Below are 288,358 nucleotides of genomic sequence, written 5' to 3'. Positions count from 1 at the left end.
GTGTCGGTCGAAACTTAAAAGCCCGGTTAAGAAAAAAGCAGAGAACATATTTGGTTCGTGCAATAAACGAACAAACGTTGGAAAACTTCCATTGTCTCCTAGGGCAAGCAAACTGGGATCCCATACTCAAAGATACCGACCCCAAAACAGCATACCAGAAGTTTCTTCACCAGTTTCTTTTCTGCTATAATGCAGCCTTTCCTCTACGTGAGCTTAGAGCAAAAACGAAAAATAGAAACATAACAAAAACCTGTGCAATGCAGGATTTATGCAGAGGCATTAAGAAAAGGGATAAACACACTTTCATGCAGAATCGTCATCCCGCTTTTCTTGTGGAGTACAAAGAAGCCCGGAATAGACTGCGCTTGGTCTTGAAAAAAAAGCAAAAATTATTTTTGTCAGCATAGGTTTGTTCAGATTACCGAAGGCCAGATAAAAATGTGTGATGTGATAAACGATCTGCTGAGCAGAACATCAACTATCGATGTTGTGAAAGGAATGCTGAAGGACAGCGATGGGCAAAAACTGGCAGCAGAAATGCATCGTCAATTTATCACCATCGGTCAGCATCCTGGGCCATGAATGTGCACAAACAAGTGTCCGCAAGTTAGTAGCCGGCCGGACTCTGTTGTTGTCCATCTACTCCTGCTGAAATTGAAACAATTATTCCGCAACTAAAAATGATGCTGCAGGCGATAACATACACGTCCTTCCACTGAAATACGCCGCAAGCATTATAAACCCAGTACTGCTGACACATATTAATGCTATGCAACTATTTGGAGAATTTACTGAGGAACTAAAAATTGCTAGTGAAACCTGTGTATAAAGGCGGGGTTGTGTTCGACATTAATAACCACCACCCGATTTTTATCCTCCCGATGTTTTCAAAGATATTTGAAAGATTTATTAAGGACCGACTTATTTCCTCTTTGCGAAGCACAGATTATAAACCCTTCCCAATATGGGTTCCAAAAGAATAAATCGACAGAAATGGCCCTGATTCATATAAAAGAAAAGATGGTGGGAAAATATCGAGAAAAAAACTTTTGATGCTTGGTTTATATTTAGATCTAAGAAAAGCTTTCGACACTGTGCAGTACAATATTCTGATAAAGAAGCTTGATATGCACTGCATACGAGGAATCGCATTTCGTCTAATTTAAATGTATTTGTCTGACCGCTACCAGTATGTTTACATTAATAACCTATCGTCCAGTCTCAGAGATCCATCCTATTGCCGTTTCTTTCCTTGTGCATATAAATGATATTTCAATAGCTGGTCCTAATGACATAGGTTTATATACTGATGATATAAATGGTTTCTTCACTGTACCAAACAAAGCAAGCTTGGAAAGAGCTGCGAATAAATATCTACTTAAATTAGCACAGTGGCTTATAGAAAATTTAAATACAAATAATTAACAGTGCATAATTTTCAAGCCCATTATAGACAATATAATACAGCCATAAATATCACCTACATTGGCACTTTCACTGAACAGATAAAATAAATAAAATTATTTGGCGTGTGGTTCAGCGTAGGGTTTCCTTGTAAAACGCATGTGAACAAACTGAAAGCTCAGTTCAGTTCAGTTCTGTTCAGTCGTTCAGTCGTGTCCGACTCTTCGTGACCCTATGGATCATGTCACGCCACGCTTTCCGGTAAGTTACGTTAGCACAAATAACTCGGAGTATCTATAAAATCTGAAACCTCATACATACCTTCATAAAACAGGCAATGTATTATTCTCTTTTTTGCTCTGAATTAATCTACAAAATATTAGTTTGGGGAACCACGACAGCCTATAATTATAACAGATTAATAATTGCACATAGGAACAGTGCTGCGCTTGTGCGAGAATTACAGAGGCGACCAGCGCATCTTACGAACCGGGCCACTTTATATCAAATACAATATTTTAAAAGCAAGGAGGTTGGATTTATAGGAGTAAGCAGCATGCCCCTCAGATATAATATAGCACATACCAGAGCCGCAATCCTAAGAAGAGAGTACATGCCATACGAACGAATTGTGGTCGACAAACGCTAACATTTCAGTACAGTAACCTATTTAATCAATATGAAATGGTCACTGATCTCAACAAATACTTCATTGCCTTTAAAAGCGAATGTACCATTTCCTGGTTAATTCAACTGTTTCGTTCATGACTAAATAACGTGTAGAATCCTATAAGCACATCTGCTGCTTCAGCGGTTGCACAAGTGAAGTGTATTTAATGCTTACCAACAGATATTATTTTTTTTTTAGTTTTATGATAGGACACCTAATGTGTTACTTTTGGTTTTGATGTATGTAGAGCTGGTTTAGCGTCTGTTGAATATTGTTGCATTCACGCTTTGTGCACTCAAATTTGCTGAAAGTCTTGTTTTTTTTTCTTTTACTATCTTGGATCATTTTATCTAATGTAAATAAGTACCCAACTTTCTACTCTGTGTTTGCACAGTTCTTTTCTATGCCTGTACTGCTGACCGAACGATATGTTTTGGACCTTCCTGTAAAACTTGCACGAGTGGCCAATGCCTTGTCAGACTTTTAGCCCTTAGCCTTAGCCTCCTCATAGACACAGTCTAAGGAGCAAATAAAGAAAAAGTATGTTATCACTGCTATCAGTCTAAGTAACAATAAAGCAAAAATAAGTTATCCCTACTATCAGCCTTACATTATCAGAGATGCGATATCAGCTACAGTAATTTATTTTGTCTTCTTCGTTGTCGAATGAAATTTTCAGGAAATATTCATCGGCAGCATAGATGAATATCTGCACGTCCATAAAGCTATGGTAGCCTTGAGCAATTGTCGTGGTTACACGTATTAAACTAATAGTCACAATCCACAAGTAGTTCCAACACTTTTCTTGAAAGTCTCACACAGCTGCATCCGGTGGATTCAGCCAGCATCAGGCTTAGAGAACGATTCAGTTGGCGAATGCGCGCATAAATTTTCAACTCCCTTAATTTCTACCCTGTTGAGCAACAAAGAAGTAGTTATACTCCTCCTCCACATAGAGAACAGAAGCTCGCTATAGGCCCCTTCCTAAAATGACTGTAGATATATTGCAAATATTCTACGATTTCTGCCTTCCATCCATGTTAGGAATGTCCAGGAGTAGGAAATGCTTCTTCAAAAGTTCCGTGTTCGATGTGATCAGGGAAGTGATCATTGTTAAAGTAGCAGCGGGACATCTAAAGGGATGGTAAGATTGGTAATCAACTTTGCTTAACAGCAGATCGGGCAGATGGCATATCTTAAACAATGATCATGTGCTGGAAGTAAGGAGGGTGAGAATACCTCTCCTCTTATTCACAGCTCCGTCTCATGGGCGGTGTGATGCTCTCGCTGCCTACGGGGGACCTTGTCTTGTGTCCAAATGTTTAGTTATGCCTTCACTTGACCGTAATGTAAGAGCAGGTAAGGATGAAAAAGTCAAATAAATGGCGACGCATGCTTCGCCCATTCGTCACACAGAAACTGCACAGATATTTTTCGGACGGGAACAGTGTCGAACAAACTTGCCTATAGTGAACGAAGAGCTTGTTCAGGCGAGAGGCAAGCCCGACTAGATGTCATACATACGTTGAGATATTAGTAAAATGATTCCCTGCTTTTTTTTTTTCCTCTGTGCAGCAAGTTCAGCCGCACACGTACCACCGAGTTTCGCAATAAGGTGCAAGAAATCGGGACATTTATTCATGAATACCTCAAAACATTTTTCACTTCAACAGGTCGACTAAATTATGTTAGTTCCGAAACAGCAGTTTACCCAAGCAACTGAATATTTTTAATTATTCCCTTCAAAATATAATCCTGCTATGCCTAGATTACTTACTACAGGAATGCACATATGTTGGTAAATTATTTGCTGTCACACACGAGAGACCGCGCGAGGAAGGTTGTCGCAAAAGAACTCTCAGTGGTTAGGTCTCGACTGCTCTCGACTGCAGGTCTCGACTGCTGCACCCAAGGATGCGGGATCGAATCCCAGCCACGGCAGCCGCTTTTCGATGCAGGCAAAAAGTATGTCGCCCGTGCGATATCTGTGCACATTAAGGAACCCCAGGTGATCAAAATTTCCGAAAACCTCCACTGCGGCGCCTCTCATAGCCTGAGTCGCTTTTGGACATTAAATTCTATACAACAAACAGAATTCTTTGTGCTCTCTTTATTCTTTGTGTGTTTTGTAAAGATCCACTTGGCAGCACCGATGATGTAGCATGTGTGCATTCATGCCTGCTTAAACTCGATACTCGCCTGCTGTCGGTGTGCCGGCGCAAACCGGCTCGACAAAACAATGAAAGAGGGCGCTAGCTGTGGTATAGCCGCTAACACGTGCAGAATGAAAGACCTTGAAAGAAAAAATGCAGAACAAAAGATTAGATAAAACCTTGCGAGACGCTCAAACTTTGCTTTTAAGAGTAGCACTGGAGTAGCACTGGAACATTAAGTAGCTCTTAATCAGCTTGATCCAACGGACACTCGTGGCTTAACGACAGCGCGCCCGTCTCGCAGCCTGAAAGTTTGCTATAATACCTACTCGTCCCAAATTAACCCAATTACCTTCTGAGCTCAATCACTGTCTTTAAGTTACTGAAGCCTCCCTGAGATATTTGGCCGTGGTTTGAACATTTTAGGCCGCGTCCTGAATTCTTTACGCCAATTCAGAGAGTGATTTTCTCTGTGTGTGTACGGACAAAAGAAAGTAAAATGCAGCCGTTAAATGAAGTCATTCTCTTCATGTGTCCACTGTCATATATTTATATGCATTATATGCATTTTGTAATATTAAATTATTACCCAGAATATTCCATTAATTTTACCAGCGAATTTGTCGTGAGTAAAATGTAACTACTGCAGTCTTGCATAAATAGGTTCACTTCGAGACTGTATACTCTGTCTATTTTACCACGCCCAAATTTAAGCTCTTTATTTAAACGACTTTTGTATTGTTATATTTTCAGTTAAAATATGACAAACCAAAAGTCGTAAGGATAACTGCGCATGCGCGATGTATAGCGCTAAAGTAATCCGCCGAGCACATGTAACATATCTGTGCCTCAGCCTCCCAATGTAATTTGTCTTAGAATCTACTTGCCATAAATCGAAAATAAGTGTGAAGGAGGCAATTTGTGTTTGACGAGCGAGCCCAATTTTGTCCCAAAGAAAAATTCCGTTCATTAAAACATGTTACTCGTCCCAAGATTAATGTCTTGTCACTTCAAGACCTTATTAACCTCGAGACTCATGAAATCACTTTTTGATAGGCCCGCCATGGTGGTGCAGTGGTTAAGGCGCTCGCCTACTGTGCCCAAGGATGCGGAATCGAAGGCGAAAAGCAAGGCGCCCATGTGCTGTGCGATGTCAGTGCACGCTAAGAACTCCAAGTGGTCGAAATTTCTGGAGCCCTCCACTACGGCGTTTCTCATAGCCTAAGTCGATTTGGGACGTTAAATCGCATAAACCAAACCAAGCCATTTTTTGACCACATTGCTGTTGACGCCCCGAACCACACAATGTCTTGTGCATCATCCTGAACACCTCGCAGGGAAGTGTATCGGTGCTTGTCGTTTATCTGCGCCTATGCAAAATGATGTTCTGCCACTAAAGGCTCGATTCGTCATCATATTCATCACTTCGCGTCATCAAGTTGCATTGCTGCGGAGATGTTCCGCATGTCAATAATTGGTGAAAGGGAATTATACGCCCAAAGGAGCGAAAATTAAACAAACTTTCCTCAATAGGAACTAATAACCTAAGGTCTTACCTTGATGAGTTATAAAAAATGTTCCAATATAAAAATGTAACGAGAAAACAAATTAAATTAAAAGTAAAAGCAAACATTCATAAATAGATGAGTCTTGCAACCATGTGGGCAATCGTAAATACGCGTACTGCCCTTAGAAACGTAAAACTTTAACACACGAGGACCATCGTATACCACCTGTATAGGCTGCGATTTCTGGTAGTCATTGGGAGTAACAGCAACACACTGTTTAATTAGCAGAGTGTTTTGTCATTTTTAGTGGGAATTCGGGTTCAGATAAATTAGGGACGTTAAAATCTCACAGCATGGTCCCATCAAATGTCAGGCGCATGTGTGAGAGCTTTCCACTGCGGCACACTGAGAGGGCAAAGATTCAGGTCATGCACTTTTGTTATTGAAACTGACAGTGCGCGAGCTGTATTAGCCCTTTCAGGGGACAATCGTTAGTTCTAAACAAAGATAGATATTCGTGGGCATAAATACCATATCCAAGTCTAATGAACGCCAGTTCCATTGTTTTTCAAGGTAAAGAACAAATGCTTGTTTGGATGCGAGGAATTCGTAATAAATATCACAGCGATGGGAAATTGGAAAAGCCCGGAGATGCACATCTATTGGATCGCAGAATCACTTTCTGTTAAATTCGCCATAAATGGAAGAATCACTGCTACAATGCCTCGTCTCGAGAAGTTGTGTACATCAAGGCTCGAAGGGTCAACCAGAATAATAATAAATAATAAATAATTATTTTTCGTCGCAGTGTTAACGTTGGACCTATTCTCGCATGCACGTTTGCTTTCAAATACAGTTCATTTCTCTATACTTTGAAGTGTCCACAATCGCTACATATCAACTCTCGCTCATGATTATTTCGAAATGCTGAAACATGCTGCGGTTTCTCATGTGTTCATATTTTCTGGTTGCTTATGTACTCCTGGCGTGTAAAATTTTCTATTGTATTATATCTTCATTTACCCACGTTTGCTATAGGTACTGATTGGGGATACAGAGTTTGCAGACAAATAAATCAATTTCGTTTTCACAATCCTTCATCCGACCTTAGTTTTGATTTGGACATAATTTTTTTTTCATACGTCGGGAGAACGATTTTTGATAAGCTAGCCTGCATGCTGCGCTTTTAATTTCCCCTTCACAACTGAATTCACAAGGGGTCCAATTGAAGTGTTTTGTACCTACTTTCCGCGGCGCAATCGCAGGACTGAACGATTAGAAATAAGTGATTGCCTCAAATGCACAACTTCAACTTTCACAATGCGCTGTGTACTCGTTATTTTCGCTTTCAGGTTACGTTGCGTGCGCACTGTTTTCAAGCGCACGTCTTGCGACAAGATGGTTTTTGTTGTAAAGGCCGAACGAGGGTCGACGCGCGCAGTTGGAGAGGAACACACGGCGAGGAAGGACGGCGCGTGCACAGCGCTCCTCCGACCAGACAAGGGGGCATCTGGCCGCGGCTTTAAAAAGAAACCGCGTCCGAGAAGCGCTGTTTGTTGACGCTGTAGGCGCGGACACGCTCTTTGCTCTCGGCGCTGCAGGTTGAGTCGATTGGCGATGAATGGTCCATCCGAACACATGAAAATAACGAAATGTGTAGATCTATCTTGTTCTGTGCTCGTACGAGCGCACTCGCCATATTTTACGCAGCACGGCCGACGCAAATAAAAATGTTGCCAACACATGTACAGTCGCGGACAGAATTGGACCGCGCTTCCGCATTCAAACGCTTCTGTTTTGTTGTGTGATAGAAATAGGTATGCTTGCTGCATTTACGTGCAAAGAAAAGAGTAATTATTAGAAGCGTATGCAACAAAAATACAATATTTTTAGCTAATTAACACGCCAGGAGACTCTGACTACCGAAGCGTGATCCATATTCTTCTGTCCGCGACTGTAGGTTCGCTTCTCGTCCAAAACCCGCAGCGCCAACACGTGTCTTAGTGACTAACCATCCTCAAGCAAACCAACTTACTGCATTACTACGCAACAAATTCATCTGACCCCTTTCCGTTGTGAAGACAATAGCATATTCGGGAGGACGTTTTTGCGATGCCTGAACACTGTGGAAATAGTTTGATGCGACAAAAGATGAGTGGCAACATTTAGATTCCTTGATCCAAGGTGCTCTTCTTGTCAAACAAAACTCAGTCTAAGTAATGAGGCGACCGCTGAAGTTGCAGCTGAGGCCGACAGCCCGACAATGATAACATTCTTCGCTCTGAGCGTGCCCAGCCTTGGTAATGTTCGCACTGAAAGAAAAACAGCCCGCACAGCCGGAACGGAAGAAAAGAGACAGGAACGCAGTGCTGTGTTCGTGTTTGGCTTCTTCCATCAAGTTTCGGCGAGCTGTTTTTGTTTTCAAAATGAAGCAGTGCCAACTCGCCCATCCGGCCGTTCTTGCACACAGTGCAACTCCCAGGTGGCTCTCATTTCGAAGACAATGCCGGGTGCATGCGTCGTGCACATGCTCTTCATTTGCTCTCACCTCTCGTATTGTATTGTCCCCTTGTAAATGTAAGTAAACTCACCCTGTGTAAAATAGAGATCGCAAAGTGTTGATTTGTCCACAGCGATTAGGCATAACCTCTGTTGCTGCAATGCATCGCCATTTAACTAAAGCAGCTGAATAAAACGTGAATTTCACTGCGGAGCGGCAAAAGCTACCGCACAATAAACTGTAGTCTTCAAACCAGTCGCATACTTTATTTATTTATTTATTTATTTATTTATTTATTTATTTATTTATTTATTTATTTATTTATTTATTTATTTATTTATTTATTTATTTATTTATTTATTTATTTATTTATTTATTTATTTATTTATTTATTTATTTATTATTCCTCAAAGGTCCACGTCGGACATTACATGAGGGTTGGGCCAACAAAACAATATTAATGCAGGTACACATGATCTTCGATGGCAGATTTAAAGTGAAGTGTATTGATGATGGTTGCCACTTCGGATGAAAGGTCATTCCAGTCGTTGGCTGTTCTAGTGAAAAAAGACGGCAAAGGCTTTCTTTTTGTTATTTTATAATGTCTCGACAGAAAGCATGTTGAAATGTTACAGTGCGAGATTTCTCAGGATAGGCTGCATTAAGGTAGGAATTGCGGGATATTTTATTAGCACGTGTAATCGGGATTACATCGTGGTTGAAGCTATGATAAAATCTGCGATACTTTCAAAGCGTCCGCCTAAAGTGGCTGGACAGTCTCGCACACGCTGTTACTCTTTCCCCACCAGGACCCGTATTCCAAGTTCGCACTGCTTTTAGAAGTGTTGTTTTCACCCTCAGTTCTAGCCATGCTATTGGTGGAAAGTTAGGAAGCGGATTGCCATTGCGACCGGTGACAGGAAGCGAATGCGTAGCGCCACTTCCGGTTCCCACGTTTCCACAAATCAGATGAGGGTCGAAACGGCGAGAACAACATTTCTGAAAACAAAAAAGGAAACGCGAACTCGGAATACGGGTCCAAATCGCTTTTCGCTGAAATGCCACTAGCGCCATTCGGTGTTGATGGCCTTGGGATTCTACGTGCTTCCTTGTGGCATACTATTTATGGGAAAATGGCTCCCTTTTAGGCTCCCTTTGGGAAATACTACCCGCATTCTTGGGCTTCGCCAAGGTGGCTGTGAATAAACCTCCTTCGAGCAACCGCTCAAAGAAAAAACTTGCCGCCAATGGGTTTCGAACCAAGGCTGAGGTAAACAGCTCAGCTTCGATGGCCACAGGTTTGACAACTGCGCCATCTCGGCTCCTTTCACATCAAAAAGGGTTTAAAATTGGGCTTTGAACATATGTTTTCACATGGTATTTAAGACAGTGAAACAATGTTATATGTGCATGGACAGAGTACTTTTGGGGGGTTTCATGACCACGAAGCTGTGAGAGAATTGAAAAAAACCTTAGGTGAACGAAGCAAGACAAAGCTGAACTAGTGGTAAATATTTTCTTTGCATTCAGTGTCGCTTAATTTTTTTTTAGCTGACTTCTAATGTTCGGTCCACTCTAAAAGGTATACGGCTTTATAACCTGTTTTAGACCGATAGCTGCTAAACACTCAATCCTGGACTTTGTGTCCATGTGGTAGTAATAGCTGTCGGCGTATGATGGGTGCGTTGTCATGACAGCCCCCCTCCCCCCCCCCCCCCCCCCTTGCTTACCAGAGAAAGAGGAGGGCATGGCAAGTGATGAGGGAGCATTTGCTTTTCTATAAAGGTACTGTGCCACAGTAACTCAGACTATTATGGACGCCATAGTGAAGGATCGCCCACTGGACGAGTGCCTTGCTTTTCGCCTCCATCGAAAAGCAGCGCTGTGACCCCGATCACTCCCGCGACCTGGAATTGGCAGTAGAGCGTTCTAACAACGGAGCCACCACGGCGGGGCAGCTGTGCAGGACTGGTTCGCCGGATGGTTCTTAGTGAAATCATCCAGAGGATGTAAGCCCCCTCCGTGTGGTTCCATTCTTGTATCTCTATGGCAGAAGACAGAGGATTAGTCATGACGTCACAGAATTGCGTGGTGGCAGCGCATCACGCTCAGTAGTTGAAAGCTGGTGACGTAAGCAACGACAGTATGTAGGCCGCACTCGCATTCTGACACAAAATAAGCAAGATAAGGGATTAAAAACGATGTGTAGCCATTGCTTTGTTTAAACTTCTTCCTCGGTGTCGACGTATGTCTTCGGCGTATCTGAAAGAACCATTGAGGATGACAAAGCAGGCTATCTCCTCTCGAAAAAGTTCCGAGAGTACTGTAGAATCTACACTGCAGAAATGCGCAAGCCTCAGCGTCGCTGCTGCACACGGTGCATCACGTTTCTATTATTATCATTGCTAGCTAAATGCAACCTCATTAAGATCGCTACAGTCATCATTGTCCTTTATCACTAACTGCAGCGTCATTGTCATCGATACTATTATCCTCACGGTAGACAAGGAGAATTTTGATGTGTGTTTCAAGATCCCGGGCGTGGCGCAGTTGGTTATAGCACTCGGCTGGGTATCCGAGAGATAGGGGTTTGATTCCCGGTGGAGACAGGGTTTTACTTTTCTAGTTGACAGGTGCCGCGGACATTCACTGTCGACGCACGCACAAATGGACGCACTGAGTCATGATCCATTAAAGGCTAACGCCTTAATATTATTACGAAGACGACGAAGCGGGCAGAGACGCGGGGCGGAGCGCTCGCGCTAGGCCCGCTGGCCAATAAAGCATATTTCATCATCATGTCCTCACGTCGCGCTATTTCTGTTGCGTCGCCGTGTTCTATCACTTGCCATATGCCACCACGCAACAATGCTAACTGTCAACGCTCTTATTTGGGCCAGTTAGTGGGATCTAGATTTGGACATGGTGGTTAGCGCGCAGGAAGAGGCAAGCAGAGTGTGCGTCTTCCGTGCGCAGACTAGCGTGTGTCATCCCCTCCCTTCTCCCCTTCCCTCCCCCATCCACCTTCTGTGCGCATCTTCTTTGTGCACTAACCACTATATCCAAAATGTCACTGATTGTATCGGTAGTGTGCAAGAAGGTTATCTGCTGCCGATGCTGACGCGCCGCTCGGTGGCCACGGCGCCCAACACACTCAAGGCCTGCTTCCATAAAGTTATAAGCTCTTCGTTCTTTAAAACAATTTTTCTCTGGGTCTCCCAACAACTCCGACTTTAATTCCCAAACTCGTGACGGTAAGTGAAATTTCTTGAACGAAGTCTTTTGGCACATATAAAAAGACCACGCAGCTAATTTCCACGATGCAGAAAACTGACAGGGACGACGATTTACTGCTTGAAGCCCCAACAGAAAGCAGTCAATGTTGCCAACAACAAGATTAGAAGCGAGAACTTTATGACTAATCCAGCAGATAGTCCCAATTTTTTTTTTTTTTTTTGCAAAGTCAGATATCAGCAGCTCGTCTATAGAACGAGCTATATTTCTACGTGTACTGTGCCTGATAATTGCGTGATCAGTTGTCAAGACTATTCATGTAGGTGGTGGCCAGTTTGAAGCTGCCTTGCTAAGCGTCGTGTGTCCTGTTCCGTTACACTGCCAGCAGTGACCGCCCACATTTATTCACTCCGGGTACAGCCTAAGTTGCTGCTATGCTATGCAATACAATGTAGGATGCTCATCCGAGTTAGACTCCAAACTGTTTTCATTTTATGTACCTGTCGCGCATGTGTCTTTATTCACGAGCAGTTAGCTGTAGTGCCTCCAACACCCGTCATACGATACGCTAGAACATCAGTGGCGCCAGAAAGCATCCCACACCCCTGCTGAAAATTTCAGCTCCCTGCCGCATAGATCACGATGCCGCTGAGTCATACCATTGCTGCCATCAGCGGCCATGAATTGATAACTGAGGAACGCCTAGCAGGCGTCGTCTTGTAGTTTTTTGGAACAACGCTCTGGATAGGAGTCTATGCAGGCGGTAAAGCGCGATAAGCTTGTCAGTAAACCTTGAAAAAAGTGCAACAAGTTTTGCCGCACTCGGGTAAGCATGATCTCTGCGAAACCGGAGCACATGTTGGAGGGCATCAGGAGTTTGTCTATTAGCTAATACGTAATGCGGTCTGCCAACATTACTCTGCGGTCTGCCAACATTACTCAGAACGAAGTCGCTCTATAGAGATCTCAGCTGAGATGACACGCACCCTTCATTAAGCCCGGATTCGCTCAGCGAAGAAGCTTAAAGCTGCTGGCAGCGGACTGAGAAGCGACGTGCGAAAACTGCAGTCACGCCAAGGGCGGATGCTCTCTGAATTAGGTTCCAGGACAGTGACGTGTCAATAACGGTTGAGCTGTACCGCTAAGCATATCAGAAAAGCGAAGCCTTTCACGGTAATTGCCTTTCAACCAATCTTGAAGGCTACGAATCATTCAGTGGTAGGCGGTGCGGGTGGGCTTACGCTGGCACTAAGCGGCTTTTGGCGTGCCCGCTGTTTTGAGCTTGCTGGTCACATGTTTGGACATATTTGACTTTAATATGTATGGTTCCAGCTATTATAAGCGGCTGACTTGCGCAACGTCGTTTTTCCTTTCGTAGAGACAAACTTCAATACTGAACCTAAATGACACCAAGTCATATACTGGCAGCTAGGAGACATGCGAGACGAGACGCGATGCTTTTGCGCTCGCCTTTTTAATGTATGCGTATGTTATTCTAGGCGGTTGCTTTTCTGATGAGCTATACCCATAAACCGAAACAAAGGCGAATTATGCTGTAAAGCAAGCAAATCTATATAAATTCTCTTTGGGAAAGCCACTCCAATGAAAAAGGTGCCCATAACGCCTAGATAACCAACGCATAAACCATATTTCAAATAAAACATGAGCCAGATAGTCATAGAAGGATGAAAATAAGCCGACCTGACTCTTCAGAGACTTGCTTGTTGGCTTCAGCATCAGCTTTGACTGCTTCGACCGTGATTTCTTTCACTCCTTGCTCGGCGCTGATTTATAATAGACGGCACAAAGTACGCAGTGATAAATTTCACATAATGTGGTTGCTTATAAATACATGTCACTGAGTACACTTTTCATAACGAATATAAAAATTTTGGGACCAAAGAATAAACTTGTAGCAAATTACATGTGCGTAAACGAGGATTCACGCGGTTTGGAGACTGCAACCGGCTATGTCATGCCCTAAACGCGAAGATTGGTTGTACCTCAAAATTTTAGCGTTCAAGCGTTCAAACATTTCAAAGGTGGGCCAAGGAAGGACGGCTAAGGTTATTTTGCCTCCTTTTCGCTCGAAGATTTGCTGCATGCTTTTTTTTTTCTCAAAATAAATGCCTGATGCGTTAGTGGAAGATATTTACAGTAGTTTTGGTAATAAGTCATTTGTACACACCGGAATAGCTTTTCGCTGCCTACATATTTGCAATCAAAAAGATACGGAATCACCTGCGTGCATACAAATTTCACGAAGCGATCCAGGTTGGCAATGCCATTTATGAACATATATATAAAGGAGCAAATGCTTAAAGTGATTTTTCGGGTATTCCTAAATAATCAGATACTCTAAAGGAATCAGTAAGTGTTTGGCTTCATATTGATTTCGACGACTGAAATATGATTAAATAACATCATAAAAAATGTCATGTACGTATGCCATCAAAGCCATACTATAAGTCAAATGTTTTTGCTGAAGTCAACGGAAGTTCTTACCGGTTTGTGTTCAGTTTGTGTTGTGTTTCTGTTGTTCCTCGCAACAGTTTTACGTGATAGTGTCCTGAAAAGCTCACTTGGCAGCCTCCATGGCCCCAAACACGAAGGAACCTTCCAATAACTTGTCACTCGTGGCGGTTAGGCCATAATCGCGTGTTTCCGTATTTGTTGACATAAATTAGTGCTACTAATTGGGGATCCAGGGTAAAATGAAAGGAAGAAGATGGCTACACGGTATGAAAGAGGTATTAAGAGGAATTTAACAAGATGGAGGAAAGGGGGGGGAGCCTCTATTGGCTCTATTGAAGGCCTCTGTTTACCTTCACTGAACGAAATTTCTAGGTGTGTGCTACCTTCCCTTGGGGCTGCGAGTGATGAAAGCAAAAGGCAGACTGCTGCCGCAGCGAAATATTAGAAATTAAAATGGAGTTCTCACGCACAATAATGATCTTGACATTTTTATACTTCTTTGTGACTATCATTGGAAGCTCTCTGAGGGTCATGGCGTACAAAACGGGGATCACATTTCAGTCCCCAACCCCGGTGTTTTCCTCGACTAGACGATGAGCAGCGTGCTCTAATGGATGGGCCTGACATTGAATGAAATTATATCTGCCATTAATGAACTGCAGGGCTGAAAATGTCCCAGCTCTGACGTTAAAACTAGCATTTACGATTTAAAAAAAAAACATTCTCTTGCACTTTCGCTTGTTTCCATGGAACTTTGCCAAGCACTTCCTGATGTCTGGATTTCGCCTCCTAGTTTCCGCTACCGGCATACCCTATTAGTTCCAAAAAGCACAGACTAACCGGCGGAAATCTACAGCGGGATGTTGTTCAACGTCTGGCTGTAAACTAGAGTACTACAAACTTTGCTTCAGTATTTTTTCCGTCTGCAGCATTGCTATCATGAGTCTAATAATCTTGCATCACGTCTGTGCTGCAGGCGCCGTAGTATCCAAACACACATCTGCACTGCATGTTCTGCATTATATATAGTCCGAACTCAGATTAGGCAACTAGCTCTTATATAGAATGGTTTTCCAATGGCATTTACAGAAGTCAGTCGCATTTTTTTTTTTTTTTTTGCTGTCTTAGAGCATAGAAATATTACTGTTATTTTGTTGATAAAAATAATGGGGGGGGGGGGGGGGTCTGCAATGCCATAACGCCTATACAAGGCTAATTGTTCACTAAAAGATAGTGAAACCTATACCACTGAAATTATCTGCTCGCCAAGGTTGTCCATTGTCGCCACCGTTGATTGTCCTATACCTTAAATACTTCGCCTCTGTATTAAATGCAGTTCTCCATGATTTTATGCTGTCGCGATATGAAATTATAATTTTAGCGCGCACTGGTGGCCTCACTCGCTTTTCTTCTAACGAAAAGAGTGTGCTTAAGGATTTACAGTAATTTAGAACAATCCAAAAGATGTTGGTCGGACCATTGCGGAACATGGCCAACAAACTTTGATGAAAAATGCTGGAAGTGCGAAGACCTTCACGACTACACATTCCTCTGCGTCAGGTTCAAAACACTAGAGCGAATTAAGCTCATTTTAGACTGCCCCATATACTTATTAGTCGCAACGCTCGCTTATATATTCTTTCTTCTACTATGCGATAAAGAAGATGCAGGAAAATGCGCTATCTGTTCAAGTATCGTTTCACGTTGAGATATCCGTGATAATTTTCACATTTTCCTGCATCTTCTTTCTCGCATAGTAGAAGAAAGAATATATAAGCGAGCGTTGCGACTAATAAGTAAATGGGGCAGTCTCCAATGAGCGTAATTGGCTCTAGTGTTTTGAACCTGACGCAGAAAAATGTGTAGTCCTGAAGGTCTTCGCACTTCCAGCATTTCCATGCGCAATGTAAAAAAGAATGTTTTCGCAATAGATTAATTAACAAACTGCTGATAAGGTTCCAGATACAAAGGTGCAGATATAAAAGTCTACTAAGCTAAATAATCTGCTTTCTGGACAAGCTGTAAGGTAATATAGAGTGAAACTCACTGTAAAGAAACTGAAAGCATCAGCAATTTCCTGAAACCAACACTGAACGACTTTTCACAACAATCGGTCCTTCAGCGGGGTCCCACAGTTTGTCATGCGCAAACCCGGATATAGAACTGAAGTCCCTAAGAAACGAGCACCAATTGCCGTTTTCGGGAGCCTAATTCTGCCGGTGCCTCGGCGCATATCGCAGGTTGCGCTCGTAAATGACGCATTATCTTCGTTGCGGAGAGCCAATAGCAGCTGTCAACGTTTACCGGCATTGTATAGTTGCTCTGGTACGTAATACGGCATTTTTCAAAGCAGTTTATGGTTATCAATAGAAATGTGACGAGTCTCTGCAAAACATTAGCGCGTGTCATTGGAAACGAAGGGGTGTGAGCAATATCAAGCTTATTTCTATCTTCGGGCACCTCCTGCCTCGCTTAAAGACAGTCGTTCTAAAGAAACAACGTATTAGACATGGTGTACGAAATTCTATTTTGAGTGCCAGGGTAACAAACAACTTCATAAAGTGGGTGAAGAAGTGCCAAGTTTTTCACAGACAAATTAACAGTGAGTAAAGCGAGGTGGCCAAAAACTGCGAGACATATGATGACGGAACTGGTTTTGGTGACACTGTTTCGTAGGATACCGACCCACACCCGTGCAGAATTCAACTACTTCATTCACGGTACATTGAGCAGATGCGGTGTAATTTTATTTCCTCTCTCATAACCTTCGTTTATGCGCCAATGGTGTAAGCTCAGTTGAAAGCCAAGCTGTAACTCACTCGCAGCCACATATTGATGAAGATATGGTTTTCACTTCCCATTTAACTTGCATCCCCAAATACACAGGCTGGCGTTGAATCTTTGTGTTCATTGGGACCGCGTAACTATGTTTCGTGACGAATCAGCGTCACTGGAAAATCGCAATGCCGTGTATGAACATTACCGGTGCTTGATTCCTCGCTTAGACGCGCCTAACCAAACCTCGTTCAGGGCGCTCCGGGGCAGCTGGCCACGCCTGCACTGAATTTAGCATGGACTCCATGGAATTTAACGACACACGCCTGAACCTCTAATAAAGCTCGCGCACGTGAGCTCCGCGAGCATGTCAGGCAAGTGGCGTGCGAGAAAGTAGCTCGCAAAGCATGACCTTCGAAACACCACTGTGTGCCCTTCCCAATCGTCAGTCTGGTCGCGAAGCGTTTTAAGCGTGCGCTGCTAATGAGTTACGTGATGCTCAATACAGAAGACAGCAGCGTGTACCATAACTCGAAAAAATGAAACATGCTTGTACAGCGACGCGGCGACGTTCTCCGTCGATCCCATTGCGGTGTCGCACTTCGCAACTGATCACGGTAGAAATTTCGCGGTGATTCTAGTAAACATGAAACCTGAATTAACACAGAGTTAAAAGTAGAGATATTTACCTTATGTTCCTTTCTTTCAGCAAACGCTGTTGTCGCGAATGGTGACATGCTTTTTTTTTTTTTTGCACGAGAAAATCAAGAAACCGCATGAGGGTTCAGCCATTACTTTTTGATATAAAGCCCTTGATGGCAGCATGAAAGAGCTCTGCACATATAGACACTCTCACGATACTACTGCGAGTGAATATATTTGCTTTGGTAGGCTTGAACTCGCCTCTTCACAGCAGCATTCATTGCACTGTGGGCCTTTGTTCATGCGGGAGACGATCAAAAGCGGCATCGCATCGCCTAGGTGGTTGCGAACCCTAACGTAGAGCACTTGGTTGGCGTGCTCAATACTTAATTAAAAACTTCGATATCACTGCGGTAACCAGCATTAGGGAAATGCAAAAGCATTGTGCTGTGTTGGGTTTTTGGCGCGTAAGCAACTAGAAAAAAAATGCGAAATCATTTTTATTACTAATTTATCTCTGCTTTCTTATCACTAGTTTCCTTATCATTAATTCCCTTACCTCTCATTTCCTTATCACCAATTCCCTTACCACCTATTTCCTTTTCACTAATTTTCTTATCGTTGATTCGTTTTACCAACTCAGTATCACTAATCATGCTATCACTACTTGTGTTTCCATTTTCAATTATTACGTTAATACAACCACTCAGAGAAACACATTTTGAATTCAGCTTTTACTGACACAATTTCGCTGCAGTTAATTTTGCGTACGTCCACAACATGCGCAAAACGAGGAACAAGGCACGCGATAGCTCGCTCTGGTGGATCGGAATCTCTCCGGCATATGGGCGAGGTTTCGCACTTTGCTCTTCCCCTCTCTTGCGCTCGGGCGAGAATCGAGATTTGAACAGCGCGCTTTCAGTCGAAGACTGCATCGGAGTATTAAGCGCAGTTGTAAAAAAACTTCGTAGATGTGGTCAACAATGAGCCTTCTTCAGAACCCTATTAAAGGATAGCAGATTTGACAACAGCCTCGGTGCTCTTTTAGTAACCGCCTGAATGCTGGCATATACGTGTGCAACAAGACGGTAATTGTATACCACACGCTATCTTTTTGCTGCGTCGCTTTCCTACATGCTCTTTCCGCAGGAATGAACTTCACGCATTTTGCAAGTCACGTAGGAGTCAAAATAAATACGGCTTCGGCATGAATTAGGTACACATTTGTTTACACCCAACTTTAAAGATATAATCGTATTGGTAACGAATCTGTTTTCATTTTAATATGTGCAGGACGTAGCCGCGCTACAGCACTCACAGTGAAGCCACAGGATCCGGTGGCTCTCGGTGAACTGGGGATTTTACCCTCAACGTGCTCTTTTGTGCATATCTAACCTCGCCCATGATGACAGTCACGTCACGGCTTTGCCTCCTGGAGAACGCAGAGACGTAGTATGTACATGCTATGCTATGCAGTTGCATTTCGCCACATGGCTTCGCGGTTTCAGAAGTTGCAGCTCATAGCCGTCGTTTCTCACATTTCTCTCAAGTGACATCGACCAGCACGTAGTTGCGCGAGCGACATAAAAGTTAGTGTAGAGCGCTTGTGTTGGGGCAGCATTTATTCATTTACCGCCACATACAACTGCGAGCTAAAAGAAAACAACGCAGGCTCGTCGGTCAGCCAGCCTTACATCGCTGGTAGAAAACGCAGTTAAGGGCGCAGGCAGGCGGTTTAGGAAGAGTGTTGGTGAAAGCCTAACCCACATACCGGTGGGCTTGCGTTCTGCACTGTCAGATACGGTCCCGCTACCGCCACACCAGCTGGTGACGCAACTCAGCGGGAAAATGATGGACAGCTGCAAAAGACGTGTGGATCAGGTGTTCTTCGAGTACGTGGCAGTGGCATGCCGCCTTGTCGCGGTGCGAGAGAAAGACGATGCAGATGCGGAGAACGCGACGACTGCCAGCGGGAAACGCGACGCCGCACTTCCTGCCGGCCTAGTCCCAGCGGGAAAAGCGACGCCGCACTTCCTGCCGGCCTAGTCCCAGCGGGAAAAGCGACGCCGCACATCCTGCCGGCCTAGTCATGGGTCAGGCGACGAGCTTCTCCCCTGATGGGGCTGGTACAGGTGGGTCACCGTCGCTTGCGGCGGGGGCTAGCCTGGCACCGAGTTTTTATCTGTTGTAGGCCGTCATTGCACCCGCCACCGCTGGTGGTGGACGACGGCTGTTGTGGCGGCGCGCGTCTTTCTTTCTGTATCTTCCCTCTTCCTTTTCCTTTTTCTCTATTTTCTATTCTATCTGCACGAGGCAACGGAATTGACTCAGCTACAGAGCCAATAGCAGGCCCGTGCATTTTCTTTTCCTTCTTCCTACCACAACAGCAACGGCCTAGTCATTCTCGTCTGCGAACAGGCAACGCCGCCTGCAGACGATCTGCATGCCGCATGCAAAGCGTTGGCAATCTGTTAGCCCTTCTTTCTCGTTCACACGTCTACTTCTTGTTGCACGTGCCGACTTTATCCCATAAAAAAAGAACAATCCCTTCTGAAGGATGTTCAAGAAGCAGCAATGTGGCGACGAAGCAATAAACGAGTGCGCCCAAGCATCGGCAGGCACTATTACTGTTGCACAACGAATATTGCAACTCAAACGTTTTTACCCAAATCGCTTATGGGAGCATTGCAGACACCTGGCCGTAGTAATTTGCGATCTAATGTCTTGCAAAATCAGTGAAGATCTCCGAAAAGTGCATTGTCTGCACTTTTTGGGATGAAAAAAGAAAAGCATGCGATTTCACTTCTCTCCACTTCCAGGAGATGCATTCCGCAGCAGTGGGCACTTTCTGTATTTTTTTAATAAATCCCAAGCTACATTATTTTATTCAAAACCAAGCGCAGGTTTCAACACCATTGGCATATCTTAGCCGAGCAGAAATACACTCACAGACAATTTCGAGGATTCTGAGAAAAACCTAGGCATCTACCTTTCTTAGCTGTGCGTTTATTTGGTTTCGTTTTTTTTTTTCATAGCGAGGATTCTAATTCCATATGAGTATTTTTTTGTGTATACCTTACTATTTGCTTGTTTGTTTTTCGTCGCTTCTAGCACGCAGTTGCTCAACCGCCGTAATGTGTTCTCTCTTGAGCATTCCGAGCCCTCTGGGGAAGCACAAAGCATGGGTCCAATATTGGTATGTATTGATCATCTCCGGCCCTACATAGGGTCGGACATTGCTAACACAGTAGCAATATTCAGGCAACAATTTGTGCTGCCTCGGATATATCGTATTTCAAAGCAGCTGAGCTCCCATTCATACCGTGTGTTAGCTCTTCTCGCCATTTCTCTCCCTAATTGTAATCAGCAAATGATAACCCTAGGAGCGTATGGGCACAAATACTTAACTTACAATATACTCTGCACCAACGTCGCTTGCTAAAGAGGTAAAATTTCGCGCCTGGCGGACTACTTATGAAAGCGGCACCTCTCTCTCTCTCTCTCTCTCTCTCTCTATATATATATATATATATATATATATATATATATATAATCTCACCCATCAAATCACTAAATTCCTAACGACAATCAATCACGACGTTGGTGATCCATGCATGGTGCCTCTGTTTCCCAGCGTTATTGAAAGACTGCACGCGCTCTTATTGGAACTAGTGCCGGCCTCAGTTTCAAATAATCGCAAACAGTTTGCGTAATCATGCAAACGTGCGTTTAAAACGTGGAAAGCAATCTCTTTCAAAATTGATCTCAAAATCTTCATTTCAGTTGGCTGTAACCTATTGCGCGTCTTCGCCCCTGTGGAGTGGAAGCCAGCTGGCCATGGATCCTCGGCAAAAAAAAAGAAGAAAACAAATCGGCTACAGCTAAGGTTCGCAACTGTACTGCGAGTGTGGATTGTGCACCGGAAATTGTGATAACTATTTCAGAGAGCAATGCCACCTGTGTGCACCGGATGAATCTGGGAGGCGAATCACTGCCGAAGTAGCTACCCGAGCAGGGTCTTGCCGAGAGAAATTCGTGCCCGTGAAACAAAACAAAGTAAATATATAAGATGCTGAAGAAGATCGCACCATTCACTGGCGACATTGTTGCCGTACGCCCTAGTCGGCTCGGCTGTTTACCGACGAGCCAAGTCACGCAACGATAAATCCTCGCTTCTCTGCTCTCCCTGAAAACGCTGTGTTCGTAAATGAACGGCCGATACCTGATAACAAAGGGCTGCTGTAGCGGTGTCGAAATAAAAGAAATAAAATCAATACCTTTTCATATGTATACCATTAACAAGTCACTTTCCACTTATTTGTTTTTAAGAAACTTGGCTTTGCCCAACAGGAATAAAAGCTGTTTTTCTTCCATGATTGCAACGCTGAATTTTTCTGTCACAATAGCGGCCCGAATGTTAGCCTAGCCATGTTCGTTTTATCCTCCTTCTTATACAAGGAGGATAATTTAAACATCAACGTCAGCAAGTGCGAGTTTTATGGCTAGTAAATCATAATTTCTTGCCTCAGTAAACAGAGAAAACATGGTGGGCACTGTTTACCAGTTTTCATCATCAGTGGCTGACGTCTGCAACAACTCTTTGCCTGAGATGCCTTGAAAAGGTCTGCCGAAACAAGAAATGCGCTAAACTAAGCGCATTCAGTGTCAGTTTACTTGATATGTTCAGGCAATTACAACAGCTGACTAATTACTTTAATGGCTCCGGTAATGAGCCCTTTTATATTTTCGCAGGACAAACTTTGTCTGCTCTAAATGTTTACCAAATGTTGTACTTGCAGAGGCGAACATCACTGACCGCTATACTAATGTTTGTTATTTTGACTTGCATCATAAAACAAAAGCAAGCATGTTGAACCGAAACTTGATATGCAGGCTTCGCGCGTTGCTACTGTACGGCTAAATATATTGGCTATCTATTCAAGCTGAGACGCTCAACTCTCATTCGGAAATTTCCGCTACAATATCGGAACTGCTGTTAAGACGTGTACGAAAGCAAATTATTACGGGCCGCGCGCTGTCTCCCTGCTGTTCTGTGACTTTTGGGATAAATGAGAAAAAAGGGATGTGCAAAAAGAAAACAAACACCATCTATTCCTCGCCCAAAGCAGTTTTTCAACACGAAACTGAGTCAGTGATCCGACAACACTAATATGAAAGACAGATTAAACGCTTCAAATCCCGCTGCCGATATCCCATTCGATTTGTGTTGTTTTTTTTCTGCTCTGAAACCCTCAAGACTGTTCAAGCTCCTGTTCGACACCGTAAACTACAATCATTTATCTGAAGAACATGCATGCAAAGCCTTACATACAATAAGCAGTGAAGTTATTTTTAGTTGTCTATCTTGCACACCTGCTCATATGCTTATTTTTGGTTCTATTTCTGCAATTACTCCTGTCATTTTATGCAGCAGGGTCTGAGTTGTCATCCCCCTTTCAGACACCGTTCTGAGCTTGAAACAATTACAAACTGTATACCGGGTGTTTTCAGGAATATTTTCAAAAATTACTAGAAGTACCTTACAGAAAATCAAAAATAATTTCCGGAACAACCTCTCTGCAGCTGTGGACACAAGATATACTGAAAAAAACATCTCATCACGCAGCTAATAAACTAAAACTCACAAATCAACTTTTGAATTTCATAGTTGGGTGGGTAGTGCCATTGGGGAGTTGGAAGCCCAGGGCAAGGCGACTCCTTATCGGTCTTTGAAAGGGACAAAAAAAAAAGTATTATTTTCTATGAGCCGAAGAAAAATGCGGCGTATGTTTCTGCCCAAAAGCGAAACTAAGCGAAGTTAGACGTGCGCGAAGCATGCCAGAAACGAGACAACCGCTCATGATGTGTGGCAGTAAGGATGACACACAATTGGAACACCGTGTACTGCTGTGATACATACGTCATGCAAATTCTTTGGCTTCACCACTAGAGTGAAGGATAAGAGCAGTCGTTGCTAACTAAGTAATCATTATTTTTGAAAGCGATAGCGGAAGAGGAAGTGTATGACACAGCAGGGTCGGACAAGCAGCTCGAATTGGCCATTGCTGTCGTTGCAGCACGTCACAAGCGGAAGTGATCGTTCCAGACAGCTTCCTGTATTCCGAATGCGCTTGGTTTCACTCATACGCGAAAAAAAAATGTGGCGGAATTTCTCGCCTTGCAGGAGTTGCGAAAATTAATTTTCCTTCGTTCCCGAAACTAATGTGCATTGTCTTATCTCCAGATGTGCATTGTCTTATCTCCAAAATCTCCAGATTTTATACAGAATTACACTGTATAAAATACTTTCCGCCTCCATATTACTAAAAGAAATATTGGCTTCTAGTATATTTAATATATGACTAGCAGCTTAGCGGTATCGCTAAAGAGGAAAGTATATAACAGTTGCATCTTACCTGTACTCACCTATGGGGCTGAAACATGGAGGCTAACCAAGAGGGTGTACTTAAGTTCAGGACAGCGCAGAGGGCTATGGAACGAAAAATGGTAGGGGTAACATTAAGAGATAGGAAGCGTGCAGAGGGAATCAGAGATATAACTCGAGTTATTGATATTCTAGTGGCAATAAAGAAGACAAAGGGGCATGGGCAGGCCAGGTAGGGCGAAGAGAAGATAACCGATGGTCGCTATGGGAAAGAAATTGGGTTCCAAGCTAAGGGAAGCCAATAGCAGGGGGCGGCAGAAAATTAGGTAGGTGGAGGGGTCAAGTGGATGCAGCTAGCACAACACCTGGTTAATTCGAGGAATACCGGGGGAGGCCTTTGCCCTGCAGTGGGTATTGTCCGGGTGATGATGATGATGGTGGTGGTATGATGATGATGATGATGATATTTACTATTACTTAAAATGTTTTTGCAGTAAACTACGCCCGCCGCAGGCAGACAACATGTGGTTGAAATTATTTTTCTTATATTTCAAACTTTCTACTTATAAGGCAATTTGCTAAGTGTTTGCTCTTCCTGAATTAGATGTGCCATATACCTAAACTTACTACTTCGCATTTCTGCCTTTCGATTATTATCTTTTTATTTTACACTTCATTTTTGCGTTCCATCTGGAATTCTTTCCATGCGGTGGTTCATTTTCTCTCTTTAGGTAGCTATAGGAGGCTCTGCATGCATCTCCAATTTTTTTGACCTCCTGCAGAAAACATACGCCTTACCGTGTAATTTACTGCACATACGAAGTAAAATTATTAGGTCATTCTGAAAAAAAAAATATAAAGCTGCTCAGTGCCCGCACTCGCAAAACGCTTTAATTCAAAAGGTCTGCCTGATGTCCTTGTTTATAACGCAATCTCTATAGAAGTCGAAATCACTCACGTCTTTTGTTCCGACGTCCCAAAAAGAAAACCCACGAGTTGCATAGTTCTCTTTAAAAGCTGCAAGGTCTATAGCGGCAGATATCGTATTTACGTCTCCGCCTTTTAAAGCGGCGAAAATTCCGTGTGTTTCCTCTTTCCGTGTTTTGTCGACTTAGAGCGACCTTTGGTTATTCTTCACGTACGCGAGGTATGCGGTGGCACAGGATACCCTTGCTGTGTTTATGTGAAGCTGTTTCCACGCCGTCTTCTCCCCGTCGTTTCTCCGGGTTCCCTGTGCCGTTGCCGGCAGTGGTGAGGCCGCATAATGTGGAAACGTGTGACACGCGACCCTCTGACCAGAAATGCAAATACCGCCTGCCTCTCCGCTGTCGGTTCTGCTGCACGACACGAGCCACGCGTACATTCAGCACGCACTGATGCATGTGTTGTTTTTAGAAGAGCGCATGCTCATAAGCATATTTTGTCTTTCTGTTTCTCAGAATAAAAGTGGAACTATACCCAACTTACAGAGGTGGGGTCGTCGTGTTGCGTCTGTCAAGTAAACGAGTCGCACAAATGTCGTGGTCTACCGTGCCCATAAGACCTGAAACACTCAGAGATAGCCTGCGCTTTCTGTCAGCGTGCCGCAATAGGTAAAAAAAAAACACAAGAATTGAGCCTTCAAACCTCGCTTCGCGTACCTTCGCATATGTATTGAATAGAGGCGATACACTTTCTCATATATCTTGGTGTAGTCGTTCCAGTCATGGATACAGACAACTCCACTAACTCCACCATGTTTGTGCAAGAACGAAATCTGCGGAAAACATGCACCACAATGGGTACTCCCAAACCTATTATCAAGTTCCGTTCATTACTTAGCCATTGAAAGCACCCGCATGCTCGACAACCTGCGAAAGCGACTTATCCATCTCACTCGGCCTTTCGTAACCTATAAAAAAGGAACGCTGGGATCTCATTGGTCTGTGTTGACTGACTACTACGCTACAACCATGTCACCTGTCATTTAACTCCTGCCAGGGGATTCTTCTTGATTTTTCGCTAACAGGGACAAAGTTGACGCCCGATTTTTATGCAGGAATGAGCCCTTCACGATATCGCGTTAAATCATAGCGTCATCTTAAGGATTAAGCAGGAAACAAGCACTAATCATGGTAATAGAAAATGGCGCAGAAGACAGCACCAGGAAGTAGATACAGCATGAGCGCCAGACTAATAACTGAACGTGTTCAAAGCGAGCGTATGAATACACTGAGCGACAGATGCGCGGGAATGAAAACAAAAAAAAAAGAGAGAAGAAGAAGCGCCACAACGCCAACACAAAAAAATGCCATGCTAATCATTACGAGTTAAGATAGCCAAGCTCATGGCGCGATAATGAAACAGAAGGTATGCTTGCGCATGAAGCCCCTTTCCGGTCAATGATAAGAGCTTCAAAGATTTCCCTGGTATGTTTTTCGCGGGTTTTATGCGCAAGCATACCTTCTGTTTCATTATCGCGCCAGGGCTCCGAATGAAATTAGCGGGGCGGATGGCATTAGGCAATTTGCATGGATCAAATAGATGCAGCTGACACGTACAGCACTGGTTTATTGGAAAATGGATGGATATGGGAGAAGCATTGACCCTGCAATTGTTATAGTAAGATTTACGATGATGACCATTATGATGACGACGGTACCTCATGGTATCCTGGGCACGCACATGGCATCGACAATGATGTCGCATTTGAGCATGGTTAAGCCCTCCTCTATCGAGCGCCAGGGCAATGGAATCACACGCGCAAAGCTATTCGGATCAACTGCTCTGCAATACTCGAATACTAGAGAGCCGTAACAAAAAAAAAAAAAAATCCGCACCCGCCTAAATTATTCTCTAGCTCGAGAGTGCTGGTTAGTGCCTGCTTGATCAACTCACCGCATGCAATAAATATCGTAACTATGCTTGTGCAGAATTACTTTCCCGACTGCTTTCAAGCTCACCTGGAACTCGCGACACAGGCATTAAATTAAATTAAAAACGAATTTTATTCCAACACAATGAAAACGGGAGTTTATCTGAGTCAGACACGTCATAGATACACTGTCATCCCCGGATTATTTATGCGTCGTATCGAAATAAGTGCATTAAGCCTTCTTTCGTGACAACTTATATTGCGTCGTCCCTTGTGCACGCATAAGACCAAAAACTCTGAACAGCATATCTGCCTTCCGGCGGTGGTGCACTCAGCACGGATCAGACCGTCAAGTTATTTACAACGCCTTATCTGCAATAATACCTTCGTTTTGCTTCGGGTACTTGTAAAAATTAAAAGAAAATTCAGCCGAACGGCGGCATGCTTTATTCCTGTGCGTACAATCGAATCACTTGTCATTGCTTTTTGTCCTCCTTAAAGTCAGCGCCCCTGCATTTCGTGAAAATAGCAACTTTGAACTCACATTTTTGCAGAGCACGCTTTCAGCAAGTATCGCTCGCACAATGAGCGCGCCCCCTCCATAAACCTGGTGCTGCGCCTAATGCGCGTGTCGGTGGCTAGAATCTAGCAGACAAATCTTGATTAGTTCGCAAAACAAGAGACCAGGAAGAAATAATGTAAATCCATTACTTAAAAAAACGCTACCGCGCAATATGCATTTCGGGAACCTCAAACAGTATAAACAAGCTGTGTCTGAACGGGTACTCTGGAACTACCGATTCGTGGAGTGCGTCCATAATGAGATTTACCTCATCCCGCTGCCCTGTGGTGAGCACTAAATATTGTCCTTATCTGCAACATGGACTTGCACTAGAGGATAAAAAAGTACGCTGCTGTAAATTTCGGCGTAGCATTGGATTTATTTTCTCTTTTTTTTTTTCAGAACAGCAAACAGTTTTCGGCGGCGTATACACAAAGAGCAGCAGAATGAAACACGTTCTCAGCTGCGAAGCAAGATATCCTGCACTGCATGTGTTAAACTAACTTCGATTAGAACATGTTGACTACCTTGATCTGGCTGCCCCAATAGCGACAAACGTGACTGTGAGCAAGAAGTGAATAAAAAAATACAAGGGCGCAGTAAATATGATATGAAATTTATTGCGCTTCGGTATTTGTGCTCCTAATTGTATAGTGAAGGGCAGTATGGCCTCCAATTATATCGTGATTCGTTAACCAGCGCTATGTACCTTCGCACTTTTTTCTTTCTTTCCCGATCATTTCTGTCGGTTGCCACTGAACTGGATCTTGCACACTGACAAGATGACACTGTAAGTACAAAGGTGTTGAACTGAAAATTCTGCACATAATATGAAAAGTCAAAAATTCAAGAATCTACATTTGCTCTCTGGGCTACAATGCCTCTACCAGCCCGTGGCAGCTGTATGCTGGAGCGCTGCTCACGACTACATAGCAGCAGTGAAAAGATGGCCGGAGTGTTGATCGAACATGCAGCGAATACAAGTAGAGGAAGGCGACACCGTTTTCGCGCGTTTTCGCCTGTCATTGAAGCGCACTGGAATTGCACTGCTATTGGAGATGCATATGACAAAATGACGACGGAGTATTGGTACATCTGCATCTCAGTATTTCGTGTAAAGAAGGGGCGCGAGAAGGCAGACATCGACATCAGTTCTGCAGCCGACACTTGATGGCTGTCAGGGACATCAAATAGTGACGCTAGAGAAAAGTGCAGCAGCGGCATTAATATAGACCTGCATCACATTACGGTGTTAAAAGAGAAGATAGCAGCAGACTGGATCACAAGAACAAACGCGATTTAATGACACCTTAGTCGCAACAAGAAAATAAAAAAAGAAAATGGCATGGTCAGGATACGCAATTCGAAGACAAGACCACCGATTGTCGTCAAGGGCAATGAAATGGACACGGACAGAAAGCAATCGTAGCACGTAGCAATCGTAGCATTAAAATGTCAGGCAGGTCGATGAGATGGAGGTCGCAAGACATCAGTCGGCCAAGGCATCTGCCACAGCACATTGTTGTTGTTGATTTGCGAGAAATACGGGAGAGGTTTTTCTCCTCTAGAGAATGCAGCTATGGCTGTGATGAACAAAGAACGCAAGCGCCTGTAATTCCAGCAGAGCAGAGCACTCTGGGGCTGTCAGCAACCCGTCTAAACTGTGAACATTGCGTTTGATATCATCACGTGGGTTTTGGCTGAATGTATACCAATGTGCAGGGGAGAAGGAACGTCGCTTTTCTTTGTGGCTTCTTCCAATGCCGAGATCGATGCCAGGCAGCAGCATGTCTAAGCAACGAATTCTACAGTTGCAGGTTCGTTGCTGTACTTAAGCCCGATCATTTTATAGTGCAGAAGCTGATATGTGCCTGCACTTGGGTTCAACAGCGTTGGCCTCGGCGGCGCGAGCGGTAGATGAAAGGAGGAGGACAGTGGACGAAGAAAGTATTGTCGCAGCAAAGAGAACGAGTTGAGGAAGAAACCAAGGAGGAGAAGTGTACAGCGGAAGTGTGAGAAGGAATGAGTGAGAAGAAAAATGAAAAAGTGCTAGGAGCGAAGTGAAGCGAGAGTTAGTGGCATAATCTATCACGCTCCCTCTGCGACGGCGTCTGCTGTGAAACCCTCTGCTCCAGCGGGAGCGCGATACTGGCGTCAATGCTATTTTTCGCCACATACCGAGTGTTCTGTGTGCGATCGCCTAGCATCGAATACCTCCATAGCTGCCCTAAATGTCGCATCACCAACTATGGTGATAGTCAATCTTCTCTGTAGATTTCTACTTACTATGCATATTTCTATTAGTTTTGCCGAGCTCAGGATACACATTTTTGTTTTTGTTTATCCTTGTTCAAACGTCTTCTGCCCTTGAAAAGATCCCTAGGTTAAGGCTGTTGACACGCTGCAGTGGAATTAATTACTCGGATGGCTGGAGGTTCGTCTGAGTGTCTCAACACACGAAATGTCCTAAATAACAGTAAAGTGTGCAAATATGATCAGCTTTTTCGGGGATAGGTAAAATTAACTATTTAGCACAGACCAATAAAATCTCCCCTTATATCAGGTGGTATATGATGACTTAGTATGACATAAACAGCCGAGTAATAGTATTTTGATTTCTGGCATAGCTGTTTCGAAACACCGCATTCCGCCATCTCCACACACAAAAAAAAAAAAAAAAAAAAAAACACCGTTGCGAACGACTAGCAGGAAACATTCTATGACTAAATATAGTCAGCCTAGGCGAAACAACGATAGAAATTAGAAACTATAGCAAGACAGTGCTAGAAACAGCGCAAACGTCGCGAGCTCAAAATAACAAGTTCTCACGGTTAATAGTCACGAGTGCGTGTGAGACCGCTAACGATGTGTTTGCTAGCTGTATCAACTCTGCAGTGCACGCAATATTGCGCGATAGATCGAACAAAAGAATATCCTTGGTAGAAATCGCTGGCATGGGGGTTTCAAGTAGACCTGTGATGTGCAAAGCGAATAGTCGGAATCACAGCAAAACTTTCTTCCGTGGAATGCCTGCGTTATAGCAAATCAAATGACCGATTTTGTGCAAGATTTTTTTTCGATAAAAGCTTCGCGTATTGCTCAAAATGTAGTCAAAAGCGGATTTGGCGAAACTCCCGATTTAAAAAGACACCTCGATCCCCCTCAGGCACCCATGAGGTCCAATACTTTGAGTAACATGCAATAGCAAAACCAATTTCGCGATTTCATTCTATTTAACTCATTTTTGTTCGAAAAATTGCTTTGAAAGAGCGTTAACGTTTTGCCTGTTTTGTAGATAACGCCCAAAATTTGATTGCAAGCCAACGGTAATATCGCAGGGCGCCTTCTACCGCTTTTACCAAACAACACTGATAAAAGGAAAATTCATAATTGTGAACCGAATTGACCAAATGGAGGGTTAAGTGGTTGACGCCTTTAATCTGCTGTGGCAGTTTGACGGAACACTCGATGGGACAAAATACGTACTGGACGCACTTCAAGCTTAAGAGGAATCCGCGCGGTCACTGACAGAGCGCGCGCAAGTAAAGATCACCGGCTTATTTTCTGGGAGATAAATGTGTAGTCTCATGGGACTCTTTTATTGAGGTAACAATTTTCCTGGTTTCTTTTCATACGCGCTAATGGTGTCGTTTGTCTCCGCAGGCCGTAATTTCATTTTCTACCCAATTACGCTCGCCGATGTGATGCTGAGAGACTATATAATCGAAAGTATCGAATTAACTATGCGAAAAAGGCCTCGCTGAATTTAACAAAGTTTCCGATTTAACGAAATGATTAGTGGCTTCCCTCAGCTTCGTTATATCAAGTTTTAACAGCAGAGACTTAATTTTGGGGCGGTAGCAGTGAAGGCCCTTAATTCTGTTTGGCTTGAAAAGTAGGAAAAGCTTTCCATACGTGGAAGCGTAGACAATTCCCTTAAATGTGATCTATCAGCAGTATCAGCAGTCCCAACTGACTGCAGTGCTCGGGAAACCCTTTGATGCAAGATTCTTAGATAGTGAAACTTTTGACGCCTAATCAGCGTTTCTTATAAACCACCTGTCATTGTAACAAAATTTTAATGTGTTTATTACGTTATTTTTATTGTGTTGCATTGAGAATTTATTTTTTTCTTAGTGGCCATGTCACTGAAACCATTGCACGAGCAATGGCTGCTGACGTTAATTTCATATGCAGTAAATCAGAAATTACAAAATGGGAATAATGAACCCTTCTGAGATGAAATACTGCCTTTACCCAGGCTCACAGAGACAGTTTACAACTTCATAAGAGTTACTCCTAAGTATAGCGGCCAAAACCGGCCTCAGTTTTCATATCTGTCATATGAAGGCTCACTGTATAAATCGGAAACAGCACATCTCTCCATAACATGGCTTAACAACCCCAAAGTCGACGAAAAACGCACGATTTGTACTCGTTAAAAGTTTAAGCTATACAGGTGAGCCTTTGTTCAAAAGACGTTAGAAAAAAAAATCAGTGGTTTTGAGGCAACATGGGACTATATGGGACTATGGAAACTGTGATGGAGCTCTTGTATCATAACAATTGCGAAGGCGTGCTAGAGAAATTATTTTGCCCCAATTCACTAAAAGAAGCAAGTAAGCGTAGTCATTACATAAAGTGCAGTAAAAACACGCAACGCTAAAACGAAAGTTAGAGCAAGCTTTAACCCTCTTATAAGGCTTAAAACTGGTTTCTGTAATAAAAAAAGAAACTTGTATCAACAAAAACTTTCCAGCATATGCGTGAAACCCACATATGATTCAATGACTCAAACATAAAGAATTATAAAAATTATGCAATTGTAAAAAAGAAAGAATGCCAGAGATATCAGCACGCATTGTGTCTTCTAAATATAACTGCACTGACAGACCCAGAAATTCCCAAACAATGTGAATGATAACTGCTGCAGAAAGGAAAACAAAAGCCGAAACACACAAGCTACACCTTGAAACCTTGCAAGGGTTATTCAAGATCACCGACGAGCATGCTTATACGCACTGTTTAAGCACGCTACGACTGTCTTTGTAGGGTAATAAAATGTCTTCTTCGATTACAATAATTAGCCTGAATTTACATATTTGATGAATAAACTCGTTGAATGATTCGATGAAAAAACGTTTTAACATACAATAAGCGAACACTGCATATTCATTTGTGACAGCAACGTATTTCCTACTCCCTATCTAGATTTGATGGAATATGGAATGGAATGGGAGTAATTTTCGACTTCAGGGGAGCAATAACAAATTAATGCGACTTTTTGTGCAAAACTGATTGTTGCCTTTCATACTGAGTAATTGAGTAACATGAGCATATATTTCTATTAGAAGTGCAGATGTCCATCTTTTTTTTAGTGTATATATATATATATATATATATATATATATATATATATATATATATATATATATATTCATTCATGTTTTGCTTTCTCGGTGCTATCGCTTTTTTATCATGATTCCTGAATAAGTGGACCAAAAAGCCTCCATTACAAGGTCATGAAGAGAAGCATCGGCGGCTACAGGGAGAGCAAACACTTTTTGTAGGCATTCACTTACTTCCAAAGCCCATTAGGCAATTTAACTGCCCATTAACGGAACTTGGTCGGAAAATGAGGCCATAAAAGCATTACATTTGTGCTGAGCGATATGTTAAGAACCAACTATAAACACAAAACACAAATAGAGAGATAAAATCTCAGAAACTCATGGACACAATTGTCCCTATCAATAAAAAACTACCCATAAAAAGCAGTAGAAATGTTTATGACTCAGTAGCTTAAATAGACAAAATGTCCTTGAAATGTGCATCGGAATAGAAGTGTAGAGGTGAACCACAGACACTCCTCATCGGGTCTATACAAATATATTATGGCAGGACCCGCTGTGACAGGCGGCAACGGGAGAGCGAACCGCCGGCATTTTGTCCTGTAGCCACGTAGAACAAACTGCGCGTTCTTAGCAGGCGTGCTGAGGCTATCGTCTTCTTCGACAAGACGACGATGGCATGTCACAAGGGCGTGTGCGTGCACAGCTGGCAATCAGTCCAATTAATACAGTGGAGGCGGTACCAACAGAAAAGGCACTCAGGTTTCTCTCTCTGTGTGTGTGTGTGTGTGTGTGTGTGTGTGTGTGTGTGTGTGTGTGTGTGTGTGTGTGTGTGTGTGTGTGTGTGTGTGTGTGTGTGTGTGTGTGTGTGTGTGTGTGTGTGTGTGTGTGTGTGTGTGTGTGTGTGTGTGTGTGTGTGTGTGTGTGTGTGTGTGTGTGTGTGTGTGTGTGTGTGTGTGTGTGTGTGTGTGTGTGTGTGTGTGTGTGTGTGTGTGTGTGTGTGTGTGTGTGTGTGTGTGTGTGTGTGTGTGTGTGTGTGTGTGTGTGTGTGTGTGTGTGTGTGTGTGTGTGAGAGAGAGAGAGAGAGAGAGAGAATGGGAGTGTCGATAGCCGGATGGGGGTAATAAAAGCCAAGAAATTCGGTAGAACAACGCGCTCTGCTGCTGGCAAAAGAAATACGAGATCATTGGATAGTGTCGATGTCGTGTCGTGCCCTCTGGTTGTGCTTGACGGATATTAAGCTTCCGGCTGACTCCTCGCAGCTGCCAGCGAGAAAGCACAATATCACCCTGCAAAGCGCGAAAGCAGTCGAACAAGTGCAGACAGGCCCAGCAACATCAAACAAGAAAAACAATCAGCGTAACAGATGAGACGTGCACAACTCTGAAAACAATGCCCACATTCGTGAACATCTGGAAAGTTAACCAGTAGACGAATTTCGTAGTACCGACGACGTACCCGTAAAGCGTCATACCGACTAAGCCATTTGTTCAGCCGCATTACCATCGTCGCATGTTCTAGCTTTTTTCATCCAGGAATTAAGTCCACTGTTCACTGCCTAGCAAGACCATCAGTGAAACATCTACCTGCCTGACCTACGTTTTGCTTCACCGGTGCAGGCAAATTGAAGGCGGGTCAACTAAACCACGCTAACCCAAGATGCATGAATTAAAAACGTTAACGTTGCACACTGGCCGAAAGTGTAGTTGTACAGTATACGAATACTGGTGAGATGTTGCGATAGAACTGGTCTTCGAGCTAGAGAAAAGAAAGACGGAGAGATCCCCAGCCCGTTTACCTCACTTATTCATGACCCGTCCAGGTGCGCAGATCACAGGCTACACAGAAAGCGAGCGGTAGGATGTAAAATCCATCTGTTTCGCTTTATTTTATGCTTATGTCTCCCTTCCTGCTGCGTGTTCCACGAGCCGTCACTCTAAGTCGCCGCTTGGGAGCGGTCGCGGCGAAGCTTGGGGATACCACCAACCCGGAGAATTACTTCAAGGAAATAATGGACAGAGAGGAAGGTCGGTATCCGCCATACGGAGGATTCCAGCGACAGCAGGAATAAGGTGAAGGTTTTTCTTACGATACTTGCTTTTCTTATGGTGTAATATGGACGAACTACTTGGTCACTAATCCGGTCAATTATTTCACTTCTTGAAGTTACACACGCACGCAGAACGAATATACTGATTCATATTTTTTGCAGATACCGTTGCTCTAAGAACAACTCTCGATGAAGTACGTTTCGCATGGTTAATAAAGAAATCCTTTCTTCACTGATAGCCCCAGTTCGCAGTCCCCATGGAGGTCGCGTACTCGGCCTCTCAGTATGGTGCGCCTGAACTTACCGGAGCGAGTAAAATGTTAAGGTGGAAAATCGTTGTCCACGAGCGAGTTAATAAACGAGATAGCGACCGGTAGCAATGTAACAGCACAAAAATCTTTTCATGCTATCTTAATTAATAAGTGTGGGTGAACGCATGGTGTGCTCGTATGTGATGACACTTGGGGCCTTCTTTCCTTTTTTTTTTTCGCTGGCTTAAGCAGCAAACAAGTTAGTATTATTAAGCTACGCGACCGCAATGCTAGCTGCTTACCCCAGAATACTATTGTGTGCGTCATTCACGATGGTTTGCAGTGAACTACAGAATCCACAAGAAGTGACAGCCATAATTGAATGGTTAACATAGTTATTATTGTCGCGGAATTCCCTTTATGCAACGTGTTGTACAGTGGAAAAGAAGCACCATATTAAGTACTCGGTATTATTGTAGGATGAATCAATAGATAAGAAATATAGTTACAGGAAACATTTTCTCTCGCGAAGTTGGGCAAACATAGAGTGAGCTTACCGGGCTTTACGAATTCTTGATAGTAAGCTATATTTGCGCACCGAAGAACATAATTGTTTCAGACCTACTTATAAACTTATAAGGTCTGCACACTTGTACACTAGCGCAAAGAAAACACAATTTTATTATAACAACAGATTTATGTTATTCATACTACAGTGCGGAGCGAGTGCAGCTGCTGCTCTTGTGGTTTTGTCATCCATCGTTCCTTATAGCGTCTGCACATCTGAAAGAGTCCGTAGTGCTACCTTTTTCCATATTACTCTTCATCGACCTTACACTTGATATGCCTACATTAACAAGTGGAACTAAGTACATGCATGTTCTTCATTACAATAAAGCCGGATCAGAAAACATATACAGTTAAGAAGCCATTTACTGTGTGATGTGACGCGATTAAACGTACTGTAAACTTCTTCGCGCATGAACTTTTCAAGCAAAACACTACGGAGAAAGGAACAAGTACATAGGGCGGTCCATTTCCCTTGCCAACTTAGTGTTCAAAGAAAATATAGTTATGGTAGAACACGGGCGCTCATGTGTCACAGTCAGGTGTTTTAAATGATGTCATTTTACCTAGTTTCTTTTTACCGCTATCCTGAGTTCAAACAACGCGACTGCAGTTGAAATTCTTGTTCCTGTCTTCAACACGGTCATCTTTGCTCCGAGTGCCTCAAGTCGAAAGAGCATTGCAAAGAGCAATATTCCAGTAGGAAACTCCAGTCGGACGATCAGGATTCGGACCTTCCTTGAAGTACGAGGAGTACGGAAATGACCGATCTCTCACAGTGTGTTTCATCGCTCTGCATGCGGCTAGTATGCCGACGGCCATCTGGAAGCCGAGATCCGTGATTCGCGCTACGTGTACTCGTGACAGCAAAGTACATCGAAAGCTCAGCTTTCGTGCAAAAGGCGCCGCATTTTTTTCAGCACCAAACGACGGCCGGTGTTGGTCGTCGAGCGTACGTTAAAGGTGACGGGTTGGCAGTCGGTTTGCCGACCACGACGAAAGCGGTAGAGTTGTGCCGCTGACTAGCGCAAAAGCGCTGATAGCCTGCGGCTTTTCACAATCAACCGCTTGCGAGATCAAAGTTTGAAGTGCGTTTACTGAAGGCGTGCCGCTAGGAATGTTGTGTCATTCATACGTGGTCCAGCGGCAGCGCACGCGTAGCAACCATGAGTCGATCGGCGGTGCTGAGCGCCACAAGTGAAGCGAGTTCGTCGCGCGTGCCATAGAGTGAGGGAGTAGGCCAGTACTCACAGGAAGATGTGGTACGCAGCTGCCCTGTATCCGCGTGGCCGCTCAAGGAAATTGTACATGAAGGTCTGCTTCTTGCGGTACTTCGCGTCCCTGGGGTGGGTGCCCACCTTCAGGGGCTTGCCCAGCAGCGACGTCCTCGACGGCAGGCTGGTGTGCAGCGACAGCAGGCTGCCGCCGTGCCGTGGCCCGCCTTGCTCGAGCCGGGCCAGCTCCATGTCCGTGAGCGCCTGCATGGCGCGGCCGGCATTCCGCCCCCCGCTCCGCCGGCGCCCAGAGGAGGAGGACGACCGACCAGGCCGACCGCGGGCCGACGCGACGTCTTCGAAGCGACCGCCCGAAGCGCAACACCTTCCCGCGCCGCCACCAGGGGGCTCGCGCAGGACGATTGCGGCACCGCGGCGCGGATCTCGCCGGCACCACGCGCCGCTGGAGGGGCACCACTCGCTCGGCTCGAAGCCGCGATCCAGAGCGCTGTTTACAGGCCTTCAACCGCCGGCTGGCTGCCGTACCGTTGTCGATCCGGCCTGAGGGGCCTGAAAGCGCCTACATACTGAGCCGCTGTTTCGAGCGCATTAAACAGGCCCACAGTTTCCTGCAGCCAGGACTGCAATAGTGATTATTACAATTGCAAATTTTTAATCCGAAATCCTCACTACTCTATGTTGTGTCCGCAAAATGTGCCCGCAAAACGCGTCTCCTCGAAGTGACGCTTAAGAAAAATGTCATGTCGCCTCCAGGAGTCGATCCACCATCCCTCCGATTCCATGCCGAGTGAGCCAAGGGCTCGTGAGAACGGTTTAGTATTTCTCCTCGTCCAGTGTAAGGATGCCGTAGGGCGCTTAAGGAAACAACCGAGACAGTAAATAAGGAGAAAAAAAAACAATATGGAACTGAAATTTCAAAAAGTCGCTCCCGAGTATAAGTTGACATCAGTGGTTTGATGACCTCCATGAGACACTGTCGTAAGTCATGTGAAGTCATGGGTCATGTGAAGCCATAAGTTGATGACATCATTAGGTATGTGACATCATGAGTATATTATGTTACAACCAGCAACGTCAGTGTTTTGATGGCGTCAGAGAGCCAGGCAATTAGAAGGCTGCGTCAAACAGTACCCTGAACGCATCGAGACACCGATTTCTCACTCCAAAATATTGCACATTGTCGAGTGGCAGCATCGTAAGTGGAAGATTGGCGGTCAGATCTTAATGCAGTAGGTAGATGCATGGGTCTCAGCGTCACGACCGCAGCGCTATGATTTCACAATATCTCAATGCAGTTTCTGCAGTGACCTCAATTTCTTCATTTCTCTTCAAACCGCAGGAGGGAGGGAGACCGAGCTGCTGAATATTTCGACAAGTTCACCACCTGCCACCAATATTGCGCAAGTGCAGAGAAAGACTTGTACACGTGTGTCAACACATGCACGGAAAGAATTCGGTGATTAGTTTGTTCAGCACAATTTAAATAATGAAACTTAAACATAACATTTATCAAAAGTACAAAATATACAATATAATATTGTCACGAAGACAGGGATTTATGGGTATCGGCAACAGGGGCAGATACACACAGTCAAGACAGAGGTTCCCGGGAAATGGTAACACGAAGACACAAGCTCAAGAGTCCACAGTCTTAGCTAGCCGAAGCGCGCGAGAGTCTCTAAGATCTTCGTCGTTCAAGCGCTACCTCGAACCGTCAGGTGGCATTATTCCCCCCCACCCCCTCGAAAAAAAAACCGCAAGCTCACAGAAAAAAAAAAAAACTGCTCCGGATGGCAATTACGACTTTCAGCGGGTAAAATACGGCTTCATGCGAAGCACATGCACCAGGTCAGACGAGCACTGACGACTAGAACTCGGAACAGTTCCGTCTGGAATAACCTCGTACGTAACTTCTGAGAGGCAACGCAACACTCTGTAGGGTCCGAAGTAACGATTGAGAAGTTTTTCTGACAGGCCTGGGCGCCGGACAGGTGTCCACACCCAGACTTTGTCACCAGGCTGGAACACGACATAGCGATGGCGGTCGTTATATCGGCGTGCATCTGTTGCTTGCTGCTTTGTAATGTGATTACGGGCGAGTTGACGAGCTTCCTCAGCGTAGTTGGTGAATTCTTCTGCGTCAGCGGTAAGCAGCTGGTCGTCAGCCGCACATGGCAGCATAGCGTCGAGCATGGTCTGTACATCGCGTCCGTATACTAGGCGAAACGGAGTGAATCGATTTGTTTCTTGGACGGCCGTGTTATATGCAAATGTGACATAAGGCAATATCTCGTCCCATGTTTTATGCCGGACATCGACATACATGGCGAGCATGTCCGCTATTGTTTTGTTTAGTCGCTCAGTAAGGCCATTAGACTGAGAATGGTAAGCAGTAGTCTTTCGGTGATGTGTCTGGCTTAGTTGGAAAACTTCTTCAAGAATACGCGCTGTAAATGCCTTGCCACGATCAGTGATGACGTATGAAGGGGCGCCATGGCGGAGGACAATCTGCGTCATGAAAAATTGTGCCACTTCGGAGGATGTTGCACGTGGCACCGCCATAGTTTCCGCGTAACGTGTCAGATAATCTGTAGTCACAATAATCCACTTATTGCCAGCTGACGATAGAGGAAAAGGGCCAAGAAAGTCCATACCAATTTGGTCGAATGGTACCAGCAGTGGGGGAATAGGCTGCAGGAAACCCGCTGGCTTCAATGGCGGTGTCTTGCGTCGCTGGCACTCGCGGCAGCCTCTAACATATCGATGAACGGTGGCGGTAAGTTTGGGCCAGTAGTAGGTCTGGCGCCCTCTGGTAAGAGTGCGTGCAAAGCCTAAGTGTCCAGCGGTGGGTTCATCATGGCAAGCATGAAGGATTTCATCGCGGAGATCTGCAGGGATGACTAGAAGATAGGCTCGGTCACTGTTGCCGGCGCTTTTCTTGTAGAGGATTCCGTCGCGCGTACAGAAGGATGACAAGTTCTTAGCAAACAGTCGAGATACTGTAGAATCGAAACCCTCCAGATGATCGATCACAGTTTTGAGGTCTGGATCAGCCCGTTGCCGGGCCTTTAAATCAGAGGAACTGATAATGCCAAGAAAATGGGCGTCTTCATCCGTACTGTCATGGGCCAACTCCACGGGTGATCGAGACAGTGTGTCAGCATCTTCATGTTTACGTCCGGATTTGTAAACGATAGAGTAATCAAACTCCTGCATACGAAGGCTCCACCGTGAAAGACGTCCTGATGGATCTCGAAGACTAGCTAGCCAACACAAAGCATGATGGTCTGTCACAACTTTAAATTTACGGCCGTAGAGGTAAGGTCGGAATTTCATTGTGGCCCAAACGATGGCGAGACACTCCTTTTCAGAAGTTGAATAGTTTGATTCTGCCGAGAAAGGGTGCGGCGGGCATAAGCGATCACTTTTTCCTCGCCTTGCTGGTGCTGGACCAGAACAGCACCCAGACCGACATTGCTGGCGTCGGTGTGAATTTCGGTCGCAGCGTCCTCATCGAAGTGTGCAAGAACGGGAGGGTTGTGCAGCCGTTGGCGCAGCTCGGTGAATGCCTCCTGCTTCTCGGAAGACCAGATATACGGGACGTCATCACGTGTCAGGCGCGTCAGAGGTTCTGCAATCTTGGCAAAATCGGCAATGAAACGGCGATAGTACGCGCACAGGCCCAAGAAACGTCGGACTGCTTTCTTCGTGGTAGGGATGGGAAAATTGGCTACAGCGGCTGTTTTATCAGGATCAGGCCGGACACCGTCAGCGCTAACCACATGACCGAGAAATTTTAGCTGCTGATATCCAAAGTGACATTTTTCCGGTTTGAGTGTCAAATCGGCCGAGCGAAGAGCGTCCAATACCGTTCGCAGCCGCTTAAGATGTTGGTCAAACGTTTCTGAAAACACGATGACGTCGTCCAAATAAACCAAACAGGTTTACCATTTAAGACCAGCAAGTACGGTGTCCATCATTCTCTGGAACGTCGCTGGCGCTGAACACAGACCGAAAGGCAATACTTTAAATTCATATAAGCCATCGGGTGTCACAAAGGCAGTCTTTTCCCGATCGCGCTCATCCACTTCTATCTGCCAATAACCACTTTTTAAATCAATGGAGGAAAAGAACTTGGCATTGCGAAGTCGATCGAGTGAATCGTCGATACGGGGCAACGGATATACACCTTTTTTTTGTGATGTCATTCAGTTTCCTGTAATCAAAGCAAAAACGCAGCATGCCATCCTTTTTCTTAACCAACACGACTGGCGACGACCACGGACTTTTAGACGGCTGAATAACATCATCATTAAGCATTTCCTGGACTTGTGTCCGAATTGCCAACGTTCTTTGGCCGAAATACGGTACGGCTGCTGTCTAATAGGTCGGGCATCGTCAGACGTTAAGATGCGATGCTTGGTGATAGAAGTTTGCCGGACTTTCGATGATGAGGCAAAGCACGGGGCGTACTCCAGCAGTAAGGCACGCAGGGAGCGTTGTTGACAGAAAGAAAGGTCACTGCTAACATCGATGTGGTCTAGAACACTGGAAGTATCAATAATGTCAGACGCAAAACACTCAGAAACTTCCTTTAACAGTTCGCCGAAAGCGATGGCAGTAGGGCGATAGAGGTGGCGAGATTCATTCGTGAAGTTCGTGACGAGAAGCTCAGGATGACCATTGCTGAGAATAATTAAGCTTCGAGCTGCACAGATGCCATGAGAAAATAAAAGCGAACGGTTGCTTTCAGCTATTATCGGCCCGTCACGAAGCCCGTCGCACACAACACTCACAAACACGCTGGAGCGGGGAGGCACTGAAACACACTCGGCTGAAACCCGTAGGGCGCACGTAAGTTGGCCATCGGTGGGGCTGGCAGCCGCTTTCTCCGTTGAGAACGAGACCGTTCGCTGTCGGAGATCGATGATGGCGCCATATTCCCGCAGGAAATCCACACCGAGAATCAAATCACGAGAACATTCCCGGAGAACGACGCAGCTGACAACGAACGTTGACGTACGAATCTGGATTCTAGCCGTGCACTGTCCAATAGGAGTAATTACATGCCCCCCAGCCGTGCGTATTTGCGTGCTACACCATGGTGTCATAACCTTCCTAAGGTTCGCTGCCAGTTTCCCACTCAAAATCGAAAAGTCTGTTCCGGTATCCACTAAAGCGCTGACATTATGACCATCGATGCACACAGGGATGTCCAGCGATAGCCGGTCTCGTGAACCAAATGCTGTCGTTTCTGCTCCAAAATCCTTATCTGTTCTCATTGGGGGGACTTCTTTGGGCTGACATTTAGCGGCCCCGCCCCCGGAGGTCGCTCTACTCAGTTTTCCCGGTGGGGGCTTGGCGAGCGACCAGGCGGTGCTCGCGGGAAGTCACCAGTTGTTGAAGGGTTTTGCCGATGTGGGGATGGAGACCTGGATTGTCGGCGCGCCATCCGGAGGCTCTCTTGTGCGAGGTTGTCTCCAATGTCACGAGGTAGTTGCCCGAACGTGCGTCTAGGTGCGTTGGTGTAAGAACCCTCCGGTCCGAGTTCCCGATAAGGGCACCAACGGAAAATGTGACCAGGTTCCCCACAGTGGTAGCAAAGGCGGCGGCTCCGTGGGGCCTGCCAGACGTCCGTTCGTCGAATGTTTGATCGCGGTGGCCGCACGTACCGCGTTGGCTGTTGTACAGTAATGTATTGCGTTGGCTGCTGGACGGGCATGCACTGGGTTGGTGGTAACGTAGACAACGGAGCTTGGACGGGAACTGGGCGTCGGAGAATGTCAGCGTAAGTCGGACGATAATAATCAGAAACAGGGGTACTTTGAGCTTCAGCAACATGCAGAGATGGCTGCGTGACTTGCTGAATCTCTTCGCGGATCATATGTGCGAGAGAATCACCCCTGGGTTGGAACGTGTCACAAACCTTCTGCAGTTCCTCGCGTACAATTGCACGAATAAGATCTCGGAGCTGTTCAGTATTGCCTACAGCAGCTGTAAGAGGCTCGGCAGCAGTCGTAGCGAGGATTCGGCTGTTGTAGACCGCCGAGCGGCGCTGGTGTAGGATCTTTTTCATGGTGACCGCCTCTGTTAAAAATGGGTAACTGTAGTTGGTGGGCTACATACAAGTCCAGCAAAAAGCTGTTCTTTAACCCCATGCATCAGGTGGCGCAGCTTTCTCTCTTCAGACATGTTGGGATCCGCACGTCGAAATAGTTTCGTCATTTCCTCAGCATACATCATGACGGACTTGTTTGGCATCTGTTTCCGAGATTGTAGAGCACGTTCTGCTCGTTCACGCCTATTCAGGCTGGCATACGCCTCTACGATAAGACGGCGGAACTGAGGCCATGATGTTATTGTGCCTTCTCGGTTCTCATACCATGTCAAAGCATGGTCTTCCAGGCAGAAAATGGCGTTCCGTAGCTTTAAGTTGTCGTCCCACTGATTAAAGGATGCGACTCGTTCGAACTGAGTTAGCCAATCCTCAACGTCTTCATGCGCAGTGCCATAGAACGATTTCGGCACTCGGGGGTTTTGAAAGTAAACAGGAGTACCTTGCATGACCGACGTAGTGCTTTGCGTGGCTGGCCGGAGGCTCGTTGTTGAAGTGGACTCCAAGGGCCCATGTTCGGGAGGAAGGCCCAGGTTCCTCCGGCTGACGCGATGAACTGGTGTGTCCACAGGCAAAAGCTCGGTGTCGTTGGTTCGCGGAGGGGTGTGCGACATTGAAAGGATAATTACCCAGCGGCTCCACCAAAACTGTCACGAAGACAGGGATTTATGGGTATCGGCAACAGGGGCAGATACACACAGTCAAGACAGAGGTTCCCGGGAAATGGTAACACGAAGACACAAGCTCAAGAGTCCACAGTCTTAGCTAGCCGAAGCGCGCGAGAGTCTCTAACTTCGTCGTTCAAGCGCTACCTCGAACCGTCAGGTGGCAATATAAACAGTCATGTTCAAGATCACTTCCGAAATTCGAACGGTGAGTGGCCGTCATAAAAACACAGTGTATGATTGACGAGCGCTATAAATGTTCAAACCATATTGGAAAAACACCATTCCTGAACGATACTGCATATACATTCTATCTTAATATTTACAAAATGAGTAACTATTCTGAACCCTTTGAACCCTTCCTCTGAACAGCATAAGTCTACTAACAAATAAAACAGAAGCTTTAGCGAGTACTAAAAAAATACACATCAGGAAAAATACTTTTCGACAAAAGTAATTTAATATGCTTGCTACAATTTGTCGTAATATTTCATCGTCACATTTTTTTTTCGCCGGGACTAAAGGTGTCCAGTTGTACAGTAACAGGTAACCTCATGCAAGCGCTTGGGAGATTGATTTACTTTTTCTGTCATTTCTTAACTCTTACAAACATGATAGTTATATAAAAGTTCTTCATACTAATTTGCTGCCAGCACCTGAGTCGGATGTCTACTAAGCAGTGTGATCTAAAAGAGTTCATCGGTCGGCTAACTGGTAGCTGGACATTACGTTCATCATGCTTAATGCGAAGTACAGGTCCTGATACTCACGCTAAATGAGATGTCATGTCTGTTCCACTTGGGCGGCCGAACTTACACATTAGAGCAAGGATGAAGCGAGCCGAATTGGACAATCGCGGCTTCAAATTGAGCTAAACTAGGAAAAATATATACACAGCGGGGAGTGGTGATGGGATGCTGTGCGCCTGAAAAAAAAATAAAGAACAGACAAATTATAATAGGAATGTGTGAATAGAACAGAATACGATAGGCGTGACATCTGATAAGAAACGAGAGAATAGCCAGAAACAAGAAGATCCAGTAAAAAAAAGAAAGAACCTCAAATGTCTGATTCAGGGGCGTCGTGAACGCAGGACGGCAGGAAACACGACGGATTAAGAAACAGCGAAGTTTAGCGAAGATCTGTTTTTCGCCCGAAATAGCTCGGAAGCGACACTGAAATTAATCCGATTGCGCATTTGTATTAATCCCCAATTATTTTTGTACAGCAATAAACTCCTTACTTCCGCATGACTACTCCTCGAAAAATATGGACCGAGATTCAACTCATCTGAATCTGGTTATACAGAGCAATAGCTCGGTTAATCATGGCTAGATTTAACTTTGGTTCATGTGTTATTGTTGAAACCTTGGTCAATCTTTATTGTTCAACACTGGCTAAGTCTTTTCTGCGGTCTAATGCAAAGACTCTCCTATGATCGGTGAAGTAGTTGGTGACAATTTGAATGTCCCAATCTTCCAGGTCACACCCAAGCTAGAACTTGCGGAGCACAAGGTCCAAAGCGGACATCTGCAGGGTGCTCATATTCGGCCTTACATCTTCGATTGACAGCCCAATGACTGGCACCTGCAACTGATTCTTTTATCTGGGCGAAGCCCCTAACAGCGCCTGCACTTATAGCAGGAGAATGGCCTGTCATGTGGTTAGGCGCGCTGTCCAGCGAGCGAGTGCCGGAGGGCCGCTGTCTTCCCACGTACCAGCCACGGTCTATGTACAACCAGCCGCGGAGCGAAGCCCGGTGAGTGACGTGGTAAGATGCATGGCTACCAGCTGCGCTCCTTTCAAGGTCATTTTCTCAACTTTACATAACCTCCAGCTTTGTATGCAAAAAGTGGAGCTTCGCTCCAAAATAGAATTGGCTATATAGCTTCCGGAGTCGCCGGGTGCCTGCGAATGACCTTCAGTAAAACGGCAAATTGAGCGAGTTGGTACATAATTAAGCAAAAAAACAGCGCAACAACGGAGACAAGAGAGTAGAAAGATGACGAGACCAGCGCTGACTAGCAAATGACAATTTTATTGAAAAGAACACACATATTTACTCCATTCCCAACCAAGAGCATGCATGGGCAGACCTAACAGCACTGAGAAAAGATAACGTGAAACTTAACAATCCAGATACCGCAGTTCACAGTCATGAATGAGAACAGATGGGGTGCTAACGCATGTGTCGTGGTTTTTGTGAATGCAAAATGCCTCGCTGATTTCCCTGATTAATTTATCGCGGGGAATCCTGGTATCATTAAAGAGTGGACTACGTGGATCTGCATTAGAATTAGGAGGGTTACGGCGGTATTCCCTATAGTGCAAGGCCAAGCAGATCCATCTAGTCCGCTCTTTTTCCTTTATCCTTTTTACAAAGCCCTGCTTGAGTCTTGGGGCCGCCGTCGTCGGGTGCACAGCGAATCCGGACGAGGTGGCCGAGAGAGAGAGTCATTCCACTCGGCCACCGAGCGTGACGGACGTGTTATGACGAGCGCCGTTGGAGCGGCTACAGCGGCCATGTCAAGCCGCGGTGACAGGATTTTTGCATCGGGTGAAGAATACCAGGTCGTATTGTCTAGTTTGCCTACAGGAAGATTCGTTCTAAACACTGTATTCTTGCACGGAGACATCAGGGTCCGCCCATACCGGGTGGAAAATTTCCGGGATACGCTCGCTCCCCTATCGCTCCTGGCGGAAGTTATCGCCCTCGGGGCGTACCGCATGAGCCACGTTTGGGCCGTAACCTTTAAGGACGACGTGGGCGTAAAGAAGATTGTGCAAATGGGTGAGCTGAAAGTGAAATCTGCTCGATGCCTCGGGATTGACCCGGCGAACCGAGACATCCGAATGAAGCTACACTGGCTGCTGCCCAGCGTACCTGACGAGGACGTGCGGCTCGCTTTCGCGCCGTTTGGCAAAGTGACCGACATATCTAAGGAGCGGTGGCACGCACAGGGTGTGGCCGATAAGGGTTCGACCACGAGGCTGGTGATGTTGAAGTTGAATGCCGGCGTGAAGCTGGACGACCTGCCCCACCAGGTGAACGTCGCTGGAGAGCTAGCGGGCACGGCTCCCATCTGCGGTGTCGAGGCACGGACCACATTCGGCGCGACTGCCGCATTCCACGGTGCGGTTCCTGCCGTCGCTTCGGACATGACGAGACCCAGTGTTCTCGGACGTACGCCAGCGTCACCGGGCCCGTGAGCAGCGTAGACGCTGCCGAACTGCTCATGGATGAAGCTGACGCGGAGGAGGCATCGAGGGCGGCTAATGTATCGTCGCTGCAAGAGACCACGATGGGTGTCCCACAGACGGATGAACTGGAGTGTCAACCTGTCGCTGGCGCAACGCCCGAGAAGTCTTCCCCAGAGTCTGCATCGGCCGTCGCCGTCGTGCCGAATGGTGCGGCTGTGACATTATTTGACTCTGTGGTTAGCGACACCCAGCCCATGGACGTTCTCGGTACAGCGGTCAGCCAAACGGTCGGAAAACGGCCGCACGAGCAACTCGCTCCGAATGTGCCCCAACTTGGTGCCAGTGGCGGAGACGAACCGCCGACTAAAACATCAGGTATGAGGCGTTCGACCTTGAAGCCGCGTCCGAACATTCCTGTAGAATCACGGCAGGCGGGTAAACCGCCTCCGTAGTTTTGTGTAGTTCATGCCATACAGAGGTGGCATGGGGTCCCGGGGTTTGTCGTTTAGGCAGACACCATGAGATAGGGTCCTTTCCTTTCTTGGACATGGCAATCAACATCCCTGAAGCGCTACGTGTAGCTACAATAAACGTACGGGGCCTCGGAGCAAGAAGGCGGCAGTGCCAGCTTAACCGCCTTTTCATGGAGAACGATCTGCACGTAGTAGCTGTTCAAGAAACCAAAATTGATAGCCAAGAAGCGACAGATCGAATGGTGTCCGCTTTCCGACTGCATTTCGACGTTTGTGTGTGTTATTCAGTTAGTTCCTCTGGCGGCTGTGCCCTTTTCATACGTAACAATGTTGGTATAAATGTGCAGTCGCTGTTTTCTTGTCAAAGTGGCCGGCTCCTGATTGTTGATTTTTCACTTTACGATGTAAACTTCAGAGTTATGTGTGTGTATGCACCTAATATAGCTTCCGAGAGAATAATGTTTTTTGAACGTTTCCAGACGTACCTAGATTGTGAAAAGGTCATAGTTTTGTTGGGGGATTTCAACTGTGTTTGTCGCGCTGAAGACCGTGTAAAATGCTTGACAGTGAAGGATAAGAGTGCGGAGATCCTGAATTCAGTTATTCACGGTCACAACTTGGAAGATGTTGGAAGTGTGTTTGCAAATGCTACTCAACTGCAATTCACTCATTTTCAAGTCAGTAGCCACGCACGACTTGATCGGTTGTATGCATCGCTTGAATTAGTGCCGCTGTGTACATCGTATGAGGTTAGACCAGTGTGCTTTAGTGATCACTGTCTAGTGATTGCAAACTTCGGCAGAAATCAAAGCAAAAACAGCTTTAATTGGGACCTATGGAAACTCAACACGAAATTGTTGGAGGACGAGGGTTATGTTAAGGACGTTGAGGAGGAGCTAAAGAAGTTGCTCGCAGAGCAGCCGATAAGTGTTGCCGTGGGCTGGGAAGAATTTAAACAGGCAGCTAAACTGAAGGCAATTGAAAAAAGTAGTAAACTGCGATTTGAACAGAAACAAAACGAAAAACACCTGTGTGAGCAACTAGAATTCCTTACTGGTATAGAATGCGCTCAACCAGGTACATTTTCCAAAGAACTAAGGAGCATCAAGATACAGTTGGAAAGATTAGATACGGATAAGTACAGAGCGGCGGTTATTCGCGCACGGTCTGAGAAGCTGTGGGCCGCTGAAGCACCTACAAAGCGTGCTTTATCGGACGAAAAGCGATACGCGAGCTGTAAGGAAATACGAAAAATACGAAGTGGGAATGATGTATCGTCGGACAGCAGTGTTATCAAACATGTAATTGCCGGTCATTTGAAGGACCTACTTGGTCAACCGCGAAAAATGGTAGGGGATTTTGAAGCAGAATTTTTGCCTCTAATGCCTAAGCTTGATGTGAAGAAAAGGAGCGACTAGAAATGCCAATTTGCGTCGAAGAAATAGAGGACGCACTAGACGCTCTGCCAGCTGGTAAAGCACCGGGCCCTGACGGATTAGGGGCGTCCTTTTATAAAATGTTTAAGCCAATGATAGCTAACCTCCTCCTGAAGGTTATCAATGAAGCTTATGAGCAAAACCGTGTTCCACTGTCCTTCAGAACTTCATACCACACTGATTCCGAAAACTGAGGAGCCGGAAAAGCGTTTGTTGGTGGGGTCTTATCGCCCGATAAGCCTCACCAACGTTGATTATAAAATATATATGAAAGTGTTGGCAAGACGACTGCAATGTGTGATAACAAAGCAGGTTGGCACGCATCAGACTTGTGGCATAAAGGGACGGAGCATCGCCACGAACATTCACGTAGCGCGAAGCGTACTAGAATGTTGTGACGCACTTGGTGACCGTGTTGAAATGATCCAACTGGATCTCGCAAAAGCATTTGACCGGGTGTCGCATAATGTGCTGTTTGCAATATTGGATCACTCCAATGTTGGTGATTTAATAACAGACGGCGTCAGAATGGCGTATGCCAACTGCACAACGCGAATTATAGTGAACGGAGAACTGACCGAAAGCCTGCAAGTTCGGTCGTCAGTTAGGCAGGGCTGTCCCATGTCGCCCCTGTTGTTTGCACTCTACCTTGAGCCTCTTTGCTTGGCTATCCGAAATAATGAGAGCGTAACGGGCTTCAGGCTACAGTCAGCGCATGTTAAAATATTGGCCTATGCCGATGATATTGCGGTTTTCTGTTCAGATAAAGATAGCATCTGTGAAGCCACAAATGTAGTCCACAAATATTGTCAGTCTACGGGGGCGTTAATAAACTGGGAAAAGAGCTATGGCTTCTGGCACGGCAGTTGGGAAGACACGCCAGAGTACTACTCCTGACTGCAGTGGTCAACGATTCCTACAATGTATCTAGGTGTACCTCTGCAAGCATACCGAGACCCTGATTCGTATTGGAAAGATGAAACTTTAAATGCAAAAGAAAAGGCTGATGCGTGGCAAGGAAGGCAATTATCTGTATTTTCGCGGGCTACCGTGTGCAATTTATCTCTCACTGCAAAAATATGGTATGTCATGAATGTGCTCAGTGCCTCTCGGATCAGCGTTCAAAAATTGCACCGTGTTTTCGCCGTTTTTGTTTGGGCATCGACGTGGGAAAGAACCAGTCGGACAAACTTGTTCCTGTCTGCAAAAAAAGGTGGGCTAGGCCTTGCACATTTGTTTTTGAGGCAAGTCGTCTCACGATTTATGTTTCTGCGAAATCAAAATGACATGTTCCTGCGCACAGTTGTGCAACTCCGACTGTGCAGACTTCTTCCAGCATATGTGGTATGCTCTTGTCATGCTATGGGTGGGGCTGTGAGAGGGTACCTACGCGAAGTGATACTTGCATACGGGATGCTGCATGCGCGATTTTCGATGCAATACTTGAGTGATGTCACGCGGAAAAAATTGTACTCAGATTTATTGGATGCAATGATTCCGGTTCCACTTTACCGTTTGCCATTATGTGGAGGCCCAGGAGGAGATGTTTTGCACAGAGTGAAGAGAATGCCGGTGTTACCCTCGGTCAAATCCTTTTTCTTTAAACTTCATACTAACACGTTATCAGTAAAAACATGGCTTCAGGAAAAAGGTCTTTTTGTACCCTGGACAACTAACTGTTACCTATGTAAGAAAGCTGAAACCATAGAACACTTATTCCTAGATTGTTGGGATCCCATCTTTTTCTGGGATATGCTTCAAAGGACTTTGAAAAAAGAATTACCCCTAGATATGTACGGCATAAGATTCCTTCCGGTTTTACATGCTGACAATAGTCCACTGGATACGATTATACTCCTCGGCCTCCACAGCTTGTGGAAAACGCGAATGCAGTCCAACAATGCAGATGTTGATGTGCGTCCTGTGCGGGAACATTTTATAGAAAGTGTTGTACGTTTGAGGGAAGTGTATCGAACACTCCCCGAACCACCAGAATGGATATACCAGCTTAACAGCTTGGTAGAGATGAATAAATTTTAACGCGTCGTGTCCGCTAAAGGTTTGCTGACACGTTTTATCACTTTTGTATGTTGTGTATTGTGTGTCGAAGCCGGCAATAAAGAAAAAAAAAGACGAGGTGGCGAGAGGTTAAGGCGATAGACTGCTAATCCATTGGGCTCTGCCCGCGTTGGTTCGAATCCCATTCTCGTCGGAGGTTGTTTTATCTTTTTTGCAAAGCCCTTGTAGAAGTCTTGGGGCCGCCGTCGTCGGGTGCATCTAGTATCCGGACGAAGGGGCCGGATACACAGTGCACCCGGCTTCGCTAGCGAACGGACGTGTGCATCATGGGCTCCGTAGGAGCTGTTACAGCGACCCAAATGGGCCGCTGAAACAGGTTTTCTTGCTCAGGTGACCAAGCTTACGAAGTTATTTTGCTCCGGCTTCCAACAGGTCGTATTGTTTTTAACACTCTTTTTGCACGCCGATGTGAGAGCGAGACCATACAAGGTCTGGGATTTTCGCGACGCGCTGGCTCAGTTGGGACTGCTCCCCGAGGTTATCGCCTTGGGGGCGTACCAAATGAATCACGTTTGGGCCATCACGTTCAAGAGTGACGATGGAATGAAGCAGTTGTGGTCTTGCCGTGAACTAGCCGTGAAAGACCGTCGGTGCATTGTTGTCGATCCTAATGACCAGGTTGTTAGGATGAAAATTCACTGGATTTTGTACAACGTTCCCGATGAAGATGTGCGGACCGCCCTGGCTCCGTACGGCACTGTCACAGTAATTGCCAAGGAACGCTGGCGCGCACAAGGCGTACTGGACAAAGGCTCTTCAACACGGTCAGTGTCCTTGAAGTTGAAGCCTGGTGTGACAATTGATGATTTGCCGCACCAGCTGCGCATTTGTGGAGAACAGGCTCTCATAGTTATTTCCGGCAGAGCTCCACTTTGCCTGAGGTGCCATACCACAGGACATGTCCGACGTGAGTGCAAAGTTCCTCGTTGTACTCTATGCCGCCGCTTCAGCCATCATGAAACTGAATGTGTCAAAACGTATGCAAATGTCACAGGGTTTATGAAAAGGCAAGACACCTCGGAGCTCGTCATGGACGAGGTTGAAGACGAGGAAGCTGCGAGTACCGAATCGAGCACACCGCAGTCAAATGCCAAGGATACGGATGACACTGGGGGCGGGGCAGTGAAGTGAAGAGCGCGCCTCTGTGCCTGCTCAGGTATGTGTAGCCGAGACTGTGGGGGCATCAGATTGAGAAGGCAGCCAAGGCACTATAAGCATGAGAGAAAATGCCGCAGTTATCGAAGGAGGTATGGACTACGACCAATCATCCACGAACGTGGCACCAACAAAGAGGACCGATGACAAGGCCTGTGTTGAAGATTCGTGTCTTTCTACCCCCAGCGCCGACGAACCACCTCCCAAAACGCCAGGACAGCGTCGGGTGACGCTTCGCCCGAAGCCCAACATCCCGCCGGACAGAAAGCCGGCGACGACTACACCGACGTAGAAAAAATGGCTCGCCCCTGATTGACTCAAGGACGAGGGGCGACTCACGACGGGTCTGCCAGCGAGGACGCCGGACGGCCCGAACAACTTTTGAGTGTACTCGAAATTTCGTAAACGAGAACGTTTCCTGTATTCTTCATCTGGGTATAATACGGTAGAAGGTGAGCACCGAGCGGTTCGGGTATCTTGTGTTCCTCAACGAAATGGCAGCTCAACCTGAAGCAACACTTCGATTTGCCACGCTTAATGTAAGAGGCCTTGCAGCGAGGCGACGTCAGTATCAACTGAGTCGCCTCATGCTGGACAACGATTTGGACGGGATAGCAGTGCAAGAGACTAAGGTCGACAGTGAAGCTCAGACAAACCGCATGGTCGAACCGTTTAGAAATCGGTACAGTGTATGTGTATGCCATTCTGTTGGTACATCGGGAGGGTGTGCTATCTCCATCCGCAATTCTTTAGGTATTGTTGAAGAATCTGTTGTAGTGTGTAATACTGGACGTTTTGTTATGTGTGATTTTTCATATCTTGATTTACAGTGGCGCGTACTGTGTGTGTACGCGGCAAATAAGGAAAATGAGCGCAAAGCATTCTTCAAAAATATTGAACCTTATTTGAATTCTACCAGATATACGATCCTTCTTGGATTTCAATTGCGTGTGTATGCCCGAGGACAGAGCTACTAACGCGATCATTCAGGATCAAAGTTCGTTGCTTTTGAGTTCAATCGTCCAAGAGCACAATCTCGAAGACGTTGGGAGTGCTCTGTCAGGAGGAATCCGTCCTCAGTTCACGCACTTCCAACAAGTCAGCCACGCACGACTCGACAGAGCTTATGTGTCTGCTATCTTTGTGCCAATGATTAGTGAATACATGGTTAAAAGCATCGCATTCAGCGATCATTGCATGGTGATGTTTACAGTAGGAACTAAGCCCAAGAGATCTAATTTCAACTAGAACCTTTGGAAACTAAATGTAAAGCTGCTTAGTGATGAAAGTTTCGCTCGTACAGTACAAGAAAATCTTGATAGGTTGTTTATGGGCGACACTAGGGACGTTATAAAGAAATGGGAGCGTTTCAAAGAAGAAATAAAAATGAGCGCAATCGAAAGAGCGTGTGCACTACGACATAATGAGAAAACGGAGGAAAAAGAGCTTCAAAGCCGATTAAATTCATTTCTGCGGCTAGAAAACGCACAGCCAGGCCAGTTTGCAACAGAGATAAAAGAAACAAAAATAGACTAGAACTGATAGACAAGAAAAAATACAAAGGTGCTATCATACGCGCACGCGCAGAGCGGTTGTGGCTAGGTGAGTCGCCAACAAAGCGGTCCCTTTGCGAAAAACGATATGCCGCCGAGAATGAGATTAAAGAAATAGACTACAAGGGAGAAATAACTCGTGATTTCAAGACTATTCAGCGTGCGTTTGTTGATTATTATGAAGAACTGCTGGGTCACGAGGCAAACTTGCAAGAAGGCTTTGAGTCAGATTTTTTGTCGCTGTTGCCTATACTAGGTGATTAAGTTAAGCTTAACCTAGAGGCACCTATTAGCATTATTGAAATCGAGCGTGCTATTGACGAGTTGAGCTCTGGAAAGGCACCGGGACCAGGCGGGCTTGGCGCAGCTTTCTACAAAGCCTTCAAGAGTGATATGGCGTATATTTTGCACCGAATAATTCAAGAAATGTATGAAACCCACATGATGCCTCAGTCTTTCCGAAAAACCGACATTGTTCTCATACCGAAGAGTGACGATCCCACTAGGCGACTATCAGTAAATGCTTATAAGCCCATAAGTCTCACAATGTAGGCTATAAGGTTTTCATGAAGGTTTTAGGAAGATTGCAGAATGTAATAAAGTCTATTGTTGGCCCGCACCAAACGTGCGGAATGAAATGTCGAACGATACATACAAACATTCATGTAGAAGGTAGTATTCTAGAATGCTGTGATTCATTTGACAAACCTGTAGCCATGTTGCAATCAGACATGGAAAAAGCCTTTGACCGCGTTAGTCACCATATCTTGTTTTCTATCCTTGAACATGTGAATGTTAGCCGCGTTCTTGTTGAAGGCGTTAAAATGGCATATGCTGGTTGTACGGCAAACATCATTATTTATAAGCAACTGAGTGAAAGCATTACTGTTCGTTCTTCAGTTAGACAAGGATGCCCTTTGTCGCCGTTGTTGTTTGCCCTGTATCTCGAACCATTCTGTCTAAAAATTATGTCAAATGAGAATGTGCATGGCTTTGCGATATTGTCCACTGAAGTTAAAATCCTTTCTTACGCGGATGACATTGCAATCTTCTGCGCAGATAAAGATAGCGTAACAGAAGCAGTGAAAGAGGCGACTAGGTTTTGCAAAGTCTCAGGAAGCGTGATAAACTGGGAAAAGTGCTTCGGCTTTTGGCATGGTAACTGGGATTCTGCACCTATCATGCACGAAGGCTTTCAGTGGGTAATGTCACCTGTTAAATATTTGGGAGTTCCGCTAAACGATTATAAAGAACCAGCAAAGTACTGCGAAGCAGAAACTGAACGTGCGCGTGAAAATACGCCAAATGGGGCGGCCGAGATTTTTCTATTCTTACTAGAGCCACAGTATGCAACCTGTTTCTAGTGGCCAAAGTTTGGTATGTGCTTCAGGCATTGTGCATGTCATGAACCAGTGTCCAACGATTGCACTGAGTGTTTTCAGTGTTTATTTGGGGGTTGAGTTGGGAGAGGACAAGCCGCACAAATCTTTTTCGATCTGCGAAAAGCGGCGGACTGGGTTTGACTCATTTGTTCGTTAGGCAACTTGTGTAGAGATTTATGTTCCTTCGGGACCAAAGAGACGTTTTCTTGCTGACAGTAATGCAACTGTGGCTGGGTGAGGCACTGCCAGACTTCGTTGTATCAACCAGCCCTGTTAGACACACGAGGGTCAGAGGTTTTCTCTGGGAGGTTATTCGAGCTTTTAAGTTTTTGAAAGTTCGCTTTTCAGTGCAGTACCTTACTGAGGTATCGAGAAAAGAACTTTACGAAGCACTCATTGATACTATGTTACCTGTTCCTGTCTACCGGGCCATGTACAGTGTAGGTCGAGGTAAAAATGTGCTGAAAAGAGTAAAGAGGATGCCTGTGCTGGCTTCGGTTAAAACATTCTTTTTTCAGTTGCACAGCGGCACTCTACCAGTGAAGCCCTGGCTTCAAGAGAAGGGTATTTTTGTCCCATGGTCCGTAAATTGCCTAATATGTAGAACACCGGAGACGATATATCACATGTTCCTTCACTGTACAAACTCGGTATTTCATTGGGACATCTTACAACGAACGGTTAAAAAGTTGCTCCTGATATCGCCATACGGAATACGATTTCTACCTATAGAGAGTGGGGACGACATGCCATATGACATGTTAATGCTTCTTAGCCTACACAGTATTTGGAGAAATCTAATGGCATTCAGGCATGCAGACGAGACTTTACTTCCCGTCAGGGAGTACTTTATCGAAAGCATGTCTTATATAAGACATGTGCTTACGGCCCAAAGTGAGCCCCCCGAGTGGTTGTCAGTAATGGATGACCTTGTACAGCTTAAACGCTTTTAATCCTGTTGCGTGAGCGAGGCAGATTTCCGCTCGCGCCTTTTACTTGTCAAGTGATGTAGAAGCTGTACAGATGTGCTTTGTGTGTGTGTGTGTGTGTGTGTGTGTGTGTGTGTGTGTGTGTGTGTGTGTGTGTGTGTGTGTGTGTGTGTGTGTGTGTGTGTGTGTGTGTGTGTGTGTGTGTGTGTGTGTGTGTGTGTGTGTGTGTGTGTGTGTGTGTGTGTGTGTGTGTGTGTGTGTGTGTGTGTGTGTGTGTGTGTGTGTGTGTGTGTGTGTGTGTGTGTGTGTGTGTGTGTGTGTGTGTGTGTGTGTGTGTGTGTGTGTGTGTGTGTGTGTGTGTGTGTGTGTGTGTGTGTGTGTGTGTGTGTGTGTGTGTGTGTGTGTGTGTGTGTGTGTGTGTGTGTGTGTGTGTGTGTGTGTGTGTGTGTGTGTGTGTGTGTGTGTGTGTGTGTGTGTGTGTGTGTGTGTGTGTGTGTGTGTGTGTGTGTGTGTGTGTGTGTGTGTGTGTGTGTGTGTGTGTGTGTGTGTGTGTGTGTGTGTGTGTGTGTGTGTGTGTGTGTGTGTGTGTGTGTGTGTGTGTGTGTGTGTGTGTGTGTGTGTGTGTGTGTGTGTGTGTGTGTGTGTGTGTGTGTGTGTGTGTGTGTGTGTGTGTGTGTGTGTGTGTGTGTGTGTGTGTGTGTGTGTGTGTGTGTGTGTGTGTGTGTGTGTGTGTGTGTGTGTGTGTGTGTGTGTGTGTGTGTGTGCGCGCGTGCGCGCGTGCGCGCGTGCGCGTGCGCGTGCGCGCGTGCGCGTGCGCGCGTGCGCGTGCGCGCGTGCGCGTGCGCGTGTGTGCGTGCGCGTGTGTGCGTGCGCGTGTGTGCGTGCGCGTGTGTGTGTGTGCGCGTGTGTGTGTGTGCGCGTGTGTGTGTGTGCGCGTGTGTGTGTGTGCGCGTGTGTGTGTGTGCGCGCGTGTGTGTGTGCGCGCGTGCGCGCGCGCGCGTGTGCGCGCGTGCGCGTGTGCGCGTGCGCGCGTGCGCGTGCGCGCGTGCGCGTGCGCGCGTGCGCGTGCGCGCGTGTGCGTGCGCGCGTGTGCGTGCGCGCGTGCGCGCGCGCGTGTGTGTGCGCGCGTGTGTGTGTGTGTGTGTGTGTGTGTGTGTGTGTGTGTGTGTGTGTGTGTGTGTGTGTGTGTGTGTGTGTGTGTGTGTGTGTGTGTGTGTGTGTGTGTGTGTGTGTGTGTGTGTGTGTGTGTGTGTGTGTGTGTGTGTGTGTGTGTGTGTGTGTGTGTGTGTGTGTGTGTGTGTGTGTGTGTGTGTGTGTGTGTGTGTGTGTGTGTGTGTGTGTGTGTGTGTGTGTGTGTGTGTGTGTGTGTGTGTGTGTGTGTGTGTGTGTGTGTGTGTGCGTGCGTGCGCGCGTGCGGGTGTGCGTGTGGGTGGGTGGGTGTGGGTGGGGTTATATTCCAATGTGGTAATAAAGAAGAAAAAAAAAAGTTGAGAGGTTAAGGCGATGGACTGCTAATCAATTGGGCTAATCCCATCCTCGTCGGAGATTGTTTCATCCTTTTAACAAAGCCCTTGTAGAAGTCTTGGGGCCGCCTTCGTCGGGTGCAATGTGTATCCGGACGAGGTGGCCGAGAGGTTAAGGCGATGGACTGCTAATCCATTGGGCTCTGCCCGCGTGGGTTCGAATCCCATCCTCGTCGGAGGTTGTTTTATCCTTTTTTACGAAGCCCTTGTAGAAGTCTTGGGGTCGCCGTCGTCGGGTGCACTGTGTATCCGGACGAGGCGGCCGAGAGGTTAAGGCGATGTACTGCTAATCCATTGGACTCTGCCCGCGTGGGTTCGAATCCCATCCTCGTCGGAGGTTGTTTTATCCTTTTTTACGAAGCCCTTGTAGAAGTCATGGGGCCGCCGTCGTCGGGTGCACTGTGTATCCGGACGAGGCGGCCGAGAGGTTAAGGCGATGGACTGCTAATCCATTGGGCTCTGCCCGCGTGGGTTCGAATCCCATCCTCGTCGGAGGTTGTTTTATCCTTTTTACAAAGCCCTTGTAGAAGTCTTGGGGCCGCCTTCGTCGGGTGCAATGTGTATCCGGACGAGGTGGCCGAGAAGTTAAGGCGATGGACTGCTAATCCATTGGGCTCTGCCCGCGTGGGTTCGAATCCCATCCTCGTCGGAGGTTGTTTTATCCTTTTTTACGAAGCCCTTGTAGAAGTCTTGGGGTCGCCGTCGTCGGGTGCACTGTGTATCCGGACGAGGCGGCCGAGAGGTTAAGGCGATGGACTGCTAATCCATTGGGCTCTGCCCGCGTGGGTTCGAATCCCATCCTCGTTGGAGGTTGTTTTATCATTTTTTACAAAGCCCTTGTAGAAGTCTTGGGGCCGCCTTCGTCGGGTGCAATGTGTATCCGGACGAGGTGGCCGAGAGGTTAAGGCGATGGACTGCTAATCCATTGGGCTCTGCCCGCATGGGTTCGAATCCCATCCTCGTCGGAGGTTGTTTTATCCTTTTTGCAAAGCCCTTGTAGAAGTCTTGGGGCCGCCTTCGTCGGGTGCAATGTGTATCCGGACGAGGTGGCCTAGAGCATTCTACTTCCGGCCACCGTAGTGAACGGTCGCAGAATCATGTGCTCCAGCGGAGCGGCGATAGCGGCCCTTTCCAGCCGCGGAAACAGGCTCGACGACATGGACGATAGCGAGTGTCAGATTATTCTGCCAACTTTGCCCACCGGACGCGTTGTTTTTAACACGCTTTTTTTCCACGGCGATGTGCGAGTCATGCCATACAGGGTCGAGGATTTCCGCGATGCCCAGGTCAAGGCTGGTGCGCTCCCCGACGTTGTGGCGTTGGGGGCGTATCAGATCAGCCATGTTTGGGCGGTCACGTTAAGCAGCACAGAAGCAACGAAGAAATTGGCGGCTTTCAAGGAACTCGAAGTTAAGGGACGCCGTTGCCTCATTATCAATCCCGAAGACCAACAGGTGAAGCTGCGACTTCACTAGATGTTGCACGGTGTGGCAGACGACGACATCCGGACGGCTTTTGCTGCTTTTGGGAAGGGGACCGAGGTGACCCGGGAAAGGTGGAGAGTTCAAGGCGTCAAGAAGAAGGGGTCCACCACGAGGACTGTGCTCCCGAAATTGAAACCCGGCATTAAGGTGGACGACTTACCTCACCAGCTGCGAGTTGCCGGAGAGCTAGCCCTTGTCGTGGTGCCTGGGCGAGCGATGCAGTGCCTGCGCTGCCGCGGTACCGGTCACGTTCGACGTGAATGTAAGGTACCGCGTTGTCCAAAGTGTAGACGCTACGGACATGACGAGGCTGCCTGTGTGCTTTCGTACGCTTCGGCCGCGGGACATGGAAATGCGGAACGGTCGGCGGAGCTCACCATGGACGTGGTCGAGGCGGAGGAGGCGACGAAGGGTGCCGGAGAGGTGCGAACGCAGACATGGGAGACGGATTCATCGGTGGACTCGGCAGAAAGCGGCAATGCTGCGAGGGATGTGGGGAGAGCGGACTCTGCACCTGAGCTCCCTAGCAATGAGGAAGGCACGTCACTTGAGCCGGCAAACGGTATGGAACAGGATAATGGGGAGGAGCACTCGGACACCAGCGGTGTTCGTAAGCCAGGCGTCCCAGCCCCCAGCGTCGACGAGCCACCAGCAAAAACGGGGCAATGCCGGCGGTCCACGCTACGTCCGCGGCCAAACATATCATCAGAGAGACGGGCAGCGGATAAAGTGCCCCCGCTGCCGGGTCAGCCGCTCGCACCGGACGGGGATGGATCCAACGACGGCGTCTAGCAACGCGCTAGACGGGAAAGGTAAGCACCATGCTTTCGGTCTCTTCACCCTTGATGAAAATGGCGCCTGAAACCACCTTAAGAGTAGCCACGTTAAATGTCAGGGGATTGGCAGGCAGAAAGAAGCAGAGCCAGGTGCACCGGCTCTTAATTGACCACGATATTGACGTGCTTGCCGTGCAAGAAACTAAGGTTGATGGGGAGGAAGAGACCGGGAGCATGGTGCGACGTTTCACGGCTAGATTTTACGCCATTGTTAGCCACGCAGTTGGGACATCGGCCGGGTGTGTATTGTTCGTCAAAAAGCTGCCTGGTCTGGTTGTAAAGGGCTACTCCTCATGCTCTTCTGGACGGTGTGTAGTGGCTGATTGTGTATACAGCGGTGTTGAGTGGCGTATTATTTGTGTGTGCGCTCCTAACTGTGTGGAGGAAAGAACAGTGTTTTTCGAGAATGTTATGCAGCAGTTAAGTACGGAAAGTCAGGTAGTATTGCTGGGCGATTTTAACTGTGTACTGAATGCTCGAGACAAAACCAGCACACGCGGATTCAGGGACAAGAGCACTGAAATGTTATGCCAGTTAACAAGCGAATGGAACATGGAGGATGTGGCTGATTGCTTGGAAGGACCGCGTGCCGTTCAGTACACGCACTTCCAAGGTTCTAGCCACGCGCGTCTGGACAGAATTTACGCGTCGCTGGATTTGATTCATTCATGCAATGAATACCGAGTGGTGCCTATGACATTCACGGATCACTGTTTGGTGCAATGCTTATTCGGCACCAAAAAACGAAGCAATGCATTTAGCTGGGAGTTATGGAAATTGAACAATAAATTGCTTAAGGATGATGCCTTTAGACGCGTGGTATTGAATGAATTGATTAAAGTGAGGCCAGGGACTTTGCTCGAAATCTGGAAACAGTGGGAATTCTGCAAGGAACAGATTAAAATCAAAGCCATTGACAGATCCAGTTGCCTGGTGTACAAGAAAATTACAGAAACCCAGCTTAAGGCTTTGCTCGCAAGACTACACGAACAGGAATGTAAGGCACTCGGCAGATGGGTAGAGGATATTCGAAAAATAAAAGAACAGATTAACTTGATAGAAGAAGACACATACCGATGAGCGTTAGTGCGTGCAAGAGCGGAAAATTGGGCCATGGGCGAGACGCCATCGAAAAGGGCACTGGGAATTGAAAAGGCTCATGCCGAGAAAAACCGCGTTGATAAGATCGAATGGGGCGGCGTGCTACCGTCGGAAGATGAACATATCAGGTATGGCTTCTTCCAATAGTATCAGGAACTGTTCAGCAAAAAAGTGGTCGACATGAAAGCTTTCAAACAAAAGTTTCTCGCAGCTATGCCGCGACTAGACGAGGATAAGAAGGAAAGATTGGAGATGCCAATCACAGAAATCGAGGTAGAAAAAGCGATCGATGGTTTAAATATGGGAAAGTCGCCTGGGCCAGACGGCGTAAGTGCGGCTTTTTATAAAGAATTTAAGAACTAAGTAGTTCCAATATTGACAGCGCTCTTCCATGAAGCCTATGCAGTGAATAGATTGCCGCAATCTTTCGGACTATCTCATACAATTATTATTCCCAAGACAAATGACGAGGAAAAGCTGAAGCAAGTCACAGCATATAGGCCAATTGCTTTGACAAACGTAGATTACAAAATATTGATGAAAGTGTTAGCTAGAAGATTGCAGTCAGTTATTACAAATATTGTTGGTCCTCACCAAACGTGTGGTATAAAGGGGAGGTCAATTATGACAAATATACACACGGCAAGATCGGTGCTCGAGTGTAGTGAACTAATGGATAAATGTGTAGCCATCCTTCAATTGGACCTCGAAAAGGCTTTCGACTGTGTGGCCCACGAAATATTGCTGTGTATTCTGGATCACGCGAACCTAGGTTCAGTAATCAGAGAGGGCGTAGCCATGGCGTACCGTGGACGCACTACTAGATTAATCATTAACAAGAGTCTGGGGGCCCCCATTCAGGTGCAACGCTCGGTACGCCAGAGCTGCCCCCTCAGCCCACTTTTGTTTGCTATCTACATAGAGACACTATGTGTGAACATTATCCAAAACGAGGCAGTTAAAGGTTTTAAGTTGCAGGCAGCTGAAGTCAAGTTGCTCGCATACGCGGATGACCTAGCGGTCTGTGCTGTGGATCAGCATAGTATAAGCGAGGCAGTGCTGTGTGTCGACAGTTTCAGGAAGGCAACCGGAAGCAAAGTGAACTGGTCAAAGTGTCAGAGATTTTGGCATGGCAATTGGCCATCAACCCCAGAGCTTTTTGCAAATGTGCCCTGGGTAACAACCCCCACAAAATACTTAGAAGTTCCATTAAACAGCTACAGGGACAGCGATGCATACTGGAAAGGACAACTGAACGAAATACAGGAAAAAGCAGATAGATGGAAGGGGGCATATTTATCAATTTTTGCAAGAGCGATGGTGTGCAATGTGTTCTTTTTAAGCAAACTCTGGTATGTCATGCAAGTGTTGCACTGTTCCCGGGTAAATGTACAAGAAGATACATCGTATTCTAGCTGTGTTTGTTTGGTCATCGAGCTGGGAACGGTGCAAGCGGACGAACTTGTTTCGAAGTGTGAAAGACGGTGGTCTCGGGCTGGGACATCTATTTCTCCGCCAGCTTGTCAACAGGTTTTTCTTCTTCCGAGATGTTAGTGACCCTTTCTTAAGAACTGTGTGCCAACTAAGATTGAACCGTGCTTTGCCTGATTTTGTTGTGGGTACCAAGAGTTTACCAGGGAGAATCTTCGGTTATTTTAGAGAAGTGGCTGACAGCGTGAAATTTCTTACAGCGCGTTTTTCGACAGAATTCTTAAGTGAAGTGAAGCGAAAAAAGCTATACGGTGATCTGTGTGATGTTGTTTTTCCAGTGCCAGTGTACAGAGCCATGTACAATGGAGGCAACGGTGGGGACGTTTTGAAAAGAGTTAAAAGAATGCAAGTGCAGTCAGGAATAAAAACTTTCTTCTTCAAATTACATACAGAAACACTACCAGTTAAAAAGTTCTTAGAGGGGGAAAGGTTTATTTTTACCATGGGGTACGCATTGCCTAATATGCAAAGTGCCCGAAACAATTGATCATATATTTCTTCACTGTTGGGAGGGGGTGTATCTTTGGGATGTTTTACAAAGAACCATTAAAAAAGAGTTTCCGCTTCATCCGTACGGCATCAGATTTTTGGCCATTCAAAATGAGGATGGTTTCCCGTTGGATCAAGTAATGCTCTGGGGCCTCCATAGTATATGGCGCTCCAGGATGGCGGGTTATTACTGCGACCCAGACGCGCGACCGGCCCGCATGTACTTTAAGGAAAATGTGCACAGATTCGTGCAAGTGGTGAAATCACAATCATGTAACCCCGATTGGCTACCCAGGATGGAAAATTTGAGCCTGCTCAAAGAATTTTAAGCAAGACAAGGCCTGTCGAGCAGCTCTGGCAGGTTGCTGGGGTCAAGATTGAATGAAGTTTTTTTTTTTGCGTGTGTGTGCAGTGTTTGTCAAAATATGGCAATAAAGAAAAAAAAAGAGACAAGGAGGCCGAGAGGTTAAGGCGATGGACTGCTAATCCATTGGGCTCTGCCCGCGTTGGTTCGAATCCCGCCCTCGTCGGAGGTTGTTTTATCCTTTTTTGCAAAGCCCTTGTAAAAGTCTTGGGGCCGCCTTCGTCGGGTGCAATGTGTATCCGGACGAGGTGGCCGAGAGGTTAGGGCGATGGACTGCTAATCCATTGGGCTCTGCCCGCGTGGGTTCGAATCCCATCCTCGTCGGAGGTTGTTTTATCCTTTTTGCAAAGCCCTTGTAGAAGTCTTGGGGCCGCCGTCGTCGGATGCACTGTGTATCCGGACGAGGTGGCCGAGCGGGGAGTGCACTTCCGGCTTCGCTAGAGAGTGGACGTGTGAAATGGGCTCCGTCGGAGCGGCTTCAGCGGCCCAGCAGGGCCGCGGAAACAGGCTTTTTGCCGCTGTTTCTTCAGCAGGATGTGACTATCAGGTAGTTTTACCGAGTTTGCCTACAGGGCGTTTTGTTGTGAACACAGTTTTTCTGCACTGTGATATCAGGGCCCGCCCTTACCGGGTGGAAGATTTCCGCGATGCGCTCGCGGAATTATCGCTCCTACCGGAAGTCATCGCCATCGGAGCCTACAAGATGAGCCATGTGTGGGCGGTTACCTTCAAGGATGAAGACGCCGTGAAGAAAATTGTCAGTTCTTGTGAGCTGGTCGTGAAAAAGTGTCGGTGTCTTGTTATTGACCCAGCTAACCAGGATGTACGCGTGAAAGTGCACTGGCTTTTACACAGTGTACCGAACGAAGACGTGAAGCTCGAATTTGCAGCTTATGGCAAGGTCACCGACGTCGCATGTGACCCTGAATCTGAAGCCGGATGTAAAGCTCGAAGACATCCCCCACCAGGTGAGCGTCGCCGGTGATCTGGCCCTTGTGGTCGTGCCAGGGAGAGCTCCGCTCTGCCTACGCTGCCGCAGCACCGGCCACATTCGCCGGGAGTGCCGTATACCAAGGTGTGGTGCCTGTCGACGGTTCGGTAACGAGGGCCAGTGCGAGCGGACCTATGCAAAAGTGACAGGGCCCGTGAACGCTCAGGACGCATCCGCCTTGTTCATGGACGAGGCGGATATGGAAGAGACATCTTCCGCTACGACTGAGAACGCTGCGGGTGAGAGGGAGACTGCCCTGGGGGTGCCGCAGCAGGAGAAATCCGTGGTTGAGGCGGATGTCACCACGCGTGAACCAGCGCCTCACCAGGACGTCGGGCCCAAGTCGGAGGGTGAGGCGAAATCTTCAGTCGACACTGAGGCTCCTTGCATTCCTCCAGATTCTGAGGGCATGGACATTCTTCCCGGTGCGGCTACCTTGGTGGCCGGAAAACGCCCCCACGACGATGTTGACAGCGGGACGCTTCAACAGGGACCACAACGGGGGAGACGGACCGCCGCCCAAAACTCCAGGTTAGAGGCGGTCTACCCTGAAGCCGCGGCCGAACATTTCGGTTGATACAAGGCAGGCGGGGAAACCGCCTCCATAGTTTATTGTGCAAAGTGTCATTTTGGGCTAAGGGTACTGGGGTGTGGTGCGAGGGCAGACACCATTTTATAAGGCGCTTTTTTTTGCTTTTCGATATGGCGATCACAATAAGTGAAGCACTGCGCGTAGCATCTATTAACGTGAGAGGCCTTGGAGGAAGAAGACGACAGTGTCAACTTAGTCCCCTTCTTCTAGATAACGATCTGCATGTAGTCGCCGTGCAAGAATCGAAAATTGAGTCAAGTTGCTATAGACCGAATGGTGTCCGCTTTCCGTACGCATTTTGATGCATGTGTCTGCTATTCGGTAGGTGCCTCTGGTAGTTGTGTACTTCTTCGCAATAATCTTGGTATTATGGTACAGTCGATTTTCTCGTGTCAAAGCGGCCATCTCCTTGTCGTTGATTTTTTGCACTGCGGCCTTGAATTCCGAGTTATTTGTGTGTATGCACCAAACGCAGACTGAGCGAAAATTATTTTTTGAAGAAGTGGAGTCATATTTAAACAGTGACAGTGATGATCCCATTGGGCGATTTCAATTGCGTTTGCCAAGCTTCAGATCGCGCCAAAACGTCAATTGTACGTGATAAAAGTGCTGATGTTTTGAATGAAATCGTCCATGGCCATGATTTAGAGGATATTGGAAGTATATTTACTAATGGCACCTATACGCAGTATACCCATTTTCAGGGCAACAGCCATGCTCGATTAGACAGTGTATGTCGCAGCTGAACTTGTACCACTTTGCACCTTGTAAGAAGTTAGACCTGTGGCTTTCAGTGATCATGCCTTAGTGATTGCAACCTTTGGAAGAAAACAGAGCAAAAATCGGTTTAATTGGCATTTATGGAAACTTAATAAGTTGTTGGAGGACGAGAGCTCTTTTAACGAAACAGATGACGAATTAAATATATTACAGCGAAACCGTTGAGCTTTGCTGCAAAATGGGAGGATTTTAAGCAGGGGGTTAAAATGAGAGCGATTGAAAAAATCACGAAATTAAGATACGCAGAGAAGCAAAAAGAAGCAGAGCTTCGTAAACAGCTCGAATTTCTGACGTGTATAGAAAACGCCCAACCAGGCGCATGCTTTCGTGAGATCAGGGGTGTCAAAGCCCAGCTTGAAAAAATGGACACAGATAAGTATAGTGCGGCAGTTATTCGGGCGCGGACAGAACAGCTGTGGGCGGGGGAAACGCCAACAAAGCGTGCGTTATCAGACGAAAAACGATACGCGTGCCGAAAGGAAATACGAGAAATAAGAACTAGCACAGGTATTTCGGCGGACAGTAGTGTAATCAAGAACGCAATCTGTGATCATTTCGCAGATATGCTTTGTCAGTCGCGAAAAACTGAACGGGGCTTCTATAGTGAATTCCTTCCACTTATGCCGAAACTTGATGAAAAAGTTAAAACACGGCTTGAGCAGCCGATTTCTGTGAAAGAAATTGAGGATGCAATAGATGCCCTGCCAGCAGGTAAAGCCCCTGGCCCTGACGGGCTGGGTGCAGCTATCTACAAAGTGTTCAAACCTGCAATAGCCCAGGGTCTGCTGAAGGTTGTTGACGAAAGCTATGAGAAAAAACGTGTTCCGCTGTCTTTCACAACATCCCACATAGTGCTTATTCCTAAAACCGACGGCCCTGATAAGCGCCTGTTGGTGGGGTCTCATCGCCCGATAAGCCTCACCAACGTGGACTACAAAATTTTCATGAAGGGGCTAGCGAAAAGATTGCAGGGTGTTATAACAACGCTCGTAGGCATGCACCAAACATGCGGCATAAAAGGGAGACGTATCGCCACTAACATACACGTGGCACGATCCATACTAGAATGCTGTGACTCATTTGATGACCGAGTGGCGATAATACAACTAGACCTGGCAAAAGCCTTTGACCGCGTTTCTCACGATGTTTTGTTTGCCGTATTAGATCATGCAAACGTCGGCCGAATGATAATAGAGGGCGTTAGAATGGCATATGAAAACTGTACCACGCGGATTGTTGTGAATGAAGAACTCACTGAAAGCCTCCAAGTGCGATCTTCAGTGAGGCAGGGTTGTCCACTGTCGCCATTGTTATTCGCGGCCTACCTTGGAACCGCTTTGCTTGGCCATCCGGAATAATGAATGCATAACGGGCTTCACGCTACAATCAGTGCAGGTGAAAATCCTGGCTTATGCCGACGACATCGCAGTCTTTTGTGCGAATAGAGAAAGTATTTGTGAGGTGACGAATGTAGTACAGAAATTTTGCAGCAGCACAGGCGCCCAGATAAACTGGGAAAAAAGCTGCGGTTTCTGGCATGGTGGCTGGGAGGTCACACCCGAACACTATTCTCGGATGCGCTGGTCAACCACTCCGGCATTGTATCTAGGAGTGCCCCTTGATTCTTACCGGGACCCAGATCCGTACTGGCATGACCAAGCATCGAGGGCCAAGGAAAAAAGTGATGCGTGGAAAGGAAGGCAGTTACCCATGTTCTCGCGTGCCACTATATGTAATCTGTTCCTTACTGCTAAGTGTGGTACGTGATGAATGTGCTGAGTGCTCCGAGGACATACAAAAACATCAAAGTGTTTTTGCCGTTTTCATTTGGGCGTCGACCTGGGAAAGGACGAGACGAACAAATTTTTCTCCGTACAAAAACTGAAAAAGTTTTAACCCGCCGTGTCACGCGAAAGTGTGCTGGCATGTTTTATTGTTAATCGTCTTGTTTTGAATGTCCAAGTCGGCAATAAAGAAAAAAAAAGGACGAGGTGGCAGAGAGGTTAAGGCGATGGACTGCTAATCCATGGGGCTCTGCCCGCGTGGGTTCGAATCCCATCCTCGTCGGAGGAAGTTTTCTATTTTATTCACTGCCCTTGTGGAAATGTAGGGGCTGCCATCAGCTGCTGCACTGCTTATCCGGACGAGGTGCCCGAGAGGTTAAGGTGATGGACTGCTAATCCATTGGGCTCTGTCCGCGTGGGTTCGAATCCCATCCTCGTCGGAGGAAGTTTTCTAGTTTATTCAATGCCCTTGTGAAAATGTAGGGGCTGCCATAGGCTGCTGCACTGCTTATCCGGACGAGGTGGCCGAATAAGCAGTGCAGCAGCCTATGGCAGCCCCTACATTTTCACAAGGGCATTGAATAAACTAGAAAACTTATCCGGACGAGGTGGCCGAGAGAACAGGCAATAAAGAAAAAAAAAAAAAAAGACGAGGTGGCCGAGAGGTTAAGGCGATGGACTGCTAATCTATTGGGCTCTGCCCGCGTGGGTTCGAATTCCATCCTCGTCGGAGGAAGTTTTCTATTTTATTCAATGCCCTTGTGGAAATGTAGGGGCTGCCATCGGCTGCTGCACTGCTTATCCGGACGAGGTGGCCGAGAGGTTAAGGCGATGGACTGCTAATCCATTGGGCTCTGCCCGCGTGGGTTCGAATCCCATCCTCGTCGGAGGAAGTTTTCTATTTTATTCAATGCCCTTGTGGAAATGTAGGGGCTTCCATCGGCTGCTTCACTGCTTATCCGGACGAGGTGGCCGAGAGGTGATTCTGCTTCCGACCACGCCAGTGAACGGATGCAGGATGCAGGGCTCCTCAGGAGCGGCTTCAGCGGCCATGTCAGGCCGCGGTAACAGGACTACTGAACAGGAAACTACTTACCAGGTTGTTTTGCCTGCACTGCCAACAGGTTGGTTTGTTTCGAATACCGTTTTTTTGCACGCTGATATCAGGGCCCGCCCGTACCGGGTGGAAGATTTCCGGGATGCGTTAGCACAGCACTCGCTAATACCCGATGTTATCGCTATGGGGGCGTATAGGATCAGCCACGTATGGGCCGTCACTCTCAAGGATAGTGAAGCGGTGACTATGATTGTTAGTGTAGGTGAGCTTACTGTGAAGAACGGCCGCTGCTTGGTGATTGATCCGACGAACCAGGACGTGCGACTCAAACTTCACTGGCTGCTGCACAACGTGCCGGACGAAGATGTTCGTGCTGCCTTTGCGCCGTACGGAAAGGTGTCGGAAGTTACCCGGGAGCGCTGGCGTGTTAAAGGTATGTTTGAAAAGGGCTCTACTACTACGCTCGTCACGCTGAAGCTAAAAGCTGGCATGAAGCTGGATGACCTGCCGCATCAGTTGAATGTTAGCGGTGAGCTGGCGCTCGTCATTGTGCCAGGCAGACCCCCGTTGTGCCTACGCTGCCGGAGTACAGGCCACATCCGCAAAGAGTACCGGGTTCCTCGCTGCGGAACCTGTCGACAGTTCGGGCATGAAGACAGCCAGTGTGCTCGTACCTACGCTAGCATTGCCGGACCTGGGACCAGCGAAGACTCTTCCGAGTTAATTATGGACGAGGCGGATGCAGAGGAGGCGGCTGACATTAGAGGTCAGCCAACAAAACAGGACGCGCCTTCCATGACGGTTTTAACAAAGAATAAGGTGACGGTCTCAAGAGAAAATAATGAAACTCGGCATGTCTTGAACGTTCCATCCCAGGACCATGAAAACGCGTCAAAGGAAGCGTCTGAAGACCTAATGAAGTTTTCTGACGCTGAGGAGGATCTCAGGGCTGAGCCTCCCTGTACTGACGCCATGGAAGTTGGGCCGGAGACAGCAGCCCTAATTGCCGCAAAACGTCCGCACGAGGAAAGCGTCGAGAAGAATCAGCTGCCAGGCGGTGTTTGTGGTGAGCCGCCGCCGAAAACTGCGGGCATTCGAAGAGCAACTTTGAGACCGAAGCCGAACTTCTCGGCTGACACGCGGCAGGCGGGGAAACCGCCTCCGTAGTTCTGTGGTGTCCTGAACTTTTTGTGGGTCGGCTGCCTACCGACCAGCGTCAGGAACCTTCTGCAACCAAGTGGTGCGTGTGTTAGCAAAAATGAAACAATGGGCTTGGACTTCGTTTGAATGCATCCCGACGTTCTGCTGGGAGGACATTACATGCATGCACACGCCGCTGTTCGTCAGAAGCGGAGGCCACGCAACCATGAAGGTAGGCACCATGCGGGTACGGGCGTCCCTTTCTAACACATGACTCTCAAGCTTAATTCGCCGTTACACGTAGCTACTTTGAATGTCAGAGGGCTGGGAGCAAGAAGGCGACAATGCCAGCTCAGTCGCCTCCTTGTGGATAATGATATAGATATAGCAGCTGTGCAAGAGTCAAAGATTGAGAGCCAAGAAAGCACTGACCTTATGGTGGCTTCTTTTCAAGCAAACTTTTATGTGTGTGTATGCCATTCTGTTGGTGTATCGGGTGGAAGCCTTTTATTTATACGTAACACGCTGGGAGTAAGTGTAGAGTTCGTTTTTGCCTGTCCAAGTGGTCGGCTTTTGGTTACTGATTTTACCTACTGTAATTTATGCTGGCGTGTTGTGTGTGTGTATGCTCCCAATTCAGAATGCGAACGTGAATTGTTTTTTGAGTCTATTGAATTGTGGTTGAAGGTCGACAAAATCTTGCTTGTACTTGGCGACTACAACTGTGAGTGCGCAGCTGTGGACCGAGCGGCGAAGTGTAAACCTCGAAGAGACAGAAGCTCCGAGCTGTTGAATGCACTTGTGCATGAGTATGGCCTTGAGGATGTTGATAGTGTGTGCTCCACTGGAAACCAGCCAGAGTTCACGCACTTTCAGCGAGATAGCCATGCTAGATTGGACAGGGTGTATGCCTCGGTTGATCTCGTTTCCCTATGTACTGCATATGAGGTCAAACCTGTGTCTTTCAGTGACCATTGTCTCGTGAGTGCAGTGTTTGGTAGGAAAGGAAAGAAGTCGCGCTTTAACTGGCACCTATGGAAACTGAATGCCAAACTTCTCGCCGATGAAGAGTTCCTTACGGAAGTTAAGACAGAGTTTGAAAATCGTCTAGCTGTGCGACCAGTAAGTTTTGCAGCGGAATGGGACAACTTCAAAGAGTGGGTCCAATTGAAATCCATAGAAAAGAGCAGTAAGGTGCGGCATAAAGAGAAAGAAAAAGAAAACGAACTGAATGAACAACTCCAGTTTCTTTTGAGCATGGAAAGTTCTGTGCCAGGGCATTTCGCCAGTAAAATACGAGAGATAAAAAGTGAGTTGGAAACAATCGACAGCGAAAGATACACAGCGGCTGTTATGCGTGCAAGGGCTGAAAAACTTTGGGCAGGAGAAGTGCCGACAAAACGAGCACTAGCAGACGAGAAAAGATACGCCTGCCAGAAAGAAATTAGGAGTATAAGGTATGCCGGCCATATCACTGAAGATGCTAAAGATATTCAGCGTGCGGTAGCAGAGCACTTCGAAGAACTGCTTAGCGATAAGCATCAGACTGTAGGCGGCTTTCAAACAGATTTTCTAAGACTGATGCCTGCACTGGATGACGAAAGTAAAGCGCGCCTAGAAACACCGATAACGTTGCAGGAGATAGTATCTGCAATAGATGACCTGACACCTGGGAAGGCCCCTGGGCCGGATGGTCTAAGCGCTGTCTTCTTTAAAACTTTTCAGCAGTATGCGGCTCAGTTTATGCTCTGTGTAATCACTGAAGCTTATGAACGTAATAGTGTTCCATTGTCTTCCTCTACATCGCACATTGTTCTAATACCCAAGACAGATGATCCGGAGAAGCGACTGTTGGTGGGGTCATATCGACCGATTAGCCTCACCAATGTTGACTACAAGGTGTACATGAAGGTTTTAGCAAAACGACTGCAAAGCATGATAAAGAAATTGGTTGGGTCTCATCAAACGTGCGGCATCAAGGGTCGATCCATTGCCACGAATATACATGTTGCAAGAACCGTACTAGAATGTGTCGACGCACTCGGTGGTCAGATAGCCATGATGCAGTTAGATTTGGCGAAAGCCTTTGACCGTGTTTCTCACGAAATCCTTTTTTCCATCTTGGAGCATTCTAACCTTGGTGAAGTCATAGTGAAGGGTGTTAAAATGGCGTATGCGAACTGCACGACCCTTATTATAGTGAATGGGGAACTGACTGACAGCATCGCAGTACGTTCATCGGTAAGGCAGGGCTGCCCGTTCTCACCCCTGCTTTTTGCACTGTATTTAGAGCCACTTTGCTTGGCTATCATTGATAGCGATCGCATTTTAGGTTTCAAGCTGCAATCAGCACACGTGAAAATGCTAGCATATGCTGATGACATAGCAGTGTTTTGTGCAACCAGAAAGAGCATCTGTGAAGTCACGGGTGTCGTCCAAACATTTTGTGATCAAACCGGATGTAAGATCAATTGGGAGAAAAGCTCTGGGTTTTGGCACGGTGATTGGGACGTGACACCTGATTTCTTCTGTAAGCTGCGATGGTCTGCTCTCCCGACGCGATATCTAGGCGTGCCTTTAGAATCTTAGCAAGATCCCAACGTGTACTGGATGGAAGAAATATCCAGAGCGAAAGAAAAAGCGGATGCGTGGCAAGGAAGGCAACTGTCAATGTTTTCGCGCGCTTCTATTTGCAATGTTTTTCTTATTTCGAGGCTGTGGTACCTCATAAATGTGTTGTGTGCCTCACGAACCTCAATTCAGAAAATGCACCGCGTTTTTGCTGTTTTTATTTGGGCATCCACATGGGAAAAATCCGCCCGGACGGGTTTGTTTATTTCTGTTAAAAGGGGCGGGCTTGGCCTTGCACATCTGTTCTTGCGTCAGGTGGTTTCGCGATTTATATTCCTCCGTGATCAGAAAGATACCTTTCTAAGAACTGTGATGCAAGTGCGATTGCAGAGGCTGCTCCCTGAATGGATTGTGTCATGTGAAAACATGCCTGGTACTGTGACTGGCTACCTGCGCGAGGTTGTTTTTTCGTGCAAGTTGCTGGAAGTGCGGTTTTCTTTTGATTACCTTTACAATGTCCCCCCCAAAAAACTGTATAAGATCTCATTGACGTGATGCTGCCGGTGCCTTTTTACCGGGCATTACACTACGGAGGCCCAGGGCAGGACGTTTTGAAAAGAGTTAAGAAGATGCCCGTGAGGCCATCTGCTAAAACGTTCCTTTTCAAACTTCACTCTAATACGCTCCCTGTTAAAACCTGGCTGAATGATAAAGGTATCTTCGTCCCTTGGACAACAAATTGCCTGTTGTGCAAAAAACCGGAAACAATTGAACACGTTTTCTTACAGTGCTGGGATGCTGTCTTTCTGTGGGACGTCCTCCAGAGGACAATTAAAAAGGAACTTCCATTAACTCCTTACGGTATAAGATTCCTACCAGTGCAGAACGATGATGCACCTTATGATTTAATTATGCTTCTTGACCTCCATAGTTTGTGGAAAACACGAATGCAGGTGCGTCATGCAGATACAAATACACGATCTGCGCGTGAAAACTTTATTGAAAGTGTTGTGTATATACGCGAAACTTTCATGAGGCAGCAGGATCCGCCCCAATGGCATTGTCTCTTTGATGAGTTAGTGCACTTGAAAAGATTTTAGCCATGTACGCGTTATCTCAAGTGTAGTTGACGTTTTTTATCATGTGTATTTTTGTTTTGTGTTTCACGGCAATAAAGAAAAAAAAAAGACGAGGTGGTCGAGAGGTTAAGGCGATGGACTGCTAATCCATTGGGCTCTGCCCGCGTGGGTTCGAATTCCATCCTCGTCGGAGAAGTTTTCTATTTTATTCAATGCCCTTGTGGAAATGTAGGGCTGCCATCAGCTGCTGCACTGCTTATCCGGACGAGGTGGCCGAGAGGTTAAGGCGATGGACTGCTAATCCATTGGGCTGTGCCCGCGTGGGTTCGAATCCCATCCTCGTCGGAGAAGTTTTCTATTTTATTCAATGCCCTTGTGGAAATGTAGGGGCTGCCATCAGCTGCTGCACTGCTTATCCGGACGAGGTGGCCGAGAGGTTAAGGCGATGGACTGCTAATCCATTGGGCTCTGCCCGCGTGGGTTCGAAAAAAAAAAACCACCTCGCCATCGAAGCGAGTTATTCCGCTCGTTGTGTGAAAGAGCACTAACAACGCTTGAGGGGGAGCATCGGTCCGTAAGCCGAGCCAACGTTTCGACAAGTGGTCATGTATTGGTCTGGGAATACAAAAATTGGTATTTGCCCTTGCTCCTTAGGGAAACGAACCAAATTATACCATACTGCATCCGACGAAGGATAACAGTTCTACAGTTGCTTCACTCCTTGATTTACGGGAAGCTCGCTATCTAGAGAACGTTTAATGTCACACCATAAAAGAAGGCACAATTAAGCACGCCAAAAGCTCAACACTGCCCATTTTGCAAATACCAATGTGCGCATTTTTTTAAGCGCTATCAGTGACTGAAACCCCAACGTATGAAAGGTATTAACGTGTAGAAATTTCGAAAGTGCGCAATAATATTGTAAGCCACAGAAATAAAGTTCGCGAACTTTTCATTTTCCAACTTTTTAAGGCGACAAAATTCAAATGGTTCATCTGCTATTCCTCCTTGAAAACACAGGAGTGGAGCAAGCGGGCTCTAACAGAAAATAAAACAGGGGATTTTCGTTGTTGACCAAATTCAAATAACAATGTAGACGTGAAAATATTTTATTTATTTATTTACCCACAGCAATACACGTGATTTTACAGTGAGAAGGACCGCTCATACAAACATAACAATATAGGCACAAAAATAAATCACAACGACAGTGGAAACTAATTGTAAGTAAAATTAACGATAGATAAAGATAAGGCATTTCATGCATCAATAGTATAACAACAAAAAACGATGATATGAACAGATTAGTTCGAGCCTTGAATTCACGCACTTTGTGATTGTGATCAACCCGTTCAGATGTGTAGTGTGGATGAAAAATATATTTTTTCTTTGAATGGTACTTTTGCTGTAATAGATATTATGGAATAGTTTCAGCCTTAATTATCTCCTTCCAACTTCGAAAGGTTTCCAATTTCTGTTTTAAATTTGTCATACTGGCGTGTCTGCCGTAATTTCCGGCCCCATAACAGACCGTCATGTTCTGGACCCTTTCTAGTCTGCATATATCAACATTTGTAGGAGGATCCCATAAAGTACCTGCATATTCGAGCACAGACCTTAGGTAGGCTTGTATAATAAATCTCTCAATTCGAGAAAACATCCTTGTGTCACTCCACACACACACACACACACACACACACACACACGCGCGCACACGCACACGCACACGCACACGCACACGCACGCACACGCACGCACACGCACGCACACGCACACACGCACACACGCACACACACACACCTTATCAAAAGCCTTCTTAAATTTATAAACACGCAGTCAACAACTCTACCACGATTCAAAAATTGCAAACCTCGTGAACAAATTGAGTTAGCTGCATCATTCAGAATGCACCTTGCCGGGAGCCATGCTGGTTTGAGTTTAGTACGGAAGTAACATTAGAATAGCTCGTAATGTCTGTGTACATATCCTCCAGAATTTTATAAGCACTTCTCATTAAAGAAATGGGACAGTAATTTGATAGCAGCTATAAAGGCCTAGTCTTATGAATCAGAACCTCGCAGGCAACCTTCCATTCTTTGTGAAGAAGCGTGGTAAGGAGAGACTTCCTAAATAAAATAGCTAAAAATAGCGATGCGGATAGTACGCATAACTTTAAACGCCCGTTGGCCAAGCCATCAGGCCACCGGCTTTAAACAGATCTAAGCGCTGAAGAAGTGCGGTAATTCCCCTTTCATCCACTACGATGCCCGGCATTGGATTACACTGGGCTGGATGATAAGGAGCTTCGGGCGCTCGGGGTAGAAATACTGAACTGAAAAAAAAAATCGTCCTAACTTGTTGCCTTTTCGAGACTTCCATCAATGATCTCAACATCCCACATGAGCGAAGGAATGCCTACATTTTCTTTGCCGCTTCGCCAAAATTCTTTTCGCGTTCTTTTTAAGCCTTGACGAGAAGAAGCCAAGAAAAATCTTTTTAGATAGAGCATGGCCTTCTGTAGGTTCATGTTAGCAGTCGCCAGCTTGCCTTTGCCAAGAAAGTGATTTATTTTATAATTTTTATTGCGATAGCAATACTGCGCCAAGTTCCCGCCCGTCGCGTCATCCCGGAAAGGGCCGCGTTCGACCTTAAACAGCCGCGAAGAAGAAGAAGAAGACGACGAAGAGGACAAAGACGACGAAGAAGAAGACGACGACGACTCGGTCACCGGTAGCTAAGGCTTTCGCTCCACATTCGGTTCAGCAGCATTGAACCCTTCTCATTTATATGTGGGCTGGTAGCTTTTGCTCTCGCGTCATACCCTTAAAGTATGAGCGTAAGTGTCCCCAGTAATGTAGCACCTTACACTGATAGGGCGTGATAGGAGAACAATGTAGCAGGCAAAAGAAGCTTCAGCCGTTGCTATCGACATTCAACTAAGGTTAACCACAGTTAAACCACAACCATTTTTTTTATGTAATATTTGTCCTTTGTTGTGAAAGCGCCGTAAAATAGCATTATATTGACTATATTATGGCTATGACAATATTATGGCTTATTTGTGCAGTGGCTGGGCGACTGCACCCATGAAGGAAAAAAGGTTTTCCTGTAACTTATAGCATTTTGTTTTCGAAAGAAAAAAGCCATAGCTCATTACCAATGCCATATCTGGCAGCGCCTCAAAAATCGGAAGGTTTCTAAGAATATTCCTACAGTATTAGCTCTCTGGTAGTCAGATTGTCCTTGGTGAATTTTATTTCACTGTTTTGTAGCATACCTGCATATGGCACAGGACTGTTTCGTGAACGCCGATTTCTGTCGATAAAAAGGTCCACGCAACCCGACCTGATTGGTTGGCCATTACTAAATCAAATATATTAGCCTAGATGCGTGTGTCACCATTTGGGTCAATGCGAAGCCGCGCAGGATGTTTTGGAAATTCTTTTAACGCACCAGAGTTGGTGCCGCACATGCTTTATGCTGTGATGAAACGCAGTTCTCGCATGTTAAAATGTCTAAACAAGGCATTCTTGTTAGATGGTTTCCTTTGTTTTATATAATTGTGTCATTACATCAACTAAAGTTCCACGTGACCTGCAGAAGGAAAAAAAAAAATTGACAGACCATTTCCATTTGGCAATCTAATTTTGCACCACACAGCTTGGCATTGACCAACTGGAATTTCAAGACGAGAACATGGTACGATATGACAAAAAAAAAAGATGTATAAAAACGTACCCTACGTTTCAATTCCTATATGTTCTGTAGCACGTGTCGTCTGCTAGAAAAACTTCGATGTCGCCGATATCAGGATCAATAGCCACGATTTCGTACCAACAGCCGTGCAGTGTTCTGTCATGCGCAGTAAATTTTCGAGTTATTAGAGAGATTTAGCACACCGTGATCCGCGATCCGCTACCGTGGGCCGCCACCGCGCGTTCCATTGCGCATGCCCAGATCACTTTGATGCGATAGATGGCGCCACATACTTGATGTCGGCACATTGACCCGGCGCATCGGAACCAATCAGCTTGAACGCCCCGCCCACGAGCGGTAGAGTGTCACGGTGGCGGATCGCGGATCACGGTATGCTAAATCTCTCTATTATACCCACGGCCGCTCAATGGAGGCGCGCCTCCATTGAGCGGCCGTGTTATACCTAACCACTAATACTCCTACAATTCAGAACCGAAAACGGTATTCTAGATACTGATACCGGCTTGTATCAAGCCATTTTTTCCAACTTGGCTTAGACCGTCATCGTACACAAATTTAATAATGCTCGGGTAAGCTTATTGTGTTTTAGGTTTACATAGCTGCCTCCGCTCTTATGCAGTTTGGAAAATTCCCACAGACACTTCGTTTTTGCTCCGACTGTAACAGAGAAGCCTTCTAATATACTGACGGTTTTCTCTTTCAGCTTCTTCGCATTTGCTATGACATTTTCGCTTTGAATAGAGCAATTTTATTAATGACAGGTAGTTGTTTCCCTTGCTAGTTTCTTTTCCCTGTCTGTATTCTTATGATTTGCATGCAACCACAAACTAGGTCAAGAAACAAACACATGCCGTGGGTGGGATACGAACCCAGGACCTCCGCATTTTGTGTCAGAGCACGAGACGGAATATTCGGAGATCCTGAACTCAGATCCCAGCGCTGGCATTTGGTTGTTTGAAGCGATAGTTGATACAACTCCGGCTGAAACAGAATCGGCGTCGTAGTAGTAGTTTTATGAGCTGTCCGCACCGCGTGTCGGAAATTATTGGCGGTTGCGTAGAAAGCTTTTATCATGGGAATTGTGATTCTAGTGATTGATGATTGATTGGTGTGAGATAGGCGATAGTGGGGGAATGGAATCATTCTAATTGGTTGATTAATTAATTATAATCGATAAAATGAAAAGGATTATGAAAAAGGGGCTTCAAAGGCGTCAAAATGCTCGTAACGAAAAGCAAACGTTTAATGATGCCAGTAAAAAATGTATAGTGTATAACTGAAAGTCTAATGACTGAAATAACCAAAAAGTGGAAATTTTAAATTTGCCGAATTGCTCAGAATGAAAAATGAACGCTGTCTCATGCTACTTAAACAATGCAGTGCGTGTAATTGAGCAATTGTTGAAATGGAAATAAATTAAAATGAAAAACTAGAGAAAGGGGATTCAAAGGTGTTAGAGAGTGTTCATAGTGAAAATCAGTGCTTGCGATAAATTTAAAAATTGGACAGTTAATGGATCAATAAATTGAAATAAATGAAAAATTGTAAAGAGGGGTTCAAAGGTGTCAAATGTTCATAATTAAAAGCCAATGCTTGATGATGCTGTAGAAAAGTTTAGGGCGTAACTAATCAATTAATTGGAATTAATAAAAATGAAAAAGTGTAAAATGAGGGTACAAAGATATCAATTTCTGAGAATGAAAAGCCAATGCCATGCTCATTAAGAATATTTAAAGCTCGTAATTGACATTTAATTCAAAATTTAAACAGTTAAAAGAGGTATTCAAAGGTCAATGCCTGATAATGCTGATTTAAAAATTTTAAAATATGTGATTGATAAATTAACTTAAATAACGGGAAAACGAAAGTTTGGAAAAAGAACACAATAGTGTGAAAACGCTCATAATGGAAAGCCAAGCTTTCCACATGCTAAGTATCGGTGTATCAAAAAAAAAATGTAAACACAAAAAGCGCGATAACGTTCTCCCTGTGTATGAAGCACCAACGGAGGATTACCCCCGGCATTGGATCGAACGCAAACAGTGCGTTCTGCCGAACGCGCACTGCGAGCATTTATAAAGGCAATGAAACACCCAGTACGTAACATTTTTCTTCAAATTTCGGTAGAATACTTTTTGACCATGCAGGGCACGAACAGTGTGTCCTAAATACGCCCAAAGGTTTAGTTATGCTGTTGGGTTGATCTGTGAATTAACGCGTTTGAATAAACCGCGTTTTCTAGAATTTCGAAAAAAAATTAAATATCAATTGTCTGTAACTCGCGAAGCATTTTCGTCACATTTTTCGGGACAACAAAAAACCTGGTGCATTGAGGATTTCCTCGAAGTATTTCATTTACTAGATAAGCATTGAAAGTACGCACAAGAAGGACGGCAATTGTGCCCGCCATTAATTTGATCGAGTGGACTTGAACATCTAAGATCTAGTCAGAAGACGAGTTCCATAATTGGATTCGTAACGAAAAACATAAAATTCTGTTTCCGAAATTCGGTTTATACAACCTGTCACAGGAAAATAGGGAATAATGTTTTTTTTTAATTCAGTCCCTTAATACTTCAGAATACCCAGCAATAGCAGTCACTCGCACAGTCAGTTGTATAATGTATACTTTCTTATACAGTAGCTAGATCGACGCCAGAAATTGTTTTTTACACGCCTAATCTTTGAATATTATGCACATGTTGTCTATCATAAAACTGCACTTTAAAATCATCCTAGAAAAGGTTCTTTTTGGCACACTTAGTCGCTTATTTAATTTAATAATGCGTGAGCATTAAGTGGGTGTATTATCAAGGTGGTATCACCAGATGTTTGTCGGCAGGGTTACATTCGCAGGGTTACATAAGAAAACGAATGGCTGCGCTAGATAGAAAATGAAAAATCTCGCTAGAGAAGAAATTGGCGCATGCAGAATTAGTTAATTAGAGCCTATTATGTCAATCAGACGTCGGGTATGTTGTGTTACCAGAAGTTTGCCGGCACAATTACATTTGAACAAAACGAGCGATAAGAAAACGAATGGTTGCACTAGATAGAGGATGAAAACATCGCGCTGGGAAAAAAAATCCGTGCGTGCGGAGTAATTAATTCATTAGAGCTAATTAAATCAATCAGACGTCAAGTATGTCGTGTCACCAGCGGCAGGATTACGTTCGAACGAAACGAGTGGTAAGAAAACGAAAGGTTGCACTAGATATATGAAAAAATCCCACTGGTGAAAAATTTGGCACAATATAGTAATTAGTTAATTAGAGCAAGTTATGTCAATCAGACGTTGGGTATGTTGTGTCACCAGAGGTTTGTCGGCACGATTACTTTTGAACGAAACGCGTGATAAGAAAACGAATAGTTGCGCTAGATAGAGGATGAAGAACTCTCGCCGGAGAAAAAAAGGTCAGTTCATGGGGAGTAATTAATTAATTCGAGCCAATTAAGCCAATCAGACGTCAGGTGTGCTTTCAAGGTCGTGTCAACAGAAGTTTTTCGGCAGGATTACGTTCGAACAAAACGAGGGAGAAGAAAAGGTATGTTGCGTTAAATACAGGATGAAAAAATATCGCAGAGGAAAAAATGTGGTGCATGCAGAGTACTTAATTAGAGCCAATTAATTCAATCAGACGTCGAAATAGAAAAGGGGTAATGTCGACGTGCAAGGGGAGTCACGTGGTACCAACTTCCATGGGATGTTATGTCATAGTGTGACGGCACAAACCTGAAGCCTCTTCTTCCGTGTCTCTTCTTTCTTCCACAAAGAATGCTTACGCATTCCCTCAGTGCAGTTGCCGCAGTGATCTTAAACGTTTTTATGGTACATGGTAATTATGGTACATGGTAGTATGGCAATTCACTATGGTATGGTGAAGCAGTTAGAGATCACGTTGCTTAAAAAGATGTCTTCGCATACTTGGTTTTTATTTTAAGAATTAAAATTCAGAAGATGTAGCGCGTTTCGATTATCGTGGTTTGCGAAAACTACTAAAATGCAAATGTATTCATTAATAATATTTTTCGCGCATGCATGCAGCAGACATTTTGCCAGGTGTCGTGCGGCCTAAATGCGAAAAGTTTATTTTTCCATATCGGCTGGGATGGGTGAATTACTGCGGCCCTCGGCCGGTCATACGAAGTCGCAGGATCGATCCCCTGCCGTAGCGGCCGCATTTTGATACAGGCCAAATTCTCCCCCCTCCCCCCCCCCCCCCCCAAAAAAAAAAAAAGCACACTCAGTGTGGGATGTTTGCGCATGATGAAGAACCGCGTGAGGCCCATACTTATGTGCAGTGTCTCTTATGACCGCTGTGCAATGTGAAAACCGTTTAGCGCACGCCAGATTCACCAGTAATATCATCTAATGACACAGTCATGCTCACCAAGGACAAAAGCCTGCAGGTAACTCTACGTGTTCAACGTCTCCAGGCAAAAGATCACTGCCTGAATGGAATATACAATAAACTGTCGACAATTTGTCCTCGGTTATTTATAGCACACTGAAACTGTTACGAGCGTTTATTAATTAGAAATCAGCAGAAGATGTGAAAAGGCGGAATACTCACCGCGTGATATATTCTGTTGCTAGAATGAAATATCTACCACCACTCTTCTGCCAAATGCAGTCCATTACTAAAGTGTTCTCAGTTTTCTAACTTAATTTCTAGTGCATCATGGTAGTTGACTCTTCTTCAGCAAACAATACGCTGCAGTCTTAAAAACAGGATAAGAAAAGGAGGACGAATATGTTTCATTAGCAGCATGACGCATTTCTTCAGCGTCAAAGGGTGGCCTGAAATGCGACTGTGCTTGAGTCCGCGTCGGAGCCGCGCAGCACGTGCAGCCACGGCAACGCTCAAACTCCAAGACACATCACACCTGAGAGCTATGCTGCGCACGAAGCCACCAGTTCAATTTCCGGCCGCAACGGGCCCGATTCGATCAGGGCGAGATGTAAAAATGCTTGCAAAAGCCATCGCCCTACCCCAATTTCGCCTCCGGTGTCGTCGGCAATTGTCGGAAGTGTTCGGAACGCAGCAGGAAAAACGTAGGGGCGTAGGTTAAGTGGTAGGTAATGGATAGGAAGGGTAATGGGTGATTGGTTGTTAATACGGAGGACTTAATCAATTAATTATTTATTGATAATCAAAAACATCATTAGAATTATATTGCAAAAAATAAAAAATTAGAAATAAAACAAAAAATATGGTGTGAAAAAGTAAAAATATAAGACTGAAAAAAAAGGTAAAATATCAAATGAATATATATAAAATTCTGAGCCAATACTTCGTTGCCTGTCGCAGCTAAAATTTGAAATCGGTGTGTCGTCATGCTGTATAATCTCTCATAACCACGGGGCTCATAACTAGCGTGGTAGAAAGCATGCTTGCGCTTTACGCAGAAAGTGTAAATCGGAACGAGGAGTTTCGTTTGTGTAGGCGTGCTGGAAGGCAGAAAAAGCAAAATATCGGCTTATAAAATAAAATAAAAGACTTATAAAATATATTACTACTATTCGGATATTCCCACCGGGATGCGATACACAGGATTTCCAGATACGTCCCTGTCATTATTCCAAAATAGTCTGAAACCTTCTAGAGAGAGCTCCTGTCGCTATCTCATCTCAAAACAGCTCTCTTACCTACTGACCACTTTCCTTACACTACAAAAAGACGTTCACGTTAAGTCCCATATAATCGAAACTTCGACCATCACAGGTGAGAAAACTGCGACGAGGTATATATGCTACGCATATCAGAATGCAAAGACTGTCCTCAAGGCAAAGAGCTTCTGGGCAGATGGCCAACAAAATATGACAGAATTTAACGCAACTAACTTCATTTCTCAGCTACAACACTCTCTGAGGCCATCCTGCCTTGGTAGGACAGCAAGTTTTCGGAAATTTGCACTATAGCGGCAGTTTTTTCATCAAAACCGACCGCCACCCAATTGCGCTTAATGCTTCCGAATGGCCGAATGGGACCTAACATGCCGCCGGAGAGAGTAGTGTCTCCACCCTGAAAGCGGACGCGAAAGGCATCGAGGAACCCTACATTGGGCTAAAGCCCCTTGACAGTGTATCAAGGGGCTTTACATTGGGCAGGTTCGTATCGCCCTCACACGACGAGTGGTGGCGCGAGGCGCTCAGAATAATTTCCCTTGCTCGCAGGGCGTATGCGCAAGCCGTAACAAAGCGCGCGAGCTTGCCTTGAGACGGGCTGTGGTCGTGCAAGCCATCGAAGAATCATTTCTTGGTCAACTACCAGCTCACAATGAAAACACCATATTTTCTGCGTCACGGAACTTTTAACGCTCTCTCGTTAAATGATGAAGTGGACCCAGCAGCGCGCGTGACTTGTCCGGTCTAAGGTGGGTCGACGCGGCGCTAGATGATCGTCCTACCGCTGTCCTGAAAACGCATTGTGGCTATCCTCTACACGTCCGTAAAATGGCCGTCATGTTCTTGTCATTACAGACATCCCGAGCGTAGCATTAATATTCACCATTCGTTGGTTGGTTGGTTGGTTCATGGGAAGGGAAAGGCGCAGTATCTGTCACACTTGCTCTGTGGACACCTGAACCGCGCCGTAAGGGAAGGGATAAAGGTGGGAGTGAAAGTGGATAGAGAGAAAGGGGGGCCGTAGTGGAGGGCTACGGAGTAATTTCGACCACCTGGGGATCTTTAACGTGCGCTGACATCGCACAGCACACGGACGCCACTTCGTTTCGCCTCGAAGTGGCGTCCGTGTGCTGTGCGATGTAAGATGACTTATTTAGCAGCAGTAGTAATAATAGGACTTTATTCATACACAGCGCATAGGCCACCATAAGACTGCTCTCAGTCTGCCTTAACTTTGTCCTTAACATTCTAGGACTAAGTAGACGACACATCCAATGAAAGACGACAGCAAACCTGGCGCAAAGCAAAAAGTATAATCTGCGTTCATCCCAAACATGTTGACTGGAAATATCATAGTATGAAATCTGGTGCCAGCCCCAGAGCCTTAAAATGCGGACGTCGTGTTTGTTGCTCTGAATTGCAATGAGGCTTTCAGAGAGTAAGACCTAGTTGGGAGCTTGTTGATCCCCGTTATATCTAGTTTTCACTCTCTGAATGTAAACAATTTATCATTAAAGTCTGCAAGTTTCATTTGCCTCTGAGAAGCCTTCCGCTCGTCCGGTTAAAACAAAGGCCTCTGATGCCAGCCAGCAGCCGTTTGCCCAAACGGAAGTGGACGCTGAAAATGCCTCCTTTTCGACATAGTATGCCTCTGAAAGAGCAGCTGATGCCCAACTCACACGATGTACAATTGTGAAGCATTGCTTGAAAACTTTACTTTGCTAAGATGTGCAGAAAGCACGTTCGCCCTATTCTCTCGGGCGAAATCACGTCAAAATTAATGGCAAGCACAGAATAGGAACGCGTTTAATCGGCAGGAGCGTACACAGTGAAAAAGGGAGCAAAACAAAGCGCCTACTAAGAGTTCCGAGCGCTAAAAGGGCGGCGTGCCAGAAGCGAGTTCTTGCCCCTTCAACGGTTCCCCTAAATTCTCCCGTTCCCTTATCCCCAGCCCATTTGAGAAAGGTAACGCAAGCTCTGCTGAGAGAATTTCAATTTGGCGTTGTTGTTCGCTTTCTCTGATACAGATGTTTCGTTGACATGAGAAAGCGACGGGCAAGCCTTAGCGGCATATTTTATAGATGCGAGCTCTCTCGGTGCTAGCGTGCAAGCTTCCAAAATGGAACTGCGACGAATCTCTCTGTCACGCAACGCCAGCTGCGCGAGGTGCGCGTAACTAAGCACGCATACGCCGCAAAGGGGAGGTACGTCTTTGAAAATGGTCTCTACCACGTATAGGCACAGTAATAGAATGCGTTTTGGGGGAACGGGTGGTGTAAGTATTTTCACTGCCCGATGGTGCAGAAATGCACGTCGGATCAATTCGGGGACAGGGTGCGTATACCACTTTGGGAGATCTGTGCTGCGCCACCAATAGAAACAAAATTGCAGGGTCTCCTAGGAGTAGTAGCTAATCAATCGTAGTCGTTACAAGCTGTCGTTAGACATATTGGTCATTAATAGTCATGTAGTCATTACTGTTCATTAATAAGTATATTTAGCAATTTCTAATCAATTGGCGTTACAAGTTGTCTTAGACATATTGGTAATTACAAGTCATTAGTAGTCATTGCAAGCCAGCAGTAGGTAATTTTAGTCATTACTACTATTAGTAAGCATTTTAGTCATTTGCAATCAATTGTAGGCATTAAAAGTCATTATAAAGAGTTGGAATGGTCTTCCCGAACGCATCGCTAACATATCTGACCCACTAAAATTCAAAAACGAATTGAGTACCTTTTTGCAGTCAGAATAACTTTTTTATATTGCGTTCACTGTGTGCAGGTTGATTTCGTCCAATGCCGCTAACTATTGTATAATATCATAATCCTCGGTTTATTACTTCCCATGCATGCTCTGATACTTATTTGCAGTCCCAGTCCTGTATTACTGTTAACTTTTGTATTTTAAACTATGTACCATTGTTTCTTTTGATACACTGTAACCCCTCCCCCTCACACAATGTTCCATGTTTGAAACCTGTGAGGTATTTGTATAAATAAATTAGACATACGGGTCATTAGTACTCATTTTTAGTCATTATGACCTAATTATTTTAGGCGGCGAAATGGTAGGACACCGCTCGGGACACCGTGCGAGGAACGGCTGTCACAATTTTGACAAGGAAGAGGAAACGTGTGGCGCCACTGGAGGTCCATTAGAGGTGAATTACGTGAAAATGGCGCAGCCGAAATGACAAGGGGTGAGGGATTGGAAATGCCCTCCCACAAGCGTATGTGTTGTTCATGATGTCATCCCACTCGCCGCTTCAGTGGTTAGACCACAGCAGGCGTAGCAACTGTAATTCGAACGAGCTTACTCCACGCCACCCATGAGCAAAGTAAGGCTTCCGTGTTAATATGCTCTTTGAAGTATCGAGATACGGCTTCTGTGGAGGTGGCGGATATCCGAAAACAGGTGAATAACTTTCACTAGAAGATGGTTAACTAAATCCTAATGATTAGTTTTCTAACAATTAGGATTAGGGGCCTGAATGGAATTACAAATTAGTTGTCGGTCGTTACTGATAATAGACAAATCACTAACTAGAATGTCAAACCGCTGACTCATTAGACTACAACGTTACACTACCCAACTGATATCCTCTCCTTGGCGGCGATCACCGCTGCGCAGAGAAGACCACGGGACACGTGCTATGGAATGATGGGCGCGCTTTTCGAAAAAGGCGCGCGGCGCCGAAATTTGTCCAGCCTCAGCGCGGAGTAAAGCCGCGGGTTCGAAAATCTAACTTAACAGCCGTCTCACAAATCTCCATTTGCAACGAAGAACTATAATATTAATAGTCGAATAAAAATTATTCAATATAATTAGTTCACCAGCTGAACAGGTTTCATATTGTTACGAAGCAGCAAGCCGATGAAGACAGGAGACAGAACATGGCCGATGACGATGGTAGATGACGTTTAATGAATGTTCGCGGGCCTAGCGCGAGCGCTCCTGCCCGCGCCACTGCCCGCTTCTTCTTCCTTGTCGTCCGTAACATGTTACGAAGCGGCAAGCCGATGAAGACATGAGACAGAACATGACCGATGACGATGGTAGATGACGTTTAATGAATGTTCGCGGGCCTAGCACGAGCGCTCCTGCCCGCGCCACTGCCCGCTTCTTCTTCCTTGTCGTCCGTAACATGACCCGGGGCCACCGAGCGATCGTCCCGATCGTGGACGAGAAAGTTTAGCGATGTTAATGATTTTATGGCATGATGATGGGCGTGTCTGGATGCTTGAAGAAGAAGAGGAAGAAGGAAGAATAGAATGGCTTGCCGGTACGATGTCTGATGCGTGGGTGATCCGCCTCCCTTGGAGCTGTCAACCACCCGTCACCAGAGTCCATGGCACCGATGGCTCGACGTCACGTCGGGCAGCTTGGGCGGGGGTTGCGTGTTCGTGTCCATCGGTTCCTTCGGGTCTTTCGGGTCCTTCATCTCGGTTCTGATCGGTATGTCTGTTCTCCTTGTCTTCAGGTCCGGGCTGGGGGCTAGGCGGTGGTAGTTGTTCAGGTCTGGGCTTGAAGGGCTGGGGCGAAGCTGCTCGGCGATGTCCCTGGGCCCTCGGTGATGGTCCCGGCTTGAAGATGGCGTCGATGCTCCAAGGCGAGGATGGGGATGCCGTACGCCGCACCTCCAACCAAATGTTACGAAGCGGCAAGCCGATGAAGACAGGAGACAGAACATGACCGATGACGATGGTAGATGACGTTTAATCAATGTTCGCGGGCCTAGCACGAGCGCTCCTGGCCGCGCCACTGCCCGCTTCTTCCTTGTCGTCCGTAACAATATGATTGACTTGCTTTCTGACGTCCGCCAGCATTGGCATTAATTTAAGACGTCGAAGAAACCATCTCGGTATAAAAAAAAACTGGTTTTTAAAATTACTGGTTCACCGTCAATAAAACGACAGGGAAACAGCTAACAGCTATCTGCATCTTGCCGGCATTCACCAATGGGGAAGAAGCGTGGAGGCTAAAGAAAAGCGTTCAGCTTAAAACGCAAGGCAGCGAGCTATGAAAGGAAATTGATAGTTGTAACAATAGTAGGCAGGAAGAGAGCAGAGTAGGCCTGAACATGTATAATCAAGTATGATGGACATCTACAATGGGAATCTAAGGGCATGTATGACAGGATGTCGTCATCATCAATGGGCTATACCCACTGCAGGGCGAAGGCCTCTCCCATTTTCCTCCAATTAACCCAATCGTATGAAAGCTGCATCCACTTGACCCCTGCGAACTTTTTAACCTCATCCACCCACCTAATTTTCTGCCGCCCCTGCTACGCTTTCCTTTCCTTGCATTCAATTGGTTACTCTTAGAGAGCATATATAGGTTATCCTCTCTTCGCACCATGTCATGCCCATTTCTTCTCTTAATTTCTACTAGAATGTCAGTAACTTGAGTTACTGCTCAGACCCACTCTGCAAGATTCCTATCTCTTAACGTTACAACTTCCATTTTCCGTTCCATAGCCCTCTGCATTGTCCTCAACTTAAAAGGAGTATAGGCACCAAATTATGGTGCCATTTTTGTTATTGTTAATGATGCGTAAGACATTCGCGTATGTCAATCCGCACGCAGTTTTTGCCTACGACCGCTAAATAATTTATAATTGAATTTTCTTTTGTCACCAATTTTTGTTTCGACAGCCGAGATATGGCTGTGTCGTCACAGTTCAGTTCAGGCGTTCAGTCGTGTCCGACTCTTCGTGACCCTATGGACCACGTCACGCCACGCTTTCCGGTCTCTCACTATCTTCTTAACATCACATAGCTTCATCTGCAATGCCTCGAGAATGCCATCTAACCATCGCGTTCGCTGCCTACCCCTTCTCCGGCGACCCTCAACCTTTCCCAACATCAAATCTTTCTCCAGCGACTCCTCTCTTCTCATCAGATGACCAAAGTAGCTGAGCTTTAACTTTAGAATTTGACCCTCCAATGAGCAGTCAGGGTTTATGGTCGACAATATCGACTGATTTGATTTTCTGGCAGTCCAAGGAACTCTTAAGAGTCTTCGCCAGCACCACAATTCAAACGCGTCAATTCTTCGGCGGTCAGCCTTTTTCACAGTCCAACTCTCGCATCCGTACATCACAACTGGAAAGACCATAGCACGGGTTATACGAATCTTGGTTGGCAGACTAATGTCTCTGCTCTTTACTAGGCGGTCAAGGCTAACCATTGCTCTCTTTCCCAGAAGCAGGCGTCTCCTAATTTCATGGCTGCAGTCTCCTTCAGAGGTAATCTTGGCGCCCAAGAACAGAAAATCTGTCACAGCTTCCACTTCTTGTCCATTGATGCTCCAGGACTTGATAGGGCAAGACGCCATGATCTTCGTCTTTTTAATGTTCAGTTTAAGCCCAAACTTCTCACTCTCTTCTTGTACGCGCATCAGAAGTCTCTTGAGTTCCACTTCACTTTCTGCTATTAACGTGGTATCATCCGCATATCTAAGGTTGTCGATACGTTTTCCAGCAATCTTCACTCCAGCTGAAGACTCGTCCAGACCGGCCTTCCTCATGATGCACTCTGCATATAGGTTAAATAGGCAGGGCGACAGTATGCAGCCTTGCCTCACCCCTTTCTCAATCGGAAACCAATCAGTAAGACCATGCCCAGTTCTGACTGTGGCCTCTTGCCCTTCATAAAGGTTCCTGAGGAGACAGATGAGGTGAATTGGAACTCCCATCTCTTGGAGAGCTTGCCACAATCTGCTGTGATCTACGCAGTCAAACGCTTTCGCATAATCAATAAAGCAGAAGTAAATGGGTTTCTGGAACTCTCTTGCTTTTTCCATGATCCAGCGAAGGTTGGCAATTTGGTCTCTAGTTCATCTGCCCTTGCGAAACCCAGCTTGCACGTCCGGAAGCTCCCGATCCACATACTGCTGCAGCCTACCTTGCAGGATTTTTAACATCACCTTGCTAGCATGCGAAATAAGCGCGATCGTGCGGTAGTTGGAACAATCTTTGGCACTGCCTTTCTTTGGAATGGGGATGTAAACCGACCTCCTCCAATCCTGTGGCCACTGCAGGGTTGTCCAAATCTTCTGACATAATGTATGCAGAATGTTAACAGCGTCATGGTTGAGGTTTTGAAGCAACTCAGCTGGAATGCCATCAATTCCGCTGTGTCGTCACAATCATGTATTAATGCGAGGCATGAAAAAACAGCGATATAATCGCTCATTGTTCACTTGTGATTCCTGTTCTTGAGGCAGCCTGGCTTTATCATTGTAGTGAATTCAAATGACACAGCAATGATTATATCGCTGTATTTTCATCCTTCGCGTGACCTAGACTTGACTGTGACGTCACAGCTATCGCTCGGCTGTTGAAACGGAAACCGAAACAAGTGAGAAAAGAAATTCGATTATGAATTATTCAGCAGTCGTAGGCTAATGTGGCCTGGTGATCCGTGTACAGTAATTGCCTAGGCATCATTAAAAATGATAAAACACGAACTCAAAAATTAGCTGTCTACAGTCTTTTAAGCGCTTTAAGTATAACCCTTTTCGTTAACCTCCATGTTTAAACCTTAAGGTGAGCACCGTTAGGAAGCAAATGTATACACTCCCCTCATGAGCGATATCGGTAAGCCGTTAGTAATAATGTGCGAGTACCTTCCAAATGCGCTTCGTACCAATGATGAGATGTACGTAGGGGCATGTACAACACAATGACATATTAATAGACATGTAAGGTCACAGATAACCAATAGTACTTTGGAAAACGAAGTGGATTCAAGAAAAGAGTCAGGTGGGTCAACAAAAGTGCGAAGTTTGTGAAGATATAGTTAGTCTGAACTCTCACACGAAGACAGGGTTAACTGAATTACATGAGCGAGGCCTTTGTACTGCCGTGTAGACGGGTATAGTTGCGCACGATGGCGACTGATGTTTTACCTCTTTACGTCATCAATTTCTAGTTACGACATACACCACTTGCAAGTCATACTTTATGACTTATTGACATCATAATTTCTAGTTGACATACTAAACCACTTGCAAATCATACTTAGTCATACGACTTAGTGACATAGGTTTATAGATGCAACATACACCCCTTCAGTAAGTCATACTATATATTCTAGCCACTGTAGTCATAGTTATGGCGTAACCCCAGTAAAAAAAAAAACATTAGAACCAACTGCAATTTCAAGCGGTACCAATTGGACTCAGTGGGTTCCAGCCGGAATTTTCTTTTCAAATGGGCAGTCCAATTGGAGTTTTCAAAAGGTTCCAGATGGAATTCACATTCCACCTGGAACCCATTGAAAAGTCCATTTGGAAGTCACATTCCAATTGGGTAGTCCAGTAGGTTTCATTTGGAATTCTTATTCCAATTGGTTGCAATTGAATAGACCCATTGGATATAGCAGCTACTTGTGCAAAGTCTATAGAGTGCCATCTGTACATAACGATAGTATTAATAAGTTCATGTTCCAAATGAATACTCAGTTGGACGAATGTTTGCGTATGAGTTAGCCCAATTGGTCAAACCCATTGCATCAAATGGGTCTTACCAACTGAGTCCAACTGGCCTGTCCAACTGCACTGAGTGTATCCATGAAAACATTCGCATATTTTACAAAGAAAATAAACACAATATTCTATTCATAATAACATCAGCATCTTAACCTGTTGAAACAAACTCATCATCTGCACTTTCATTGCAAACAAAATTAAATGCAATAACTTAATTCGAATGGCAATAGTCACTAGCCTCAGTGAGGGTAGGATCAGTTTGTATATTGGCAGAAGCAGAAGTGTGTTTACTGGGTATATGTAATGATCTCATATTATATGTTACTGTGCAACTGTACATTGTGTTTCTTGTGTAAGATGTATGCTTGCCTGTACTTGATTTCCATCAAGCATGTAATTAGTAGTTTCCACATTCCTAGTAAACATGCAAATTGTCAGTCTTCCTTTTGTCCCAATTGGTATCTCCCATTGTACCCATTGTATGCAATGGTTCCAATGGGAGTATGGGGCAATATTGCAGCATTAGAGGCACAGCTTAGCCTTACCCCCCTGTCATCTCGTCGTAAAACTGCCCGTCTCATTCTTTTGATAGATTTTATCACTCATTGCCTCCTGTCAACGATATATCAGACCACTCTACCGCTTTTCCCGCAATACCCATCCCAACGTTGCATACCTCTCGCGAACGCGCAGTCACATACCAAAACTCATTTTTCGTTCGCCATGCCAATGATTGGAATCACCTGCTTGACCATATTGCCACCATAAGCGACCTGCCATACATAATCTTCTTAGGTACAGGACGTCTTCTATCCGGATAAACGGAAAACAAATTGCCAATTACACCTCGAACAGAGGCGTGCCACAAAGGTCAGTGTTAGCACCTTTGCTATTTAATATCGCACTGATACCATTGGCGTGGAAATTAGCTAAAATACGAGAAGTGCGGTTCATGATATACGCAAATGATGTCGCAATTTGGTCTGTTCATAGACAACTTGAGAGACAGAATCGGTATCTGCAAGAGGCTTTAAATACCATAGCTGAGTACGTCCAATATGCAGGTCTGGAGTTGTCACCTAGTTACATTCATGTTGCAAACAAGAATGGAAGAAAACAATTGGCAACGCAAAGAGTCACCCTAAAGACTGGAAATCAGGCATTGGAAGAGGTGGACGAGTTCAGAGTTCTTGGCCTAGAAATTCACAAATCCGGCAAAGGAACACAATGGCTTCATAAGGTGAAAAAAAAGTAGCTGCGACTTCCTTAAACTTGATAAAACGCATTTCGTCTAGGGGACGAGGAGCTCGAGCGGACATGGCAAGACGTCTTGTACAATCGGTGTGTCAGCCAAGGATACTATACCAGGCCCAATTGCAAAGACTCAGGAGGCGGCAGTGGGCGATATTGTGAACAATAAATAGAAACGCAATGCGCACTATCACGGCCTTACCAAAACTTACCCCTATCCCTATTCTCCAAGCGTTTGCACAGATAAATACATTGACAGAATTAATTGAACAACGAGAGGCAACAAGGGATATGAAGCGAAAGTACGTTATGCCCATAGCATCCTTGTACCACGAAGTGGCAATTCAAACACCACCAATGGCTGACCCCCCTCTGTGGGAATTCACGAATATTACGACAAACAAGACCACTCGGCTTCGTCGCAAAGAAAAGCTGGCATCTCGACGTCTGGTTGATGCACTTCCAGGTACCTGCATTGCATATACGGACGTATCAATTATAGAAAATGGCGGTAGAACAGCAGCTACTAGTTCAATACACAGTAAACTAAAGGTGCATAAAGAATATGTTTCAGAATACCCGGACCCCCTTGTAATAGATCTCTATGCAATCCGCGATGCTATGAAGGCCATAAATAAAATAGATTCCATAACAGAAGCCCACATCTATACAGACTCCTTAGCCGCCATAAAACAACTGAAGAAAGTAACAAAGACGCTATGTGTAGCCCATGAAATCCACCCACTCAATGAAAAAAAAAAAGATATATACGCATCCAGATACATTGGACACAAGACGATGCTGAGAACGCTGAGCAGAGAAAAGTTGACCACCTCACACACGAAGTTCCAAACACTAATGCGCCCCCCCCCCCCCGGCTCCCTTTTGATGCCCGCTCCGCTGTTCCCATCTTAGCATCATCTTTAAGGAAAAGTACACGTGCCCTCATTCCCCCGTGTTCATTCTCACTCCCTCGTAACTTAACGAGATTGGAGGAGGTTTCCCTTAGATGGATAAGAGCTGGGGCGGCCCTTACCTCGTCGGTAACATGCCGATGGGAATCTCAAGCCGACATCGGACCAACCACATCCCCGAAGTGTTCCACACCAGCTGCAGAAGTGGATGTTCGCCACCTGCTGTGGACTTGTGCAGGGACAAGGGCACCAAGGACACACATTCTGCGCGAAGTGGGACTAACCACAACAAGGGAAGAGGACTTCTCTAAATGGCACACCGACAACGACAACAGTGGCAGCGTGCTCCGGTTCCTTACCGAAAATAATTTACACTAGTTTCTATAATATGCTTTATGGCAAGCTTGCGTAAAAAAGTGACCTGCCACGCTTCAAGTCTTCAATCGAAGCCCGCTTTTCGATGGAGACGAAAAGCAAGACGTCCGTGTGCTGTGCGATGTCAGTGCACGTTAAAGAACCCCAGGTGGTCGAAATATCCGAAGTCCTCCACTACGGCGTCTCGATAGCCTGAGTCGCTTTGGGACGTTAAACCCCACAAACCAAACCAAACTAAACCATCTTTCAAGCCTTGCCTCATAAATCACTTTTGCCACATTTGCCCACCTCTCATGTAATATCCCGGCTAGGGACCTTTGAGGTATAATAAATAAATAAATGGGTGTGACCCATTGAATACCCTTGGTGCATCCCATTGGACCCATTGCACATATATGGTGTGACCCATTGGATCCTAATGTGTGCAATTGGTCTCGCCCATTGGCTGTAATTGGTTAAGTGTCCGAAAACACCATTGGTTCCAATTGGAAAATCAAATGGTTCCATTTGGAAATTTCCAATTGGCTCCAATGGTCTTTTCTGACCGGGATGGCATCAGTTATACGAAGTATACTGTACAACTTTTTAAGTGATACTTGGTCAGTGACACTCGTAGTCTTGATGTCATCACTTTTATCCTTTTATTGTTTCGTCACTTTTGTTTCTTTGTTTTATATTTCTAGCGCTCTACTTTCCGAACCATTCAGCCACCCACAGCGGTGGCTCAGTGGGTAGGACTCTTGATTACTGAGCCTGAAGACGTACGTAGGTGCGACCAAGGCAGTGTCCGCCGCGCTTCGATGAAGGTGAAACAGAAGGCGCCCGTGTAGGTATAATGTCAGCGCGCGTTAAAGAGTCCCAGCTGGTCGAAATTTCCGGTGCACTCTCCTACGGCGGGCATCATAGCCGATCTCATTTTGGGATTCTCAACTTCATATACCCTATGCAAACTGTGTTATGCTTCAGCTAGCATTCCTTTGCTCCTTCTTTGGCATGTATGACTATGTACGTGCAGGATTTAAAAAAGGCGTATCATACGTGACATGCAGGTGCTGCAGTTTAATAGGCATACAGATATTCCAGGCATAAAAAGCTATCCTAATGCGGCGATGTTTATAAATAATGTGCAGCAAAACTTGCCTGCTGTTAGCTTGGCACCACAGATGATCACAAAGCGATAATTTTTATGTGACTGGCTCACCACCCGCAGGCGGTGCATCACAACAATTGGTGAGGTTCGCTATGACTGGCAGGAAGCATGAAGAGCGCTTTGGAACTAGCCAAAATTACGTATGAGCCGGGCACACATGAGTAATGCTTGCAATGTTTAAAAACATTTTTTTTTTTGGGGGGGGAGGGGGGGTAGGTACCGAAACAGCAGCATTAGCGTGGCTGCGTACTAGTACCAACACATTCAATGTGAATGGAAAACAATATCTCAGGAATAAAGCGCCGATTTTAACTCTGCGATAACGCAACTAAGTTCGCTCCTACATACCGGGCAATGAAAATATCTTTGACAATATTTTCTAGAGCCCGAAGGTGAACTAATCGTGGTTACCATGCAGGCGCGGCCATGACGATCCCCAGCCCCGCAGCGCCAGTAGAGTCCCTGCTAGTCTGCCGTCCGAGCGGGGTTCCATGGAACCGGTTGGCCGCTTCTCGGATGAAAGCGCAGGGGGCGCTGCTCACCTTCGAAGCGTTATCGGAGCGTGGTGTAGGTTGTGCCGCACTGCGCGTCTGCGCTCTGCTGAACCGCTAGTGTCGTGGCAACGCTTGGGCACCACGTGTACTTCTTTGCGCTCGCGAGCCGGGATCCGCGGAAGTCAGCAAGCATGTCTGTTGGTGCTCCTTTTTTATGGATGTGCGATCGCGTTATGTCCACACAACGGGACAAGCGTGACAGCACGTGTTTCGAACCCTACCGCCTTCTAGGAACTGGCGCTAGCACACAAATAATATTTGCCAAGTATGGCTCCCTTAGTGTCCTGATCAGAGCAATTTGATTTGAGTGATGATCTGTGGAAACACTAAAGATTCTGTCTAGTCCACGTTACCTCCATCTATGGCCATAAGCCGTCCTATTCTATAAAGGACTTGTACCTCAACTCGTGCTCGTGGGTGCAAGAGCTGGTAGCGCTCGTTCAAGGTGAAATGTTCTGTTTTAGGACACCGAAAGACGCAGAGAAGAGGCAAGAGTGGGAGCGCACCATCAAGCGCGGCGACAGAGTACGTGCTCGACGAAGGTAGTGTCGTTTGTGAGCGACACTTCGAACCCTAGCTGTTTTATTGAGAAGACTGTGATTCAGGCAAAGGTTAATTGAGGTTCCCCGGGATGTTACCTCACGAAGGATGCCGTCCAGACAATGCTTCCTGACGTTCCAAAACACTCGCCGAAACCCTTGCCTCAAAAGAGAAATGAGCGCAACTTATTGTGTGAGCAAAAACAGTCCGCAGGAAGACCTGCAGAGAAAAAGAAGCGCATTGATCCAAAAGCACCAGTGTGCCTATTGAAGAATACAATGACGGTGGATTGCACGTGTGACGCGAGTCTGCTCCAGGAATGTAGAAAGCTGCTGTCACCACCACCACGCGGACAAATGTCGATCTTCCTGATGATGAACAAGTAGCATTCGCACATGAGGACGGATCTCCGGAAGCAATCTACGTAAGCCGGCGAGTTCTGTACACATGAAGCTGCCATGAATGCTGCAGTGTACATCGAGCGAAGAAAGTGAAGGAGATAGCAGCTATCAAGTAAACAGAAGAGATAATTAATCTTCTTCAGGACATTGCGAAACTCAGTTTGTGTCCTGGCTGCGGATTGAAACCCATGCATGACAAAGACCCTTCCCTCCTCCAATGGGCGTTACTTTGCGACGAACTGTACCATTCTTTCTGATGCAGCACACATGCATAGCCTGCAAATACTTGCGAAAGTTAACTCAGAACACCCTGTTAAGCAGAAAACGGTCAAGTCTGGCGGGTGTAAAGAATAAAAAAACTTCCAAGTCTCGACCAGGTTGTCGTATGAAAGACGTACAATTGGTCACAAAGTTGGTAAAAGGTCTATGAAAAGAAAAATGAAAATGAACACCTTTCAAGGACAGAGTTTGAAAGAAGGGTTAGTGGCCTTCCTCTCAAGCAGCAGCTGGCTGTTAAAACATGTTTTGAGGCTGTAAAACGCAATTCAAGAAAAGGGCCGGGGTGGCATATTCGAGTGGTACTCTGCTCCCTAATTGCCACGAAATGAAAGGAATTATTTCGGGCTGGGGCGAGTCTAGGGTGGCCCCCAGTCGGGAGAGACGTCTTGAGCTCGCGTGACGAGGGCCAGTTGCGTAGTTTTTCTCGGGCTGGCCAACAGCTTGTCCCATTCCTCCGCTGAGGGAGCTGGTAAGAGTGTCTTTGGAGGGGGATTGCTGGCGCATTCCCACAGTATATGGTATGGCCTGCGTCCCGTCACCACAGTGCCGGCATGCAGGGTTCAATTCTCCGTTTGTAATTAACGATAGTCGGTAGGGGCTAAGAATGGCCTTTGTTTGTAGGCGTCTGAGTGTCGTGGCTTGCGCCCGGTCGAGGTCGGGGTGAGGGGCGGGGTACGTGCATCTTAGCTCGCGATAAAAGTTTGTAACCTCCGCGTATGTGCGCGGTGCCTCGACAGGCGCGTCCGTTCCCGATAGATCTCCCGTCTCCCGGTTGGTTAAGCCTCGGGCTAGACGGTCGACCCCTTCGTTTCCGGAGTTACCCGCATGAGCCGGTACCCATACGAGATTGATGTTGTGATTGAGAGATCGGTTGCGCAGAATTCGCGCCGCGAGTGCGCTTACAGAATTTTTGGCGAAATTTTTAACGGCGCTTTTTGAGTCGCTTAGAATAGTTTTGGTGCGGGGATCCGCGATGGCCAGTGCGATAGCTACTTCCTCTGCCTCGCATATGGAGCTAGCATGAAATGTTATGGCGTTAATGAAGGTTGACTTTGGAGTGGCCATACATGCCACGTATGCTCCGTTTTTGATGTGTTGAGCTGCATCCACGTACACTGCTTGTAGATCGTCCTCGTACTGTTTCTCAAGGGTCTGTGCCCTTGTCTTCCTGCGGGCATCGTCTACCTGGTAGCATGTTTTTGGCTATTGGTTTAACAACCAGTCTACTAGTTATGTCAGCCGATAAATAGGATGTTGCGCACACCTCCTCAGTGGGGTGTATATGGAGCTTGTCGAGAATTACGCGTCCCGCAAGGCTGCGTGACAAGCGGGTCACTTGTGCTGTCTTATGGGCTTCAATTAGTTCAGATAGTGTGTTAAAAATTCCTAACTGCAGTAGTCTATCTGAGTTAGCGTATACTGGTAAGCTAAGGGCCGCTTTGTATGCTGTTCTAATTACGCTATTTAGTGCATGTTCGTCCCTACGACGCAGATGATAGTACGGGCAAGCGTACATGATTCTGCTTATCATAAAGGCTTGAATGATACTACACAGGTCGGCTTCTCTCATACCCCTGCGACGTGTGGCAATGCGTCTCACCAGCCCACCTATCTGGTGCGCCGTGACGCGTAGCCGGCGTATAGCTTCTGTGTTCTGCGTATTATCCTGAATCAACATTCCGAGAACTCTGATTGTGGCTACTGGGGGTATCGTATGGTTGTCAATGTGTAACTGGATAGGTTCTCGAGAATCTGGTTTTACCTGTGAAGCTTGTTTGTTCCTTATAACTAATAGTTCTGATTTAGCCGGTGAACAGGTAAGGCCGTTTTCCTGCACATAAGACTGTACCGTGTCGATAGCTCGTTGTAATGAATCTGTAATATCTCCATCGGAGCCAGAATTGGTCCATATGGTGATGTCGTCGGCGTATATGGAATGATGTATTTGTGGGATATCATCTAACAGACGCGGGAGGCAGCTCATAACGATGTTGAAGAGAAAAGGTGAAAGTACGGCGCCTTGCGGTGTTCCTCTCGTCCCTAGTGTAATTTTGTCGCTAACTTTGTCAACGAAATGGAGCGTAGCCGTACGCGCATTCAGAAAGGCAACGATGTAGTCGTATGTCAGTTTGCCTACGTGTAACTGTGAGAGGTGATTGAGGATGGAAGCGTGTGACACATTGCCGAAGGCCTTACTCACATCGAGTCCCAGGATGGTTCGCGTGGCTCTTATGCGATTTGTATCTAGAATGTCTTGTTGAATTTGCCACATAATGTCCCGAGTCGAAAGACGTGCTCGAAACCCAATCATGGACGGGGGAAACGTGCCTTCCGCATCGGTGTGCATAAGGAGCCTGTTTAAGACAACGTGTTCCATTACCTTTCCGAGACATGACGTTAGCGAGATTGGGCGGAGGTTCCCCATCTCGAGTCTTTTGCCCGGTTTAGGTATGAAAATAATTTTAGCGTGCTTTCATTCCTCAGGGACGCTGCCCTCTGTCCAGTACCTGTTGAAGAGGTCCGTAAGAGCCTCTACTGACTGGTCTTCTAAATTGCGCAACATCTTATTGGTGATGCAATATTCCCCCGGTGCCGAGGTGGTGTTAATTTGGTTAAGAGCAGCCCTAATCTCTGCTACGGTAAAGACGCTATCCATGCGAGGATTATCCAATCCTGAGTACCCATCTGGCGTGGGTATATCCTGGGAGGTGTTAATGTATTTATCTTTTAAAGTGGTCATGAGCTCTTCGTCGGTGCCTTGGAAAGATTGCGAGATCCTATGTAGGTTCTTGTGGGAATCTGCCTTAGTTCTCGTAGGATCCAGTAAATGTCTAAGTAAAAACCACGTGTTCTTGTTGCCCAGTTGCCCATTAAGGCGGTCGCAAGTCTGATGCCACTGTTCTCGGCTAAGTTCCCACGAGTAAGTCTCGATTTCCTTTTCAAGCCGGGTTAGCCGAATTTTTAAACCTCGGTTGTGCTTATTTTTACGCCATCGAGCATGGATACTTCCTTGTGCTTCAATCATGTGCACTAGCTTAGCGTCCGGGCTGGGACTGCTGTCCTCCAGGGTAACAGTTTTTGAAGTGTTTGCGGCGTCTTGCAACAGACGCTCCGTCCATTGTCTTAAATCTACTATACTTTCCGCTGGCCTTTGCGAGCGGACATATCTAAAGGCGTCACAGTTCGTGTGCTTCACTTCCTGGCGACGCATTTTGCAATGCGTGGTTCGGAAAGTGGTACATAGTACATAGTGGTCGCTTCCTATGTTTGTATTTAGGTTTTCCCATCTCGCATCGGGGATATTTCTGGCAAAGGTAAGGTCAGGGCACGTATCCCTGGTTACACTGTTACCAATGCGCGTAGGTTTATCAGGGTCGACGAGTAAGGTATGCCCTAGCGCCTGGGCTGTCTCCCATAATTTAGTTCCCTTTCTACTGTTAACTGAGTAGCCCCATTCTGCATGGGGTGCGTTAAAGTCTCCAACAGTCAGCAACATTCCATTATGAGCGGCTACATGCGCCTTACGGAAGAGTGTGGCTATTTTCATGCTGTTGTCTTTAGGTGGACTATATACGTTTAGAAAGTAAAGGGGAGATTGTGTTCGTTTGTTCGGCAGGATTTGTATAAATGTATGAGAGACCTCCGGTGTTTCCAAATCTAGTTGGTTTGCAGTTAGATTACGGTGTACAAGTGTAGCTGTGATCGGCCGGCACTCAGCCGACACTTTCTCATTGTATGTTGTATACCCTGCAAACTTTACTTCTGTATTCGTCTCTTGAAGTGCTATGACTACCGGCCTGTTTGTTTGGGCCAAAACTGCATATTCCAGAGCCTTGCGCTTGGCTCGGAATCCCCTGCAGTTCCATTGCCACACTATAACAGGTGTACTAGCCATCGCGTATCGGGTAAGGTTCCGCTCGCGCGGGTTGCAATACGGGGGACGGACGCGCCGAAACACCGTCAGCTGGGCGTGAGAATGCTGTGTGGGCGGGAGACAAAGAGCCTGCATTTGGCGTTGGAGATATCAGATTGCTAGGGGATGCTAGTGCGTTAACCCTGGTTGTAAGCGTGTCGAGTTTAGCTAGGACAGTTTCGAAAGTAGTCGGAAACGTTTCCATTGTGTCAGTTACTTTGTTAAGCTGTGGTATTAATTTCTGGATAGTTTCCTCCACCTTGGCTAGTCTTTGGTCTATTTTTGCAAATCTCTCTTCATAAATACTCTCTAAGTCATCTGTATCTGGCCGAGGTACCAAAGGTGCCTTTCGTTTGTTACGGCGGTTTTGATCTACTTCCATGTCCTCATTGCGGCTGACTTCAACGCGAGCGCAAGCCACAGACGACTGTTCATTTTTTGATTGCGCATTTGCAGTTTCTAGCTGTTTGATTTTTGCGTTAGACTGAGCTAACTGTTGCTGCAGTTGTCGGACTAACTCTGCCAGCTCCCTTACCTGTGGGTCGGGTGCTCGGCGTTGCTTGTCGTCTGTAAGTGGCGTCTTCCATGCCAAATGTTTGGCAGGTCTTCGTTCTTCTCCGGAGTTGGAGTTGATCCGCGAGCTGCGTCTCTGGAACGATGACCTGCTCCTATCTCTGCTCCCACTGCGTCCACGTAGAGGGGGGAAAGAGTCATCTCTTGGTTCCTGCAGCTGAAGTGGTTGACTTGTGGCGAGGTCAGTTGGTTGACTGCTGCTTTGCAGTGGCGGGAAGGATTCATCCCTTGGAGGTGGTTGTTTGTGGCCGCCTTCTCGAGGACGGGACTGGCGGCCGCTTGGCGAACTGTCTGGGTCAGTGGCAGTGTCCGTGGGGGATTGTGAAGATTTGCGCCTGTGGCTAGACACGAAGCGGTATTTGCAGCTTCTGCTGCCTGTTGGATGTGAGCCTTTGCATACGATGCACATGGCTTGACAGGTAGGTGGTTGGCCGGCTGGTGGGGAGTCGTGAGCGACGCCGCAGCGGCGGCAAGTAGGTATTCGTGGTTGGGGGCACACGTCCGCTCGGTGACCCGGCTTGCGACAGTTCAAGCACGCCTCCGGGCGAGGCTTCAAAGGGAAGACTTCGAAAGTAAACCCCAAGTACCGCACTTATCGGGGCAGCTCGGTGTTGGCGAACGTAATGACGAAGTGCTGCGTCTTGCCCATACGACGCGCAGCAACGATGGGGAGATCGAGATTACGAGCGCGGAGCTCAGCCAGGATCTCGGCATCGTTTTCGTAACTGTAGGCTCGGTACAAAATCCCCCGTACGGAATTGTCCGGGGCTGGGGCGTAGGTGGCAACCGGGACTACTGTCTTGTCGATGGTGATGGTGCCGATCTTGGCGTAAGACACTGCACGGGCATTGTCAGGCGTGCTCACTGTGATGGTGTTGTTAGCGGGGTTTATGCGGACTTGATCGGCAGTAACCGCTAGGCGGTGGTAGACGTTGGCGGCTGCGTAGATAGCAAGTGCAAGTCGTGCGGGGCCTACGGTATGAAGGTTCAGCGTGCCCTGTGGACGGAGGACGATCTTGAGGTGTTCCGAGGGCAGGCGGGGCAGAGGACGCTTTTTGGTCAAAGGTGGAGGGCGTCCGCGTGGCCGCGGATTCGGTAGAGTCGATGTCGTGGCTAGCGTCTGGGCCTCGGCAGGTTGTTTCTTGGGCGGAGATGGTCTTCGGTACCGGCGTTGCATCTCGAACGCCGTCCATGAGCCATCGGATAACTCCGCGGCGGTAATGTCGGTGCCTTCCACAGTGTAAGGCATAGTCAAGGCGGTGTTGGGCTTGGCGGGACGCGACGTCGCCACCGCCGCTGCGCGCGAACGCGCCGATGTCGTGAGGCAGCTGATAGGCTTAGCTGTCGCAGCTGTTGCGGCCAAAAAAATTTGGTCGAAAAAGCATCAAACTGCTTGCCTTGGTCTGGAAATCACCACACCGGGTCCGGAGCGATAGACGAACGTCCAGGGCAAAGTTGGTGAACGCAAGTGGCAAGAAATACGAAATTTTGCTGTGAAATCACGGAGCTCATGTGAGATGCGTCCGCTCGCTCCACGATCAAGAGAGAGTCCCTCGGCTCCCTAAGCACCAAAGAATGCATATCAGCAGTTTGCCTGAAGCGCGATGCGATTTGCAGGGCTCGGGTGTCCATCTTGCGTGCTTTAATTCTGCCTGCGTCCGAAAGGTTCCAGTTCTACTTACGTGTTATAACTTAACAAGAAGTTAAGATGAAATTATAGCGTGAACGAAAACGCCAACGACAGCGCTCTGTTTCTCGCACATATAAGGTCCTCTGAGCCTAGAATGTGCGTCTAATATAGCCCTTCATGCAAGCGCAATTGTTTATAGAAACCCTTCAGAAGACGTTATTACAACACGACACCGCGGTAGTATTCAGTGAGGCGGCTTCGTTTCTCCATCGGCTCCGGGGCATGCGCGCAAAACAGCGGTCACAACAACAACAAAAAAAATCGTTTCCGTGGTTATGCAAATAACTGGGGCGCGAATCCAATACTACGGCTAAACTGAAATAAAAATCTAAAGAGCGGCATCACACGTACAAGGCACCAGGCAGTGCGCAGCGAATGCATTTCGAAGCGCGCGGGTGCGCGCGTCGTCTGCTCCGTCAGCAGTGGCGCACTCCGGTTCACCGCAGCGCCACCGCGGCAATCATTCAGCGGCAGCCCCCGCCGCGGCCGGCGGACGAGAGACTATAATAATAATAATAATAATAATTGGTTCACAGGAAGGGAAAGACGCAGTATCTGTCACACTTGTGTCTGTGGACACTTGAACCGCACTGTAAGGGAAGGGAGGAAGGTGGGAGTTAAAGTGGAAAGAGAGAAAGAGGAGCCGTATCCCAGTAAACACCAACCCATCTATGAGACGGCTATAAACTGTCTTGCCAAGACAACCAAGATGCCCGATAGATGTCTCAGTAGACCTCTGAGATGGCTACTAAACGTATATAATATGTCTCGACAAGATATGCAAGACATTGCCAGATGTCTTGATATTTCTTGTAGTGATCTTGTAGCTCAGCTAATGCACCCACTTTTTTAGGCTACAAGACGTCTTGCAAGATATCTCCTAGAAATCTGGAAGACAAATAACTTACTAAACGTAAGTCAGTCTAGCAGATAGCTATAAGGCATCTTGCCCAAGATAAACAAGTCACCTTATAGACATCTGAAGTGGCACCCAAGACAGCTGATAGACATTTAAAAGATGCTTTGACAAGATATGAAAGATGTTTTTATATGTCTTGGTACTCCTTGTAGCTGCTTTCTAGCTCAGCTAATGCACCCACTTTTTTAAGCTGCAAGACGTCTTGCAAGTCATCATCTGGAGATCATTAAAATAGATTCTGAATGTCTAAAATGAGCTCTAGAATCTCCTACAATGCTCTAAATTATTTATTCCCTGCTATTTCTCACAAAACTGTCTGAAATGCTTATGTATTTGCAGAGGTTTTCAACACCACTGCCAGACAAAAAATATAGTCTCATCAGATGCTACAACTAAAGCTGCATTGCCGTCACACACCCACAGTGCTCTTTCACACATTCAGTTATGATGCAAGCTAAACTGATGTACAATTGTAAATCATTAATTCTCACGCACTACAACTGTTGTCTATTAATGAGAACTGTATGTTTTTATTACAAAGCGTGCCACATTTCACTGTTAATAGCCATCAGGTGCTCTTTAGAAAGTTTGGTAGTAACTGCACCCAATGCTAGAAAATGAGATGAGTAAACTACAGAACTCTTTAATTTCCTCAACATTATACATTGCAAATAGGCAACTTAAACAATCTCATGCATGTTAAAAGCAAGGAAAGCCACAAGCAACAGTATGCAAATGAAAAAAATGTGGTTCTCTGAAGCCTAATATTGTACCAAGGAAGAAAACACCAGAAAGAGCCAACTCATGAACACATGACATGTAAAGAATGATGCATTGTCATTCATTCTCACAGACATTAAAACTGCAAACAGTAAGTGAGAACTGTACACATTCTTTGTTACAAAACATGCCACACTGTACAGTGGACAGCCATGGTTGGGTGCTCTTTGGGAGATTCGGCAATAACTACAAAAGGTGCTAGGAAACAAAATGCGTAAATTATATATTTGATTTTTTTTCAACAATGCACTACAAAGTTACAAGCACAGAAACTAGTCACTACAAGTGGTATGAAAATGACAAAATAATAATGCAGTTCTCTCCAAGCTTAAAATGATCTGTTTACAAAAGAATGACAAATCCATACTCCAAACAAGAACAGGAAATGACTAGAAATAAACAAGGATAGGTATGCAAAAGTGTACAAAACTGGTTGAGTGGTTGAACGAACTATCTGCATAATGTTTGTACAAAATAAAACAAAGCAACAAATTCGAATGAAAAAGCTTCAGTATACAGAAAAAGGCGCTTTCACAAAGGACCATCATCACGTGTTGCATTTCATACTATATGTGCATGCATGTCACCAACTGAATGCTGGTCATACATACATCTTGGAGAAACTGCACAAACACTTGAGCAATAGGCACGACATCAAATCCATTAAAAAATCTACACTGCAAAAAAAGAAGCCAAGACTGCTTCACTGCTGCTGTTCCTGTTAGCATGACTAGAATGCACTGAAAAAAAATGCAATGGCTGCATGCCTGTCATAGTTACATTCTACTATCATAACTAAAAAGTACTAAGGAAAAGGTAGCAGGTAAGGGTCATACATCACTCTACAAGAAACACTAGAAGGCACCATAAGGAAAAAAAAAGGAAGGAGCAAAAGGTTTGCATCCCTGTCATTGTACATACCAACCACTATATTCCATATCAAAAGCTGTTGCAGCACTACAAAAGATAAGGGCAGCATGAACCAGCCCTGATGGCACCAACTGCCCTTACCTTTTGTAGTGCAGCAAACAGCTTGCGAGGAGTACAGAAGGCACAGCAAAAAAAAAAAAAAAGAGAGAATAAAATTCAGTGTTGCACACGGTGCTGCTCTTCACATTCTGCTGGTATAAAAAGAAGGAAGTTAACTGCTGAGATAGTTGGTTTTCAGAAATAAAAAAGGTATTTAGCATAACACAGACACACACAAGAAAGAAGACACCATGTGTACTTACTACAACTGTTTATTTAGGGGAAAGCAGTCGATGCATAGCTTTCACTGCTGATGTGCACATGTACAAGGCAACAGGAAAACAGCACCAATCTTATCAAAGCAGGTATGAGAAATATCTGTTCAGCCTCAAAGAAAAGCTGGAGTGTCACTGACACAGCTCAAACCTGTTTAATGTATAGATGGTATCCTCTGCTCCCTGAAAGCTTGCTCAGCTAAGCCATCACATAAGCTACGAAAGCAAACAGGTCGGCTGTCAGAAGAGACATGGCCAGCATTTCGTAAAGTGCACCACCGTCTATAAAATTCTACTGTCATGTAGAAAAATCTTATTTTGCACAAGCAGGATTCTGCGTCAATGGCCAACTTAGGGAACATGCAAAACACATTAACAATGAAGGTGAGCGACTTCTCTTGCACCGTAGGGTTTGCACCAATTGTGAAAACTGTGGGTAACGGCTCATGAAACACTAGAAGCCCTTCATATAAAAAAGCAGGTTACAGCTGTGTCAGCAGCAAATTGGTTTTTGTTATGAGACTGAAGAAAAATTTCTCACGCATAGTTTGACAAAATGGTGCTGTTTCCATGTTGCCTTGTACCCGTGCGCATCACCTGAGTAGGCTATGTATATCGGCTGCTTTCCGCTGAACAGTTGTAAGTGGTGATGGTGTCCTCTGTCTTGTGTGCGACTGTGTTACGCTAAATAGCCTGTTATTATGCATGGAGAAAAGGCATTGAAAAAAAAAACAAGGTCTGAATACCACTGCCAACATTCTGGCATGAAAGCATCGTAAAATGAGGGAGCTGGCATGGGTTGTGCATCTGTTATTCTGTACAACCCTAGAGGGCAGAGAAAATTGAAAAAAAAAAAAAAAAAGAAAACTTCCGGGGCTATCAGATCCACTGCAGTCAGTTACAAATTAAGAATGAAGGGGCAAATATCCCCCAAAGGAGGCTTTTCTGCCAATCAGATCGTTCTTAACACTGGTACCACTCCAGCTCTTGTCCACAGCTAACTAGGCTGGGCAGCTTTTTCTTTATCGGTACTGAACACCAGCTGCACTGCCTCTTTTTGTCACCTACTGCTATGAAAGGGGGAATTCCTTTGTGGCTCAATTGATTGGGAGGCTCCTCTCTGTCAATTGTTGGAGGCCTACCTTTGCAAAATTACAAAGCTTCAAACTTGAGTTGTAAATGAGCACAGAAGGTGCCTTGATCCCAGCTGCTTGCTATTGTGGCACTGTTCATGGTGGCTGTGCAGCGCCTTTAGATGTGGACTTGGTCTTTGTCACAAGGCAAACACCAACCACTCTTTTGTGACGTCGGCAAAACTAAGTTTCATTGGTGTTGAAGGCTTTCCATGTCACACCTGCCAGGATTAAAATCAAAAGCACGATTTAGATATATGAGCGCCCAAACAGAAGGAAAAAGTCCCACTGTTGGCAACTCTAAGTTTTTGGCACAGTCAAACCATACCTGTGTATTCAGTCAGTAGCCCGCGACTGCCCAGTGAGATGTCAGTCCTGTGGCCCTCATTGCTAAGTTGTGTTTGCAGCACAGACAGGAAAAGGATAGTTGCTAGGCAGCCGTGGAGGTGGTGGCAACCTGCACGGTGTTCCAATGCTTTAAAGATTTCTTGTGAAGTTTATTAAAGCAAATCACTGACTACAAAACATAGGATAAGAATTTAACCTCAAAATATGTCACATAAGGTTGAGAGTACTGAGTACACAATAGAAATATGTTTAACCAAGACACGCACTAGCAGCACAAAATAGTGCTGAGTATAATATATGCATATTAATAACTCCTTGATGACCTCGAAGGCTAAAACATTTTCTTGTCTTCACCAACAGACACACTTGAAGAGAACCACCATTTTCCTGATTTATACATTTCTTTTTTTTTATTGAGAGTCACTTTCTATGCTGGGTAAGGTTCCTGCCTCTGAGTTTGCTAAGTGTTTCATTCGACATATGTAGAGAAGAAATAAATCTATGTATCATGTATCTATGTATGGATGCATTACCTATGTATGTATCTATGCATGTATATATGTAGGTACCTATGTATGTATGCATCACCAGTTTTTCCTAGAACAAATGAAAGCAATATTTTAAACAGTGAGCATGCACCCAGAGCAAAAAAAAAAAAAAAAAAAAGAATGCATAGCTCACTTGCTTGAGCTGTTGGGTAAGTGTTTTGTTTACATGAAAATTCGCGCAGACACAAAAAAAACAAGAGCACCAAACACAGACACAACAGCACAATGTGAAAAAGAGCATTAAATTCTAAATTCTAAAGTTAAAGTTAATTAATTCTAAAGTTAAAGCTCGGCTACTTTGGTCATCTGATGAGAAGAGAGGAGTCGCTGGAGAAAGATTTGCTGTTGGGAAAGGTTGAGGGTCGCCGGAGAAGGGGTAGGCAGCGAACGCGATGGTTAGATGGCATCCTCGAGGCACTGCAGAGGAAGTTATGTGATGTTAGGAAGATAGAGACCGGAAAGCGTGGCCTGACATGGTCCATAGGGTCACGAAGAGTCGGACACGACTGAACGACTGAACTGAACTGAACTGAAATTAAATGAAGGTATTTCACCTTTGATGCCAAACACCTTCACTTCGGGAGGAGTCCATATGCTATCAAAAGGTTTGCGTGGAGTCACAGCTTTGTTGTTGAGGACAGCCAGAAGGCATACACTGAACCCATTTATAACATGGCTACATTCTATACGCCTTAAAAGTAAGTTAAGATTCAGTACTCTCTTCTCTTTTCCCAGTTCTGGATAGGAAGAGTCTATTGGCCCTGAAGCAAGAAAACAAATGAAATTGATATGTTTTTGTGTATTCTAATAGGCTTTTCGTTATATGAGGTCCGTCCGAAAGATTTGCTTTCGATTTCTTTCTGTACCAATTCAACTGAAGCTTAATTTCTTGAAACATTTCCGCCAATAAAAAAAAAAAAAAAAAAAAAAAAAAACCTGAGGACCAAAGCAAATAGAGCACCAGCACATCACACAGCATGCAGTTCAGGAACTTAAAAAGAACTAAATTGTGCTTTCTGACTATATGAAAATGTAAAATCACTGTAAACATTTTATGAACTATTAAAATTAAATCACTGCAGAATGTTTGTACGCCGTTCCTATCTCGCTATGTGTTTCAACTTGTGCCTGTGAACAGGCCGAGAGTATTTTGCTAGCAGTTGGGAGAGTCGCTGTGGCCAGAATGCACCTTACCCTCCCCTCTAAGGCGGCTTATTGAGATCGTTCTCTTTCTTTTTCGCAACCGCGGCATAACTTAGCGCGTATAGAGCTCTGCAGGCTGACAAACAATGCACGGCTTCCACTCGACGGTGCGTATTTTCTGTATCTTGCTGCAGAGTGAAGGCCACACTAAGCATGCAGACTTTCGTGCTCAGTTGTGTTTCCTGGGAAAGTGTTAGAACCAGCGGCAATCAACGAAAGACGTCGGATCGCCAAGCTCATTTTGAAGAATTACATCGCGAGGTTCCGCCGCCAATGGCAGTTCACGAAACGCGGCGAGTGGAATTACAAGCGAAAAGCCTTCCTGCATGCACAAAACTGTAGATGCGCCATAAAACACCGCCTTTCGTACTGACTAAACGGTCCGCGCGCGCTATCTTGCTCGCCCATACAGCCTGCGCCGGCGGATGCAAACAACGGTCCTTGCAGCATTTTTATCGGAAAAAGAAAGCACTCAGTCACTTTACTGCTCCATTAAGTGACTCATTAAGAAGAAACAATTTCTTACTCACCCAGCGAAGCTTGCCTTGCAGCCAGAAGTAGCAGCCGCTGTACGGGATACATTTTCAATGCAGTCACACACCAACGGCCTAACGAACGTGCAGACACGACTAGACACGACGAAAATTTGAAATGGCCAGCCGCCGAGCAGCGCATTGATACAATAACTTTAAAAACAATAGAAATCTGAAATATATTTCATAAAACAAGATATACAAGTAAAATGTAACTGTTGCTTATGACGTATTTGTTTCAAAACGGTAAATACAACCTGCGCCTTGCGTAATTATTTTGGCGCACTATTTTCTATCTCGCTGTAAAGAGGAGGGGTGCGAAAAGGCCACGGCGCGCGAAGTTTGGGAATGGCGGATCGTGCATAGCTGGCGTTCCGTATTAACATCGGCGCAGCAAATCTTTCCTCTGTGCGAACTACTGGCTTTTATCACACACGGATACATCGCTAGCTTACTTTGTCGTTGTGAACACTCGGAGTTTGGAGTCTTCCGGCGGACTGGACGGCGTCCAGCGAGGTCGAACACAGTACGCGTGTGGCTATCGGCTGCAGAAATGAAGGTGTCAGCGGCTTTTGTAGTACATTATGTTCAGATACCCATCGCCTAAACAGCATTTCTTGGTGCCATATTGGTCCTGCATGCTGGAAACAGCCCAAATTGCATGCTTAATTCAAAAGCGCAGGCACTTTGGATGCAGTATTTTGCAAGCTGAAAAATTGCTAGAACAAACCTTCGACAATTTATACTTAGAGCATGCAGAACAGTGTCGTCCAGTTAAATTGTGTACATATTGCACTATAGGCGCATATGTGACCCTGAAACGTCTTGTTAGGAAGTATGGTAGACTTCTGAAGCAGAACTCTAGAAGACATCTGGCGTAAGCCGGCTAATAACTGTCTTGCGTAGCTGAAGACATAAAAATTCTTCACTAGACAGATTCCAGACATCTTGCCGATGATGTCTTCTAGACTAGCACCAAGCGACGTCTTGTAGATGTCTTTGATAGCTCAAGATATATGTGACCAATATAGACATATCAAGACAGCTACAAGATATTCTGTGCTCAGTGGGCGTAGTGGAGGGCTACGGAGTAATTTCGACCACCTGGGGATCTTTAACGTGCGCTGACATCGCACAGCACACGGATGCCTCCTCGTTTCGCCTCCATCGAAACGCAGCCGCCGAGGTCGGGTTCGAACCCGGGTATTCCGGACAGTAGTCGGCCGTCTCACCACTGTACCACCCCGGCGGGGCCGAGAGACTATACCAATATTTCTTTTCTAGGGACCCTAGCGCCAGCAGTCCCCAAGGAAATTTAACGTCCGCGCGGCGGCACGCCGATCAGCAGAAAATGGCCACGCCCGAGAACGGCTAAAAAATGTGGTCTATACAGCCTACATGCATCTTTCGCACGTAAGCTAGCGCACAGAGACCAACGGAAACAGCACAGCTGGTGTTTAGTGTTCCACTTACAGGTGTTGCAGAATCTGCCTACAAGCGAAGCAATAGACGTTGTCCAATCTGAACCAGCCGCTAATTACGCTGGGTAATTCCGACTTGCGGGTCTTTCTGCGATGCGCGCATATGCTGCGCTGCGCTTGAAACTCGATATCGACAAGCTTAAATTCGACTCTTCACGTGCTTTGTAAGCACGAATGAAGTCGTAGAAAAGGTCATAATGATCTGCACATATATTATGACCCTATTTAATGTTTCGTATTTGAAGAAAACGGGTGAAAAATGTCGTTGCTAGTGCAACCATTACAACGTACAGCCTTTGTTAAAAGTTTAGAGCCCAGAGGGTTTGCTCTGAAGCCGTATATTATGACTTTTTTTAACAATAGTGGAAGTCCTAGCCATTGGCGAGGGTAGGACGAAATATCTTCTTGCCTTCAGCAAGTTTAGAAACCTGGGAATGCATTACGAACCACATAGTATGGCTCAGAAGAGGACCCCATTTGCTCTAAACCTTTGACAAAGGGTGTACATGTGTCGTCTGTTCGCGCTGAAGTTTAGCATGCATCATTCATTCGGCGAAAGTTCGTTTTCCGCTAGTGTTATGATGCAGTCGCTACATATAACTCTAAAATATACTCGGGTAAGAATTTTTTCGAGGTATTTCGCTGGCAGAAGCCAGATAATTAGACTGCCGGTAGCCACAGTTTAGCGATACGTAGGAGCGGACTGTCGCGCAAGTTGTAGCTGCGACGGCAAAGTGCTGAAAGCATGCAAATACCAGGAGGACATTGTGCACTTTTTTTTTTTTTTTTTGCAGCCTTTAAAAAGCTTTATCGACTTATGCTGCACTGCCCAAGAGGGTCAGAGCAGCTAGGGTTTCTCGTCTTGTGGTCTACTGCAGCTACCTGCAAGCACGGCCAGTACACCGCGTTTTGGTTGGTCAGCTAATATTGTGACATGCGATTCTATGAGTATGTTGTGCTATTTCTCCTAGATCTTAAATTTACTTACCAGTGCTTCGAAACCTTAGAAGTGTGCTCAATCTTCGCTATTTTAAGCTACATGCTCTTGACAACTCAACTGATTTTGTTTACATATGTGCGTTTTTTTTGTTTTTTTTGAAAACTGTAATAGGTAGAATGCCAAAGTACTGTATCATGGTTAGCATTATACTGTCAATCAATAAAAGCATTAGGAGAATCACGAAATGAATAAAAATCTCTCTCAAGCATTTGGTTTTTACTGGAGTTATGAAAATACAACTGCATGATGTATGAGTTGCATTTTTAGCACTGCTGTGTTCGCTCTGCACGCATCATAAACCAACATGTACGTAAGACTATACGACCAAAAACCTCAACTAATGCTTGTTGAGGGCTTGGGTCGGCTAGTAGCATATCTATTCCGACAGTCAGAGAGACATATCTACTTGCCGAGGCTGCAGTGCATGCGAGAAAACCCCGCTCATAAACAAAATTAACAAGCATAGTGTATATGGGACATTTTACGCCGTTCTCATAAACTGTGGAAGCTCCATGATTGAAATTCCCATGCTCGATTCCCAATACTGATTGCTGCATTATGTCGGTCAAAAAAGAATGGCATCTCTTGAAACCTCTTCAGGATGCAAAACTATTATTTCTTACAATAAAACCTGGGAAGAGTCTGTAACTACTTTGCTGTAGTGTACATTGTGCTAGGGGCCTTATTGTAGAGAAAAACTAGATTGTGTACATTCAGATGTTTCCAGTAGGTATACATAGGCTGCTAATGCATACATACTGAAATGTTGGAATGACAACTTCTGCGCTATATGCACTTTGTTCAAGGTAAAGGATTCAAGTACGAAAAGCCATGCATAAAGTCAACTTGTATTGTGGTTCTTCGTAATGAAAACATCAATTGAAAGCAAGGTGTCAACACTTAGCACAGCTTTGCTGCGGGAACCAAGAGAAAAAGTCAAGCACAAGAAAATAGCCAAAGGTAAAAGTGACTAGTCTTTATTATACAGCCATGAAAAAGCGAAGATTCTTGAAAATGGGAAACCATTCTCGTACTATAATTAAACCTCATATCGTCACGAATTCTTTCGGCTTCCAGGACGGCAGTCCAAAAGGGCAGGGTTAAAGGACGGGGTCGGGGCGCCGAGGTGCAGGAGCCAGAGAACAGGAGCTTGACCAGGCAAAGCAGCAGCGGCCCAGAACCACACGCACTCCGCGCGATCTTCCTCTTCCCCTTCGCAATTGACACGGTTAGCAAGGGTGACACTACCCCCCCCCCCCCCCCCCCCCCCCCAGCATAACTGAAACGTTAAAGCGAGCAAAGCGCAGAGTCAGAATAAGGGGGCCTAGCGTTCACAGTAAGGTATGAGGCGAACCACATGCACCACTTCAGAATGAGGGGGCCGACGAGATGTGCTTGGTACAATTGGGAGCACCTCGTAATTCACGTCACCTATACGGCGAACGACCTCGTAAGATCCAAAGTAACGTACGTTTTAGGAGCTTCTCGCTGAGACCGCGACGGCGAACGGGAGTCCACACCCACACTTTACCACCAGGTTCGAAATTAACCTCACGGTGCCGGAGGTATACCTGCGTGCATCGACGCGCTGGCGGTCTTGGATGCGTAGTCGTGCCAACTGTCGGGCTTCTTCCGCGTGCTGTATTACCAGTTGGACATCGTCGTAAGAATACGCCTCCGGTTCATGGGGAAGCATGGCATCAAGCATGGTAATACCTCTCGGCCATGCACCAAAATCCGCTTGTTTCCTGAGTTGCGGTGTTATAAGCGAAAGTTACGTAGGGAAGAATGTCGTCCCATCTACGGTGCTCGACATGCACATACATAGATATCATGTCGGACATAGTCTTATTAAGGCGCTCAGTGAGTCATCATTTGGGGGTGGTATGCTGTAGTTCTGCGGTGGTGCGTGTTGCTTAAGCGCAAAAAATTTCTGTCATTAGCTGGGACACGAACGCGGCACCGCGATCAGTGATCAAGACTTCGGGAGCACCGTGACGGAGGACGATGGACTCGATGAAAAACTTCGCTACATCAGCCGCTGTCGCAGAAGGCAAAGTTCGCTATTCGGCATACCGCGTGAGGTGATCCGTGGCAACAGCAATCCAGCGGTGTCCCGAGTTGGACGTAGGAAAAGGTCCGAGCAGGCCTGGTCCATGCCTACCTGCTGGAACGCAGTCATAGGCGGCGGGATGGGATGATGTCCTGCGGGTTGCGCGAGTGGAGTCTTACGTCTTTGACATTCACGGCAGGTCTTGGTTATAGTGACGAACACTTTTAGCGAGTCGAGGCCAGTAATACTTAGAACACATTCGTGCGAGTGTTCGGCTGTATCTCAAATATCCGGATATTGGGTCGTCATGACAGGCCTCCAAAATTTCATTACATAGGTCAGCCGGAACAAACAGTAGCCATGACCTCGCACTCGCTGCGAAGTTCTTTTTGTATAACACATTGTTGCGAAGGCGATTAGCGGGTAGAACGCGCAAGAAGACGCGTGGAATGGTGCCTTCTTGACCTTCCAGATGTGCGATTACTTCACAGAGTTCAGTGTCGTGTCGCTGCCGCGCTGCCATTAAGACCGTGCTTATGGCTCCTAAAAAGGCGTCTTCATACTCGTCGTCTTGACCGTCAGATGATGATTCCATAGGGGCTCTCGAGAGGCTGTCGGCATTTGTGTGCCTGCGACCGGAATTATTAACTATTGTAGCATCAAATTCTTGCAATCGAAGAGCCCCCCGTGCAAGTCGCCCTAAAGGGTCTCTCAGAGTGCTGAGCCAACATAGAGAGTGATTGTGAATAACCATCTGAAATGGCCGTCCGTACAAGTAAGTTCTGAACTTAGTAGTCGGCCAAACAACTGCGAGGCATTCTTTTTCAGTGGTCGAGTATAATATCTGCCTTCGATAATGTCCGACCTGCGTAAGCGATTACATGCTCGGTGCCATTCTGTTTTTAAATGAGCACGGCTCCGAGGCTCTTGTTGCTAACGTCTGTATGAACTTCAGTCTCGGCGTCCTGGTCAAAGTACCCGAGTACAGGGGAGGTCTGTAAGCTCCGTTTAAGGTGGTCGAATGCACGCTGCTGTTCATATATCCGACCACTGGAAGGCAATGTTCTCCTTCGTGAGATGAGTAAGTGGTGCAGCGACATGAGAAAAATTGGAAACAAAGCGACTCTAGTAAGTGCAAAGGCCCAGAAACTTCCGCACGGCTTTCTTGTCCGATGGTGGGGAAGGAAGTGACGGTGGCTGTTTTATAGGGATATGGACGGACACCTGCGCTAATGACGACGTGGCCTAGAATGTTTAGTTCATCGTAAGCAAACTGGCACTTTGTTGGCTTCAGAGTTAGGCCTGCGCTTCTTATAGCTTGTATTGCTGCTTCCAGGCGGAGATCATGATTGGAGAATGTGCTTGAGAAGATTACAACATTGCATGTTTGCACTTGAGTCCGGCCAAGACAGTCTCCATAACGCGCTGAAAGATTGCTGGGGCGGTACAGAGGCCGAATGGCATCACTTTAAACTCACACAGGCCATCCGGGGTGATAAAAGCAGTCTTCTCTCGGTCGCGTTCATCAACTTCGATTTGCCAGTAACCACTTTTCAGATCGATGGATGAAAAGTAACGGACATGTAGATGATCAAGTGCGTCATCAATGCGAGGAGGGGATAAGAATCCTTCTTGGTGACGTTGTTGAGGCGGCAATAGTCAACCCAGAATCGAAGAGTGCCATCCTTTTTTCTTGACCAGTATCACTGGAGCTACCCATGGGCTGTGCGAGGGTTTGGTTATATCGTCGGCCAGCATTTCGAGCACTTGATTCTGAATAACTTCGTATTCTTTGAAAGAAACGCGGTAATGCGACTGACGAACAGCGTTAGCAGTGTCATCGGTAATTATTGTTTGGCAATGGTCATCTGGCGAACTCCGGATGACGTGGAGAAAGTCTTGGAATTCCGCAAGCAACGCCATCAGCTTAGCTTTCTCCCTCACAGAGATTGGGCGCAATGCTTACACCCAAAGGTGCATCGTTCTGCTGCGAAGAGAAGGGAAAGAAAGCACCTTCGGACAGGGCTACAACTTGAATAGGGGCGGTAATGCTCTCGGTGATACCAAGAGCCGTGCCTTTCGTAAGGTACTGTGGAGTGCCGCGAAAGTTGGTGACAAGGACTTGTGCGCCACCAGTTTCCAGCTGCGCGAGACCTCGAGCAAGGCCAAGGCCTCGTTCAAGAAGCAACTGAGCACTTCCTTCCAGTAGAACTTCGCCAGAAGCAACATGGTCGGACGTGACAGGAAGAAACATGCTAGACTGAGGCGGTAAAGTTACGTGCTCCGCCAAGATGCATGCCGTGCAAACTTGGAGCTTTGTTTGCGCCGAGGTATATCGAGGTCGACGAAGCGTGAAGCGGCGGTCGGTAAAGTCGGTTACAGCACTACCATCACTAAAAAAATCCATGCAGAGAATAATGTCTCTGGAGCAATTCGATAGCACAGCGAAGGTGAGCAGGCACGTGAGGCCGTTAATCTCAATACGAGCAGTGCGTCTGCAGATTGGTCTCACGAGGTGGCCTCCAGCGGTTCTAATATCGGTGCCATCCCACTGCGTCGTTACCTTCCGAAGTCGGTGTGCCATCCCATCGTATCCATCGATAAGCTCGTCCGGAAGTTCGGCGCGAAGTTCGTCGGGATGGTCATCGGGAAAGTCAGGTCGTCGGGTCAATCGTCGGTTCGCGTGGGGGAACTGGAGAGGCACGTGGAGGCTCTTTAACAGGAACGGGTTCGGCAACGTCACCTCCAGACGTCGCCGGGCTTAGTTTTTCCGACGAGGGGAGAGGCTTTCCCACCGATTGCTGTGAAGGGGAGAATCGTACCAGCGGGGCGGTGGCGAGGGAAGGCCACGATGTGAATACCGGTCGGATGGTGGTGAACAGTGCAGATATTCCGCGATGTCATGGGGCTGCTCGCCGAACTCTGGGCGGGGAGCATTCCGCTGGAAGCCGCGAAGACCGAACTCGCGGTAAGGACAGCGACGGTATGACGTGCCCTGCTTCTCTGCAGTGGAAGCATAGCGGTCGTTGGTCGGTTGTCGTCCTCATGTCGGCCTCGCTCATCATATGCTGCTGCGGACGAAGGTCGTACGCAGGGATATGGGATTGTGTAGGCAGGTACTGAAGGCGAACCGGCGGTGGTGGTGGCTGCTGAGGCGGCGAGCGACTAGCGACGGACACGTATGTCTCGACAGGCTGAGTAGGTGAAGACGCAAAGAAGCACTGTGGGTAAAGGGCACGTTGTACTTCTTCGCGAACAGCGTCCGTGAGGGTGCAGGATGCTGTACCATCAGCTGGCGGAAGCAGCTGCCGTATCTCATCTCGTAAAAATTTGTGCATGATTTCGCGCAGGTTCGCGGTGTCGAGGGAATCGACCAGAAAGCGAGCAGCTAAATGGTTCGAAACGCTGGGACATCCAGCAAGGCCGGTGTCTCCAGCAAGGCGACGATAATGGTCCACTCGCGTAACCAAGGCTCGCTCGATGTTCGTCGTCTCTGTTACAAATTGTGCCACTTCAGTCGGTGGATCAATAAGCCCGCTGAAAATGTCACTCTTGACACCGCGCATGAGTGCGCGCCCCTTTTTTTCCTCGGTGGCATGGGGGTTGGCCCCGGCGCTAGTCTTCAAAGAAACTTGTCACTGTTTCATCAGGTCATTGTACTCTTGTTTGCAGAATGTCTTCTACTAGCTGTCGCCGATATTGATTGGCGAACGTCTTTCGCAGCTCTTCCTTACAGACGTCCCAGGATGCAAGGGAGGTCTCGTGGTTTTAAAATTTATGCCGAGCAGTACTGTTCAGGGAAACATACTAATTCTGTAATGTTCGCCAGTCCAGCCATTGTGGTGGGCCACACGTTCATACTTTTCCAGCCAGTCCTCTACATCTTCGGAGGCATCGCCATTATTAGGTTTGGGCTTGCGCCTGGGTATCGCACCGCTGCCACCAGTTATTACATGCGGCTCGCGGCCCCTCGGTAGCATTGGCCTGGCGGCTCCGTGGCTCGGCGGACGACATCAACGGTCCCAGCAAAGACGAGACGTCTTCTAACAGAACAAACTTTACATCATGAAGGAACGGGCAGAGAAGCAGACCCGGAGAGAATACAGACACTCTCACACAGCTGGTGTCTAGTGTCGTCTATACGGCGCGTCAAAGTAATCTCTGTCGCAGCGGAGTCTGCCGCTGCTTTTTATAGGCTTGCCAGTTCACAGGGAAAGAGAGAGAGCCCTGCATGTTCAGACAAGGCGAGATGACTCAATCGCAGGTGGCGCGACCGCATATCCTCCACCTCCTGCAGACAGGCGAGGGCGATGCACTTTCCCTCGAGCGCCGGGCTTGGTCAACGTTTCACATACACGCACGCACACACACGCAAGAACACGCCGAAACTTGCCCGCGGGAGGAAGCGTTGGGCGGCCGACTGGACGGCGCCGAAATGGCCGAACCGCTCGCTGTTCTGCCTGTTGCTATGTGGTGGCCGCGTCAGCTGCCACACTTGTAGGTGGCGAAACGTAACACCATGGAATGTGGCAGCCGTACGAGGAATCGTCGGTAGATATACCACGGACGGTGCGGGAAACGGGTCCGTCTGCTGACATTGGGTCATGGTACTCCGGGCCATTGTAAGTCGTGTAGAACCGGAGTTGGGCAACAGACCAAATTTGGGAGCGAGCCCTTGAAGTCACCGGCTGGCACGTATCTCAGCCTTCTCGTCTAACGAGCGGCGGCTGAGACTTGGGAGCGGACTCAGAGTAGCGGGCGTTGAGGGGCTGTGCTGCATTAGCCCGCACCTTTTCACCAGTAGAACTTTTGCGGCACATTTTTTTTACAGCATGTGATTAATGACCTCCAAGCAAAACTGGGAGTGAGGAATAATAAATCGAGGCAAAATGCCTAGTACAGGCAGTAGAAATTAGCTTCAATAGACCTGTGGGCGAGTAATAGCAAGCTGTAAGAGAATGCATAGTACAGAGCATAGAAATCTTGCCTCGGCAAGATTCATACTTTTTACCCCAACAGACACGAGAGCTGCTAGCTAGGCCAGCCTCTGCCTACCTTGCAAAATTTTGCACCTTTTGAGAATAGCCAACGGCCACTAGCGCCTTGTTTTCCATCTGAAGGCCACGCAGCAAATGAAAATAACACATAAACTTTGTGAATGCAGCACCTTGCATTCCATCATAGCTTAGACATTCATTTAATTTTCGCATGCACGTTTAGCAGCACCTAGGCCATTATAAAACTGCTTTGCTGAACAATAAATTTGGTTTTATACCATGTATCTCAGCTGTCAGCATTTCTACGTGTCATACAATGAAAGATGAAAAATAGCAGGGCAATGTTAGTGCTGTCCTGAAGTGAAGGTTTTCATTACTCTGACCCAGAGCATAGACAAATGCTGTTAATTTTTATCCCTGCCTCTCTTTCTACACAGGACAAGAATAAACACCACAGCACTATGTAGTAGGTCTGCACAAGCACGAAACTTTATCAATCTTGCTTGTATTTCTCTGCCAGTTTCTGCGTGCTCACAGATTGCTTGGCTGGTGAAAGCATGTTCCGTTATCTGGAGTTAAATCAGCAAATAATTGCTTACACAACAATGCATAAACCTTACAACTGCTAACGGTGACACGCTGGCCTAGTTAGGCAACGAATTGGTAAGTACTGGCCGTGGTTCTAGAAACTTGCATTTAGCAGAAATGGCCAGGGAAAAAATTGTTCAGTACTTATAATATCATATCATGCTGTGCTGACGGAGGCCAAACAACACAATTCTCGAACCTTTTTGAAGACGTGCAACGACCGATCTGTACGTCATCATAGAAAACAGCTGTAGCGTATAGCCAAAGTCGCCCGAGCAAGAACTTGGTTCTCTTGAACGAGAGCTAACCTACTTGACAAAATTTCCTAGCTTTAATCCAAAAGCTATCCAACACTTGTCATTGAAAAAAATACTTGAGATAAAGCATCGTGTTCCACGTGCAGTTCGCCGTTGACGGTCAGCCAGCGGATTGCAACGACCAACTGTTTTCGCCGGTCACAACTCAACATCTTGTATCGCATTCTAGTTGAGTTGCCGTAGTTGGAAGCCGAGCACAACACCACATTCCCAACAAATTGAGCAAAAATATTAGAGAATAAAGGTCGAAACCACACGCCTCCAAGCAATGCCAGCAGAAACCAAAACACAAAAACGACCTGGAAGTCAAAATTCACGTGACAAAGCCTCGCTGTGACGCTATGTCTGCCAAAACTAGGACACCACCTACTTTTTTTTTTTTGTTCACAGGAAGGGAAAGGCGCAGTATCTGTCACACTTGCTTTGTGGACACCTGAACCGCGCCATAAGGGAAGTGATGAAGGTGGGAGTGAAAGTGGAAAGAGAGAAAGGGGAGCCATAGTGGAGGGCCGCGGAGTAATTTCGAGCACCTGGGGATCTTTAACGTGCGCTGGCATCGCACAGCACACGGACGCCACTTCGTTTCGCCTCCATCGAAACGTAGCCGCCGTGGTCGGGTTCGAACCCGGGAACTCCGGCACAGTAGTCGGGCGTCTTACTACTGTGCCACCCCGGCGGGGCACACCATTATTAATATAGAGCTCCATGCCGCCAAATAACGACACACCAACTTAGACGCGTCACCAACAAAACAGGTAACCAGGACGGCCTTGTGGTTAAGCCGAGAAGCATAACTGGCAGAGCCATGACAGAAATTATTCAAGAGCGCCTAGCAGTGAATGCAAAGCTGGACGTCCGGCGAACTCCCCTCTGCCCCCACCCAGCTCCTCAGCTTTGAAGCAGAAACCCTCTCGCTTTGCTTCCGAACAGGTCTCGCACATGTGGAGTAATCTCATCGCAGCCTTTCCTCTCCTCTCTCTCACCAGACCGCAAACACATGCAGGTTCTGCGTGATGGAGCTGTGTTCCTCTTCCTCCTCCTCCTCCTGTCACCCATCCCTCGGAAAGGTAAAATGTCAAATCGACCTTAGACATCGGGTTTTTGTGAGAATTCGGGTAGAATAGTGCTGCTGTCTAAAAAGTCCCGAGAGGAGACATGCAAAAACCGAGCGTTGCTGCTGCACGCGCGCCCCTTATCGAACACAATCAGCATTCCGTGAAGCTAGTTCACCGGCATTCTGTAATTGCTTAACAGGAACCTAAAGATCGATTCTCGGAATGAAAGGTCAAATTGGCTTCAGACGTCGGGTTTTTGCGAGAATGCGGGTAGTAGCGCACTAAAGACCAGCGAGAATTAGACGCGTTTGCAAAAATTACAGCATAGCGCTGGTGGAGGGTGGTTGCTTCTGGCCCTACGGGTGCTACGGGGCTGGGAATGGTAAGTCACTGCCGCTTGCGGCAGGGGTTAGCCTGCCACCATATTTTTATCTGCTGTAGGCCGTCATTGTACCCGCTACCGTTTCGGTGGTGGACAACGGCTGTTGCGACGCGCATCTTTCTCTCCCTATTCCTTTTCTTCCTGTCTTCGACACTCTTTTTATGCATTGAATATACAGCTTGTTCAGTCGAAAAGGTGTTGCCATAACCCAAAATTGAGAAAAATGGTGTCAAAGAAAATATGCAAGTTTTCACAACAAAACTGTGATACAGCCATTCTCTATGAAGCGTTCAGGGTGATGTCATAAAACTTCGCTTCCCATTCAACCTCAATCTGCTAGTCAAGCTGAAGGTTAGTTTGCGACAGGTATTTGGAACGACTTATGCACTATCCCACACAGTACGACTTGCAACCCCTCTCAGCGCGGCCGGAGTGCTTCCAGGAAGCATGGCGGTGCTGACAAGCGACGTACTTGAAAATGAAAGGGAAAAGATTTGCTGTTCCAACACTCAGCCTTCTTCCCTGTGCCATCTGGTCTTGGCAGTGACACAATAGGGCCATTTGTTTAACCTAGACCAGCTACATCAGTGTAGAAAATCTCCTATACCTACAATGGATTTTTGCTGCATTGGTGTAGCTGGTCTAGGTTAAGCACATGGCCCAGTGTTATCGTGGGTATTACCGGCACTTGCGTGTAGGGTGCTATGCGTATATATTGCACTTTATTTTTCTTCACTCATTTTGATCACAGCATCCTGTTTCCCTGATAAAATCGTCGGCCCCAGCATGAAACTCCACCTGTGCCAAGCTACACGTGCCAGCCCCTATGACATGTAATGAGCTCAGATTTCATTGCGCAGACAACGCTAGGGATGCACCTGGCTGCTGGAACAGCAGAGTCCTTTCCACTTAGTTTTCAAGCGTGCTGCTGTTCGCCTTACCTTGCTTCTGGAAAACGGTGTGGCCACACGCTCGCTGGTTGCAAGTCATATTGAGCGCGATAGTACCTCAAGTAGTATGCCATTCAATGTAAAGTGTAGGTGCCCCCTGAGAAGCGAGACAGATACTGTACATGCCCCCCCCCCCCAAAAAAAAAAAGTCTAAAGACATTTAACACTTTGCCAAACTCTGTGTCAGCCTCCTATGCTAAAAAAATTTTCGAATAAAAAGGTGGTGTTTAAAAGGTGCTCTCGCAGCTACCCTTAAAGTGAAGCTGAATCGCCCTCCGCATTTTTTTTTTCGCGGTTTGGCATTTAGACTGACACAGGGTTTGGCAAAGTTGGTTTGGCTTGGTTTAAGGGGTTTAATGTTACAAAGCGACTCGGGCTATAAGAGACGCTGTAGTGGTGTTCTTTAACGTCCACTGATATCACACAGTACAAGAGCACCTTGCTTTTCGCCTCCATCGAAGAATGGCCGCTGCAGCCAGGATTTGATCCTGTACACTTGGGCACAGCAGTCAAGCATGCTAACCATTGCACCACCACGGTAGAGCAGAATTTGGCAAAGTGTTAACTCCTTTAGTTGGGTTGTTTTTGGCACCTTTATTCTCTTTTCGAAAAATAATCCAAGGCCATGTGCTTTGCAAATGACGCCCGTAACTCGTCCCACAGATCCAGGGTTCACGTCTAGAAACCGGTGTGTTGACGCCAAGAGGAGTGCTTCTTATGGGTACCCCATGCACTGTGGCATACACACAAGAAGTTATAAAGAGTTACAGCCCTCTGGCTGGCGACATGACCACCAGTTAGAGTACTGAACCCCTAAAATGCATGTCGGCAATGGGGACGCAACACGGCTACCGTTGAAGTCAGTCTACCGAAGAGATATGGGGAGGCCTGAATCCTGCAGTGGCTTCAGTATGGCTGGCAATGATGATGAATCTCTCACCTGGACAAAAAACGACAGCAGCAAGACAATTAGTGTCCCAAATGAGGAGGTCCTGTAGAAAGCGGTCCAGTCGATTGGCATTTTCCAAATGCATGCAGTATTGCCACACGTGAAAGTGAAACAGGTGAGTGAAATAGGGCTTTCCATTTAATTCAAGACAATGGGGGCTCAACTCAGCCAAATAATGTACATAAATGCAGCATACGCAAAAGCTACCACCTGGGCGAAACTCAACTGCTTTTTAAAGTGCGCACCCAGCACCACTCACCAACACGCACACACACATACACACGTAGGAAGCACAAATGATGAGAAAATAAACTATCTGCATGGCTGCCTTGCACACAGATGTAAGCTGGGCCTCCAGAAACGCCACTAACATCACCTTTCTCTAATGGAACACAAAAATCATGAGTGAGCACTGGAAGAATACTGAAAATTGGCCTGCTGAGCAGGGCAGTAAGCCCGTCCTCTCAAGGAGTTGACCGGAAAAAGTCCTTGAGATTGTAAAGAACAGGCAAGCTGAGACTCAGTTTCTTATTGAGTCCTAGCTTCCTGTTACTGCCCCGGTAGATTTATGGGAGCTCCAGATTTGTGTACGCCACCAAGCCCACTCCTAGTCCACACCACTGCAGTCCCGTGATAGAAAGATGAGCTCTAAAGTGGTGAGCCCTCGTGCCGACTTGGTGCCGTGACACTGGCAGGAGCTCAGCAAGGGACTAGGAAGACGATGAAGAAGCACTGCGGGCACTGTTCCAGACCAGGGCTTGCTGGGCCTCTGCTGTGACCCGTGCTGTCTTGTACAGGACGGGGCAGTCGGTCGACACACAGGCCCCGCTGGCCTGGAAGCCCATGCAGCTGTGGCACACGGTCTGCAGCTCAAGCAAGGACTTCTGGACGCGCTGCACTTTGCCTCCAAGGACCAGCGCCGTGTAGGCGGGGTCCGCCTCACATGAAGTGCACAGCTGCCGCGACTCAGACTGGCCGCCACAGGCGAGGCACAGCTGGCCCACAACCAGGTAGGCGGCCACCGTGCCTGGGCGGGGGTTCACGAAGCGTGGCCTGGGAAGTTCCTCGTACCTGCACCCAGGGGCAACTTTGCATACACATGCCAACATGAAAGCTACAAACTAGGTCCAATGAAAACTTTTTGATTCCCCAATAAAAGAAGGTATGTAAGTGCATTTTTCTTATTCAAATAAAACAAAAATAGATATTTGCCAGACCTGGTATTTGCTATCAATCATCAGAAGGACCTGAACTGGTGCAGTGGAAGTAAAAGGGATTGTAAGGAAGAGGGAGAGGAAATCAAAGCGGTGAGCGACAGGAAGAAAGGAGAGGGGAGCAGGTATTATTGCAAAACATACATTACCTACTCATGCACCCCAAAACAAGAGAAAGTCACTATAACCAAGAATATTGCTTCATCCCATCAAATGTGCAGTGGGTCCTCCCCTTCCCATTACATGAAAAAAGGAAATAATGAAATGGCCTCACACTTATAATACAGTGAAATCTCGTTACTACGAACACCACATTAACGAACTTTTCAAATTAACGAATTTTTTAAGAATCCCCGGCAGATTTGCCATGTTTTCAATGTAAAACTATTTCAGAATTACGAATTTCAAAATAGCGTATATTTCAGAATAACGAACGTATTTTATTTCTCGTTGTATAATTTTGGAACATCAGTATTACGAATTTGGCTAAAATTAACAGCACCGCAGATTGCAACTCTCGCGTGAAACGAAACAGAAACCGCCGTTTCTGCGTGCATGGTCCGTGGGTTGTAGCTATCATCATCAGGACATCTTGGACCAGCTCCTAGCGCCATCATGAAGCTATGGTTTATTACGCAGTAGCCGGCAGGCCTAGCTGCCTGCGTTTTTTTTCTTCCTGTGTTGTGTGCCGTACGCGACTCAGTCGTTCGTGCGTTTGCGCGTGCGGGACGGTATTTTTTTTATTTTTTTTTTGCCGCTGATTATCTTATTGCAAAGTTTGTGCGAGATTGACGATGATATTAGCCAGCGAAGTGCCAAGAAGATATGAACGCAGCTGCTTTCACTGCAAGAAATTGACGCAAGGGAAAAAGCGATTCGGCCTCTACAGACAGCTAGCATTGTCCCATCGACTGCCGCGATCATTATGAAAGACCGAGACAAGATTTTCAAAGCTCAGGAAGCATTGAAGATGGGGTCATAATGAACTCCGATGTGTTTTTTTTTTTTTTTTTTCACATGGACAAAGTTCGTACTTTCATCGCTCGGTGCAATCATGTACGCAATGAGGTGTTCCGGAAAGCTGAAGGTGTATGTGCTGTAGTGGTGTAATGTAGTGCGCGGTCGTGTTTGCTGCACGCGGCAGAAGAAAATAATGGATTTCTTCAAATAAATCAGCTTTGGAGTTAGTGCAACCTTTTCACTTGAGGTTTTGCTTGTCTACACACGTGCCTACTGCCAAGGTACGTCATTTTCATACCTAGGTTTGACCACTGGCCTATAATCGCAGATTTTTCATTACAACGATATTTCAAAATAACGAATGATTTTTCGCGGTCCCGCGGGATTCGTTATATCGAGATTTGACTGTACAATTTCAAAGAGACCGTCTATTACACTGCCAGCAATGTCACCTGAACAGTAAGGCCCAAAGCAAGTTCACTTTTGCCTGCTTTGAAGCAGCATTAGCCAGATTTCTTTCCTTCTTCGAACTGCCTTTTATCAGCATAAATATTCCTCACAGCCACACTTCACAAAAACTTGTGTGTAACACATGGACAAAAATAAAATTAGCTGTGGTTTAGCTTGTGGTTAAACCTGGAGTTACACGAGAGTTATCTGCATGGCTACGCTTAGGTTCGGCTTGAAAGTAAAGACATGGCTTTTGCACATAGTAGTTTACTCTACGGTTTCACCTTTATTTATGCCATAGGGGGCATTTTTGACATTAAAGTGCGATGAGGCAAAGGCCTCTATTGCGCAGTGGTCCAAAGACCTCTACTATGGAACCTCTTTCTCTCTGTTTTCACTCCCACTTTCGCGATGAAGCAGTGTAAGCTACCAGGTGACATATAAAGCCCGACTTTAGCCGAGCCGTATGAATGTGCCTGCATGGCCTAGGGATAACGTGAATGCAAGAGTTTTGGCAGGTTGATTCTGATATCATCCTCCCATATGAAAGGAGAGCCCCGAGTTGGCAGCTCATGCCAAACGTAATGTCAGGAAGCCCTACGTCCAGTTAAGACTCAGCCATGTCAGCTGCCAGCTACCGCCTCCCACGACTACTACTACTACTACTACTTCTCAACGGCTCAAGGTCAGTGCAAACACGGCCAAAGTGCAACCACAACGAAGAGGCGAAGTGTCTACCGTAGTGGTAGCTCTCGCTACAAAAAAAAAAAAAAAAGATCCCTACAACACTATATATATAGGACCTCTGGTGGTAGTGGTCAGGGACAAACAGCCACTCAACAGCAAATGGTCATTCCGACACAAAAGCACTCTTGCGCCGCATTCAAACTCCATCGCCAACACTTACCACTGGAGGCAGTTGGCTCCAAGCAGCCGCAGCACGCGGTTGAGGGCGGGGCCAATGGCCCGTGCCACATAGTAGTGGGCATTGAGGCGTAGCTGAGAGTGGCTCCCCAGAAGCTCATGAGGCTGCCGCACCAGTTCAATGAGTCGTTGGCCTGGGTGTCCATAGACCACCACGTACGGCACCCGCTCGCCCACCAGTGGCTCTGCCCGGGGATCGCGCCGCACCAGCCGCCTGCACCACCACACATGACAAGTCATTTTGAAACCCCGGTCATGGCTAGTTCGTACAATGAGAAACTCAGCAAAAGAAAAAGAAACCGCACAGTTTAATGAGCCTGAGCAATTCATGCACTATGGTGTGCACTGACAAGGCATTAAACTAGAGCAGTTGGCGCAGAATTCAGCATACAGCACAGCGTTTACGAATTCTAGAGGACCTTTTGTGTGTCAGATACAGTATGACAGGAAGGCAGAAAGGGTGGCCGGTAGCTGCCTTTCGAAAATAAAACCCCACATGGCCGTTCACACCACAGCAAGGAGAAAAAGGTGAGGGGAGACACTTAGGAGTCAGCTTTAAGGATATGGTGCGACAGTGTTAGTGGCTCCTGTCTGCGGCTCCCCTTGCAAACTAAGGGTCGCATGAGTGCACTTCGGTGCTCCTAATCATTAACCTTTAACTTGTGCCTCTGTTATCTCACATATACTCATTAACATACCATCACCAACTACCACATTATGTGAAAGACTAAGCAACACAGATATGCAACCCCGCTTTAACCAGGCTGTACAAACATGCCTCTGTGGCTTAGGAGTAACATGTCTGATTCACAATCCAAGGGTCCTAGAAGGCCTGATTCAAATCTCACCATTCCATGCTTCAAGGACCACAGTAAGATCTTGTTTGGCCTTCAAGTGACCAGGCAAAATGTTTGAATTATCCCAACGTTCTGAATATTAAATGGCTCTAAAAAACTGCCAAAGACCCTTTGTGCCACAGTTATTTTATGAAATAAACACCTGTAATATGTGGTTGTCCATATATCTGAGACTCAGCAATAACGATTTCTGTGGTTTCGTCATGTGCTTTGTTTCGTACGCAATCTCGGGAGTGACGAAGAATGGCTTCAAAATTGAAAGCACCCCTGGTGAAAATCGTAACTGGTCTTACTGGTTTATGGAACAATTCCCAATTAGTTCCATTGAGTTCCTGAGTTCCCATTGGAACCTATGGGAACTCAATGGGAACCAACTGGTACCAGCTGGGAAGTGTTCCTTAAATCAGTAAAACCAGTTACGATCACCAGCACTTTTCCTAGAGCGACATAGTAGCTTACCAACGCCACCTCTCTCGACCGAACGGTTAATCTAACGTGGATCCCAGGGCATGCCTCGATCCCCGGTAATGAGCGCGTTCATGCGCTGGCTCGAGAACTCTCTACCCCCCTGGTGAAAATCGTAACTGGTCTTACTGGTTTATGGAACAATTCCCAATTAGTTCCATTGAGTTCCTGAGTTCCCATTGGAACCTATGGGAACTCAATGGGAACCAACTGGTACCAGCTGGGAAGTGTTCCTTAAATCAGTAAAACCAGTTACGATCACCAGCACTTTTCCTAGAGCGACATAGTAGCTTACTAACGCCACCTCTCTCGACCGAACGGTTAATCTAACGTGGATCCCAGGGCATGCCTCGATCCCCGGTAATGAGCGCGTTCATGCGCTGGCTCGAGAACTCTCTACCCGAGCCCCGGATGATCAGGCACCCAACTCCGCGCAGGAGGCCGCATCGGTCCTTTCTACATACCACCAAATCACCACATTCTACAAACACAAGCGCGTGACACTGCCACCACCCCACAGCACCTTGTCACCCTTATCCAGTGCTACATGGCGACAATTGCAGACGGATTGTTTCATTTCCCCCTACCGTCTCTCATGCCTTCACCCTGGCTTGCCCCCTCACTGCGACACCTGTGGCGAGCCAAAATCCTCACTTTTCCACTACCTGTGAGAATGTCCTTCCCCCCAGGCAGTGCCCCCCATCCCCCATCCCACCTTTTCTTCCTGGGAGGCTGCTTTGCGGACAGCTCAACCCGCCGGTCAGAAATGGCTGGTCGATCGGGCTCTATGTGAAGCAAAAGCCCGTGGACTCCTGGACTAGTAGGGGACCACCCTGGAAGAATTTTTTTTTGGTTTTGTTTTTATTAAATAAAGTTGTTTCCATCCATCCAGTGATGCCTCTTTGCAAATGGCCCCATTGCGTTTTGAGAATGCTTTGCCATACCAATATGCGATGGTTCAGCGCACTTGAGGAGTGGAGGAAACGCTTGAATGCAAGGGAGAAAAATATAAGTAGGCACTTGAATCACGTGATGCCAACCCGAAATGTGGTTCAGACTAAATAGCAAATGTCATTCGCAGATTATTCAAATTTTGGATGTACACAGACTTCCAGTGCTGTGCTACTTTGTGCTATGGCCTGCAAAGTCAGCTGGCTCTTTTCCTCGATAATCCCGTATTTCCCGTTTGACCAGCTTCTGCTGATTAAATGGGAATTAACTGGAAGAGGTACACTCCTTCCAATACTCTCTCTGCTCTGCATGGTCAATGCACCAAGATGGACGTGAGGCAGCTCTCCTCACCTGGCGATCTCGAGGGCAGGCACGCACGCACTGGGCTGGTAGCCATGCAGGCCACGGAACTCTCGGGCAAAGATGAAGTCCTGGGGGCTGACCCGCTCGGACAGAATCTTGGAGAACTGCAGCTTGACAAATCGCTTGACTGCGTTCACGTCCTGTGTCGTGAACAACACCCGTAGCATCTTCTCCAGCAGCTGCACACAGAGTAGCAAAACCTAATTAGGGCACATTCCTCCAAGTGATAAATCCACTTGAAATGTAGTCACATAAAATTTCCACTTCCATTAAACCTCATGCATTTGGTGCCTATTAACCTCTCGGTTAGCATGTGCATACCAATGAGGCCAGTCTTCTAACTTGCACGATCACTAAAACTTGTCAAGCTGCCATAACATTGTTCCATGCATCGCACTGCGCTCACTACGATCCATGATGCATGCAGCAATGCTAGTTTATGCTGCCAGTTTGTTGCACTATAACTAGCCCTAAACGCATGAAAAATGCCAGCTACCATACAAGAAGTATCCTCATGGCTGTGCCTGCAATTAGCAAAGGAATGAAGAGGGTTTAAATGGGAAACAGCAGCCGCTTTTGCTCTATAGTCTTGGTTACATTAACGCTATGGACAGCACCACACTGATTGCAAATGGCTCTTGCGATACAAAAGGGAACATGCTACAGTAGAACCCCACTATAGTAAACTGTGATATAGTAAAGTGGAACTGAAGTCCCGGTTCATCTTCCATAGACAACTGTGCATTTCCCCCCCTTTATAGTAAAGATATTTTTGGTAAAAATCGGTTATAATAAAGTGCGCCTGACCGCGGCGACGACTCCCACGATATGGCCATCGCCACAGGCGCACTACCTAAAATCGTGAGGAAAAGAATTATCTGTATTTCAAAACAAAAATAACACCAAGTGTTCTTTTAAATGGCTCTACCACCAGGCTTAGCAGCATTCAGGAGAAGCCTACTTTACGGAAGCCTTGAAGCCGTGAGGGAAAGCACGCAGCGCGTAGGAAAAAAAAAGTACAAATATGGAAAGGAGGCGGCGCGGTCCGTTCAGAAAGTAAGGAAGAGTGAAATTGCACCAAGAAATATGGAAGGGGAAGAAACGGACGAACATTCCCGGCACTGTGCAGCACAAAGCATAAGGCAGCAGAGGTAAGTGGAGGTGCAGCATGTGCAGTCTTACAACACTTGACTGCTACGCACATTTGTCATTGCCTTTTAAAAGACAGAAACAGCAAAAAGTGACACCATGTTCATGCAAGGCTTTGATTTTCACATCAAATCAAACATGGTTGTATTCGTAGCCACGTCCTCATGCTAAATAGGTAATTCCACTAGATGTAAAAAATTTTTGCAACTGAAAAAAATTGCGTGAAGAGATGATAAGAGAGAGATGGAAGCTATTTCTGAGTATTTTTTTCATTAGGCAACAATACGTATTCAGTAAGAGGCCATTTAACTACCAGACAGCATCTTCAGGACCATTTCATCACCAACAACTGATATAGTAAAGATTTTTGCTGGTCCCAGTGACTTTACTATAAAAGGGTTCTGCTGTAGCATGGTTGCAAGGAGCAAGTGAGCTGCACCACATAATGATGACGATAGCAGCCATGGGGCAGTTAGTTCGTGCCCGACTCTGATTGTCCCCGAAAAATGAAGCGTGTTAGAAATGGGTAATTACAGTACATTCCAGTTTTATATATGTGCACATAGCTCATCTGCTACACTCTGTAATGATCTATTCTGAAGGCATCAACAAATAAATAAATAGATAAATAACTGATCAGTGGAGAAGAGCCATGCATGCAAGGTGTCTTGCTGAACGTTGCATTCGTAGCACTGCTCATGCCACAACAGCCCACTGATCCTGTCTCTCCAGGACCCCCATTTCCATGGCCAGAGTAAAGCCAGACACAACCAGTCAGTTTTGCCGCACATCTCCGCCACCCTGAATCTTCCATCAACTCCCTTGCCATCAGTACCGTGAGAGGACCGTGTGGAGCAGCTCCAGGTGCTGTGGCATATGCATGTAGATCCACTTGGCTCACCTTGGCAACAGCTGGGCAGGTGTCTCGACGGACAGTCTCGATGCCCTTGGCATCGTACTTGGGCTCCTGCTGGTCCGGGTGCTCATAGGCAAAGCCCACATAGCGCTTCTTGGTCTGCAGCACGCAAGGCTGGTACACCTGCAATGTGTGCACTTTTGAAGCTTGTCTTACAACACGCTCTTGGGTACCAAGCATTACACACTGGTTGCCACACAAATGAGGTGGAGGGATGGAGGTTATCCCATTAGCGGACAGCAGTCTTTACCCCTTGCCATCAACTAACTAGAACCACCGATTAAGCACCAAATGACACCTGTTCTCACTAGGACACTCTTCCCAGCAACAAGTTAGGAAGGCTTCAATTATGCAGAAGTTAATTGTGCTCCCTACATGAGCACACCACAAACACTATGTGCTTGAATATCTGTAAGAAATACAAAAGAACCAACAAAAGATGAAAAGAAACCCACCTTGCATTAGAGTTATAGCATTATAAGGATACAAATAAGAATATAAGGATACCAGTTGGGAAACTCCGCTGTCTGCAGGAAATGTTCACACGAACTGAGAGTTAAGAAAAAAAGTCTGTCTCCCCCATGAATCAAACCACTATCCCTTCGATCCCCAGCCGAGCGCGCAAACCGGTAGGCGATGCCGTGCTCATGAGAAACCGATCGTAACACTCCTTGTCTAGCATGATGATAATGATGAAAATGGTGATACAGTCAGTGATAACGATAATACAGTTAAACCTCTATGTAATGAATTCCTCTATATTACGAAGTTTTTCAATTCCCCAACGCCACCCCCATTGAAGTGCGTCTATTTAAAAACTCCATGTAATGAACATGTCACGGTGGATGACCTTGATATAACGCACTCGTGGCACTGACTATCTCTTAGCTGGTGCTGAATTACTGGAAATTTGACAGAACCCTGCAAGTTTCAGGACGATAAAAATGAACTGAAGTGAGAGGAACATCTACTACAGCAACAAGCGACCGCAGTTGATACAGCGCGCCGTGTTTCAGCGCCGACACTGCATCTACGCGGACGACGCAGCAGTCTTCACTGCTTTCGCTTTCGGAATGTGGAATACTTAAAAGTGTCAAAAATTAACAGAACAAACACAAGGGGCGAGCAGTGTGCGTCCATCGCTGCAGCGTGGTTCCTCGCGGGTCACCGCGCGTTGGCACCGGGAAAAGCGGAGCACACCGGCGACGCGAGGCAGAGTCAGTTCCTTTGGCCAACGGTGGTGGTCGAGCGGAGAATGCGTGAAGACGAGATGCAGGCCGGAGGCCCCCTACCCTTTTTCCTCCTCCACCTCCTTCATCCTCCTTTCCCCACTCCCTCGTAAACACACCGAGCGAGCCGTGGTGGAGGCTGTCGTCGCAGTCACGCTGCGCTATCAGCGCTATCGCGAAACATTTTACCACTTCTGTAACTGAGTAATTCTGATTGACTGTAAGCACTTTCAGGTGGCTTTCCTGACATTCAACTCTTAATTTGGTTTTCATTATGCATACTTTTTGGGGGGGTGTTCATGCGAAAATGCATGTAACAAAAACCTGGATGTAACGAAAAATCACAGCCATTTTACAATTTCATTATAACAAGGTTTAACTGTAGTAGCAATACTAAGACAGTGCATTTAGCAAATAATGATTACAGTAGCGATAGTGATGATGATGATAGTTGGAATGATGATGCAGTTAGTGAAAACAGTCCTGTAAAGTGGCTTTTGCCATTTCCACTTTTAAAGACCGGTAATTTTTTTTAAACGTGGGTCCTATGGGAAGGCTTGCAACTGGCAATATTAAAGAGCTCAGGCTAAAAGCACCAATGGTAAACCCCTATCCAGAGTAACTAAAAAAATATCTTGAATTAGCACTTACTTCTGACTTCAGCTGAAGTTCTTGCGTGGATAACAAAAGCATCAAGGCCTCTAAAGAATTGTGCAGCCTCAGACACAATATGTACGCAGCTACTCCTAAATGATCATGTTGGTTTATGAAAGCCTAGTAAGACCAACCTTCGAACATGTAGGAATTGTCTGGGACTAACCTACTGCTTGCAAATTTTCTAAGCTAGAGCTAATTCAGCACCTAGGAGCAAGGTTTATAGGGTACTGGCATTCTAGTTCTGCAACTCCCTTGTGTAACTGTACAGATTTGCAAATGTCTGATTTCCAGGAATGCAACCGCCAAAGCAGGCCTTGGAGCAGAGATATTGTAGCAGAAAAATATGCATTCTGGAGCAGGTACAAAGCAGGAAATGTAGGTTCAGGAACAGCTGTTAAAGCAGAAATATAATCATTTTGGAGCAGTAAAATGCAAACACATACCCAGAAATTCTGGACAAGAGCCTTTTTCAACCAAAAGTTAATTATGAGTGGGTTTTTTTTTTCTGTCTTAATATCCCAGCATAACAATAAATATATCCTCAGATCACCCACTGGGAAGCTGCAGTTTCCTGCTTTCAGGAAAAAAGTTCCAGTTGGTTTTCCACGGCCAACTACTCGAAGTGAGTACGCAACAAACTTCAAAAGAAATATTTTGTCATGTATTGAAAGAGCTGACAATTAATTTCCTTCAAGGTTTCCATAGCAGTGTCTTACTATATTCCACAGTTAATTGGCAAATGCTATACCTGTCAAAGAAAGCTGCGCTTGCACATTTCTACATCTTGAAATTTTATTTAGGTCGAGATTGGCACCTCCCACAATTTCAATACTAGATGGCATGTAAGCCACCGTTTATTCCAAATGATTTTCATTGCAAAGTTTGGAAACAAGAAAATTTGAACGGTGGACATTAAAAAAAAAATATGCAATTAGCCAGAGGTGCAATTATGGGTCTCTTCTGGATGGGCCATTGGATGGGCGGTCCCATTTGAACTATCCATCCAACTCCAACCAGCATGAGTTTTTTGTGCCTAAAAGTAACGTGAGCTTGTTTTTGTTTTTATGCACAATGTTCTCATAGGAGGCTGTGAAGGGAAGCGTCAGCAAGTCAGTGGTGGCAAGCAGCCACGCTGTGTTTAAATGTGACCCTGAAATTTCGACACACCTAATACCGTCGGTCCAAGACTGCCGAGGATAATGCTGCATATGCAAAAACTGTCAAAACGCTTTCAGGAGCCATGTACAAATACGGCATTGCCAATATCCACAGCCCTTGCCTAGCAAGAAGAAAAGAGCAAGCAGGAGGAAGTAGAGCACTCACCTTCTCCATGCGGAGACACATGGGTCGGGGGTTCTGCGCCGTCACACGGTCCGCTATCTCCTGGCCCAGCTGGAAGGCTTCCCGCCTCGATCGACCCTCCAGAAGCACAAACAGGCTGCACACATACCGGGCCAAAACATCATACTTTGTTGCCACTCCATCGGAAAGCTAGGCACCAGATAAGCCAGTGTCAGCAGCCCAGCATCATGCGCAAGACGCACACACTGCTCTCTAGTGCAGGAACTGGAAACATTGAATGACGTTGGAAAAGAGACCGTAATTTGGCAAAAGAGACAAGCCAGTGGGTAAGTTTCCACATTTGCATGCCAGGTGTGTTAGCCCCTAGTACAGTCAAATCTCGTTACTACGAACACCACATTAATGAATTTTTCAAGTTAACGAACTTTTTGAGAATTCTCAACTGATTTCCTGTTTTCAATGTAAAAATATTTCAGAACTACAAATTTCAAAATAGCACATATTTCAGAATAACATACAATATGTACTTTTTTTTATAATCAAGAAACATCAGTATTACTATACAGTCGCCGACCGTTTTTTCGGACTTGAAGGGACCCGAAAAATGGTCCGAATAATCGAACAGTCCGAAAAATCCGTGAAGCATAAAAAATCACTTTATTCAGAGGAAATCGGCTTAAAAAAGTCGCCGATTTTACCTTGCGGCAAATTTCTTTTGCTGGCGACGATTTGCGCTTGTATTTGCGCCAAAGTTGTCGTTTCGCTGTACACGCTAGACAGCAAGTTCACAGCGTTCGTAATTTGTGCAAGCGATGGCTGTGGTAGGCCGCCCGAGTCGTCGTCGGAGTCCGACTCGTCTTCAGGTTGAAGAACCTGGCGTACAAGTTCGTCGTCCGTGAGGTCCGCACACATATCGAGGCCATCGTCCACTTCAACAAACTCGCGGAACTCTCGACTTTTCCTTCAACGTGTCGCCCGACACTGGAAGGTTTTTCGCTAAAGCAGCTTTAAGCCAGAGTAGCAAGGCCTTCTCCAATTCGGGGTGGTCGCCTTTCCTGTCGTTCTTCTGGCTGCTGCTGTGGGACGCCTCAAAGGCGGAAAAAATCTTCTCCTTATTTTTCACGTAATCCGAAATAGTTTGCTTCGACAGTGCGAACTCCTTGGCCACGTCAGCTTGCGATCGCCCACTCAGCACTAGCTTTATGATCGCTGCCTTTTTCTCAAGGGTCATGGTAGAATAGCTCCCACGCTTCTTTGACGGACCCGGCAGCACCGGCGGGGCAATGTCCACAGCCCGAGTGCGCACCACACCGCTCGTCAAACACGCAAAAATGAGGCACTTTTCGTTCAGAGCGGTGGAACCGCCGGACGCAATCACAAAACGGCCAAAGGATTGACGGTGCGCCACTCGGTTGACGCGGTCGGAGAAACTCGTGTGACAACACGGCGGACGTATGAGACAAAGCACAAAGAGATAGCTGCCCGCGTCAGCGTTGGCGACAAAAGCAGGTTGACGGCGATGACAATCCGACTGCCACCTCGAAGTGGTAGAGATTGCAGGGGCCTCTCCTGGCAAAAATGGGGCACCGAAACCATGTCAAGCCAATCCAACTGCAGAGCCAATCCACCTCAATCCAAGATGGCGCTTGTTGCGCCGGCGAAAAGCCGATAAGATGGCAGATTTTGGCCTGCAGGGGACTGAAATTAGTCCGAAAAATCGAACTTTCGGACTTTTAAAGTCCGAAATATCCGTCGCGAATATGTATGCGCTTCTATGGGGTGACTGACGGTGCCTCACTGAAGTCCGAAATATCCTACAAGTCCGAATTATTGGAGTCCGAATTACCCATCGGCTACTGTATAGCCTAAAATTAACAGCGCCACAACTCTCGCATAAAACGGAAACTGCTATTTCTGTGTATGCTGTGGGCTATAGCTATCATCATTACCATATCTTGTGCCAACACCTAGTGCCATCACAAAGCTATAGTTTTATGTGCGGTAGCCAACAAGCCTAGCTACATTCATTTTCTCTCTCTGTGTTGTGTGTCGTTCGCTGGTCGGTCATTCGTGCACGACCCAACTATGAATGCAGCCAGTGAAGGTGCCAAGAAGAAGCTAAAGCAGTTTTTGCTGTACGAAAGAGTAGCCATTTTGCAACAAATCGATGCAGGAAAAAAGCAAACTAGCCTCTGCAGAGAGCTTGGCATTACCCCATCGACCACCGCAATCATTTTGAAAGACTGCGACAAGATTGGCAAACTTCATTGAACACTGAAGATGACGGCGTATCGAACTCTGTGTTTTATAGCGCATGAGCAAGGTCCGCACTTTCATCGCTCAGTGCAATGACGTACACGATGCGGTGTTGAGCAAAGTGGAAGGTGTGGCGAGTTCTTGATCAGTGGTGTGTGCTGCAAGCGCCAGAAGGAAATGATTTCTTCAAATAAAGCAGATTTGAAATTAGTGCAACATTTTTTGAGTTGAGCTTTTGCTTACCTGCATACGTGTCTACTGTCAAGGTGCATCAATTTCGTACCTAAGTTTGACCACTGGCTTATTGTAACTGCAAGTTTTTCATTACAACGACATTCCAAATAACAAACGATTTTAAGCAGTCCCCTGCGATTCGTTACATTGAGATTTGACTGTACTTTTGTACTTAGGCGCACATGTTGAAGCACTAAGTGAGGAAAATAAAGCAGTGCCATCCGTGGATAACAGAAGCTGCTGACAACGGACAAACGCAACACTTCTTGCTAGTTTGCCGAAAAAGCCAAGCATGTGGTGCTCTTTTTCAGCAGTCACCAGATAGCAGCGAGGCTGCCCACATGTAGTACAAGGTCCACATGCACAAATTCAAGTCAAATTTGTTCCAGGGCATGTTTTGCACAACAGTTGTTGGACATCTGTAAGTGCATGCTGGCAAAGCAAAGGAGTGGGAGCAATGAGGCACTTCCTCGGGCACAACACTAAAGTGAATGTGCACTCGACTACAGCAGTGGATTACAATGGAAAAGCTAGCAGCTGCACCAGCTAATCAAACAAGTAATCCCACTCAATTGCAACACAACCGCACACTGATACATTTGCCATTATATTCATCTCACTTAACGCAGAACTCACATAAGACGATAGAAAGGCACACACAATATGAAACGTGGACGAAATGAGATGCGAGACAAGTGTCCTCGTGTCATTCTGTGAGGTCCTTTCTTTGTGTTTTGCTTTCTGCCCCAAATGAGATGAATACAATGGCTTAAAAAGTTAAACTTAACCGGCCCATCAGCCAATCCTTTTGACACATTCGCCACCCCTACCAGGAATCACTGTCAATGACCGGAGTGGGAGTTGGCAAATGACCGCGATTCCACTGGAGTACCTCATTATTTAAAAAGCCACCATCAGTGCAGTTTGCTTTCAACACTCCAGCTGCCTGCCCAAAAGAGAGGGTAGAAGCAGACCTGTCGGTGTCCCCGTAGATGACTCTTGCCCCCGGGACGGTAGCCTCGGCCGTGCGAATGGCTCGCTCCAGGGCCTCCCGACCCTTGCTCACCACACTGTCTGCAACCTGCATCAGGGTTTCGAAGAATCCCGGCTGCAGTCACACCACAGTTTGGTCCTCTACGTTCTATAAAGTGAACTTTCCCTTCAAGAGAGATAACTTGGTACGTTGCAGCAATGAGCCTGGTTCCGAAGTGCCCACCGTGACTCTCTAAACGGCAGTCATGTTATTGCAATCAACAAGCGGAAAGCAGTGAAGGCTGTTGCGACATCCATAAAAAACTGCAGCAATAAAAAAGAAAATAATAGTTGCATACCACCTCTTAACGGGACAGTCACATTGCAGGAAGACATGCTCGTTCGCTCTGCTGAGCTGAAAACAACAGTGAGACTGATCTCTGTGCAGAGACAAAATGATTCACTGCTCATTCCTTTCCTGCCTAAGGCAGTCATGATGAAATTAAACAAAGAAAAATAAGTACAAAGGGACAATTATCATGGACAGAGACGACGTGAACAAGCACTAGAACCTATCTATTTTTGTTGTTTCCTCGCGCTTTTTTAATAGCAGGAACGCGAGTAAACTCTCTTAACTATCAGTGTTACTTAACTAAGACAGTCTGTTTATGACATCCATTATACCACCTAGTACTGCTTGCTTTGTGGTGCAAAGGCAACTTCGTAAAAGAGTGCCAAGGCAAGCCAAGCTCACTTTGTCCTTAACCCTTTTTATTTCAATTGAATAAAAAAGTTCCCCTACATAAATAACTTGTTCAGGCCTCAAGAAAGAAAACCTTCTAGTACTAGTTTTGCAGCATAAAACACTGACAGGTAATTTGTTTGCAGCAATCCAGAAAATATTTTACAAAGTGCCTTAACTGACAATAAATGCAATATCAAAATGCTGCAACTTAGGTAAACACCCGATTCTATTTTGAAAGTGCACATTATGCTTGAAATTGCAAAAAAAATTAAAGAATAAGAAATTAATGTTACTACCGGTGGCAAAATATATTTGTGTTGGAAACGGCAGACAGTGCGAAAATGTTGCTTTTGAGCAGAAAAGAAAATCCTCCTGGTGGCCTAAGAATTAACTCGGAATCACACCTTTACAAGCTTGTGCCCAGCCAAAAACCAAGGAAATTTTTTTTTAATTTGCAAGCGTGCCATAAGTAGACAGTGCTACCAAAAACCAGAGCTCTTTAAAATTACCAGTTGAAAAACTTCCCATGGGCCCCACGCATAAAAAACGGCGGTTCTCACTGATCTAACTCTGGTCAAACTTTGGTCATCTCGTTTTTGCGGTGACCTTTCTTGCCTGGGTCCAATTTTTTTGTTTTCCCACATTTGGCTCATTGGAAGACGATGACTGATTTAACAAGGTTTTAGTCTAGTGTCCTCAATGAGTGAAGTTTCAAACTCTCCTTAGGACCCAAACACCCCATGAATAATTGAAAATGCAACTATGACAGCCAATCTGTTCCTTAACCAACAAATTCCACCATTCACAACAGGTTGCAGTAGAACTCCAAAACCTGATAAGTTCAGATTTTTCTCTAGCAATCCTCTAGAACTTTAGATACAGAACACATCCTATGCATGCATCACATGCCTCCCATTACGCATGCCCGTTTCCTTACCCACTACTAACACATTCATTCATTCGGACCTGGCAGACCACCAAAACCTGGGGGAGAAAGCACTTTCTGCCAAGCACTGGTACTGGCACAAAATAACATCGCTTTTGTAGAGAAAGCTACACTAGGCTAGCATTAGCGAGTTTCGCATGCCAGTCATAAGCCACAGCTACGCGTGCGCCATAACCACGACAACCAGCTGTGCTGCTCGGCCGGTGTTCCGCCGCTGTGCCAACTCGTGATGTCAAGCACCTCGTTAAGCAGCCTCACTGCGCATGCGCAAACCGTTCGCTAGCCCCTCCGTTACGCCGAGTCTCCGTCATCGCGTCTGACTTCGTATCATCATGTGACTAACTGTGCAGCTGAACATTTAAGCCTGAAAGTGCGTACTTGCTGGTCAGAGTGCTATGGATGAAGAAGCGAATGGTGAGTGCGCGTACAGTGTGCAGCATCTTCGGAGACAGCAGAAGCTGCGTCGGATGACTCAAAAATTATTGCTTTGGCGCGTCCGACAGCACATAAATTAAACACGAAAGGTTAAACATGCATCCAAGACGCCGGAAGAGAGGGAAGAATGTCTCGCCAAGCGGCAGTGTCAAGACGTAGACCGACAAAGATGAAAAGCCAAACTTCACTATGCATATCCTAGCCTAGCTGAGCTAAGCCACCGCTGAATTTTTCCCTCCCTGCATGCCGAGCGTGCAACAAGTGGCTAAGAAGTGTGCCAAGCATGCAAGCAGAGCTGTTACCTCGACACATGGCATGCGTCCAGAGAAGCTGGCAGCCGTGTAGCCGTACGTCACGTTGGCAATCAGCTTGAGGCTGAGCTGCTGTGCGTCCAGAACTCGCCGCAAAGCCTGCGCAAAAAAACAGGTGCCACAGCTGTTGTGCTATATCGGGTGGGTAAAGTCACGTCCTACAAAAACACACAACTCTTCATCATGAGGGGCCACCTCTGTGGTGTGGCAGTAACTGTGGCTCCTTAAACAGAAACTGATGTCAACCACACTGGGAAAAGAAAATGCACGTAAGTGCTTTTGTGCTACAACATTACAGATCTGCATTTCAGCTGGCTTCTTTGGCATCGGCTGCTACTTTTTCAGTAGTTTCACCACAACCTCACCTACTTTTCAGTAGTTTTCAGTACCACAACCTCACAACCTACTTTTTCAGTAGTTTCACCAAAACGCTTTCTACACACATGACAGTGCGGACTCACATTTCTGCTTATTCTCAGCAAGTGTGATTCCTATATGTTTTCATCTTTCAATGAGGCCGACAAGGACACACACACATAACAAATCATCAGAAATTTGATAATGGTTCACTTGAAATTACAGTCAACTGCAAAATTGTTGCGGTTACAATATTTGCAATGCTAACTTCGCTAGAAAATGTAAGAAAGTAGCGTGCTGCTCAGTACATAATTTGCAGACTCTGTTACTTTTGGTAGCCTTAAAATTTGTTGCCCATTTACAGTTAAACCTGGTTATAACAAAATTGTAAAATGTCCGCGATTTTTCGTTACATCCAGGTTTTCATTGCATGCACTTTTCGCATGAAGACCCAAAAGGACAATGTAGAATGAAAACCAAATTAAGAATTCATTGCAAGGGAAACCACCAACAGTAAATCAGAATTATTCGAAATCATAGAAGCGGTGAAATGCTTCGATATTGCGCTGATAGCGCGGCGCGACTGCAGCAGCAGCCTCTACCTCCTCTGCAGCTCGCGCGACACGTCTAAGCAAGGTAGTGTTGGTCTACGAGGGAGCGGGGAAAGGGGAAAGCAGGAACTATTGCAGTGCCATGTTCCTACAGCAAAAGCAGCGGAGACTGCTGCGTCTTTCAAGGAGATGCAGCGTTGGCGCTGTAACATGGCGCATTGTATCAACTGCGGTCGCTTGTTGCTATAGTAGGCATTCCTCTCACTTCAGTTCATGCTTTACTGTCCTGAAACCTGCGTGGTTATGCCAAGTTTTCAGTAACTCGGCACTAGCTAAGAGACAGTCGGTGCTCCAAGTTCGCTACATCAAGGTCAACCACCGCGACATATTAGTTACATAGAGTTTTCAAATACAGTAGACTCTCATTAATTCAAACTCGAATGGACCCCGTGATTTTATCTGAATCACAACACAGTCAATTTTTGGAAGATTATACATTCCGGTAGTGTGTATTATAAATCACCCTTTCTGTAATTATCAATGCCCAACTCGTCGTAGAAATACTGAAAATTAATTACAGTAAAAGCTCGTTAATTCGAACTTCACGGGACCGGGAAAAATGTTCGAATTATCCGATGTTCGAATTATCGAATGGCCTGGAAAAAACTGGCCAAAACCGTCTGTACTACGGTAAATGTACCGTATTTAGTCATTTAGTCGCGTAACGAACTCGCTCGCATAATGAACCCACCCAGCCCCGATTTGTGCCTACGAATCTGAAAGAAAAAAAAATAATAATAAAGGCGCCAGTCGTTAGCGAGTCCCTCTGTTTCGCGCCTTCATGGTCCATAACGCATTTCTTGGCAGTGCGCCAAGATGCTGCGCGGCGATAACGGCGTGTTTATCTTTTGACTTTAGCTCCCGCAGGGAGGGAAGCGAACTTGGCAAAGTGCCAGCGCTTATCCGGTTGTGCAAGCCTCCTTTTCAGTACGTTCGCTTTATCATGCTATGAGCGACTTGGGCGGGCGCCCCGTCTACTGGTCTACTGCCACTCTAATCATCGGAGCGAACGGTGCTAAAAGCTGGCATCATGATCGCGGCTGACTCGCGTGCTTCCGTTGACGACTGATGGGTGGAAGGATGGATGGCTATCGCAAAAAAAAAAAAAAGTTTAACCCATAGTGCCCGTCCGAGATCATAGCCTTTTATGGGCATTGGCTGGGACCGCGCCGACAGTACTTATCCCTATTTCCAAATTAACAGGGTTGGAATTAACGAGTATTTAGTTGCGAGCTACGGAGGTTGCGCAGAAGCGAGAGCAGGCAGCTGCCGCCGCGCGGCCATGCACTGACCTTGCCGCGGCCGCGTCCCCTCCCTTCAACGCCGCCGGCCGCCACGCCGGTCATGGCGCCATTTAAGTTTTACCCACTCTTCCATGGTTTTACTTGGTTCCTTATTCTGTCCCCGTTTTGGACGTGCGCAGCCTCTAATTATGCCTGCGGATCACGGAGGTGTTTCTTTACCCCCCCCCCCCCCTTTTTCTTTTTTTTGCCGCGTGATGTGCGCCAAGCCGCCCAGACGCGGTGGCGCGTAGTTCGAATTATCCGTAGCGGAACCGACCCGCGTTCGAATTAACGGGCTTTTTTATACACAGATCTCTATGGAGCTTGGCCGGACCAAGTAGTGTAGTTCGAATTATCCGAACATTCGAATTACCGAGGTTCGAATTAACGAGCTTTCACTGTATATAACAAGCTGCGGCAGCCGCGGAGCAGCGAGCAAGTGCTGAAAATTCCCAAACTTCGCGCTCGCACCATTCCTCTCCCGTCGAACTAAGCGCCGCCATCTGGGTCTTGCATTGTTTGTGAATTCTAGCGCTTTCTTTTTTCACCCTCGGTGATGGTGATGGTGGCGCAGTCGAGGCTTGGCTTGTTTTCGATTGGGAGCCTCGCGACAGCTTTCGAGTTTCCCGCGCTCAAATTCAATGCTGCTATTGGGCAAAGCGGGCGCTCCGCGAGAATGCAGCGGATCGGGCGACTGCTATTGGCTACTGCGCCCACTGACGCGTTGGTCTCCGTCGGCTGCCGGCTGCCTCCCCCATGTCGTCTGCTCTAGCTCTGTGCTCTTGTTGACTGTCTCTGTACTTCGTGCGTTCTGTTGGCCTTTCACATTTTTGCGATTGCCATATTTATGATCTTTCGTCGTGCCCTGAGAAAGGTTTCGAGCAACGTGTCAAAACGTCGCTCGATGCCTCGAGAAGCGACACATATTTGGTGCACAAAAGCGAAGGCCGTCCTCACGGCAAGGCGCGTCGCCGCCGACTGCATCGACGCCTGCCGCGTCCTAACATCTGTTACAGTGGATATAAGAACACCAATTTGCACCTAGTGGCAGTAAAGCAGTAAAATATTTTCCGGTGTGGACACGCAAAAGGTACGAATTAACCGAATGGACAGTTTGAATTAAAAGGCTTTTGAATACATGAAAGAATAGAGAGAAAACCAAAACTTTGAATGCTGTTGCTTATTTCTACTAAATGTAAAGACATTCACCTCTGTATATATGGACAGTTTGGTGCTTTTTAGCAGCATGGTGCAGCCAATATTCTTTGCAACAAGACTGGAAGCACAGCTCCCATAATTCTCTCATCAGGAATGGAGCCCTCCATTCCACAATGCAAGGCGAGACACCAGATTTCAGGGAAGATGTAATGCAGAAGGCGGAGCTAGAACCAACTTCATTCCAAACCACCAAAGCAGATACATTATGGCACACACAATCCAGTTCTCTCAGTACCACAAGTCCACAAACCTACATTTTCATTTTCCTGCCCCTCTCACAATGTTCTACAAGAGAAATTTTGGCTCAAGACCACCTCAGATTCTAGGCTGAAAGTAACACACAACCGGTAGAACTATTAAATGATTTGCACATTGTAAATCCCTTGCAAAAGAAAAGTAATATGGGAACACATGCAGGCCATTGGTGAGGTCCAAGCAGGAAGGGCAACAGCAGTGAACAATACAATAATGTAAGAAAATGACATGCAGAATAAGCAGAAATGAATTGGCAATGAACATTAATAGTGAAAGTACAATACAGTGATTTCAAACATGGCTCTGCACATTGTAAATCCCTTGCAAAAGAAAAGTTTATATGGGAACACATTTTCTCCAGCAAGGGGATTCAAAATGTCACTTCACTTTGCCAAGTCCATTGCACTACGGGGCAGATGGAAATGAGCACTTTCAAATGCGCTACTATCGATTTACAAGAATGCGCTGCGTGCAGCTAGACAATGCTGCTTGACCAGCAGCTGGAGGGAGGGACTGAAATGCTGAGAGAAACGAACTGTGCCATGTGAAGGACCTTCATGGGTCTGTCCACTCTGTCATGCAGAGAGCAAATTGTGGGCTTCCGTGTCTGCTTACCTGATCTGTGCAAAGGGACATGGCTTTCTTCACCATGAGTCTCGTGCCAAGTACTTCGTCCAGCATTCTGCACATGGGGAAAGAATTTTGCCTCAATGAGAACAAATGACAGTTGTCTTGTCTTGAAGGAATGCTAAGCAAAGTTTGAAAGAAATAAATGTGTGCGCAGTTGCGATTACTGCATACATTAAAGTGCACCCCACTAATGCAGATGCCCACCCTAGCAAGAGAGAAAAAAAAAAGAAAAAAAAAAAGAGCAAAGGAGCAAAGTTTTTCGTCACTGACCATCAAGGGGGATTCGGCACTTAAATTTACTTTCGTTAATTTATGCACGAAATGCAATTGCATTTAACACAAAAGTGCAATTTTTTCCTGCTGACTTTAGAAATTAACTTTATTTAAGCCAAGTGGTATAGCTGTTGAGTAATTACCATCAAATTCATAATAAACCCATTCTCTGGTCTTTAAATAATCAAGGATGAAGTTTGCAACACAGTTATTTGAGCAAATTCGCAAAGGCCTGTTTTTCTGTACAATAAAGCTTTAAGTTTCCTCTTTTTTTTTTTTTTTAATTCATAGTAGTCACAAAAATATGTTAAAACCCAGGATAAAAATTCATATTTCAAAATTTCTTATATTTAGATGGGACAAATGTTTAATATAATTAAACGGTGCGAGTTGAACCTAATCCTAAACTATTCAAAATTTCGGATATGCTTAAAAACCTCTATGAGAACCACAAAGCCGTACATATTGAGAAAGAAATCAGGCTTTGCTGGCCTTTGGCACATATGGCCATAATTTTATGTCATCTAATGCTTTTGAACATGGCGTACAATATCTCATTCGTATCAACACGGCACAATTGCTGCAGCTGTCCAAGTCTAGGGCCTAGAGAAACCAGAGTCAGGGATTTCATGAGAAAACATTGTAAGCTAAGGTATGACATAAGGCGTACCTTAAGGTTAAGATGGTACACCTTAACAAGATTTTGCTGCACAAGAACACACCTTACAAAAGTTGCCGACGAATATTTCAGGGCAAAAAGAATGCCATTCATAGAGTGGGAGAAAAAGATAAACGTCAGAAAAGGCTGTTCTCACTGTGGCAGCAGGCCTTTGCGAATCGAGGGCCGAACGAATGCCACGCCAGCCGGAGACACCGTGATGTGGTCCCGCAGGCTCTGAAAGAAATGCACAGCACCCCCTGTCAGTGCCACATATACCACTCCCGACTTCTCGGGAACACAGGGCCTTTACGAGGTCCAGTGCCTCAGCCAACAGGTTGCACCAGGTCACAACCCAACTCGGCCCTTCAGAAAGCTGCAGCTACAGATGAAGGCATCAATAAGACTTCCACAATGCCAGTTGGAGAGGCATCCTACCAAACCTGTTTAAACAAAGCTGTTCACATCTCAAACCTGACATAGCTCTGCTACGGCAAGAAACAGAAGCACCTATCACTAAAATACATTCAGAAATGGGAGTGAATGAAGTGTATGTTAATTCAAATTTCCTTCATACAAACTACTGGTCTATTCCATCTGCTGGTCCAGTTAACATAAAATCTGTTTAAAAAAAAAAAAGAAGCTACCCTTAATTCAAATTTTGCATACTTTAAGAGGTTTTAGGACTGTAGAAGGCAAAGACAGCTGAGACAGCAACATATAAAAAACAGTTTGTTTGTTTTTCTTTTCAACTGCAGACAGCTCTGGGTTCTGCCCTGTGCTCCTGGCCAATTTTCTATGCGTGTTTGTTTAGTCTCAGAAGACCTTAAATAAAACAGAACGTTAGAATGCCTTTACACGTACGCATTTAAAATACACAGTTCCCTACTAACACAGCTGACACAACCTCAAAACACTGCCAGACACCAACCTGTTCTTTCATGGCCATGGGCCAATTCCAATTGCTTCAGGAAGAATAGCTTGAGAAAGGTTGTCAGCCCATGACGAAAAGCTCTGCCACAGTCTGGGTGACATATACTTTCCAAACAGTCCTCCATAACAAACCTAAGCATCTGACCCTGATATACTTGCACCCGTTAGTGCAATTGTATTCACTATACTGGGCAAGTGCTCAACCATTGAGGCAGCGAAGAAGTTCAGGGAGCACTGGCCTACCAAGAAAGGTCCCTCTTGCCCCCCAACAGGGGATATAACCCTCACTGAAACTGCCTGACAAGCTGGTATTTCTCTCATAATGTATGGGTGGCAATGAACCCTTGTTCTCTTTATATCTATTTGCTATGTCCAGGTCCAACATATCTCGTTATATTGCACACAAGTACAGACAGCTGCAGTGGGAAAAGATTAACTAACTGACTGAAGACTGGTAGGAAACAATTTTCACTGGTGGCTCTACGGCACAGGAAGATGCCAATAATGAGAATGCCATGACTTTCCCAACCCTGTCTTGTGGAAGGTTCGGCAGAAAATGACTGCTTACAGATTTTTCTATACTTTCTTATTTTTCCGCCCAGCTGGTCACCATCACCTGTGCTAAGCTCTTTCCGCTAAGTCCCCAACGAGATCTACTTGCGCTCTACAGGAACACAATGCATATGCTCAAACAGTTGTGCTGCCACTGTCGACAAGTGGCAGAGAAATGCATGTTGTTTGTGATAAACGCAAAAACTAAGTACAAGACTTGCAATGCATTCTATTCAATATGTACAAACAGTAAGTTCTAGTATTTGACAGAACAATGTCTATGATTGAGATTTGCTGATCGACACAACAAGTTTGTCTTTTCACAGCCAAACTGCGCACTTTCGCCATTCCCTACTCAATCAAATTTTAATGCACATTTTACATACAGAGACGGAAGCAGACTCAAGCATTTTGGAGCAGCTCAGGCAGCGGTAATAAAGCCACTCTAGAGCAGCTTTGAAGCAACAAAATGAGAATTTGGGAGCATTCTAATTATTATTTCGGCATGTTTCTTGAGTCATAAGCATTTAATAACTGCAGTTCACTATTCCTGACAAGCAAATATATCGAATTTGATTCCATTTTATTCAAAGTTCAATGCTTTGCTGACAACGCAAGCATCTCTAACAAGAAAAGACAAGGCAGCCAAAACATGTAGAGATGTTTAAGATAACACAACTGACTTGAGCAGCAGTTTGAAACAGACTAGCAGCAAACAGAATACTTGCATCTACGCTTCTTACCTGCGAGTCAAGTTTGACTAAAAGGTTTTCACTATTTTGACTTGACAGATTCAGCAGATGTGGAGTCTACCCCTTCCATGCGCTCGAGCCCTACCACTGGTTAGGGGGTTCACATCAAAGAACAGCACATTTCCACCCCCATCTTGTGTATACCTTTACGATCCTATGCTTGTGCTGATAAATTTCCTGGCACTCAGCAATGCCTTCAGGGAGGATAGATGCCTTTTCCTCTAACTTCTTTACTTCCCAGCCTTTTGCCAGTGGCTTCCAAGTTTTCACTCGAGCAACAATGAACTTCCTTTATTTATACACCTTAGCGATAAGCCCTGTATAGCTTTCCAATACCCTTGAGAAGGTTTCTAGTGATCGGCACCTGTGGCGCCACTTCCGTGAAGTTGAAATTACGCTTTTGTCTGATTTAGGCTTGACAGAAATATTATTAACCCTTTGAGGGTTTTTGCCGTACATGTAGGGTGGCAGTTTTTCATTGGTAAGGGTACAGCTTCAATCCTCCTCATTCAATCCTCCTCTGTTTGAAATTCCGCCCCCTAATGACGATACATGCTCATTGGAAGGTGCTGCCACCTCCCAGGAATTACAAGAAGCATTAGAAATTTATTGCACTGCCTTCTTGGAAGATAACAGTCCCAGCTGCAGCGTGTGTCACCAGGTCTGCCTGCAACAATGCCCTTTCTTTCCTGGTTGCTGTTTCCCTGGGTGATGGGCAAGCCACACTTGATTTCTATCTTTATAGGTACTTTCATGCAGGGGATAAACAGAACTGATTCCTAGCTGCAGCCTGTCACCCAGTCCAGAGCCTTGCATGGTTTGAGTCCCCCACCCCCTTGCCAAAAGCTTTTTTTTAATCTTTATGGCCACTCTGGTAGAGCTATTTCCATCTTAATTGGGGCTGCTGCTAGTTTATCATTGATACTCATGAGGTATTCCCGTTCTCCTTGTTTACCGAGTTTCCTGAGGTTCCCCAGCTTGAAGTGTCGAGCGACGTTGTCTCCAAAATACAGTTCCTAATATTTTTTTTTACAACTTTTCCCCGACTTTACTCATTTTGTACTTTCAAAAACTGCAATAAAGCAATTTGACCATTTGGGAAAGTTTTTTTTTTTCATTAAATTTGACCCTCAAAGGGTTAACAAAAAGGCTCGATGGCAAAGTACTTGCTTGCTTTCACAGAAGAAGCATAGAACAACTTGTGCTGTTCTATGCAGCTGGACAAGTTTCCGAACAGGTTGAGGTAGCCTGCGGCTACTCTTTTGCTCGCCGTTCCCACTTATCCCTTCAACGGTGGTTCAAAAGGCTAGGAGAAGGTACTACGCCAAGTGCACAGGACATTCTTTCGTAATCAATTGCCTCCAATTGCTTGTGGCTTGCTTTAAATTTATCTTCAAACAAACACTCATTATCCTCTAGTATTCACAAACGAACATTTATTATCTCCATTCTTTTCTAGTTTATAAAAATTTTATGTGCCTTATGTCTCATTGCAAAACGCAGTATAACTCTGCCACCGGTGTGCTGTCATCATTCCAAATACAGCGACCCCTTAGCATGTACGCACGACTCGTGACATCCCACTGCCCTGCTGTGCTTCACGGCACTTAAATAGACTGCATCGGAACACATTTTTTGGTTGTCAATACAATTACCCACTGAGCGGCAAACACTTGTGCTCTACTAAATTTAATGGCAGAACATCAAAGCAGCTGGTTTGGAGCAGTTTTGGAGCAACAGTGCATTGTGGAGCAGGATAGAGCAAATGAAGCAGCACTTCCACTCCTGTTAATAACATTGCTTCTTGAGCAACCCCCGCTGCAAAAAGCAATGCAAGCAGCACTGGGAGAGTGCAAAAGCACCAAAACACCCGCTCAAAATTCAGCTTCCTGAGAGACAAAATAAAGAAAACATTTACACCATTATGCGTTCTCAAGATCTCTTACTTTTTATCAACTTAACAGGTGCCCTTTCACAAAGATGAAGTTAAATTATAGTACCTACACAGCAACTATTACTGTGCTAATTAAGCTTTCACCTGCTGATACCATTAGTCAGTGACGTCCTTACTCACCAACATAAAAAGAAAAAAATTAGAAAGGCATTGCTTGTACCACAGACTATATGTATGTAAGTCGAACCTCGATATAATGAACCTCAGTGTAACAAAATTCGTGATGTAACAAACTTTTTTTTTATTTCACAATCTCTACCCCATTGAAAAACATGTATTTTTATTCGCAATTTAACGAACAAATTTCATGCCGCATTTTCGATTTAACGAAGTCCTCGCACATCGCATGCATGTACCAATAGCCACCTTGACAATTGGATGAGAACTAAAACTCCAGCCGTGACACACCGCATTTGAAATCTGCCCTTTTACGCGGCAATTTTGCTGGCAGTCTGGGATCTAATAAAATGATGACAGGGGCATACCGCCGTGCCATCCGAAGCGTGCATACAAAACCCACGATGTGGAAGTTTTAGGACGCGTCACGTCATGATGTCACTGGCCAAATGACGAAGCGCTAAGAAAAATCAATGCAAGTTTGAGGGGAGAGTTCAATACGCGGGGAAAAGTTTATATTCCTTCCTTCCTCTTTTTTTTTTTTTATGAGTCGTATATCCCAGCCATCAATCATCAAAGAAACCACGCGGTCAGCTGCGATCATGACGCCGGCTTTCAGCATCAGTCGCTTCAAAATGCACTTGCTGTTATCACAGATTCCAATGATCGTGTGGCAGCGGACGGTGCCCACCCCAATTGTGTGATAAAGTGAACGTACTAAAAACCAGGCTTGCACAACGGGAGGAGCCAAGCAAGCCACCACAGGCTCTCCTCTCAAGGCCACTGGTGCTCTGCCAAGTCCTCTCCCCCGCCAGCACCCCACCACTAGGGCTAATACCAAGAGACACACGGTGATGTTCACGCTGCCAAGAAATGGCCTGGCCTGCGACGGCGCGAAACGAAGGGATGCGCTAACGACTAGCATTTTTTTTTCTAAGTGTTCTCAGTCGCAAAAATGGGAGCTGGGATTTGATACAAGTAAATATGGTACGCGCACGTGAAGCCTAAGGAAGACTGCCGTGCCCAAGGCAGCCGCACCGGCGATGCGGACATAGACTAATCTAGTTCACTATAATATGATAGCGTCCCCGTTAAAGGGTTGAAGTCCATGGATTAGCTGATCTAGAGACTTGTCTCTGTTCTGTTTGCAAATATTAGATGATGATGATGAAACCAGTGGCAAATCTAGCGGCGGTTTTGCACACGCGGAGAAAAATTATGCGTTTTCTATCACTCATTATGTGCTTCTGACATAAAATAACATCCTTTACCCTTGTTAGCACTAATATTGAAGAATTTCTCACTTATTTCATGAATTCATAATTTACAAGTTCCCAACAGTGTTCCATGAACCTGTTATTCATTCAGGCAGCTAAAGCATAGCAACCTCAACATAACAAAATTTGCAATTTAACGAAATTTTCGGCTGCAAGTAGGACTTCGTTATATCGAGGTTCAACTTATATGTGCCAATCAACGGCAACACAAGCTCTGAGGTTAATGCTCAATGTGTGGCCTGGTGCAAGTTGGTGCAACTGAGCCCTTGTTGTCTGAATGTTGTTTGTTCACTCCTAACAACACGGCTTGGCTGCATGAAGCAAATTAGACAAGTCCAGTGCTCATTGATGACCTAGACTCATCTCTAGATTTGAGGAGAGGAAAGGCATGTAACTGGCTCGCATTGTTGGTAAACAGGTGAGACTATGAGGAGGGGGAATGTAGAAACTAAATGCCAACCTTGCCAGTTAGGCTCTTTTTCTTTTTACCAAACCCAGCAGAGGGTCCGAAACGGAAATAAGGCTAAGCTGAGGACCAGAGAATCTATATGCTCCATTTCGATAGCTGTTTGCATCTTTACGGAAGATAAGGGAGGCCTGAGTCAATCCAGATCACCATCACCATCATCAGCCTGACTATACCACTGCAGGGCGAAGGCCTCTCCTATATTCCTCCAATTAACCCGGTCCTGTGCGAGCTGCATCCACTTGACCCCTGCGAACTTCTTAACCCCATCCGCCCACCTAATTTTCTGCCGCTCCCTGCTACGCTTTCCTTCCCTTGGAATCCAGTTTGTTACCCTAAGCGACCATCGGTTATCCTCTCTTCGCACATGTCTTGCCCTTGCCCATGCCCATTTCTTCTTCTTGATTTCCACTAGAATGTTAGTAATTTGAGTTATTTCTCTGACCACTCTGCACGCTTCCTATCTCTTAATGTTATCCCTACCATTTTTCGTTCCATAGCCCTCTGCGTTGTCCTCAACTTAAGTAGAACCCTCTTGGTTAGCCTCCACGTCTCAGCCCCATAGGTGAGTCCAATCCAGATAGCATACATTCAAAGACGTGTGTTCCTGCTGCACTTCTGAGTTGTGGCTGATAAGTAAGTAGCTTAGCCAGATCATCCTGATAAGCCCAGGCTGCCCTTTCGCAGAGCTTCAACCAGCCCATGAAACAGAGTGTAATTTGCTTCATGCAAGCAGGTCATTTGTTTCCTAACCTACACCGCCTCCAATTTCAGCCTGCTTCTCCCGCAGAAAAGGTAGCGGCATAAAGAGCGCAGCAGCAGGAATGTTGGGAGGCAATGCCCACCACTTACCCGGGCAAAGGTCAGCGGCACCTCTAGCGTGGAACAGCCAAAGGGTGACGCACTGAAATGAGGGCAGAGCGCCACACGGGCTTAGAATCATGCGGTTCGCTGCCATGCACGCCATGCAAAGCTTCTTTATATCGAGCCCAGCATGCTGCAATGTAAACATCGCAGCCTGCTGAATGAAGGCAGCACAGAGCTAGCTTTGTTTTCAGAAAGACCAGCATCAAGCAGAAACTAGGCACACTCAAGGCACAGTCAGTGAATGACACAGACAGAGACACAACACATGCATTTTGTGGAATGCCTGGGCAAGCTGCCTACCTGTCGTTAAAAGTGTTTGCTAAAGTGAAAATCTAGGGCTGAAATTTCAAATTAATACCGAACAGTCATTATCCACCAATTCAACCGTCATTATGCAAAGAAAATAATTCAACTTTCAAACGCATATGAACACTGCACTTTTCGTAAAAACCATGGGCCTTACTTATGTCACAACGGAGCATCACAGTTCATTGGTACCAGCCTCTCTACGGGGAAATATCGACAAAGATGAAATCAGCAATTGTACCATTCATTACACAAACTGCAGTATTTCCAGCATAAACAGGCAATTTTCATGCCATCCAATGCAAAGCTAAGCCTGTTTAGACGACTCTGATATAACTTCTGATTGGCAGACAGAGGTTTATAGAAGGGCATCCTAACAGTATCCCCGTCCTCCTCACCTGCCCAGGCTTTCGATGCGTCCCAGGCAAGTGGAGAAACAGTAATTATGGGCGATGATGACAGACGGGTAGAGGGACTGGAAGTCGAGCACCACTACGGGGTCCGTGTAGAGCTGCGCCCGCGGCTCCAGAACCAGTGGAATGAACTCGGGTGCCCGCTGCTTCGCTCGCTGCGCTGTTGACGGGCTGAGGGCGACCATGCGACGGCTGCGCACCAGCCGTAGAAGCATGGACTCCACCCGAAACTGGACAGGGTAGAAAGAAATGCATGCGTGGTGAATGGTCGGTGGTCCTTGGAGCACTCTTGGGTTCTCTGAGCACCCAACGTTGTTATCCCCTAAGTGTTGCAAAAACATGACTAACAAACGTGAGGGTCATCTTTAGGAGGGAAAAAAATATAACAGTAAATGAATGCAAGATGAAATACATGGCCGCAACAGATTGAAAGTTTGCAGAATTAAACAAAAGTATCTCAAAAACTAGCTTCCCTTTGCCTAGTGTTCATAAGACGGCCATGCAAAGGTTTCACATGCTCCTTCCTCTTCAGAAGAGAAGGCCGCACTATTGATGATGCACCTCATTGTAAAAATGAAACCCTTTCAAGGTGTCACTGAATAGCCCAGTGTGTCATGTCTCCCAGAAATGAGCGAGTGTTCTCAGTAGCATATAAAAGATGTCGCCTTAGATGCAGAGTGGCTGAAAAATTGTTTATAGCCTCTAATTTCAATGTCATCTAGAGGTAGAAAGATGACAACAAAAGCAGGAAGACCATGCACCAAGACAGGGTTACCCCCAAAAAGAAAGATACGAAGGTCATCATATCTGCACGCTGTATTGCGTACTTGTATTGTACATTGTGTGTAACTAGCTGAAGGGTTTGCAGGAATTTTAACTTTCAAGGCCCTGATATAATAATTACAAGGACTTCAAGCGACGTAGTGTTTAATACCTGGGACGGAAAAAAACGGCTTCGAAAACATAACCCTAAATTTTATTCAAAAGGAAAAAAAAAAAAAGAGATACGGCATACATCGACTTGAAACACACCAGTAACTTAAACATAACATTTTTCAGTTCCTTAACACTCTGTAACCCTTACTCAGTGTCATAATACAGGTGACCGCACTAACCGCTAGTAATAAACTGCATTTAGTTAAAGGCTACTGACGAATTAAATCAAGAAAGCTCTTGCATCTTTCCTTTTGCAGTCTTCCAAAGACAGTTTGATTTTCACGCTATATGTGATGTCATTTGTGACCTTCGGTTTTTCTGCATGGCTGTCAGCAGATGTCAAGTCAGCAACTGCCTTGACTGCAGAGTTTCATGTTTCTCTTATTCCTTTAGGTACGCTTAGTAACAGTACCGTGTGGCTGAAACATGCTTCTGCAGCCCCTTCGAAATCACAACTTTAAGCACACTGCCAGCCTTCTTCTTTACAGTATGAAACAATTCTCTGGAATGTGCAAGAAAGGTCATGTTTTCGATGAAGGTTTGGCGATTAACGCTAAAATACCTTTTAAAGTAGTCTTCCCATTGCTTAATACAGTTGAACCCGGATATATCGAACTCGAAGGGGATCGCAAAATAGTTCGATATATCGATAATTCGATATACAAAAATCGGCTTGTGACAGCACTTACGATGCCAAAAAACGATACCGCATGTGTCGCGTAATCAACCCACTCGCATAATGAACCCACCCTCCCCTTTTGCACCCGAGAATTTGAAAAAAAAAAATGCGTTAAGACCAGCTCGCTCACATGCAAGCGATTGAGCGATTTCAGCGACGAGCGGCAGCGGCAGAGCGAAACATTTCAAACTTGTTGGAACTGCGTCCCTCTTGCCGCTCGAACCACCGCGACAGCTCAATACAAGGTTTCTGTGTCGCTGCGGCAGAAATCGCGCGCGTTTTCGCTTGCATGTGGATGGCGCGCGTCACTCCGCTTCGGTTGTTGCATCCAGCTTATTTCTTGGCAGCGTACGTCAGGGCGCGTTTATCTTTTTATAGCTCCTCCGGTGGCGGGGAGCGAACTTGGCAGAGTGCCGTGATGGCTTGATTGCACAAGCCTGGTTCGATTTATCACGCCGTGCTTGGGGCGGGCGTCATGATCGCAGCAGCAGACGGCGTGCTTCCGTTGATTCATACATGCAAAAATAAATGGCTCCCGCCAAAAAAAAAAAAAAAAGCCTGCCGCTTCTTAACGTCCGCAGCCGCCATATCTTACGCTACATCGAGCGTACAGCACAACGATAAAAAAGGATGACTCTCGCAAAAAAAAGAAAAACAGAGAGAGCTGCCGCTTCTTAACGTCCGCAGGCGCCACAGCCACGTCAGCCGCCACGCGCAGAGGGTTCGCAACACACGCTGAAGAAAGCGTCCGACGTCTGTCTGAAAACGGGCTGAGCTGGCTTGGCGCATGCGTAGAGCGTGCTGAAGGAGAGAGATAGCTCGGCAAAAGAATGGGCACACCCACGCACATGGCTTGCAAACGTCACGTGTTGGCGCGCGGGAAACGATAACTGCAGATGCGCGCGCCTTTGGGGAATGGGCGCGGCGCTGTCCAGAACTGTCCTCCCTCATTCCTTCCGCGCGTGGCTTGAAAACGTCACGCGGCAAACGGCCAAGGGTGATGCGATCGTCTTTGGGGAAGGCACACTTTCCAGTGCGTGGTGCGGAGTTCGATATATCGAACGACCGGTGAAATTGAGTTCGATATATGACGCGGCTTTCCTATACTTTTACATGGGATTTTCAAGGGGATATTCTGTGAGTTCGATATAACCAAAATTCGATATATCCGGGTTCGATATGACCGGGTTCGACTGTATAAGGAGAACTTTGACTACTCTAAAGAGGTTTGAAGAGAAGTTAGCATGGAACTTCAAAAGAATAAAAGAAACATGCCGAAATGTTGTCAAATAATCCACTAAATAATGAGAGAGGCTTAGTGGACTGTGCGAGTGTAGTGAGTGAGGGGCTACAATTACTGATACCAATCGAAATGGATTGATTTTCAGCCATGCAACACGACCTGACACTCAGCCAAAGCTGCTTGCTAACAGTGTAAAATTCAAGGACTTTTAAAAAAGTGCCTTCAAATTTTTCGAGGGTTTTCAAGGCCTTGAATATGAGGTTTTAAAAACCAAAGAATTTCAGTGTTTTCAAGGACTGCTATGAACCCTGCAGTTGTCTCCAGTGATAGGTTTCCCTCTGCAGCAATGTAGTGTAGCATGCTGGTCACTTTAGTTTGAACGTCTGAAGCTCAGGGCTTCTACCGGTCGACCTACATGATGTACCAGCCTTTAATTTCTTTATTTACCTTCATGTGCCAAAGTTAGGAGCTGGCCCGTATGTCACACAAACCAATATATGACTTAAAAAAGTACAGTCTAACATTACAACACAAGAGGGAACATATGGCTTCTAAAATTGGTAAAAAAACACATTACATCTGAGTGAATGCCGCCTTTACTGATGCACGCCCCTCCACCTCGTTCCTTTAGTGTCTTCATTTTCAGGCCAATCATACTGCCGACAACGACACCAGTCAGTATATCAAACAAACCTGGAAATTTCTGAGCTGTCATGCGTCTGCACGGGTTTCTTTGCATGCGTATCAGGTGAGAAGGGAAGCCGATACACGCGTGACTCGCCACCACTGTTTTGTGGGGAGTTTCCTAGAGGACGACAAGATCCTGAGCTGCAGTGCTTGCAATGCGCATGTGACTGTCACTGACTCTTCACAACCACTGCAGCCAGTAACCGGGGCATGGGTAGAAAGCTGGGCTAACAATTTTAACGCAACACTTGCCATACAGAACAAGGAAGTGGGCCAAAGAAGACAGAAAAGTTCCAAATGTTGCATTAACACCCTTCAGGGATACGGAAATGCCCCCTCATACAAGCTGTCTGATGTCGAGAGAAACAAGAACATATCACAGTGCAGGAAAAAAAAAGAAAAGCACCATGCCTCAGGCAGCAAAGCATGAAAATGCCTCACATACAATAAAAGTCCCGCCTGCAGGTTGGATTAAATGCCATGTTACACATTCGTAGGCCTTTGCAGAGCCAAGACACTACCCTTGCCTCATCTTCCCCCCTCTACAACTGCCACAGTGTATCGTAAAAACCCACATAATACGATGCTTTTTCCTAATTTTATCATGTCAGGTTTCCCACCTTGAATTATATGCAGTTTCGAAGGAACTCCAGCCTAAATTCGCAGTTCAGCTCTCGTTATTATTCAGCGTTATCAGCATCAGGCTTACAGTGAAAAAGAGCGCCATCTAGCAGTGGAGTTGACTGTTCAGAAGCTTCCCCTGTTTCCCCATACTGATCCCGCGCCCCTCACGACCACAGCATGACCATGTTGCTCAAGATGCATACGTGACCGGAAGCCGGTCGACTACAGCTTGCACGATGTAGGAATCGTGAAAGCCGCACTCAGCACTTTGCACGGGTCTCTCTCAGGTTTCTCCAGCTATGCTCGTCACGACCTACAGCCAAATCACGGATGCCTGACTAGCATTCCGGGGATTGCACTTTCAAAATATGCGGGATAATGAACAAGTTTAGAGGTACAGAAGAAGAGCTTCTATGGAAAGATGTCTCTAGCAAGGGACTTTCAGCAGACGAATACATCTAACGACGACAATTGCTAGAACCTTTCTGGGACGCACACGCCGCATGAGGTGCTAGCGGCAAAGAGGCGCAATCGTGACACATGCTAACTGCGTGCAGCTCGTGCACTGCCATCCGACATCCGAGCTGGAAGCGGCCTACTGGTTTACAACAATCGGAGGACCATACATTGCGGCTTTCACAATTGCCAGGGTGAATGTGACCAGCTCTTCTCTTCCCGGTGTGTGAAATTTTCTAATCAAGCGTGTCGGCGTGAGAAGGGAAGCGAACCAGCAATCAGTACATAAACACGAGTGGCGCTATTTGACACCTGACGTGGGGTGGCATTAAGACATGAATGCACGAAGCGCATACACCTCGTGAAGCTACCGCTAAATTTAGTGCAAATAAATACTTCTGTTGAGTGGATGAAAACATGTTTTCTCCATTTTTGCTACCGTGAAATTACATCCCGTATTACATGACAGTCTGTAACTGCACATGGGTTTTTACAATAACTTTACAATTAAAAAATTCGTCTCCATTTCTTTCTAACTCACTGCCTATTCCAAAGCACCTATGCTATAACTGAAGAAAGGCATCCCAGTGGTCTGATGGGCGCACCTGCGATCCACGGCTGAGCACCTCGAGGAACTGGATGCCGTAAACGCTGGCCATCTGGCTTGTCTTGCCAAACACGTTGAGCTCGTCCAGCAGCTCCAGGTTGCCCCGGGCACGCAGCACATAGTGCTCCACCACGCGCCACCTGCACCCGCAGAGGTGGATAATTAACGAGACCCGTTAACTCTTTCCTTCGAAGGAACTACTTGCCACATAAAAGCATCCCCACTGGCACACCGCACTGACTTTTTCAAGACAAGAGCCCAAGGGCTTTGCAATTCTAAGCCTTGTGGCGTCTATGGAAGCCTCAATTTTCGGTGGGGCAGATACAAGCATTCCTCTTCTCGGCAAGACACGCAGTGCTGGCCCAGAATCAAACGACTGGGGCTCTACGCCCTTTTGGCAGAACCTGTACAAATAGTTTGGGCAGTGTAAACAGCCAAGACACTGCTGAAATGTTCACACGAGAGCAATACGTGCTGGAACAAACATCACCCTTTACCCCATTCCTGCCTCTATAAGCTGTACAATCTCACACAACAGTAGCCACAAGACAACAACAGAATGCCGGGTATATTGTTAACCTCGCTCAGTATAAACCAGTTTCACTTCTACAGGGGTGACACAGCAGAAATAGAATTTGCAGCAATTTTTGGAGCAGCAAAATCTTAAGTTTTGGAGTAGTAGTCTATATTTGGAGCTCACATGAAAAAAAATAAAAAAGAAAACTGCACTTTGCAGCATGAATTCAAACTTGGGAGCTGCTAAACAGGGAAGAAACCTCACTTTCGGCACAAAAAAGAAAAAAAAATTCGAGCCATAAAACCGAGGAGGTTAACTTTTCAAATTTCAGGGACCCAATAAAAATGAAAAAAGCTAGAGAATATGCCTTTCTTTCTTTGCATCTGGCGTGGTCATGGGATCTTATCTTAACTGCTTGCAACACTCATACAACAATGTTTTACTGTCTGCGAAATCCACTGCATGTGTCATGCAAGGGCAGCTAAAGAAGAGCCCAATTCAAAGCCGTGACTGCGATCCATATGTGCACAAAAGCGAGTGCAGTACAAAAGTAAACTTAACAAAAAACAATGCTGATTCAAAAGCAAACGAAAAAAAATAGTTCATTTACCTTAGTTATTCTGGAATATTGTGCAGCAGAAGGGCGTTTTAACAGGATTGTGTTGTGTCTCAATGATTAAACATTATTTTCCTGCGTTAATCAGGCAGCCATGCTTCCAAACCCCACCCTGCATGCGTGCTTCACAGATGCGACCTTCTTAATGTAATGCTTTTATTAGTGATGGCATTGAATACAAATCACACTTTGTACTACAGTTTGGCATAAAAATCATTGAAAGCACTGCAGTATCTGCAGTGGAGAAATACAAAACATTGCGCACCCCTTATCGAACACAACCAGCGTTCCGTTGAACCCATCAAAGTTCATCAGCGTTCTATAATTTGATTACAGGAAAGGAAAGGCACAATATCTGTCACACCTGAAGTCCCTCGAAAAGGTCAAAAGTCAAATCGGCTTTAGACATCGGCTTTTTGCAAGAATGTGAGTAGTAGTGCTTCAGCGCTAAAAAGACAAAAAGTGGCGACCAAAACGCGAAGGAGCAAATGCCGAAACAGGATATGAAATCGAGTAGTAAACAAAAAAAACTGACGAGCGAGCGCTTCTTCAGCCCGTGATTTGCTTCCTATGGGGACTGGCCATGACTCGGTCTTTGTGACTAGATATTTTTATCAAGGGGGGGTGGGCGATGGCTCAGGATATTAGACACATATCTCGTGCACAGAACAGAAATTATAGTCGTATTTTGATGCTCCAGCATCCGTAAATGTTAATTTTGGCTGTCTTTGGCTCCACTGCAGTGTTATGGAATTCAAAACCTAAGGTTGCTGCGCGTTTTCCGACCCGCTGACGCCTGAAACAAATTTCACATGTACAACCTCAATTTATATTAGCACTAACACAGAAGCCATAACTGCTGCAACTCCTGCACTACTTGATGACGAGACCGCATAAAAACAAGCTTAATAAAATACCAAAAACTTTAAGAGCCGCACAAAAAACTAGAGGTACTTCCATTAAAGGCATGCGGTGCTTAAAACACTGTTGGAGTATTGCTCCAAAATCACATATACTACCACAGCCGTTTTTCGCAATGCGACGCAGTATCAGTGGTGCATCGTTAAAAACAACCCCTCTGCATTACGGGGATGCTTACCCGCACTTACTGCGGCCTGTGTATTGAAGCATCCTCAAACCGTAACGGTTCAGCGTATTCAAAAAGCAGAGGAAGCACGTGGATGCATGAGAGAAAAATATGAGTAGGCGTTAAAACCACAGACGTTATTTCAAAAAAAAAAAAAGAAAAAGGGCCAGTGATACACACTGCAGTGTCTAAAACGTCATGACTGGCCATATCACGGCTGCATAAAGTTGTCCCTGAGTATGGTAAACAACTTTTGCGGTTAGTTGGAGCATTTTGGCGCAGCATGGCACAAATTTAGCAAATTTCACATTATGGTGCAGAAATATGCACCCGTATCAAAATGGCACAACTGGCGCAGCTATTGCACCCCCGCTTTTATGAGGCAGCGCTCACGTACGTGAAACAAGAAAGACTAATAATTTACACCAAAAAAAAAGCACAAGGAAACGTTTGTTTCTTTTGTTTTGGGGCCTTAGGAGAGGCTATTGCTGAATAAAAAATTACAGTAAAAGCTCGTTAATTTGATCACATTGTCATGGGACGACGAGGACAAAGCGCTGTGCTCATGTGTGGAATGTGGGGAACGTGAGGACGACAAAGTGTGTGTGGTTCGTGCAGGGCGCCACTGGCCTGGAGTTGTTTGCCTGTGGTCAGCTACCCCTTTCTAAATACAGTTGAACCCGCTTATATCGAACCCGGATATATCGAATTTTGGTTATATCGAACTCACGGAATATCCCCTTAAAAATCCCATGTAAAAGTATAGGAAAGCCGCGTCATATATCGAACTCAATTTCGCGGGTCGTTTGATATATCGAACTCCGCACCACGCAGTGGAAAGTGTGCCTTCCCTAAAGACGATCGCATCACCCTTGGCCGTTTGCCGCGTGACGTTTTCAAGCCACCCACGGAAGGAATGAGAGGGGACAGTTCTGGACAGCGCCGCGCCCATTCCCCAAAGGCGCGCGCATCTGCAGTTATCGTTTCCCGCGCGCCAACACATGACGTTTGCAAGCCATGTGCGTGGGTGTGCCCATTCTTTTGCGGAGCTCTCTCCTTCAGCACGCGCTACGCATGCGCCAAGCCAGCTCAGCTCGTTTTCAGACAGACGTGGGACGCTTTCTCCAGCGTGTGTTGCGAACCCTCTGCGCGCGGCGGCTGACGTGGCTATGGCGCCTGCTGACGTGGCTATGGCGCCTGCGGACGTTAAGAAGCGGCAGCTCTCTGTTTTTTTTTTCTTTTTTTTTTTTTCGAGAGCCATTCTTTCCTATTGTTGTGCTGTACGCGCAACGTAGCGTAAGATATGGCGGCTGCGAACGTTAAGAAGCGGCAGGCTTTTTTTTTTTTTTTTTGGCTGGAGCCGTTTATTTTTGCATGTATGAATCAAGGGAAGCACGCCGTCAGCTGCTGCGATCATGACGCCCGCCCCAAGCGCGGCGTGATAAATCGAACCAGGCTTGTGCAATCAAGCCATCACGAGCACTCCAGGCACTGCCAAGTTCGCTCCCCGCCACCGGAGGAGCTATAAAAAGATAAACGCGCCCCGACGTTATCGCTGCGCAACATCTTGGCACGCTGCCAAGAAATGAGCTGTGGCTGCGACCACCGAAACGGAGTGACGCGCGCCATCGACATGCAAGCGAAAACGCTCGCGATTTTCTGATTTTTTGCCGCAGCGACACAGAAACCTTGTTTTGAGCTGCCGCGGTGGCTCGAGCGGCCAGCGGGACGCAGTTCCAACAAGTTGGAAATTTTTCGCTCTGTCGCTGCCGCTCGTCGCCGAGATCGCTCAATCGCTTGCATGTGAGCGAGCTGGCCTTAACGCAATTTTTTTTTTTTCAAATTCTCGGGTGCAAAAGTGGAGAGTGGGTTCATTATGCGAGTGGGTTGATTACGCGGCAAATACGGTATCGTTTTTTCGCATCGTAAGTGTCGTCACAAGCCAATTTCTGTATATCGAATTATCGATATATCGAACTTTTTCGCGATCCCCTTCGAGTTCGATATATCCGGGTTTGACTGTATATGTTAATACATCCACTCTTAATGTGCACGCAACAAAAAAAGACGTCATCTCACGGTCATCGAACATCTCTCTGTTCTCTGTTGTCATCAGCTTGCCACCCCGTAACAATACTATTACAGAAAATCTTGACTGCAGATGCAGCCCCAACCAACACACATGTAAGTCTATGTTATCACATGCTTGCTAATTTGGACATTATAGGTTTCCCGCTGGTTAACTCAAAATTGACTGCTGAAGGAAGGCCATATACAGGAATGAGTGCAATAGTAAGCTGTCGCCAAAATGGCCCTACCCAAACCTGAAATGCATGCTGCAGTGCTGCCCAAGCATTTCTGGCATACATGCAACAGCAGTCCTGCTATTGAACTAACGGTCCCCCCTCCCAAAAGTTTGATCACTTAGTTCTGGCACTGCGTTTCTGAGCTCCATGCCAGCCAGCAGGAATGGCAGCTTGACCAGCCAGCATCACTCAGCCAACGTAACAAATCTGAGCATCGTTTCAGAAGCTGATCGGTGCATCACTGCCGTGTTCTTAAGTTCAAGAATAACTTTTTAGGTTCAAGAATGGGAACGCTGTGCCACCAGATAATGTCTCAGTGGCCACAAACGATGCATCCGACTACGGTTTGCACGAGTGACTGCTTGTCTACTATTGTTATGAATATGTGATGCAGGTACTAACAACTAAATAAATAAATAACCTGCAGCTTAAGAAAGTGACTTCAAAGCAACAAAATATACCACTGTGGGTCGATTTCTGGCCATATTAGGCTGTGCAGTGGAGGGAGAATACACTGAGAAGTAAATGCCCATCCATGCAATGGCAGCCCCTTTTCCTTCAAGTTGCTCCGTGCCCCGTGTGTCCATCTGCACTTTCACCTGCAGCAAAGCACTCGGCGACATTCAAATGGAATAAAGACAGGTATAGAAATGAAAACCTTATGCCTGTACCTTGACTTGCACGAGCACAGCTCCTCTTGCCCCCTTACTGCTGCTGGTTGCAGCCCACCCAACCATGAACTCAAACCCTGCTCACTCACCTAAACAAGTCCTGGCTGAACCATTCAGAGAGTGTGCGGAACGAGTAGAGGGGCACCCGACGGTGCATCACGTGGTAGTAGGCATTCTCAAAGGTGTAGATGTTCAGGGTAACCTGCACACAGCACCATCACTCGCAATCAGAAACGTCTGCAGGTTTTCTCGGCAACGGTCCTCACTAGCCAGAAAACGAAAAATGAGCAAAGAGCTAGAACAAAAGGCACAAAGCTCATTAGTCAAAACTTAACCAGCCTGGGAGAGTTTTGGGGTGTCTACAAGAAAACTCTGAGAAAGCTCTGCGAAAACCCAGCACCGTATTGTGGCCCCGAGGTGTCTCAATCGAAAACGTTCGATGGCAATGTTCTTCCGATTACGTGGAACTTCGGGAGCCATGGTGTCCTCGTCAATGAGCTCCAGCGGAGGAGTGGAATGAGTAAACGCTCCCCAAGAGCAGGTGGAATCGCTGTGCCCCAGAGTCCAAAGCAACAATAAAACTTACACAAACATACAAAGGAACTAGAGCTGAGAACTCAAATTGCATCACAATACTTCTCGAAGAATCCTAAGCGTCATAACAGTTTGTTTTCCTTTCTTCCCTCGTGACTTCGCCACCCTTACCTCCTTGCGCAGGATGCGCCAGACACTGAGCAAGATGCGCCCCACAAACTCCTTGCGGCCAGGTGGTGGGGGAGCACGCGACAGCCGCGCATACAGGTCCAGCTCCAGCCGTTCGGCCCGTTCACACAAGTAGCCCCATGAGGCACGCTCCGCATCATAGCCCAGCAGCACGTCAGGGTCCCACCTGCATATGCAATGCTCACTCATTGCTGCAAAGCCCCTCCACATGGTGCGTAACTCCGATCTCTCAACGGTAGGGTCACCTAACTTCTTTCTCCTCAATGTTTTTATGTCAGCAAGTTAAACGGTGATTGCAACTCAGAAGCCTCTTTGAAAGCAACCTAAAGGTAACACACAGCCACTGAAAGCGAGAAATTAAATATAGAGTGAAGGCTCCCACACCCCAGCATTTGATGTCGCCTCCCGGCTCGTTCACGGGTGGTTTTACGCCTACTTACATATCAAAAACATCACAGAATGCAACCTAAAATAAAATATAAGAGAATCCCATGGAAGATGCTAGTAATTTATTTTATTGTTGTTAACAGTACAAGAAAAAAAAGAGTACAGAAAAAGAATGTGATACGAAGTGTATTCAAATTCAGTTTCCAAACGCAGTGTTAATCCATTATGCCACAGAAATGACGGGAAAGGCGGGCTTTAATTGCGCTCTTCATTGCTTAATAATATTTCTGCTATTTGTCACCAGGCGATGCTGCTCAGAGGACCCTACCACTGAGAGAACCAAATCATGCCTGTAAACACCCTTTCTCAAGCAAATCTGGCTCCAAAATTACAATTTCTGTTTCCTTTCACAAATGCCAAGCCAAGCCTCCCATGAGCAAAACAGTGCCAAAGGGAAATATATATCACAGAAACAAAACTTAGCTGGATGAGTTAATTCACACTGTGTTTTCCTTTCTATGCCCTGTCTGTGGAATTATAGTTGGTATTGTAAGATCTCATTTAATAGCTGTTCTGTCATCCAATGTTTCTTATATAGAAGAGCATATGTATATATTATGCAAAGAAATGAGGCAGGGGGGGGGGGGGGGTGATTAGTATGAGGATGTAGCTGATACTAGACAGGGTTAATTGAGAAATATGGGAGAGGTTCTCACTCATTAGTTGGTGCAGTCAAGCTAATGACGATGTATATTACGAAACACACATCTGCTGCATACCAATGTAAGTGTGACGGCAGCAGCCCTTTATCTAGATTTTTTTTTTTTTTGCATTAAATACACGAGCCACAGGAAGTCACAATAGCCACGAGACTGCACTAAGCCACTCTCCCTCGCTCCTCCAAGTTCGCAAAATGCAGCATTCATTCAAGAAGTGATGGAATGGAACACATAATGGTGCACTATTGTTTATTTATGCAACTTTACCCTTGTCCTTCCTCAGTAAAACAAATTCTTGTTAATTTGACCTTCCAAGTTGTGCGTGTAAAACACTTACTGGATGGGATAAATGGAAGATAGCTGGACAGGCCCTCATTCCTGGAACCCATTAGATTGTGACACCACTCTCGCCCGATAAATATCCTGCTCACTCTTCCTCCCATCCCCACTACTCTTCCTATCCCATCAGCCTGCACACACTACCTGAACCAGTCGGGCATTTCGAGGGGCTCAGAGTTGTTTAGTTAGTTATAAGGGGTCATACAATGATAAGGAGTGAAGCACACAAATATCTCATTCAAAACATCAGCAAACAATCAGGCAGCATCAATAAAAGGGGAGAAAATAAACGGGAAACACCAGTGGACCTCTTAGTGAAAAGTAACAGGAGTGAATATTCAAGAAGGGAAAAGTCCTATTGTAAAGACATCTAAGCATGTTGGTGAAAACAGCTGCAGTCTTCAAACTCAAAAACGACATCAGTGAGAAGTACTACTTTGAATAATACTTTCATATTCTTGCATCGGTATATTATTCGTTAGGAAGCAGATAGCAGTCATCAACTACAGAGACACTAATGCTGGTCAACATCCGCCCACCTGTGCACCAGGTCGACAAAAGCCAGGAGAAGGTCCCTCTCCGAGCGCACCACCTGGGTACGCAGGGTCGGACCGGCCACGCCCGTGCGGCGCAGAGACATGGACACCAAGTCTTCCACATCTGGGAGCCGGGGGTCGCACAACGCCCAGTGCATAGCTCCAGCTTCCACGGGCGCCTCTTCACCGTGCCCCCGCGCGCACCAGATCACACAGTGGATGGCATCTTGCCCGGGGTCGGGGCACAGGTCACCCCGCGTCCTCACGTGCACCTCGACGCTCAGCACGGTCAGCACGCGCTCCTACGCAACACCGGCACAATGCATGTGGCTCCTGAAACGTTCCACTCCCTTCATTACAACAGCACAGCCTGCTCTCTCAAAAAAAAGGACCAAGCACTCGCCACTGAGCGGATATGCAGACGGAGAAAGGAGCGGAAGGGGGGGAACTCTGGCTAGTGTCGGTTTCAATTACTTCAGCGCATCTAGCAACTGAAGGAAACTATGTTTATCAAGGAATGACTCCCTGTTCAAGTATGCAATGCGATAAGATAAGGCGGTGGTCAAGTTGTCTAAACCACTGGCGTCGAGAAGTACTCCTTTTTCACGGTGGTGGTTCGAATCCCGCTTGAAGGCGATGTTACCTCTAGCCACTACGAAATGAATTGGCGCTAGTGCATTAAACGGGGGATAATGGGCTTCTATGGAAGTTTCCTGTCCCTGAAATAGCTCCAGTTCATTTCCCCAAGTCTTCAATGTATGTTAATTTAAGGCATAAAATGTAATGCACGATTAACTCATGGCCACAGTCAGTGGTCAGAGTACAGGGTGAAGGTTGTCGGGCCACCAGCCTCAAACATTCAAATGGTCCCTGCTTCAGTAAACAGTAAAGCATGATACTTGTAATTCTGTTCCTTCAATCCAGCAGCCCAACAACAATATCAAAGGGTACATCCTTAGCATTTTCATGAGCAAATGTACCAAGCGGACCTTAAGTAATACTTTTCTTGCAGAAAATAAAGATAATGCCAGGAAGACTGAGTTCATGACAGGCAGGCAGCTAACTGAGGCCAGTTTCCCAGCCCTTGGTAATTTTGTGCTGTCAAATTTCCAACACAAACTAGCACCGCCCTGTGTCGAAAAAACAACAAAGAAAGCAGTTTACTGTGTCAGATATAAGAGTCATTAGCCATATCACCCCTTGGGGGCTCTTTTGCACAGCCAAAGTGGGTCTTGCAAACAGCAGCAGCTTAAGACAATCTAGGAAAGAAAGGACCTCCCATGCATGCCAGGTCCGGATGGTGCCTCACCATATCTGTGGGCAGCCGTGCTCCGCTGAGTGCAAAGCGGCCCGTGGGTCCATCCAGCTGGGACGTACTGGTCTGCACGACACAATAAGCCTCATTTCAGAACACCACAAATACAGCACAGAAGACAAGAAACTGCAGGCGAGACTGCTGCCATCTGCCATAAAGGCAAATACCGCAGTACAAGAGCATAGTACAGACTGCACTTGACTTGAATGAAGGAAACAAGTGTGTTGCATCTTCACTTGTTTGTTTGTTTTAGTATAAAAGCACTACCTAGCGAAATCGTATCATGCTTGTATGTCCGCATGTCCCCCTCCTTACCTTCACCCCACTGCATTGGAGGTATAGGGCCTAGAAAAATTGTCTTGCACGTCCCCCCCCTCCTCACTGTGCCGGAAGTTCACAGCCTAGCAAATCATAAGTCTTTGAATGCGCTTTTACATGATAGTGTGTTGGCTGATGGAGCCAAACCGTCACTGAATATTTTTCCCTGTGCAACACTGCCACTATTCTGCCATTAAATTTGCCAATGACGCAGCATTTAAAAGCAGCACACAGGGTAGCTGCATGCCTGGTGAATGTGCAGCCGATAGTCACACTGCTGCAAACTAGGAGCGAGGCTTAAAAGCCATAATCATGGAACTGAGCAATTCACTTTTGCCTAGCAATAGGACCCTCCCATCATTGCTGTACCTTCTGTTATGCGCAGGTCACATAGGTTCACGAGCTACATGAGATGTTTTACAATATCGCTTATCCTGCCAGTGGCAGCTCGACTCCGCCCCCTTCGGGTGTACTATGCAAAACTATGCAAGCGGCCTTCCTTACATATCATAGTGGCCATGGGAGCTAAGCAAGGATACTGACGCTGCTCAAACCGTTCTTCCTTGATACGTAGGTCAGTCAACCTTTTCTAAATGCGCAAGTAACTGATGCCTGCTGCCCTCATGTTCAGTCATTGTCGGCTGGTGAATGAGTCAGTGTTATGATGTCTCTCTTCATGTCATCATCCGATCATGAACTTAACCCCACTCCTTAGAAAAGCGAGAGGTTGACAATCATAACACCAAAATAGTAGCGGCAATAAAATCCCTCACAAGTACCCCCATGGACAAAAGTGGTATACTCCACACACTCCGGGAAATCTGCCCGCCAGATTTTTCTGACAGAGAAGCAGTTATTTCTGAGATATGCATAATGTACCCTCCTTGATATACTTTCCATCTTATCCAACCAATTTTGTGTGGCACATTTTTTATACTAAAAAAATGCAATCGTTGCGGTTCACGTGGAGTATACGTACCATTTTTGTCCAGTACAGCAGAATGATGCCATGCAGAAGTAGCGCCAACACTCGACGAGGTGAAAGCTCGCTAAAAGGTCCTCATTGAATGTTTGTCCGGTATCACCGCAAGACTAAAAACAGTTGAGGCTAGAGTAGACGTGTTGGAAAGGATTCACAACAATGCTGAAATTAGTCGTTTGACCACATAACCAGTTCAAGGAGAGACTGCCACAATCTAGTCTCACTTTGATGTGCATGAAGACAGGCCACACTGTGAAAGTTGGATTTTGTATAGATTTTCAAATCAGTTATAGGCCTAAAGTGAGAAAAAAGAAGTTAATTCATGTTTAACAAATTCTCTTTCCTTACAGCTGAGTAAGGAGGCCCTACCTCGTACACAGATTAGAGCCTTTCGTTGCAAGCAAATCCTGCCCAATACAGTAATTGTTCAATTCTCCCTTCTAAGACAAAAACCAATGTGCTATCGCACAGTGAGGGCAGAACTGATGATTCTGGACTGTTTGATTGTGCGTAAGTAAGATCACTCCGGGTACTTGATTGGCAGGATTTTGGTCGTGGTTGCGGATAAACTTATTTTCTTACAAAATTTTCCATACTTTTAGAGCTTGAATTTATTTGCACATGCATTAAGATAAAACATAAACAGATAGTTTTTTGTATCCATTACAGGCCACTCCAATCAACAAGCAGTTTTGTTGTGAAAGTAACATTACGGCAGGTTTCATCTCATCGCCTATGCAATGACCTTGAACAGCCGCGCCTAGCAACCGCCACGCCTAGAAACCACTTAGCCAAGCTCCGCCAGATGGCGCCGCAGTCGGCACCGCGCCGCTGCCACTTGCTCCCGCCAGATGCATGCTCCGCAGGCAGAGGAGAGGAGGTGACGCTTAGCGGATATAAGCGTGCTTCGCCTCGGTGCAATCTAGTCATTATGGAGAGCGCTAAAGAGAGGCAACAACGACAGAATGTAGCTAGAAAGAGAAGAACGAGCTCAAGAGACAACAGAAGAATGCCTTGACCGCCCCTTTCTCTGTATTCCCAGGCATCCTACAACAGCGAGGAGCAATTGACGAAGTCGTTCAATTGTTTCCTAACTTTGGCTGCACAGCCACAGATCCAAGTGTATAGGCCTTTGCATTTTGGGTTCCCAGGGCGCTACCATATTGTTCAGTGGAAAGTCGTGCGCACCCAGCACAAGCACTGTGGAAGCTGCAGCGAAACTGTATTCAGACTGTCCACAGAGGAGGAATTTTGACAACTTCCTCGCCTGATGCAAAGGTCTATAGGTCGTGAAAGTCTTTGATGCAAAGTAAGGTTTTTGTTGGTCATCTGCCCAGAAACTCTGTGCCTTGAGAACCGCCTTTACATTCTCATATGCATGGCATACCCCGTCTCAGTTTTTTCACCTGTGGTAGTCAAAATTTCAATTCCTTGGGACTTAGCATGACGTCTTTTTGTAGTGTGAAAAGTAGTGGCAGTATGTAAAAAAAGACATGCCCAAGTGTGGTTTTCTTAAAACCATTTTGAGATAGTGATAGGAGCACTCTCTAGAAGGTTTAAGAATAGTTTGTGATAGCGACAGGAACATTCTGCAGATTCTGTGAAGCACGCACATTGGAATCGCTGAATAGACTAATATATTTTATATAAGTTTTCTGTTTATGAAATGTGTGTGATGGTATTCTGTGGCAAGGTGCAATACAATTTCAGCCAAAAATTTGCTTCTTTGTGCTCTCCAACATACACGAAACAGATATTTTTTTCTCCTTTTTTTTGTATCTACTTCTAGCCTAAAGCCGCGTTCAGACTACGTGCGCAACGCACGTATCGTTCGTAAGGATCGTAAGCGTAAGCGCAAAAAACGTAACGTGTCTGTTCAGACTGCTGTCGTATTGAGCGTAAAATGCGCAACGTACGCAGCCAGCGTGGGCGTAAATGTCGGAGGACCCGCGACTTTTACGACTAGTACAGATACGTCTGTTACGCGCGACCAATGCGCACAGCCGTTTCGGTTTTCCCTTTCCGGTCACGGGGCTTCCGGTCCTCCCAGATTTCGCGCGCAAACCACTAGTAGGCGACATCATCCAACACTCCTACTCTGCTGCAGTGTCTCGGCTCGCCGTTGTTATTGGTGTTGTGTCGGTGATCGTGTCTGTGTCGGTGATTGTGTCTGTCCGCAGCTTGATCATGTGCAGTGCGGAATCTTCGCTCTGGAATTAGCAGCCTCTCATAAAAAAAGTTCGGCAGAGGCCGGCTCTCTACTACGAGTAGCTGAAATCACACAGAGAGAAGTGCAAAACGATGCCTGGCTGCAAATTGCCAGTGCGCTGAGTCAAAGTAGTAAGTGGTTTATCAATCCGTTTTTTTCATGCGTGAACAAGCTCTCAACAAGCAAATGTTTCCTCTAGTTTAGAAAAGTGAGGTTATGGAGGCGGGGGATGCCCGCTTCATCCCCGTGCATTCTCGCAGCCCATCGACTCCGTTGACAAGCGAGGAAACAGTTGGCCTGCAGCGAAAGGCCGTTGCGGTCGGGCCGCAGAACGGAGCTGGTGCGGACTCGTCGAAGTTTGAAAGAAGCTCACCGTAAAAGAGAAAAAGAAAACAGCATTTTCTGAAGGGGGACGAGGTTCCGCGGACGTTTCCGTGTCTGCCGCGCGCCCCGGCTCATTGTTTGGAGTCAGTAGTACGGCCTTTGAGTCACCGCCCCGGCCCGTCTCCAAGATCGCTCCGGGGCACTGGTAAAATCGCAAGCAGGGATGCAGGCGGACTACGCCTGGTTTGGTGCGAGAGAGTGCGATCACGGGACACCGAGCAGGAGTACGCGATACGTCGACAATGAGAATGGGCGCGTGAAGAAATGTGCGAAGGAGTGAGCGGTGCGTCAGCACGGTGAGCGGACGTTTGAAAACTGTGTGCGAACGTGCGTGTGTGAAACGAAGTGTATTTATAATCGAGTTGTTAATTGTTAATATACCCATTGTTCTTTTTCGTATTTTATTTGTGTGTCCAGTCTTTTCTTTCACATCTCATTTTGAGCTTGAGCCCAGACCTCCGCTATCAGCCACTTGCTAACCGGCGCCATGTTGAGAGCGCTGATTGGCCGGTCGTAAAGAACGCATCTTACCGAACGGCCCAGTGTGAACATGCGCGGTCGCAAGCTACGTAAACGGGAGTTCCAGCCACTATGCGCACTGCGATAAATACGATACTTACGACGGATGCGCACGTAGTCTGAACGCGGCTTTATGCACCTTTTCTGTCGGAGCGTCGCGCGCATCAAAGTATTAACAGCATGAGTAAATTTTTTGTCAGTGAGACACAGGCCATAAATTTAAGAACGCCAAAATACATTTCAATTATTTACAATATAATTATAATACATAAATAAATTACTTATAAATACAATATGCACATCCTGTTCTGTATTCTAAAACAGGGTTGAGCTTTATCACTGAAGTCCTGCGTCTGCTACAGTATTGTTACCCTAGGATCGGTCAGGAAGCTCAAGACTGTTCAGCCACTGCGTGAAAATACAAAGCCATATGGACACAAAATGGTCCACAAGTTTTTGAAAAATTGCTGAGTGCTCTGTGCATGGAACATTAGGCAGTGTAACGTTGCTCATAATCATTTGTCTTAGCTCTTTCATTGGCTTCTTAACATGGCTAATGTCAGTGTGAGCAAAATACTAAGCATGCTCCCGCATAGTTGAACAATGTTGAGAACTTCATGGCTTGTGTAAGTTAAATTTTTTTCCGTCACAAACATAATTTTCAGCTTAACAAGCTTGTGTTGCTCTCCTGGCTCTTCCGCGATAAGTGTCTGCATGCAGCCAGAACAATGTTCCACAGAAGGAAGAATAGGCCTGACAAAAAAACATGTTAAGTGAGCAAGTATGTTGCCTTCGATAAGAGACAGTGGATGGACGTCGACGTCAGTATTAACATCCTTATCGTCGTCAGACTCGCACTGCTTCGCAAGCTGGATTTCTGTAGGCCTTTTTTTAGGGCTTTTTTTAGATCATAAGAACTGGGCACAGGCACACGCATTCTCATTACTGAAAACAAAAAGTCCTGCACAAGCCTGCCAGTAAGGACAAATTTATACCCCCATTCTTGCAGAAGGTAACGGCGTAGCTTTAGCATGACGCTCGCTGACATAACTAGACCTGCCTTAAAAGGTGTCCAAATTTTTTGCATGCCAATGCTAACTTCTAAGACAATTTCTGATGCAACAGTCAAAGCTGGAACTGCTCACTCATACATTTCCTTTGTCAATCATGCTTAAGGCGGCCACCGGATGATGAGCTGTCATTACTGTGCACCCATTAAATATATGATTTTCACTTAAGAATTAATGCTAGCTGGAGCTGTTCGTCATGCTGCAGTTCAATTAGATCCTCCACATGCTGTAAAGAAATTTCGGTGCTCAGCAAATTAAATTTTGATGCGATCTTTTCACTCAGATGCATGACGTCCTTCCTTACTAGATGTCCTATAAGGTTCTTAAGTACACGAGCAGGGTCGGGCATGAAGTACAGCTCTCTGGCATCACAAGGGTGGGAATCACTGCACACAGGAACAACTGAGTCGAGGGAGCTTGAAAGATTTAAAAACCACCACATGATGTGAGTGGAAGCACCCATGTCAGATGTAACACACAGTAGATGAAGGGAGATCTCATAGCAGAGTCTTATAAGATGAAACACATAATCTCTCAATGTGTCACCAGAAACTTAAGCTCCTACAGAATGGTAGGCTATTACGATTTGTTGGGTCATCTGATTGAGGCAGTGTTGCTGTTCCTAGGAAAGCATCACTACTAATGTCTAGCTCTACTCTTTTCCTTATCTCCATTTCATCAAGAAATAGTATGCTGCCTTTTTCAATGTCAGCCACCATGGAAACCTTCACCTTCATTACTTCAAATATTTCCATCAGCACACCAGGCAAGCTAGTGTGCGGGGCAAGCGTTTGGATAGGAGAGTGCGTGGAGAAGAGAAAGAAGTGGGTGTTTGGCGAATGACTGTGTCTGTTTCTGTGACTGCGTCTGTCTCCTGCATGAGTGTGATCCTTCCCTGTATGCGCCTGTCTCCTGAGTATGATCCTACCCAGTAACATTTTGGTGGCAGCGGTGGAATGGCGCTCACTCCCGTCCAGCGCCGAGCGCCATACGAGACTGTCGGTAGATCTCCGCAACACAGGCAACAATACAAGCTCCTGTGTGCTCGCCGGCAGGGTCCCGGTGAAAGCTTCCCAAGACCTTGCCGCATATATCCAGCAATTGGCGTTGCAGTCAATGCCTGGGGCGACTCAGAATGCCATGGCCTTGATAGGCACTGAGGCCTTTCTTGATGCCATCAGGGATCTTGAGGTCTGGCGTCAGGTACGTCTCAGGCGTCCTGATTCGATCCACGCCGTTTTCAGCCTCGCCATCGAGCCAACCGGCAAGTGATGCAAGCAGTGCCCCGATCAAGAGTCCCACTTACAGAGGAAGCTGCCCGACATAGAGCAGACGCACAGCGATGCTGCCGAGTGCTACCAGAGGCTGCAGAGTGATCTCGACCAGGCCAAAGGGGTGCTTGAGGAGCTCAAGTCACGTGCCTCTCAGGCTCTCAAGAGTGCACAAGCCTTTGAGACACGGAATGCCAAGGTCCAGGAACTGCTGCACGAAGAGACCAAGCAGGAGCTGGCACTGAGCTCGCGTCTTCGTCAGCTGGAGAGCAAGCGCACGGCCCTCCAAGAGCAGGCAGAGGAGGAGGGGAAGGCCAAGCGCAACCTGGAGAAGCAATCGCCACCCTCATGCAGCAGGTGTCCAAGTTCAAGAAGAAGGAGGACAAGGAGGGCGAGATGGCTGCGCAGGCGGAGGATGCAAGCGACTCCAGAAAGACGTGGAGGTCCAGCAGCGGCAGATCAAGGAACTACGGGCCCTCAACGACAAGCTGGACAAGTCCAAGCAGAAGCTCCAGGCTGAGGTCGAGGAAGTCACCATCGAGCTTGAGAACCAGAGGGTCAAGGTTTCGGAGCTGGAGAAGAAGCAGCATAAGTTTGACAAGCTGCTGGCAGAGGAGAAGACCGTGTTGGAGCGGCTAGCTGCCGAGCAAAACATGGCCGAGCGGGAGTGGCGCGAGAAGGACACCCGCATCATGACCCTAGTCCGGGAGCTCGAGGAGAGCAATGACACCCTCGAGGAGCTTGCGCGGTCCCACAAGCAGCTGCAGCTTGAGTTAGACGCCTTAGTCAACTCACAAGGCACAACAAACCGAAATGTGCATGAGTTAGAGAAGGCCAAGCGCTCGCTGGAGAACCAGCTGGCTGTGCAGAAGACGCACATGGAGGAGCAAGAGGATGCGCTGCAGCTGGCTGAGGATGTCAAGAAGTGGCTGGACATCACCCTGCATGCACTCAAGGCCCAGCATGAGCACGACCTGCAGGCGCGCGATGAGCAGGCCAAGGAGAAGCGGCGGGCCCTCGCCAAGCAGGTGCAGGATCAGGTGGCGGAGCTAGATGAGGAACGGAAGCAGCCGTCGGCAGCCCTGACGCTTCACAAGAAGCTCGAAGCAGATATCCAGGAGGCCGACCGGCAAATAGAATCGGCGAACAAGGCTAAGGAGGAGGCCATGTGGGCACACGAACGAAAAGCCGAAGCCCAAGCCAAGGCGTTGAGCACGGAACTGAAGACGCTGAAGACCAGGGGCCGAATTACGGGACTCGCTGTAAAGTTTTAGAGCATGACGTCAAAATGACGACGCCGTGATGCCTTGGCAAGACGTCAACGCATGACGAAAATTGGAATCAACCAATGATCTAGAGTGCCGCCCCGGGCCGCTTATTTTCACGGCAAGATTTATTTGAACGTCAAGGAGCCAACTTTATTTTTTCATGAAGCCGCATTTCAAGTTCAACATCATCAAAGAAATCATGAAGCAGCTACAGTTTTGCAATTAAATGCTCTCATGGGTATCTTTTTTGCCGCGAGGGCACGCTGAAAGAGGTAAACAAACCATGAAAATTGCGCTTTTCAGTAAAACAGCTGATTCCACGGCTAGTGCCGGCTTTTGCGCATCGTCTGAAGTCAAGGTACTGTGTGATGGTCCTAAATACATGGAGAAATCATATCGAAAGCAGTGTATTCGGGGCTTTGTTTATTTTTCTTCAAGAAACAGAAACAAAAGAAAGGTCAACCGCGGAGCACGGGCAAAATAAACTTTTATGTCCACACAAACGTCTCACACACAAATGCTTCAGTTAGAACGAACATGGGGAAAAGCAACGTGGTTGAGCGTACACTACCAACCTTGCTCGTTTTCATTCGTTTTGCACTGTATGTTGCCTCCGCCTTTTGCTTTAGGCGCACTGCAGAGCCCAACCACCCTTCAGCGCCAACTTTGCAGCAGTTGAGTTCAGCCATTTGACGCATGCACTTGCTCATCATCAGTTATGAGAGGTCGACAACCTGCAGAGACAAAATCCTCCGGAGGCAAAAAAGAAAAAAGAAAAAAAGGATCGAAGCACGCATGACAGCCGCACCACCAGAGCGGTCGACTGCGAGCTTCATCACAGTTCATCGGCGCATCCGTCGCACCACCATTCCGCTTTCGCATTTTTATGTCGAAATAGGCGTCGGAACAACTCGCCGAACAGGTAGAACGCATTCTTACACACCGCCCTTCGTCGTTGCTCGCGCCGGCGTTGCTGCTTCAGCGCCGCAGCCACCACTCCACCGCAGACGCCGCCGCCATTTTCGCTCTAAAAGTGCTCTAAAACGTTTTAGACCGTCTCATCGCACTCTGCAAAAATAGTCTAAAACCACGGGCATAATTAGGTGCGCGACGTCATCTAGTTTTCGCCTCCGCGATGCAATCGCAGCATCCCGTGACGCAACTTTTCAAGATGGCGACGGCGACCAATAGGAGCGGGCGTTTTAAGAGCGCTCTCAATTATACAGCGGCCCGTAATACGGCCCCAGGTACACGAAGGAAATCCAGAGCCTGGAACAGAGGTTGTTGGCCAAGTGTGAGCGGAAGGAGTGGGAGCTGCTGGAGCATTTGTTACCTGTAATCAAGGTGGATGGTGGTCCGGCCCACTCGGAGTGGCTGGTGTGCTTTGAGAGGGAGCTGCAGGAATGGCTCAAGAAGCAATAGCTACAGCATGGTATGAGCGACCATCTCACATAGGAGAATGGTTCCTCCATTGCAGATGTGGAGCGCCTGCAGCAGCTCACTGAGATCAACACTTGGCTGGACAGATGTGTGTCTGGAGAGCGAAGCATCCAAAAAAATCGATGTGCTCATGCTGAAGGCTGGGATAGCAGTTTTGGTTTCCGTCCTCGTGGTTACACTCAGGGAAGGTCTCGTGTGCTTACATAGGCCTGGCGCTCAATCGATGTACCGGGATGAAAGAACCGACTCTGGATGTGGACAGGTCTAAGCTGGCACCTGAGCTACATGAGCCCACGAAAACTGAAGGCATTAAGAGAGAGACCAAGGCTGCAGAGGGCCGCAATAGTGAGCGTGACCAGGATGACCAGTCTGTGAAATTGGAGAACGAGGATGAGGACTCCTCATCGAGCAAGGAGGATGAGAACAAGCCCAAGAAGGCCAAGCCGGACACGGCGCCCACGATAACAGAGGTGGACATTGAGGCCATGGGTGTCATCGTCCAGCTGAACATCTTCAAGCTCAATCAGTCCAACCTCGACCTGGTGTGCAACAACGCGTGCGGCCCACTCATCAACTTCTACGCACCATGGTATGAGCACTGCGTGAAACTTGAACCTGAGTACCCTCATGCGGCCACCGCGCATTGGAGTGAGCGACCATTGCTGTGGGACAGTACATGTTGAGCATCGAGCGGCCTCCCCGGACTTGGACTTGGACTGCGATTTTATTTGGTGATTGCCGATTGATGTGTTGATGTGGCCTTGTGTGTTATTGTTATCGTCCATTCCCTGTGTAGTCTGTGTAGTCTGTGTGTGTGTGTGGGGGGGGGGGGGGTTGGACACAAACAGTGAGTTCCCTGTCCCTCCTCCTCCCCTCCCCCCCCCCCCCCCCCCCCCTCCCCCTGTGGAGAGATGTTATACGGTGGGGAAGATAAGGAAGTGCGATGCTAGCGCGCAGGGCAAATGCGTGGGTGGGAGACGGATGAGAAAAAAAAGAGAACGATGAAGTCAGTGTTTGGTGAGTGACTGTGTCAGTTTCTGTGAATGCGTCTGTCTCCTGCATGAGTGTGATCCTTCCCCATATGCGTCTGTCTCCCCGTAACAATATAAAATACAACATGACAGAACACATTTTTCCTAATGGACACAATTTGCAGCGCATTTGCTAGGTATTCAATCATCAAACACTTGCCAGTTGACATCATATCCACTGCAAAGAACAACCACTGTGTGCCGACACCATCAGTACCATGAGTTCGGTTTTCAAGCAAATTAAAATGTTAAATACCGAGATATGCGTGTTACAACTGGCGGTAATACTACAAGGTTGACGACTGGGCAAGTTGGTAAGGATTCATTTTTAACCAGCCAAAGGGCGAGACACGGGGAAGAAGAGGACAGGACAAGGCTGGACTAACAACTGAATGTTTATTGAACCAAAGAAAACAACGAAGACTCATTCTGAAAAGCACACGCACAACCCAACCGGTGAAATGGCAGGAAATTGAGAAGAAGAAAATTCAAAGTCAAGGCCTAACTAAAGACTTCTCTAATAGAGCGAATTGCTTACAATGAAGGCTAACCGATGCCTTAGCCACACACTTGTCCTCAGCCTTAGCAATGTAATATGCCTCAACCAACTCTCGACAGAATTGTTTACCATTGCTGTGAACTATGCCCGTATTACTGAAATCAGGCGTACAAAGAGACAGGTCATCCTCTGACTTACACTCCCAGGATTGCACATGTAGCGCCAGATTAGAATTCGCCTTCCCTCCCAGAGAATTAGAGTGCTCCGTCAGGCGCACATTTAGACATCTGCCTGTCTGCCCGTAGTAGCAGCGGCCACAATTGAGCGGAATGCGATAAACCACATTCTTTCTGCAGGTGGTGAACCTTTTCTTATGTGACACTGTGCAACGAAAACTATCACGGGCTACATTGTCGAGCCCTTTTCTAACTCTGGCGCACAAGCCTCCTATCTTGTTTCTCACTGTAAATACAACGTCAACGTCGAACCTTGCCACAAGTTTCTTGAGTCGGTGCGAAATGCCATGGAGTTAAGGTATGGTAGCCACTTTCTTTTGCAGCGGCGCCACACCAACATCAACCTGCCCCATTTTGCTCTTCCTCGAACGTGTTAAAACACGTTCTGACAGACGAGCCAGATGGACAGTTGGAAAGCCTGCCGCCAACAACTTCGATATTATCAACCACTCGAGGTTGGTAAAGGATGGGTTGGCAGTTGCATGCATCAAGTCCACATTACGTAAATCTTGCCATCACCGCCGACTATCACTTACAGGACTATAATCATTCTTTAATTGTTCCCCCAAGAAAAGTAACAAGGTTGATATTACACTACTAGCAAAAAATTAAATTTTTTCCCTTTTAAAACTCTTGTCATGATTGTTTAGTTTGCTAAAAAGTAAAACCACAAAAGAACATCAAATTTGATTACTTGAACTGTGAGCTCTTTCTCCTGCTCTTAAGAGGTTAGCTTTGCAACCTCCATCCACCCTTTTCACGAAGATTGAAAAATCTGAAGTGGAAGAGGCGCTCAATTTTCTCGAGCCTAAAACAACTACATAGTTTTGAACCAATCTTTCAAAGCAAAACTACATGTGAAAAACATCCAGATAAGTACAAAAGGCAGCTAGAGCCTGAGTAAATTGAGACCCACCTTTGAGCATATAATGGAGTCTGTCTGTGGTCAGAAACCGAGTAGAGGCCTGCATGTTATGAGCTGCATATGCCGCCATGAACTCACTTTTTTTTTTCTTACTTCTTAACGATGCTCTTCCTTTGCATCCTCTCATTTTTATTTTATATCTGCACAAAACAGAACTATACAGTCATTTTCTCAAAGGTGAGGTCATAACGATTCGCAGGGTTACCATATTCTTGAGCACGCAGAAAAAAAAACTACCTAAATTAAAACAACCTTGAGTGCCGTTAAGTTAACATCACACTATTGCACACCGAGATTAAATGTCTTATATAGGTGGGGTTTATAAAGCTACTTGCGACAAGAACCTTCTAGCATAGTGAAAGAAGAAAAAAAAAAGGCTATTCTTATATTAGTGTAGAGTTTCACAAAGTTGTTCAGTCTTAAATTTCTATATACACCTTCATAAGCGTTCAATTCCACGCCTTGTTTGTAGTCTGTCTGTGCACTGCTTTCCACATCCCAGGCCTTCATGTGGTTCTTAGGCTTGGTCGCTTCCTTTCTTACATTGTCTCTCACTTATCTCCATTTATCTTCTTTTAGATAAACCGCCTGCTTTCAACCCTATGTTCACCTTTGCAGAAACTTTTCGTGGCGCCACGCCCCTCCCCCTTTTCTCTCTCTCTCCCTTTCTCCTCCTTGCAAACTACACGTTTTTTTCCCACCCTGCAGCCTTTACTTCCTACACCTTCCAATTTTCCTGAAATATGGTCTTTGTCTTTTATTGGTTTGTTTACTTCAAGGTGTGATCGTTCGTTTTTCACCTTTATCTCTTTATTTTACTCATGCTGGCTCTGTGGCCTCAAGTGACACACTGCAGTCAGCATTGTTTGTGCGTGAAACAACTGAATATACCTGTTGAGCCGTTTTGCAGATGGAGTTATTGATGGCCAACTTTAGTCAGTGCTCGAACATACGTGTTGTACGTTTTTTTTTTTTTCTTTCATACGACTTGTCCCCAGTTCTCCAAACCGCCGACTTTCCGAAGCAAGAAGTAGGTGCTTTGGAAATTCGAAAGCAAGCTATGCTTGTGACAAATGGTAAGTGAAGCGTACTGTGCAAGTCTGAATTCGTACATCTCTCTCCAAGCTGTTCTCTTCTCTTTTCAACCTAACTCCTGTGACGTTGCTCTCCCGAGGCGTTGACAGTCAGAATGGAAAATAAAATAGACGACTGCAATCAGGAATAAGCCCGTTATCCGATATAGTGGTAAAAAATATTAGGTAACAACTTGAGACGAAGCATAAGCAAACAGGAACACACACCGCATGTGGTATCCACTTCGCTGCACTGCATGCATAAGCAGGCACCCGACCAGCTGGCACCACTGTTAGTGGTAGTGCCCTAAGCGATGCGGTGCCTCCGTCGTCACAAAAGCGGACCCCTGCTCCCATGCTTTCGCAGCATGGTCATCACAATGCCCAACGTTCTATAGCACTACATTATAACCCCACGTTACGTTCCATTCCACCCGCGTCACTTAAAAGCGTGCAAAGAGTGGGCACACCCAGCAAGCCCCAATGACTTCACGAGAGGTTTGCGCCATATGGGAAGTTTTGCACGGAGAGGACATGTCACCGTCGCCCTTATCGGTTCCGAGCGGTCGCCAGGAGCACTTCTTAAAAATTATTTGTAAATTATCGTCTCCACGCAAATCTGCAACTAGCCCGAGACATGGCAAATGAATATCAACATTTCCAAGGCTGTCTGAGTGTCATTTTCCCGATACTTTGCCCTTCTTTTTTCACATATTCATATAATACTGTCAACTAACACAGGATGTACGAATACAGGTATCTCAGTCTCTTGCTAACCCATGACATGTTGTGATCAAAACACATTGATGTCATCTGTAATAAGGACTTTAAAAGACTATATAGAACACTTGCATCGCACCTTGCAAGCTTTCCTAAAAAAACTATGCGATTAGCGTATAAAACATTCATTCACCCCATCCTCAAATATACGTGTTTGGAATCTATATAAGCAGTATGATACCTACAAACTAAATGGGTTTGTAGGGTTTAATGTCCCAAAGTGATTCAGGCCATGAGAGATGCTGTAGCGAAGGGCCCTGGAAATTTCAACCACAGTGGAAGCCACGGCTGGGATTCTATCCCATGTCCTTGGGTGCAGTAGTCGACTGCTTTAACTCCTGAGCCGTCGCATTAGGGCTATCAAGAACTATCTGTGCAGAAGAAGGCAATGCATTTCATTTGCAGAAGATTTAACATGAAATTTTCACCATCTACTTTTTTTTCCAAACTAGGCCTCACTACTCTTGCCGCAAGTCGTCATCTCGAATGCTTCAAATTCATGCACAATTTAGTCAATTCACCTCACTTTTCTGTAATTATCTGGAACTTTCCAAACCTTCATCTGCAAGGAGCCCCCATGTTTGCTTTTCCCTTCCTACCACTGAAGCTTGGAATTCCTTAGAAGGCAACACCAATTCCTTCTCATTAGAACTGTTTTTATAAGCACATTCCTAATGTTGTATGTTTGCTTTCTTTGTTTCTTTGTATTGTACTCCACTCCCACAATAGCCTCGCCAAGGCTGCAGTATGTGTAGACAAATAAGCCAAACTTGCCTCCTTTCTTAGACAGCAAGCAGCATGGAAATTTTGAAGTACATTGAAGTGCAATACAGTTTGCTATAGTACTGTACAACAATACAATACCATAGCAACCTCTGACAGAGTAAAGTGAAGCTGTGGTACCAGTTCGCCTTCCATAGACAACTGTACATTTTTTTTACTTCCCATGACACTACGATATTGAAGCATGTGCACAACCTAGGATCATGAGGCAAATTTTCTTTTGAAGTTCATGATAACAAAATGACATTTACAAGGGGATCCAGAAGGGAATGAATGTGAAAAGGAGGTGCACGACGTCACCGGCCAGGCAAACTCGCCCCTGCTTCTAGACTTGCACATTCACACCGGTAACAAGAACAATGTTGCCGTTTCCAGTCTCATGCAACACGACAGGAACGACGAAGCACACAGGACCGCCATTTCTGACCGCTAAGGTTTCTTTACCAATCAGAGAAACAATAAAGACCATGAGCTCAGAGTAGACGTTATCTCTTTGGTCCCTGCCATGTTTTTTACCCCGAGGGGAGTGGGGAATTGTTCGTGCAGGCTGTCCGAGATGTCCCCTGCCCCAAGACGGCGGCCGGTGGTGCATAACTAGAACCTACAACACCGCGCGACCACTCGAATGCCTGACGTATGTACTGTCGCCCTCAGTTATGATGAGATTCTATAGCACGTGTGAATACCTCTTAAAACAGTACTTTTTGAGCTGGCTTAACCACCAGGTCAAGAGCAAGGATGAAGACTAGCTGCAGTATGTATAAATAAATTAACCAAGCGTGTCTCCTCTCTTAAAAGGAAACATGGTAATCTTGAAGCACAGTGGAACCTTGCTACAGAAAATTCTGATAGCATCGAAATGAAACTGCAGCCCCAGATCATCATCCAGGGACGACTGTGCATTTTAATATTTTTAATTTTATAATAAAGGCTTTCTGAATTAAAAGCGATTATAGTAATATTTGCCAGGCTGCAGCGAAATACTTCCTAGAAAATGATGTCGTGGCATGAGCGCAACCTAGGATCAACCATGCAAATTTTTCTTTTTTCAAAGGAAAATGAATGACAATAGAACAAAGGATATTCTTTCTTTTTAGTTGGCTTAACCAGCAGGCTCCAGAACTAGGCGGAAAACACAGCTTTGTGACTGGCCTTCAAGCCATGAGGTAAAACATGCAGCATGGAAAGAAAAAAAATAACCGAAGTAGTCTACGAATGAGCAAAGAGGGTGGCACGGTCCGTTGAGAAAGTAAGAGAGAGTAAAAGTGCACAGAGAAATAGAGAAGGGAAGAAGTGACCAAACGTTCGCAGCACCGGACACCGCAAAGCACGAGGCAGAGGTGGCAAGAAATGGGCCCGCAGTAGTGCATTGCCACAGTGCGTGCAGTCTTGCTATGTACTTGACTACATGCTCTACTACTGCATCTTAAAGGACAGAAAACTTTGGTTTTAACATGAAATCAAACCAAATCAAACACAAGTTGTATTAACAGCCATGTTGTCCTCATGCTAAAGCAGTACTCTACGAGGTGTAAACGAAATCGGAAATATGATATAATATAAAATCTGGTAACTGCAAAAAAAAAATCTTGTAAAGAAATGATAAGAGAAGGGTAGGAGGTATTATTTCTGAGTGTTTCTTTAATAAACCAGCAAGATGTGTTTAGTCAGTGGCTATTTAATCCCCAGAAAAGCTTTTTCAGGGCAATGTCATCACCATAAATTGGTATAGCAAAGACACTGACATAGCAAAGATTTTTGCCGGTCTAAGTCGCTTTATTATAGATACGTACTGGTACTGGTTTGATTTCAAAAAGATATGAACCTGCTGATGCTTCGACCATGCCGTTTCACTGCGTAGCTACTACAGCTAAGAAACAGTGGAGTCATATCGCAACAGCTGGTCACGCAAGAGAGGCCAAAACTAAAGGCTGCGCCTTTCCTTTACTGTAAACCAATTATTATTATTATTATTATTATTATTGTTATTGTTACTATTATTATTATTATTATTATTATTATTATTATTATTATTATTATTATTATTATTATTATTATTATTACACCAATGAGACAAAACCCCTCCCATGGTGGCGAAATATGCCAGCTGCAGCAGTGTAGTTTTCAATAAAATTATAAAAATTTTGGGAATAATCCTATTTTCCATAAAATTTGGTGCTACATTCAAAAAACCAAAGACTAGCCCAAATTCGCACATTTTGCAGGGAACTGAGAAGAGTTGGCACTTGTGAGTTCATAAATGACGGAGGATTAAGCTTTGTAATATCTTCCCAGCAATCTAAACTTGATCAGTGGATACTGTTACGCCCACACAGTACTGTGGCTTTGCCTTCACTGGTTTAATGAAAGCTGGAGATACTCAATCTAAACTTGATCAGCGGATACTGTTACGCCCACACAGTACTGTGGCTTTGCCTTCACTGGTTTAATGAAAGCTGGAGATACTCAGCCGCTGCCGAAATACAATCAAAATCTTGTGACTATCTACTATTACTTCAATTGGATAACAAACAGCTTCAATTCATATACACCCTACTTTCTGGCTTCTCCATTACTGCTGGACTGGGTTCATTATGAACACACTCATGCATTGCTCCTTGTGAATGCGACGCAGCATCAACGCGAAACCATTTAGAAAATTTCTGCCTTGCAGGACCTTTCACGGCAACACAAGATAATGCAAGTCACTAATACGCATGCCAAGAGTGTGACACGCACTCACCTCATGTCGGGGTGGTGTGGCCACAGGTGTCACTGGCTCTGGCGAAGCCTCATCGTGAAGGGGTTCGTAGGTGCTCACTCCGTCATCCTCAGGACTGGGTGGCCGCCGGCACAACGACGCCAGCAGGGCAGCGGTAGGCGGACACCGTGCAGGTGTCAGCACCACTGTGCGGTCGCGGCAGAAGGCAATGCGAAGCTCCGGGTTGTGGTCGAAATCAACCTCGAAGCACGAGTCACGGGCAAAGGCCTCCAGCTTGGCTTTCTGCCAGAAGGCCAAACCCTTTGGCCTGTCACGTGCACGTTTCGTGTAGCTGCTGCTGAGCTGGGGGGCGTTAAATGACGGTGGCGGCACGGCAGGCACGAGCACAACGAGACCTTCGGTTGTGAGGGAGCATGCCTTGGCCAGATCTCCCAGCATGCTCTCATCAGAAGGGCAGAACGGAGGGTCTTCCTTCAGCGGTGGCCGCTCATCAAACTTCGGCTTTTCAACTGTGCCATCATCCGGTAGCCAGCGGGCAGGATCGTGTGGAAGGTTGAAGCAGTCTGCGTCCAGCTCGGGAAAGGGCATCTCAGCATCCAATAGGCACTTGAGGGCATCTGGGAGCTCATAATTATCGAGGACCTGATCAAGCAGACCTGGTACTTTGGCTATGTCAGGCTGAGGCAACAGCAACTTTTCAGTTGAAGACTTTGCACTATCATGATCTAGTATACCCGCCTGCTGAGGTTCTGAGTAAAGACTTTTCTCACTGAGCTGTTTTTCAGACTTACTTGTCGAGGAGGGATCTGCACTCTCTTCACCCATCATGGCTCTTTCGAGATCCTCTGAGTCAAGCCTTCTCTTCATGTGCTGCTGATCAGACTTTCTTGATGAAGAAAATTTTGTCACGTCTTGATCCACCAGCCCAGTTTCCTCAGCCTCATCAAACCTTCCTTTGCTAAGTTTTTCAGGCTGCCTTGGTGATGACGCATCTGCACCAGCTTGTTGCACTGCGGTCGCTTCCAGCACTTCCGTGTTCTGCTTATCAGACTTTCTAGATGAAGAAAATTTTGTCGCGTCTTGATCCACCAGCCCAGTTTCCTCAGCCTCACCAAACCTTCCCTTGCAAAGTTTTTCAGGCTGCCTTGCTGACGATGCATCTGCACCAGCTTGTTGCACTGCGGTCACTTCCAGCACTTCCGTGTTGAGTCTTCTCCTGCTGTGCTGCTGGTCAGAGTTTCTTGATGAAGGAAGCTTTGAACTCTCTTGGTCGACCTTGTCAGTTTCCTGAGCTTCTAACACACCAAGTCTTCTCTCGCGCTGTTTGCCAGGCTTCTTTGCTGACAAAGAGACTGCAACATCTTCATCCGCAACGTGTAGTTCTTCAGAGCCGAGTTTTCTCCTGGCATGCTTTTGGTCAGATCGCCTTGCTGAACGCTTTGCACAATCTTGATCTGCTGCACCAGTTTGCCGAGCTTCTGAGTGGTAAAGCCTTCTATTGCGCACGTGGTCGGAGGCCTGCGCGTCTGAGCACCCAGCACTCCTTTCACAACATGGTTTCATGGCTTGTTTTGCCTTGACGTATAACTGACCAAGGTGACTGTGAACATCAACATCATCCAGTCTCGTGATTATTACCTGCAATGGCTTCCCAGTGAATGTAGAATCGCTGTCTTCTTCCCCTTTGGGAGTACTAGTGACTTGGCCAAACAGCTCTTCGCTCTCCCCAAGGTCCACATCTTCTGTGAAGTTTTCACTGGCTATGAACTCGCCCCCAGTTTCACAGCTGATGTTGCAAATTGAACTGCCACTGCCAAAATTCTCACCAACGTCCCCACAGCTAATCTCGCCAAACTGTTCATTGCCCACTGCTAGAGTGACTTCAGCGCTGGTCCCCACTACGCAAGTTTCGCTGCCAACCTCTGCGCCGTGCCCTGTCTCAACAGGAGAGCCTTCACCATTAATGTCAACACAATTCTTTTCACACACATCCTCGAGACAAGTCCTGCTACTGTCCTGAGCTCCACTGGTGTCTTCTGAACTGTCGCAACTCACAAGGTTATCCCGACTGCCATCATCCTTGCCCTTGTCACCAATGTCCTCGTCACTGCCAACACCATCCTTACAGCCTTCCCTGCTTGCAGGCTCTGCCATTTCATCAGAAGAAGAAAACAGCTCGACGGAATCGTCCCCAGCCTCGTCTAGCAGGATCCAGTTTTCTTCATCATCAGAACCTAGACACAAAGAGTTGTTTGCCGGCGTGGCACTTGCCTCTTCAGTTCCGGCATTTTCAGCTGTGACAACCTCCGCATCATCTGCAAGGTTTGCTCTTGAAAGTGCAGCTTCGAGTTGAAACAGTTCTTCAGCCAATTCCGGCTGCTGCTTCCTGCAAGCAGTACTGGTTGCCTCAGCAGAACTAGTTGGAGCCAACTTAGAATTTTGAAAAACATCCCTGCCCTTCTCAATAGAGCTTACTGACCTCTCATGAGGGCTTGGCTCAGTTAGAGTTAAGTCATCAGTCCCCTGATCAATGTGCTTGACTGAATGTTTACCGGGAATAGGAAGCACTGCTGTACAATGCTTGGATACTGCATCAGTAAAGCCTGAACTTAAGCCACCGACACTATGATCGCCCGCCGATGAGGTTGAAATATCTGGAGATTTGCAGAGCACGGGACTCCTGGCTTCCTGTTTGTCTTTAGAACCACTGCTCAATGGTGATCTGCTCATTGGGGAGCCCTTGCCACCTAACTTGGCAACAACCAATTTGGTAGCCAGTTCAGTGTTCTTTTCACCTACTAAACAGCTGCCTTGTGTCGGACTGCTTGCGCCCACAGCTGCACGCTGCTCTGGTGTCCTTTGATGCCTCACATCAGCACAGCTGCTGTTTAAAGATGCACCAATAACCATCCCTTCAGATGCCATCAGCTCAGAAACCTGAGAGCCCCTTTTTACTGCATCAGGCGCTGCGATGTTGGCTTTGCGCCGCCTAGTTTGTCGTCGCTCCAAAGACTTCCCCTCTCTGTCATCAACACAGGCTGCTGCATCTGGCTGGCTATGCACATTGGTCAAAGTGCGACTATCCACCCATTGACTGTCAGACCCAGCACTCAGCAATGCATCAACATTTACCCCATCCGGCACCAACCCTTCACTGACCACTTTTGTTTTCCTCTCCTTACCAGTGTCAGGACTGCACTTATCTTCAACTTTCCTAGGTCTGCCCCGCTTTCGGGGACTTTCCTTACGGAAAGTGTCAAGGCTGTCATTTGGCAGCACTTGGCTCCCTGCTGGCTGGCTATGTGCCTCGGTCAAAATGGGACTGCTCGACCACTGAATGTCAGACCCACTATTCCGCAATGCATCGCCGCTTGTCCCATCTGGCACCAGTGCTTCACTGGTCACCTTTGTCCTCTCCTTATTAGTGCCAGTACTGCACTTATCTTTAACTTTGCTGGGTCGGCCCCGCTTTCGAAGACATACCTTGCGGAAGGTGTCACCACTCAACAGCTCTTGACTCCCTGCTGAATGGCTATGTACCTCACTCAAAATGGGACTGCCTGCCAATTGAGTGTCAGACCCACTGCCCAGCAATGCATCAGCATTTGCCCCATCTGGCAGCAACCCTTCACTGACCAATTTAGCGGTTCTCTCCTTACCTATGTCAACACTGTTCTTTGTTTTAACTTTCCTGGGTCGGCCCTGATTCCGAGAAATTTCCTTGGTGAAGGTCTCAAGGCTGCTACTCAATGGCTCTTGACTCCCCGCTACTTCATCAATGCTAGATGATGTGAGCAACTCTCCATCACCAGATGGAACAGGAGGCCGTGTTAATTCCAGCTTTTCATAGCTTACGTCTGCTTTCTGCACGCCAGCCTCACAAGCGTCCCGAAGGGCACTTCTCGTTCGTAACCTTCTTGAAGGCACAGGTGGACTCTCCACTTGTTTTTTCAAAGCTCTGCTTGACTTGGATGCCCTCAGTTTAAGTGGCTCATGAGTAATGGTTACTTCGGTATCATTGGGACCACAAATGCTTGTATTTTTATCGTTGATCGCATGACTAACGATTAATGCACTCGAACCATGTGTTTTGAATGAGCCGGAGTGGACAGCGGGCATCTTGCCAGCAGCGCCAACACTATCTCTTTCAGTGATGGCAGTCATACTGACCGAAGGGGTGGCATTTGATGCTTCAACCTTATTTAAGGCCAATTTGCTAGCAGAAATTTTGGCTTTGTCCTTACCTTCCGATTCACAGTTGGCAGTTCGGTTAGGTGAAGACTCCTTTTCATCAAGAATGTTAACGCATGATGGTTTGCCAGAAGGCACAACCTGCGGTTCCTTGCTCTCAACAATGACACCGGTATCTTTTTCAGTTAATACAGAGGCACAGACTGACCGCTCTGGGATGACAGTCTCTTCAATACCAAGATGATTCACCTGTGCCGAGGCAAAATCTGTACCTTTGGCACATCTAGGTTTAAAAACAATCCTTGGAGTCTCTGCCTCTTCAACAGCAATTTGGTGTCTACTCAGATGAGTAGACAACTTTACTCCTTTACTTGGGGAGATGCGTTTGTGAAGGCCTGAGTCAGACCGCTCAAGATCCGACACCTCACAACTGCTGGGACTCACGACCGCCTCAAGCCTGCTCGACCTCCGCAACCCAAGTTTGCTTGATGACAGTTTAGCTGCCCGCCATCTGGTACGCCTGCCAGCAGACTGCGTCATGTTTCCTTCCTCAACAGGACTAGTATCTTTCCTCCCACCCCTATCATCACTGCCAAGATATACTGCAGTTGCACTTCTCCTAGGACCATCCCGCTTGTGCCCTCCCTTTACACTGGGAGAACCACTTGATGGCAGCCCACCGCCAAAGCTGCCCACCTCCCCCGTCACATTGCTGAATGGCTGAACCAGCATATTCCCATCATCAGTGACAGCACTTATGACCGGTGTAACAGAGTCCGTCAATTCTGAGTAAACAGGCTTGGCAATTAGCCCCTCTTTATCAACACTGGCTTCACTGCTCGAAGTCACATTGGTTGCTTTTGAAAGGTCACACTTTGTGATATCAGAGGTGACCTCTGCTTCGGAGCCCTCAGAGGATGCCGCCATAACTACCTCACATCTACTGAAACGACTGACTAGATCAGAAATACTTGCATCCATGGATGCATCAGGGACGGTAGAAGCTGATAACTTGCTTTTTGCTAACCGCCTGGAGGATTTGCCTTTCGAAAAGCTTGGCTTGTAATTCTGAACAGGATGCAACGACGCAGACTCTCTTTCTGCTTCAGAGTTCTGAGGCGTTAGAGTTGACGTCCCAGTTACAGCAGCGCTGGACGGTATTTCAGCTGCTTCACAGCTGCTGGAACTAGTTGCAGGAGTATTAAACCCCTGATCATTCTCCAGACCAACGACAATGGGAACTAACCGTGTTGTGGTGGTGGAGATCATGCGTTTGCCCCGAATCCGAATGCGGCAGATGACAGACGGCCGGCACTCACTCGCTTTGAGCTCCCCAAGACCACTTACGTCCTGCGATGACGACAGCGACGATGCCGGTGAAGATGAGGTAGATGCAACAGACACAGGCCTTCTAGCTTCAACGAAACAGTCAGGTTTTGACGACACCTTCCTTTCTGCACATGACTGTTCCTGTCTTGGTGAGGCTCCATGATCTGCGACAGAGTTCATTGCAGAAGAGGTACCAGGTGGCAGTTCCAGGGAGCTTGTCCCTTCACCTTGGTCCACCGACTGCAACCGCAAGTGACTCTTGCTGATCCCACTGCCAGTCTTGTCACCCCCTGCCTCGAGCCGTTTGCTGACACCCCGCGTTCCCGAGTTCACAGAGCCACCTGGCACAACCTCACCACACACTGTTGTTGCTGCGCCCCACAGCGGAGCCCGGTGGTCTGCCTCTGTGGTGATGCCTTCTGATGTGGAGGAACTAGCAGGTACCCTCAAATCAACCTCTTCAGCTGGAGGGCTGCTGCGCAGAACCATGCTGCTGGTGCTACTGCTGGCTGAGCAGCCTCGTTTCTTGCGTCGCTTCCTGGGTTTGGGCACGTCCTCCTCTGGCACAATGCGATTCCGGCCGCCACCATGACATTCTGGTTCGTGCCGAGACCTTCGCTTGTGATGAACCTCCGCTGGTGGTGGCCTCAGCTGCCAACGATTGACCTCATCCTCCGTCAGGCGCAGGAGCTTAACAGAGCACGGCAACACTGCCTCCGACTCGCGGGGCCTTTCGGTGTCCACTGCAATGCACAAAAAAAAAAAATTGCGCCAAGCCAGCCAACTGGATTTTAGCACCATCTCAATTACATCAATGCACTACCCATAGAAATATGGAAGAAACTGTAGTGTAAAACAACGCAGAATGCTGACATGCTAGCACACTGGCATCCAGTGCCATTTCATTCTCGTCCTGTCTGTGTTTCTTGAACAGTACAAGACAGTGCATACTTGGCTCAACAAGCTGAACAAAGCACGCAGGATGTCTCCCCAAAGAATATCCAGCAGGATGATGCTACTCTACATGAGTGTATGAGCATCCTTGTAGGACGCATTCCAAGTCCAAAAAGAATCTCACACAGCCACAACCCTTCTTACTCAAAGATCATAAGAAACTACTCAAGCAGCTGCTTCACTCAGAAGCTGAATTATATTTGTAAGCAAGGTAAAGAAAATCTTTACATAATAATTCCAAGTTACGTAAAATGGAAATTATTTAGTTTACTGATGTCATTTTTAAAACTTCCACTACAGAGGACTCAATTACTTTATCCTCTTGAATAAGGGTGGTTCAATTCTTATAATACCCCACAAAGCGGAAAGTGATGCCGTGAATGAACGACACTGCTTTGCAGCGAGGCCACTTTTGCCGTAGGTGTTGATGCTTTGCATCTACAGTGGCGCACATTATGTGACCAGCAGCGACGAGCCATCGGAGTGATTCTCTAATAACGAGCACAAAAGACGATGACAAAAGAGAAGGCAACATAGCACATGCGCTTGTCTCCCCTGCTGTCATCGTCATTTTGCGCTCATTAACACTTAATACATACCAACTAAGCCCTGTGCACTCTGCACAAGTGTTGATGCAGTAGCTTCACTTAATTGCAAATCATAAATGCACAGACAGCTGCTTTAGTCAAATGTACTACAATCAAACCTGTATCTAACAGACTTCAGTGTAACAAAATCCTTGATGTAACCAAGCTTTGGCTTTTGCAGCTTCCTGTTGATAGAACACCGTATATTCTTGGCCAGGCTCGGATTAACCGGGATGAGGGCCTTGTTCAAAAAATAGGAGGGCCCCTATAGCCCCCACCACATATATTCACCACATGTTGCTATGTTTGAGACTTGACGCGTTTCAGAATTTCCTACACAGAACACATGCCATATTTACTCGAACCATCCGCGGACTATTATGAGCACTGCCTGAGCATAAACCTTCCCGCGGATCACATGAAAAGACCGGCATCTAGACCGAGCTCTTTTAGGAAATCTAGGACACGCAATATCCTCCCTCAAAAATCAAAAAGCGACTTCATAAAAACTTCCTAACTAATTCGATAGCACAGGACGATTGGCTGCGTGTAAGCACAAGAGAAATAGAGATGGGTCTTATTTATAAGCTATTGGCAATTTCTTACCGTAAATACTTTACCAATCATCCAATAGTTTCGTGAAATCATTCAGCAAGATAACCTGAGGCTAGCCTAAGGCAGTGGTTCTACAGAAACTGCGATATTATTATATATGGTGACTTAAAGTACCAGAAAATAATGTTCAGTACCCCAAACACTGATAATGTGGGGCGCTAAACCTGTTCGAAATGGTAGCACCTGCAGAAAATAGCATCGCTATTGAACTGATACAAAATTGAAGCTTTAACACGCTCAAATAATCAGTAACGTAAGTTTACATTTTATGCAGATGTTCACATTTAAAAAGACAATATATTTACGTTTCGCACATAATTTTCACTTAAAAAAGAAAGAAGCACTACTGTTCCCAAGATGTGGGATAAAATCGGCCGCGGCGGCCGCTTTTCGATGGAGGCGAAAATCAAGGCGCCTGTGTGGTGTGCGATGTCAGGGCTCGTTAAAAAACTGCAGGTGACCGAAATTTCCAGAGCCTTGCATTACGGCATCTCTCATAGCTATGGGACGTTAAACCTACTAAATAAACCAAAACAGCATTGATGACAATGACGATGCAGAAAATAGCCGACATGCCGTCAAGAAATGCTGGCCCACTGCTTTACCACATCACGATTGCCCTTCACTTACGCGCATGTCTGTAAAACGCTCCTAACTATTTGTAATTAGGTTGCGGCACAAAATACGCCTTAATATGATAAACCCACAGCATGTAATATGCATTTGGAAGGTGACGTGAACCTTTGCACGTTCCTCTCGGAGGAGTAGCTTCACACATCAGCAAGACTTCGATCGAAAAGAACCTTTTACGGTGTGCGATGTCAGGGCTCGTTAAAAAACTGCAGGTGACCGAAATTTCCAGAGCCTTGCATTACGGCATCTCTCATAGCTATGGGACGTTAAACCTACTAAATAAACCAAAACAGCATTGACGACAATGACGATGCAGTTAATGAAAACAGTCCTGTAAAGTGGCTTTTGCCATTTCCGCTCTAAAGCAGACAAGCTCAGTAGTGTATATTCGTATAACATGGCTGCATTTTCGATGCTCCCTTTAAGGGGGGACACCCCTCTTAAAACTTTTTTCCTTATTTATGGGTGGATCTGATTGAAACTTGCACCATTAATGTACTTTTGCATGCTGATTTCAAATATCTGATTAGTTTTCTTGTAGATCAAATAGCTTTCAAATTATTACCTAATTCATGTTCTTCGTTTGGAGGTGAGTTAATTACTAAACACTTTATGGCATGATGAGAATAGCCCTGCCAGAGTGATCTAGAAGGATCATAGAGTGCCGCTAGTCATGAATTAACGTGGTAAAAGAATTTGAACCAAAGTTACAATAAGTCAAACTTTTATGACTAAAAGCCCAAGTTGGCACCTAAGATTGATAATTAATTCTGTAAAGGTTGCCGCATAATAACTATACATATATTTGTCCTACGGCACTGTCGAAGGTTTTCTCTTTCTAACAAGACAAGAATGAGAGCTATAGCACAAATAGACTAAGAGATATCTCTCCTCCAAAATTGCAGCACCCTCAAAATTGCAGTTTTGAGAAAACGAAGAAAAACACTTCACAGCATGTAGGTGTAAATTATGTCAATGATTGATATGTCAACAAGATCAGAAACAGGTGGAAAGTGATCTGAAGCGAAAATTAATGGCCTATGCCAATTTGAGCCAAAGTTACGCAATAGGAAACGTTTGAAAGGAAAATTCCATTTGGGTACCGAAGACAACATAACCTTCTCAGCAAATTTTCTTTTGTGGTCACTGCATTTACCTTGGTTTCATGAGACTCTCAGGATTCCCTTTCTAGAAAAAAAAAATTTAAAGCAATAGCAAGAACAGGACCAGAGATATTGATCTTTCAAAAATGCAACACTACCAAAATTGGGGGATTGTCGGAAGCACTCAAGTCTCACGGCATTTAATCAGGAAGGGCAACCCCAAAGACCTCATGCTATTAAAATGCACCAGGAGCATAGTCGGGGTGCATGCTGTCGCGGTGTTTTCTTTTTTCTGTTTTAGCAACGCCAAGCGAAGCCGCCCGCTTCTTTGCAGAACGTGCGCTACGGTGCAAGTCCTTTTCTTCAGCTCTCCTGGAGCCAGTTGCTGTCACGTTTGTACTGCATTCTTGCAGAATTGCTGCTGCTGTATGCTTGCAGCCGGCATTGAAGCGCAGCACAGCTTCTGCTGTGGCTGCTTCCACAGCAAACAGTGATGAGTGCCGCTCTTTGTGGATCAAGGTCCAGATGACCGAGTGGAAGCTTTCGTTTGAGTTCTGGGTCTTCCCCCGAATGCACCTCTGCAGCAGGCTCTTCTCTGATAAACGACTATAAACAGGCAAAAGAGCATCAGCCACATCTCTTGGCAGACTGTAATTGTGCTTTGGTGCAGGCTCCTCTTTTGCCTTTGCAGCGTTGTGGCGGCACCATGACTTCTCACCGGTAGGACACAAGCTGTGCTTGGGGCAGTCATCAGTAGATGTGATGTGGTAATATGTCGCCATCACAGCTCGCTGCATGGCATCCACATCACCTACATTTGATCGAAGCGCTCGGCCATAATATATTGCCAGCTTGTCAACTAGATCAGCTGTCAGCCTTCCTCTGCCGCCAAGACTTTGATTCCCTGCACCCTTGTGCCTCTGCAAGAGGTTGCGCAAAGCTGCTCCCATACGCTTGTGCACATGATTTATGCAGTCCTCTTTGACTATTTCAATGTAGCCATAGATTGCAGCATCTTTAAGAGCATTGAATGTGCGATTGTCCCCATCGCATAGCATGGTTGTGTAGCGCATGTTGTGGCGCTGCAGAGATCTTTCAAACAGAATTTTGCCAGCCTCTACCTCCATTTGACCAGCCTTGGAGTTGGTGTTTTTTTGGCACTGGTGGCGTGATTTCCAAAGTTCGTAGCCGTCAGTGTTTGGCTTGGGACCAATTTCGCAGCCCAGACAAAAGTTTGATAACACCACATAATCAAGCACATAACCAGTGAAGAGTTCCACCACGGCACCGACGCCTATATGTGATGAGTGTCCGCGCGTCATCCATGTGCCGTCGTAGCACACGGCAATGTTCCCCCTATGCCCAAAACACAAGTCATCGTAGACCTTCGCCACTGCCTGCGCGGCTTGTGCCATAGCGGTCGTGGCGGCTCGGGTAGCAGCAGGTTGCAGTGTGTTCTTCAGATGCCGTTGAAACGTCTTGTTGTGCATACCGCGCCGCGACAACCCCATCGCCGAAAAGATATCGTTCATTGCTGTCTGGCCGTTACCGGTCGACAGCATTGCTCGACTAGCCAGAATATTCAGCTCAAAAGGATTGCACCTTTTCTCGCCGTCAACCCTCCGCGAGTTCCACTCGGCCGCAATCTCACCGCAGTTGTCGCACAGCACGATCAGTTTTACGGCGAGGCCATAGCTCCGGTCACTGGTAACTAAACGCACGCATCCACGACACGTTTTGCACCGCACGGCATCCAGAAGGATATTCACAATGCTGATGTCAATTGCCGCATAGGAGGCTGTTCCGTCCGCATCTGACTCTGCGGACGCACCACTTGCATCGGCGAACAGCGCGGTCTTTCGTGCCGTCGCCGGCGTCGATACCAGTCTATCAAGCGTAGCCTGCTCACGGGCACTCACTTGGGTTATGTCACTGTTAGTGACAGGCGCGGTGTCAATTCGTACACGACTGCAGTCGGCACGAAGAACGGCGCCGTTGTCCAGCGGAATCGGAGAAGCGTCGCCGCCCGCAACGTGATCGTCACACAATCCCGCAGCACTGGCACTTGCTTCTTGCACAGTATGCAACGATGTCGCATTCTTAACGCGTTTCTTCGGTTGCTTTCGCCCGAACTTGTGCAAAGAGCGGTACTTCTTCGCGCCTGGCATGACTCTCGCGTTGCACTAGCGTGGTCGGCAGAAAGACAAAATGGCGTCGCTGGGAGTCCGCATTCCAGGGCTAGCTTGCCGGAACCAACCAAACGACGCCATTTTGATCACGTGCCTTAACCGGCCAATAGTAGCGCGTGCTGCATGCTATCTTTTTGTTTGTTTTTTGGGGGGAAGGCGGAGCGCACAGGGTTGCTTTCCGAAAGAAAAAATAAGCCAGAAGCGCGCGATTTCGAACGAGACCAAAATCGCCGCGGTGGAACGCGTAGTTCTCATGCGCCGGGCGATCGAAATTGGGTGTCGTTTGTCCACAATTTAAAGGGCAGTGGGTGTGGTACTGCATTTTTTAATCGCTATAACTTCATAAATACGCGGGGTATAAGGATGAAAATTTGCGTGCAGATGCGGAATGGTGCAAGGAATACGAAAATGAAAAAATTGAAAATCCGATTTTCGGGCCGATTTTCGGTGCCAAAGAGCCGTGTCCCCCCTTAAGCAAGTGAATAAAGGTATTCACGTTTCCATAAGCGTGCTTGAGCATTTAAGCTGGAGAGTTTTTGAAGAGAATCTTAAACGTTGACCCACCTGATCTCCAACTAATAATTTATTGCTTTTGCCACAGCTTTTACTGCTTATACGCTGAGATTAATTAACACAAAGCTGACCTAAATAGCAGTAACAACAGAGATCAGCTGGTTTGCCAGCTGGTACAAGCTGGCTCCCAACTAAAAGCCAGCCAGAACCCGTTGGATTGATTGGCCACCTACTGGGAGCCACTGACTTCCAAGTGATTGGAATCTGGAAGCAGTTTATGCCAGTTGAGTACCAGCCGAGACCAGCTGAAACCAACTGGATCCAGTTAGAACAAGCTAAAGTCTTCTTTTTTTTTTTTTTCATCTATTTAGGCGAGTACAAAGTTTTGTGCTTAGAATGGTGAAATATGAGGCTGGTTTTGGGATTAGGTAAGCGTACGATGCGACGAACAGCTTTTCAAGCATTCGACATTGCAATACATAAGGTCTAATTTTATTCATGGAAAATCTGGAAGACGATTTGACTATATTTCGGACCAAACCTAGAAACCATTTTTTTCCAGCTCTCGGGGGGCCCCTGAGAACGGTGGGCCCGGTTCATTTGAACCCTTTGAACCCTGGATAATCAGGCCCTGTTCTCGGCTTAATGCAGTGAAGTAAATATTGCCCCAGCTTCAATGCAACAAAACTTCACTGCTGGCTTGAAACAAACTCAACGAAAAGCTCGGATAGCCGAGCAAGAGCTTGGGTGGCTGGGAGAAGCGTGCAGCATAACCCACACGACTGAGTGCTCCCATTAAAGAGGGTGTAAAGCCACCCAAATCTTTAACTAGCATGATAGATGACTGCCTTTTCTGTGCTCCTGCACCGTAAGGCAGATAAAACATATCGGAAGGTCACGATTAAGCTAAGACTTGGTGAACCTTGCTTATACTTGAACATTTCACAGGTAGGCTCCACCCATACGGTGGAAATAGCACGGGTCATTTTGTAACTTTTTGTTCTCGATGTACTGCACAGGTAGGCTACGGCTTCCCTTGAAACAGGGCAGCTTGGCACTTTTTCTGAAACTAATACAGTCAAACCTCGTTATAACGAAGTCTCATTTTGAACGGAAATTCGTTCATTATATCCGATATTCGTTGTAAAAGTACACACAAATTCCTACAAAAAAAATTCTGTTCATAAACCCAAGTAAAGGCTACCCTAAAATGGAAAGCACAGAGCTGAAAAAAAAAGCATTTTTTTTTCTTCAAAGCGTGGTATAAGCATGCGAAACCTTGCCTTTCATTTTGCACTGCCAAGCAAAAATGAGCACACAAATCGGGATTTAGGCCACACAGAACTGATTTATTTAAAAAACGACGTAATCTTCATTTGGCGGCACTTCACACTATTTGATAGAATAAATTTCTCAACGAAATCGACACTGTGCAGCGCTTTCCCAATGTCAGCTGATTTGGCCACAGGTAGGTTCTCAAGGTACCTTCTCAATTTCCTCGCCATATCGGCGGCCTCGGTGCTGCTGAGAGCTCGCTTTTCGCCTTCTTCACTCTCATCGCTGCTCGTAGCATCATCTGTACGAAGCAGCTGATAGACAATTTCTTGGTCGGTCAATTTGGGCGCCACAGCCAAGTTGTCATCGGCAGCAATAAAGTCCTCGAACGTAACACTCGGAACCGCCAGTTGACGCCATGTCGTCTCGTCGAAATTGTCCGCTTCACCTTCAGAATCGTGGGCGTCGTTGGGCTCAGTCTCGCTGGTGGATGGGGCTAGGCCAGCATCAACAAAGCAATTTCTTATTGTCGACTGTGCCACTTCGACTGTGCGTTTCGCCGCCGCCATGCTGCAAGACAACGGCACGACCTCGAGGAAAGTGAGCACACGCGCGGGTCGGCAAAAAGTAGGAGCAGGGGCACGCGGGCGGTGGTTCGATAACGTGCAGGTCACATGCCAGGCAGCCGTTGATGCTAGATTCACTCGCGGTCCCTAGATGGCGTGGCATGCGAAAGCGCGGGTGATTCAAACACATTTTAGGTGGAGGAGACGCGGGCGGTGGTTCGATCACGTGCCGGTCACATGCCAGGCAGCTGTTGATGCTAGATTCATTCGCGGTCCCTAGATGGCGTGGCGTGCGAAAGCGCGGGTGATTCAAACACATTTTAGGTGGAGGCGATTGATAAAATCGAAATTTAGCCTTTTGAAATTTTTTTTTTTGCTTCTTTGCGGATTTTGAGTCATGTGAATACGAAATATGCTTCGTTATAACCGATTTAGTGTCAAATTTTCAGTTTTTCATTTCGTTATACAGATAGAACTCCCATAGAAATAAAGCACAGCCAACCAAACTTTGCTTTTACTTCGTTATATCCGATAATTCGCGGTATCCGTGTTCGTTATAACGAGGTTCGACTGCAATAATGGATGCTTATCGGAGCCAGCCATGTTCATGCAAAGCCGCACTGTGACATGCTTTTTACTGTGTTTGCCGCCGTGACAGCGCTGCCCCTTGAAGTCGAGCGTCCTGGCCGGCAACATCTCCTAGAACAGTCCCTCATCGGCGCTGTAGACATCCGCCGGCATGCAGTCGCTTCACTCTTTCCCTACTGCTCCCATTGAGCATCGTTAGCCCACTAACGATGACTTCGTGCGCCGATTTTTAACCCTTCTGCGTCGTTCACAGACACGTAATATCTAGTGTGTAGTCAGATAACTGAAGTTTCGATTTTGATGTGGTTTACATTTTTCCCACGATGCGGCTATTTTTAGGCGCCCTCCGAACACGCGGCAGCGTCTTAGTTGCATGTGAGAATGGCGGCAATCGTGTCGACGACGAGCGCTTCAAAACGTCGCAAATTTGACAACTACGCACACACTGTCTACGATAGATTTTATCGATAACCCAAGCAGAAGAGACTCTGAAGATGCTGCCAATTATTGTCAGAATTCAGTTCCAACCACGCTGACGACAGAAACCAGCCTGGAACACCGGCAGCAGCACTCCGGCCCGCTAACAATGACTTCTCGAGCAAATTTTGAACCTTTCCGCGTCGCTCAAGGACACGCTACGCTATCTAGCTTGTAGTCGGATAACTGAAGCTTAGATTTTATTGTTTACATTTTTTCCCGCGAGGTGGCTATTTTTGAACGCGCTCCAATCACGCGGCCGCATCAGAGTTGCATGCGAGAATGGCGGCATCTATCTCGACGACACACGCTTCGAAACGTCGCAAATCTCGCAATTCCGTACTCTGTATAACAGATTTTATCGATCCGAGCACGATGACCCAACAGCAGTGACTCTGAAGATGCTGCCTTATTATTAGAATTCAGTTCCGACCCCGATGACGATGGAAAATAGCCCGAAACATTGGCGGCCACATTTTGTTGGCCTGATTTGCACGCATCTGGGACAGCTCTGGATGCTTTGTTTATGTTGTTCGTGTCATTTACCTCATTCCCAGGGTGTCAGCATCATTTGAGCAGGATACCTTGCCTCCCGCAAAGCAGGGAGTGGCGTTCTGCCAAAGAAGGGAACCGGGCATCTGTTTCAGCATTGCGCTCTGCAGCGGCCCTCGTTGATTGCTCATTATGCATCAGGAACACTATTCAATACTGCACATTTATTTTTTTCACAGGGAGTGGCCAATATAATGCTCTGCATTTTGTATATCTCGAAAAAAATTTTTTAATTTTTCTTGTTTCATTTACAAATGCATTTCGTCAAGTTTTGTTCAATTTTTTTATAAAATCTGGTTTTTGAGAAATTATATTGTGCTTTACAACTCACAACATCATATTCAAAGTTGTATGCCTAAAAAGCGAATCTATTTAGCTTTCTTTTCACGTATTGTATACAATTTTAGACATGACAGTTTTTACAGAAAAAAAAATCTACTAAAACCTACTAAAAAACGGCCATTTTGCCCACGGTAGGGAAAGAGTTAATATACACCAGGTTTAAGGTGCACGAGTGCAGCATCAATGAAACGAGTAAATAAATTGTGCTCCACAATTAGAAGTCCAATCTGTGTGTCCGTGTGTGCGCACAAATTATTGCGCACTTGAAAAACACACCGACAGCGAAATCGACGCCAGGTGAAGTATAATTATAACATGCAGTAACGAAACAAGTATGAAAAGCCATCGAGTCAAGCGAGCAGAAGCGCAGAGCTTTCCCTGGGGTGCCCAGTCAATACAGACAAAGTAGACACAGTGATCTATCCTGTGTCGTCACTGCTCTTTGCTCTGCTGACTCCACGTCACAGTTGTTTGATGACGTCATGTTGTTTACCTATGTACACGTTTTCGTCACAGAGGTGTCACTGTCGATGGGTTTTGAAAAACGGAGTCTTTGCCTGACTTGTATTTAAAATAAAATTAAGACATGTTTGCGGCAAAATAAGAGGTTGGGATTACTTGGGGAGCATCTCTGTAAAACCAGGAAAGCCACCGTGTTTGTTCCGATGCTTAAAAGATTGGTGTCTATAAGTCGCCGACCGTTTTTTCGGACTTGAAGGGACCCGAAAAATGGTCCGAATAATCGAACAGTCCGAAAAATCCGTGAAGCACAAAAAATCACTTTATTCAGAGGAAATCGGCTTAAAAAAGTCGCCGATTTTACCTTGCGGCAAATTTCTTTTGCTGGCGACGATTTGCGCTTGTATTTGCGCCAAAGTTGTCGTTTCGCTGTACACGCTAGACAGCAAGTTCACAGCGTTCGTAATTTGTGCAAGCGATGGCTGTGGTAGGCCGCCCGAGTCGTCGTCGGAGTCCGACTCGTCTTCAGGTTGAAGAACCTGGCGTACAAGTTCGTCGTCCGTGAGGTCCGCACACATATCGAGGCCGTCGTCCACTTCAACAAACTCGCGGAACGTGGAGCCCGTTGGAATGTCCATTCCGTTCCCGCGAAGGTCAACGATGAGGTCTTCGCCACTGTCTGCAGTCAAATCCTCAGAATCGTTGCAGTCTTCTACGTCATCGACTTCATCGGTGGAGAATCCAGCGTGCCTGAAGCAATTAGCAATTGTTTCCGCTCTCACTGCCTTCCACGCGTCAGCCAGCATGCTAACCGCCGCAAAAAGATCCGTGGCGTACTTTTTCCCGTTGTCAAAGCAAAGGACTGTGCGCCGCAGAAGACGGGTCCGATAATGCACCTTAAGGTTTTTGATCACCCCCTGGTCCATTGGTTGGAGCACGCTGGTGGTGTTTGGTGGCAGGTATTCGAGCCGAATGGCTTACAGGTTGTCGAAGGTGCCGTGAGCCGCGCAGTTATCAACAAAAATAATAACTTGTCGCCCCTGCCGCTCGAAACTTCGGTCGAGTCGACGCACGTAATCTTCAAACAAAGCATGAGTGATCCATGCCTTGGAGTTGCTGCAGTACCACACGGGAAGGTTCTTCGCGCCCTTAAAACACCTAGGATTTTTGGATTTGCCTATCACAAGAAGTGGCAGCTTCTCAGTGCCAGTGGCATTTGCACCTACCATTACTGTTATCCTTTCCTTGCTGTGGCGGCCCCCTGAACAGGAGTCACCCGAAAAAGAGAGGGTGCGGACAGGCAACATCTTGAAGAAGAGGCCGGTCTCGTCACAGTTGAAGGTGTCCTCCGGGCTGTACTGGCTCAACAAGGGCTTCAACTTCGTCTGACGGTAGTCTGCTACCGTGGCTGGGTTGGCGGCTCCGCTCTCCCCGCACATCTTCTTAAAAGACACACCGTGTCTCCTTGAAACCGCGGAGCCATCCGTCCGTGAACTTGAATTTTTCAATTCTCATTTTCACGGCCAGGGTCTCTGCCTTTTCCTTCAACGTGTCGCCCGACACTGGAAGGTTTTTCGCTAAAGCAGCTTTAAGCCAGAGTAGCAAGGCCTTCTCCAATTCGGGGTGGTCGCCTTTCCTGTCGTTCTTCTGGCTGCTGCTGTGGGACGCCTCAAAGGCGGAAAAAATCTTCTCCTTATTTTTCACGTAATCCGAAATAGTTTGCTTCGACAGTGCGAACTCCTTGGCCACGTCAGCTTGCGTTCGCCCACTCAGCACTAGCTTTATGATCGCTGCCTTTTTCTCAAGGGTCATGGTAGAATAGCTCCCACGCTTCTTTGACGGACCCGGCAGCACCGGCGGGGCCATGTCCACAGCCCAAGTGCGCACCACACCGCTCGTCAAACACGCAAAAATGAGGCACTTTTCGTTCAGAGCGGTGGAACCGCCGGACGCAATCACAAAACGGCCAAAGGATTGACGGCGCGCCACTCGGTTGACGCAGTCGGAGAAACTCGTGTGACAACACGGCGGACGTATGAGACAAAGCACAAAGAGATAGCTGCCCGCGTCAGCGTTGGCGACAAAAGCAGGTTGACGGCGATGACAATCCGACTGCCACCTCGAAGTGGCAGAGATTGCAGGGGCCTCTCCTGGCAAAAATGGGGCACCGAAACCATGTCAAGCCAATCCAACTGCAGAGCCAATCCACCTCAATCCAAGATGGCGCTTGTTGCGCCGGCGAAAAGCCGATAAGATGGCAGATTTTGGCCTGCAGGGGACTAAAATTAGTCCGAAAAATCGAACTTTCGGACTTTTAAAGTCCGAAATATCCGTCGCGAATATGTATGCGCTTCTATGGGGTGACTGACGGTGCCTCACTGAAGTCCGAAATATCCTACAAGTCCGAATTATTGGAGTCCGAATTACCCGTCGGCTACTTACTCCTTTAAAATGCCAGCCACATTGCTCGCCTTCCAAGCAGTCACTCCGTCAACGTCTGCCGACATCGATTCACCACCCAGCCCTTTTCCGGCGATGTTACGGCGGGCCTTGAAATGATTCAGCCAGCAAAAGCTACCTTTAAAATCGTCAATGCTGCTGGACGATGCTTCCGCTTAGGGGAAGTTCCTGGCTTGTTCTTCAACGAACCATGCATACACTGCTTTGTCCAGCTCTTCATGGAGTGGCTGCATAACATTTGTGCTTCGAGGACATGCCTGAAGCAAGTGCCTTCTTTATATTTCCTTTGTTTCCGAGTATTATGGATAACAACTAGCAACAATTCCAAAGTCTTCAGCGATGGCTGCTTTCTTTCTTCCACTTTCTGCTTGGGTGATGATTTGTACTTTTTCGCTTGCGTTGACATCGTGTCCCGCAGATAAAAGCTGGTTGTCGTCGTACACATAGGCAGTGAGTGAAGTGACCACAAAACAAGGCCAAAATGGCGGAACTGGTGGAAATACAATCACGTGATTATGTGCTGACTGTGGATTTGTATTTCATTCAGACTTCTGTCTAGCCAGTGAAGCGTGTTTTGGTTTCGATTTTGGTTGCAAAAATTTAGTTTAAATGGAAAAGCACCGCAAAAACGGTTCGTTGTTCAGAAAAATTTACAGCATTAATTCCTGTGGTATACTGACAGGGAATAAAAAATTCTTCATTGTCGTGAAAATTTTGTTGTTGCGGTATTCGTTGTAGCGAGATTCAACGGTACTTCCTGAGAGAGCTCAGCTCGAGTCTGAAGCCACTTCTAACCCCCTGTTCAGCACTTCACAAAGCAGCAGAAATTCTAAAGTTCGTGGTAATTGCGGCACAGGAAGTTGCGAGCTGTCTGTACGCAAAGTAATACCTGCTTCACAAACAACTACCGTAGCCACATCATGCAAGCCTGCCTTCGCCCCCTCCACACATGAGGACAACGCCTGGTTCAGGTCCACAAAATAGTTGCTGAACCAGACCTAACAAGTGTCACCAGCATTCTCACTGTTCATGGAGGGAAGCATGTACATCTACATTGACGTGGCACTTAACACCAACTGCCTCCCCTTCACATCCCTGTGATTCTTAGTTAACACTGGGGCAGCCAAGTGAGTTATGAAGGGAAAAGAATTCCAAAGAGCATTTGGAGACAGCATACACTTGAGCAGTTTTAAGCTGCGCTGCCAGAGCTCCAATACTGGAAGATGCCTGCACTCGGTCAGTTTGAAGTCGGCATCTCATTAAAACCAAAAACAGCCGTGATAGCAATTCACATCAAACCCGGAGGAACCTTTCGTCTTGGTTTGGTTGCAGTGTGTAAAGCTTAGGACTGCCTACTGTAACCACGCAGCTATGTTGCCTGCACACAGCTGTTAAAAGGGTTTAGAAACCTTAAGCCAAAAGAGCAGCTACCACTGATGCAAACTTGCCAGGCAATGAGGTGCCTGCAAGTCCTCTGAAGTTCAGTACGCCCCCATTGCCATCAGCAAAGTTCAGCCTTGCACTGGCGAGGTCTGCAGCTACACAATCCGCTAAGCAGCTCTTTGAAAATGAAGCTTGGTGCAGGACAGTGGGTCCTTGAGCATCTACCAATAGACTGCCACTTCGTGATTCGGGTAACTGATTACTAGTCCAAATGTCCACAAGCTACTTTCTGCATGAAGTGTACTATGGTGGACCTGCTCCACTCAATTTTTGCACAGGAAGGCTACCCTGTTGGACTGGCCTCTGATCATGGAAAACAGTTTAGTATGTATTGAGAATCTGTTGGCCATACCGGAGCAGTGCAAAGTGATGAATACTGTCACAGGATACTGGAGAATCTGCAGAGCCACTCCTCAAAGCACCAATGATCCTACGTGGCTGGCGCATAGGACAAACCAGGGCGCCATCAGCTATACCACAGCCAACTTCTTCACAGACATCGCTCAGGAGATGAGCTCGCATCAGAAAAGGGTGGAAGAGTGCCGACGAAAAACAATGCTATGCTGAAGTCGAAGATCAGCCTGAGTACCCAAGTTCCAAGTTGGAAGGCATGTGGGAGTCGAAAGACCTGTTTCTGATCCAAAAAAGAAACTCCCAGTTCTGGATCTCCTGTGAAGATCCTCATGTGGATAGGATGCTGATTATTCTGTCTGGAAGAGGGCTGAACTTGGAATGCCACAGAATTGTCTGTAGCGCTGAAGCATCACCACAATATGCAGACTTATGGAATGGTAACAGCCACCAAATTACATCTGTTCAGTGGTTGCAAATTTCTTTGTCGCCAAGTCAACACCATAAAGTAAGGTCAATTAGAGCCTCAAGAACAGTCAACAGCCACCTCACTTCCTTACTTTCTATAGTGGTGATGGTAATAAAGATGATGATAGTTGACGCTTAACCAGCTGGAGAGCCACTTCCACCTAGTCGGTCCACAAGAGACCAAAGACCGCCCGTAAGGTTTCAAGGCTATGTGCCATGACATGAACATTGCTTGCTTTTCTAAATGCTGTGCAGATATGTATATTTATGGAGGGCTAGATATAGTGTCAAAGGGTGACAATAAGTGTCCTTAGTATTTGTGTGCCTCTAACGATTTAATAACCAAGCAATGATCCCCTCACCAACTAGCCTCTGATATCATCACAGGTGGTGTGCTGTTGACAAGGAGCAGAACCAATAGATTGGTTTGGTTTGGTTTGTGAGGTTTAGCGTCCCAAAGCAACTCAGTCTATAAGAGACACCGTAGTAGAGGACTCCGAAAATTTAGACTACCTGGGGTTCTTTAACATGCACTGACATCGCACAGCACACGGGCGCCTTGCTTTTCGCCTCCATCGAAAAGCTGCCGCCGAGGCCGGGATTCGATCCCGCGTCCATGGGAACAGTAGTCGAGCGCCGTAACCACTGCGCCACCCCGGCGGGGTCAGAACCAATAGATCCACAGACAGGTGTGCTGTGAAGAAAAAACGCCAGAAAGCCCCACTAGAAATTGCGCTGTGATTAACTGCACGGAGCTGAAAACGCAGTAGGCAGATTGCAAGGACACAGTGCTGCGTCCTAACTGTCCTCCAGGAAAAGTGCGCGCTGCTAACTATCAATTACTGTAGAGCACCAACTCACCAGGTGCATAGCTTGGTGACGGCTCAGGAGCTGGGCTGCTGGCAGTGAGGGTGGAGGGTGTGCTGTAACTCTCTGGTGACATGAGCAGGGACGCCACATGGCAGCTCTGCCAGCGTTGCCAGTCTTCAGCAACGGGTGGACTGGCTCCAACCTCCTCCGGCAACCGGCCCACCAATCGGGCACCAGTACTGCCCGGCAGTCGCTCTGGCTGCTGGCACTCCTGCGTTGCCTGTCGCTGCTGCTGCTGCTGTCGGCGCAGGGAAAGGCGCGTGCAGCGCTGCGTCCGCGCCCTCCCCAGCAAACGCCGCACCAGCACGGGAGGCCGCGCACCCGTCTGCGTTCCCTGGTCCCGGGTCGAGGAACCCCTCGCAGATGCATCACCTGTGCATTAATAGGCCGTAGTTCAACTTGCTGACACAGATTCACAGGAAGGCCAAATAGAGAGCAAACAAAAACAATAATAAAACTCGCACACACTCATCACACCTCGTAAAGCGCCGCTCTGTGACAGCAGCGTAGAGAGACAAAAACAGCGTAGGCACTAGATTGCATTGCTACTCCATAAATCCATGTCAGGGCTGGCACTTGATGCAATCACTAGCTTGCACTGCAGTGCAACGAGCATGCCAGAGACCAGTGAGGCAGCACTAGGCACGGCACCACTTCACTTTCCTCTTTCCTCCCTCCCAACACTCCTTCCCTGTGTTACGCTACCAACAACACCGAGACCATCCCAGAACCATGAGACGTGCCCATAACAGCCGTCCCAGTAAAGCAGGGGCACACTAATGTCAAAAAGCAGATTCACCAGGTATGATGTTCACTTAACAATTACGGAGCTGCTAGGCATTCTAACTCTAGTGGCATCTCCACACACTCCCATCAATGCATGCCACTGCTCAAAGGATTCAGCTCCTTTCACTCATGTGCACACGCCTGCCTCCCTAGTAGGACTGCAAATAAAATGACAAACGGTGTGACATGGGACATAGTTCCCAAGTGCAAGGACGCGAGGAGAGAAACAGTACAAGCAAAGGAGGCCCCAAAACATTGTTGTGGTTTACGCATGGCTTCAGCCTACTGATGTGAGCGAAAGCTGTGAGAGTAGCTGTGATACCCCAGTTAATACCACCTTTCAATCCGCTTGTTTTTTTTTTTTGGCATACTTTATAAATACAGGAATGGAAAAACGCAGTATCTGTCACACATTTTTCTAGACACCTGAACCGCACTGTAGGAAACGAGGAAGGTGGTAGTGAAAGTCAAAAAAGAGAAAGTAGTTCCGTAATGGAGGGCTATAAAGTAATTTCAACCATCCGGGGATCTTTAACATACACTGACATTGTACAGCACCCAGACGCCTCTTTGTTTCGCCTCCATCGAAACGCAGCCGCCAGTGGTCGTGTTCGAGCCCAAGTACTCCAGAACAGTAGTTGGACATCTTAACTCCTGCACCACCGCAATATATTTTTTTTCTATAAGCTAGGTTTTGGGGGAAATGAAGGCGCAAAACACTTTTCACTGGACACCTACACTTAATCAGGTGAAGGTCGCACCATCTTTTTGAAAGTCAAGTGGCTGGATGTTTTGGGGAAAGGAAGGCAAAGCATAAACCACACTTTTTCCTGTCGCTTCTTGAAGGTCAATGGCTAGTTCACACTGACATTGAGTGTTCGTTCATAGGAGAGAAAAGGCACAGCATCTGTCACATTTTTCTCCGTGGACACATGAGGCACGTGGCAACAGTGTGCCCTCCTGGTCCTTGAAGATCAAATGGAAGCCCATGCTGACCTTCACCCGAGGTGGCATAGTGAAGCTTTGAAAGCCGTGGGACGGAGCGCTACTGGAAAACCCCAACCTGGGGTATGAACACAAACGAGAGCACCTCGTGCACTAGCGACCACAAAGCAAAGGCTGGGGCCACTTTATTCCTGCTCGTTTATGCAACTAGCACACTGCCACCTCTGTATATACAAAAAAAAAAAAAACTACCTGAAAACTAACAGACTGTCCATAACGACAAAATTCTAAAGAAAGTCTTGTTTCTCAGTCTTTAGTGCATGTCTCTGTTCACAAAAAAATAAAATACTAGAACAATTTAGGTACCAGCTGAAGTACCTGTGCCTGTAACTACATAATTTGCTAATAACTGTCAACCTCTAATAGAAAAGAATTCATAGCATTCAAAAGTCTGCTTTACCTACAAAAGCAATATTCTCTCACAAAATGCATCATGAAATAAAAAGTCGTCTAAAATGATTTAGATAAACCGAACAATACAAACGATACACACAAATGTTGATGCACAACAGCTACGCATAGATATACACTATCAGCCAAACTCCTGTGCTGCACAAATAAAAGACTAGCATGCCACTGGGCAAAACAATTCCTTGACGATGCTACGTACGGATGAGCAGCATGTCCACACAGCAATAGAAAAATACCTCCTGACCGAGCCCAGAAATCAGGCTGCACAAGCTTCAGCAGAAATGTAGTAGCCAGAGCGTTGCAGCATCTATGTACTCATTAAAAGATCCAATGAATAAAGCAGATTTGCACAAGCAAACTTCCTTATGACTTGTTTATTCATTTTATTACATATGATGTCAACCCCATAGGGTTAATTATTAAAACAGGAAGGATGCATGTTAAAACAAGCATAAAAATTAGCTGATGGTTTAACTTTGGTTAACCCTGGAGGGAAGCGAAAGCTTCATGTACATGGCTACACTCATTGCCAAGCTTGATTAAACATATTGTGCGTTTCTCCAAATGTAAAGTCCGTTCTTCATCGGTCTCTTCGGCACGCCGCCTTTTCAGGGCCTCATTCCGACATGCCTTCATCACCTTCCGACGCGCTACAGTAGCAGGGTGTTCGTCCTCCATCTTGCGCAGTGTTGTAACCTAGGCAGGCATCCAGGGCCCCTATTTATACACGTATCGCCCCCTAGCACCCTTTAATTCCATGTCACACTGATGTCACTTCACGTGACCTTGACAGTGGTCACTGGCCACTTGGTGACCTATGTGAATGTGCCCCAAAGTCAGATGGCGACCACCAAGCTTAACACACAAGTATGACCTCTAAATCTCCCTCAAGGTGAAAGCTGTGCATACCCAATGGCTCGAACTACCTGACGTAGTGAAGCAAAACACAGACAAAACAGTGCAAATTACCGCGCTACCAACTGCAACAAATAGCACTGTGGTATGAGGGATTTAGGTGAGCACACATAAATTCAATTATGTGTGCTCACCTATGTGTGCAACCAACCAAGAGTTAATAATGCAAACTATAAATGGAAGCAAAATACTGGCTACAAATAAATCTACATAAAAGCAGACTAATAAAACAAGCCCCAAAACAAGGGCTGTATAATAAACATAGCATACAAGCCCCTTATTATCCAAATATCAGGTCAAAAGCTACAGAGCAGTAGCAATTATAACGCATGCAATTGCTAGGAAGGAATCTGGAATAGCTCGGGATGTTTTATCCAGATATATTCGCATATTTGCACAGGCTCTAACCCTTGCTCCTACTGTAAATATCTCCCAAAGAAGAATGACAGCTCATGTAAGCTGCTCTGTCTGATCTCACGGTAGGATTTCTGGTGGGGCCTCCGAAGCGAGCACTGATGGTGCCATAATGATCAATGTATATCTTTGTATCGGAAATACAGTCGAACCCGGTTATATCGAACCCGGATATTGTGAGCCTTCCGTGGATGTTCTTTAATTTGTTCATTCCATGATCTTCCTCTTTCATTTGTACATACCATCATCATTATCCCGCGGCGCCGGCTCCGGCGCACGCCTGGGCTTTGTCATCGGAGTAAAATGCCAGACTCGGCAGCCCTTGCTTTGCCGTCTCGACCTTGCCGTCTCGACCTGGCCTTCTTCCACAAGTGGTGGAGGTAGGACTTGATCCCCTTGCTGTTTTGTGCCCTGCCTCTCACTGGAGCTACGTTCCGGTCGCTGTTTACCGCCTACTACCATCGTTATGACTACCGAGAGTACCCACGAATCGGCAGCACCCTATACTTCGGCTGCACCGCCCCCTCAGACTGTGCTCACACGACAACGCGACCCGCCGCTGTTCGCTGGTCGTCGCGATGAAGACGTCGATGACTGGCTGGACACCTATGAACGCTGCAGTAACTACAACCGGTGGGACGATGCTCTAAAATTTTGGTTATATCGAACTCACGAAATATCCCCTTGAAAATCCCATGTAAAAGTACAGGAAAGCTGCGTCATATATCGAACTCAATTTCACCGGTCATTCGAAATATCGAACTCCGCACCACGCACTGGAAAGTGTGCCTTCCCCAAAGACGATCGCATCACCCTTGGCAGTTTGCCGCCTGACGTTTTCAAGCCACGCGCGGAAGGAATGAGAGGGGACAGTTCGGCGACGGCTGGTCTGGGCAGCGCCGCGCCCATTCCCCAAAGGCGCGCGCATCTGCAGTTGTCGTTTCCCGCGTGCCAACACATGACGTTTGCAAGCCATGTGCGTGGGTGTGCCCATTCTTTTCCCGAGCTATCTCTCTCCTTCAGCACACGCTACGCATGCGATAAAGCCAGCTCAGTCCATTTTCAGACAGACGTCGGACGCTTTCTCCAGCGTGTGTTGCGAACCTCTGCGTGCGGCGGCGCGGCGGCGGACGTGGCTATGGCGCCTGCGGACGTTAAGAAGCGGCAGCTCTCTCTCTCTTTTTTTAATTTGTTTTTTTAAAAGTCATTTTTTCTTATCGTTGTCTTATCGTTGTCTTCACATCTTACGCGGCGTAGCGTAAGGTATGGCGGCTGCGGACGTTAAGAAGCGGCAGGGCTTTTTTTTTTCTTTTTTTTTCTGGGATGTTTATTTTATTTTATTTTTTTTATCGTTTATCGTTGCATGTATGAATCAGCGAAAGCACGCGGTCAGCTGCTGCTATCATGACGCCCGCCCCAAGCGCGGCGTGATAAATCGAACCAGGCTTGCGCAATCAAGCTATCACGGGCACTCTGCCAAGTTCGCTGCCGGCTACCGGAGGAGCTATAAAAAGATAAACGCACCCCAACGTTATCGCTGCGCAGCATCTTGGCACGCTGCCAATGAGCTGTGGATGAGGCGACTGAAACGGACTGACGCGCGCCATCGACATACAAGCGAAAATGGTCGCGATTTCTGCCGCCGCCGCGACACAGAAACCTTGTTTTGAGCTGCCGCGGTGGCTCGAGCGGCGAGAGGGACGCCGTTCCAACAAGTTTAAAAATTTTCGCTCTGTCGCTGCCGCTCGTCGCTGAGATCGCTCAGTCGCTTGCATGTGAGCGAGCTGGCCTTAACGCATTTTTTTTTTTTAAATTCTCGGGTGCAAAAGTGGAGGGTGGGTACATTATGCGAGTGGGTTGATTACGCGACAAATACGGTACCGTTTTTTCGCATCGTAAGTGCCGTCACAAGCCGATTTCTGTATATCGAATTATCGATATATCGAACTATTTCGCGATCCCCTTCGAGTTCGATATATCGAATTATCGATATATCGAACTATTTCGCGATCCCCTTCGAGTTCGATATATCCGGGTTCGACTGTATATAGCAACATGCTGCATGACTCTGCCAAAAAAAATTAATAATAACACAAGCATCTCAAACCTCTGCACATACTGTGCAGGCAATAGCAAATGTATAATTCTCTTTGTGTGTTTTAGTAGTATTTGTATTAAGGTCCTGCACTCTGCCCGGGCTAAGCTTTGCAAAATAAGGTACATACTAGTATTGTGATTTCAGAAAAAAATATTATATCAACCTTCAATTGGGTAGGTAGGACAGAAAACCCTTTAAGCACTTTCCCTACCTGTGAAGCCTAGACAAAGTCCTGAAGCTCATACTGAGAAAAGCATACCTGCAAGCATATTCTGAGTGGAATAAATTTTTGCTTGATAATACGAACTGATGATCTTAACCTTCCCCTTACTGCCTACCGTATTTATCGAATGCAACGAGTTTTTTTATCATAATTTTTGCCTCTCAAAGTATACCCTTGCGTTTTAATCGAATACTGCGATTCAGTAGGCTAAATCAGTACCGAGGTGCAGCAATATTGAATCCGCCACCACTCGGTTCCGGTTTCTACGGTTCTACGATGTTATGTTGGCAACATGGGTACCAGAAAAGCTAAATCAGTCAAATCCAAAGTCAAAATGTTGCACCTTTTCTCAAGGGCTCAGAATCATGTTGTCCTATTGATTATGCGCTTGTCACATCTTTCGCAGTGGATTAGCGTGGTTACTTCTGTTGTTATCTCATTTCGCACGATGGCAACGTTCTGTGTACAGTACGATGTTCGCCTCGAAACGGCTATTTTGATAGCAGAAGAAATCGGAAATTCTACGACAGCTCGATGGCTAGATGTTACTAATCTACCTTATGTGGATGGCAGATGTAGCGAGAGGTGATTTCTAAACGTGGGCCTGGCCGCAAAGGCTTCCGAATCGTCTGGGAGGACAAGAGTTAAAAAGACTGGATTTTTGAGAACTCAACCTCCGATGACGACGACGAATGAGCGTTCTTGAATAAACTGCAATGGCCATAATGTCTATTAAAGATAATTTTTCAAGTGCTTATCTTGCGTTACATTCGTGGTTTTATTTTTTCCCACTGAGCAGTATGAAAAGCCGCCCCTCACGTTACATTCGCGGTCGCGTTACATTCGAGTAAATAAGGTACTCACTTTCCAAGCGTTAAGATTGCTGTCGCCCCCTCTTTTTTTTTACTTACTTCAATGCTTTACTTACATGCTGCTGCTTCATCTGCAGAGCTCTCTGCAATGCAGAGAATAAAATAAATGTGCAGGGAAAAAATGGCATAGGGCATGTTGACCAACTCATTCTGCCCTGGCCAAAAGCGACATCAAACACCAAAGCAAGGAGTTGCGAAGAGCACTCCTCCTGCTTACCAGGCGTGTCATCAGCACCATCCAGTTGAAATGGGTCATAGGCTTCGTTGCCATCCGACTGGTCCGACATTGAGCTGACCCCGTCATCATCCTGCTCCCGGTCGCCCACCAGCTGGAACACCTGTCCCCAACACCACCATCATTCACCACTACATAGTGTTGCTCCACAAAGGGTACACACAGAGCTCATGCTGTCGCGCAATGTACGTGACAACAGCTGCGCGTAGAGCAGCACAGTTGTACCCGCCAAGCGAATGTGAAGTGAGCACCGAACAAGGGCAAGACATGGCAATGAACAGCCTCCCAGCATACGTGATGGCCGCATTTTCTGCGATTCTAAGCTACAGAGGAGCTAACCTGCGAAAAGACCAAGTATAAGCAAATACTCCCCAAGTCGTCACTTAATCTTAACTTTTCGACAAGCTTTACTCGACCTTAGGCGCAGGAGAACAGAAAAGGCGGCCATCACGCACAGCAGTTAAATATTTGAGCGACTACACCATAAAAATCCGTTTATAATAAGGACTCGCATTAATACAAGGTGTAATTTCGGGATATACAAAACAGAAAGAAAAAGTTTTCATCTGTGTGTAATGCGAGCAAAGAACAGTCAGAAAAAGTATTTACTTTACTTTCGCATCCAACACGAACAGTGCTATGCACCTTCATGTGCTGATGCTGGTTCGCTCCCCTTCTTACAAAAAAAAACTAGGCTGTATAATTCCCTCTGAATTTTCTTTATGTGAATAAAAGGCACTGCACTTTAATATACAATGATTTCAGGTGGATTTGTTCAATACTTAATGAAATAGCCAACCTAGAAAAAAATATAATGGGGTTTTGAAAAGGTTTGGCCGCAATGGTGCAGAAAGATGGCTTCCAGTTATGCAAAGGTTCCATAATATTCGACATAGTGAAGCGATAAAGCATTTTTAATTTTTTTAGAAGAAACCAAAGGCGGCTGAGCACAAAGTCTGAATCAGTCAGCGTAGAACCCAAAACAAAGAACATCAATAGAGAGAGTATGTGGTGTTTTTTGCAAACCAACTACTGTAGACTGTGTCACGCTGTATAAACATGAAAACCGCATCAATCGGCAAAGCACATTTGCCCAAAAGCTGACAAGCTACAAAGCCACCTTATTCCACCACACTTGCCGCACCACACAAACATTATAGAGCTGCCTTCTTGCAACAGCTTTCGGTAGCAAGCGACAAATAGTGCTTGTGAACAAGTTTTAGGCTGTTCGCTGGCTGGGCCAGTTTTCTGGCAACAACACCCCAACCGAAGCAAGTACTTCCAGTGTAACTTCGAGCTTTTTGGACAACTTTCAATGCCCCTGCATGCATCTAGCAGTTCCAGGTCAGGGTCATCAAAGCAACTCCAAACTGTTTGTAGTCGACATACAGCATGCCAATACAATAGGGACTCTTTCTACACTGTGGCCAGACTATGCTCCAGACGAGCTGCTTGAGAATGAGAATTGTCAAGTGCTGGAACACATGAAACCATACAAAAAAACTCAAAATGTGTCCGACAGATGCGTGCATATGTAAGAGCCTCTGCGTGCAAACAGGGGGTGGAAGCAGGCTCTAGCTTTTTGAAGCAGGCATAGGAGCAGCAAAAGTCCAATTTCAGAGCATGTTTGGAGCAATTTACAAGCTTTTTGGTGTACTTTGGAGCAGGCTGACAGCGTTAAATGTGTCTAAGCACACTTTTCTGTTCACAACTAATGTAAGATCTACCGTATAAGCCGTATTACTGGTCGAGCGGGAATATAGGTCGACTCCCTTACCTCAAAGTGAAATATAAAATGAAAACAAAACAAGAAAAAAAAATGGAGAAGCACACATATATATTTGCATTAGCTGTATCCCTGCATTACCGGAGCTATGACCTCACTCCAAACTTCCAAACGATCTCAGCAGCGCCGTTGGAAGACTACTCTTTGCTGCCCGCCACCTCCCAGAGTGTGTCCTCTAGTTCCATCAAGCGTGTTGCTTACGCAGCATTTCCTGAAAGGCTGCGTTTGTGCAAACAGCTAATCTTGTCCGCGGAACCGCACGGTGAACCACTGAACTGTCACTGAGAGAGCGGCCATGATGCCACTTGCTTCGGTGGTCATCACTTTTTCTGGAAACCCACTGTAAACTGCCTCTACATGTCGTTATTCGTTGCTAAAGAGGCATTTTATACTCACATTGGTTGAAGCGCACGTGAAGATAAATGCGCCTAGGGACGGAAAAACGAAATGCCAGCAACTGCAGGATGTCAATACGGTTTTGGCTGTCCGTTCACAAGAATTGAATTATACTGGATTGGATTGGATTGGATTGGTACTGAGGCTTCCCTTTTTTTTACCAGGTGAACCAGAAAAGTCTTAGCCAAGTCAATTCCCTACTGTGACGGAGTCTGTCCCGCTGTGGCGTAACGCCACCAACACTATTTATCTAGTCAGCCTTATCCAGTTCTCAAGGCGTCGTTTGGTTGTCTCTACAAAAGGCACACCACTTGTTGCCAGACTGTGGCTCAACTTCTGCTAAAGACCGCTATATAAGACGAGGGCTGAATTTAGCTTGCTTTTCTTGAGAAAAAATCTCGACCTATACTCCGGTTTATACAGTATTTAATTTAGTTTTCAATACATCAGAAAAAATGGCCAGATTAACCTAACTTTCAATTTATCGAAAGGACTTAAAAAAAAAAAATTCCGAAAACAGTCTGCATTATGGTAATTTTAACTGATGAACAACTGCATGACAGCTGTCTGCACCAGAGAAGAAACCCAACTAAAACCGACAGTTTTTCCCCATTTCGTTCGGCGCTTTGCTTTTGCGCGCACTGCCGGGAAGGTTGGAGGATTGCATCAAAATCGTAAAAAGCCTTTCTGCACTATTCGCAGTGCGACTCATTAGTATTGATGCCTCTACACAAAACAGCACCATCGCTTTTGAGGATGCTTCCCCCCACAGTCAAAGCATGCAGTGCGGTAGAACTATGCATGACCAGATGGGAGCAGAATGTGAGTGCATGCGAGGGACATATATGTATGCGTTAGAGCAGTGTAATGCCATCCAAAACAAAAATAAAACAACAGTGACGCTCCAAACAGCATCCAATGCACGCGCTCAATCACAGCCACGGGATGACATGAAGCAGAAGCAAGTCCAATGCTATGCGATTGAGCTTTATTTTGGAAATAACGAACATTCCTTTTGACCGTCGTCATAACTGCTACATCGCGCACATTAACTGCATGCAGACACAACTGTTACATGCAATTCAGGTTTGGTGAGGCTTATTTCAGTGAATGCTGGCGGCGCGCATCGTGCCTCAATGTGATTTCTTATGCGATATAAAGCCCGCCGATGTCTGATTTAACGAGCGCAAGACGCAATAGTTTTACATGGGCATCGGCTAGGACCACGCTCCTAGATTAGGCTTGCTTCAAGTCCGCAATTTGGCCTCACGCTTTTTTTTTTTTACCCACTGCAGGCTATGGCATACAGTTTTTAGCATGTTTGGTTTGTGGTTTGTGTGATGCATGCTGTAAGAGACACCGTAGTGGAGGGCTCCGGAAATTTCGACCACCTGAGGATCTCTAGCGTGCACTGGAATCGCAGAGTACATGGACCCTCACTTTCAACCTCCAATGAAAAGCGGCCTCCCAAGGCCGGAATTCGATCCCGCATCCTTGAGAACAGTAGTCAAGCACCGTTACCACTGTGCCACCTTGGCATTGTAGTTTTTAGAGCCTAATCAGTGTAAATTCAGAATGATTGTTGTAAGAGCAACTACAGCAGCAAATTCCAGTAGAATCCTCGCTCCTTCCTCCACAAGCCGGACCATTTCAGTGTCTGCAGTGTCTTTCACGGCAGTGATCTAAACCATGAGGAAAGCTAGCAGCGGCTTCACAGCCACCCATCACTCAATCGCGGCAAGATGTAGTGGGGTGCCATATAGCGCTGCACTTATTTTTCCAGAAAGGAGTTGCTTGTAGGCGAGTTGGTTGAACATTATGTTAAAAGAGCGCTGGAACACGGACAGACACGGAACACAGAGTTGTGTGTTTCTCTCTCTCTGTCTGTCTGCCCATGTTCTAGCGCTGTTTTAACATAATGTTCATTTTCAAACGTGCGAGCATACAGCGGATGGGCAATGGTGGCTCTTAACAGCTGTAAGTGCATTCGCCACCTTGAGTGACATGTGCAAGATGCTGCCGTATGAGAATGTCCCAATGTTTTGCCGGCAGTTTAGGCTAATTAGAAACCCGAACTTTCTGAACATTTACGAAGTTAGATCAGCTCGAACAGTAGAACGGAAGCACGGCGCAAATGAAATCGGATAGAATTTAACTATACAACGTTTAGAATATTCGCATGCACCCTCGTATGTTTCTCCTTTTTACGAGGTGCTGAACACTAAGCCTGGCAATGAAGTCCACGTTCAGCCTGTATGCACAGAAAAAAGAATAAGGGAAAGAAATGCCGAGAATAAACTACACTTTGTCAAACCTAAGCCTAAACCTTCTCTTTCACAAGTCCTCTCTCCGTAACATGTATCTACTGAACTGATGGCCCTGTGGTAGAGCATCCGCCTGACATTCAGGAGGTACCAAGTTCGATCCCTGGTGCTACCTGGTACCCACTGATTCGCAATAGGTACTACAAGATTTCACCTGGTGCTCAGCTATACTGATGTGAAATGCTTAGGAAAAGGGTCATCGACCAAAAAGATGTCGATCGCGTGACGTCCCAGAGTCACGTGAAAAACAAGTGTCACGTGATTCAGGATGACTTAAGAAGTAGTAGCGTCGGACCAAAGCCAGGTGACGAAAACGTGCAATGTGATTCGGATGACAGGCAAAAAGCGATGGCGTCGTATCAGAGTCACGTGGCAAAGTATCCATCTAACATCTGCCTCGTATATGCAGGAGACTTGCGGCTCGATGCCCCTGTGTCACCCCACCTGCGACATGTCCTCTGCGTTGTCTTCATCTTCATCAGCCTCGTCCCCGTCAGGGCACGGCAGGCTGCCCAGGATACTGTCTTCCTCACAGGGCTCCCCCTGACTCCAGCCAGAGGCCGCCTGCGCCAATGCCTCTGCGAGTGCCTCGTCCTGGCTGTCCACTGCACCAACCAAGAGAGACTCCAATGCATCATGTGGCATCAATCAACTCATAAGCAGCAGCATCATCATCATCAGCCAAACTATACCCACTGCAGGGTGAAAGCCTCTCCCATTTTCCTCCAAATAACTGGGTCTTGTTCTACCTATGTCCATTTGACCCCTGCAAACTTCTTAACCTCATCCGCCCACCCAACTTTTTGGCGCCTCCTGCTATGCTCTCCTTCCCTTGAATCCAATTAGTTACCTTTAGCGACCAACTCAATCAATCAATTGATCTATCGATCAATTAGTGACACTATAAAAACTCATGCAACAGTTTGCCCCTGCCCTCTCCTTTTTCTAACACAACATGAGGCAGCTACTAGAGCTAAGAGGGGGAAGTAGACCCCTGCTAAAGCTAAAAAGAACTCTCAGGTAAAACAGGCACTGTGGCACTACTTCACTTGGTTGCTTTTCGCTGGTACTCGATGTAAGAAACAAAAAAAAAATCTGCTCAAGACGAAATGTTCTGCTCGTGATTCAGTTATGACACCTGCCATACTTGCATCGCATTTTTAGGAGCAATTCTGCTCAGACAAATTTTCTAGTCCCTTTCACTTATTTTTCAGCAGGTAACAATGTAGAAAAAATAATTATTAATGGGTGGTCTCAAGAGTCAACAACAAAAGAGTCGAGGTCGCGACAGGACACGCTACGAATTTTGCGTCATTCACATGATTCTGCTGCTTCTATTGCGAACATTTTTTAAGACCGCAGTGTCGAAAAGTTCAAAAACAACTTATCAGCTCTCACTTCAGCTCGGATGATGACTCGGGTCAAATACCAGCCTAGAACATCGAGTGACCGAAAGACAGCATACTTTCAATTTCAGCTCCCTCTTCATCTGTTACACCTTCTTGCTCTGCGTTCCCACTGTTTTATTTCTATTCGCTAAGGTTTCAACAACAACAGCTCTGGCATTTGGGGCGGTTTATCCAGAACTTCAAGTTCAAAGTTCTTTCAGCCATGCCAGGTGTGGTTTGAACACCTAGATTTGAGAAAAGAGCTCCTAGAGCAGATTTTCAACTTTGATGGCACACTGGATTTCACTACGCCGCCCTCTCCACAAGCAGGCCACAAAACTTGCCAGCCATAAAGCGTGTATCCAAAAACATAACTGTAAGCTGTGCTATGACCTACGGAAGACCGAGATGACAACGAATGTTTTTAGCAATTTTGCAATGCTATTACGAGGACAGGCCGCCCTCACAATGGACTTTAGCACAAAACATATCAGTCCCTTGGTAATTTGGCTTCACTGCACTTGTTAGTGCAGCTGAGAGACACAACCGCCAAGTGAACTGACCACTGCCTCTGAGCAGCACTAAAGGAAAAAAACTGTTCCGATAGGCGCTGCAAATTTTTGCAAACCAATAAAACGACAGCTTAGCATATGTTTATATTCTAAATTATTTTTACTGCGATGTTTTCATAGGATACTCAAATAGGAGAGAGCAGACATTCGAAATTTAGAATGTGAATTGAATACCTTATTTACACAGCTGTGAATCGACCTCCTTTATAAAATTTGAAAATTCAAAGTGGAGGGCATGGCAATTGCATGCACTAGAAGATTTTTTTCATGTTATGTATAGCACTGAAAAGAGTACAGACACCTAATTTTAGCCACGTTTTTCCTGTCAGTGATACGCGTAACATTACTTCATGCTGATTACCATATAGTTTCTGTCTACAAACGCTAAATCATTTATAATCTAATTTCATATTCTCAGTAGTTTCAGCTTTAGTTTCAACAGCAGAGTGATGACTATAGCAGCAATGTGGAGTTTTAATTATCTGAGGGACAAAAATACTGATACAACCGTTGCTGCTTCTCTTGTGATTCCTGTTCTTGAGGCAAGTTGGCTTTAGCGTTGTGGTGAATTAAAATGGTAAAGGAGCAATTATACCGCAAACTTTGCACCCCTTTGCACCCCTCAAATGACTTAGACTCCACTTTGACATCACAACCCTTGCTCAATTGTTGAAGCCGGAACAGATGAGAAAAGAAATGCGATTATAAATTATTTAGTGGTCTTGAGCAAATAGGCGATGGTGATGGTGACTCTGTATAGAAGTAGTAATGTCCTACACATCTTCAAAAAGAATAAAACACAAAACAAAAATTAGGTGTCTATACAGTGAAAGCTCGTTAATTCACAGCTCGTTAATTCGAAATTTTGGATAATTCGAAATAGTCATCGTGGTCCGGTCCGCAGTGCATAGAAGTCTATGCGCGTAACAGCTCGTTAATTCACTCAAAAATTGGCGCCGCCACCCATAATTCGAACTGCGCGCCGCCAAGCGGCGCTGTTAAAAACCATCGTTGGAAGCTTTCACGGCAGAACGATAGATGGCACAACCATCGGGGCGCCGCTAGGGTGCTGGAACAAGTACTAAACAGTCTTTCCTGCCGCGACTCCTTCGAGGAACGACGTTTTAGTGTTATCGACCACGGTTTCGTGTTGAATTTCGTGAGCCCTCGTTTTGCACGCTGCTTGTTGTGAGCTTGTGTCCGCGAGATGTGTTCGCGTGGGAAATACTGTGCCAAGACGGTGAAGGAGAAAGTGGCTATTTTACGCGAGGTGGATGAACGGAAGGCCAGCAAAGTGGAAATCGCGAAAAAGCACGGGATTCCACCAAGCACGTTGTCGACGTACGTCCGAAATAGGAAGGCCATCGAGGATGCCTATGAAGCCGAAGATTTCGCCAGCAACAGAAAAAGGCTTCGGTTAGCCAAGTATCCGGAAATTGAGACCGCTGTGATCACGTGGGTGAAAGAAATGAGAAGCGCTGACATTCCACTGAGCGGCCCAATTATCATGGCGAAGGCGGCCGATTTCGCCCTGCGCTTGAATGTGGAAGATTTTGTCGCCTCCGAAGGATGGTTTCACCGCTTTAGAGACAGACATAATCTTGTCTTCCGGGTGTTGTCTGGAGAAGCCAAAGAAGTGGATGCAGAAACTTGTGCCACGTGGCGAAGCGGTGCTCTGCAGCAGTACTTAGAAAGCTACTCGGCACATGATATATTCAATGCTGATGAGACGGCTTTGTTTTATAAGCTCCAGCCCGACAGAACAGTAACATTTAAAGGGGACAGCTGCGCTGGCGGCAAGCGAAGCAAAGAGCAGATTACTGTTCTGGTCGCCGCTAATATGACCGGGACGGAGAAGGTCCCTCTTTTTGTTGTCGGCAAGGCACATAAGCCTAGATGTTTCAAGAATATTAGGACGCTGCCGACGGAATACTCCGCCAACAGCAAGGCGTGGATGACGGGCGAATTGTTTAAAAAATGGCTCTTGAAATTCGATCGGAGGATGGAGCTAGGGAAGCGTCAAGTTCTCCTCATTGTGGATAACTGCTCGGCACACAAAGTCGACGCCGAGCTGAAAGCCACAAGGCTCGTCTTTTTGCCCGCCAACACGACTGCGGCCTTGCAGCCGATGGATCAGGGGGTGATCAGAAACATCAAATGTTTCTATAGGCGCCACATGATCGAGCGCATGACTTTGTGCACTGGAAACCAGAAGACCAGCACCATCACATTGCTCACAGCAACGCACATGTTGGTGCGTGCATGGGAGCAGGTCACGCCGTCCACAATTGCAAACTGCTTCCACCACTGTGGCTTTGCTGCCGGAAGTATGAAAGAAAGTGGCGACGATGGGAGTCCGGAGCCTCTGCCTGCGGCTGTGCGTGCTGTGCTGCAGGACGTCAGTTTTGATGATTACGTTGGAGTAGACAGCGATGCAGCAGTGTGCGGTGCCCTAAGTGATGAGGACATTGTCGCTGAAATTGTTGGGGAGCAGTCTGTCCCAGAAGAGGCAGAAGACGACGACGAGGAGCAAGAGCCCGTGCGTCCATCCGCGGCAGAAGTTATGGGAGCGCTGAATGTCGCGCGCCTTTTCTTCAGCTTTGAAGAGGGGGAAGAAGACTCCCTGCGTCGCATTCGCATGCTAGAAGACCGAGTGAGTACGGTAGCCCTCAGAGAGAAGAAGCAGAAGATGATAACAGACTTTTTTGTTAAATAAATGTTTTTCGTGCCCTCCGGGCATCAAACGCCTTCATTTTTGCTCACTTTCATTAGTTCGAATTTTGGTTAATTCGAACTGGCCTGGCGGCCCCGTGGAATTTGAATTAACGAGCTTTTACTGTACTCCATTAACTAAATTTTATTCATGTGGATGAAAGGGTATTGTAAATTGCTGCATTTTGATACAAAATAACACTAGGGATGTTTAAGCAATGTATTTATAAAAATTATATAGTTGTTTTCCAAAACCCCTCGAGTCACCTAATTTCCAAACAGTTAAAGAGGTGCAGACGAGAGTGGTGAACTTTATTATGTTTAGGTATAAAGCAATGAAACTTTGTATGCTCATTGCGACCGGCATCAAATAAATAAATGAATACAAAATTTCATTACACTGTCCAAAGTATTTTCAATTATATAAATTCGGTATGCTTGTTGTATGCAAAGCAAAACATAATAGTCAGCAGCCAAGCTAAAGTTTTACCCAAACGAATAGCTGATGCAATGACATTCCAAAAAAATACAATGCCTTCCTGCGAACAAAAATTCCTGGTTGTCAAATATTGTATTTACTTGTGTAATGAACGCACTCGCATAATGAACCCACCACCAACTTAAGTAGTAATTTTTTTCCCGCGTAATAAAGGGACCCACAACTTTCATCCCTTGCTGCCCCGCGAACAGCAGCGCTGTAGCTTTCCCACTCTAGTTGATTCGTCTGTTGTCATGGCAACAAAAGCAGCAGCCGCACGGCGCCTCTTGTCCTAGCGCTCTTTTCCTATAATGCTGCCTCCCTCCTGGCCGCTTCCCACCAATACGAAACTTTCAGAAGCCAGCGGCAACCAGCAGCACCAAAACGGGCGTGCGGAGACAGCCAATCAAAACAAAGCCAGACAGTGGCGCAGCCCTAGCCCTAATTTTTTACGGCAGCCATTACCGCTCAGTGACAACATTGTCAGCTGTTACGACTTGCTCGTTTTTTTTTATGTCTTTTGCGTTTGTGTGTTTTGTGTATTGCATTTTGCTGTGGGCGATGGGTCGCAATGTCAGTTACACGGCCGGCTTGAAGTTACAGGCTGTACAGCATGCAATTGAGCCTCTGAATCGTGCAGCCGGTAAGCATTTCGGAATAGATGAAGTCTGCAGCAGCGCGGCAAGCTGCGCGCTACGAATTGGGAGCGGAGTGCCTTTAGCGGACCAAAGATGGGAAAGTTTCCTGGTGTGGAAGAAGAAGTCCTAGTTCTGCAGCCCCTTGATGTTTGTGTGAATAAGCCGTTTAAAGACAGTGTGCGCCGCTTGTACATAGACTGGATGGCCCAGGGAAAGCACACTCTGACGCCGACCAGCAAGATTAAGAGCCATCCGTCGAGCTGGTATGCTCCTGTATATTGGATGCATGGCGCTTGCAGCCAGCTGACCTGATCTCAAAGAGCTTCAAAAGACTGGAATTGTAAATACGCTGGATGGCAGTGAGGATGACCAGCTGTGGGAGCATGATGTGGAAGTGGTCAGTGATCTGGATGACAGGTCTAGCTATTCTGATGAAGAGTGAAGCACAGAGAAAAGAAGGTGAGTGAAGTGTAATAAAAAAAAATTGTTTGCATATAGTGCACACGTAATTAACTGCGAAAGGTAAGCTGTCTAATGCATTTTTTTTTTTTTCGCATTACCACATTTCTTGCTCATCCCGATTTTGTAAAATGTTGTCATTTGTAAGATTTTGTAAAATTTACCCAGCATAATAAACGCATCCCCTTATTCTGCTTCGGTTTTTCGAAAAAAAAAAACGTGATTTTTCGTTACACGAGCAAATACGGTGGTATTTGCCCGGATTTGAATATGCTCCTGACAGTAAAAGTACAGCACACATAAAATAGAACCGCTAACATTACTCGCAAAGTATTTGCAATGTAAAATAGCCTCGTGACCCTGGTGCTTAGCCAGGAAAGCAAGCACCCTTTTGCAAGAAGAACAGGACAACGAACTCACACACTCCGTGGGAGGTGTCCAGAATATGAGAGTGGTGCTTCCTCCTCGATTCCCTGGTGCCTGGGGCCAAGAGAGGCTGTTAAAGACATGGGGGCCAAGTCATTGGCCACAACCATCACCTACCCGATCGGTCCTGCCTGCAAGCACAGCAAGCCTCACATCAGCACTCGAGTTGCGAGCCAGTTTCACAAGAACATCACCCAGCAAAAAATGCCCGCACCCCACACAAGATTCTGCGACCCTGCCCGATTCTATCACACACAAGCACCACTCGATTTACCTTTCTGCCGAGCGAATGCATCCTAAACAAATGCTCACAGTCTTCAACAAAGACTAAAGGATTCGCTGCTCCTGAGCATTTTGAGTGGCTTCATCAGCTGAATGTTTAAAAGGTCCATTATTGTTTGGTATCGTGAGAACACTATGCAAGGAATGGTAAAAGCAAGCTGCCCCACAGGTTCAACATTCAGCACAGCAAAACATCAATAATTTAATTCTGTATAATGCAAACAACTCCTGCAGTCCTATAATTTCCAATGTACATTTTAATTACTACAGTTAAACCCTTATGTAATGAACCTCCATATAGTGAATTCTTCAATAACATTAGGTTTTTAAATTCCCCAATGCTGCCCCATTAAAGTGCGTGCATTTGAAAACTGAAAACATGTTGCGGAAGTTGACCTTGGTATAACGAACTCGCAGCTCCTACTATTTTTGAGCCAGTGCTGAATTGCTGAAACTTTCGCTGAACCCCACAAATTTGATAATGATAACGCATACAATCATATGCGAGGAACACCTATGATCGCAACGAGCAACTGCAGCCGATGCACCGTGTCACGTTTCATCGCCGAAGGCGCGCATCTTTGCAGTATGCCGGCCTTCCCTATCCAAGTCGAATCATGTTTCACCAGACGTTATCGATGCGTGGCCACTACATGTTACCTTGCCTACTGCTTTCACACCCTGTGTGAAGTAGGAACTGCATGACAGTATGATGTTCCCTTCACCTTCAGGGCAGCCATAGATGCTCTTCACAACAGTAATGCTGATGGCAGAAAAATATGATGCACCTGATGGTCTGCTGGGCTTGGCTCATAGCATTATGCGACAGAATGGCTTTGCAAGACAGAGTAAGTGAAGCCTCTACAAGAAGCTCCCCATATTGAAAACTTGCCTCTGTCGACAGTGCATGCACCACACGCGAGGTGTCACATGTCTCACATAGTGAAAATACATTCTGCACCAAGTTCTAGCATGAACAGAACCGAGTTCCTGAAATGCATTGGATCCAACTAACATGCCGCTCGAATTCTGCTCTTCAGGGAACGGTATCTCTGATGAAAATGCCGGTTAGTTGCCTACGCCAACAGACCTTAACCCTTTCACTGTCGGCTGTTTCTGACCGGGACGCACCCCCAGTGTCGGCTTGGTTTCAGAGAACGAGCATATCAGGGAACGAGCATAAAGATTTATTTTGCATTATGATGGGTAATAAATTAGTCAATGCAATTTGCACATTTCAGTGTTCTGCAGGTGTTTAAATAAACATCATCATCATCAGTCTGACTATAAATGATATATGATAAAATAAAAAAAACACGCTCAATACTTCTTCAGAGTGTGGTAGATCCCGAGTCCGAATCCAAGCTTGGCTGGTAATCAGAACCCGAAGAGCCATCGCTCCAGTCAGCCGTCGAAGGTCCCGCGCGGTCCGCCATCCGAAAGTAAGTGCGAGCGGAGGGCGCACATTCAGTGGCCAGCACAAGGGAGAGAAACGGCGCGTAGTGAAGTCGAAAGAGAAAAAGATGGAAAGAGGCTAAAACACTCGTGTGCTGCTGCTGCTAACGGCAAGCTGTCCTCAAGCGAGGGCGCGTGGAGACAGCGAATGCAGCAATCGAGTCAAATGTCAGTCGGAGAGAGGCAACCGCGTGCGGCCCTGAACTTGCCACGCCGTAGCGAAAGCGCGACAAAGAATAAAATTAAAAACCTCCAAACCTGCCGCAGATGGCAGAACAAACTTTGAACCCATAACCACACGGGCGCGCCGAAGGATCGCTCGCTCGAGAGAGTAGTGTCACGGAGCGACCACGCCCCCTCCCACGAGCAAAGAACGGGCGGGCGCGGTCGCACCATACTCTTCCATATATGTGTTATATCGGCGCGGAGCGAGCATATCAGCTTGTAGAAAGATTCAACAGATGGCGGAGCAAGTCCAAGCGCGGTAGCTTTACGGTGAGGCGCGAAGATTTGAACGCAAGATATAATACGTACGGGTACGTTATTGACACTGCGGGGAGGAAACGCGAATACGTACCGGTACGTTCGTGACAGTGAAAGGGTTAATACATAAGTCACGGACTAAGGTTTTCCCAATGTGCTGGTCAACTCTTTGAGCTGTATAAGTGTGGATGCCAGAGGCCAAGAAAGACCAGCAACTGGTAGCAGCACAATGCAAGAACAAGCCAATCAGCATCAGCGTAGTAAACACACATCTGCGAGCCAAAACAGGCACACTCACTCATCCACAGTCGGCCTGGCCAGTCGCTTGTCCAGCCTGGCCAGGTAGAACTGCTCGCTCTCGGTGCGGGGGAAGTCTTCATCCTCTGCTCATGGCCGCCAGCCCATGCAACACACGGAGAACGAAAGTGCATGAGGCGTTGCGAGGCTAGTTAGTTCATGCTCGCATACTTATATGAGTGCAACAAAGACGATACAACACACGTAAAAGGGAGGACGGGGTGCTAACTTGCAATTGATTTATTCGAAACACCAAGTAGACTGATATCATCCCCTTATAATAAGACTTATATACAACTTACATACAACTTATATACTTTCCTTCCACCCTTTGCTGGACAGCTTTTGGGTAACGATAAGTGCGGCTACTCCAAAGCCCACAAGCACTTGCAGAGATGTAATCAACAAATCTAAACAATGCAGCAATCGGGGCTTTTTTGCTCAATGCTTTCACAGCTGACAAGGTAAAGGGTTATCAAGAGCAGCCGTATTTTTTTCCATTTCGCAAATTGGGACACACACATCAGCAACTCAATCGTGCAAGGCATCAAGTATTCCCTCAGTACACTCTTCTTCTTTTTTTTTTGCACAACTATAATGCGACAGATCTGCAGGTCATAATTTATTAAATGCGAAGTTTCTTCAGAGTCAGTGACAGGCTTCTGGAGACATTGGTTTAAGCTCGGCGTAATGTACTTCCATGTATCGAAATTCTCGCCGTAATGAAGTATTTCAGTATTTTCACAATTTCACATCCCCCGAAACCCCACAAATTTTTAGCCTTAATAGAAAAAAGCAAATTTTACCACATTTCCAACGCGATGACACTTAAAGTTAAAGGTCAGCTACTTTGGTCATCTGATGAGAAGAGAGGAGTCGCTGGAGAAAGATTTGATGTTGGGGAAAGGTTGAGGGTTGCCGGAGAAGGGGTAGGCAGCGAACGCAATGGTTAGATGGCATCCTCGAGGCACTGCAGATGAAGTTATGTGATGTTAGGAAGATGGTGAGAGACCAGAAAGCGTGGTGTGACATGGTCCATAGGGTCACGAAGAGTCGAACACGACTGAACGACTGAACTGAACTGACACTTCACTGCCACCTAAGCGCAAACCTGGGAATAACATGGCACCATGGGCTCAAGTGACTGAGCGAAGTGTGTGTCAAAGAGCACACCAATGTGCATACACAGAACTTGGCTCTGTGTGTACATGAAAGTAGGCACTGCCATCTCACAGTGCACAGATGGATGGGTAGAAGGACATGCGATGCTGCTGCAAAGTAGCGCCTAGCGCTCAGCGAAACAAGCTTTTCTTCCCGTTTCTCAAGTGACACTTTCAATCTCTCCATTAAGGACAAGATGATATTATTTACCTTCACTGTTTTCCTCGACATTTTTCTTGAAGAGAAACCAATGGCATGCATTTAAGCAAATTTCCTGCAGAAATACTTCTTAAACACTTTCGACATTAAAAAAAAGAAAAAGAAAACAATGCACCACGGATGCTTAGGACTTATTCACATATTAGGAGACATATTTAGAATCAGCACACAGAAATGAGTGTTTCATAATTTTGACCTAACTAACAAATTTCCCGTATCAGGAGTTCCTCTCTTTCCCTTTATAACAGAAGGCCAAAATCCATGGCCTAACGGGCGCTTCCAATATGCAGGCACGATGTATAGCTCGCGTGATAAAAAGCAAGGTTCCTCTTAGCTACCGCAGCGCATGGCAGCAAATTAAGTTCCCAGTAGTTCATCTGTCTTCCGAAGGCAGCGACCTACAAGAAATAATTATTCAGAACAGGAAGGTCACAAATGTCAACAAAAACGGTGTCGAGCTCATATCAGGCATGTTACCAATTCGACTCTGTTCACATAATTCCGCTGCCAAATTTTTTAAACGAGAGCGGTAAGCATTCATTCAAAAACAGCTTCACAAGCTCTGAGTTTCAATAGGATGATGAATCGATCAAATATCAGCAAGAAACTTCAACTGTAGGCCCAAGGAAAGCACATTTGCAGTTTCAGTTCACTCTTCAGCAGTTGCACATATTCGTTCTGGGTTCCAACTGTTTTATTTCCATACGCTCGGGTTTCAAGTACCTATGTTAGGTTTCAGCAGCAAGGAAAGCTCCAACACGTGGGGTAGCTCCTCCAAAATTTTAACAAGTCCAAAGCTCTTTCAAGCACATCGAATGGGGTTTGAGTGCTTAGATTTGAGGGTAACAGCTCCTAGAGCAGATTTTTTTAACTTTAACAGCGAACTAGATTAAACTCTGCCACCCACTGCAACATATGCTACAGCCACAAACCACAAAAAGTTTGAAAATGCAAAAACTGTAAGCTGCGCTATAAACTGAGGAAGACCGAGCTAAAGAGAAGCATTTTTAGCAATTCAGCAGTGTTGTTACGAGAATGACACACCTTCAAAATGGACATAACAAATTAGTTCCTCGATGATTTGGCTTCACTGCATTTCTATAGTGTAGTCTGGAAAATGCTTATATCAGACTAGGAACAAAGACAGAAAAAAGGAATCGAGACCACCGCTTCCGAGCGGCACTAAAAAGAAAAACCTGCAGATTCATGCTCCAATTTTTTTCAATAAAAGAGACAGTTTAGCATATTTTTTATATGTTGAATTATTTTAGTGCGTCATTTTAGTTTGTTATTCATGACTTTTTTTTGGCAAGTTCAAAGATCTAGATGCTTTCTTCATGTTATGTGCAAGTAAAGGAAAAACAGTTCTATCTATTAAAACTTTCTAAATAACTGCCTTTTGGTATATGTTATAGAAAAATTTTGTAAATATTTCATTATAGAAAAACATTTTTCTATGACCCTCCGAGCCACCTTGTTTTATTTGATGGTCCTGAAAGAGTTAATACCAAAAAAAGAAACTTGGAAAGAGACACTGTCCTAGATTTGTAAGTTCTGAAGTGGTGTGATAAGGTTTGGTTTAGAGGGTTCAATGTCCAAAAAGACTCGGATTATGAGGGGTGCCATATTAAGGGGCTCTGGATATTTCAATCACTTGGCATCAGTGACAGTAGAGGGTCACCCTGCCTTTTTCCGCCATCAGAAAGTGGCCGTCACGGCTGGGATTTAATCCCACATCCTTGGGTTCAGCACTTGAGCCCCTAATTACTCAGCCCCCCCCCCCCCCCCCCCTTTCAGTTTTTTTTTTTTTTTTTTTTTTTTCAGTCTTATTTATATGAACTGATGCTTTTTTAACATTTCGTCCAATCTTTTTTTTTTTCCTGAAGTTCGCACTAAGTGATCTTTTTCATGTTCAGTACAGACCTCAACTAAATATCGTTCTATGTGTATGAAAGAGTATTTAAATATCTAGATTTTGGTATAAGTTATACCACGGTTTCTTAAAGGTCACATTTATGAAGGAGTCTTTTCAAAAAACCCTCAAAATCACCAATCCTTTTTTTTTTCTTAACGGTTCTGAAAGAGTTCAAATGATTTTTGCTTTCCGTCTGCTCTCCATTCTGCTCCAAGCACTTGGAACACAGCCAGCACCTCTCACTTATCTCGCTGCATCTTCAGCTCATCTGCTACCCTCTTCATGAGCAGGCACGTCATACACCTTTCTGAGCGGCGCAAGCAGGGCATGCAGCACCAACATCTGGCCATCCCTGGCACTGCGACGCTACGTCAGTTGAAAATGCGGCCCCATAGTTCTTAGGCATCAAGGCAATGAGTGGGTACACACTTTGCGCATATGCACCATTTAGTCTGTGGGAGGAAACAAATGGCATGTGACGCGCTTGACACCGATGGCCGGACATCCACCAGTGAAGGAGCAATGAAGCTCTACCGTTTCCGCACCACAAGAAAGCTCCCCGCAAGATAAGTTTCCCACAGTGCTGTGCAATAGTGCGCTGAAACATGTTATAGGCAGTTTTGTTTTGTTTATAGTGTTTAACATCCCAAAGCAACTCATGCTATGAGAGACAATGTAGTGGAGGGCTCGAGAAATTTTGACTTCCTGGGGTTCTTTAATGCACACTGACATTGCACAGCACGCGGGCACCTTGCTTTTTCCCTCCATAGAAAAGCAGCCAGAGTGTTAATTATATAGTACGAAAGGACTTCTTTACATGGTCAAACACTAAACAAGAATGACCAGATAGGCACCTCGTGACTTCTGTTACGCGAGGTGGCCATGGTTCGCAATCATTGCAAAGTTCACCTTATCCAAAAGAGATGTGAAACAGTTCATCTTGTAACAAAATTTTTTCTACACCGAGTCCTACAGGAAATCAAACAGTGGTCTCACATTGTTCATCTTACCCAAAAACTATCTTGAGTGAATTTTCCTTGCAACAGTAACATACTGGATGTGATAATCAACGCATAATCGTCACCACTGATCTATTCTCTGTGTGCTTCTAGTATCCACCCAACCTAATGCTGACACTGTCCATCAAGTTTTTGCCCACGTGCCCGCAATGCTCGTTACGTTGCTGCTGTCGTCATGAATGCCCTACGGAGCAAAAAGCGCCACAGCAACAACAAGCGAGCAGAATTTAGTGTCGTACCTGTAGAGAGTGGTAACCACGAGACGGGCTCCTGCCGGCGCTCCTCTTCCTCCTGCCAGAGGGCTGCCAGACCTGGGTTCAGACCCTCTGCACACCACAAACAAGCCACAACTAAGCCCCAAGTGGAATGGGCAGCCTGCCATGTTTTTTGCGGTGTACATTCGATACACATGTGCACAAGGAATCTAAAACGCCAAACATTTTTATTCAAAGCTAACAGTTTGGGAGAGCAAACACAGTAACAGTGGAAAATGAGGAGGTTCATTAGAGCCCACTGTACATGCCAAGCACATGGTTTGCAAACTAAAATAATGCAATCAGTCGAGCCCACTGATAACAATACTGAAGTAGCAAAGAAATGTCATCATTATAACTAATAACTGTTACAGTAGAACCTCTTTAGTATAAGTCACTCGGACCGGCAAAGATATTTACTCTATCACGATCTTTACTAAATCAGTAGTTGGCGACAACATGGTCCTCAAGATTATGTCTGGTAATTAAACGGCTACTTACTAAGCAAGTCTTGTTGCCTTATGAAAAAAAAAAAAAAAACACTCTAAAATACCTCTCATCTCTCTTACCATCTTTGTGCCATTTTTTGTTCTAAGAGAAAGAGAGAGTAGAATTTTTATTTACACCAGCGGATGAAGGAGCTCAAGATTTTTTTTGTTTACAACTTGTGAGAGTACTTCTTAACCATGAAGGCAATGTGGCTATGAATACAATTGAACTTGATTTCATGTATTATTATTATTATTTCAATAAAGAAAAACTTGAAAGCTTGCAGATACAAGCGCTGCCGTTACGCCGTCGCCTCGATCGTCAGCGTATCGTGAAGCCATCGCGCTCTGTCGAGGACATAAAGGGGTGCCGTCCCAGTGTCTATGGCCCGAAAAACATGTCGAAGTAAAATAATATGCGGCTATTGGATGTTCTGGTGTTGCTGTCTGTCTATCATGACCGTGGGAACCAATGTCATTGTGCCGCTGTATACTTTGTACAAACTGAAAACAAGCGAACGTAAAGAGCCGAAACTTGATGCAGCAGCGCTATTGCAATTCCGCGAGTTAATGATGAAGCTTTCAAATGTGTTTGGAAACTGTCGTGTAGCACCACGGGAGTCCGATGACTCCGAATATCATTCGAAATCTCAATGTCAACCGACTCTAATGTCATACGAAGATACCTGTGTAGCACAGGTATAAGTTATACCTAACTTATAAGTTCTGATGCAAAAAAGAGCAGCAACTGCACATGATCCAGCAACAGCTTTTCTCGCCTGGACGTGACAATGTTGCCAGCGGTAAAATAGTTTTTCACTTGGAACTTGCACTGCTGGCATAGCCAGGTACTTCATGGCCATTCCCGTCACGGCGTGGCGCGTGTCACGGCGTTTCGTGACCGCCACTGCCGCCGCGCCACCCATTTTTCGGAGTGCTCGTCTGTCGCGCCCGTTGAAACTGCTTAGGTATCACTTGCACCGACATAATTACGCTGCCGGTAAGCGACAGGAATCACCTCGATGAAATCACTCGCACTTCTCACTGTCGTGCCGAGCACATCGGCCTATCGCGGAGTGTCAACGTTTCATCACTGATTGCAGATAACAAGATGTGGCGATGCCAAGTCACCGGCGCGCCTGTTACTCCACCTTTCTTCGTTCTTTAGGCCGGTATCACGCCCGAACCTATATTTTCTGCCTTTTATGTTGTGATCGTGATGGCGGAACGGAGCTAAGCTGGCTAGGCCTAATTGTGCAACCTTTTCAAAATGACGCCAAGCCACAAGCAGTCGACGCTGGCAGCTAACCAAAAGTGGTCAGTTTGGTCACATGCTCTCGGAGCCCGATAGCAGCACGTGTTTTGCGCAATTTTCTCCCTTTATTTGCCGCTTTGGGTGTTTCTTCATGGACGCCAATCGAGACAGGGGAATAGCCTAAATCACAAACTCTCAAACGAGACCAAAATGATGCCAGAGGAGCGTGTATTTATCGAACTGCAGCCGATAAAATCTCAGCGTGATTTGACCTCAATTTAAAGGGCCAAACAGTCAGATTAGTGCCAGTGCTAGCAGGTTTGTGCTATTGAGAATTTATTTCCACCTGCTGTGCAGTGGCTGTAGATTAAAAATGCACGCCGCACAATGAGAAAACTGAAAAATTGGGACAAGATGGAGGGAATGACAGATCTCGCATAGGCGTGTTCACCCAAATACCGAATATTCGGTCCTGCGAATACTAGGTACAGTCGAACCTCGATGTAACGAACCTCAAGGTAACAAATTTTTTTTATTTTCCCAATCTCTGCCTCATTGAAAACCATGTACTTTTTTTCTAGATTTAACGAAATCATTTTATACCGCACTCTCAATTTAATGAAGTCCTCGCGCATTGCATGCATGTACCAGTAGCCACCTTGACAATCGGAAAAAAACTAAAACTCCAGCCCGGACCCACCGCATTTTACATCTGCCCTTTTAAACACCAATTTTGACGGCAGTCTCGAATCTGCGAGCGAAACAAAATCCGTCGTGTGCATACAAAACCCGCGGTGCGGAGGTTTTAGAACTCATGATGCCATGGCATAACTGGCCAGTCAGAACGAAAAAGCGCTAACCGGAAATACCGTATTAAATCGTGCAATGAACCCACTTTTTTTTTTTTCAAGAAAAATCCATGGGAGTTTGAGGAAAGAAAAGGCTCAATACGCGGAAAAAGTTGACTTTTTTTTTTATTTTTTACGAGTCATCCATCCCAGCCACCAATCAAAAAAAGCATGCCATCAGCCGCAATCATGACGTCAGCTCTGGCTTTTTATATTGTTCCGTCAAAAAGTGCTTGCTACCATCACATGTTCCAATGGTTCTGTGGTAGCAGATAGTGCCCACCCCATCGCTGCGTGATAAACCAGATAAAGCAAACATACTGAAAACCAGGCTTGCACATCGGCCACTGCAGGCACTCCTCTCAAGGCCGCTGGCATTCTGCCAAGTTCACCTCCCCCCCCTCCCCCCTTTTACACTACCTCTAAAGCTGACACCAAGAGACACACCGTGCTGTCTTGATGTGCAGTACTTGGCACGCTGCCAAGAAATACACTGGACAGCGGCGGCGCGAAACGAAGAACGCACTGACTTTTTTTTTTCCCCCAAGTTCTCAGTGGCAAAAGTGGGAGGTGAGCTCTAATGCAAGTAAATATGGTACGCCTACGTGAAGCCTGAAAAAGACTACCGCACCCAAGGTAGCCGCGCCTGTGTGGGCAACTAAACCTAGTTCACTATAATATGACAGCGTCCCCGTTAAAGTCCCTAGATCAGATGATCGAAAGATTCATATTAACTCTCTCTTGTCTCTGTTTGTAAACGTTGGATGATGATGATACCAATGACAACATCTGGCGGTGGCTTTGAGTACTAGGCACTGCGCTCGCTCTTTGCGCACGCGGAGAAAAATTATGCGTTCGCATCAGTTTGTTATCACTCATTATATGCTCCTGACGTACAAAATAATTTCTGGTGCCCTTGTTAGCGCTATCATCGCTAGAATTTCTTGCTTATTTCCTGAATTCGTAATTTACATGTTCCTAACAGTGTTCCAGGAACCTGTTACTGCATTTGGGCAGCTAAAACATAGCAACCTCGACAAAACGAAATACGCGATTTAACGAAATTTTCGGCTGCATGTAGGACTTTGTTGGATCGAGGTTCGACTGTATTCGACTCGCGAATCTAATAATTAAAAAATGTGGTGTTCAATTCGTATTCGAATTTTCGAGTAGTCGCACGCCCCTACCTAGAATGTTATACAAGCTCGCAACGACACGCCCACAATCAGTGACTCTATGAAGAACATCAGGCCCTGTTGCTAAGAAGCTCCTTTCTGAATTAAATTTTGCTTTAGTTGATCAAATTTTCGACCCCCTTGAAGTATGAATAAGTTACAGTCCACTACATGTTTTATGAAGGCTGGGCTATTGGCAGTGATGAAGCGGCGAGTGTGAATGAAGTCTGAAAAATCAATCGATCAACTGCGATGCACCAAAAATTTCAGGTGTTCTTATACGCTATAGTTCTATGAAACAGGTTGCGGTGCAGGATAAACTCCGAATAACTAAGCAGGTCCGAAAAATTAAGGGTCCGAATTTTTGACCGGCAACTGTATGGATCCCTCCATGCATGTATTCTCCTATGACCACTAAACAATTTACACCTGAATTTCTTCTTTATGCTGTTATGGTATAAGTTTCACCAACTGAATGACAACTGTGATATATAAGAAGTCATTAGAGGCATGAAAAACACTAAAAACTGCTGATATGAATTCCTTACATTGCTTGAGCTAGCTTACTTAGAAAGTTGGGAGTGATAAAAAATGACAACAGTAATTATATACCAATTTTTTTGCATGTCTTACATGACCTAAACAATCCTTACACACCACAGCCATAGGCCAGTTGATGACGTGAAACCAAAGCATCATTAGAAAGAAAAAAAAATTGTTACTAATTATTCAGCAGTCAAAGGTATATCCACATGGCAGTAAACGCCACATCACGGTTGATGCATTCACAATTCTTATGCATGTTCACGGTGAAGTAACTGTAGCCGTTTAAATGCTTGTGTTGTGATAATAAATAATTTTGATACTTTGTTTTATTTCATGCTGTTTTTGACTCCTAGTCAACCACACCTGTTTTTTTGTTTGTTTTTTTGTCTACCCAACAACAAATTAGAGATTTCCATTAAAGAACTTCAATTATGCTTGCATTAATTTTGGGAATTGGGGAAGGTGGATTGTCCTCTGGATCCCTGCAATTATTGATCATCAACATCCTTGCCATTGAAGCATATAAGAACTCTGATGTTCAATTAGAGCTCACACAGATGTCGCAAACCGTGATCCATCCCCACTCTTTTCCACTGAGCCTCACTGTTTTGTGAAACAATCCTGATTTGGTAATCACAGCCCACAGCAAGATGTGACAGACACTCAGGGACTGGCTGCCTACCCACACCCATTGGTTGCTGGCAAAGCCAGGCCTCAGTCAAATCCTACGGCAAGCATCAGCCGCAAAACATGGAAAACAAGAGAGAAAAATAGGTTGCTGCATCCTCAGCAATGAAAGCAGCCAGCCAGTGAATTTATCCCTGCTACATAATTATGGCACCAATTCCGCTCAACCATGCAACAAGCAAGACGTTGCAGGCCCACATCAGAGGCAGCAAAGCCAAATTTCGGGGACATTTTGGCTCACTAAAGTACTTCAAGACGGAAGCCGTAATTAGAGACGGGTGCCGTTCGACAGTAAGACTAACTACCGGTGACCCAAAGTCCAAATTCTGTAGGCATAAACTTTTACTAATTGCCTATAACCAATTGCCTAATTAGCACAAGCACACTAATTAGCGTACTGTACTTCAGTAAATTACCAGTATAAGGCATACTTATCAGTAAACTTTAGTTCCTGTTCAGCAAGCGCAAACAGTGGCATTATCGCTACTTGTGTGACAGCAGCTACCTTAGCAAGTGCACGTGTACGTTTGTAATGCCAGGCGCATGCGTGAGATACTCAGAGTCTGTATATATACTTGACATGCTGCAATAAATAGGGGTTTGTTCCCTGCAGCCTGGTGCAGGGGCGGCCACGCACAGACCCTCTTTGAAGTGTTGTCCATCGAACTCTACACAAACTTGCGCTAATTGCCTCATTAGCACTACTATGCTAATTAGTATAATTTACTATCACTTTGCTCAATTGTAAGTACACCCGCGCTTGACTACATCTACATTTAGGAAACTAAATAATGATTAACATCATTAAGTTAATTACTAATTGGTTAATTAACTAATTAACTAAACAGTCCTACTTAGGGCATCCCTTTAATTGATTGCATGGTTACTAGCCAAAGTACAATCGGCCCCGTTTGAAACTCGCGCACTGTGACGTCACGACCATTTTGACCAATTGAAAAGTGTGGCATTTCTGTCGACAACTCCTGCTTACAACAATGAAGCATTAAAGGCTTCCGTCTTAAACCAAACATCATCATCCCCCCAACCCCTGCCCATTTTTCTTGGGATGCCACAAGACCTTTGTCGCTGGCGTTGAGGATGTCCCTGGCACAGCAGTCCAGCTCCAGCTCGCATGTCGTCTGCTTCTCCAGATTCCCAAACAACTCCCTGCAGAAACAAACAAGAAGGCCTTTCAGCGTCATGGCGTTATGATGCACACATAGATGAGTGCACAACTGCTAACTGCATGTATAAATGTGTTGTATCGAGTGGGCACAACTGTATAACAAAGAGAGTTGGCCCACCCCCCCTGCTGCCTCTTGCCATACAATTACCATTTTCGAGTCTGCAATCCACAACCCTACTTAGGGTCATAATCAGGCTTGCAGTGTCTTCAGGCTGATACTACATAGAGGCTATGGCTATGTATTCCCAAGAATTGCCTTTTATCTAAGAGAATTTCTTGCACACTTATGTAGCCTACAATCGAACCTCACTGGCATGTTTCTGGTTCATGCAATTTACCATTTAATAGGCTCAAGATCGCGAGCACTAAAAGATTTAGATTTACATTATTTTCCTCCCGGTTAATACGTTTCTGGATAACATGATTTCCCGGTTACTATGTTCAAAGTTTCGACAAATTGTGGTCATATAATACATTCTGCGATCAACCGGACATGAGCTAATGATCAAGGGCTTGCGATATGAAAAACTGATCAGCAGCGTTCATCCGCTACAGTTGCTTTCCTGCAGTGCTCACGTGCAAAAGGGCAAAGCTGCAAAGAAAGGCACACATACAGGGCGCCGTTCCCTCAAACATAACTTGGTGAGGAGAAATGCGGTGACTCTTCTGTGGTGCCTTTGAGGCATAGGGGCATTTCATAACTACAACTATTCAATTGCATATGAGCGGGCTGGGTTTGTGGGATGCAGCATAAGCAAAAACGAGACGACTGTAAGCAATCGCGATAGCTTCTCCACATGTCACTGGTGCAAGATGTGAACATCCAGAAGCAGCCAAGGAAGAGATCTCGGCTTGTCATTGCCTTCTACGAACCGGATTTGTCACTAAATTTCTTCCGCGTCTATGAAAACGCAAACACGGACTAAGTTCTGCGAAAGCTAAAATAGAGTTGCGCATGCTTGATGTCTATAAATGCTAATCGCCAATTTTTATGAAGCGAAAGTCCTAATTTAAATGCCTCTGCACGTAATTCAGCAGTTATAATTTTTTTTTTCAAAATCAGGCAGTTTGGATGATACGTTTTCCTGCATAATACATTTTTTGTCCCGCATTTTTTTAAAACAACAAAGTTTCACTGTATCAAGTTTTTGTGACAAGTTTTTAATAAATTTTGCAAAAGGAAACTTGCTAAAATGGATGTCAATAGCTTTTCTTGATATCAGTGAATGCAGAAAGGGTTCACTCTTAACCTGCCTGTTACAGAAGTTGAGTCACAGGGTATTGAAGTAGCCACTCCGGGAACCAGGATGTGAACATTTCTTCCAGTTTCCCAGCTGGCTACTTCAAAGCCTGACAACTGAACTTCCAAGACAGCCAGGATGACAATTTTACTGTTACTGCATTTACTGATGTCAAGAGGCGATAATCACACATACTGAACAAGTTCCCTTTGCTAAATTTCTTAGAAGCTCCTCACAAACAACCTACTTAAAATATTACGTAAGTGCTCAACGAAATTGTTTACATGAACTTAGGGCGAGGGTAACGCATTAGCAGCTGCCTGTAGCCATTTAGTATGTGTCTCATTGTGTGTACTTTTTGATGGTACATAGTGAATAACAATCATATTGGCATGAGAGAAGTCAGCCAAAAAAGAAACGGACACAAAAAATTTCTGTTCAACTTGCCAGCCTCATCCATTAGGCTTTTTGGGAAAACTAGCGCACAAAAAAAAAAATTCCTCCTGCAGCTTTTACATAGAATGTTTGCCCACAGAAGCAAATGATGAAATTTCCCTCCAATCCATAGCTACTTCAAACCGGTGCTCTAAGAAAAAGCCAAAAATGGAGCATATTCTGAGCTCTCCTAGTCCATCAAATTCATAAACCTCGAAGAAGCTTGAAGGAGTAGAGACGCACAATTTTTGGTTGCATATTTTATTGTTTGTAGCGATGCGTAATGCATTGCTTTACATGGATCACCCTAAGGGATTTGCCTATAACTGCTAAAATAATTTATAATAGAATTTCTTCTCTCACCTGTTTAAGTTTCAACGATCGAGCAAATGCAACGGTTTCAAAGTGGCATATAGGTCATGTGAGGGATGGAAGACTTGCAATTCCAACGTTGCACAGTTGATCGTGCGCATCTGACGTTGCTCTTCCATCCGTACGGTTCTTCTGCTCTCAAATTGTGTGCTCGTCACGTGCCATTCAGCCCATCGTGCACTGAAGCCTCACACGTGACACAGGATACTTGTGATGAGGCACCGCCGGTACCGTGTCACGCCGTAAAGGATGCTGGAGAGGCCACTACTATTTTCAAGCATTTCCGATTCCGACAGCGTGCATGCAATAAAGCCTTGATGGAAATGTGAAAAAACAGTCGCAGTTGTGCTGTTCACATCTGAAAAGCAGGCGATCATTGCCTTATCTTTTGCAGAATAAATTTACTGTAACGCAAGTGTTTTTCGTCAGTTTATCTGGGGGGGGGCATTTGATAGTTCGAAATTTGGATAATTCTGAGTTATTTTCCCGGTCCCATCAAGTTCGAATTAACATGTTTTACTGTATTTCTGGCAGTTTTCTAAAAAACTAAGTCTCTATTCCTAATACTAAGAGCAATTAGAGTAGAACACCATTGACACGTTCCTGGTTCATTTGATTTCCGTTTCGTATGCTCAAAATTGCAGGCAATGAAACGTCTCCCCTAGAGTTACACTATTTTTCTCCCAGTTAATATGCTCATGTGGATAACACGATTTCCCGACTACTACGTTAAAAATTTCGACAAACTGTGGTCATAAATATGTTTTTCAACCAGCCGCACATATGCTAACGAGCGCCCACAACATAAAAAGCTCATCAGCAGCACTCACCCACCACACTGCTTTCCTGCAGTGCATCAAAGCATCAAAGAATGTCAAAGGGCCAACATAAGAGGCGCCCACTTGAACGGAAACATGACTTCATGAAGAGAAACACCATGGCTTCTTTGCGGTGCCTTGGGGGCAGAACAGTGAACTATATTTGATAACTACAACTATTAACTTACACACGAGCAGGCCAGGTCTAGGAAACACAGCATGATCAAAAACACAGTGACTGTAAGCCATCGTGATGGCTTCTCCACATGTCACTGGTGTTAGGGGGCAAGTATGCAGAAGCAACCAAGGAAGCAATACCGAGTTGTCATTGCCTTCTACGAACTGGGTTTGCTACTACATAAATAACTTTGATAAGTAGGTCAATGCAAATACAGACTGAATACTGTGAGAGCTAAAGGAGCTGTCAATACTGGACGCCTATAAATGCTAATCTACCTATTTGTGCAGTAAACGCCTTTGTACCTCATTCAGCAGCTAATTTTCCAAAATCAGGCCTTTCAGATCCTATATGATAAGCTTTTCTGCGGCATTTTTCAAAAAATGTATCAATGAGGTTTTACTGCAACTCGTGCGATTTATTGCTGTCATTGAGACAAACCTCTGGTGCAATGCATAACAGTGGCAAGCAAAGTTGTTTTCTCCCGTTTTGCTAGAAGAGTGAATTGTGACCGCTTATAGGCGCTGAGTTAACTCACCCCAGTGTATGGTTAAACATAGTTACAACGAAACCGAAAAACGTCCACAATTTTTATGTTACGCTCAGGTTTTGTTACACGCAGTTTTTGTGCAAATACACAAAAGGAAAACAGAGAACGGAAGCCAAAATGAGAAATAAATGCCGGGGAAATCAACTTGTAAGCGTTTAGAGTCGATTCCCATTGCTCGAAGTTACAGGAGTAGTGAAACTTTTCCTAATCAAGCTGACAATGCGGCGCAACAGCGGCAGCAGCCGCCACCACTCCCCCAAAGCAGTGGGGCAGGGTGAATGGGTTGATACGTGGGGACAGATCGTGGATAGTGGAGGAGTAGGAGGCCCAATGCCTAGGCTAGAAGTAAGTGGAGGTGAGCGCACACTGTTATGGTGCTGCTGGCCGAGGAGGCACCCGTCACCTGCCTTTATTGGCACCAGAATCTTACGAAAAACTGCGTGGTTGCAATGGGTGCACACTGCACGCTCCATACCTTCTCTTCTTTGTCTTGTTAGAATTCGCTGCTTTTCAGCGCAACCTATTGTAATGCCACACTGCAAAAGAGAAAGCAGTTGAGACTGCTGCGTTCACCATTTAGATGCGCTGTCGGTGCAACAGCACAGGGCGTACCATCAACAAATGGTCATTTGCGATCGTAGACATTCCCATCGGGTTAGTTCGTGTTTTATCATCACGGACATTTTTGCGCAATGCTGTCAGATTTCCAGTAACTCAGCAGCTGAGTTAGCGACGTCGCCAGTTCATTATACAGTAAAAGCTCGTTAATTCAAATTCCACGGGGCCGCCAGGCCAGTTCGAATTAACCAAAATTCGAACTGATGAAAGTGAGCAAAAATGAAGGCGTTTGATGCCCGGAGGGCACGAAAAACATTTATTTAGCAAAAAAGTCTGTTATCATCTTCTGCTTCTTCTCTCTGAGGGCTACCGTACTCACTCGGTCTTCTAGCATGCGAATGCGACGCAGGGAGTCTTCTTCCCCCTCTGATTATGTCTGTCTCTAAAGCGGTGAAACCATCCTTCGGAGGCGACAAAATCTTCCACATTCAAGCGCAGGGTGAAATCGGCCGCCTTCGCCATGATAATTGGGCCGCTCTGTGGAATGTCAGCGCTTCTCATTTCTTTCACCCACGTGATCACAGCGGTCTCAATTTCCAGATACTTGGCTAACCGAAGCCTTTTTCTGTTGCTGGCGAAATATTCGGCTTCATAGGCATCCTCGATGGCCTTCCTATTTCGGACGTACGTCGACAACGTGCTTGGTGGAATCCCGTGCTTTTTCGCGATTTCCACTTTGCTGGCCTTCCGTTCATCCACCTCGCGTAAAATAGCCACTTTCTCCTTCACCGTCTTGGCACAGTATTTCCCACGCGAACACATCTCGCGGACACAAGCTCACAACAAGCGGCGTGCAAAACGAGGGCTCACGAAATGCAACACGAAACCGTGGTCGATAACACTAAAACGTCGCTCCTCGAAGGAGTCGCGGCAGGAAAGACTGTTTAGTACTTGTTCCAGCACCCTAGCGGCGCCCCGATGGTTGTGCCATCTATCGTTCTGCCGTGAAAGCTTCCAACGATGGTTTTTAACAGCGCCGCTTGGCGGCGCGCAGTTCGAATTATGGGTGGCGGCGCCAATTTTTGAGTGAATTAACGAGCTGTTACGCGCATAGACTTCTATGCACTGCGGACCGGACCACGATGACTATTTCGAATTATCCAAAATTTCGAATTAACGAGTTGTGAATTAACGAGCTTTCACTGTATATCAATGTCAACCGCCACAAAATGATAGTAAAATGGGAGTTTTCAAATACACGCGCTTCAATGGGGGCTGTGTGAGGGAAATGAGAAACTGTGATATTGAAGAATTTACTACAACAGAGGTTAGTCGCATAAAGGTTTATAACTACAGTTGGTTTCTGACAGCTAGTGCAGTTGAGTATGCATTTTCACATCTGTGTCTGTCTCTAAGCACTGCGAGATACACTGTTCCACGAGTGTCTTGGGACTACTGTAAAAAACCACGTATAATACAGACCCGCATATAATACGAGGTGTAATGTCGGTACAGCAAAAATGGAAAAGAAAGTTTTTCATCCGTGTATAATGTGAACGAGGAAAGATCAGCGGAAGTATTTATTTGCACTACATTTCACGGTTGCCCAGCATGCTACATGCTCCGCGATTTCGCGTCCAATGGAGTCCCGCACCTGGCGTCAATAGTGCCACAAACCTTTATATGCCGCTGCTGTATCGCTACCCTCCTTGTGCTGACATGCGTGATCGGAGAATTTCGTGCACCGTCATGAGGAGAGCATCTCACGTTTGCCCTGCTAATTGGTCCTCCGGCTGTTCTAAAACCAGTAGGTCGCTTCCAGCTTGGACGTGGGACGGCAGCTCACGAGCAGCCAGTCATCATGCTCCACGCTCGCGCTTGTTCAAGTCCAGCACCGTGCGCGCCCGGGAAGTGTTCTCAGGTTCAGCTTTCGCGATCATCGCCATCCAGTAATTGTTACCATCTGACGAGAGTCCCCTGCTAGAGACAGCTTTCTGTATAAAATCTATTTCGGTACCTCTAAACGCGTTCGGTATCCAGCATTTCTTGAAAGCGCTACCGACGCGTTTCTTGGGAATGCTGGTCGAGCGTCCACGATTCAGCTACAACGCACGACAGCATGACTGGAGAGATCCTTGAGAGACCCATGTGAGGTGTGCGAGATCGTGCGAGGTGTGCTCGGCAAGTTGCTGACCGCGTGTGCATCGCGGGCACCGTGGTTGCGAGGTCAGCATGTTGAAATTGAAACCATCGAAACAGCCAGCCGACGCCATTGCTAGATACTAGCACCTCCTCTTGCTGGAAGCCTGATGCTGATAGCGCTGTTTAATAACGAGGCCTGAACTGCGAATTTATGCTGGAATTTTTTTCGGATCCACAATAATGAGCCGGAAATCTGACATCATAAAATCAGGAAAGAAAGCATCTTATTATATGCGGTTTTTTACGGTATCCCCTGAAGGATACAACACGATACCATAAAAAGCTAAGCTTACGCTGGCAGGCTGTCCAAGTCCCACAGGCCGGTGCCTCTAATGCTGCACTTGTCCTGGATCCAGCTGGGAGTCCGCCGGAACTTGAAGGACTCGACTCGCACAAAACTCATGCCGTGCAGATTGTGGTCCACCATGAACTGCAATGACAAACCATTGTAAGTATCTCCTAGTAGGAATGTGCGGTAAGAATATGACCCAGTGCCGCCACTTTGGTTCACATCAGTCACGCGGCTATGACATCAACCACTCAACAAAAAAGGCTCTTCTGCACAGCACATCGACCTCCCTCTGCTATGGTTTCCTTCCTCTGGAGCAGCCCATTCCAACAAAAACAGAACTGCAGCTTGTTCTCTGGCCCAAATTTCTCCCTCCTCACTTTCCAACATTACAGCCATTGTTGCACTTCTCTGTCCTCGATTCATCTCAAGCCTTCTCATAAGCGTACAGACCCTTAGTACCCTGAGCATTTTATCCAGTCCCATGAGGGCCAAATTAATGATGAGTTTACTGTGTTCAGTAGCAATGCAACAGCTCTTCCTGGTTTTACACTGGTCCTTTCAGGATAAAAAACGAGCATACAAAATCCTGTATAAAATATACGGTGAATTTTTTTTCAACAGGGTATACACCAATGTGCAATAGACGATACGTGAAATGCGGAGTGCCATCTCTTAACTAGGCTCTCCATGCTGGCTTGGTCAAGAAGACGAAACCGCTGCCCTGCACCGAGCGAAGGCAACAGCGTGTAATGTTAAAGTTAAGTCCGGATGAAATGTTGCACTGCGCTCTGCAGTCTGCGAGAATGTTACAATGCGTTTGGGAACCAGGCATGTATCGGCTTTACGTAGAACCCCTTTATAGTAAGGTCACTGGGACCAGCAAATATCTTTACTAGTATATCAGAGTCTTTACTATATCAGTTGTTGGTGATGGCATGGTCCTGAAAATGCTGTCTAAAAGTTAAACGGGCACTTACTGAACATGCCTTGTTGCTTAATGATAACCCTCTGAAATACCTTCCATCTCTCCCTTATCATCTCTTCGTGCAATTTTTTTTCAGTTATAAATATTTTTTACATCTTGCGGAAGTACCTCATGAGGACAACGTAGCTACAAGTACAACCAAGTATGATTTAATGTGAAAATCAAAGCCTTGCATGAACACGGTGTCACTTTTTGCTGTTTTTATCCTCTAAAAGGCAATAAATGATAAATGCACGTGGCAGTCAAGTGCTGCAAGACCGCACATGCTGCACCTCCACTTCTTGCCTCTGCTGCCTAATGCTTCGTGCTGCACAGTGCTGTGAATGTTCACCCAATTCTTCCCCTTCCCTTTTTCTTGGTGCACTTTTACTATCATTTACCACTTTCTGAATGGACCGCACCGCCTCTTTTCCATGTTTGTAGACAGCTTTACTTTCTTTTTTTTCCTACGTGCTACGTGCTTTTCCTCACGACGCCGAAGCTTCCGTAATGTAGGCTTCTCCTGAACGCTGCTAAGCCTGATGGTAAAGCCACTTAAAAGAACACTAAGCGTTATTTTTCTGTTTTCTAATACAAAAAATCTCTGCCTTGCAATTCTAGGTAGTGCGCGGGCGGTGATGTCATATCGTGGGAGTCGTCGCCGCGGCCTGGTGCACTTTCTACGGAAGATGGACTGGGACTTCAGTTTCACTTTACTATATTCAAGTTTTTACCATATCAGAGTTTACTATAGCGGGGTTCTACTGTATTATTTTTTTGCAAACCGCAAATGTTCAATATCCACAAATGTAATGCCAGCTATCACATGTAAACGTGCTGCCCAGTTTTGAAAATTTACTTTTTTTGCTAATTTTGCACAAAAATTTTCGGCCATTCATGTTAAAATGATGATGTAAACTAGGTTATTTGTTATCTGTAACCAAGAAGAGCTAATGTTCATGTGAACGCTTTGGTCGAGCATACTGCTCGATCAGATGTAAATATACTGAAACAATTTTTTTTCCAGCTGCCGTATGCTGGTGGTGCTCAAGCTTGCAATCCGACCACAGCACGACTAGCGGTCACGAAGACTACAATGTGCGGCCCGTGCGCGCCCGCCGTATGTGCCGCCGACTACCACTCACAGCCGCGCGTCGCTGCAAACCTTTCGCGGCGTGGAAAACGACTGCGAAGCCGGCGATGTGCGGTCCACCTGCCTCCGCGTACTTCTAGTGGCGCGTACAGCATGAATGGAGATAGCGACATGCGGGTCGCGTGGCGCCGCAAACTGCTCGCGGATCGCGATCGCGGAGCCAGCGATGTTTGGTCCGTGCGCACCGACCGCATACGCCGTCGCCAGCTACGGCGGTTGCGGCTAGTGTGGCTTGTGGACCACGCGCCGCTGGAAGCATTTTGCAGCGTGAGCCCAACAGAAAATTGCAACGTTGGCGAGGTGCGGCCCACGCGTAACCGCAAACTGCTTGTGATGCGTACATACAGCACAGCTGGCAATCGCGGAGTCAACAATCGATGTGCGGGCAGTGCATAGTGCTCAAAGTTGCGGTCGCAGTTCGCGCGTTTGTATCATCCATAGTGGTGCGGGAGAGTGTTCGGACTATCCGAAATTTTGCCCACTGTACACAATGCACTCTGGCCGGAGAATTTCGCGAGTTCGTATCATCCCGAAATTCGTATCATGAATATTTTACTGTATTTATGCCCCAATCAATGCTTAATTCACTGCACGTTCAGCGCAAAGAAACTGATGTATGGGCGCTCCAATTTTCCAGGTTCCTGCAATCACTATTCACGCGGTGCACATTCATGCAGAAAATGTCTGATTATTCATTCTATCGTGGCGGATAAACGCATTTCAAAGTATGACAGTATGACGAAAATGTTTCAAGCCGTACAATTTTATTACTACTACGGCGAGACGAGACAGCTTGTTCCACTACAAAGCCCTTCCCCCTTTGCCCAACACAAGTAGACAGCAACTTAAATGAAGGATGCTACTAAATAATGCAGACCTGCCCACACTGGTTGATAGCCACAGAACAAGTGTTGTAGGCTCTTTGTCGCGTATCCTTTTAGTGGAAGTAGGAAAGGTCGTCATTATATCACAACTATAAAATCAAAGAAGCAATTGCGGCATTGCTTTCAACACTGCAAACAATATCCACAATGGCCCTAGAAGCTAAACAGTACAAACCAACACAGTAAGCTCGCTGGGCTCCGTAACTGTCATCATTATCATCAGCCAGACTATACCCACTGTAGGGCAAAGGCCTCTCCCATATTCCTCCAATTATTCCATATTCCTCTTACTCTCCTAGTTATTTCCATTTCATGACCTGGATCTGCAGTTACTACCTGTCCTAAGTAGGCATATTCGCTTACCAATTCCATTGCTTCGCTATCGATTGTGAACTGCTGTTCCTTCCCAAAGCTATCGAACATTACTTCAGTCTACTGCATATTGATCTTCAAGCGTACCTTTCTGCTATTCCTATCTAGGTCATCGATCATTCTTTGCAGTTCATCCCCTGAGTTACTTATCAAGGCAATGTCATCTGCAAATCGCAGATTATTGAGGTATTATCCATCAACCCTTATCCCTAACTGCTCCCATTCCAAGTCTCCGAATACTCCCGCTAAGCCTCATTGGAGCAACAATGGAGCAACAGAAATCAGTGACGTAAAGTCATGCAATGCCAGCCAGTGATGGTGCACTGTAATTTAGTTTCTGTGTGGACTATCGTCGCCTTAACGCCGTCACCAAAAAAGATGTATATCCATTTCCACGTATTGACGATGCAATCGACTGTCTTCATTCAGCGTCATACTTCTCCTCGGTAGACTTGAGATCGGGGTACTGGCAGATACCGATGAACCCAAGCGACAAAGAAAAGACAGCATTTGTGACCCCCGATGGTCTCTATGAGTTCAACGTAATGCCATTTGGATTGTGCAATGCGCCTGCCACGTTCGAACGATTCATGGACCCCATTCTGCGCGGACTCAAGTGGAAAATTTGTTTGTGCTATTTGGACGACGTTGTGATCTTCGGCGAGACCTTTCAGGAACACAATAGCCGCCTCGCCATCGTTCTTGATTGCATTGAGAGAGCAGGCCTCATCCTCAACTCTAAGAAGTGCCACTTTGGCGAACGCCAAACAATTGTACTTGGTTACTTGGTCGATAAGGATGGTGTTCGGCCGGATCCTCAGAAGATTGCGGCTGTAACCAGCTTTACAGCATCGAAATCAGTGCTCCCACCTTTGTTCGCATGAGAGAGAACAGAAATGAACCACAACAATGACCTCCTACTAGCAGCAAGGGCTATGTCACATCAGCAGAACAGTCAAGAAGCTGAAACCAGCAATAAGCCCTCCGTGCACGTGGTCGTAACCTCGTCTGCTTGCCACAGCGACTCTGTCTTGTTATTACTAAGAAGTGGGAAAGCTGCACACAATGGGGAGCACATAAGAAGGGTAGGCTTCACAGACTCTGGCTAAAAAAAAAAAAAACTCAGCCCCACCTGCAGTGCAAAGGGTATGTGCGCCTCGTGTGGCTGCATCACTCGCTTCTGCACCAGGCCAGACAGCAGCAGCTCCGCCACCCTGTAACAACACAACAGATACGCACACGTTAGCAGCACCTGTTAGCATGCACTGCCAATGAAAGTTTCTCGACACTGAAACCAAGCATTCAAATGGGGAAGCGAATGTTTTCTTTACACAAATAGTGACCCATGCATTCAGAATACGAGCTGAATTTTCCAATAAATGTGCCTAATTTTAAATATGATGGTATATACAGGGTGTAACACATCAAAATGACTCGGTCGAGGGCTTCGGATTAACGCTTACCAACCTGGGCTTCCGTAAAGCGTGTGCACCGACATCTCACCTTTGTTTCACTGGCTGCAGGTGGGATCACACCCATGTCGACTGCTAATGAGCAGTCAAACCACGGAGCCACCGCAGCGTGTCTACATTAAAAACAACATTTATCGCAGAAAACTTCTATTTATCAGTGATTTAGAAGGATTTATAGTGATTTATAGAGCTCTGTTGGCAACACACAACTAGGCGACTTGAGAAACAGACACTAGAGCAGCGCGACCTGGAACATAAGCGACAGCATTCCTTCCACGCTCACTCTTGATACCTTAAGACAAAGCACATAAACCGTGCTGTGGAATGTGGCCCGAAACTCGGCAACTATGATAACACGTAGTGTCCTTACTTATCGCGTACCGGTTTCCCCGGAATTTCGGGCTCTGTAATTAACCCACACAGTACTGCCCCCTAAAGTCACTAAAAAGAAAACCACACTTTTAGCTCCTAGGTGTGCTTGTAATGCACTTCTATGGGCTGCCTTCGAGGCCAATATTTTTCTCAAATGCACATTTTCACTTTTGTGACCTAATTTACGCAGTTATTTTTAGCTTCCGAGTGTGCATCCTGCATCTCTAATCGGAGCAGTCCAAAACTGGGATATAATCACTGTCATTCGGATTCACAGTTAGTTCTCCACTGCATTTTGGCACGATGCAATGACATGCTGCATGATGCTGCATGATGCTGCAATTACCTTTCAGACCTGCAGCCACAGAGACTGATAACAGCAGTCGGCACATTGATTTCACGCATTATAGTTGGCAGGCATTTGCCACTTGCTGGCAGTAAATTATACAAATGGAGGGCAAGTTCAGCCATGTGTTACAAGCGCAACACACTGCCATTCATGAATCTCACTAAATACTTTCCTGCATTTTGCACTTGTCATTTTTCTCACATGTTTGTTTCCTGCGACATTAATCAATTCCGTTCACTATACTCCTTGTCTTGCCCTGATGTGTCTTTCTCTTTCTGCACTGGTTATCATTGAAAAGTTGCTGAAAACAATGCAACTGCAAAGTATGTTTGAGTGATGTTTGCGGGCCAACGCTAGTCAGGCATTTACAGTAGAACCTCGCTGATATGTTCCCGGTTCCTGCATAATGCATAGCTAATGCAATGCTACGTGGTGGGTGGTATGGTGCTGCAAAAGCCCACAGCACACAAAGGAGACCTGCATGGCCAGCCCTTGAGGTGACCTTGGGGGGGCTTTGAGAGACGGCACTTACTTTGCCACGTGCAGCGGGTTGTAGAGAAAGATGCGCAAGAAGGTCTCCTCCCGGTCATGGAAGCCATACAGGCGCCTGCACATTCCACACCAGACAAAGCACACACACACATCAGTCCCAACAAAACCAACCACAAACCAACAAACAAACCAGTATAGGCAGAAAAAAGCCTGTATCTGCCTATACTGGTTAGCAAGAAATCAAAATCAGCCAAAAGTACCATATTTAATGGAATAATGGAATAAAAGACCTACCTGCATAAAAAAATGACCCGCTACTTCTTTCCCAGAGAATTTACTTTTTGTTTCACAGCACATTGTTGCAGCCATCTGCAGCATAGAACATGGTGCCAATAACATTATGGCATGTTTATCTTTTAAAGAGGTCTCCAGTGGGAGTGGAAAGATAACATGCTTGACAAACTTGGCAGAGCACCAAGAAGCCGACCCTGTGACCGGAGTGCCCGTGGCAAAAGCTTGCTCAGAGCACAGCCGCACACCAGGTAAAATCCATGTTTTTCGCTCATAACAAGCCACATATGAAGGCATGATTTGCCAGCCTTCCCACGGTGCACAAAGCCCTTTGAGGTCTTTTTTGAAGAACAGCGCTACTTGGACAAGGACAGAAGGAAGACACACATGGACAGGCACTGACTTGCAACTGATGTTTATTGCTCGGAATGTGGTTGTATGTAGATCAGGCTACAAGCAACAAAATGAAACAGAGGCGATATACATTTGACTATGCACAGGAAAACACATTTGATGCATTTTTAATAAAAACAGCGCAAACAGGAAGACACAAGACAAGACAAGTGAGTCAGAGCTTGCCCTGTAGCTTTTTTTTTATCTTGTCTTGTGTCTTCCTGCTTGCGCTGTTCTTATTAACAATGGATGTTTACTAACTCGCCCAACAAAGTATCTTGATAAGCCACATTTGATGCAACCACGTCACTTCCCTGTAGCTAGAAATCTTAGTTCCTTGGCTGACAACGCCAAGGACGGGCTACTGACACAGGCGTCATTTGACCAGGCAATTTGCTGGGCTTCAATAATTTCACGGGTTAACTTGTCCCAATGCCTATTTAACATTTTTGTTTATTGGAAATATGGCTGGCAGTCTTTACTTTTACAATCTCTGCAATGGACGCCGAGATGCCTTTTAACGGAGTTAAAAACATTGTTATTGTGTTCCCTTAGGCGCTCGTTAAGGCATCTGCCCGTCTGGCCGACGTACCGCTTGCCACAAGATAATGGGATGGAGTAGATAACACTATCTTTGCAAGCAACAAATTGATTTTCATGTTTTATAGTGCTCTTTTCTGGCATAGATTCAGCGTAAACTAGCTTGCACAATTTCCCGAGCTTTTCGGGAGCCGAGAAAACGACTCTGGCATTAGCTCGTTGGCCTACCTTCTTTAGCCTAGGGAAAATTTGGGGATATAGGGAACGACTGTTGTCTTGTTTTTCCTTGCCAGATTCTGCCAGTTCCTTCTTTTTGGTTTTGCTTAAGGAGGGACATGGCTCTTAAAGTTACTGTTGCAATTTTTGACCTAATTTAATAAAGCCTGGTACTGATTCAGTTTCTTTCACTGATTTCAAATATGTAACTGTTTTCCCAATTGGCCAATTAGTTCAAAAGATAATGAAATTATTTGTTCATAATTTTCAGAAACAATGAAAAAATAACCGCACCAGAAAAGGTTAACATGGACGCATTGCTAGATACTAGAAAGCATAACGAATACAATGTTAGGAGCAGTTTTTTGATGTAACAAATATTAGTGATGTTATAGCAGTTCAAAGTTTTCAATTTTGCTCTAAATCAGACAGGAGGGCACCCACATTTGGAACAGAAAACTTTGATCTGCTATAACTTCGCTAATATTTGTTGTATCAAAAAAGCACTCCTAACATTGTATTCATTATGCTTTCTAGTACCTAGCAAAGTGTCCATGTGAATTTTTTCCAGTGTGGTTATTTTTTCATTGTTTCCGTAAATTATGAACAATTTCATTTACCTTTTGAACTAATTGGCCAATTGTAAAAATAATAATATATTTGAAATCAGGGCAAGAATTGGAATCAGAGTACCAGGTTTCATCAAATTTTGGCAAAAAATTGGAAAAAATAGTTTTAAGAGCCGTGTTCCCCCTTAAACATGCAAGCATCGATTCTGAAACGGAGACGAGCAGTTGCTTGGGATATTCTGCCTTCACAAGACGATCGGCTTGGTGGTCGAAACTTGCTTTTATGGAGTGAAAGCATGATTTGTTTAAAGCATTTGTATAGCACGACTTAGCCACGACGCGTTTTACGAGCTTAGAGTGCGACGACGCAAACGGAAGCAGTGGCTTGTTGCTTCGTGGTTCATAAAACCAGCAAGTGTGATTTGGCATGAAGCTGGGTCTGAGATCAAGAAATCTTATCTCATCATTTTCAGGAACTTCACGAGTCAATGTAAGCGGGTGAAGGCACTGAACAAAAATACCTTGAACCTGGTGCATGACCTTGGCGTTGTCAGCCAATGAACTAAGATTTCTAGCTACAGGGAAGTGATGTGGTAGCATCAAATGTGTTTTCCCGTGCATAATCAAATGTGTATCGCCTCTGTATTTTTTGTTGCTTGGAGCCTGATCTACATATTACCACAAACCGAGCAATAAACATCAGTTGCAAGTCAGCGCCTGTCTGTGTGTGTCTTCCTTCCGTCCTTGTTCAAGTCGCGCTGCTGTTCTTCAAAATGGCATACCAAGTTGCACAAGCATCAGTTCTAACCTTTGAGGTCACACAGAGGGTCCCCTCTAGGCAATCTTTAGAATATCAATTATGCCTGCCTCGGCATTTTCAACAGGTACTGCCACACTGAAGCGAAATGAGCAAATGAACCGAAAGCGACCCGAGGAAAAAAGAGGGCTACTTACGTGGCATGAATCACGGCCACGTGGTGCACATGCCGGTGCATGCTGGTCGCCCGTCCGGCCGCAGTGTTCAGCAGCAGGTCGATCTCGGAGGCCAACACGACCGCAAAGCGCTCGGGGCGCGGCTCTGCGCAGGGCACCGTCAGGTACGGCATGGCCCCATGAACGTGCAGGCATGCTTTCTGGCCTGCAAGAAACATACGAGGCAAGAGAACAGTGGTGGCACCAGCAGCGACCAAAGGGGCTTCAGTTCCTTGCCTGCATGGGCACTCTACCAGTCGTAAATACATCGTCGTTAAACTGCAGTGAAATTTGCAGTTTGGCATACCAAAGTGACACATTAGTCTATGAAAGAACACACAATGGAGGGCACCACAAAAGCAATTTTCACCACCTGGAATCTCTTTTAATAAGCGCCAACATCCTACAAAATGCGGCCGCTTTTGCACACTGAAATATGGGTACCAGGGCCAGGACTCAATGCTGTTACCTTGAGATCAGAAGTGAAGCACCACAGATACCAAATTATAACAATGAGCTGTATATGACAATTCATGATTAGGTAACCAACTATAAACTCTTATACCCATCAAACTAGATAACTTATTGTAATTAGAATCGAATGGCGTTAACCTCTAATCGGCTGCTATACGAAAACTTTATTGTCATTTAGATGTAAAAACCGTACGCCTTTGAATCAGACTGGGAAACCAATTTGCATTTAATCTCAAATCAAATGTACACTCTGGACCGCAGATACGCAGCAGAAACAAGCAAGGGAAAAAAATAACCTGCACACAACCAAAATTGAAAGTTCTATTTATTGGGTTCTAGTAAAAAAAAATGTCAACTCTAGTGTGAAACTACTCATACCACAGGCTGTCGTGATAAGCTATCTCTCAGTCTCAGCGGTGGCCCTGCCCTGCTAGTGAGTGTCATTTTTGGTTCTGTTTCTTCGTGGCTGGCTCCCCACATCATTTACTTCAGAAGTATTTAAAGCTTTAATTGAATTCTTCATTTTGTAGATGCTAACTCTATGCTATAAATCAAGGCTCCACAATGTCAGTCATATTGTTCATATTTATCAGATTTGTGAATGACTTTACACCTGGGCTGCAACATGGCCTGAAATATCTGACACCTGTAATATCACAAAAAGAAAAAATTCTTACCCACTTTAAAATGATACACAACAAAACAACAACAACAACAATTTTAAACACTTTTTGCGTGCCCTTATCCCCGTTCATTTTAATTTTCTTCACTGATTGACACTGCCACTACTATAATGACATTAAACATATTTTTGTACGAGAACAAATACTACCGGTTGGGTTCTTGAATCTAGTTTGAGAAAAAGCTAACACCAAACAAAAATATACATCATAACCCAACGTTTCAAGGCCAACTCTGTCTCTTCATCAGAAGCGACTGAAGTGCGAGCCCATGTCAGTAGTCTCCACTTCCACTTTACCAACATATGATAGAGTCTATTGGCATATGCGGAGGGTAGCGTTCCCGGTTTCCTATTAACTGTTGCTGTTGTAAGCTGGACGAACCATAACAGAATGTGTCACCTTTTGAAAGAATTGGTTTCCACAGCCTGAAAATGTTTCGGTCGGCGCATCTGCAGTGCTCGGCGAGGTGATCAGTTTCAGAGTTCATTAACCGGACAACATTTTTGTGTTGCCTGATCGCTGATCAAGGTTTTTTATTTCGCTGATATATGAGGCCAGAAAATCTGAGCACGGGATCTTGTAAATGACACCAGGTTGATTTTCACTGGTGATGCAGTCTTTTGGTAGTGGTAGAAATCGGCCATCGTTGAGGCGGGTTTATGTGACACGAAGACATGTTTTTTGCAGAATGCATGCCAGCGCCTAACATGCACCCCTCACAGACAGGAGCACAATGCGAGGGCGCTTTGCCGTTTCCATGCCGACTGGCCCTCCTGTCCTGCGAACCCGACGGTGAGAAACACATTGCATAAAGGAGTGTGCGTAGCCAATTTTTTTCAAATTGGCAAACATGGAGGCCTTATTCTACTTTTCTCTCTGCTTTGGAGGAGCAGATGCACTTAGCTCTACTCAGAAATGAGGAGCCGAGGGAAGCCTTGTGGTTCTCGAGGTGGTAAAATTCAAATTCAAGTAGCAACCAGTAGGTTTCCATAGATTTGAATTTAGGTCTCCCTTTGTCTTGTAATCAGCTTGTCAAAAATAGTAATGTATTGCTCTTTTCCCATTCCATTGTAAAGTGGATAGAGAGCTCGACCGTTTCGACTAAAAACTAATGGAACACCTGTATGGTTACAATTGTCTTATCAAAACCGAATTACCCTTGTTATATCATAGCATGCATGTAACAGAAAAGGACCTAGTTTCATCTGCTTTGTGCACTGCACTTCCCTCATATGGGCCCACATATTACAAACCAAGGCCTCCTGTTGGGTTCAAATAATTCAATGATACTCAGTACAAAAAAGTATAACAAGACAAATCATCACTGAATTTCATGCATGTCTTAACCCGCATATATAGGATAAATGGCCCTTCTGCAAGTGAGGGCACTGCATATTTGCGTTATGGACAAATCCACCTCTGCTTGACGGATCAGAAAGAAGCACTCCTCAGTGGACTAGGATGCCGCAAAGCGGCTAGAAAAACACGTCAACTGAATCTAGATCAAGCAAGGCAAAGTGCAACTTCCGGTGCAGAGAAAGCTTGCTCAAGATGAATTACAAAAATCTTGAATTACATCAGGATAATTTTTGTACTTTGGCACAAAACTGGTCGCATGTTTGGTATGAATTAGGTGGGGATGCACACTAAGGAAATCTGAAAATGAAGCTTAATGGCAGTGTGTGTGCACCTTTGGCAGGCTTAAGTTTTAAGCCGGCCCACTACCACTGTTTCCTCGAATGAGAGCCTGTCAATGTTACTCTGGCCATACACAGCACAGACCCTCAAACGAACCAGCTACCAGATGGGAGGCTATGACCCCAATCCTTACCTTCAGCAAGGTCGGTCACAACAATGTCTCGGCACTACATAACTCACTCAAGCCATTTCCTTCTAACAGGGGCTGCACACGCGCGTAAAAAGAAAGTCCAAAATTGTGAAATGATGCCTCTCTGCCACTAGTGGGCCAGAGATTCCTGCCAAAAGCCCACCCTAAAGCTTATTGGAGAGGTACACACTGGGTACCAGACCAAACAATCTACCACCATGATCAGCACCATTTCGGCCACTGCTGCTACTGTCAACACCATGCAGCACTTACCAGACTGCCATTCAAACTGCCCTATGCTCACCAACTGTCGAACCACTGCACCACAGGCCTGATTAAGTATACTGCACAACGCTGGACCTTAACAAGTGAGCACTCACAAGTCTGGTACACACTAGCATGATGCTCTTGCCATTTAAAGGTAGTGTCATGTCCCAAAACATCATGATAAGAAAGCTTGTGTGCCACCAAACAAGAAGACAGAGCCTGCTAAACTAAGCCCCAACAACCTAATGTGTGTATCCCTGTGCAATAAACCTTTTCTCTACAACAGTGTTAAACAGGGCCAGTTTTCATGCCTTGCGAAAGACAAACACGTCACAACTCGCATCACGCACGCCAACACACATGCTATCTCTACATAATGAGGAGGCATATAATCATTGGGTTGAGGTTAAAAGTCTATCACTGAACCTGCTATTGTGTAATACACTGCCCATTCAGCAACAGAATGAAGCATTTAACTGTGCTAGAAAAAGGCTGTGAATAAACGAAAGTCAACACCACACAAGAAAGTCAGTGTAGTTAACAAACAAAACAAGCACTTGAATAGACACTCACTATAAACACAAGTTCTTTGGACCTAAGATTATTAGGCATAGGGAATGCAAAAAGTCGAGGGAGCACTTCTGTCAGGCCTACAGCCAAGCGTGATTGTACATACAAGCCGCAGATCAAAAGCAGTGGGGGAAAAAAAAGCAGAGGTGAAAGAGCGAAGGCAGTAATACTGGAAACAGCTAACCTGACTAGCCAGGCAAGGAGTTCGCCTAACACACATCTGTTAACTAAACATTAAAAAATGAGGAAATCACAACTTTCAACCAGCTGTGTTCCAAGCTGTGCATGTGAGTGCACACGATATCCATGATCCTAACTTATAGCCCATAGTGGGTATAACCTGAAGCAGCATAACCACCATCCCCCCTTTTTCACCGTAGCCATTCAACAACCCCAAGAAAAAACTGTAACCGGCTTGCAGGGAACCTAAGCAGGGCAAGGAGGTAGAAGAAAACACGTTTGACCTGGCTGGCAGTGCCTGTGTTGCTTCCCATTGGCTGCGCATTCCTCACCTTTGACCTGGCTATAACGCCAGCAACAGCATCAGCGGCCGTTGCCAATATAACCGAGCAAAAGAGAGTCGTGAGCCATAAACTAGTCATGAGCCAAAGAAAATTTTGCAGAGGAAGAGAAAGAAAAGCCATCTCTTCCTTCTCTTCTCTGAAAAATTTTCTTTGGTTTATGGGGAAAATGGTGCTTTGTAACTGCACATACATACATACCAGCATCTCTCCAAATTCTTTGCCTGCATATATCGCAAAGCCCTTAAACGTTGCTCTAAAATCTTTTGTTAGAGTATCATAATCGTCGTGAAATTCTTTTTCATCCATCAGCAACTACCGAATGGCAAAGGTGTGGAATGCACAATGCCAAGCATGCAAAACAGAACAAAGGTGGCCAGGCTGTAGAAGTGAAAATGCACTGCATTCCCAGCAAGGAAACAACTAAGATAAGCAGTTTTACAGCAAACTTCATCTGAGGCTTTCCATGATTATATACAGAATTTATCATGTTTTTTGCTCAAACTAGCAGCATGATGCAGATGATACTTTATAACTTCCACTTGCTCAATTCCTCACCGACTGCTGCCTTAAGTCAGGCGCCTCCTTGTAACCAGCATCTTTATTCTTAATGTAAACCTATGCTAGATAACCCACAGGTACTAGAAATATAATATTGCGTCATGCCACCAAAACATTAAGCTTGAACTGAATTAACAACGATCAGCGTGTTGGTAACAAAGTTTATCTTCACCAAACTTTTTCCTTTCTGTGTCAAGCTCCGATTACCATTTTGCTAAACATCTGACTCTTTCGCTTTGCAAAATACAGATATAACACCAATCTGTACCGAACAAAAGCCAAATCTGTGTGAAGAAAATGTAGCAAAGCAAGCTGAATAAAACTGCATCGGTTATCACTTTTTTCACAAGGCAACCTCTTCCGCTAATTTCATCGATCTGCCACCATGCTAGGTCCGTTTTTGGATCTCCTTTTGAAGCGCCAGCACGCAGTTTACACTGCGTGCACACATTGTGGCATATCCAAAATATGGTTCACTGTTCTCTTTGACTAATGGCAGCCGGCTAGACAAAGAGACCCGCGCGGCGCGGCACGCACCTGCAGGCGTGACGCCGAAGATTCGCACCACGGGCACCTGCCAGACCTCCCAGCCACCCAGCTTGGACACGAGAGGGTCCAACGGCGCCGACGGGGATGCCAGGTAGTGGTCCAGGGTCACCAGCCGGAGCGCGAACATGCTGCTGCTGCTGCTCCTGCGATCCCGAAGCGGCCGTCAGTGTCTCAGCCACGCTGCCTGCTTTACGACGCCTTTGTGCACTCCTGCCCTCACAGATCATTCATCTCTGGCGCGTGTGTGGCAATGGGCTCTTCAGCGCCGCGTGTCCGAGCAAAATTAAAGCGTTCGCAGTCTGCAAGAAAGGCCCATAGTGCCAATAGAACGGGTAGTTCTACGCGCTGCTGTCCCAGAGCGCCACGCAAGCAGTGGAAAGGCGCGCCCTTACTCTTGCGTGCCTGACGACGAACTCCGAGAGTGTTCCGCGTGTTGCATCTTGCACTGTCCTGACCGCGCGTGTCACAGAAGGTAGCATTCGGAATAAGTTCGCTTAACGCTCGTCTTCCAACTGAAACTGCTCGCAACACCGCGCCATGTGCAACGCAAACATACTAACTTCGGCCGCCCGCGACGCTTTGTTAGTTTCGCCTATTTCGCTTACCTACGTGTCTTCTCATTTCCTTATCCCGTCATACTCTATTTTTCTAGGGTTGTTGTAATTTTTATGCGGTAATTCCAGATGCAAAATAGGCTATTTTGAAACTGCTATTGCTTTTTTTTTTTTAGTTTTGATTTCGCTTTCATATCCGAAAGTGAGAGCGCAGACCACGGTGGTGAAGACTTTGTTTCTGTTGCGTGAACGAAAACAGAAGCAAGCATGCAAAAAACGATACGTACTGCCTTTCAACGTAACTAGAACAACTGCCTTCGGGATTTCCCTCTTACTATTTCTGCCTTCACGCAATGATCTTTTGCTGCGTTTCATTTTATGCCTCTCCGTTACAGTTAGTCTGGCTTTGTGAACTAGTCGTGGTATTTGTCTACAAAAACTTAAAAATTGTCAAATTAAATTTTATTCGCAACTTGATCTAGATAATCCCACGCTATCTATAGAGCGGCCTCTGCGGAAAACCTCCGAGTCAGGGTCGGCGTGTATCTTCTTTTGTGAAGCATCTCCGATTTCGACTGGTCGTGGCAAAAAGAAGATAGAAAAAAAAAAAAAAGAAAAAAAAAGAAAAGGCCTGATACGGTCCGGACGTGTCTTCTCTCTGGAACCCGCCGAGTCCCGGATTACATAGGTTATGGATAAAAAACAGCGCCGGGAAAACAGTGACCGCGAGCACAGTTTTTATTCGAAACCTTCGTTCAGGATGAAGCGTGTTAGCGGTTTTGATCTTTAATTGCAGGTGCATGCACTGTCAACATATTTTATCCTAGAGCGTATACAGTAATTATTTGATATGTATACGTTGCTACAATTGTTCTGCCCTCGACGATAAGGTATAAGTACGGTTTCTATTTCAGCGCGCTCGAGCGGCTAACATTAGCTGCCACTGCTAATCCTATCACTTTAAAATTACCTATCGAATACTTGAGTTGTTGTTGTGGCTGATAGGAAGAAGGAAGGTGGTGGTGAAAACGTTTAATAAAATATGGAGTTACATGAAGGTTGCTCTGGGGTCAGGCTTAGTGCCCTTCCCCTCACAAACACTGGGTGGAGTCCCTAGTACGGGACCCCCATGTGGCTTCCGCTGTCGCCATTGCTCTTTTGACCAAGGCCTTTTGGGCTTTCAGGTCGGAGCAGGCGAGTAGGGTCGCCTCCCAGTCCTCCTGGGTGGTGTTTTGGTTAGGTGCAAAGGCAGGATTGGAGGGGCACGCCCACACCATGTGGAAAAGGTCCGAGGACATTTCCCCGCAGTGCGGGCACTCCCCGGAGAAGGCACTGTCAAAGTGTTTAAGTGACGCCGGGCACATCATGGTATTCGTAAGGAGGCGAAGAAACACGCGTTCCTCCGCTCTTGTTAACCCTTTACACGGGTGGGGGTAAGTACAATTCGTAATTTCTCTGAAAGTGTAGGCTGGTGGGAATTCTTCTGGGGAGGAAGGAGTCGAGGTTGCCCGGTAAGAAAGCGCGCGGGCGGCGGCATCTGCTGCCTCGTTTCCTTCTAGCCCAGAATGGGTCGGAGCCCAGATTATGAAGCGGCGGGATGGACTTTCCACGTACGAGCTGTTTTGCAGTAGTCGGACCTGGCCTACCGACTACTGCAAAACAGCTCGTACGTGGAAAGTCTATCCCGCCGCTTCATAGTTTAGGCTCCGGCCCATTCTGGGCTAGAAGGAAACGAGGCAGCAGATGCCGCCGCCCACGCGCTTTCTTACCGGGCAACCTCGACTCCTTCCTCCCCAGAAGAATTCCCACCAGCCTACACTTTCAGAGAAATTACGCAGCTGTACCAAAACAGACACAATATTTACCCCCACCCGTGTAAAGGGTTAACAAGAGCGGAGGAACGAGTGTTTCATCGCCTTCTTACGAATACCATGATGTGCCCGTCGTCACTTAATTAAACACTTTGACAGTGCCTTCTCCGGGGAGTGCCCGCACTGCGGGGAAATGTCCTCGGACCTTTTCCACATGGTGTGGGCGTGCCCCTCCGCACGGGCCTGCTACTGGCTCTGTAGCTGAGCCACCTCCGCTGCCTCGTGCAGACAGAAGAGAAAATAGAGAAGAAATAAAAGGATGACGGAGAGAAAGACGCGCGCCGCAACAACAGCCGTCATCCACCACCGAAACGGTGGCGGGTGCAATGACGGCCTACAACAGATAAAAATTCTGTGGCAGGCTAGCCCCCGCCGCAAGCGGCAGTGACCCACCTGTCCCAGCCCCATCAGGGGTGTACACAGGGCAAATACTATTGACAGCGTATGCAAAGTCCCCAAAAGCGAGCCGATAATAATTTGCGATCGATCTATTTTTAATCGCCCTTCATGCCTACCGCGGCGACCGACGGCGCCAGTCTTTAATGTGAATTCATCCTCTCATCAGCAGATTGGCCTGCCGCTGTGGCATATAGTTTAAGACGAAGACGCCCGACTGCTGTTCCGGAGTACCTGAGTTCGAACCAGACCGCCAGCGGCAGAGTTCCGATGAAGGCGAAACGGAGAGGCATCCATGTGCTTTCCGATGTCAGTGCATGTTAAAGATCCCCAGGTACTCGAAATTACTTCGAAGCCCTCCACTAGGGCCGGTCTTTCTGCCATTCCACTTTCACTCCAACCATCCAACCTTGCTTTACGCGCGGATCAGGTGTCCACAGAAAAAGAGTGACAAATACCGCGATTTTATTTTCGTGTAAACCAATTATTGTCCCACAAATCCGACTGCTGGAGGATGTGTTTATATGGAGGGGAAACGGAGAGGCGTCCGAGTGCTGTGCGATGTCAATGCACATTAAAGAGCCTCAAGCGGCCGAAATTTTCGGAGACCTCCACTAAGGCGTCGCATAGTCGCGTTGGGTTGTTAAACACCATAAACCAAACCAAGCCAATCTTTCAGTATAATGGTTTATACTAAATAATGGTTTATAGGAAAGGAAAGGCGCTGTATCTGTCATACATATCCGTGGACACCTGAAGAGCGCAGTAAGAGTGGTGGTGGTTAAAGCAATAACCATTACATAGTTACAGAGAAGTAATTTGATTAGGCCCGTGTCCTCACAATACTAGGTGGAGCCCCTATTATGGAGCCCAATTGGCAAGCAGCGCCGCCCGCGTATACGTTGATTCCAGGTCTTTTGGACCTTGAGATCTTGACAGCTGAGCAGGGCCACCTCCCAGTCTTCTGTGGTTGGGTTCCGATTGGGAGGAATGGGTGGGCTTTATTCGCATGCCCACGCCATGTGGGAAATAGTATCAACTACCTCCTGACAAAATCGGCACGAGCCATAAAAGAATTTTTTTTTAAATGCTTAAGCATCGCCGGGTACAGTATACAGTGTGGGTGAAAATGTTTATGATGATAAATCAACATTTATTGGTCTCGAAATAAATCGATGGTGCATGCAGGGGGTGGTTCCCTAGTTGCGGGACCCATACGTTTCCAGCAGCTCCTGGCCCCTGTTGTGCGAGCTAAGTCGATAGAGCGGGGCTGGATAACAAGGTCTCCCATCGCTCAAGAGGTATTGGAGATATTTGCGGGAAGGGGAGGAGAGGGATCTTGAGTTTTGTGCATTCTGCCAAAATGTGCGGCAGGGTGCGAGAGACACTCGTCAATGCGATACTAATACCTCTTACAAGGGGCCGGGTAGCGCCTGTGCTATAGGTGTTGTAATCGGTTATGTTTTTGAATGTAAGGGCGCCAGATTATCCGATGGGAGTAGGCTTTTGAGGACAGGGAAATAGGCCGGGGAGAGAGTGCGCGGGCGGCCTGTTCGTTTCCCTGGGGTCCCTGGTGGCCTGGCGCCCAAATCAGGTTATGTGGTGTTGGATCTATGTATCGGCAGCTAAATTGCAATATACACCGGCCAAGTGGGGGAGCCCATCCTATTCTTGTGATAGGCCCCTTGCGAAGTCGAATGTGCTTAGACGGGAATATTGAGAGCAAGAGCGATGGCAATCTCATCCGCATGTGTTGTGCTGTAAGCTTTGAAAGTGAGCCCGTTAACTGTGTTTGTGTTGTGGACACCTCTAGCTTTTGTGGACACCCCTACCGCGCCGTAAGGAAAGAGAGGAAGGTGGCAGTGAAAGTGGAAAGAGAGAAAGAGGAGCCGTAGTGGAGGGCTACAGAGTAATTTCGACCACCTGGGGATCTTTAACGTGCGCTGACATCGTACAGCACACGGACGCCTCTTCGTTTCGCCTCCATCGAAACGCAGCCGCCGAGGTCTATAAACACGGTGATTGATTGATTTATAGGAAGGGAAAGGCGCTGTAACTGTCTCACTTGTTTTCTGTGAACACCACAACCGCGCCGTAAAGGAAGGGAAGCTGGCAGTGAAAGTGAAAAGAGAGAAAGAGGAGCCGCAGTGGAGGGCTTCGGAGTAATTTCGACCACCCGGGGATCTTTAACATGCGCTGACATCACACAGCACACGGACGCCTCTTCGTTTCGCCTCCATCGAAACGCAGCCGCCGAGGTCGGGTTCGAGCCCGGGTACTCTGGCACAGTAGTCGGGCGTCTTACCACTGCACCACCCAAGCGGTGAAATGCTCTGATCGTATATACACGCTAGATGGCGAGGTGCATGCTAGGCAGCGGCGGTGCAACCCCGGTGGAAATTGGTGCCACGGCGAAATCGCTGCATCGCGGCCAATGTAGCTTTCGCTACAAAACGAGGTGTTGTAGTGGAGGGCTCCGGAATTATTTCAACCATCCGGGGATCTTTAACGTCCATTGATCACACAGCATGCGGACGAATTTGCGTTTCGCCTCTATCGAAAAGCGGTCGGGTTCGAACTCGGGTACTCTTGATCGACTGAGCCATGGCGGAGGGTCCATATGGGCAATGGCAAGGGTGATGACTGCCACCTCGGCCACTTCTGAGGTGACAGAGCTGCAAGGCTGTAGGGTATCGTGGCTGCCGCCGCCACTTCGCCCCAGCAGGGTGGGCTGCGGGTATTCCCCTGATGGGGCTGGGACAGGTAGGTCACCGCCGCTTGCGGTGGGGGCTAGCCTGCCACCGAAGTTAGGGCCGTCATTGCACCCGCCACCGCTTCGGTGGTGGACGACGGTTGTTGCGGCGCGCGTCGTTCTCTCCCTCTTTCTTTTCTTTCTTGTCCGCACGAGGCAGCGGAGGTGGCTCAGCTACAAAGCCAGTAGCAGGCCCGTGCATTTTCTTTTCCTTCTTCCTACAGCCACAACAACAACAACACAGCCCCAGCATACGCGTCTACCCATACGTACGGCATCAGCGCCTTTGCCCGGGCTCGGCAACGGATACAAACACTGGACGATTTCGTACCGGAACAGATTGCGCATGTATGTCCCGGAATATGATGGGGCTATACTTAGGACAGCTTTCTCTTGTTCTGCAGCAAATGCTACAGGCACCTAAGGCAGGGAGACAGGCATTTGTCCCCCGCCCGTGGAGGTGGGCTTACTTTAGCACTATAGTACGTATCACCTTTTGAGGCATCTAACGCGAGCATTCGACAATCCACTCCTCAAGGCATGACTGCAAAGCCCTGCCTCCTTACCTTCAGAGCCACGTAAAGTTGTCTGGGATTAGCCTAAAACGCAACTATGGCCAGGTTTTGTGGTTCTGCAGGGGAAATTAGGCAGGAATTTAGGAAAGGATGCGCTTTGCCACCCTGCAGTGTACTGTCCCATAAGGTGAAGTTTGTCGGGTAACGCGAGAGAGCACTACCCCGAAGGTCCCTCAATAACTACCCCCCCTCCCCCCCATGTCGTCCGCAGCGATGCTGCCGCGGGCTTCCCCCTTTCCTCCCGACTAACCTGGAGACCTCGTCTCCACGGTCCGAATCGAGGAGCGTGTCTTTCTCAACTCGCTCAGGGTCCGGCTGTTGAGCGCGCACGAGCGCGCTTCATGACTTCTGCGACTGACTACTACCGTCACCGAGAATCGCCCGATCGTCGTACGCACCACAGCAATGGGCCGTGAGCCCGAAGCCAGGTCTGGTGAGCAGAACATTCTTCTCCCCTCCTTGCGTGTGCTTCCCATTTTTGTTTTTTTTTATAGCGCAGCTCTTTGGTGCCCGTTCCTGGGTTTCGCGTCGTCGATCGCATCGGCCTTGTAACTTGTAACCATCTCCGCCCCCCTTTCATCCCCCTAGTTCGAGCCAGCGCTTCGGCAACCGGAGCCTCACAGGAAGAGGGGAGGGGGGTACACTCAGCGGCGAACGATGGGGTGGTGGTGGTACAAACTTTAGTCAGTGAAGGCCAAAAAAAAATTAAAAAAGTAAAATTATGTTGCTGCCGTTCCGTGGGTGGCCTTCCGGCTGCTGGTCGTGGCCTCCAGGTCACGCCTGGCGGCGACTTCCGCTGCCCAGGTCATAAGCCGCTGTTGAATATGCGGCTCCGAGCTGGCCAAAGCAGCCTCCCACAGCTGCGGGTTGTTTATTTGCCAGGAGACGGAGGGAAAGTGCGCCAGACAAGAGTAAAGAATGTGAGCATAGTCTGCTCGGGGAGAGCTGCAAAGCGTGCATTGGGGCGAGAAAGCACCGGGGTGAATAAGGGCAAGGCGTGCAGGGGAGAGGAAAGTGTGGGCCTGTAAATGGCGCCACGTATTCTGTTCGATTTTAGATAGGGACTTGTGAAGGGGAGGGAGGGATAATCGGGAGTTGCGGTAGTGGAGGGTGAGGAGGGAGTCACGCGTGTACATCCCGGGGTGGAGGGGGCCAGCTCGGTCGGTCATTTCGCGAACGATAGAATTTGCTGCCTCATTTCCAGGGTGCCCCGCGTGAGCCGGAACCCAAAAGAGTTGGATAGATCAGGAAGGGGGGGGGGGAGGAGTGCTTAAGGATATTGAGCGCAGAGGAAGAGATTCTACCCTTTGCAAAGTTGCGGACTGCGGACTTAGAGTCGCTAAATATGAAAAGGGCTGGTGTGCTGGCAATGGCGAGGGCGATGGCTGCTTCCTCTGCGGCAGTGGAAGTGAGAGCATGGATAGTGGTGACGGAGAGGGGGGCTCGTGTATTAGAGACAGTGGCCAGGGCATAGGCGGGATGCGAGAGGTAGGGTGCCGCATCAACGTACACGGCGTCAGACCGTGTACCGTACTGGCACCAGAGGGTGGAGGCGCGGGCAGATCGGCGAGCGGCATGATGCTCAGGGTGCATGTTCTTGGGAAGGGGCTTGACAGTGAGCATGGAGAAGAGGGAGCTGGGCAAGGGATGGGTGACACAGATAGGGGAGACAGGGGTCAAGCGAAGGGAAGAAGGGCTCTGCCAGGGATGGTGCAAGATAAACCATCAAGTTGTGCGATGGGGGCAGGAGAGCGCGCAGCAACCGGAGAACACGAGGAAAGGAAGGGAAGGGGGGATCGGCGGGAGCAGCGCTAGCAGCGACTGACTGATGCCGCTGCCGCCGCTAGCGAGTCAAGACAATATGTTACTGCGTAGATTGACTGATTTATAGGAAGAGAAAGGCGCGGTAACTGTCTCACTTGTTTTCTGTGGACACCTCAACCGCGCCGTAAGGGAATTGAGGAAGGTGGGAGTGAAGTTGAAAGAGAAACAGGAGCCACGTAGTGGAGGGTTTCGGATTAATTTCGACCACCTGGGGATCTTTAACGTGCGCTGACATCGCACAGCACACGGACGCCTCTTCGTTTCGCCTCCATCGAAACGCAGCCGCCGAGGTCGGGTTCGAGCCCGGGTATTCCGGCACAGTAGTCGGGCGTCGTACCACTGCACCACCCCGGCGGGGCACTGACTGCGTAGAACAGCGTCGCCGCCATGCAGAAAGAGGAGGAGGGGGTCCCCCCTCTTCCTGCGTGGCGGCGAGGATGCTCTCCGATTGCCGAAACGCCGGCTCGCTCTCAGCGGATCACGGCGAGTGCATCCCGTTTTCTCGCTAGCGGCGTCAGCTGCTATTTGTTCGTCGCGCAACGTTCATATGGGCCCACGCGCTGCTTCCCGCAACCTTCCGATCACTCGATTGCTCTCTTCGTCTCCGACCACGAAGCTTCTTTCATGACAGCCAAGAACTGTTAGTGGAGTGCTTCTTGATGGAATATGTGTGAACAATTAAAAAAAAAAATGTCTGTAATTGTACATGCGTGTCTTGCTCCAAATCTTTACCTCAATCTATCGAAAAGGTGAAACAGCTGATAAGCTGCGCTCAAATTTCGCATTAGCAAGTAACGTAATCATGGGCAATTTTTTTTTTATTTCACCCCCGTACGCGAGCGGGACGTTCGCTCGCTACGGCGGTTGTATTTGTGTGCTGTTGATTTGCTGTGTATAATTGCTCGGGCAAATTAAAGCTCGCTTCGAGTACGCAACTCGTGTTTGTCCCCTCTGGCCCGATCTCACTGCGGATTGGGGATCCCAGCTGTTTTCTAGGGCTGGCACGCCAGGGCTAGAATGTGACTGCAGTGTTTAGCGCCCCCCTCCCCACCCGTGCCACATTATTGCGAGAATAACCCATTAGTTGAATGAGGTAGCCCATTTTCTGTGCAACAGGGACAAAAGCCCTGCACTGTCCCTTTCCTTATAGCCTGCCCTATGCACCCATAGAATGTTATGGATGATTATATATTCTGTATGTTGTGGCTCTAGGAAATGGCAAATGGGCTGAGAAAGCCAACAGGTTCTCTTGGATCACAGTAGCTACACTCGTTGAAACGTAGCTTCCTATGGTTGAAACATTTGGGGGCACTTAGTTTGTGTATAGAAATGAAGTTCTCAGAAAAAAATGAACGCTCACACAAGAGGGGACAATTAAATAGTATTTTACAGTAGTCAGAGCATCCAGGGACATTAAGCAACTCATTCACTCATCTGTGCTTTTTATTAGGAACATTCGACAAATATGTCATTGCAAAGGATCAGTGCTACCTCTGAGTTCCAAGCAAGGCCATGTTTGGAGGCTGCACCTCCGGGTGGGATATGGGTGTTCTTTGAATGTTCACCAGTTCATAAGCCATATGCTCCACCAAGGCCTGAATGCACTGCCTTGCAAGGGCACCCCCAGAGTTCTGCACAGGTTGATGAATGCTACATGAGCTGTACATGGGCGCTGCCTTGAGAGTGGTAGGCACACCGGTAGATCACGTGACAGGTCCTGCCGACACTGGATGCTGCAATTGCCCTGTGGCATCCGCAGAAGACTGACGAGGTGCATTGCAGAAGATGATTTGTACAGAGGGCCCTTGTTCCACCCTTGAAGAGTCTATTTACAAACCTGCACAAGAAATAACATTGCCTTTCTTTCCTGTGTGCCCTCTCACTGTTCTTTCACAGCAGTTTTCACAAAATATGACACACTGAATGCTTCGTGGATTTTATCATTTATGTAAAGTCATATTTTTCTTTTTGTTGCTATTTCTATGGATGCAGCGCTAACAAATGCCATGCTCTCTCTGGCAACTAGATTAGCCTTCATCACTGCAAGCATCTGCCTCCTGCATGCCTTCACTTTCTCCATAATCTCACAGCGGAAATACACTGACAAGCAAAATGGAATTACTTATTCCGGAAATGACGTAACTGAGTCTGAAATTTATTTCTTTAAACCGCTCGATGGCAATAATATATTTAAAAACTTTTTCCTTTCAGCATGAGTACCTTGCACTACAACCAGTACAAAGACATGGGTGAAGCCCATCCAAAATGATTGCATTTAGACATTGACAGCTGTCATTTCTTTGTACTTATTATGGTAATGATACTGAACATTAAATTGATGCATTGTTCAATATGTTAGAGCTCAAATATTTTAACTTCAAAACACCATTAAAATATTTTGAAATCACTATGTCCTAGACATCTTTCAACCATCATTGTGTCTAGAGATCTTTCAACCATGCACACAGTAATGGTGGTTCAACTGGCACAGCCTAACTGTCAAATCTCAAAGATGGTACCATGCCACAGACTCCATTCTCAGCCCCAAAGCTTCATCAGAAAATATTCATTATTTCTGATTCCCACTGTTACTCAGGCCACAGCTGAACATGAGCTTAAGTCCAAGGCATCCCTCTGAAGGTGCACACATTAGCAGTGCTGTATTATTAGCATTATTAGTGTTGCTCCCCTTGCTCCTTACAAGAGCTAAGCTGCATGCTCTCACAATGACAGCCTGGTCCTGCAGGTTTGCTTTACAATTTTAGCAAAAAATGCACTCGGGAAGTTAAGGACAAGCCTGGTAAGTTACCAGAAAAACTTCCACTACATGTGCAAGCAAGGCCGGACAATGCCACGAGCGGTAGCATGCACAAAGCGTGCTAGAACCTGCATCCATATGGACAGAGGTCACAATGAGCATTACGCACCGGGGTGGCGGCGCGGTCAAGAGGAGGTGAGGCCGTCCTGCAGGCGCAGCCAGGTGTCCCCCAGCGCCCGGGCGAAGTGGTCATCCACGGTGAGCGCCGAGCTGGCTTCAGCCGGCCCAGAGAAGAGAGCTGCGTACTGCGAGCCCAGCGAGCGGCGGAAGTGGGCCTCGACCGCGGGGTCCGGCTGCTGCTGCTCGCTCGCCGGCCGCGACGGCAGCTTCACGCCGCCATGGGGTCGTGCGGCGGAGGCGCAGCGTCGGATCACCGAAGGCCGCGCGCGCCGCATGTCTAACGGCTGCGGCACCTCTTCCGTCGCCGGCGACCGCCGCGGCTGCTTTTCGCTGGGCGGCGTCGAAGATGCCGGAAGGGGCAGCTTGCGCTTCTCAGCGGACGCCGCCGCCGCTGCGGGCACACCACACCTGCGCGCGTGGGTGAATTTACAAGATGAGATATAAATTGAACCGCGCGCGCGGTCAAATTTCCACGACTCTCAAAACTCAACAGCGCAGCTGCAATCGCGTTTCATAGGGGACTGACAACGTGGGCATGTATTCTGGCCGATCTGACCTGAATTAATGTATGAGGCCACTTTTCAGAAAAAAAGTTTGGTATCAATTACAAAAAGGAAATTAGTGATCTATATTAAAGATTGCCTTTTTGTATTCTAGTCAAAGTGCTGAAACATATATATATTTTAAATTCTTATTGTCTAAAAATGTACCAATAATCCATCCCACGCCAGCACTCAAAACTAATATATACCTCACCACAAAGAAAATTTCTCTTGCACTTATGTACATAAAGCCATCAACTGTAGTTTTTTATTCAGAATGCTACCAAGAGCAACGATTTTCAGCAAGGAATGTTTTTAAAGCAAATGCAGCAATAACAAATCTTATCACACAATTTTATTTTCTGTAGTTGGTTGCACCCCAGTTCGATATACCAAGAATAATTGTGTTCAAAGTTTCGTTAAAAAGTCTATTCGAGGAATAAAGTTACGAATGTTCGCGCAAGATGAAACAGCAGAAAAGTAAGTTCCGAGAAAAGCAAAAAGAAAAACAATTTAGCTACATATTTCATACATAAATATCCAGGAAGGTTAAAATTCACCACAATTGTAGCTCAGGTCCTCCTTAGTTTTGTCTTTATTTCCTTTCGCTCGTGCGTCTGCCCGCTTTTCTTTTTTTCTTGCAGCATCAGTCGTGTGTCTATATGGCAGAACATGTAGATACACATATGCATGCCTATAGTATACATACATAACGCAGCTCTGCTAAGAAAAACAAACAAAAAAAAAAAAACTCATGTTTGTCACAGCACTCTCTGTCTCAAAAGGTTTGAAACTCGTGGTGAGAATATATTCTTTTGCACCATATGCCATGGTATTTCTCATGCATCCTCAGCGTTTCAGATCTCGATCTTGAAATAAAGAGCAACTCTGGTCATCCCATTCTGAAAGCAGTTTGATGAGAAGCAAGTGCCTCTATGCTCTGAAGTTTGAATAAAGGCTATAACTCCTTTCCTCCAGTGTACTATCACTTTTATTGTGTCACATCCTTTGGCTCAACAACAAAGGCAAGTGGATTTCGAAGTATGATTAAAGAAGTGTCGAACGCAGGCTTGTATATAAATAACAAAACCAAAATATGTGCCATGCCACTTTCTATTGCTACAGCTAAAATGGTACTGAACTGCAAGCAGGCATTCATTATGGAAATTCTTACTGTTAGCATCAGCCTAAATGCAATAAGAAAATTCAAATACAAGCAGTAAAACAAGATCCCAGCGGAGAGGCTGAATGCCATAAAAAAATTTAAACAATTTATTTGCCCCTCAAACTTCGAAAAGACTTCTCTTAGGTGTTAAGAACAGGGGCATCCTGCATTTCCACTCCAGTAGATAGCATTTTTGCATTTCCCAGGAGTATCTTCCAGACATTTTTTTCAGAAGCATCTGCTACTAGAAGAACTAGCCAGTGAAATCCTTTTAAAATCCATCTACCAACATTGTAGTCTGGACCTTGCTAATTATCATAGGGTTTTTAATAGCTATTTCTCTGGTTGAAAGATTATTCAAAAGCTGCACACTCTACACCCAGTCTGAAAATAGATGAGTTGACAGTGCAGCAATTGACTACCATTAACAGCCATCTTCATTCTTGACTACAACACTGTAGAGACTATAGTGCACCGACAGCAAATGTGCAAGTGGGAAGCACATTAAAGCAATGAGTTCATGTGAAAGAAGTCATTGCGAACATGTGACTGTATATCACTCAATGAAAATGTAACCCTAGGAGTCAGATGTCGCCAAACACCCATCATGACCGCTTTCTGAAACACTGCAAAAATGGTCAACAACATACATGCTTGCATACAGCAAACATATCAAGTCTGGCACTACACCTTTCATTCTGTAATAAGGAAAAAAAAAAAATGTAATAACTAGCAGCTAACATATATGCACAAAAACAAAAAAAAACCCTGCCTTTTTTATTCTTCAAAAAAGAAGACCAAGAAAACTGGAAAAGATTCCTTAGAATATAACACTGGTGGTAGGCAGTAATGTGTAGGCTGTCTTGCAAGGTATATATAACCATGCTCGTGGAGATTCCTTTGCATTGCAATATTAAAGGGACAAACAGAACTTTGTGTGACTGCTGGAGTACCTTGTTATAATCACAAATGAACCATCTTATCTAAACACACTTATACAAGCTCGAATGACCAAGAAATGAAATGTGGATGTTGCCATCAGCTGCTGATTTCGCAAGTAAAGTGCTTCCATAGACACTTACTTTTGGTTACGGACACCACAGGCTGTGCTGCACTGTGATTTATTTTAAGCCAGTGGTAACCCGTATTTTGTATTTTAGTGTTATGACATCACCAGATTGAACTGAGTGGAGGGAAGATTTTTTTGGCATTAAATGCACCTTTTGCTGACAGATAATGTCAACATATCCAGAAAGAGTCCAAGAATCAATTTTCAATTTGTAATGTTTCTTTGACAAGAAAGCTGACTTATAGCGATACCAATATGGCAAGGGGGAAACGGGTCATTAATGAATAAATTAGCTAGTACAAGATTAAAACATTTGAACATGCTACTTTACATTGGGGAGGAAGTTTTGGAAGGGATATGGCAGCAAGAGAAAATAGTTCTTTTTTTTTACTGATAGGGGTGAATACATGAATGGGGAATGCCACAAGGCATTAAAGTCTGCACTTAGTAATGAAATCCCCAATTCCCCTACTGCAATACATGAAGTACCCAAAATGGAAAGCTTACACAAGGGTTGGAGTTTGTCATGCCTGCTGTCTATATGCGTGAAGAACATTACACTTTGAGGTATATGGCATTTATTTTCCCGAAGCCCCACATAACCTTATGACCATATACATCAACTCGTGACTGGCCACTCATGACTGATTTAGGACTCAAAATTATGAAAAAAAATTTAAACCGCCAGAGATGAACAGTGAAATCATATAAATCTCACTCTCACAATAACATTAAAGAGACATGAACAATGACAACTTATAAGGTCAAGGAATGCCAATTAAAAAAAGCTGCTATCATTTGGCACCTATGCTGATACAGTCCGTATATTAAAAAATGAGTGGATTAATTAATTTGAGCTTCAGATGTTTCAGTTTTCTGTAAGAATACAATACGTGCTATCCATGTTTTGGACTTGATGCTACCAGCAGGCAGAGAAAGCTGGTCACTACAAAACCAGGGTGCAATACTCTTCAGAGATTATAAATACATGAATAACTGCACATTCCACTTATCCGCAGAGGCGCGTGACATCGCTCCGAATTGCTTCGTTATACCCTCAAAGGTCAGGCTACGGTTGAGATTGCAAACTGTGCATATTCCTGTTTTAGCTGGTGTCACAGACATTCGGCGCCCCAGCTCATACTATGTGCGACTTGTAGTTTCGTGGCTGTTCACTATATGCAGCTAAATATGGAGAACGAAGGAATAATAAAAAAAGCTTGCAACAGGAACAATTCGAGTTGGTTAGTAGGATTGGTCGACGGAATATGTGCGAAAGCAACGAGAGACAACAGTGGGCATATGCAGACAACTGATTCATTTTTGTGGGGGCAGGCGCCGACCGAGAGAAGGGGTGCCACACTGTTTCCGCAGCTGTGCTAGGCACCCACCGCTACCTGTCAGCGTGGAAAGCGGGTGCAGAAGCCCTGCGTACGGCCTTCGGTCAAGCTGTCAGCTGACGGGCTACGCGCGCTGTCCGCGCGGGCCGATGCGCGTAACTTTCCGAAAGGAAGGGCACGTCGCGGTCGGCACAACATGCACCGCAATGACAGCGTTCACTCACGTCTCGTCCGCGCTGCGCAGCATCGATGATCTCCCGACCCGGCGACGATGAGCACCGCTTGGCTGCCGCCGTGCCGCCGTTCAGACAAAAACAGCAACGCGCATTCCGACTGCACAAGCACGCATGGTATGCCGCGAGTCACGTGGCAGGCGCTGCGTGCGCCCATTGGCAGAGCCGGCACAGGAATGCGCATTCCGCCGACGCCGCCGCCGCCGCGTTCTAGCGAGCCAGTTCGACGGCCCAGGAAGCGTGCCGCCCGTTAGGTGAAATATGGAGCAAAACACGCTAGACGCCTCTTCCTTTTCTGAATGGGCGTGCAACCTGCACAGGGGCTACTCGCTCGCATGACGAATGGAAATTCGAGCCTTTGACAAGTTTGTGGCTAAACTGGGTGTCTCCGAACCATCTGCTTCATTCGGGGATTTCGCTGATGAGAGTCGAGACCACTGCGTGAGACCAAGACAGACTGATATGACGATATAAGGAGTCGTCCATGTTAAGCTCGATTGTGCCAGCTAGGAATAAAGTTTGGAAAACCGCAAACAGCTGAAGTATTTTCCAAAACGAAGGACAAGACCTCAGTTACACGTACGTCGCAGCTGTGCGAAGAGGTCATAATTGACTGCAGAGTAACCACCAAGCACAATGCATGTGCACTGGAATATGCATACGTCCCTGACACAAGACAACCGAAGACCCCATGACAACCATAGCCTTCTTGGCTAGACTGTATTCGTATATCTTTCTCGATTGCGCAAAGCAGCGCTCATCAACGCGGAATATATCGCTCATTGTGCGAGAGAGATATTAAAAAAGCATAACAATTAATGGCAGCATCGCGCTAGAGTCCCTAGAAGTATTCCTAATTGCGCGTCGCTGATAATAGTGAAAGTTATGAAATGAAAACCGCTTCAAGCCCCAATCAAATGAATACTTTCCCGTCACAAGGTAAAAATGTAGGCGTAACTGCCGTCATAAAGTAGTAAACGTAGCTTTGTGGATGGAATTTGGTCCATAGGTCATTGTACATATCTTTACGTCATTACTGGTCTTACAAGGTGTTACAGTACTGTATTAATTAAATACATAACCTCCTTGCATGACGTATCAGCGCCCATGTCAGCGCAGTTTAGGAACCACAACCTGAACTTCTGGGTTTTGTTTCTTCATATTTTCTTTTTATACGACACATTACATTCTTGAGTTCTTTTATTTTTCTAAAGTATTGCACCTGTGGATTATTTACATGAATTGACCTTGTTATTTATTTACTGACGCAGCCGGTATCAGTGAGCACGCTGGCAACCCTGAAAGAGCCAGCATGGCGGCGCCCACGTTTGTATTAAAGACGGCGGCATTAGCATTGCATAGCATTTGACCGTCATGCAAGCCCTTGGTGCTTCCTTAATGGCTAACAGCATGCCACTTCTTCTTGGCCTGGGTTCAGGCCTGGGCTTGGGTTGGCTGCTGGGTGCAAGGTTTGGACTGAGCGGTAGTCTGTCGAAGCTTCTGGGCAGCGCGGGCGGCATGGTGATACGAGATGTCGGCGGCGAGGTTGGTTTGCGCGCGCTTTTGTAAAGTAAATTCGTCAGAAACAGTGCCAAAATAGGGAGTGATGTGCGTCTATACAGTGTCGTACGGAAAATTACGCGGATAACTTTTCAGCTGACTACAGAAAGAGGCACACATTGAAACCTTACTACACAAAGGGATCTGTCAAGGAAATTGATGTGAAGTGAAATAGGCGCGTTTTTAGTAAATAAAAGGGGGTACTGCGCACAAGGAGGCAAGGACGAAAGGGGAGCACAAGAAGCGCAGTCTCGCGATTTGTGTTCTCTTTTCGTCCTTATCTCTTTGTGCGCAGTGGCCCCTATTATTTACTATGATTGGCCGACTTGCCCAACAATCCATTCTCTTAAAGCATGTTTTTGTGTTTAATAGCTGTGTTGGAGCTGCACCGAGGACTATAAGACTGGTTAATTTCTATCGTTCGATGGTCATTAACTTGTACCAAATCTTGGCATAAGTTCTGATACTTTAGCAAGGCATAGTTGGCTCCTGCAGATGTATGTTTGTGTGTTGAGAGCACGTTACGGGGACTTATTGTAAGCAGAAAAAGTGCTAGCTCCTAACCAGTGCAGTTCTGACAGTGTGCAGCAGAGCTGCCGGGAAGACACCATGCTCAGTCTGGTGGGTGTTTGCGTGCGTGTGCAGGGTGGCATGGACGAGGGGGGAGAGTACAAATTGGTGCTGGTGGTTCGTGGTGATGTGAAGATGGAGAAGGGAAAGGCAGCTGCCCAGTGCGCACATGCGGCAGTGCTTGCCTACAAGCAAGCCCAGAGGGAAACACCCAAGGCCCTGCGGCTTTGGGAACGCCAGGGGCAGCGCAAGGTAAGTGCAGAGTCCGCTGCTCACTGAGTGGTCATTGTTTTTGCCTTGCCATCAAGCATTGATCCCTGCCTTACAATGAGTGCTGTGACTGGCGCAGTTTTCTGATAGCTCCCATATACAGTAGAATGGCAAGGCAAGAACGTGACAGTTACACAAAGCACTGACTTACTGACCTCCAAGGGACCTCTTTTGTGCACTGAGATGCTGTTGGCTGGAGTCACTACACATACTGAACCTGAATGCCAATACTGCTGCAGCAGCTTGCAAAGGGGAAGGTAGAAGCCACAAATGGTGGCAGTCGGGTCTTGGTATAGATCCATTTTGTCGACTAGACAAAGGGCTTGGTTATGAATATTGTGAACCATAGACGGCACTCAATTAATGAATGCTTAATATCCTAACACACTGTTGCTTTTATTGCGAAAGCAATACTAAGCCAAGTTTCGGCCCATCGCGTAGTCTGGGGCCGCAGTCACGAATGACCTTGAACAGAAAGAAGAAGCAGAACGCTCGGTCACCCGCAGCTAATGCTTTCGCTCCATATTCGGTTCAGCAGCGTGGAACCCTTCTCATTTTTTCCCCTCCAAAGTGATAAAAACCATCACACTGCCTGAGTGATTTCTGTTATCTCTTTGCAGACACTTTCATGCAGAACTTAGCAGATGGAATTGGCTAAACCACGGTACCAAGCTGCTGATTTTTCTTGGTTACTGGTTTTCTGAAGTACATGATTGAAAGAAACTACGTACCCGAAAGGCTGACCTGGAAATTTAGCGACTTTTCAAACTCCAGAAATTTGCAGAATGTGAAGCAATTTGTCAATGCATATATTCCTTTTATTTAGGAGTAATACTTCAACCTGAACTTCTAAAAAAAAAAAAGAAAAAAAAGTCTAGCTTTATTGGAGGCTTTCAAACTCAAGACAAGACAGTGGTAAAATGCATCATGGTCAGATGCAATGTCAAAGAAACTAGAATAAAGCATCTAATACTTTTTCTCTAATACAACTCAAGACAAGACAGTGGTAAAATGCATCATGGTCAGATGCAACGTCAAAGAAACTAGAATAAAGCATCTAATACTTTTTCTCAAATACCCTGCAGAAGTCGGTTAATGCTGAATTTATATACTGCAAAGCATATCCATAGGTTTCAAACATTCAAAGGTACTTTGATTGCCAGAGGTGTAAAAATGGTAGGCAGATGTGATGTGGTGACTAGACTTGTGCGAAATGTGGCACTAATGGTCACACATTGGGAAACAGCTGCATCAACAAAGTTTCTTGCGCCAATTGTAAGGGCTCTTGTCCTTGCACTCATGGTGCAACATTGAAAGTGGGGAAAGTAATTGATGAATTAAAATTGACAGAATGTATCACATGTTGAGAACCTCTGAGAAAGTAATGAATTTTCTTCATATGTTACTTGTATTGGTGTAGCTTGCCTGGGTCGAGCTGGGAAGTTCCTTTTTAGCATTTCGTGCAGCTTCAAGACATTAAGCCACACAGACCAACTGATGACGGGATGCCAGTGCGAACTGGCTGACCTCACTTGGCCGTGCCCCCTTATCGGCTGTTCTTTCTTCCTTGCTCCCACCCTCTTTCTCTAGAGAATCCTGCCCCTTCCATTGCAATGGAAGAGGCAGGTAATTAGTTCAAAACTGGTCTGGGTGGGTAGTGCCCATATGCCTGAAGCCATGGTGCTTTCAGAGCATCACAGGCTTCAGACCAGCACATCAATTCCAGTTTAAGGAAATAATATCCCTAGTTGTGGAAACGAAAGAGTTCCTGGGGTATGCACAACAGTGCTTTTGTAATGAGAATCAGTCTTTTTGTTAACCAGAAAAAGTTGGAGGCAGTAAAAAAGAAACTGCAATTGAAATGCCTTGCCAAAAAATGATTACAGCTAGTCACATGCATAAATATTCATTGATACTCATTCATTGTATGTGTAGTTCTGATGTTTTATCACACATAGGCTGTGTCGGTAGAATTGTCATGGTGCCAATTGTAATTGCAATAAACTCCGCTATTGAAAACTAAGAATCCAGGATACTCCACGGGAGATGTCAAATTATACAGCAGTGTATAGAATATAATGGGATGTTTTTTTCTGAGCTTTCAAAGGTAGCTGATGCAATGTTCCCCACCAGGCTTGAGAGCTGCAGGGAGAGGCTGACATTTGCTGACATTTGGGCAAAGTGTGTCTTACACAAGCACATTGAAAGTGGCTGTGAATGTGGACGAAAGGCAAATTTTTCATTGCGAGAGAAGAATAAACTTCATTGTTGCTCCATGGGAGCAGTCCTTGGCTTTGAGGTAGCACCTGTGGACCTGATTGTACAGTGTGCCTATGAATAAAGCCTGTGGTTCCTGCACCTCTGAGAAGGATAACCAATGAACATTTCTATATGAGGAGAGTGATATCATGCTTGAGGAAAAGAAAGAATTCCTAGGGTGACTTCATATGTACTACAGTGCTTTTGGAATGAAAGTTGGTCTGTTTTTGTTTACTGGGACATGTTGGAGCCAACAGAAAAGAAGCTGAAATTGTCAAAAAAATGATTACAGCGTGCCACTTTTATAGATATTCATTGATGCCCATTCATTATGTTTTATAAGTCATACGCTACCACAGTAGAGTTGCCATGTTACCATGCATAATTTCGTTAAGACTGTTAGATTTCTGTGGTGAAAAATTTTAAACTTGCAAATTGAATAGGAGAGAGAACGGCATTGAAAGCGTTTAGTGGAACAAGGAAAGTAAGCAAGGGCAAAGGGGTTCATGACAGGACAGCTGGAAACATGAGTAATGGCAGCATAATGGTGACGGCAGTTCTGCTGCATCAGAGGCTGTGTGCATTAAATTGTGGCTAACTCGCGAGTAATTTTAAGAGCTAGATTCCACTAGGTATGCTTCTTGAAGCAGTCACTGCAAGAATGTAGCTGGAGATGCCCCTTAGCTGGTGTCTCTTTACTTACCGCCAAGCATTCATCTGAGTCTTGATAGATAAATTTTAAAAATCCTTTTCAATATTATGTGCTGGGGCATCCACTATGTGAGAAAAAAAAGTGCTATTTTTGGCCTGATGTTGGTGACCTTTCATGGAGCAAACAGGAATTTATTTTTTTATCTCTCAAGTTGTCTCCTGTGTGCATGCGTGGTGCTATTGATGTCCCCTGTAGTAATGACTAGTTCTTTGGCATCCTGTGGACTAATAAATGAGGTCCAGAAGTCTAGGGCACTAAAACAACTTAAAAAGAGGAGCCATTTGATACCCCAAGAACCGAAATTAAGCCCTTGAAATTCTTTGCTAGGCAATTTAAGTAACATTTAATAGTTCACACCTTGAATAATGCATTTAGATAGGGAGCAGGCTCCTTACTTAGCATTAGGAATCAAGAATTCACTAATGTCACCTTTCATATTGCTACTTCTGAAAGCAGTGCAGAATTGGTTGTAAAAGTATGGAATGTTAGGCTAACCATAAAATATGCAGTCATTTTAAATAATTTCAGCATCATTCCTCTGTACTCTTGTCCTTTGGTGTGAGAACTGCTGAAAAAGAGAACTCAATTGTCACATTAGTCAGAAACCACCAGCTTCGACTCCAGTGACTAAGCTTTAAAACTTACTGCTTCTTATGTACCCCATAACCATGGCCGCTTGTCCTTTGCATGTCATACAGGGCTAGTGGCAAGCCAACATGAAACAGAAGGCCTTATGGGAAATGAGCTTATCACTTGATGTACCCATATTCTTTGAAGCCACATGGCACATGTCTGATAACCAAAGCAGTTGCAGGGCTTAATTTTTTTTTTTTTTTTTTTTTTTTTTAATTTCAACCACGGGCTGATCCCAGCCTCTATGATTTATGCTCTAGGTTTTGAAAGTTTGGCATGGGCGTGGCTCACATCTTTACCTGGGAAGCTTCCTTCACCCATGTGCTGTCGAAATCAGTGCCTCCTCTTTTTGCTCTCGAGTTTGCTGGATTGGTGCTTGTCAGCAGTTGCAAACACTCATGATACTTTTTTTCATTGTCCTCACTGTTTTATTCCCGGGTAGAGGTGATTTTTCTTTTTTTTTTCCCCTAGAAATATGTCAGGAGATCTCGCCTTCAAACTTCAAGGCAACATTCTTTCATTTCACTATTCCTGGCCTTACTTGACTCCTCTCTTCTCCCCTACTTTCTTTCTTTGGGCTTCGTCAATAATGATGGCGCTGCCTAGATGAAGACAAGTCCGCTTGTCGAAACATTAGCTAGCCGATTGAGAATCTCCTTTATCCTTTGTTCGGTTTCCTTCGACTATAATGCATCAGTTTTCTACACCTTGTTCTGCTCTGGATACTTAGTGCCAAGAATGATCACGAGCATCTCATTTTCTTTGCATTGTTTTCCATACTATGAACAAAGTGCACGTCATCAGGCATGGCTGCAGAATCAGCTCGTCTTTCAAATGTCCCAAGTCAGGAAGGGGTGTCATTGCTGGCCTGTGAGCACCTGAGCGATGACACCGATAAACACAGTGATGTGAGATGCCGCCGACTTGTCTGAAAGAGTGCAGCCACAATATTGTGTTTCAATTGTTGCAGTGATTATCCACAACACAGCTGGCCATTGGTTGTGCAGTTAATCAAGGACATCAAATTAGGTCGAAAAGTGCCGAACGAGGGAAGTATTAATTCCAAAACAGTACAAGTTTGGGCTTTAGGTTGTGTGCTAGTCCTCCCGTGATTAGTATAGCCCTTAGAGCAGCCCTCGTTTGCTATCCGCATCCTTTACCAGTAGCATTCACTTAAGGGACTTTTTGGGAACTGCAGGTGGTGTTGCGGGCGTCTACAGAGGACGAGATGCTTTCCCTGGCGGGTGTGGCGCGTTCCCACGGCCTTATCACCAGCTTGGTGCGGGATGCTGGCCGTACTCAGCTGGCACCTGGCACGCGCACCGTTCTGGGCGTCGGGCCGGCACCTGAACAGCTCGTAGACGCCGTCACGGGGCACCTCAAGCTCTACTAGGGCTCGGGGGAGGAGGGGCTGTCTGCTTGTTTGTCCAAAGAGGAGCTTCCACAGGACTGCTCGAGGAGCAGCAGGAACGAAATGGCGGCAGCTTAGTTTAACTCGGCACTTCACTATCTGCACCATGTTCATTGCTCAAGGCACCTAAGAGGAGACCAGAGAGGAACAGGACGTAGATGGAGTGCAGATTGTGTTTTTTAGAAAGTCATGTTCTTGATACAGGGTAAGCCTTCTTCACAGTGCTCACCGTACGTGTATAGCTTATATGACAGCCGTGATGCATGGAACCCTCAAAAGTTTACTGCTCCTTCATACAATGCTGGCTGCTAGTGCAAAGTTTCCTGGGTGAAGCATCTGCATCATCAAAAAGCAGCCATGCAACCTTGTGCAGTCACCAGAAGGGGGATGCATAATGCAGGACAGGCATTCTCAGAATTTGCACGGGTCTTTGAAAGTCCTTGAATTTCCTTCATTTTCAAATTATTTCAAAGGCTCTTGAAACTTTTAAATTTTAGGTGCACTCCTTAACCCTTTCGCTGTCGGGCGTTTCTGGCCTTGACACACCCCTAGTGTCGGCTTGGTTTCAGGGAACGAGCATATCAGGGAACGAGTATGGCGATTTATTTTTGATTATGATTGCTATACAAATAACATAGTCAATGGAATATGCACATTTCAGCGTTCTGCAGGTGTTGTTAATTAACATGATCATCATTATCTGCCTGATTATAAATGAGGTAAATAAGGGTAATATAGGAAAAAAAAAAACTGCTTGATACTTCTTGAGAGACTGAGTCTGAGCTCGACTCGTATTTATAATCAAGAGCCATCACTCCAGTCCGCAGTCGAAGGTCCCGCGTGGTCAGCCATCCGAAAGTAACTGCGTGCACGGAGGGCGCACTATCGATGGCCTGCACAACGGAGATAAATGGCATGTTGAGAAATCAAGATGACAGAGGGAGATGGAAAAAGGCTAAAACAACCTCCTTTCACTGCTGCTAGCCGCAAGCAAGGACGCCGCAAGAGAGAGCGAAAGCAGCGATCGAGTCATGTGTCGACCTATTGGAGAGACAATGGCGCAAGCCCCTGAACGAGACTCATTGTAGCAGACACGCCAACAGATTAAAAATAAAAACCTGTGAACCTGCGGCAGATGGCAAAACAACCCTTGAACCCGTAACTGCACGCACGTACCCCATGATCGCTTAGCGCGATAGAGTAGCGCACGCCCTCCGCAAAGAAGGTGGCTGGGGTGGGCGCATTCACTCCATACTCTTCAGTACACACGTACGAACACAACGCAGGGCGAAAATACGAACTTGTAGAAAGATTTGACAGATGGCGCATGCTGTCCAAATGCGCTAGCATCGCGCCCAGGCGCGAAGTTTTGAATGCATGATAGAGAACGTACTAGTATGTCAGTGACACTGTGCAGGGGAAGCGCAAAAACGTACAGGTACGCTCGTGACAGCGAAAGGGTTAAATTCTTTGAAAAATTAGGATTTCCCTGCCTTATCTCCAAAAAGCAGGGCTGTATTGCAACGCTGCGACAGCACGACACCCATAAGGATCTTCTTGTCTCTCTTCAAAGTGTGCTGGTTGGTCCCCCTTTTCTTTCTTGTTTTTTTTTTTTTAAATTTTCCTTACTGCAGTCCTCATATGCAAATAACCTGTTGTAAATAAATCACTTCAGAGTGGAAACCCCTCAAGAGTACATCATTTTCTTGAGAATCTTTCGGGAGGCTTGTCATCCCTGTCTTCCTATCTTGCACTGTTCTCTCTGAGGGACACACACTCCTATTTTCAACACCAGTTACTCTGGCCGTCGTCATTATCTTCATACGTCATCAAATGCAAGCTATGTCATGGCATCGTTTTTATGCTTTATAGTGCATGGTGTAGGTTATAACATCATGCCAGGTGAAAAATGGGGTTCCAGCCTGCCTGGCTCAAACTTCGGGTTATAGTGGATTGGTGAGGGCGGCATTGAGTGATCTACATAGAACAAAATGTACGTGTGCCAGAAGATGACTGATGCAGAGGCAGTAGGTGAAACTCCATAGGCAAGCCACCTCAAAAGCTCGTAGCTTTTCTCATGGTCAGTAGCATTTGAAAGCATCTATGGTATTGAAAATTTTTTGCGTAGTGGCAAAGAATCGTACATGGTGCCTGCATACGGTCAGGAATATGCAGCAGAAAATCGGCAGGCACATCTGGAACAAAATAGACTTGAATTTCTTTCATAATCAGCTGCCTGCCTTTTTGAGAATACTGAGCTTCAGGATGACATCACTGTCCTTGTCAGGGCCAACATTTTCTGCCAAAAGATCAAAGAGAAGAAAGCAGAAGTGGTGATCATGAAAAGTCAGAGTTAGCAGAAGCCAAAGGATTCCAAATGTGTGTGATCAAAAAAAAAAAAAAAAAAGAAAAACTTATTGCTTTCGTTGAATATTGCCGCGTTGTATCCTTGAAATCCTGGAAGTCTCCTTGACTTGGTGGCCCTATATTCTGTACAAACCTTGGGCATTTTACACAAGGTGTCACCCTACAGGAGTGCAGTCACATGACTGTGACCATCCCATGCACGTAACCCATGGCTTGTTCCTTGTTCTAGTTTTCCCAGTGAAAACAGAGCAAAAGTCACCGAAAACACTGCGTTTGTGTCCACAAAATCAGCACTAGCTGATTTTCCACATTACGAGTTGCATAATTATCATTCTTTTTTTTTTTGCAACTTTGATACAACCATACAGTCAAGCTACATTTAATAAAGAGTGTTGCTATCCATAGTGAACTAAGTTTTTAAATTAAAGATTGCTAGTCTGTAAATATTGTAGATACAGTAAAACCTCATTACAAGAGACACTCAAGGGATCTGAAAAACATGTCTCTTGTAACCAAAAATTCTAAAAGCACTGTGTTGATCAGTTTACTGCACATCAGCATATAAATGCATTCACACGTATTAACAGGAAATTGTTCAGGAAAGCTTAAAGAAGTTATTTATGCTAGTATGTATTTTTGTGAGTGCAGTGTATTCCTTCCCAAATTCTGGAGGTAAAGCACTTCACTTTGCAAGCCTTCCTATTGCTTTAATACCTTTGAGGCGCTCTTACATGCTCGTCACCCTCAGACGACTCACAAAGAGAAAGACATCAGGAGTCTATGCTTTCATCTTGTGATTAAATTTTAGCAGTGAGGAGTTAAAAATGCTGAATGTCATTCATGCATTTTGATTTGCTTCGTAGGTAACAGTAATGCAATGCCGTTTTGACTTTCCAATCTTGGGGAAGCACTCCTCAGTTCCTGACATACACAACAAAAAAGACACTGATATGGAACAGAATTTAGCTAAGGGAATCTGAAGTGCATCATGTACGAGTTGGTATGTTCCAGATGCATTGCATGAGCACACCTGAGCTGTGTCTCTTCTAAATAGTGAAGAATTTACTCCACAAGCCTGAAAAAGGTTGCCCTTAGTAACTGAGTGTCTCTTGTAACCATGTCTCTTGTATGCAGTGTTAACATGGCAGACATAGGAAAACCAGCCAAACCATTTTCAAATGTCTCTTGTAACAGTGTCTCTTGTAACAAGATTTAACAGCTCCTTGAGGAAAGGACACCTGACATCTAATTTGAGGTGTTTCATTGAAAATATATCAACATCAAATACACTGAATATTAACTGGAAACAAATCACTTCATATGAATATTGCTGGGTGCACAGCAGTCGTGTTGCGGCACCTTTCCTTTGTAGCATCCTTTACTAACTACACTTATAATGCACAATTTGCTAAGACTACAATTACCTGCATGATCTGTAGAAGTGGTGTTGTAGTAAAACTAATGACAAAAATTGTGCATTCTGATTGCAGTGTTGATGTATATCTTGAAACCTTGTGGATGTTCCTCAATATTTACTTTTTTTTTACCTTAGTAACAGCCCTTTGGGTGTTTTTTCTAGGCCCGGGTCACGTTTCAGCATTGGAAGAGTTGGAGCAATTCTCCGAATTTGCATTTTCCAAATTCGCACAGTAATAGTGGACGAGCCTCCATTTCTGCATCTGTTTTTTTTTTTGTTTTTGTGAGCACATCCAATTGCTCTGTGTGGACCGTCGTCTATGTATCCTCAAAGGAATATTGGGTACCTGACGCGAGTAGACAGTGGTCACACTGTCATTTGTGGACAGCGCTCATGGACATTGCCTTCTGCATTTGTAACTGTTCCTTGTTCACAAAAGAGTGAAAAAGACTGACGTAAAGAAAGGAATGCTCAAAATGGGTGCTAAAGCTTTGGCTTAACTGCGTTACTGTACGCATGTGCAACTGAGCCTAAGGAGTGAAATAAATATGATGCTGTCAAAGTGCTAAATCGGTATACTGATCCTGCAGTGTTCTTCAATGACATAAGCCCTTTGGGCTCAATGGCCCTTCTCTCACCAATTTTGGCTGTGCTAGGAGCCAGGTACAATGCACATAACGTGCTGGGAGGCCTTCAACCACTAGAAGCTCCTGCCGAGGTTCTATAGAGCACTGCTCGTGCGTAATCATCCACCCCCTTGATCAGAATTTCACGTTTGAGAGATGCGACACAAACTATGCAGCAACACTGTGGTTTTTGTTTATGTGAAAGCATTCAGATATCTGCCTGCAGAACTCCTTTGCAAGCATAGATGCTATGATATGTGTAAACTGTTCTAGAGGAAAGTTTTGTGTAGCGTGAGTGAAAGTTTGGTTGTGGTTTTTCTTAGACAATGTACTATGGTGCAGTGGACCATAATGGATTATGTGTATCGACTCAGTTTCTAGATTGGTTGGGTGCTTTATGTACTTCATGTGTAATGTGTCCTAAACATATAACCTACAATGTCATAAATGCTGAACATGGCAGTTCAACTTCCTGGACTTGGCTTCAGCGTGGTGCTCGGTTTTTAAGATCTCTATTTAGAAGTTTCATATATTCCATAGCATCAGCCTGTATAGTGGTGAAAAAAATTTATATTGGCAGGTCAGCAATATATTTGACCTGGGCAAGTAGAATGCATTCATAGCACTGGAAAATTCAGCACCAAACAAACAAGAAACAAAGTGGCAGGTAGTATTCTATGTTTTTCCCAAAAGCTATACTTTGAATTTATAGCGTTGTATGGAACAAAGAAGAACAAGATTAAAAGTAGTGAAAAGTGGAGTAAAAAATAAATGAAGCAGCCACCTAACTTATTAGGCAAGGTAAAACTCTGATGATGTGCAAACTTAAAGGGATACCAGTAGTACTTTGAGTTGCAGCAATGCATTCAGCACACATAGTGATTGGTACTTTGTAGGACACTTCCTTCATGCATCATGTGACCACAAAGGTGTGCACCTATTACCAGGTGTGTAGCCAAACAAAATGACACAGCAACAAATGTAGCGTTGAGTGTCGAGGTAAGAAAGGAGGAAATGAAGTGAGAAAGAAAGGGCGAGGATGGTCATTCTAAGAACCTGGTTAACAGGAAACCAAAAGAACAACCACGAGACTAATTTTAAGAGGGCACATCTGTGTTAGTGCCGGTAAAGAATATAGAAGTACTTTTTTGGAAGCTTCAGTGTGCCTAAGCTTTGTAAAACTTTCATGGAGTTTGCAGTACTGTTTTGTGGGAGGAAACTTTGCTGACAGATTTTATTCAAAGCTTTTGTTTGTTTACAAAGCTGAGGTAACTATCCAGAAAAATATCATTCGTAACTAAGCCATTCTCGTCACAGGAAAGAAATAAGCTAGAATGTAAATTCCATCCACAACATTTCCTCTTTTTTGCCTGCCGTGGTGGTGCAGTGGTTAGGGTGCTTGGCAGCTGTGCCCGAGGATGCGGGATCGAATCCAGTCTGCGCCCTTGCTTTTTTATGGAGGCGAAAAGCAAGGTGCTCGTATGGTGTGGACTGTCGGTGCACGCTAAGGAACCCCAGATGGTCGAAACTTCCGGAGCCTTCCACTACAGCATCTCTCACATTCTTATTCGCTTTAGGACGTTAAAACCCCACAAACCAAACCAATTTCCTCCGTTTTCCTTTCCTGATCGCTAATGCATAATTTCCATTCATATTAAGCTTGTGGCTTGCATTTGCAGGCTGTGAAAGTTGCGTG

The 288,358-nt window shown here is 46.1% G+C and overlaps 4 protein-coding genes, 1 long non-coding RNA gene, 14 other non-coding genes and 1 pseudogene across 19 annotated transcripts; 16 read left to right on the top strand and 4 right to left on the bottom strand.

The window, feature by feature from the left end:
* Positions 1 to 36,528: 36,528 nt before the first annotated feature.
* LOC146208899 (potassium voltage-gated channel subfamily KQT member 2-like) lies at positions 36,529 to 36,934 on the bottom strand. Its single transcript, XM_084587332.1, has one exon. The coding sequence runs from the start codon at positions 36,863 to 36,865 to the stop codon at positions 36,629 to 36,631; it is 237 nt and encodes a 78-aa protein (XP_084443458.1). The 5' UTR covers positions 36,866 to 36,934; the 3' UTR covers positions 36,529 to 36,628.
* Positions 36,935 to 57,221: 20,287 nt separating this feature from the next.
* On the top strand, positions 57,222 to 57,303 carry TRNAS-GCU (transfer RNA serine (anticodon GCU)). The gene has a single exon. It is a non-coding gene; the product is annotated as a tRNA-Ser (tRNA).
* A 76-nt stretch (positions 57,304 to 57,379) lies between these two features.
* TRNAS-GCU (transfer RNA serine (anticodon GCU)) lies at positions 57,380 to 57,461 on the top strand. Its single transcript has one exon. It is a non-coding gene; the product is annotated as a tRNA-Ser (tRNA).
* A 76-nt stretch (positions 57,462 to 57,537) lies between these two features.
* TRNAS-GCU (transfer RNA serine (anticodon GCU)) lies at positions 57,538 to 57,619 on the top strand. The gene has a single exon. It is a non-coding gene; the product is annotated as a tRNA-Ser (tRNA).
* A 75-nt stretch (positions 57,620 to 57,694) lies between these two features.
* Positions 57,695 to 57,776, top strand: TRNAS-GCU (transfer RNA serine (anticodon GCU)). The gene has a single exon. It is a non-coding gene; the product is annotated as a tRNA-Ser (tRNA).
* Positions 57,777 to 57,852: 76 nt separating this feature from the next.
* TRNAS-GCU (transfer RNA serine (anticodon GCU)) lies at positions 57,853 to 57,934 on the top strand. The gene has a single exon. It is a non-coding gene; the product is annotated as a tRNA-Ser (tRNA).
* A 76-nt stretch (positions 57,935 to 58,010) lies between these two features.
* On the top strand, positions 58,011 to 58,092 carry TRNAS-GCU (transfer RNA serine (anticodon GCU)). Its single transcript has one exon. It is a non-coding gene; the product is annotated as a tRNA-Ser (tRNA).
* A 3,815-nt stretch (positions 58,093 to 61,907) lies between these two features.
* Positions 61,908 to 62,895, top strand: LOC146208892 (uncharacterized; annotated as a pseudogene).
* Positions 62,896 to 62,976: 81 nt separating this feature from the next.
* Positions 62,977 to 63,058, top strand: TRNAS-GCU (transfer RNA serine (anticodon GCU)). The gene has a single exon. It is a non-coding gene; the product is annotated as a tRNA-Ser (tRNA).
* Positions 63,059 to 63,134: 76 nt separating this feature from the next.
* Positions 63,135 to 63,216, top strand: TRNAS-GCU (transfer RNA serine (anticodon GCU)). Its single transcript has one exon. It is a non-coding gene; the product is annotated as a tRNA-Ser (tRNA).
* A 4,024-nt stretch (positions 63,217 to 67,240) lies between these two features.
* TRNAS-GCU (transfer RNA serine (anticodon GCU)) lies at positions 67,241 to 67,322 on the top strand. Its single transcript has one exon. It is a non-coding gene; the product is annotated as a tRNA-Ser (tRNA).
* Positions 67,323 to 67,397: 75 nt separating this feature from the next.
* On the top strand, positions 67,398 to 67,479 carry TRNAS-GCU (transfer RNA serine (anticodon GCU)). The gene has a single exon. It is a non-coding gene; the product is annotated as a tRNA-Ser (tRNA).
* Positions 67,480 to 67,687: 208 nt separating this feature from the next.
* On the top strand, positions 67,688 to 67,769 carry TRNAS-GCU (transfer RNA serine (anticodon GCU)). The gene has a single exon. It is a non-coding gene; the product is annotated as a tRNA-Ser (tRNA).
* Positions 67,770 to 67,844: 75 nt separating this feature from the next.
* On the top strand, positions 67,845 to 67,926 carry TRNAS-GCU (transfer RNA serine (anticodon GCU)). Its single transcript has one exon. It is a non-coding gene; the product is annotated as a tRNA-Ser (tRNA).
* A 5,068-nt stretch (positions 67,927 to 72,994) lies between these two features.
* Positions 72,995 to 73,076, top strand: TRNAS-GCU (transfer RNA serine (anticodon GCU)). Its single transcript has one exon. It is a non-coding gene; the product is annotated as a tRNA-Ser (tRNA).
* Positions 73,077 to 73,149: 73 nt separating this feature from the next.
* Positions 73,150 to 73,231, top strand: TRNAS-GCU (transfer RNA serine (anticodon GCU)). Its single transcript has one exon. It is a non-coding gene; the product is annotated as a tRNA-Ser (tRNA).
* Positions 73,232 to 106,033: 32,802 nt separating this feature from the next.
* Positions 106,034 to 109,120, bottom strand: LOC146208883 (uncharacterized). Its single transcript, XR_014705639.1, has 3 exons — positions 109,077 to 109,120; positions 106,776 to 106,904; positions 106,034 to 106,668 (listed from the first exon to the last, which is right to left on the bottom strand). It is a non-coding gene; the product is annotated as an uncharacterized LOC146208883 (long non-coding RNA).
* Positions 109,121 to 122,109: 12,989 nt separating this feature from the next.
* On the bottom strand, positions 122,110 to 260,143 carry PolZ1 (DNA polymerase zeta catalytic subunit). The gene is made up of 31 exons (XM_084596365.1): positions 259,971 to 260,143; positions 259,567 to 259,721; positions 254,108 to 254,291; positions 251,185 to 251,259; positions 249,592 to 249,673; positions 245,088 to 245,224; positions 238,333 to 238,421; positions 232,241 to 232,327; positions 227,689 to 227,773; positions 225,288 to 225,301; positions 225,165 to 225,224; positions 218,942 to 219,102; positions 213,974 to 214,094; positions 207,024 to 207,404; positions 185,089 to 191,330; positions 167,552 to 167,623; positions 166,246 to 166,544; positions 164,244 to 164,427; positions 163,628 to 163,740; positions 158,340 to 158,481; positions 153,095 to 153,339; positions 152,376 to 152,427; positions 145,630 to 145,709; positions 144,527 to 144,593; positions 140,179 to 140,286; positions 137,753 to 137,859; positions 134,310 to 134,424; positions 131,086 to 131,223; positions 129,024 to 129,214; positions 126,383 to 126,613; positions 122,110 to 123,922 (listed from the first exon to the last, which is right to left on the bottom strand). Exons 1-31 carry the CDS (start codon positions 260,015 to 260,017, stop codon positions 123,562 to 123,564), a joined length of 10,425 nt encoding a protein of 3,474 aa, XP_084452491.1. The 5' UTR covers positions 260,018 to 260,143; the 3' UTR covers positions 122,110 to 123,561.
* Positions 260,144 to 268,935: 8,792 nt separating this feature from the next.
* LOC146208881 (transcription cofactor vestigial-like protein 4) lies at positions 268,936 to 275,573 on the bottom strand. The gene is made up of 3 exons (XM_084596356.1): positions 274,829 to 275,573; positions 270,478 to 270,896; positions 268,936 to 269,387 (listed from the first exon to the last, which is right to left on the bottom strand). Exons 1-2 carry the CDS (start codon positions 274,849 to 274,851, stop codon positions 270,494 to 270,496), a joined length of 426 nt encoding a protein of 141 aa, XP_084452482.1. The 5' UTR covers positions 274,852 to 275,573; the 3' UTR covers positions 268,936 to 269,387; positions 270,478 to 270,493.
* Positions 275,574 to 276,140: 567 nt separating this feature from the next.
* On the top strand, positions 276,141 to 285,564 carry LOC146208880 (peptidyl-tRNA hydrolase 2, mitochondrial-like). The gene is made up of 3 exons (XM_084596355.1): positions 276,141 to 276,382; positions 277,043 to 277,219; positions 282,040 to 285,564. Exons 1-3 carry the CDS (start codon positions 276,212 to 276,214, stop codon positions 282,232 to 282,234), a joined length of 543 nt encoding a protein of 180 aa, XP_084452481.1. The 5' UTR covers positions 276,141 to 276,211; the 3' UTR covers positions 282,235 to 285,564.
* Positions 285,565 to 288,358: the final 2,794 nt, after the last annotated feature.

Source organism: Amblyomma maculatum, chromosome 1 (assembly GCF_055883805.1).
Source record: "Amblyomma maculatum isolate TAMU_Amacu chromosome 1, ASM5588380v1, whole genome shotgun sequence".
Taxonomy (NCBI): Eukaryota; Metazoa; Arthropoda; class Arachnida; order Ixodida; family Ixodidae; genus Amblyomma; species Amblyomma maculatum.
The sequence above is the reverse complement of the archived record's forward strand: the minus strand, read 5'-3'. Positions and strand labels throughout refer to the sequence as shown.

What these genes read in the sequence shown, in the direction of transcription:
- LOC146208899 (XM_084587332.1), bottom strand. Translation starts at nt 36,865, where the DNA reads ATGCAGGCGCTCACGGACATGGAGCTGGCCCGGCTCGAGCAAGGCGGG.
- PolZ1 (XM_084596365.1), bottom strand. Translation starts at nt 260,017, where the DNA reads ATGCAACACGCGGAACACTCTCGGAGTTCGTCGTCAGGCACGCAAGA. An exon ending in CCTCAACGCCAGCGACAAAG is followed by an intron (nt 232,328 to 238,332) that starts GTCTTGTGGCAT and finishes TGTGGTGTGCAG; the next exon opens with AGGGTCTGAACCCAGGTCTG. An exon ending in TGTCCCTTTGCACAGATCAG is followed by an intron (nt 140,287 to 144,526) that starts GTAAGCAGACAC and finishes TTTTTTGCGCAG; the next exon opens with GCTTTGCGGCGAGTTCTGGA.
- LOC146208881 (XM_084596356.1), bottom strand. Translation starts at nt 274,851, where the DNA reads ATGCTGCGCAGCGCGGACGAGAC. An exon ending in CTGCGCAGCGCGGACGAGAC is followed by an intron (nt 270,897 to 274,828) that starts GTGAGTGAACGC and finishes CCACGCGCGCAG; the next exon opens with GTGTGGTGTGCCCGCAGCGG.
- LOC146208880 (XM_084596355.1), top strand. Translation starts at nt 276,212, where the DNA reads ATGCAAGCCCTTGGTGCTTCCTTAATGGCTAACAGCATGCCACTTCTT. An exon ending in TACGAGATGTCGGCGGCGAG is followed by an intron (nt 276,383 to 277,042) that starts GTTGGTTTGCGC and finishes GTGCGTGTGCAG; the next exon opens with GGTGGCATGGACGAGGGGGG. An exon ending in AACGCCAGGGGCAGCGCAAG is followed by an intron (nt 277,220 to 282,039) that starts GTAAGTGCAGAG and finishes TGGGAACTGCAG; the next exon opens with GTGGTGTTGCGGGCGTCTAC.